The sequence below is a fragment of the Caretta caretta genome, chromosome 1 (assembly GCF_965140235.1).
Source record: "Caretta caretta isolate rCarCar2 chromosome 1, rCarCar1.hap1, whole genome shotgun sequence".
NCBI classification, from domain to species: Eukaryota; Metazoa; Chordata; order Testudines; family Cheloniidae; genus Caretta; species Caretta caretta.
Genome location: NC_134206.1, coordinates 58,328,839 through 58,617,196, shown reverse-complemented (window position 1 = coordinate 58,617,196; position 288,358 = coordinate 58,328,839). Strand labels below are relative to the sequence as shown.

General features: G+C 42.8%; 2 protein-coding genes across 11 annotated transcripts; both read left to right on the top strand.

Annotated features, from left to right (window-relative positions):
• The first annotated feature begins 54,802 nt into the window (after positions 1-54,802).
• FNDC3A (fibronectin type III domain containing 3A) lies at positions 54,803-262,165 on the top strand. Of its 10 annotated transcripts, none has more exons than XM_048849789.2 (27): positions 54,803-54,924; positions 82,031-82,159; positions 107,055-107,186; positions 149,906-149,981; positions 198,573-198,649; positions 203,485-203,722; positions 208,444-208,716; positions 214,772-214,830; positions 218,757-218,914; positions 220,227-220,286; positions 221,813-221,951; positions 224,176-224,229; positions 225,072-225,196; positions 228,042-228,216; positions 230,266-230,352; positions 232,464-232,602; positions 236,402-236,470; positions 239,718-239,836; positions 241,083-241,188; positions 241,566-241,741; positions 242,831-242,944; positions 245,958-246,107; positions 248,741-249,024; positions 251,343-251,552; positions 252,874-253,040; positions 254,311-254,438; positions 259,771-262,165. In XM_048849789.2, the coding sequence occupies exons 2-27, from the start codon at positions 82,058-82,060 to the stop codon at positions 260,083-260,085; spliced, it is 3,732 nt and encodes a 1,243-aa protein (XP_048705746.2). In that variant the 5' UTR covers positions 54,803-54,924; positions 82,031-82,057; the 3' UTR covers positions 260,086-262,165. The 10 variants fall into 10 exon arrangements, with proteins under 10 accessions (XP_048705746.2, XP_048705783.2, XP_074984532.1 ...); XM_075128431.1 differs by lacking the exon at positions 54,803-54,924 and adding an exon at positions 59,277-59,292; XM_048849826.2 differs by lacking the exon at positions 107,055-107,186 and having other exon boundaries at positions 54,804-54,924.
• A 1,820-nt stretch (positions 262,166-263,985) lies between these two features.
• Positions 263,986-269,620, top strand: MLNR (motilin receptor). The gene is made up of 2 exons (XM_048850152.2): positions 263,986-264,757; positions 267,868-269,620. Exons 1-2 carry the CDS (start codon positions 263,986-263,988, stop codon positions 268,179-268,181), a joined length of 1,086 nt encoding a protein of 361 aa, XP_048706109.1. The 3' UTR covers positions 268,182-269,620.
• Positions 269,621-288,358: the final 18,738 nt, after the last annotated feature.

The window sequence follows — 288,358 nt, the reverse complement described above, 5'->3', positions numbered from 1 at the left end:
ACTGTAGTGGGGAATACTTCCCAACCCAATCAGGAAAAGGCTGACAAGCTGCTCTGGGCTCAATCACTATTACATAAGCACACTTGCAGAGCCTGTGCCACTTTAAGGAAATGACCATAAAAGGAAGAGTTTGCCCCAGGAAGGGGTGGTGACCAAGAGTAAAGCTGCAGTGTGCCAGAGTTAGCAGACTCTTCCAGCGAAGCTACTGAGATGAAGACCGCTTGTAAATCTCTGCTGCCCACAAGGACTCAGCCCAGGTGCCTGTTGATTGCAGCCAGGTGGGGTTGAAGATAAGTCCTGACCTGGGGTCTCACCGTGCCCTGCACTCTGAAACAAGCCAGACCTCTATAGATTCGCTTGAAACATTCAGACAGAGCGCCCCCATAATTGGAAGGACTTTGAGGGGGAAAGGTCTCTGAAAATGCCCAAATGTGACCTAAAAAGAGCCTACCTTATCATAGGCAAGCACAGAGCAAGCCCTTCCATGTTGCACAGTAGATGCAGAAACTCCTGTATTGCTGGCACGTCCTTAGAGAGCCTGACCCCTATGCCACCCTCTCTCCCCACCCTCACACAAACATAGGTATGGTGCCCAGTGCTTGGCGTGGGGTCTCTGCATCACGAGTGAATTCCACCCTGTGTTTTCTTTTCCTTTGATAGCATGAAAATAAAATTGAGCTTTTTCTGAATAACTACACAATCAGCGGCTTTCTTTGCACGCAAAGTATATATAAGGAGATAAATAACCTAATTTGATACACCCTTGAGTCAAACCTCATTTAAAGAAAGAGGCCAGGAGGGAAATTCAAGAATTCTTTTCAGCCCGGAAAAGTTATGAGGGTGGTAGTGTATAAATAGATTAGACCATCTGAAAGTTAATGGTCATAGACAGTCAATACTTGCAGGCGGTGTCCGTGACAAATGGGTATAGCAAATAATGAAATGTTTAATAAAGATTTCAGTCTCCCATAGGATAGAACTAAGTCTACTAATGCTGAACAGATTATTCTGCTAAATAAAAACAAGCTCCAAAGTTACTTAGCAAAATACATTTCTCTGTATGCTTAGTCACCTGAATGACTGTTGCCATAAATACTGAAAAAACCCTGTTTTTAATTGCTATGTATTTCTGATAGAAGGAATAAAAACAGTCCTTAAATACTGCCTCAAACATCAAGCTTTACTGTTTAAACATTAACATTTTGTTTAAATATTAAAAAATGGTAACCGTTGAATTGGCAGGATGTAAACCGGCTTACCACCTCTGACATCTGGCTGTTCACGTCTAATTCGCCTTCTGGCAATGCATAACGCTTAGAAATGGCTTTTTTTCCTTCCTCTCTTTTGCATAAATGTTATACTTATGAAAGGTACTGGATTGACAGTCCCAGATACTCATATCTCTTTATGCACAGAACAAGTCTGGCAATTAAAATGGTGATGAAAGCTCCCTCACGATGCCCTGCCAGAGTGCCTCTCAGCTCTCAGGATCACTTCTAGAGGCGAGAGGGTGGGTCAGTCTCCTCCATTGCAATTCAGTCTCCTGGTGCCAGTTGTGGCCTTGATTTTTGCCATTAGGATCACTTGCATTTGAATGGAAGCCTCCAAACCCATTTTACATAGACCACTGAACAGCCATTTCTTTCAATTACAACAGACACGAGCTTGATTTGAATTAGTGATATACAGTGGAAAGGCACTGTCAGTCAATCATGCTTAGAAATGGTATTTTAATCAAAAATTTCAATTTCAAATGCAGTTGACTTCTTATATATAATGATGTTTCTTATGTGGAATTTTACTTTATGTGAAAGTGGATGCACTTAATTTCTTCTTTTAAAGAGGTTAGTACTTAAATGCAGAGCAATAAACCTGCTTCTTTCAAAAGGCTCATTCCATAGCACATTCAGGGGGGTTTTTTTTGCATGGATTCACTGGTTTTGCACTGATTCTAATTGTTGTAATTCCGTATGTTTAGTTACTTAATCTGTGTTGCTATAATTGCAAAACTCTTGAAATACTTTGGTACTGGAGTAAGCTCTGCAGCATAAACTGTGAGGAAGCCCAGAGGATGTGTCTACATTGCAATATAAGCCTGGGCTTACACTGCAGCTCAAGCCTAACCCCCCTTCCACCCACAAACAAATCCTGCTAACACAGAGTCCCATGACCCTGCGGGGCTGCAGAGTCTGAGCCCAGGTCAAACTTTGACCCAGGGTTTGAGTCCTATTGCTTTGCAATGTAAATGCAGCCCTGCTTGACTTAAGTCCTCCGAGTCCTCCAAAAAGTATGCCATAACCCATGGGCCAACTGCCTCTGTTCTTTCTATCCAAGAATCTTGAATCTACTCTATTGAAAATGGAAGCAACCACCCTAAGTGTAAGCCGGGGAATAGTCCCGCTCTTGTGGGGAACTTTCCTGGCTTCTGCACTACCCCGGTGAAGTGGGCTAGCGAAAGGATCTGAGTACTCGCTCCCACTTCCTTTACCCAGTGGCCTCCCTGCCCTTGGGGACTCCCCTTCCACTCTCCTGTCTGGCAGAGTCCTCGTAACCCTAACAAGGCTGGGCCCAGGATTCCTGGGGGGCTCAACCCCCAACCCTGCTGTGGTCACCTAGGACAGGGGCTAGGGTCTCCCCACTCTGGGGTACTCTCTCTGCACTGGGCACTTCTCTGACCCACTGACCATTACATGTTTCAGAGTAACAGCCGTGTTAGTCTGTATTCGCAAAAAGGAGTACTTGTGGCACCTAAGAGACTAACCAATATATTTGAGCATAAGCTTTCGTGAGCTACAGCTCACTTCATCGAGCTCAAATAAATTGGTTAGTCTCTAAGGTGCCACAAGTATTCCTTTTCTTTTGACCATTACATACAATTTAAAGCAAATGCAAGTTATTTAATCAACAATTAATTTTAAAAAGAATAAGGGAAAATGAGAAAGGTTAAAGGAAACACATCAACCTGCTCTGTGGTAGGGAACATCACAAACAGTGTCTCTGGAATGTTAGGGCAGTTCACAGTCTGTTCGTTGTAAGTCCCAGGCCGCCTTCTCAGGCCCTGGCTGTGCTGCAGGGATGCTGCAGGTTGGACACTTGCTCTGGTGGTGGCCACACGCTCTCAGGCTCTAAGTGCTAGGACCCTTCTTCCCAGTGTCGCCCCCGCCCTGTTGGGGTTACGATCCAAGCCTGGCCTGCGGAGCCCCTTGGCTGAGGCGTCTCCCTGTGCTGGGCCTGCTGCCCAGGGTCCCCCTCGCTCTCCTCAGCTGCTCACTGCACCCAGCTCTGGACTGCTCCAGCCCCAGCCCCACCACACTGTCTCTGCTGCTCTGCCTCCAGCTCCCTGGGCTGTGTCTTTGGCCCCTCTGGCTCTGGTTGCTGCAGTTCTGCTCCCAGGGCAAGTCTGCTCTCTCCGGGCTGTGCCTCTGGCTTTGGGGCTGCAGCTCTGCTCCCAGGACAGGGTCTGCTCTCTCTGGGCTGCTTTTCTGGTCCCTCTGGATCTGGCATAGCTCTGCCCCCAGCTCAGCTTGGACCCCTGTTTTCTCCTCAGCTCAGCCCCACTCTGTCCAGCCCAGGCAATTCCAGCTCACACGGAGGACGGGACCTCCCTGGCCTCCTGACTCCCTGATTAGCCTGCTCGCCCTGTCATTCAGGCTGACCTGGAGCATTGGCTTCTCCCCATTGTTCCTGGGGGCTGTCAGTCTCAGGGTCCTGATTCCCCATAGACCCTTCCCCCTTTTTAGTACTGGGAGCTAGAAACTAAAACACACCCACGAATGGTAGTAAGGGGGCAACAGTCCCCTTACATAAGTGTACTGCCGCAGCTCAGGGAGTCCACGTTAACCCTTCCATTGTCTTTTGACCACTCAGCTGCAAACACACCAACAGAGAGTCTTCTGTGTTTGCAATAGAACAAGTTTTTTGCAAAGTGCGTTGCTTCATAGTCATGGGAGCACAGCCTGATTTTGGTAAATTTCTGGTGCAAGGCCAGCAAAACTGTGGACTTTAGTGAGACTACCAAAAATGACCACGCATACGAGCAAATAGCAAAGAAGCTGACAGCTTTGCAAATGTACTGGTCTGGTGACTAGTACAGAGAGCAGATTAAGCAGCTCAAGTGTGAGTACCAGGAACCAAAACCACATCTCGGGCCCATTTTATGAGGAGTTTGATTGGGTGCTCAGCATGGAGCCAACTGTGGTGCATGACGACCTGGGCAGCTGGGAGGATACCCTGCTGGCCCCAGAATCCAGCATGGGGACTGATTGGCACCAGCTGCAGGCACTGAGTGAGGACAATTAAGTCACTCTGTTGCTGAAACTGGCTCCAGAGCAGGCTTTGGAGCAGCACGTTCTGGTCCATATTCAGGGGAACTGATACACCCCTTGAAGAACAGCCCACTGTGGAGCCTACAGCAGACATGGATAGGACAGAAGCTTCTACTAAGCCTGGTAAGTTTCTGCCTCCATTTTAATGTTTAATAATACAGTAATGGGAGGGATTTTCACTCTATGAACCAAGGCAAACGTTATAAGAAGCTTGGGCTAGCAGAGTATATCCACTAACGCTAACAACATGGCTCCGCTCCTACTCCCCCCATGGAGTTCAAAAAGGCAAACAGGACACCTTTAAAGTGTATTTTTACTGGAAAGGCACAGACTTTTGCTGGGGCCATTCCTGTTTCTTAAAAATAATAATCTTACATAAGTACGCTGCTCTGTAACCATTCTACAGTCTATTGAGCTGCCTGGAAACAGTGAATTCTGTGTGTGTGTGTGGGGAAATGTATTCCATTTATAAATCTAGTTCATACCAGTTAGAGGTAGTCCACAGGTGATCACTTGTCCCAAATATGACTGTGGTTGAAATTTTGCCCAGAAATGTGAGGGGGAGGAAGGCTGGATTTCTGCATGTTTATATGCAGTGTGATACAGCATGGCCAGAGGGCAGCAGGAGAGTGTTAGAAGGGAGCCTTGTTAAGGGGCTTATTCCTTCACCCACTTACTTCCGTGGGCTTTCTCGCATGAACAGAGAGCAACAATACCCGAAGTCCAAAGGTGCAAACAATTCAATGTTTATTGGGGTGAACTTCCAGCAAGCATGATTCTAGTTTCCTTTATTAGTGTCCCCCTTCCCAGCTCTGACACCACAGAGCCTTACACCTGTGTCCCTGTTCCCATTCCTGCCCTTAGCCAAACATGATTCTAATTTCCTTACCCCCATTCCCATTTCCCCCTCCCACACACCCACCACTTCCTGATTGACTGCAGACTATATAGTAAAACTTGAGTTCTGCTTAGCTATACCTTAACCAATCATTTTCCTGAAACTTAACTAACCAATCCTAATGTATTGTAACTCTGACTATGTAACCAATTATATCCCACCACCTTAATTAGTTTACACCCAGCAAAATTAATTATACAGCAGACAGAAACAATCACAGGACCAGACAGAGATTATACAGAGAAACAATAGCAAAGTGGGAACTATAATGACAAAACAATACAGAAGTGAGGATTTCACATCCCAGCTATTGATAAGTGAGTTCTTGCCAGACAGGATGCTATCAAACTAAGTTTCCTTTTACATCTTCTAGGCACTTCCCTTTCCAATAGAAGGCAATAGAAACTATCAGGTCAGGATTGTATTCCTAACAGCCCAATAGCACCTTCTTTCAATATGACTAGTTTGGAATGTGAGGATGTGACTGTTGGCTTCCCAGCTTATGGCTGCCTCTGTTGCTTAGCCAAAGACCTTAGCCTAAGAACAGGGCCTCAGACTGTCACAGTAAGAGAAGGCTCTTACACCAGCAGACACTGATTTTGATTCTTTCTTTTATACCTCTATAACTAGCCAAGTGATAAGAATACACCTAAATTCTTAAAGTACAGGCCTTTACAGACAGGCCTGAATATCTATATCTTAACAAGCCTTATTCCCTTTCTGTAGATACAGAAAGACCTAGACAAATTGGAGGATTGGGCCAAAAGAAATCTGATGAGGTTCAATAAGGATAAGTGCAGGGTCCTGCACTTAGGACGGAAGAACCCAATGCACAGCTACAGACTAGGGACCGAATGGCTAGGCAGCAGTTCTGCGGAAAAGGACCTAGGGGTGACAGTGGACGAGAAGCTGGATATGAGTCAGCAGTGTGCCCTTGTTGCCAAGAAGGCCAATGGCATTTTGGGATGTATAAGTAGGGGCATAGCGAGCAGATCGAGGGACGTGATCGTTCCCCTCTATTCGACATTGGTGAGGCCTCGTCTGGAGTACTGTGTCCAGTTTTGGGCCCCACACTTCAAGAAGGATGTGGATAAATTGGAGAGAGTCCAGCGAAGGGCAACAAAAATGATTAGGGGTCTAGAACACATGACTTATGAGGAGAGGCTGAGGGAGCTGGGATTGTTTAGCCTGCAGAAGAGAAGAATGAGGGGGGATTTGATAGCTGCTTTCAACTACCTGAAAGGGGGTTCCAAAGAGGATGGCTCTAGACTGTTCTCAATTGTAGCAGATGACAGAACGAGGAGCAATGGTCTCAAGTTGCAGTGGGGGAGGTTTAGATTGGATATTAGGAAAAACTTTTTCACTAAGAGGGTGGTGAAACACTGGAATGCGTTACCTAGGGAGGTGGTAGAATCTCCTTCCTTAGAGGTTTTTAAGGTCAGGCTTGACAAAGCCCTGGCTGGGATGATTTAACTGGGAATTGGTCCTGCTTCAAGCAGGGGGTTGGACTAGATGACCTTCTGGGGTCCCTTCCAACCCTGATATTCTATGATTCTATGATTAATTAAAGTACCTGAAGCCAATTAGAGCACCTGAAGCCAGTCACATGATAAAACCTCCCTGCTTCAATCAGACAAGAGGAGGCATTGAAGCAGCGTGGATTGGTGTTGGAGCAGAGAGTAGTTTGGAAGGAAGCAGAGGAGAGTTTGGAGAAGTGCTGCGGTGGGCTAAGAAGACCATGACCTCTAGGTAAAGGGACACCTGGTTTGTGCAGAGGGAGGTCAGGAAGCCCCACAAGCTGAAGGGCAGGAGAGGGAAGTAGCCCAGGGAGAGGAACCGCTAGTTCTAGTGGTTTACCGCTATCCCTAGGGCCCCTGGGCTGGGACCCAGAGTAGAGGGAGAGCCCAGGTCCCTCCCTCTCTACTTCTGTCCTCTAGGACACTAGGGAGGCAGTTAATACCCCAGTTCAGGGGCAAGAAATGGTGCCCTGAACCCCCTTCCCCCCGCAGAAGAGACTGCACAAGACCCATCATAGTAGTGCCGGTGATTTGCCACAGCAGTCATAACAGGTTAAGCCATAGGGAAGCTGACACAGCATCCTATTGATTCCCTTATGAATACTGACCCAATCCTAGGTACTGATAGTTGCAAATATTTCCTGAAGCAGGAACTCCAGATAGTCACATTTCAGAGAAGGGCATATTTTCTAGGGCCACCTCAGTAGCTGACTAGCCAACACCGCTCAGAGATGTGCTGTTCAGTCACTAAACATCTGAATACTTCTGTGGCATAAACTGCAGGTTTCCCACCAGCAGGCTGGAGTAACATCTCCCTTTGCCAGTCAGGCATCACAAGAACGGTTATGCCCTCCAAAATGTGGAAGGCCTGAAAACATAGAAAAAGCTTTTGTAGCACAGCCACTGATGGCAGCCCTGCGCCCCACCCACATCCCATGCAACCCAAATAGAATTGCAATTTTCTAAAATCAAAAAAGTAGCTTTGCATTTTTTAACTTACCATTATGCCCTCATTTCTTCTGCTGTGATTAACCAAGCTGTGTCCAGGAAGCTTCTGTGGTTTGAAGCATCCTCCTCACAATAGATGGAAGTTCAGCTTATAAAAGTGTCACTTTATGTCAGGGGTGGGCAAACTATGGCCTGGGGGCCGCATCCAGCCCTTCAGAGGCTTTAATCCGGCCCTCAAGCTCCCGCTGGGGAGCGGGGTCAGGGGCTTGTCCCGCTCCCCAGCGGGAGCGGGACAAGACAAATATTTGTCTTATGCATAGAAGAGAATAACTGCTCCTCGTGTGACTCTCAGGCCTAATGAGGTAAGTCAATCTAAGTTATGTTAGTTAAGTTACATAACTTATGACAGGTTTCAGAGGAACAGCCGTGTTAGTCTGTATTCGCAAAAAGAAAAGGAGTACTTGTGGCACCTTAGAGACTAACCAATTTATTTGAGCATGAGCTTTCGTGAGCTACAGCTCACTTCATCAGATGTATACCGTGGAAACTGCAGCAGACTTTATATACTAAGTCTGCTGCAGTTTCCACGGTATACATCTGATGAAGTGAGCTGTAGCTCACGAAAGCTCATGCTCAAATAAATTGGTTAGTCTCTAAGGTGCCACAAGTACTCCTTTTCTTTTTACATAACTTATGTAACTTAAATCGATCTAAGCTATGTCAACTTACAATAGTGTCTACCCCATGGTATGTCAACAGGAAATGCTCTCCCATCGACATAGCTTCCACCTCTCAGGGATGTGGAGTATTGAAGTAGATGGGAGAGCATTCTCCCATTGACTTATCGCATCTTCACCAGACCCACTAAATCAACGTCACTGCATTGATTGCAGCAGCACTGATTTAGCCGATAGTGAAGACAAGCCCTCAGATTCCAATGCCCATGCAAGTGGAACAATAGAATCAGGAACTATATAGTATAACACCAAGCTGGCCCCGATGGTGGCCAATCTGAGTTAAGTGCAGCCTGGAGGGATGAGAAGAACAAAGACGGTGTCTGTCACCTTTGTGCCTCCCAGATTCTGGAGAGAGCCAGGGACCAGAATAGTCTTGATTTAAACAAGTGTAACCCCAGGGCGTGCTCTAACTTATGCTGCCTGCAGTGGCTCTTAGTAAATCCATCCAGTACCACAAAGTAGCTTGAGTGCAGTGTGCTCAAGCCATGCGACCTTCATTCCTTGGCCACACCTTCAACGTGCCCCTGTGCCAGAGGCTGTGAGGGAAGGCAACATATGGCTGTTCCACTGGCCATGCACCCCTGGGCAATCACCCATACAGCAGGCGGTTTTCGCTGGTGAGAAGATCCATAGGCTTGGTGGCCACTATACATCCACAGAGCCAATGTACAAGGGTCACAGTGTGGGGCAGAATCTACTCTGCTACTTTATAAGCCAAGTTTTTGTTCTTTCTGTAACACATTCTACTTGGTTGAATGAATGATATATAGGTTCTCTTTGTTGGAGGTGTTTTATGTTTGAGAAATGAAGCTCCAGTATCACTGCTTCAGAATCTCCTGCCTTACCTGTGACGGTGATCCTAACTCATGTTTCTAAGGGAAGCAAGGTAACGGTTTCCACACAGTCCCCTGTTGAACTCCACATTGTCAATCATTGCACAGAATGTGAGGTAATTTTGGTATGATCAGCAACTTGCCCTAGAGATGCCTAGGGCTGAGCTATCAAGTAGAATGTAACAATATCTCCCTCCATAAGAAAATAATTGGATGACTTTTCTAGGTCATTGCTGCTGGCTGGACACTGCGGAGAATTTGCAGAATGAATATCTGTACCAGACCTTGCCGATGGACATCTTTAAAACAAAGCGCCTGGCTCTCTGGTGGTGCTAAACCTTTCATGTTCAGTGGTATGAATGTCCAACAAAAATATTGTCAATATAAAACGTTAATCTGCTTTTGTTCCACAATGAAATGTGCATTGAGGAAAATCTCTGAGAAGACGCATCCTATTGAGCAGATACTATATAGTGCAACAATATGGGACAGAAGGAAAGATCATACACTAGGTATGAGGTCCAATTCTCCCTCAAATACCCATGTACAACTCCCATTAAAGTAAATAGGACTTATAAGCACATTTCTGAGGGCAGAATATGGTCCACAGAAATAATGCACAATGTTCTGGGTGAACCTCAAAAATTTGGAGCTCTGCTTTCCTTAAGTACCCAAAAGCTTAGTTGTTTTTCCAAATGACAGTACAGGGATCTCTTGCATGTATAAATCCCAGGTCTGAAATCTCACAATAATAAGACTCTCACAAGATTGCCTATGTAAGCAGAAAGAAAAGGAGTACTTGTGGCACCTAACCAATTTATTTGAGCATAAGCTTTCATGAGCTACAGCTCACTTCATCGGATGCTGTAGATGTTAAAGAGCTTATTCCTTCACTCTCCCACTTCCCTGGTCCTTCTCGCATGAACAGAGAGCAACAATACCCAAAGTCCGAAGGTGCAAACAATTCGATGTTTATTAGGGTGAACTTCCAGCAAGCTTAAATACAAGTTCCTTTTTCCTTATTTTCAAATCCCAACTTACTTCCTGTTTGCCCCTAATTTATATAGTAATATTCTTAGCTATACCTTAACCAATCATTTTACTGAAATTTAACTAACCAATCCTAACATATTGTAACATGATTAGCTAACCAATTATATCCCACCACCTTAATTAGTTTACACCCAGCAAAATTAATTATACAGCAGACAGGAACAATCACAGAACCAGACAGAGACCATGCCAATAAACAATAGCAAAGTGGGAACTATAATGACAAAACAATACAGAAGTGAGGATTTCACATCCCAGCTATTGATAAGTGAGTTCTTGCCAGACAGGATGATATCAAACTAAGTTTTCTTTTACATTTTCTAGGCACTTCCCTTTCTCTGGAGGTGATAGGAATACAATCCTGTCCTGATAGTGCCTGACAGCCCAATAGCACCTTATTTCAATGTAACTAGTTTGGAATGTGAGGATGTGACTGTTCGCTTCCTAGCTTATGGCTGCCTCTGCTGCTTAGCCAAAGGCCTTAGGCTAAGAACAGGGCCTCAAACTGTCACAGTAAGAGAAGGCCCTTACACCAGCAGACAGTGATTTTGATTCTTTCTTTTATACCTCTATAACTAGCCAAGTGATAAGAATACCCCTAAATTCTTAAAGTACAGGCCTTTGCAGACAGGCCTGAATATCTATATCCCAACACTCCACCCCCCTTTTTTTTTTTTTTTCTTTTGGGATCCTCCTGCCTAGGTATCCCTGGAAAAGCATAGGACATATGGCGACACATTTCCTGATAAGGCCAGGCATCGAGGTGGAAGGTGTTGATATTCCATTTGTCCCACTGCCCCTTGTGTAGTCTAGTGCCCTGCACCTTCTCTCATACGGTCATACTACACCTATTCCAATTAGCGTTCCAGACTTCCCAGTATAGTGGGCCCGAGAAGGTTGGGTCCGGGTTGTCTAGTACACTTGGGGGGGACTTACTACATTACTTATAGGTTATAATTAGTGGCTGTTCTCTAGGGGGTTGTGCCCCCCTTGATCATTTCCATGTGCAATGTAACACACATAGTTAACAATACACCAGCTGCTATGATAATCCACAGCAACACCAAGAGTCCTGACCACTGCAGTATGGTCCAACATCCTGGCCACCACCAAAAACACTGCTTCTCCTCCTTTGATAAGGTTAAAATTTTGTCAGCGCCATCCTGTAGTGTGTATTGTAAGTGTGTCCAACTGTTGGCGCTTGCAGCAAGTTGCTCTTGTAATCTTTGTGTACTTTTGTCCATATTGTGTGTCCATTGAATATCCACAGTGAAATTTGGTATTGTCCAAACCAATTCAACTACTTGGTACGGTATGGGGTAGTAGGTGCTGGTTCGATTGTTTACAATGATTAAGTCCACTGATCCATTGGTGCACCATAGTCCAGGTGGCAGTGTATAGAAGTTCATAATTTTGTCATACACTGGAAGGATTTTGCCTCCTAGTGTTATATTGCAGGATTGCATACATTCCCAACAGAATACACCGTACCCCATATACATTACCCCTAAATGCCCCCCCCCTTTGCAATGGGCCATCGATCCTGCTCCTCCATAGTCATAGGAGAGGGGCACATCCATATTCCTCCTCTGGATATACAACTGCTTAATGTGATGACAGTCCAATTTACGCCATTCCATCCCCCCCACCTATTCCCTAGTGGCTCCCAACGTGCTCCCCCTTCCCTACTTACTCCCAGAGGGTTCAAGGGAACCACCTTATTTGCATTTCCTTCCCATGGTATCATAGTAACAATTACACAAGAACTGTCCCCACAGGTTGGAGATGTTGTTTTTCAGGTAGATGGGTATGTTTTTGCAATTGTGGATAAATATGGGCTAGCCTCCTGATTTAATACTGAAGGCCATTGTTCTGACCAAGCATCTCTCATAATATCCATTAACATTATTAACTGAGCATTTTGAATACCTACGCACTCTTCTTCCCATGTTAATCTTCTGAAGCCCTCCTCTACCCATGTCACCAGGTCCCCTGCCCAATGAGTTAACTGCAGGTTTACCTCTAATGCTGTCTTCCACCCTGTGGCAACTGCTGATAGATGCTGTGCCATTAATTCATTAATTTGTTGTTGAAATTTCACATTTTGGCTTACTAATTGTTTAGTTACCCACTCGTCCCCCAGATTCCATGTACCCAGCATAGTGTTCCCAGATGCCCACAATCCCCTTTTCCGACGACGATTCCAGGTGTGTCCCCTCACCCATGCATTGAATTGTTGTTTCAATCCTTTTATGTACATACTACAATTAGGATGGATTTGGTCCACTCACCATTTCTTGGGGCGTACCACCCATGTAATAGAGTGAAAGGACACGTTAAAAAGTGCTGGCTGCACCTGCTCCCACAATGGCTCCCAGACATTTGCTCATCGGGGAATATTCTTGGCTCCAGGCTGTGGCCACTTTAAATTTGGATTCTTCCAACTTGGCATCCATATCACCTGTAGGGTTACATTCTGTAAAATGGTTAACTCATCGTACACCCAGCGTCCCAAAGGGGATTTTACGCCTAATGTAATATGTACATAACAATCACACCTTCAGGGATTATCTTCCATGGAAGTACCATTGTGGTTACATATGGTAACATCACACCCTAAATGTGGGGCCCTATTTTCCCAAGAGGGTTCATTTGCTCCAGGAGACCAAAGGGTTATATTCTTTGGACCCTCTGTAACAAACCACATAGCTGGGTAACTGTGTTTTCCACTATCGTTAATCATGGCAGCACCCAGGGAGTACCATGTGATATTTCCTGATAAATTTGATATTCTCCACCTGGTTGGGATTCCCCCATCTAATCCATAAACCATATACCGACACTGCCAAATTCCTGTTGGAGTATTAGTGGTACATCTTTCTATGGGGAGATTCTCATAGTCTTCATTAGCTTTATTACCACAGGTTGCATGTGTAGCCGTCCATGTGTTTCCTCCTTTTGACACTTCACATCGTGGGATCTGAATAGAATTTGTAAATGTGACAATTGTGATTAGCACTAGTAATTGTTCCATCCAGGGCCAGGGAATTTTCATCCTTTTCTCCTTTTTGAATTAACCTGTAATACACACATAACAAAATTTATACGTCCCCTTTCCCAATCCCCCGTTTGTACCTTTTTATTTGCGTGCAGTGAACCCACTCCCGTCCTCCATTCTCTGTACCCAGTAATAGCAGACTGGGCCCTAATTGGTCAAGGACAAGATAGGGGCCCTTCCATTTAGGAGCTGGGAATGGATGGTGTTGACCTGGAATCTTGTACATCACTAGATCTCCCACCATGGGTAGATTACGCTCCCCAGGCAGGTCATACCATGCTTTGACTCTTGCTGCTCTTTGCTCGTCTCGCCAGGCCACCGCCTGCTGTACTTGTTTTACATGTTCGATTAAAGTTAAAATCCATTCTTGTGTTGAGCCGTGTGTAGTGACTTCCCCAGGTACTGGGGTAAGTAGATTTTCCCACCGTTCCATAGGCCTTCCCATGAGAGCTTCATATGGAGAAAATCCTGTGCCCTTTGATTCTCGGGCCCTTAGTCTCATTAAGACAAAGGGCAGTAACTGTGACCAGTTTTTTCCTCCGATTTCCACTCCCTTTCTTAGCTCACTTTTAATGGTGCGGTTCATGCGTTCCACCTGCCCCGCAGCCTGGGGGTGATAAGCAATATGGACCAACTGTGTGATTCCAGTGAGGGCTGATAGCTCCCCTAACAGATCTGACCGAAAAGCAGCTCCTTGGTCTGAGTCAATCACCTTTGGAACCCCCCAGTGAGTGAATACCTCATTTACCAGTATTGCAGCAGTTACCAGGACAGTTTGATACTTTGTGGGGAAAGCTTCCACCCACCGTCTGAAAGCATCCACTACCACCAACATGAATCGGTTTTTCCTGTGATCTGGTGGTAGGGGTCCTGTGTAATCAATCTGTATTCTTTCCCATGGTCCCCTTGGGGCTTGTCTCATTAATTCTCCCCTTAGCACCTTATGAGGTGGGCTGTGCCTGGCACAGTCCAAACAACATTCCAGATGTGATTTTAAATCAGCTGCCATTCTTGGCCACCAGCACAACCTTTTTAAAGTTCCCAGTGCCTCCTCAAACCCGGGGTGTCCCCCTGCCAAGCTTCCATGCACCCAGCTTAAGAAAGCCGTCCGACTTCCCTGAGGGCACAACATTACCGGTCCCTCAATTGTTAAGACTCACCAAATCCCTTCCATTAGTTCCACCTTTGGCACACTGTAGCTCACGAAAGCTTATGCTCAAATAAATTGGTTAGTCTCTAAGGTGCCACAAGTACTCCTTTTCTTTTTGCGAATACAGACTAACACGGCTGTTACTCTGAAACCTGTCATTATGTAAGCAGAGTCAGAATGAACTCTAACCTGACATCTGGTGGTAAGCTGTGGAAAAGGACTTCAGGAGCTGATCTCGTCTGCATGGGCACACCCACCCTCCCTAACATGATGGACTGCCTGCCCAAATGGTCACTTTGGCTGCTGTGGGATCCCCAGTCTCTTTGTTATTGGGGCAGGAGTAATAAAGGATTGTTATCCTGGTTATGTGAATCAAGGACAGTAGAACTGTCCTTGGCATTTTATGACGGCGGGATTCGCCCTCACCAGGCAAGGGACATGGGTTCCAACTCCCAGTGAATTGAGAGGCTGGGAACAGGTATGTGTACCTAGCAGTGTGAGTCTATTCTGAGGGTCTGAAACACTACTTTGACCACTTCTTTCCACTGTGTAATAACAGAGCTAGTTTTGGCTCCATTAGGAGTCTTGTTACATGCTGAAGAGCTGAAATTACTGATATAGGTATAAGTATTAGACCTACTGTGGGCTGGTGGTGCACCAGTACTGAGGCTCCCCTGCTACCAGCTAAAATTACTGAGAGCTGTGTTAAGTTGGGGGGGGGGTTAATTGCAGTATGGACATGCCCAGTTTTGCAGCTGTGAAGGGACAAAAGGGTTAAGACACACACCACCATCCACTTCTTCTGCCTGGCCTTCTCAGATCACCACTCAAGTCATGGTGGGGATGAGGAGGTTCTCCATGGCTCCTTGTATTCCCTTCTTCTTGGAGGAAGTGATCACTGTGAGCAGAGCCTTAAGTCTAGCCCTTGAGTCTAATGTACCAGCTGGCAGGGTTAAGCCAGCCTGGGCAGGAAGTGAGCTGCACCTTGTAAGGGGCTCTAGCAGGTTGCTTCCTAGAGTGGAAATTGTGATTCTGAGTTATTAGGATTTTTTTTTACCTCTATGCAATATTTCAGAGTTGTAATGAAAAGTAAACAGAAATCCATACTATATTTTAATTCTGTGATTGCATAACCAATTTGTTGCTTCCGCAATATCTCTTTCATACAAGTGTTGGTAATTTACATTATTGAGAGATAATAGTAACCCATACCAATCAACCTGCGAATTTCCAAATGGGATTTGGTGTGTGACAAAGACCCAGTCTAAGGGACATCAAAAATATTTATTCAGGTAACAAACTGCTGTGAGATTCTTTCCTTGCATTCTTTCTAGGAGCTCTATTTCAAGATTCTTTACATCTGAGGTAAATAATTTTCAACCATATAAGTGAGGGGCACCAAATTTGTGTAGACTGTTGGTAAACTTTAAGCCTAAACTGAGGGACATCCCTTGAGATGAGGGACATCTGAGAAGTAATTATTAATGGAAAATTTGAACAGCACACAATATTATTATCTAAGGGGACAGCAGGAAGACCTTATATGGTCCTGGGACGATGATGACTACCACCACCAGGGAATGTCAAAAAGGAATAGCTGACCTTTCAGATGCCAACACAGTTGGGCTAAGAGAAATGTCCTTTTACAGTGAGAAGCCAGTCAAATGTCATTGTGAATCATGCATTCCAGAATCAGTCAGAACACAATGACAGGTTTCAGAGTAACAGCCGTGTTAGTCTGTATTCGCAAAAAGAAAAAGGAGTACTTGTGGCACCTTAGAGACTAACCAATTTATTTGAGCTACTCACGAAAGCTCATGCTCAAATAAATTGGTTAGTCTCTAAGGTGCCACAAGTACTCCTTTTTCTTTTTTCAGAACACAATGTAGAGCTGCAACATTTTGTCACATCAGGGCTTTGAAATAAGCTATTATCCTTTTCCCTCCCTTACTCAAAGTAGTAGATCTAGCATGATAAGTAGCAAATACTGCTGTAGCTGTTTTATTCAGCTTCCTAGATTTCACATATTGGTATGTTTAAGGTTTCCATAATGTAGAACATGTCTGTAGAAAGCATCTCTCAGCGACCTAGACAGCTGTCCATGCCATATCACGTTATTTCACATGATGATGAACATTGTAATCTAAATTCAGTGTCCTACAGCGGAAATTAACTCTTTCCTTGCAGTGGAGAAATAGTCATTTGTTATGCATACTTCTGTGTTTGACTCTTGCCTATTTTAACTTGGGGGTATACAGCTGAAGTGTGTCCGCTGATAATTCAGACAATGAAGCCAGCTGAATAGCTAGTCACAATGCACTCTCCTGCACCAGTGCAACTAATGTCCACTCCTAGACATTCAATATCCCAGGGCACTTTTAACAAATGTGGGGGTGTTAACGTGGGTCCTGACCAAATTGCAGTTTGGGTAAGAGAATTTGTATGGACCTGATTCATCAAAGAATTTGCGTATGTGCCACAGTGTACAAGAGCCATAAAATCCCCTTAACTAGGTGAGGGAGAATTCCCTGGGTTCAGGCAATGAGGCCTGCCCCTCAGCTCCTGCAAACCTGGGCATAGGGGGCGGGGGGGGGGGGGAAAGAATTTGTTGGGAGCAGGAGAGGGCAGGGCTGTCATCACAGCACTGTGGCAATTATGGGCAGCTCCAGGTTGAAATGCTGCTCAGAAGCAGCCCATGCAGGACTTAAAGCAGTATTTCCCAAAGTGTGGGATTTGCCTCTTGGGGCTGGGGACAGGGATGCAGACAGATATCCCAATTGTTCTCCAAAGTCCCAGCTCTCATCTTTTGAAAGAAAGAATAAGGCCTTGTCTACGCTACAGAGTTTTGTCGACAAAAGTTATGTCGACACTCAAAAAGCACTATCATAAAAATCGGTATTGCATGTTCACACTTGCTCTCTCTGTCGACAGCGCGCATCCACAGTTGGGGCACTATCATCGACAGTGTGAGCAATGCACGGGGGGTACCTATCCCACAGTCCAGCTCAACACCTTCAGTCGCTAGGTCTTGTGGGAAGGTGGAGCGGATTGTGGCGCATCTTGAAACAAGGTTCAATGTCCCATGATGCATTGTTTTCTGTCCAGCTTCTTATAGAACCGGCTGGTCTTAGGTGCAGCAGCGGAGCGATGGTTCGCCTCCCGCACCCTATGGTATGCCTGCCTCAGCTCCTTTAGCTTCGCTCTGCACTGCTGCATGTCCAGATCATAGCCCTTTTTGCACAAGCCACGAGAAATCCACCTATAGATATCCAAATTCCTACAGTTCAAGCGCAGCTGGGATTGCACAGCTTCCTCTCTCCAAATATGGAGCAGCTCCAGCAGCTCCACAGTGGTCCAAGCAGAAGAGTGTTTGCTGCGATAACCCTCCATGGTCACCTGGGAAGATGCAATGAGACCTCTCCACACCAAGCCAACAGGAAATGGAATTTCAAAAATTCCCGGGGCTTCTAAGCAGGAGGGGTGAATGTTTGTTTACCTGGCTGCAGGGCAGTGGAATTCAAACTGCTGACCAGAGTGGTCAGGATGGGCATTTTGGGACACCTCCTGGAGGCCAATTAAAGCAATAAAATCAATTGTGGTGTCTATGCTGGCACTCTGTCGACACAAATTTTGCACTAAAAGCCTTATGTCTCTCATCGGGCTGGTTTTATTTTGTCACCAAACCAGGGCCTTTTTGCCACCAAAAGTTGCAGCGCGGTGTTTACGCATTCACTGTTTTGTCAACAAAAGCTGCCTTTTGTCAACAAAACTCTGTAGTGTAGACAAGGCCTAAGTCTCTAGCAGTTATGGTGGTTGCAGAGAAAACCTTCAAAATATGAAGACAGTGTAACCAATTCAGATACATCCATCAGAGTTTGCAGAGAGCCTGAAAAAACAGTGCTTAGGTGTGAACTTACCCATTAATTTCAATGGGTGCTAACTTGGATACCAGTGATGATGCTTTAGATGTCAACATTGTTAACCATTTCACCACATATAGCATATAAGAAAGGAGACGTAATATTGTGAAGACCAACACCAGCATCCCCAAAATGTGTTTGTATGGGGCAGAGGTAGGAGGTGAGAGACATGAAGAACTAACTTAGTCGTCCCCAACCTCTGGGGTGTGCCCCTTCAAGGGGGCTCAGAGGAATGTTCGGGGGGTGCAGCAGGGCACAGGCCAGCCCTGGGGGGGCAGGGAGGAAGTGTCACTCAGCTCTGCTTTGCTCCTAGCCCTGCCCCAGCCATGGCCCCAACTCCTGGACTGGCTCCAGCCCCGCTTTCAGCCTCAGCCCCCAGCCACGGCTCTGCTCCCAGCCCCGACCCCAGCCACAGCCCCCCACTCCAATTCTGCTTCTGACCCTGACCCCAGCTTCGGGCCTTAGCTGCAGCTTCTCTCCCAGCCCCGCCTCCAGCTGATGCCCCAACCTCAACCCCTGTACCTCTATCCGCAATCTTCCACCCCCGAGGTGTGGCCCTACTTATGGCCTTGGCTCCGGGGCGGGGGAGGGCTGTGGACAGAGGTGGGGGGGGGGCATGACGTGAAAAGTTTACAGACCACTGGACTAGCTAGAGAAGATGTAGGAATTAAGCTATATAGGCTTTTAATACAGCATTGTGTATTGAGGGGTGGGGTATGTGATTGATTTAATTTTCTACAAGTGAGGGGCTCAACTTTCAAAATTTATGCTTCAAACTACCTTTATTTGCCACAAAATCTCACCTTGAGTCTAAAAGTCTCAGAAGAAATTTTGAACCAACAATGTTAAAAGTGGAATTTGCAATTAGGCAAAATAAGTCTTCCTATCCTTTGAGCAGACACATTGTGCAGGTGCAAGTGTGTACTGTAGGTACACCACAAGGGAACACAAATAGCCTAACAATTCTCTTTCCAAGAAATAATGACATAATATCCAGTTGTTAACACTGACATGCTGATCACATTGTCTGTAAACAGCATGGTCTAACTGATCCTTTATAAAGCCTTTTAAGAATGAATGAAAAAAGTATATGACTAAAAATAACATCCTTTTTGTTTTTTCATTTACATTTCCTATGGTGTAGATCTAGTTTATCAAGGATGCAGTTCTAAAGTCAGTGCTACTGAAATAGCCAGACCAACTAAATGTTGTCAGAAAATACACCTCCAATTATTTTGCCACAGACTTACCAGCTGAAAATACCTCAATCTTAAAATTTCTTGAGAGAGGCCCTGAGGCTGTTCGCTTTTCATTTCTGTGGTGCTACTTGTTCCCTCAGTGTATGAGCAACAAATGCACAGAGATTTCTCATCAGAAAATAATTACTGTGACCTCGGTAGAATCATATACATACTAAATAAGAATGTTACTGTGAAAATGACCGTGCTAATACATGCATCTGACGAAGTGGGTATCACCCACGAAAGCTTATGCGCCAATACATCTGTTAGTCTATAAGGTGCCATAGGACTCTTTGCTGCTTTTACAGATCCAGACTAACACGGCTACCCCTCTGATACTTGACACCATGCTAATACAGATTCAGATGACAGTAATTATTGTATCCTGTATTTCAGTATTAGAAGACATAACACTGATGAAATGTAAACTCACTTATTTCTGTAACATGGATGTTATGAGATACTATCTTATATACAGGTTTCAGCATAAGCTTTCGTGAGCTACAGCTCACTTCATCGGATGCATTCAGTGGAAAATACAGTGGGGAGATTTATATACATAGAGAACATGAAACAATGGGTGTTACCATACAGACTGTAACCAGAGTGATCACTTAAGGTGAGCTATTACCAGCAGGAAAGCGGGGGTGTGGGGTGGGGGTGAGGAACCTTTTGTAGTAATAATCAAGGTGGGCCATTTCCAGCAGTTGACAAGAACGTCTGAGGAACAGTGGGGGGTGGGAGGGGAGAAATAAACGTGGGGAAATAGTTTTACTTTGTGTAATGACCCATCCACTCCCAGTCTCTATTCAAGCCTAAGTTAATTGTATCCAGTTTGCAAATTAATTCCAATTCAGCAGTCTCTCGTTGGAGTCTGTTTTTGAAGTTTTTTTGTTGAAGAATTGCCACTTTTAGGTCTGTAATCGAGTGACCAAAGGGATTGAAGTGTTCTCCAACTGGTTTTTGAATGCTATAATTCTTGACGTCTGATTTGTGTCCATTTATTCTTTTACATAGAGACTGTCCGGTTTGACCAATGTACATGGCAGAGGGGCATTGCTGGCACATGATGGCATATATCACATTGGTAGATGTGCAGGTGAACGAGCCTCTGATAGTCTGGCTGATGTGATTAGGCCCTATGATGGTGTCCCCTGAATAGATATGTGGACACAGCTGGCAACGGCTTTGTTGCAAGGATAGGTTCCTGGGTTAGTGGTTCTGTTGTGTGGTGTGTGGTTGCTGGTGAGTATTTGCTTCAGGTTGCGGGGCTGTCTGTAAGTAAGGACTGGCCTGTCTCCCAAGATTTGTGAGAGTGATGGGTCGTCCTTCAGGATAGGTTGTAGATCCTTGATGATGCGTTGGAGAGGTTTTAGTTGGGGGCTGACGGTGATGGCTAGTGGTGTTCTGTTATTTTCTTTGTTGGGCCTGTCCTGTAGTAGGTGACTTCTGGGTACACTTCCGGCTCTGTCAATCTGTTTCTTCACTTCCGCAGGTGGGTATTGTAGTTGTAAGAACGCTTGATAGAGATCTTGTGAGTGTTTGTCTCTGTCTGAGGGGTTGGAGCAAATGCGGTTTTATCATAGAGCTTGGCTGTAGACAATGGATCGTGTGGCGTGGTCTGGATGAAAGCTGGAGGCATGTAGGTAGGCATAGCGGTCAGTAGGTTTCCGGTATAGGGTGGTGTATATGTGACCATCGCTTATTAGCACCGTAGTGTCCAGGAAGTGGATCTCTTATGTGGACTGGTCCAGGCTGAGGTTGATGGTGGGATGGAAATTGTCAAAATCATGGTGGAATTCCTCAAGGGCTTCTTTTCCAGGGTCCAGATGATGAAGATGTCATCAATGTAGCGCAAGTAGAGTAGGGGCATTAGGGAACGAGAGCTGAGGAAGCGTTGTTCTAAGTCAGCCATAAAAATGTTGGCATACTGTGGGGCTATGCGGGTACCCATAGCAGTGCTGCTGATTTGAAGGTATATATTGTCCCCAAATGTGAAATAGTTATGGGTGAGGACAAAGTCACAAAGTTCAGCCACCAGGTTTGCCGTGACATTATTGGGGATACTGTTCCTGATGACTTGTAGTCCATCTTTGTGTGGAATGTTGGTGTAGAGGGTTTCTACATCCATAGTGGCCAGGATGGTGTTATCAGGAAGATCACCGATGGATTGTAGTTTCCTCAGGAAGTCAGTGGTGTCTCAAAGGTAGCTGGGAGAGCTGGTAGCATAGGGCCTGAGGAGGGAGTCTACATAGCCAGACAATCCTGCTGTCAGAGTGCCAATGCCTGAGATGATGGGGTGTCCAGGATTTCCAGGTTTATGGATCTTGGGTGGCAGATAGAATACCCCAGGTCGGGGTTCCAGGGGTGTGTCTGTACGGATTTGTTCTTGTGCTTTTTCAGGGAGTTTCTTGAGCAAATGGTGTAGTTTCTTTTGGTAACCCTCAGTGGGATCAGTACTCCTTTTCTTTTTGCGAATACAGACTAACACAGCTGCTACTCTGAAACCTGACTCAAGTTATTGGGTTCAGTACAGGGATAACTGGGTGAAACTGGCCTGTGTTATACAGGGGGCCATACTAGATGATGTAATGGTCCCTTCTGGCCTTAAACTCTGTGAATCTAGCCTCCCTCACCTTAGCGTCTAAGCACCTCACAAGGATTTATGAATTTATCTTCACAAAACCCACCCAGGTAGGGAGGTACTGTTACCAAAGTGGAACAGCATCAACAGGAGTGATTGAGACAAAGACCCACATCGGACTATCCCATAGCCAAGTGGTGAAGGCACTCTCCTGAGAGGTGTGGGAGACCCCTGTCAAACCTTTCTGCTCCTGAGGCAGAAGAGGAAATTGAATCTGAGTAGCCCACATGCCAGGCGAGTGTCCTAATCATTGGGCTGAAAGTTATAAGGGAATAGGCAGTATCTCCTCCTCCGCCTGTTTTGCATGGAATAAGGCAGGTGACTAAACCATTCTGACAAGCAACAGCTAAGGTGCCTAAGCCACCTGACTTGAGAGGGATTTCTGATTGTGGATCACTAGCAGAGATAAATGCCTATCTCCATGAGAGGCTTAGCACACACCCCTCTTGTCAGCATCTCCCACTGGCTACTTTAGGCAGCTCCCCATCTAGCAGGCCGGCTTTCATAAATCCCATTCTTAGGGGCCAATCTCAGCATGGCAATGCCTAAATCCCTGTGTGAATCCACGCCAGAGAGACAAATTGCTCAAGGTCACACAAGAAGCTTGTGGCCAAGCAGGGCACTGAGCCCTGATCACTCAGTTTCAGTTCAGAGCCTTAATCACAAGGAACAGACATTGCCCAAGGGGTTACATTGTAAATGTAAGATGTGGTAAAACAAATGTGGGTGACAAACAGTAAGCAGGCAATGGAGTACTGTGATACAGTGACTTTAGCTATGCCCACATATTGGCTAGTTTGATTAAGTGTATTTATATTCTTTAGCACCATTATATTATTTTTCTTTTGTGTGCACTCCTCTGTCAATTGATAGACTGCATCCATCACAGTGGTATCTGAACCCTCTACAACTCTTATGTAAAACAAATATCAGTCAATGTTGCACTTCCTCCCCAATAGCAGTAATTGTTTTGATTTGATCTTTTAAAAATAATGATACTGTGAGTATTGTAGAAAAGATGAGTCATTCATTAAATGAGTTCTGTAGTTTGTTCTGGAAGTTGTAAGGTTAGTTGTCCTCTGACCTCTCTCTTTAAAAATTTGGCCTCCCGAGGCTTGATGGAAGCCTCTGGACCAAATTTTTTCTCCAATGTACCATACACTGGAAAAGGGCTAATCTTCTGAGCCATATGTTGACTGTGTTTGTTGTGTTTAATAGAGCTGTCCCCCCTCTCCAAAAAAGAGGGATTAGTCTGATCGAAAGGGAGTGGAATCTTTAATGTACATTAAACCATATTAAATCATATGGAAAATTAGATGAGAAAAAATGTATGTGTAAACTAACGCTGATCTTAGCTGGCATACTCTGCAATTTTCAGTATCTGCAACATTGTTCATATTACTTAAAGCGGTGCTCATATGCTTCAGAACAGCACTCTGAAATTTCAAAGGAAGGGAGCCATTATACATTCGCTGAGAGAATTTACAATTAAATTGGCATTATTTTTAACTCCATACTTTTAGAATATTATAAAATGTCTTGAATTGTGTTACAACACTGTAAGTGAATATGGATACAGAATGGAAATGGATATATTTAGTAGCCTAATAATAGTTTATTTATTGCAATCTTCATACACCTGTACAAACAATTTAGCCTTTACTGTTGGTCTTATGTCTTTTCAAAAGCTAGTGAGAACCACCTGCAAAGGTTGCCAGTTAATGAGCCCTGATCCCTTCCTCCCACCCTAAGGCTCCATCTGGCACCACCATCTTCTCAGTCTTGGCTAATCAATTTCCCCTGCCCCCTACTACTATGCTGGCATGTACCCTGTCACTGCCTGATAGATACCATCACATACTTCAACATAGTTTATTTACAAATAAATTGGCATCAAGCTTTTGATAGAATAGAGTCCATGTCTCCCTTAATTTTGTTTTCTCTTTTCCCCTTTCTTTCTCTCTATACTTTTTATTCCGGTGTATCCTTTCCTTCTCCAACTTCTTTTTCAGTGTCTCTTTTCTGTTTAATATTTTACAAAATGTTCCGTTTATTTGATCTCCAAGAACTTTCTTCTTTAATCCTCTTTTTCTCTTCTGATTCTGCCTCTGTCTTTTTTGCCTCTGTCATTTTCTCCCTACAATCCTTTCTGTATGTGACCTTTACTCTGACTTTCTTCTCTTTTCCCTTAGTCAAAATTCTTCCCTTTCTCTCTCAACCCTTTATCTCCTGTCTACATCCCCAATTTTCTAACCTGTGTCCTCTACCTCCCTCTCAATACTTTTTTAGTCTTTCTCTGTGTTCTCCACCTCTACCTCTAGCTCAATTTCGTTTGTCTCACTCTCCTCCTTCTGCTTTCCCCATTACTTCAAATGTCTCCCTCTATTTCCCCCCCAACCACCACTTTCCCCATTGTCTAAATCTCTCCTTTCCCCTTTAACTCATTCTCCCTGATGTGCTCCACACCGTGAAATCACTAGTCAGAAGTTTGGAGTGGGTAGCTCTTTCTTCTTTTCTCCACAGTGTAAGGGAGATAGTACAGGTCTTCTCTTTAGCTCTACCCTCTAGAAAGAGTATTGGAGGTCTGACATTATTATTCACCCCACAAAAGATGTCCAGAATGTGTGTACATTGCTACCTTCCCAGGTAGCAATGCTGTCTCCCCCCTGCAACCCTTCCGTCCCTTGAATAAGGCCCACCATATTTTGATCTCGTGACATGACCTCAGAAGGTGGTGTCCCAGTGAGTCTCCATCTCCAGGGGCCGTGTGATCCACACGCTACAAGCAGCAGGAACTGGTTGCTGCTGCCAATGACTACCCTTAATTAATTCCACCCGTCAGACCCAAGGACCTGCAGTTGAGCCTTGGACAATCTAGCTCCAGCTACAGACAGACTAATGAAGACAGACGAGCAACAGCAGAACTGCCTGATTGGCTGGCCCACCTCGTAGGCTGATGGGAACCAGCAGGCACTCTCTTAAGCCAGCAGCAACAGCAGGTTGCTGGCTGCTCACCACTTACATCCACAGCTGTGATCATTTCTGTGCCTGCCTTATTCCCAGCTGTGCTCCTTTGCCTGGCTTCTGACCCTTGGCTCTGATTCCTGGCTCCGGCTCTAATCACTAGGACAGATAGCCCACATCCCCTGCCTACATCACAGGAAGAACTTAGTGGGTGTCCTGTATAATCACTGACTCTGATTTTTGCTCATTGGCCAGTATGGGCCCACAGATGTTCCCAAACAGCCTTCAGTAAATCATGCAGACCAAATCATGCAGTCCAAGCAATGTGGTAATGGTATTCTGAGTTAGGCTTTTCCCAGTGAGAAAGTGGGGAGTATTCACTCATTTTCCCCTCTGGAATGAGGTCAAACAGCATATATTCCTTTGTATGCTTTCCTCTAGAAGATGGTCCTTCTTTTATAAAACTTATGTCAGATACTTCTTATAATCTGTTAAATAAATCTATTTAAAGAAAGATGCTTAAGAACAAGAATTAATATATACAACAGGGAGGAAAAGGTACAAGAATGCCAAACAGCCATTAACAGTTGTTTTTGTTTCCTTTTCATAGTTAATTTCTTGCCGTCTGAAAACACGGATGCATGACAGAAAAGACAAAATATTTAGAGAGTTTAATAATTTTACTTAAACCTCACTCACCCACGCAGTCCCTTTCTGCCGGCTCTCCCTGAGTCACACAATGCAACTTCCTGGAAGGAATTACTCTCACAAGTACACAGCAACCAACTGCCTTCACTTGTAAGAAGTATACATTCTCCTCTGATTTTACCCTTCTACACAACCTGAGGGAACAGGTCAAGATACAGACAGTATTGGATAAAGAGGTGTTCATCCAACAGCTAAGCACTCGAACTCAGGGCTTTTCGCCGTGGCAAGTTACTGCATGGCAGAGCAGGCTGTGAAGCTATAGTGCACCAACTTGCAGTGCAGGAACATCCCACATAGATAAATTTGCGGATGATACTAAACTGGGAGGAGTGGTAGATACGCTGGAGGGGAGGGATAGGATACAGAAGGACCTAGACAAATTGGAGGATTGGGCCAAAAGAAATCTGATGAGGTTCAATAAGGATAAGAGCAGGGTCCTGCACTTAGGACGGAAGAACCCAATGCACAGCTACAGACTGGGGACCAAATGGCTAGGCAGCAGTTCTGCGGAAAAGGACCTAGGGGTGACAGTGGATGAGAAGCTGGATATGAGTCCACAGTGTGCCTGTGTTGCCAAGAAGGCCAATGGCATTTTGGGATGTATAAGTAGGGGCATAGCCAGCAGATCGAGGGACGTGATCGTTCCCCTCTATTCAACATTGGTGAGGCCTCATCTGGAGTACTGTGTCCAGTTTTGGGCCCCACACTTCAAGAAGGATGTGGATAAATTGGAGAGAGTCCAGCGAAGGGCAACAAAAATGATTAGGGGTCTGGAACACATGACTTATGAGGAGAGGCTGAGGGAGCTGGGATTGTTTAGCCTGCAGAAGAGAAGAATGAGGGGGGATTTGATAGCTGCTTTCAACTACCTGAAAGGGGGTTCCAAAGAGGATGGCTCTAGACTGTTCTCAATTGTAGCAGATGACAGAACGAGGAGTAATGGTCTCAAGTTGCAGTGGGGGAGGTTTAGATTGGATATTCGGAAAAACTTTTTCACTAAGAGGGTGGTGAAACACTGGAATGCGTTACCTAGGGAGGTGGTAGAATCTCCTTCCTTAGAGGTTTTTAAGGTCAGGCTTGACAAAGCCCTGGCTGGGATGATTTAACTGGGAATTGGTCCTGCTTTGAGCAGGGGGTTGGACTAGATGACCTTCTGGGGTCCCTTCCAACCCTGATATTCTATGATTCTATGATTCTACTGCTACAGTTCAGTGAAAGTCCCGAAGTGAGGCTTTCGTGTACTACTACTTCAACTCTGTTTGATGACATGTTATATATTATACCCTCCTGACTTTCTTCTCTGTAACTTATTGTGCCAGCTATCTTCTCTTTCTTGCTCTGTGATGACAGGAGTTCTAAGTGAGTGCCATCCCATCAACTGCAAATAGCTTAAGTGGTCAGCTAAATATGTTAAATATCTTGCCTTTTAGTTTCAGCAAAGTATCATATTGACTCAATACCACTGTCTATTGGATCTAATACTTTTTTTTACCCTAACTACTTAACTAGAAGATTTCAGCACAATCAAACCTCTTTGAGCCAAACTGCAAGTTTTCCTCATCCCAATTTTAAATTTCCAGTGAATGTTTTTGTATGACCTCTGATTTAATAGATACAAATACAAAAGATTTCCAGGCACTGGTTAATTATATTTATTAAATTATATAGATAGTTGTTTAATTATGCTATCTCAAATTCAATGTGAAATAGCATCTACAGAGATGGACTATAATATGAATCAAAGAGCCTTCATACACTAATTTCTCTTTCTGGTAAGTGCACTGAAGTTTCCTGGATTTCATTAAGAGTCAGATAATTGCTTTCTCCCCTTCTTTCCCTTTTAAAATAAAGTGTAGGTTTTGAAGTAAGAGCTGATCGTACTGACAGATACTTTTGTCATTTTCATGTCCAGATTGTTTATGATGTTTACTTCCCAATTATTTCTAGTAACTTGTGAGGCCAGACCATCCCTACCTTCTGCCCCCCTTTATGCTCCCCACCCAAGTTCTAGGGACAATAGCATTTAGGGTGACCAGATGTCCCGATTTTATAGGGACAATCCCGATCTTTGGATCTTTTCCTTATATAGGCTCATATTACACCCCACCCCCACCCCGATTTTTCACACTTGCTGTCTGATCACCCTAATAGCATTATCTGTGCTTGGGTTGGGGGTTAAGGTGGAACTGTGGACTGGAACCCATCCCTCCTACTGGCTAAGAGCATTGTACGGAAAAGACTACAGCAGCCCAAGGGAAGATTATATGATGAGGTTGCCTATGACAGCAGGTAACTGAATTCAGAGACTCAGGAAGTCTCTTCCAGTTCCGTGCTCCTATGGAAAGGTAAATTTCATGCACTCCCTTCTCCATGGATGAAATCCTGACTCCACTGAATTCAATGGAAGCATTGTCATGGACTTCAGTGAGGCCAGGATTTCATCCCAAAGCTCCCGCTGAAGCAGTATGGCTCCGGATCACCCCAGTGCTGGTGAGTAGCTGAATGCCACAATCTGGCCTGTAAATATTAAGCACAGTTGCACTATGACAAATATGTCAACTTGTTATTGTTCATCTTTTGTCAGTCTGTTTCCCATTTATCAATATAACAGATCTTACACAGCCAAATGCACCGATACCCTGGAAAGTACCCAGCAACTTAAGTTTATTTCACTGCTCCAAGCCTGCAGGACTGTAAAATAATTTTTAAAAGACAACAATCACAATGGTTTATTTGACATAGTAATTGGGATTTTATTTTCTTACTTAGAACAGGAAATGCTATAGATACCATGTTAAATTTAATTTCCAACCCAATAATAAATGTTGATTTTTTTTTTTTAAAAATAGGGCCACACGTACAGCATACAAACATTTTACACACACATTAACACACACTTTAAAAAAAAAACATTCCAGCTCACAAATCTTTAAAAACTGTTTTTTATGTCTTTGCTGCATCCCTCCTCGGCTTCCTGCAGCATTAGCATGACATCCTTGGTTCGAGCCACAAATTAAAATATCTCCCTTTCTTGTTGATAGTGCCAACTGCAGAAAACTGAAGCGCATTAGCAGAATAGAAGCAGGCAGTCTGTGACTTTGATCGTCCCATTCTGTAGGGGCATTCAAATTTATCCCTCCTGGCTAACTATACAAGTAACAAAGCTGGAAGGGTTTCTGATACAAAAGCATGCCTTATATGGTTCAAAAAGTTATTTTAAACCAAAAATCACCTACATGAAGAAGAAAGTTGTCCAGTAGATACTGACATGAGTAGCTGATCTAAATCAGCCTAATTCCTAGTGAGCAGATGTCCACATCACAACATTAATCATGGCAACACATGTCCTTGGTGCTAGTCCTAACAGGCAGTCCAGGGACTGAATGGACACAGATGGAACTACTCTCTCAGCCTTATAGGCCCCTCCCAAACAGGATTGAAGTATCTTTGTGCTGAGGTGTGGAGAAGCCTGTATGGCTGCTGTCTGCATCGTATTGGTTTTTTGGGGAGTGAGGATTTGTCCACACTGCAGTTGGGACATGTGATTGCAGCACATATAGACATACCGGAGCCAGCTTTAATCTAGCTAGCTCATGTACTGATAGGAGCAAAGCACAGCAATGTGCACGTCAGCGAGGACTCTACAAGCCCACCTGAGACCCTGGGTAATTATATGAGTGACTAACCACCCTGCATTAAAGTCCATGTGAATATACTAGTTTTCCAAAACTAAGATGTCCACACATAGACCCTGCAATGCCTTACAAGCTTCCTTAAATTTATGAACGGTGAGTAGTCTCAGTCACTTCAAAGGCACTGCTCACAGCCTGTAGCATTAAGTACATGAATAAATCTTTATAGGCTTGGGGCTGTAGTCTGGAAATTTCTTAAAGCCCATAGAAAAAAATCCTCAATCTAAAAAGGAAGAGAAAACACAATTTTCATGAACAAGTGGGAACATGAGCATTTGTTTACAATAGTTACAGACAAGTGGCTGTACCTCATGTCACATTACCAGTGAATTAATTCACTGAATAATTCAGATGAAACAACAGGCCTTCCTAACAATGAAATAGCTTTGAATGGAGAGCTTTGAAGAAGAGAAGAATAAGAATAAGTAATGAACGCCTCAGTATAACAAAGGCAGAGGTTTTCAATGCAGACATGTATGTGCTGGTCACTTAAATACACAGCAGAATGAATCTGACAGAAAATTAGTTTGCTGTTGTGCATTATAGAAATTACTCTCAAAACATCTAGACTGTAATAGATGATCCTTAGTCTATAAAGAATTATATAATTTCTACAGGATTTTTGAACTATCTTATAGAATTCAACAGGAGGGATACGCAGTAGTTCTCTATTAAACTCTATAGTATAGTCCAAGACACGTGTAAACATTTTTTTTCTGTTACATTCTATGAGACTTTTCTATGATGGTGAGAAATTAGAATCATAGACAGTATTTATTTCCAACCCTTTTGTGGCAGTTGACATCAATGAGGGGGCTACCATCAATGAGCTGAGTGAATGAAATGTTACATTTGAATGGTTATACAGTATGAATGGATATCAGTTTGCATGGTGACAGTTTCTAGTTGAAAGCTAGAAGCTAGGATGCTGAATTTTGGGCTCTTTTAGACAACACAAAATACCTAATCTATTAACATGGAAGCCTTCTTCTAGCCCACAAAAATATTTGTCCTACAAATATTATCAAATCTAAGCACTGTGCATCTCTGAGAGACCAACATCTCAGCACCAAATTTTGAGAAACAAGCAGACAGCATGCGGTATCAAATACCACCCTAATATTTGGCTGTCAACCAAAATACATTAATTACATCTAAGTTCTCTCATAACTAATGTTGCATAGTAGATCTCAAGTGTTAAGCTGGTCCAAAGTAGCATGACAAAGTTCCTGCTCTACGTTGGTGGGTCTTGCGCTTATTGGTGGATTTGCTCACCTTGGACCTTCACAGCAGCCCTCAGCTTGGACATTTTTCTGCACCCACAGTCCAGGTAAACTCCTCCTGTGTCTAAACAGGAGTTGGGAGGATTTGGGGGGAACCCAGACCCACCATCTACTCCGGGTTCCAGCCCAGGGCCCTGTGGAATGCAGCTGTCTAGAGTGCCTCCTGGAACAGCTGTGCGACACCTACAACTCCCTGGGCTACTTCCCCATGGCCTCCTCCCAACATCTTCTTTATCCTCACCACAGGACCTTCCTCCTGGTGTCTGATAATGCTTATACACCTCAGTCCTCTAACAGTCCACGTTCTCACTCCTAGCATCTCTTACTCCCAGCTCCTCACACACACCACAAACTGAAGTGAGCTCCTTTTTAAACCCAGATGCCCTGATTAGCCTGCCTTAATTGATTCTAGCAGCTTCTTGATTAGAACACCTGCAACCAATCAGCCTGTCTGTCTTAATTGTCTCCAGAAGGTTCCTCCATGTTCTGGAGCCTTCCCTGTTGGGAAACGGAACGTCCTTTGCTTGCTCCTCAGCTATCTGCTTTCTATTCTTTCCTAAAGCCCCCTGGCCTGGATTTTTCTTACTTTTTGACTCTGCCTTAGTTCCCCCCCCCCCCCCCCCCCCCGACTGGGCCAGACGCTTTTTTGTTTTGTTTTGTTTTTTTGCCATTCTTTTTGTTTTGCTGCCGTTGAGTGCTGGTCGGCTGCGAGCTTGCCACCAGCACCCCCCCACACCTGCTCTCGGGCGCAGCTATTTGCCTCAGCTGAACCCCCCGGAGGAGGGGGGGAAGATTGCCGACCCGCTACCCGGAGGGGGGAGTGGAAGCCCCCAGACCCAGCCATTTTGCTGGCAGCTCGGAATTTACTTCTTATCTCTGCAACATTCTCGGCATACCAGAAGCCTTGGTACAAAGCCAACAGAGCTGGAGAAGAAGAAGATAGAAAACAGAAGAAATGACCCAGGGAAGCTACAAATCATCATGGAGGGGGCCGTAAGACTGAGTAACTTTTTGAATTATACTCTCGTGGGGGGGGAGTCTGACTGTGGCTTAATTATGTTTGTGGCGGCACAGGGGGTGTGGCACGGAGCCCCCCCCGATCCATCGGTGCCCACCCCCCCCACCATTACTACAACTGTCACGGCCCCCCCCGCCACCCGTCCCTGCTGGCAACCTGCCATCTACCTTCGGATCCAGTTGTTCGCTTTGAACTTTGCCTTTCAGACCGGACATAACAGCCGACCAACCGAGACTCTTTGGACAAACGTGCTTGGGTCTGCGCCTCCCCCCCCTCCCGGATTGCTTATCCCACAGCTTGCCCCTATTACCGGACCCCGATTTTGTTTCCCTCCCCCCTCCCAGTCCAACCCCTTCGGCATTCCCCTCCCCCTGCCTGCAGCCCAGCAGGGAGGAACGGTTACTCTGCTTCCTCCTCCCCCTTCTGGTGTCTCCCTGTCTCTCCCTGCTCACAATGGCAGGGAATAAGAGGGGTGAGGCCCCTCTAACAAAATCAGCTGTTCCTCCCCCACCTCCCCCCCTGCCCGACCCCCAAGGTCCCCCCACCACCACTATTGTCAAAATACTTGCCACCCCCCCCGCTGGGGCACCGGCAGCAGGAGGCACCGGGAGGATTACTGCTGCTGCTGCGCCCACTGCCCCCCCAGATTCTAGGAAACCCCCCCCCAGCTGGCCAGAAAGGCCAGGGTTGGAAGAAAGGAAAGGGCCCCGCTAAAACCACTAGGCCCTCCATGGCAGGGGCTGCCCCCACCGCTGTGGCCTCGTCATCTTCCGTGGAGCCCCTCCCTGCGTTTCCCTCCACCAGCTCTGCGAATGTCCCTCCCCCAGCCCCCAGGACGTATGCCCGAGCGGTGACGGGCTCCCCCCTGCCTGCCACTCGTCATCTCGCCCCCCCCGCCTCCGCTACCATCACCAGCGGCCGGGGCCCTTTCCCCACCTTGACCAGGAGGCATGGTGTCCGTTGCCTCCTGGTGCCCGCCTTGCCCCACGTGGAGACATACATGCAGGCGTTGGTGAAGGTGGTAGGACCCACGGCTATTGTAGCGGCCTCCAAGATATATGGGAAGGTCGTTTTTTTCTTAGCTTCAGAGGCTGCCACCCAGGAGGCAGTGGAGAGGGGCCTGGCGGTGGGGGGTGTGTGTTTGTCCCCCTAGAGCCGCTAGAAGACCTGGGCGTTCGCCTTGTCCTCACCTCCGTTCCTCCCTTTTTACGCAATGCTGCCCTGTTACCCGCTCTCTCCACCCTGGGGAAACTTGTCTCTGTCATCAGCCCTCTCCCGTTGGGCTGCAAGGACCCCACCCTCCGTCACGTCCTTTCGTTCCGCTGGCAAGTGCAGCTTCTACCGCCGGCGGGGGCGCGTGATGGAGAGGCGCTCGAGGGGTCTTTCCTAGTCCCCTACCAGGGAGCCCGCTATCGGGTCTTTTACCCCACCGGAGAGGCCCGGTGCTACCTCTGCCGCTCAGCGGGGCATGTCTGCAGAGACTGCCCTTTGGCCTGGGGGGGAGGGGCACCTGAGACCCGGCAGGACATCGGCCCCATCGTTGCCGACGCCCCTGGCTGCTCGGCACCTGAAACCAACCCTCCTCCTACTCGACCCATCGCTGCTCCCGTCCGGGCCCAAGAGATACCTTCCCTACAATGCCCGGGCGAGCAAGGGAGTTCCACCCTTGCTATTACCAATCCGGCAGAGCCTATGGAGGAGGGTGTGGCAAGGATATTACTGGGTACAGGAGAGGGCCCGCCCCAAGGAGAACCCCCCACCCCTCATGCTGCCTCACCGCTACCCCCCCAAACTCCTGAACCATCGCCTCCGCCCCCCGACATGACCCCTGCTAACCAATCCCCAGACGAAGCTATGGAGGGCTGGACCCTAGTCCAGGGGAAGCGAGGCAGGCGGAAGGCTCGAGCTCCGCTGCATCCATCCGAAGCGGAAGCCCCCCAGAAGACCAGGAAAGGAGGCACTGATATTGAGCCTCCCACTACGGCCACGAGTGAGATCCATCCGCTGGTGTGGGGAGGGGAAGACAGACTGGCATTGGAGGGCAGAATCCCCCCTCCACGGGAGACCCTCCCCTCCGAGACTCCTGAGGACGCCCCTTCTGCCCGGGTACCACCCGAAGCCCCTGCGGACCCCGAGGCGACCGTTGAGGCGGGCCCTAGAGGAGAGGCCCCCGGGGTAGCAGGAGCTGGCCTCTCCTCCGTGTATGCGGAGATTGAGGCCCTAGATTTGACCCTGGTCACCCAGGGAGAGGATGACCTACTGCCGGCTGGCCTCGAGCTGGGCAACCTTACCCAAGCCCCCCTTTCCCCATGCTCCCTCCCCCTAATTGCCTTCCCGGACGAGCACCCTGCAGAAGGTGGTCCACCACCTGATGCCATGGCCGCCAAGACCACCACAGAGCCAGCGCCTAGCATTATTGGGAGCCCCCTCCCTTACCCCTTAACCCTTGACTCTGCTCAGGAGGCACTTTCCTTTAGCTGCTCGCCTCCTGAACCCCAGAGCCTTACCCCTGCCCCTGCCCCCACCCCTGTCCCTGCCCAATTCCCCTCCTCCTGCAATGCTAATGCCGCCCCTGGGGTTATTTCCTTCCCGCCTTTCACAGATTCCCTCCAGGGAGCAGTCTTTGCACTTTCTAGTCGCGACCCATTAGGAGTTGCAATTTTTTCCCTGCCATCCCCCTCCACCCCAAGGCGTGAAATGAATTTAATAACCCCAGCCTGTCAGACGCCCTGTCGGCGGTCCGCACCCTGTCTACCTGCCTTAGCGGACCACGAGGCTGTATTAAGAGCCCCACCAGGGAATACCCCGGAAATTGTAACCCCACCCCCCCATGAGCTGCGGCAGGCACTACAGAAGTTCCTAGAACACACCCGTGGCGCCCGCAATAGGGTACAGCTGGCTCTTCAGCTATGGGGGGACTTTGACCAAATCCTCCAGGCCACAAGGGCCCTTATACAGGAGGGCAGGGGGCAAGGAAGGCGCAGTGCTGCGGCCTACAAGCGAGCCCACGGCTTCCGAAAAGATCTACTCATCCACAGGATGGGTCACGGGTTGCTGCGCAACCCGCCGGGGGCCCTGAAAACCCCCACCAACAAGAAACCCCCACCCCCTCCAGCCCTCTGCATGACGCCTCTTACTATTGCAACCCTGAATACCAGGGGCTGTAGGATGGCTCTCCGCAGGTCCCAGGTGCTCTCTTACCTTCAGGAAGGGGGTACTCTGTAGTTTTCCTGCAGGAGATCCATACGGACCCGACCGCTGAGGACAGGTGGCGGCTGGAGTGGGGGGACGGGGTATACTTTAGCCACTCCACGACTTGGCAAGCTGGAGTGGCAACCCTGTTCTCCCCCAACCTATGGCCCAAGGTGCTAGGGGTCACTGAGGCCGTGCCAGGCCACCTGCTGCACCTTCGAGTCCGTATGGAGGGGCTCGTGGTCAATCTTGTTAACATCTATGCCCCGCAAATGAGCTCAAAGCGGCCACAATTCTATCAGCGGGTGTCCGACTTTCTCGGCACCCTAGATTCACACGAGTGCCTGGTCCTGGGAGGGGACTTTAACACCACCCTTGAGGAACGGGACCGTTCAGGGGCCGAGCCGAGCCCGGCCACCGCGAATATTCTCCGAGGAATAGTTGAGCATCACTCCCTAGTGGACGTCTGGCGTGACCATCACCCAGATGACACCTCCACGTTCACCTTTGTCCGGGTGGAGGCCCATCGGTCACACCACTCTCGGTTGGACCGTATTTACTTATCCCGTTTCCATCTTTCACAGGCCCACTCCTCCGCCATTCGGCTGGCCCCATTCTCTGATCATCATTTAGTCACCGTAACGGTCTCCCTCCGTGCAGAGAGACCGGGGCCGGCCTATTGGCACTTTAATAACAGCGTGTTGGAGGACGAGAGCTTTGTGATGTCCTTCCGGGAGTTTTGGCTGGCCTGGCGAGAGCAGTGGCGTGCCTTCCCCTCGGTGCGGCGATGGTGGGATCTCGGGAAGGTGCGCGCCAAGCTCTTCTGCCGTGACTACACTCGGGGCACCAGCCGACGGCGAAATGCGGCGATAGAGCAGTTGGAACGGGAGGTCTTAGAGATGGAGAGACGCCTGGCCGCCGATCCCGAGGACCCGTCCCTCTGCGGAGCGTGCCGGGAGAAGCGGGAGGAGCTCCGGGCCCTTGAGGACCACCGGGCCCGAGGTGCCTTCGTTCGGTCCCGCATCCGCCTCCTTCGGGAGATGGACCTCGGCTCCCGCTTCTTCTATGCCCTGGAGAAAACGAGGGGGGCCAAGAAACACGTCACCTGCCTTCTTGCAGAAGACGGCACCCCCCTCACGGACCTGGAGGAGATGTGTGGGAGAGCCCGTGACTTCTACACAAGCCTTTTCTCCCCAGACCCGACCGATCCTGACGCTTGCGCGGTGCTCTGGGAGGAACTCCCCACGGTCAGCGTGGGCGACCGAGACCGACTAGAGCTGCCTCTCACCCTGGCCGAGTTCTCGGAAGCCCTCCGTCGCATGCCCACCAATAAATCTCCGGGCATGGACGGGCTGACCGTGGAGTTCTACCGCGTGTTTTGGGACGTCCTTGGCCCAGACCTAGTCACCGTCTGGGCCGAGTCTCTGCAGAGCGGGGTCCTCCCTCTTTTGTGAAGGCGAGCTGTGCTCGCCTTACTGCCGAAGAAGGGGGACTTCTGCGATTTACGAAATTGGCGTCCCGTCTCGTTCCTCAGCACGGACTACAAAATAGTAGCGAAAGCAATCTCACTGCAGCTAGGGTCTGTGCTGGCAGACGTGATCCACCAAGACCAGACCTACACCGTCCCGGACCGCAGTATCTTTGATAACCTATTTCTGGTTTGGGACCTTTTGGAGCTCAGGCGTAGAAACGGTCTGTTGTTCACCCACCTGTCCCTAGATCAGAAGAAGGCTTTCGATAGGGTGGACCACGGGTACCTCCTGAGCACTCTGCGGGCGTTTGGCTTCGGACCCCAGTTTGTGGGTTTTCTCCGGATGCTGTACGCTTCTGCAGAGTGTCTGGTTAAGCTCAACTGGACCCTGACCGAACCGGTCAACTTCGGGCGAGGAGTACAGCAGGGGTCCCTCCTCTCAGGCCAGCTGTATACTCTGGCGATCGAGCCCTTCCTCTGTCTCCTCCGCAGGAGGTTGACAGGGTTGGTGCTGGGGGAGCCGGAGCTGCGGCTGGTCCTGTCGACGTATGCCGATGACGTGCTCCTCGTGGTCCAGGACCCAGGCGACTTGGCATGGGTGGAGGCTTGCCAGGCCATCTATTCGGCAGCCTCCGCCCGGGTCAACTGGGACAAGAGGTCTGGCTTGGCAGTGGGGGATTGGCAGCAGGCGAGCTTCCTCCCACCCGCGCTTCAGGCCATCCGGTGGAGCACGGGTCCACTGCTCTACCTCGGCGTTTACCTTTCTGCCACGCATCCCTCTCTGCCGGAGAACTGGGAAAACTTAGAGGGCGGGGTGATAGAGCGGCTCCGGAAATGGACGAGACTACTCTGATGTCTCTCCCTCTGAGGGAGAGCGCTGGTGCTTAATCAACTAGTCTTGTCCACGCTCTGGTACCGGCTCAACACCCTGGTCCTGGCCCCGGATTTCCTGACCAACCTCCGGATATCGATTGTGGGGTTCTTTTGGTCAGGAATGCACTGGGCCTCTGTAGGGGTTCTTCATCTACCCCTGAAGGAAGGAGGACAGGGCCTGAAGTGTCTGCACACTCAGGTCCGTGTCTTCCGCCTCCAGGCCCTACAGAGGCTCCTTTATGGTGCAGGCAGTTCGGCGTGGAGCATACTGGCACACGCCCTCCAGCGCCACATCCGAGGGCTCCGATATGACCGGCAGCTCTTTTATCTCTGTCCGGAAGGTCTTCCGCGAGACCTCTCTGGGCTGCCGGTTTTCTACCAGGACCTTCTCCGGACTTGGAAAATGTTTTTAATGACCAGGTCCGTGGCGGCCACTGAGGGGGCAGATCTCCTCGCGGAGCCCCTGCTACACAACCCCCAGCTCCGTGTGCAGGTGGCGGAGTCCCGCTCGGTGCACCAGAGCTTGATCCTGGCAGAAGTCACGAGAGTCGGAGACCTCCTGGACTACGACCGGGGAGACTGGCTGGATCCCCTGACGCTTGCTCGGCGCATGGGGCTCTCCAGACCTCGTACCCCCCGGCACGTACTTCAGGAGGTGAAGGCCGCTTTGCCACCCGCTGCTAGAGCTTACCTCGATCAGGTCCTGCTCGAGGGCACGCCCCGTCCACCCTCTACACCAGGCCCGCCAGACCTTTTAATCAACCCCTCTCACCCCTTTACGGCAAGCCGGCTGCATGAACTGCAGCCGGTATGCATCCAAACTCCGCCAAGGAAACATCTATACACGCTCATGCTCCACACCCTTCACGCCTTCACCCTAGTGTCCCGCCCCGATACAAAGTGGCGAGACCTTCTGCCACCTTTGGAGGGTGAGCAGCCCCAGTGGGCCAGCCTATATTCCACCTTGGTTACGAGGCCCGTCGGGAACATCAGTTGGCGGCTCCTTCACGGAGCTGTGAGCACGGGCACGTACTTGGCCCGGTTCAACCCCATCCCAGATACTTGTCTCTTTTACAGTGTGAGAGAAACCCTGGCGCATGTATATTTGGAGTGCGCCAGGCTGCAGCCCCTGTTCCGGCTCCTCACAAATCTTTTATTACGTTTTTGGTTGCATTTTTCCCCTCACCTTTTTATTTATGCACTCCCCATCACAAAGTCGCGGGATCTCCTAGTTAACCTCCTCCTGGCCCTGGCTAAAACGGCCATCTATAAAACCAGAGAGAGGAGGTTGGCCGATAGAGTTTCCTGTGACTGTGGGGCTGTTTTCTGATCCTCGGTCCATTCACGTATCCGGGCGGAGTTCCTCTAGGCGGCGTCCACCAACTCCCTTGATGCTTTTGAGGAGCGGTGGGCACTGTCCAAAGCTCTCTGCTTGGTGTCCCCATCCGGCTCCCTTTGTTTTGACCCTTTGATTGGGGGAGAGAGTAAGGGACCCCAGCCCCAGCCATTGCTGCTGTGGACACCACCACCTTAGAGGGGTCCTTTCACACGTGGGTGCACGTGCGCCCCCCTGTGTTGTCCACCCCACAGCCTGCCCCTTTCGTTGGGTGGTTTCAGAGGAGAGAATTGTTGTTGACACGCGGGCGTGGCGCCAGGTAACTCGAGGGGGTGGAAGACCTTGAGAGTCAATGAAGCCCCCTTGCTCTGGACCACCAGGTAACTCGGAGGGGTGGAAGACCACAAGAATCGAGGAAGTCCCCCGCTCTGGGATCAGGCAAGCTTGAACACTTCCCTCCCCTGAAGCTAATGAGAAAACAATTGTGATTGGTTGCTATGTTACACGTTGCATATACTGTTGTTTTGTTTTGTAAGTGTGTTATGCAAATAAAAAAATACGTTTTTTGCTTCAAAAAAGAAAAATTACTCTCCTATAGCCATCTGGCCTGTCCCTGTCACAGTAGATATCCATGATGAAAAGGATGGAAACCCCTGGCCTAGAGGCTTGAAAGAAAGAGAGAACATAGCCCCAGACAGAGAAAGTCAAGCCACAGATAACCATGGAGCTTAAGTTTTCTTAAGACCAGTGGTTAACAAAGAAAAGAAAAGAAAAGAATATGCCCAGAGAGAAGTAAAGGAGAGAGAGGAGAGAAAAGAAATGTGAAATGGATAAAAGATGCTAAGCTCCAAGGCTTTAGTGATGCATATTGATAAAAGGTGTTGCAGTTCAAGAACCCACCACACTTGCACTCTATTACTTGGTCACAAAGAGCTAGATTCGGACTATACAATCTGCTCTGAGTAAGGGGCAGCATCTTCTTGTACTCCACAGCATCAGCCCCAATTTTCTCCACGGTTCTGGGTCAGGAATACGCTACGTCGGCTCAACATACACTGCCTGATACGCCAGCACAGCTGTGCTTCCAGGTGCATTAGTAGGGTGGAACCAAGTCTCTGTCCACTCCTTATGCCTATTTACCCTAATGGATAGGGGGTACTAGATCATGATCTGGCCCTAAATCATGTCTGGATTAGGGTGGGGAATTACACTGAGGCAGCAGATAAAAGAGGCATTAAGTTTGAAAATGAATGAGACATTGAGAACAAAAAACTGGAGGAAGTAATTCCATGTCTGGATGAGGAACAGTGAGACTTTATCCAGCAATTAAGGTGATGGTGTAGCATGTACAGGTAACCACAACAGACTTAGTCAGACAGACACTGTACGAAAGTACCTTGATAATGGAAGAGTCCATCAGCCAGTAGCAGGCAGGTGAAAGAGTGTTCTCAACATTAAGAGAATCATGGACATGTGGAAAATGTTCATATCTATTGCTGTGAACACTCAGAGCATTTATAATTAGGGTTAAGATTTTGTCACAGTTATTGTTAATAAAAGTCACGGGCAAGTCACAGGCTTCCATGAATTTTTGTGTAGTGCCTGTAACCTGTCCCTGACTTTTACTCCCACAACTGACAAAATGGGAGGGGGGGATCCAGCACTCACCACAGGGTCCCCCAGGTGCCCACAACAGCTCAGAGATTCAGTGTCCCCCATGACGCCCTCAGTGGCTCAGATCTGCAGGTGCCCACCATCACCCGTGGCAACGGGGAGCTCCAGGGCCTGTGGCTGGGAGCTGCAGGGTCCCCCTACATGCCCTCCTCTATTTCCGACAGATGAATGGCCACCTGTACTATCTGGTTGACTGGGAAGGCTATGGCCCCAAAGAGCACACTTAGGAGCCTTCCTCCCATGTCCTTGCCTCTGACTTGGTGGGGGAATTTCACAAGGCTCACCTGCACAAGCCGGGATTGGCACCATCCCAAAGGAGGACCTTAGGGGAGGGAGAAGTGCTGTAAGAACCTGCAGGAATAGAATCTGGGACCACGGGGGTTCTGGGCTGCTGTTGCTTCTGCACCACTGGAAGTTTAGGCTGTGTTTCCACTGGAGGGCCTTGTGGAGCTAGGTGCTGCAGGAAATACTGCCTAGCAGGGCCTGAGTGGTGTTGGCCCCTTCACAGCCCACTGCTTAATGATGCTAGTGTTTAAACCAGGAAGCCATCATGGGGAGCTGTGTGAGCAACAATACAGACTGCCTGCCTGCCTGCCTCCACTCCAGATCTTGTTTGCAGCAGATGCTATACTCTGACTCCTGCCTCTGATTTGTCCTCAACTTTGTTATTTGCTTGCTGTCTATAACCTGGTGCCTGACCCAGACTTCCTGATCTCCTGATCTGGCTCAACCCCAACTCTGCTATTTGCTTGCAACCTGCAACTTGCTGCCTGACCCGGACCACCTTGTATCCTGACCCAGCTTGCTCCCAATCCTGCTATTCGTCTCCTGGCTGCAATTTAGCAGCTGACCAGTGCACACAGGCTGCCCATGGCCTGGCTCTGACACAAAGTCCCAGATAAATGTGAAGCTGTAACAGTAAGCTATTTTTTAGGTATTTGATTACATAAAAAACCATGGGGATATTTTTAAATGAATTTTACTTCTTCCAGTGCCGTAATGGTTCAGCAGATATCATTATAATGTTCCACACGAAAAATAAATTCACCATTACAGTGAGATGTAAGCATGGACAGGTTCAGCTCAGGATGATTTTTTTTAAATAAGTTTACTGTGTAAGGGAGTGGGATATATAGCTCCTGCAACTTAACAGTGGAATCATTGCTACAACCCAATAATTAATCTATCTAATGGAGAGCTAAAATCCCATATTCTTTTATCACTAACAGGTATGGCTATTCTGATCTATCAACGGCTTTTTCTGCATATAAAGCTATCATTATTTTCACAACTTAAACCTCATGATACAGCATAATACAACGTGTATGCCACTGGTAACACTTTGACTGCTAATAAAGACCATCTGGTATGGAAGGATCAAAGTAAGGAGGACGCTTTCACTCTGAGCAAGAGTCTTGTTAAGCGACTTAAGGAGTGTGCATAATGCAGCCAACATATCTTTGTCCTTTTCACTAAATCAGAAATGAATGTCTGTTAAAATATATGGACATGTTTCACATTCTATAAAATTAACAAACACAATTCTGAATAATACAGTAACACTCCAATGGATTTTCTCATAGTTAGACAATTAATTGCATTTTTCAGTTTTGTTCACAGATCTCTGTTTGAGACTCTGATACATAGTTATCAGAGATATTTGCATATTTACCACCGCTTGTTGTGCCAATATTATATTCCTATCTTCTCTAGTCAAAGACTACAGTAATTAGTGACTCCCTGAGGAGTGACTGAGTTAAGTATAAAAACAAATGCATATTTTCAAGGAGCTAAAGTTAAATCGCTTAAAGCATTGCTGATAAAAAAGGAGGGAATGACACTTCAACAACAACTAGATCAACTTCTGCTGGTTGAAGTACCAAGCTCTTGCCATGATCACCTGCAACAGGAACCAAATGGCAGTTGCCCGACACCCTTAACATTTCTGAGATTTACATCTTTCCCTATGCATAACTTTGGAAAACAAGGCCATTCTCTTTGCTCATCCTGGTTTGATGATTTTCAGTTGTTTCATTATTCTGAAGTAATGACAGCACACTTTGTTTCTACTGTCATACACTGCTTTTAGCACAAACTACTTTTGACAAAATACGAGATGCCTGACTTTTTGTATCCAGGTTTGAAAATTTTTGGTCTAAATTCATTATTTTTTGTTGTAGAATTTGGAATATTTAAGGTCAGCTCTGTTAGAAGCAGAGTCTAGAATGTCTGCCCCTTGCTCCTGTTGAGTAATATCTTATCACATGAGTATTCCTATTGAAATCATGGTACTCCTTGGAAAGTAACATAAGTAAGAGGTTTCAGAGTAGCAGCCGTGTTAGTCTGTATCCGCAAAAAGAACAAGAGGGACTCAAATCAAACGCCTATTGCCAACCTGTATGTTTAACAAGTTGCATTGTCCTATAAATAGGGCCCTACCAATTTCATAGCCATGAAAAACATGTAATGAATCCTGAAATCAGCCCTTCCCCATGAAATCTGATTTCCCCTGCTCCTGGGAGCCTGGGGCTCCTAGCTGCTAGTCCCCCCATGCTGAGGAGGGACAGTTGTTGTCCTTCCCCTGCATGGCAGTTTTTGGTGGGGAGATCAGACCCACCTCTATAGGCAACACAGAAATGGGGGTGGTATACCCTCACTTCAGTGCTGCAGCAGCCTGGGAAGTGGGCTCTGGACTTCTGCCTGTCCCCGCCCCCGCAGCTCCTGCCATGGCTCCTGGCGCTGAGCTTGGGGCTTCCTCCCCAGCAGCTCCTGTCAGGGTTGGGGTCTTCTGTTTGTGCCAGCTGCAGCCAGGGTAGCCCGGGCTCAGGGGCTTCTGCTCCTTCTTCCCCTCCCCCGCAGCTGAGGCAACCCAGGCTGTGGGCTTCTGCCCACTGCTGCTCCAGCCATTTCTCAGGGCACCCCACCACCACTCCAGCTGGGTCAGCCTGGGAATAGGGCTTCTCTCTCTCCCACCCCGAAAAAAGGCCCTAATGAAGCTCTGGCCTTCCTCCCCTAGCGGCTCCTGCTGTGGCTGCAGGCTTTCGCTCCTGTTGATTGCAGCCAAGGCAGCCTGGGCTCGGGGGTTCTATTTCCCCCCCTTCCTCACCAATCCAGCTGGAAATAGGGGCAGCCTGGGCTCAGGGCTTCCGCACCCCCCTCCCAGCTGGCGCAGCCTGGGCTTGGGGCTTGCACCCCTACAGTCAGGGCTGGGGGCAGTCTGGGCTTGAGGCTGCCCGGGCTCAGGCTTCAGCCCCGAGGTTTCAGCCTGGGCTCGGGGCACCCGGGCTCGGAACTTCTTCCTCCAGGGCTCCTGCTGGGGCTTGGGTGACCTGGGTGGGGCTTCCATCCTGGGGCTAGGGCACCCAGTTTTCCAGGGGCCCCCAGCAGCATGGGGGAGATCCTACCTACCTCCACCTCCGTGAACCTCCTCTAACTGCCGAAAGCTTGGCAGCACAGAAGTGAGGGTGGCAATCTTGGGACCACCCCTCACAACAAATTTGCAACCCCACCACCCATCCCATTTTGCATCAGGACCTCCACAGTTGCAACACTGTGAAATTTCAGATGAAACTGAAATCGTCAAATTGACCAACATGGACTGTGAACTTGGTAGGGCTCTACCTATAAATTGTTGATACTGTATGAGACTCTCTCTATCATCCAAATGTTGAACACTTGAAATTTGTTGTCTCTGAGTGGATTAGTGTCTTTTCCATTTAATCCTTCTATTCACCTTGGCACAATAGTTTTACACTTTCAGCTAGTATAAACTTCTCTGTCAGAGGATGGTTTACTTCATCATCCGTGTTATGAATAGCAGGGGAAGAAGCCAGACTTGTGACTTGTTAAGGCCTCTGTTAACATTTTAATAAAAGTATGTAAATTAAATCTTATACAGCATTTACTCTTTTGCAATTCTTGTAAAGCAATTTTAGCACGTTTCACATTGCTTTTTAAAACTTCTGAAAGCATGCTCCACACCTCATCCCTCTCAGATTTTGGAAGGCACTTCAGATTCTTAAACCTTGGGTCAAGTGCTGTAGCTATCTTTAGGACTGTTATAGCATGTCTTCTGAAATGGTGGTTGAAGCACAAAGGGACATATGACTCTTTAACGCATCTGACACACAAATATCTTGCGATGCTAGCTACAACAATGCCATGTGAACGAATGCCTGTTCTCACTTTCAGGTAACATTGTAAACAAGACGTGGACAGCAAATTGTAACCAAACTTGTTTGTCTGAGCGATTAGCTGAAGTAGGACTGAATAGACTTGTAGGTTCTAAAGTTTTACATTGTTTTATTTTTGAATGCAGGTTTTTTTGTACATAATTCTACATTTGTAAGTTCAACTTTCATAATAAAGATATTTCACTACAGTACTTGTATTAGGTGAATTGAAAAATACTATGGCAGAATGCAGGTAAAACACAGTCACAAATTTAATTAATGCATTTTTTTAACGAGCGTCATCTGCATGAAATCATGTCCTCTGGAATGGTGGACGACGCATGAAGGGACATATGAATGTTTAGCATATCTGGCATGTAAATATCTTGCAATGCTGGCTACAAAAGTGCCATGCAAATGCCTGTTCTCACTTTCTGGTGACATTGTAAATGAGAAGAGGGCAGCATTATCTCCTGTAAATGTAAACAAACTTGTTTGTCTTAGTGATTTGAGTGCAGATATGTAACAAAAATAAATCTACATTTGTAAATTGCACTTTCACGACAAAGAGATTGCACTACAGTACTTGTATGAGGTGAACTGAAAAATAGTATTTCTTTTATCATTTTTACAGTGCAAATATTTATAATAAAAATAATATACACTTGGATTTCAATTACAACACAGAATACAAAATATATGAAAATGTAGAAAAACATCCAAAATATTTAATAAATTTTAATTGGTATTGTATTGTTTAACAGTGAGATTAAAACAGCGATTAATCATCTTAATTTTTTTAATCCCGATTAATTTTTTTGAGTTAATCACATGAGTTAACTGCGATTAATCAACAGCCCTAATTATTTCCTATTTTTAAAGTAAATGCTTAGTGGGTATTATACATGAGTGATAAAGAGCATTATATTTGAAACTTACCAGGAGGAAATAATAGATGGGACTTTGAGTAATGAGTTACTGTTATAAGTATGGTATTTCCATTCAAATAGGTTTCAATGGTACTAACACATAATTCCTTACATGTGCAGGGAATCCCTTGTGACAGCAGAAGAGCTGCTACTACCATGACTGGCATCTTTCCCTGCTTATATGCACATGCACTACAGGCATCCTACCTAGCTATGTAAGGTCTGCAGAAGGGCAGGGCTCCTGCTATCAGCTGTTCTGCTGAGCATAGGAATGCCTGCAGAACCCTAAAACTCAAACCCTCTGCTGGGTTATATATTTTTTATTTTACCTTTCGAATTGGAGGTTGTCCCCATTCCCCATGGAGATGAAGAGAACAGGAGGGTAGGACTTGTTCCAGTATTCTATATTTTAAAGTTACCACAGGGAGCCCCAGTCCTGACTGGTGCTACAATAATACACATGTGAAATAACAATAATATTTTTGCATAGCTAAGGTTTCAGAATTCTCTGGAGAAAGTACCCTTTTGTTTACTAAAGGGAGGAGAGCCACAGAAGGGAGGCTTTACTGTAGCGATCAAGAATGCATCTGATGGGGAAAAACAATGAGTCATACCCTATTAATAGTTGATTAAGGTCCTTGTCCTTTTCTGGGCTCACCTATAATATTCAGTTCCCAACTGTTCACCATTAACACTTAGGTGCTCTCTGAGAGCCTCCTAGAAACTAAAAACAGATTTCTTCCTCTGAGTTATTGGCTATGATATATAAGAGATTCTGCCTCTCAGGCCCCTTTTGGCAAGTCCCCTAATGGATGAAGGGAAGAACTCTTGGCCAGCCCTCTGACACCTGCTGAGACCTGGATAGGCTGGTTGTCTGGATAAATGATCTCAACCTTACCTCATCTTTGTCTAATCCGCTGTTTTTGGAAAAATAAATCTATTAGTGTGTGCACAAAAAATAGATGACCATGGCCTTTGCATTGGTCCCTCAGGTTTTCCAGTCACTTAATATTGTCAGTTTGAGTGACTGTTCAGCTGAGTCTCTACTGTAGTTTGCCTTGTAGGAGAGGACAGAATTGTATATAATCCCAAAACACTATGCAAACTGCTTCACTTTACCCACAACTGGGGGACGAGGGGGCGGGGAAGTCAGCAGTTGTTTAATAGCACATAACATTATGCAAGGTAGGACAGTAGGTGAAGAATATATAGTATTCTTATAAAAATATACAATATTCTTCACCTACTGTCAGGGTTCCCTCCCCACTCTGAACTCTTGGGTACAGATGTGGGGACCTGCATGAAAGACCCCCTAAGCTTATTTCTACCAGCTTAGGTTAAAAATTTCCCCAAGGCACAAATCCTTCCTTGTCCTTGGATGGGTACTGCTGCCACCACCAAGTGAGTTAGACAAAGATTCAGGAAAAGGACCACTTGGAGTTCCTGTTTCCCTAAAATATCCCCCCAAGTCCCTTCATCCCCTTCCTTGGGGAGGCTTGAGAATAATCTACCAACCAAATAGGTAAACCAGATACTTAAAAAACAGAACTTTATTGTAAAGAAAAAAAAAGTAAAAGAAGCACCTCTGTAAAATCAGGATGGAAAGTAATTTTACAGGGTAATCAGGTTCAAAACACAGAGGATTCCCCTCTTAGCAAAACTTTAAAGTTACAAAAAAAACAGGGATAAACCTCCCCTCTTAGCACAGGGAAAATTCACAAACTAAAAACAAAAGATAATCTAACGCGCCTTGCCTTATTTACTTACTCTTTTTGCAATATTGAGACTCATTTTAGGATTATTTTAGGAGAAGGAGTTTTCTGACCTGATGCTTCTCTGCTTCCCCAGAGAACACACAAAACAAAGAGCACAAACAAAGCCCCCACACACTCCATTTGAAAGTATCTTCTTTCCCCATTGGTCCTTTTGGTCAGGTGCCAACCAGGTTATTTGTGCTTCTTAACCCCTTACAGGTAAGGAGGAATTCTAGGCTACCCTTAGCTTTATGGTTATGACACCTACTATCTTGACTTGAATGGTGTTCTGTTCTGTTAAACAACTGATGTCCATTGAAACTGCATGGGGAATTTAGGGTGATCCAGGCTCCAAATGGGCTAGGACATGCTCTTAGGGATCTCTCAATAATATTGAGTGCATGAAGACCTGATTTTTTTTGCCTCATCAAAAGACAGCACTTCCAGCAGTATAGTGTCACTAATATCATGCAAAGACATTTGTTCAGTACTGACTCAGAGGGATGAATACTGTCTAATGAATCACCAGCCGCACTTCCTGCAGTACCTGGGGAGGTGTCTCATCCAAGTACTGATTGGGCGCGACTTTGTTCAGTTTTGAGATCTGACAGATCACAGCCTGAGATACTTTGTCTGCAGGCAGAACATCAGCTAAATCATGAGTTTTAGGTGGCGTGTCCACAGGAAACAATCAGGAATTTACACGTAATATGGAAAAATGCATTCTCTTTCAGTATGCTCTTGTCTTTTGTACCCATACTACAAAGGGAGATATGAACTATGGGGTAATGCAAGCAAAGGGTCACTTTTTTAATTAATTAGATAGATATTGTTCAGACAGCTATCCTAGGCAATTCACTGCTGCAGGAAGTCATTAAGGCCTGGTCTACACTACAGAGTTAGGTTTACGCAAGGCAGCTTACCTCAACCTAACTCGGTAAGTGTCTACACTAAAATGTTACTCCCGCCAGTGTAACTTGCCCTCTATGCTGACTTAATAAATCCACCTGTGTGTCAGGTGTACTGCTTAGGTCAATGTAGTTAGGTTGACGCAGTGTCAGTGTAGACACTGAATTACTTTAGTGGCCTCCAGGAGGTGTCATACAATGCCCCACCGTGACCGCTCTGGTCACTGTTTTGAACTCCACTGCCCAACAACCAGCTACACAGGTATACTCCCCTCTAAAGCCCTGCAAATTTTTGAAATTCCATTTCCTGTTTGCTCGGCATGGAGAGCTCACCTAGGACCATGCTGGCTCCACGCTGCAGACGCGCTCATGCGTGGAGTACACCGGAGGTGGTGGATCTCCAGGGTCTGTAGGGAGAAGAGGCTGTGCAGGCACAGCTCTGATCCAGCCATAGAAATGTTGACATCTACAAGCAGATCGCACGGGGCATGAGGGAGAAGGGCTACAAGAAGGACCCGCAGCAGGGCCACATGGAGGCTAAGCAGCTGGGGCAGGTGTACCAGATGGCAAGGGAGGCTAACAGTTGCTCTGGTGCAGAGCCACACACATGCTGCTTTTACAAAGAGCTGCATGCCATCCTGGGCGGAGACCCCACCCACACCTCCACCCCCAGAAGCCCAGTGGGTACTTTGGAGGAGCCAGAGTCACAGGTCCCCGGAGTGAACAGTGAGGAAGAGGTGTTGGACAAGAGGAGGAGTATGGGGGACAGGCGACCAGGAGATCCAGTGGCTCGGCGAGCCAGGACCTGTTTTTGACTCCAGAGCGGTTGAGCTAGTCCCTACAATCCAGCATGGGTGAGCCTGATGCAGGGAAAGGAACCTCTGATAAGTATGTAGTTTCTTTTGGTATTGTGGGGACACATCTGCTCATTTACTCTTTTTTAATCATGCTAGAAGAGATAGTGAAATAATCAGTAGAGGTACAGTTGCTATCTGCTTCTCATTCCCCTGTACAGTTAGGCAGGGTGGGCACTGCAGAACAATTTGTTTTGGTGCAATGGGATGTCCTGTTAATCCTCCATAGAGATCTCAAGGAAACTTTCCTGGAGGTAGTCTGCAATCCTTTGCCAAAGGTTTCTGGGGAGAGCTGCCTTATATCTTCTGCCGCAGAAGGAAACTTTCACGTGCCACTCGGCAGTTACTTCAGCAGGCACCGTTGCAGCACACAGGCTAGCAGCAGATGGCCCCAGCCTGTGGCTGGAAACGTACAGGAGTTGTTCCCTTTCAGCCTCTGTTACCCTAAGGAGTAAAGTAACAGCTAAAATCACCACTGTGGAAAACGGTGCCTGTGGAAAACGGTGCCAGTATTCAGTTCAATTGCTCTATCCGCATATACTCATACCAGTGAGCTATTCCCCGCTCTATCCGCATATACTCATACAGTGAGCTATTTGTTACCTGCACAAAATTCTCTTTTACTTGCACACTCTAGGGCACCCACCTCTACCTAGTTCCTAGGAATCAAGTCTTCCACCTCCACCTAGTTCCTAGGGCTGAAGGCATAACCTGGTTAATTTAGGCACACACCCCCCCACACACACACATACACACTTTCCCAATTCCGAGGGCTCCAGATGAAAGACACCTAACTCTACCCCTCCGTGGGCTCTGGCTCTATTCCTTCAGGCTCAGGGCTCTACTCCTCCAGGCTCCGGGCAAACACCCATTCCCTGTGGCCTCAGGGCTTAATCTTTTGCGGGTTTACGGGGTCTTTTACCAGTGAAAGAGCCTTACACAGTAATATCCTACTTAACCTCTATTTATTAACAAGCACCAAAAGAGAATGCACACGCTACACATACAATGCTCACCACTCCCAATAAAACAGATGAACTTTTTTTGATGGCCAGTCAGGATTGGGGGACTCCAGTTTCTGCACAGTGTTATTGGCAGAGTGTTGAGGTTTGGCAGCTCTGATCTTGGGGTGTGTCCTGGAGTTGGTTCCCAAAGAACTTCATTTTGGACCCCAGTTTATGTAGTGAAACTTGAGTCCTGCTTAGCTGTAACCTTAACCAATCATTATACTAAAATTTTACTAACCAATCCTAACATATTATAAAAAAATTCTCTAACCTAATCATCTCACCACCTTAATTAATTTACACCTAGCAAAATTAAAAATGTAACAGACAGAAACAATCAAAGAACCAGACAGAGATCATACAGACAAACAATAGAGAAGTGGGGAACATAAAGATAAAACAATAAAGAAATGAGGATTTCACAAGCACAACTATTGATAAGTGATTTCTTGCCAGACAGAACGCTATCAAATGAAGTTTTCTTTGACCATCTTAAGATGTTTATTTATCTGGTGATAGTGGGTGCTATTAGGACAGAATCTCCTTCTTAGCAGCCTGATATTACATTGTTTTAATGTCATTTAGATGGAATGTGAGGATGTGACTTCCAGCTTCTTAGCTAATGGCTGCTGCTCTCTTAATATGGCTTCACACAAAGGCTTTAGGCCTTACAATATGACTACAGGAAATATGGCTTATCCTTACAGCCTCTTTATTGTCCCAACTCATCCCCTCGCACTCCCCTGACCAAACTTACCACAGCTAGGACTGCTGCCGTGCTCTATGAATCCCATGGACAAGTGAGAATGTAGTGCTTGCAACTTGTGAGGATCAAGGAGAGTGAGTTCCGTATACCAAATTTCCATTTATCTTGTGAATACAGTCACAGTAGTACCTCTAAAAAGAAAAGGAGGACTTGTGGCACCTTAGAGACTAACAAATTTATTTGAGCATAAGCTTTCGTGAGCTACAGCTCACTTACTTTTTGCAGCTGGAAATGTGCCTTGAGGGTCTTTCCATTCACACCAGTGGAGCAGCTTAGTCAGCTAAGGAGGAGAAGGAAGGGGACACAGAATGACATGTTCCAAGAGATCCTGCAAGCCTCTGGTGCTTCGGATACTGAGCAGAGGGCTTGAAGGATCACCCTTGTGGACAGAATGGACAGCAATAGAGTGGAGAGGAGAAAACCACAGGAAAAGAAGAGAGATGTGCAGCAGGAGATGCTAGCCCTTCTCAAGCGGCAGACATGCTACAGACTCATTGACCTTCAGGTTCACCAGACCCATGATTGCCTCCTTCTGCAGCTCATAGAGAGGAGAACTGCATTCAGGACCTCCTTACAACCCTCTTCCCCCGTTCCATGTGGGGACCCGGTCCAGGGCCATTGCACTACCCTACCACTTCACCACGGCAGAGAGTACAGACCATCACAGCTGCACATACGCTGGCCTGTGAGAGACATAGTTGGTGTATGTGTTTGTGAAATGGCAGTTACTGTTATTTCCCCTTCAAAGGTTCTTTCCCGCATACTTATAAAGTTTCATTCAATTATAAATATGTCTGTTTGCAGGGGTTTGAAATAAAAGTCTATTTATGGAAACTTAATACATCTTTATTATTTCACAACATATGCTGGCTGGGGCTGACTCATTCAGAGATAATAGCAATAGGTGCATTTGCAATGTTATATTACTACACACACAGATGTCATTACAAGGTTCATACTGCGTGCAAATAAACCAATGCCAGGCAGAGCACCCTACTGCACCCTACCACACATTATTGTGTCTCACTATTAAAATGGTCTTTCAAAGTCTCCCTGAGCTATTTAGCTGCCCGTTGAGCTCTTCTTATAGTCCTAGGATCTGGCTGCTCAAAATCAGCAGCCAGCTATTGTACCTCCACCCTCCACCCTGGAAGAAACTTTTCCCCCTTTGCTTCACAAGTATTATGAAGCACACAGCAGGCAGCTATAACCATTGGGATATTTTTTTCATGAGATCTAATCTCATGAGTAGACAGTGCCAGCAGCCTTTCAAATGGCCAAAGGCACATTCAACTGTCATTCTGCACCTGCAGAACCTGTAGCTGAAGTGCTCCCTGCTGCTGCTGAGGTGGCCAGCGTACAGCTTCATAAGTCCTGGGAGTAGGCTAGGTCTCGCATGATCACTATTGACCTTTCAACATCCCCTATGGTCTGGAAAGAAAGTCCCTGCTTGCAGCTTTCTGAATGGGCTTGTGTTCTTAAAGATGCACACATCATGCACCTTCCCTGACCATCCCACACTGATGTCGGTAAAACATCCCCAGTGATCCACCAGCGCTTGCAATACCATGGAAAAGTAGCCCTTTCTGTTGATGTACTCTGTGAAAGGTGGTCTGATGCCAAAATAGGGATATGTGTGCCAACTATCACCCCACCGCAGTTTGGGAACCCCATTGCTGCAGAACTATCCACAATGTCCTGTACATTGCCCAGTGTCACAGTCCTTCGTAGCAGGATGCGATTAATGGCCCTGCACACTTGCATCACAGCAACCCCCACAGTAGATTTTCCAACTCCAAATTGATTCCTGACTGATCAGTAGCAATCTGGCATTGCAAGCTCCCACACAGTGATCGTCACTCGCTTCTCCACCGTCAGTCCAGCTCTCATTTTGGTGTCACTGCACTGGAGGGCTGGGACGAGCTCTGCACACACATCCAGGAATGTAGCCTTGCCCATCCAAAATTTCTGCAGCCACTGCTTGTCATCCCATACCTGCATAACAATGTGATCCTACCAGTCAGTGCTTGTTTCTCGGGCCCAGAACCAGCGCTCCACCATCTATAGCTGCTCTGTGAATACCAACAACAACCTTGAATTGTTTCTTTCTATGTCCCGCAGTAAGCTAGCCTCCAAGGAATCATCATGCTCCCTGAGGCTCCTCTGGCGGCTCCGCAGATACTGAAAGATCAGGCGCCCCGTGCTCTCAATGCTCATAACAATAGTACAGAGCTGTGCAGGATCCCTGCTTTTCATGGATGGCGGACGCGCTGGTTTGCAGGGCTTTTGAAAAGAGGCGTAAAAAATTATGGGATGGAGATAAAACTATGGAATGGAGAAAACTGCATCATGGGATGTTGAAATCATGTTCCCAGTCACCCCTGCATGACTCATTTGCCCCCCATGAAGCATTGCAAACCTTTTCTCCTTATTTACTCCTTCTCATAACACAAGAACTAGGGGTCACCAAATGAAATTCACAGCAGCAGGTTTAAAACAAACAAAAGGAAGTATTTCTTCACACAATGCACAATCAACCTGTGGAACTCTTTACCAGAGGATGTTGTGAAGGCCAAGACAATAACAGGGTTCAAAAAAGAACGCGATAAGTTCATGGAGGATAGGTCCATCAATGGCTATTAGACATGATGGACACAGATTGTTTCCCTAGCCTCTGTTTGCCAGAAGCTGGGAATGGGTGACAGGAGATGGATCACTTGATGATTACCTGTTCTATTCATTCCTTCTGGGGCACCTGGCATTGGCCACTGATGGAAGACAGGATACTGGGCTAGATGGACCATTGGTTTGACCCAGTATGGCCGTTCTTATGTTCTCAAACCACCCTGCCCTAGATGGTGGCAAGTTGCACAGTGGGATAGCTACCCATGGTGCACTGCTCTCTGCATCAGTGCAAGTGCTGGTAGTTAGAACATGCACCACCCACACAAGGAGTGTAGTTTGGACATGCAAAAGTGATTTAATTACTGTGGTGGCTGTATGTTGACGTAATTTAGGTCGACTTTATTTTGTACTGTAGACTTGCCCTAAGTCAAATACTGTAGCTGGTTAAGTCTGACCCATAATAATGTCTAAAATGATAAACATTAAGCAAGGGACAATCATAGCTCATGATTCAGGCTGCCACTTAAAAACTGTGGGTATTAAGAAAGGATAGCACCTCCTTTCCTCGTGTACGCTACCGAATAACTGGAGATGCATAACTTTTACTCCTTTCCCTGAAGTGTCAGCTGTTAGTTACTGTGGCCAGGGAGAAGGAAGGGTAGCAGTGCTATACTACTGGTACCTATAATAAGCATGTGCCTGCTGCTTGCTTCTGAGTGCCACAGAGAGCCATCAGTGTGCTCAAAGTAACATGAGCCCCGGCCCTCTCCTGATGTTCCAGGGAGACAGTAAGTGGCGTGAGAAGGCTGAACTAGGCCTCCCAGGACTTTGGCCCTACACCTGCTACCTTTTCCCATGACTACTAAAGAGGCCCGTGAAAGACACGCACCCGGCTATTTGTCCTCCCCTTCCACAGAGGAGCTGAGAGAGGGGCCGCTCGTGCATCCAGCCCTGCCTGGACACCCTGCCGCCCCCACCCCCTGAGCCCCAGGGCCAACGAGAAGGGGGCGGGGCTTTCTATGCCCAGCCCAGCCCCCTTTCCCACCCTGTGCTTCTCCGCTGGCACCCCCCCCCCTCCCGCAGCGCAAGCGCACTGCGTGCTGGAACCGAGTCTCGCCTGGGTGAGCGTCTCCCCCTCCCCTGACCGAGGGCGGCCGCGGGAGGCGGCGCTGCGCTGCTGGGGCAGGCCGGGGCGCCGCGCAGGTAGCTGAGGGGGCGGGGGCAGCCTGCCGGGCGCGGGGCGGGGAGAGGTGGGGAAAGCCGCTGGAACCGCCCCGCCCCGCCCCTGCCTCCCGCTGCGCCATTGGGAGCTCCCTGCCCGCGGCGGCGGCTGCCGGTGCGGGGCGCCGAACCGTTAGCTGCGGAGCCCTGGCGGTGAGTCGCTCCGCTCCGCTCCGCTCCGCTCCCCCCCAGCAACGGGGCGGGGGCGGCCGGGCAACACCCTCCCGGCTGGGCGGCTCTGGGGAGCGGGATTTCGGCTGCCTGGGCTCGTTCCCCGCCCAAACCCCTGGGCGTAAGCCTTGTCCCCCTTGCTCCGCGGCGCCGCCTGAGCCTGGGCTTCTCCGGCCGGGATGCCCGTGTGCAGGGGCGCTGGGCCGGGCAGAGCGCGGGGCGGCGGCTGCGGCGCGTGCCGCTGGCGCGGTGTAAAGTCCGTTGTCAGTGGACAAGTCTCTTGGTGAAAGTTAGGCAGTGAACGGGGTGCATCGTGTGATGGGAGTGCGGGGGCATGGCTGAAGCGTTACCAGTACAGGTGGTGGGCTCGGCAGTCAAGGGGCAGCAGGGACGTGGCTGGCTGCAGTACCTGTTCCGGAAGATGCTGTCTTCCCCTGCAAACTAGAAAACGTGCTCTCGTAACTCGTCTTCCCCAACCATAAGAATTGATCAGGGTGGCTTGGTTTTCTATTGGAAATCGTATGAAACCTGCCAGTGTAGTTAGGATTTAAAGAGACGTTTCCAGCTAGACTGACCCTCCACATTCTTAAAATAGATAAATTAAACCGGTAATATGAATGGAATTATTTTCATGGTTCTTTAACTTTTAAAAATCCAAAACCAAAAAAAAAAAAAAAAATCCACGTAGGCATAGGGTGTGGAATGCAAACAAAAATATCTTGTTGCTTCCTGGCAATCAGAAAGTGAAACCAACTTGCAGTAAAAGTGAAACTGATGAGCCTATTTTTATTGTAGGAAATAGGTAACAAGTAAACATGTGAACAATAAGTTGTTTTCATAACCTAAAAAAACCCCAACACTTTGTGGACAATTTTTTATGCACATGTTAGTGACTTAATTTTAAATCTTGTTTTTTCAAGGTGGTTTCTGACCACATTGGAAAATTTCATTGTAGACTACCGCTTGGCATACAGTGTCTTAATTCACAAGTTCTTTTGCAAGTTTCAAAAATACCAGCTTTTTTATTTTTAGAGCTTGCGGGTACTCGGTAGTTGTTTCTTTAATTTAGTACAATGTCTTAAAATGGCTTCTTAAAAATACATAATCTCAAATACTGTCAACTGCTATAATACAAGTCACAGCCCAGCAAAGACCATAGAAGTGCACTCATTGGAGCCAGTGACTTCTCCAAGGTCACCTGCTTATATGAAGTTAATTATCTGCACAAATATTTGCAAGATTTGGTCATTGTGTGTGTGTATATATATGTATATTCATATTAAGGGTGTCTGTTGGGAAAAAAAGGTGGTCCCTGATTGAAGGTAGAGGCTGTCATAGCTCTGTGTTGAGGTTGGCTGTACATGGTAGGCAGCTGAGCAGGCAGTGTCCAAACTGTTACTCTGAAACTCTGCACTAGGTAATCAGATTGTTCACTGCTTAAGGTGCAAGAGCCAGCTTTTTAAAAGTATTTAGATGCCTAAATACGTAAGGATTCAGTTGGGGAAAGGCTAAAGGGTCTGGTCTGGAGATCTAAGTGGCTAATGTGCTCCTAGTAGTGGAGTAGTAATACCTAGCTCTTCTGCTTCACTTTTCATCAATAGATCCAAAATGATTTACAAAGGAGGGCAGTTTCAGTATCCCTATCTTGCAGGTGGGGAAACTGAGGCACAGAAAAGTGAAGTGACTGACACAAGTTCACCCAGCAGAGCTGGGAATAAAACCCAGGTCCCATGAGTCTCAGAATAGGGGCCAAATTGTGATGGTTGGGTAGTGGGGTGTTATATACAAATTTGAACAGGATCATGGAACCCCAGAAGCTAATTGGCTACAAATATGCTTGTTGAGAAGACACAGAAGATCAGGTTCAGTTCAGCAGTCAATTCTGGTCTGATCTTTCACTAAAGCACTCTCTAGAGCAGAATAGGTGAAGGAAGATGCTGAGGGCACCAGGTAAGGGACTAGCTCCTCTGTTTTCCCCAGTAGATGAAAAATGCGTCTGCTTCCTAGAAGAGGATTGGATTCAGTGCTTCAGTCCTCCTGTAGTTGGATCTTTGCAGTCATGAATTTTGTTGTCTGATGTGGTGTTCTGGTGTCTGATCTAAATCCCTGTTTTATGCTCTGTCTCATAGGTCAGTATGGAGCAGCCAGCTTCCCCCTTTCTTGCTCTGCATTTAGCCAAGACTAGAAACAATATATATATGAAACTAAATTTTAAAAAATATATACCCAGACTAGTGTCTGACAACAAAAAGTTTAAGGGTCTTTACTGATTCGAATTAATTTTTGGTAATACATTTTTACATGATTGTATAAAATCCTGATTAATGAATTTTTTTGGCAAACACTCTATTTGTCCCAACATGCATTTTTCAGTCAAATAACACTATTCAAGATTTTGGGATAAATTTGGCATATATTTTTGTCTGAATAAAAAAAAATAATCAAAAGTGTGACTTCCTTATTCTGATATTTTTTGAAAGTGTTCTGACTCTTCATTTTGAATTTTAGCTAGATTTGTTAAAAATTAGGGCTGTCAAGTGATTAAAAAATTGTGATTAATTGCGTGATTAAAAAGATTAATAGAATACCATTTATTTAACTTTTTGGATGTTTTCTACATTTTTGAATATATTGATTTCAATTACAACACAGAATACAAAGTGTACAGGGCTCACTTTATATTTTTGATTACAAAATATTTGCACTGTAAAAAACAAAAGAAATAATATTTTTCAGTTCACCTAATACAAGTACTGTAGTGCAATCTCTTTATAATGAAAGTTGAACTTACAAGTGTAGAATTATGTACAGAAAAAAACTGTATTGAAAAATAAAACAATGTGAAACTTTAGAACCTACAAGTCTATTCAGTCCTACTTCAGCCAATCGCTCAGACAAACAAGTTTGGTTACAATTTGCTGTCCGTGCCTTGTTTACAGTGTCACCTGAAAGTGAGAACAGGCATTCGTTCACATGGCACTGTTGTAGCTAGCATTGCAAGATATTTGTGTGTCAGTTGTGTTAAAGATTCATATGTCCCTTCATGCTTCAACCACCATTCCAGTAGACATGCGTCCATGCTGATGATGGGTTCAGCCTGATAATGATCCAAGGCAGAGCGGACTGACACATGTTCATTTTCATCGTCTGAGTCAGATGCCACCAGCAGAAGGTTGATTTTCTTTTTTGGTGGTTCGGGTTCTGTAGTTTCCACATTGGGGTGTTGCTCTTTTAAGACTTCTGAAAGTGGAAGGCACTTCAGATTCTTAAAACTTGGGTTGATTGCTATATCTATCCTTAGATATCTCACATTGGTACTTCCTTTGCGTTTTGTCAAATCTGCCGTGAAAGTGTTCTTAAAACGAACATGTGCTGAGTCATCATCAGAGACTGCCATAACATGAAATATATGGCAGAATCCAGGTAAAACAGAACAGGAGATATACAGTTCTCCCCCAAGGAGTTCAGTCACAAATTTAATTAACACATTATTTTTTTAACAAGCATCATCAGCATGGAAGCATGTCCTCTGGAATGGTGGCTGAAGCGTGAAGGGACATACGAATGTTTAGCATATCTGGCACGTAAATACCCTGCAACGCGGGCTACAAACGTGCCATGCGAACGCCTGTTCTTGCTTTCAGGTGACATTGTAAATAAGAAGCAGGCAGCAGTATCTCCCGTAAATGTAAACAAACTTGTTTGTCTCAGCAATAGGCTGAACAAGGAGGACAACTGAGTTGACTTGTAGGCTCTAAAATTTTACATTGTTTTGTTTTTGAGTGCATTAATGTAACAAAAATCTACATTTTAAAATTACACTTTCCCTATAGAGATTGCTCTACTGTACTTGTATGAGGAGAATTGAAAAATACTATTTCTTATGTTTATCATTTTTACAATGCAAATATTGGTAATCAAAAATATAAAGTGAACACTGTACACTTTGTATTTTGTGTTGTAATAGAAATCAATATATTTGAAAATGTAGAAAAACATCCAAAAATATTTAATAAATTTCAATTAGTATTCTATTGTTTAACAGTGTGATTAACTAATTTTTTTCATCACAGTTAATTTTTTTTAAAGATTCCCTGAAATGGTTCCGGATACGCATTACATTGAAGTGCACGATGTGCAAGGTGGCAGTAGCCTATTTGTCGACATCTCCCTCCAGAAACCACAAGAAGTGACACAGCAGTAGCATTGTGTTTCTGAACTCTCTTCACCAACTTCATGGTGGGAATAAGGTTTCCAGAGCCATGTTAGCCAGAGACTTCCTCTGGGAATATCCCAGTACCTTCATGAGATGAGGATGGTCTTTACTGGAGCGTCAGTGCTTTTAAACAGGTATTGCAGCCTTGAAGGAGGTTGACTGGCCATGCGAGTGTTTAATGTTTGCACAATATAAGTCCCTCGCAGAAGGTGAAATCAGGTCTCTGAAGGTATAATTTTAGTCCACTAGGCATACTTCTGAGCCATATTTATATAGAGTTTTAAAAAAAAACACCCTCATTCCATCATATCTGAGGCTCTTGTTGCGAAATAGAAGTATTTGGCTTTTTTTTTTTTAAAGTGGTTAGTTTGTTTGAACAACTTTTTTCTTCGTTGGAGCTGCTTGATGCAGGAAATTAGTTAGGATTATTGGAAGAAAGATTAAAAGTTTTACCAAAAAACATTTAGACTACACTGTGTTTTGATTTATGATTTAAAGGCTTTTTTCTGACATTAGAAATCAAAATACTGTATGTTTAGAAAACTGTCTCTGGAAACTGTGAAGAGGACCCCTGGAATCTTAAATAGATGTAGTCAGTATAATGAACTAAAACAACTTAGTTAGACCTAATGGAGCTCTGCTGATCTGTGTATGTGGTGATGGTGTGTGTTTGTTTTTTTCTGTGGAGTAGGCGGCAAGAGGGTAGCTTTTAGTGCTCTAGAGTCTAGATAATCTTTCTCTTTGAAAGTTTTCACTTGTTCTGAAGTGGTCTAATTTTAGGTAGTGTCTAAAATACTTATATATCTGCTGCTAAATGCTATTTTGCAACTGCCTACAACAATAATCCTTAATATACTGCAACAGATTTTTCTGTTCCCTTCTGTAGCAGCAGTATACTATGAGCAAAAGCACATCTGCATTACCTAAGGCTGTGCAGCTCCAATACTCTTAGGCCATGATTCAGCAAGGTAAACGTGTATCTAACAAAAAGAGGAGTACTTGTGGCACCTTAGAGACTAACACATTTATTTGAGCAATAAGCTTTCATGAGCTACAGCTCACTTCATCGGATGCACAGTAAGTATGTGAGTAGTCCTATTGAAGTTAAAAGCTTCTCATGTGCTGAAAGTTAGGCACATAAGTACATTATTGAATGAGGACCTTAGATGGTGTGTGCACTATGAAAATCTGCTTTGTTGCAGATTCTGGTTACAACACATCAGTGTCCAGTATTATTAAAACTAGAATGTTCATGAAATTATACCATTTTTCAATATTTTCTCAGTTTTTATAAAATATTAAACATTGCTGAAACAACTACATTTTTTGTTCACTGAAAATTTTAAGTCTTCAGTGTTTTGATTAAAATTTTGAAAATGAATAATGGGTCCATTCTGAATGCTTCAGAAAGAAAACCAAACAGTCTCAAAGGCTTGTGTGAAATGTCACTTTTTCTGACTAGCTGTGGCTGAAGTACAGTTTAGCCTGACTTTATGCTGGGATCAAACATAGTGTTACAACCTTGCAAAGTCCAAAGCTTTAGTTTGATTTGGGACCATGATGGATGCATTTTGGCCCTGTGTACATGAGGTACTACAGTTATTGGTTCACAAAACACTAAACTGTAATAGTGTAGATGGAGGATTGATCTGTATCCTTCTGACAATATTTGTTTGTCCACTGGTCCCTAGAGCGGCAGAGACTAGGTGTGTTACAGGAGCAGTGTACTTGGCGTCCTTCAGGACTGGAGTACTTTTGTACCTTTCTCAAATTACTCCTTTCTGACCCTGCATCGCCCAGTTAACTGCAGGAGCATTGGCCTCAGATCAGAGGGATACATGTCCAGCTCTCCTTGGCTGGAGTAGTTGCTGGCTTGTGCGGGCTGGAGCTGGGGGTGGGAATGGAAAATCTTGAAAAACTACATACCCTTGAAGAAAAAGAGCATCTTGGAGAAGAAGGGGGAAGAGGCTCATGAAATCGCTGTCAACATCAAACCAGAAGGAGACCGTTTTTAAAGAAAATGTCAAATGCATATATTGCAGTTGTAAATGCCTGGTACATTACTCCATTCCTGGAAGGAGAGGGAATGTTACAATAGAACCTCAGAGTTACAAACACCTCAGGAATGGAGGTTGTTCATAACTCTGTAATGTTCGTAAGTCCGAACAATACGTTGTGGCTGTTCTTTCAAAAGTTTACAACTGAACGTTGACTTAATACAGCTTTGAAACTTCACTGTGCAGAAGAAAAGTTTTGCTTTTCCTTAATTTTTTTAGTCGTTTAACAGAGTACTGTATTTTCCTTTTTACCCCTCTGCTGCTGCCTGAATGTGTATTTCCGGTTCCAAATAAGGTGTGTGGTTGACTGGTCAGTTCGTAATTCTGAGGATCTACTGTAGTTTGACCTGATATGGCTTCAAAAAGGAAGTACCCTGTCAGAGTTATCTAACTCCATAGATTAGGAAGCCCAAACTACATAATGAGTAGGTGCTGGATGTCTAGTATGCAGCCTGATGGATGTTTAAATCCAGCCTTTGTCTATGCTGATTTAATATATAATCTGCCCTGACACTCTTACTGGGATAATTGCCCCTAAGAACTGTTTCCGCTGGATGAAGTGAACCTAATGGGGAGGTGAGGAACCTGGGGAAAGGGCTTGAGACCAAAGATGCTGGGATGAAGAAGGGAAACTGTGGCTGAGAGTGAAATGCAAGGGAAGTATGAATTGGGTAACACACAAGCTCGAGACCAAATGTAGTTCTCTACCTCCATATCAGCAGGGACTAAAGATGCTGTGGAGACTGCAGACTCATCCTCCTAAGGGAAGAATATACCTGTAAATTGCTTAGCCACTTCTCCAGGAATGTTGCTAAAACACCAATGGGACCTTGGAAGAAGCATACCTCAGGCAGAAGTAGTGTTGCCATGATTTTTGTCCTCTTGGGGAGGGGAAAAATAAAAATGGGGGAAGAAAAATCCTGAACAATAGTTAATGCCTCTTAACTAAAGGTCAGCCCGTTCTCACAGCAGCATGACTGTGACGTTCTTGTTGTAATCATTGTAGTAATACAAAATACTAAATATGTAAAAGGAGGCAGTTTAAGATGTGGTAAGCAGACCAAACTGTTATAAACTGAGTGTGAGATCGCAGGCATAGTGTACTCTTCAGCTTGACCTTGCAGTTCTTGTGAGTGCTTGAGAGAAACTCTGCTGTGGCTCACGAAAGCTCATGCTCAAATAAATTGGTTAGTCTCTAAGGTGCCACAAGTACTCCTTTTCTTTCTGTACAGTTGAGTTCTTGCTGAGCTGAGGCAGAGTTGTGCCCTGCTCAGATCTTTGCCAGTCAACTGCTTGGAGAAGGGAAGGGTCTTGAGACTCAACTTCCCTGTATTCCTCTCCATGGGGAAAGTGTGCAGCATGGTTGGCAGAGGATCCCTAGCTTTCTCTGCTCAGATGAGAGGATAGTCTGCTTTAATTTTCTCTCCCTCCCCCCCCCTCCCCCGCTCCAAAGCCTGCTTTTGTCTAATGCTAGGGGGACTCCTGGCTTTGTGAGGAATAAGGTTCCTCTACTCCTTGAAAGGCAACTGGAGCTTCTCTGAATATGGTTGCCAGGGAGAAGGCAGAGAGCTCCTTTTACTTCTGAGGGCATTCTGCACCAAAAAAATTGAAAATTCTGTGCAAAATATTTTAAAATTCTGCAAGTTTTCTTTTTCAATAAATAAATGCAGAGGCTCCAGCATGGCAGTGGGGAGCACAGGCCACTGGCTGCTCAAAGGCGGGAGCTCACCCTTCAGCTCCCCGTCACCCACCCCGGGACATGGACTCAGTGGTGAGGGCTGCACAAGGCCTGGACCTTCCCCAGAAACAGCCTGGGCCCTTGCCCCTCTGCACCAGGCACACCAGGGGTCAGTGGCATGTGAGGACTCAGGGTGGTGCAGGAGGTGGGGCTCGTCAGGATGGGGTTTGAGTGCAGGGAGCTCAGTGGGGGGTGGTCTGGGTGCAAGGGTGGGGGTCCAGAGGCAGGAGATCTGGGTGCAGGGGGACTCCAGATGCAGGGATTGAGGTTCAGTGAGGTGGGGTTCAGGTATGGAGTGCTAGGGGAGTTCTTGGTGTACGGGGTGAGGCTTGGCAGGGGTGTCTGGGTATGGGAGGTCCAGATGCACGGGTCTTAGGCGGATGGGGTGTGCTCCATACAGTGACCCCTCCCCCCAGCTGAGGAGTGATGGGTGCAGGAAGCAGGGGAGGATGCTGAGCTTCCTGCAGCTGGGGGAGGTTTCTGGGGGTGGGTCTGACATAGCCCCAGCCACTCCTTGTAGGGGAAGAGGAAGTCCTGTCCCCTTCTGCCTCCAGCTCAGCCGGGACTAGCAGCTGATCCTGGCTCAGGTTAGGATTCACTGACTGGGGTGTCTCCAACCCCATGATGATTTACCTTTCTGCCAGCTGCTCCGGGTGCCTGAAACAATGTCCCTGCGCTGCTAGGGAGTGGTGTGAGACTGCTCTTGCAGCTTCCTTTTGCTTCCCAGTCAGAAAGTCATTTTTCTGCGGGGAAGCAAAGAAATCTGTGGGGGACATTAATTCTGCACATGCACAGTGATGCAGGATTCCACTAGGAGTATCCTTTTCTGGAAACAGAAGAGGCTTATTTGTAGAACTGAATAGCAGCCCCCAACCTGTAACAGAGAACAAATGAGGAAGGGAAACAGACTTATTGCAGGGAGAGAAGTATTGTGAGTTTGAGAAGTGAGGAAGATATGAAATGTAGCAAGGAGGAAACAGGGTGGTTGTACTAAAAACACTGGCACATCGGGGCTGAATAAAACCAGATCTTGGGAATCTTATTTAGAATCATAGAATATCAGGGTTGGAAGGGACCTCAGGAGATCATCTAGTCCAACCCCCTGCTCAAAGCAGGACCAATCCCCAATTTTTACCCCAGATCCCTAAATGGCCCCCTCAAGGATTGAACTCACAACCCTGGGTTTAGCAGGCCAATGCTCAAACCACTGAGCTATCCTGTGCATTTAACTTCAATTAAGATGTTTCATTAAGTGCCAATTCAAAGATTCACTTCTGTTCTGTTGGCTTCCTGAATTGTCATAGCTGAAAACTGGTGCGATCCACAATGTACAAAAACTGTACCAAAATCTGAGGAAGTGTTGTCCATGAAGATTCCTTGTTTCGAAAGGACTCCTGCCAGGGCACTCTAGAGGCTTCCTTTCACTAGCTCTGCTGAAAAGAAACTTGTGGCCCAAAAACCTGTTTGCCTCTCAAGCTTTTCTCCTTATAAATTTGTTTTGTCTCCATAATATTTTCTGTTATCAATATTACTGCATTCTGTGTTTGGATAAATACTTCTAAATGTATTTAGCTTGATTAAATTCATATTTAGTCCTGCCACTTTCTGTTAATGATTCTCATTCCGTATTGTTATTGAGTATTTTGCAATGAACATTGATTTTTTTTTATAGTTTAACAGTAAAGTTCTGGTTCTGTTAGTAGCACACGGTTGAAAATAGTTATGTCAGTCGTCTTGTTGCTTGCACACCAACTTTAATTGATTTAAAGAAAAGGTTCATATTCAAAATCATCCAGCTTTTCTTTTGTAAAGAGCTTAAATCCTGCTCAAAGTACACTATTCGCTGTTGCCAGTAAGCAAAACCAGGAGTCCTGTGTAGCACAGTCTTGTGTGTTAAGCAGGGCTGTTGCCAGGCCTTGTCTCATGTCCCCTCCCTAATCTAAACTGTATCACTAGTTTGATATTAGATTGATATTAAAGTAAATCTTATGAGTCCCAACTTCAGTTTTTCAATGTGCTTTAAATTTTTGTACTGAAGTTAGCTATTCTCTACAATTTATCAGGAGGTAGCTTCATCTTTTCACAGCAAAGTAGGGAATAACTAGATTAGGTTTGTTTTTTGCTGCCTCGGAGGCAGATGTGGATTAAGTACTGGGGGAGAGAGAGATCTCTTTCAGATTAAGGAGATAAATACAAGTAGGCACATTGACAAAAACTGTAAATGTCTGTATACCACTGTAAGAAGATAATAAATACACTAGAATACCTACTGATGGAAAGAGGACTTTGGCAATAACTCTCCTTCCTCTATCTTTCCATAATGTCTGTCAATAATGCACTGTAATATCTGGCTGTAACTATGTAGACACAGACTTTAAGGTCAGAAGGGACCATCGTGATTATTTAATCTGACCTCCTGCACATTGAAAGCCACGGAACCTCACATACCCCGTCCTAAAATAGACCCCTAACCTCTGCCTCAGTTACCAATGTCCTCAAATCATGGTTTAAAGACTTCGTTACAGCGAATATACCATTTACACTACTTTAAACCTAAAAGTGACCTGTGCCCCATGCTGCAGAGGAAGGCAAAAGATGCAAGAGTAATACTGAACCTAAAAGATTCCATAAAATCTAATGAGAATTTCAGTGGTGAGGACTATGCCATGGAATACTATATTTCCATCTTATCCTCATCTTACTCAAGTCTAACACAATGAATAAAAAATGTACCTACAATACTGGCAGGATACCTTCTATTATTCTGAGCTCTTAGAGAGAAAACTTTCTCTTAGTTGCTTGTGAGAGGGATTCCTGAAAAGAAATGGTGAAAGAGGGCCAGGAGAGACAGAATTGAATAATGTAATCTTTCGTCACTATTTATAGCTAGCAATTTCACTGTGCTACAAAATGAGGTGATCCCATACTTGGGGACTGGACTAGATAACCTCTCAAGGTTCCTCCCAGTCCTGTGATTCTATGACAGTGTGTGGGTGATGAAATCTGTTTCTTTAACTCACAAAACAATTCACACCTGGGTAGGTGTCATTTAAAAGCTGTCCAGTCTTCTTGATCAGCCCTCTCCCTCCTCCCAATCCCAGAGACTAAGGCATGGTCTATGCTACAGATCTGGGTTGATGTAAGTCGCCTTGCATTGACCTATTAGTGTGTGTCTACGCTCAAATCTCTCCCATTGATGTAAGTGCCTCATTATGGCAGTACAGTAAAACTACTTCATTGAATGGTGTAGAGTCATGTTTGGCTTACTGGAGTTGATGCAGTGCAAGTAGGGATGCTGTGTGATCTGTGTTGAGCCTAACGGTCCTCCAACAGCTATGCCACATTCCCCGATTCAATGATTGTTCTGGTCACAATTGTAGACTCCACTTCCCAGAGTTCAGAGACCAAAAGCTGCTCTTCCTCTGTCTTAACCCCTTCCTCCCATGTGTTTTTGAAATGTCTCTTCCTAACAAGCACACTTTGCACACAGCAAGAGAGAGTTGCTATTGCCCAAGTGACAATGCCAGCTCCATGCACTAGATGCATTCCTGCCTAGAGTAGACAGGAGGTGTTGGATCTCCTGGGCTTGTGAGAAGAAGAGGCTGTGCAATGCAGATAGCCATAGAAATTTGGACATCTACAAAAAGACTGCATGGGGGAGGCAGGCAAAGGGGTATGATAGAACAGGAGCAGTGCCATGTGAAAGCAAAGGAAATTCAGTAGGTGTATTGCAAGGCCAGGGAGCCAACAGTTGATCTAGTCTGAGCTGCACAACTGCCGCTTTTACTATAACCTGCATGCCATACTTGGCAGAGACCCCACGCACCCCACAAACCAGCATGGATACTTTGGAGGAGCCTGAGACAGAGATCTCTGCTGGGAACAGCAATGAGAAGGAGGAGTTGCCTGGGGGAGAGGCGGAATCCAGCCATGCTGAGAGTCAGAACTTGTTCAGGGCTCCCACACACAGTCCAGCCAGTCCTGCCATCTGAGCACAGATGAGCCAGATGAAGGGGAAAGGACTTTAGGTAAGTGTGTGCATACATTTTTCCTTACAATGGTGAAATTCAAAGATTCCCCCGCACCATCCTCAAGGTATCCTGACACAAGTATTGAATTTTCATCGTTTCTCTTATACGAGAAGATGTAGGTTCAACAAACAAAGGTAGAGTTGGTACCTGCTTTTCATTCCCCTGTTGGATTAGGTGGGGGGAGGGCATGCAAGCAGGGGCCTGGGTCCCCCCAATAATCCTCAGGGACACAGAACTCCAGCCCCGTGACGCAATGGCGGGGAGAGTGAGCTCCTCCTGGCCCTCAGGCTGTGGGTAAAAGAGTGAGCACCTGCTGGAGCTGGGACTAGGGAGGGAGGGAAAAGTGAGCTTGAGCCAGCCAGGGAGGGAGGAAGGGAAAAGCGAGTTTGAGCCGGGATGGGGGGAGGACGAGAAGAGCGAGTTGCTGCCAGTGCCTAGGGGAGCACAGAATGTAAATTTCTGTGCCAATATACAATATCAATAAAACTATTCAATCAGTATTTAATAATTACATATTAGTTCCATAAAAACAACGTGGCGCCTAAGAGACTAACAAATTTATTTGGGCATAAGCTTTCGTGGGCTAGAACCTACTTCATCAGATGCATGGAGTGAAAAATACAATAGCAGGTATATTTATACATTGTACCTGAAACGATGGGTGTTGCCTTACCAGGTGTGGGGTCAGTCTAATGAGACAATTCAATTAACAGTGGACTACCAAGGGAGGAAAAATCACTTTTGTAGTGATAATGAGGGTGGCCCATTTCAAAGAGTTAACAAGAAGGTGTGAGTAACAATAGGGGGAAATTAGTATGGTAAAATTAGGTTTTGTAATGACTCAGACTATCCGGTTTGGCCAGTGTACATGGCAAAGGGGCATTGGTAGCACATGATGGCATATATCACATTGGTAGATGTGCCAAATCGGACAGTCTCTACGCAAAAGAATAAATGGACACACATCTGACATCAGGGATTACAACATTCAAAAACCAGTAGGAGAACACTTCAACCTCCCTGGTTACTCGGTAACAGACTTAAAAGCGGCAATTCTTCAACAAAAAAACTTCAAAAACAGACTCCAACGAGAAACTGCAGAACTGGAATTAATTTGCAAACTGGACACCATCAAATTAGGCCTGAATAAAGACTGGGATTGGACGAGTCATTACAAAAATAACTGCATTCAAAAATAAAACAATGTAAAACTTTAGAACCTACAAGTCCACTTGGTCCTACTTCAGCCACTTGCTTAGACAAACAACTTCGGTTGCAATTTGCAGGAGATAATGCTGCCCGCTTCTCGTTCAGTGTCACCTGAAAGTGAGAACAGGCATTTGCATGGCACAGTTGTAGACGGCGTCGCAAGATATTTATGTGCCAGACGCGTTAAAGATTCATATGTCCCTTCATACTTCAACCACCCTGATGACGGATTCTACTTGATAACTATCCAAAGCAGAGCAGACCGACACATGTTCATTTTCATCATCTGAGTCAGATGCCACCAGCAGAAGGTTGATTTTCATTTTTGATAGTTCGGGTTCTGTATTTTCCACATCTGAATGTTGCTCTTTTAAGACTTCTGAAAGCATGCTCCACACCTCGTCCCTCTCAGATTTTGGAAGGCAATTTACAGTGCAAATATTTGTAATAAAAAATAAATGTAAAGTGAGCACTGTAGACTTTGTATTCTGTGTTGTAATAGAAATCAATATATTTGAAAATGTTAAAATCCAAAAATATTTAAATAAATGGTAGTCTGTTATTGTTTAACAGTATGATTAATCCTTGCAACAAAGCCCGTTGCCAACTGTGTCCACATATCTATTCAGGGGACACCATCATAGGGCCTAATCACAGCCACACTATCAAAGACTCGTTCGCCTGCACATCTACCAATGTGATATGTGCCAACAATGCCCTTCTGCCATGTACATTGGCCAAACCAGACAGCCTCTACTTAAAAGAATAAATGGACACATCAGATGTCAAGAATTATAACATTCAAAAACCAGTCGGAGAACTCTTTGGTCACTCGATTACAGACCTAAAAGTGGCAATTCTTCAACAAAAAACTTCAGAAACAGACTCCAACGAGAGACTGCTGAATTGGAACTAATTTGCAAACTGGATACAATTAATTTAGGCTTGAATAAAGACTGGGAGTGGATGGGTCGTTACACAAAGTAAAACTATTTCCCCATGTTTATTTCTCCCCCCCCCCCCTGTTCCTCAGACATTCTTGTCAACTGCTGGAAATGGCCCACCTTGAGTATCCCTACAAAAGGTTTCCCTCCCCGCCCCCCCCGCCACGCTCTCCTGCTGGTAATAGCTCACCTTACCTGATCACTCTTGTTACAGTGTGTATGGTAACACCCATTGTTTCATGTTCTCTGTGTATATAAATCTCCCCACTGTATTTTCCACTGCATGCATCCGATGAAGTGAGCTGTAGCTCACGAAAGCTTATGCTCAGATAAATTTGTTAGTCTCTAAGGTGCCACAAGTCCTCCTTTTCTTTTTAATTGTGCGATTAATCACAATTCTTTTAATCATTTGACAGCCCTAGTGTAAACATGTAAAAAGAATCTCTTTAGCATGCTTAATGATTCTGGTGGCCCATATACAGATCTTGTGGGTCAATGCCTAATTCTATATATTCTGATTTCATCCTCATCACTGTAATGTGTGAGCTCCTTCCAATAGTGCTTTAAGCAGTGAGAGTAACATCTGTCACATGTGATTCATTCTCTGTGAAGGAGAAAAATTATGTGTGGTCATTTTGTTTTGGTAGGATTCTGTTTTAGGGTTTTTGGTTTTTTTTTAAATGTGCATGCTGTTTTCTGTGTGTTAGAGAAGGCACGATTGAAGAAGTGTGCCTCACACTTGAAGTGGAAGATGGCGAGGTTTGTGGTGGTGTATCAGCTCATTCTGCAGTCTTGGACCAGCCTCTGAGAAACCTTCTTATCCTCCTGCACAGATGAGTTTTTATCTTTATGGTAGAAATTTCCATTGTGCCTGAGGAGTGGCGTTGCCTTTAGCTCCTGTGGGAGCCTAACCACAAAAGAACCCTACTGAAGAAAGTATGCGCACCAGCACAGCTCTCTGCTGAAGCCCATTGGAAGAATAGGCCTTCTGAGAATTTCTGATTCATGAGAGCTGGTAGCTGTAAGAGGATGCATGTACTGACTGCTCTACTGACCCAAGAAAAATTGGGAGATTCCCCTATCTTCAACATTTCCAATACATCACCATGCTATCTAGGCACAAAATAAAACATTATTTAGCATTGACTTCATTTTGAAGGTTCCTGTTGTTCCTTTTATGCCCTTTTATTTGTTTTTCCCCTCTTTGTAGTTTTATTATTTATCATAGTGGTAGAGCCCCAAGACTCCAATCAAAATCAGGGCCGCATTGTATTGGGAGTTGTGCGCAAACAGCTGTAATTTTTAACGCCTTTTTTAAGAGTGTGTCCGGAAAATGGTTAGGTGATAGCTTTGTCTGATCTTCAGTTCTGAAGTTTGAGGGGGGCAGACAGGGGAGGGGGCCTATCATGAACAGTGTTGTGGTTCCTGTTCTCAAGTCCTTGAATCTAGGCTCTGTCAATGTGAGTTTTGGTTCCCATTCAGTACTGTTATCTTGAATTGTTGTGGAATTAGAAAGGGTCTGTAAGATAGATAAGTCCTAATTTGTGGAGGGCCTTAAAGGCAAAGGCTAGAAGCAGTTTAGTTGTACAAATAACACTACACAGATTGTGAAGCTCAGTTAAGTGCTATGTTAAGAGTGACCAATGTGTCTTCTGCTTCTGTGATCCAGCTGATTTTATTGTTGGCATATCTCATAGAAGACTGTCATATGGATGTGTTGCTAGCGAGCCAGATATGGAAGTGTAGATTCTGGTATCCTTCTGTACAAAGGAGATCCAGAACCCATGTGTTTGACCTTTAATATTTCATGAGGTGGCTGAGTAACTGACAGAGATGTGCATCCCCAGGAGTGCAAGCAGTGCCACAAGAATATGAAGTGACCAAAAAAACTCAGTGTTATAAGACCTGAGAAGACAATTGGTCCATTTAACTGGATTAAATCCTTCGGACTTGCTCCTCCACACAACCTGGTGGCTTGATAGCATGCAAATTACTTCTGAGCTGGGTGGAGAAAGAGGAAAACAGAAACTCCGTGAACCATAGGAACAAAGAATCAGACTGAGAGAAGTCCTATCCATTGCTAGCATTTCATGATCTCTTGGGGAAGACCTGTGCTGCTGACATGACAGCAAAAATAGTAGGTAAGCTGCTTCAGTGGAAAGAGAAGGTGTTAGACCGTCTAGGTATAGTAGGGCCCTACCATATTCACGGTCTACTTTGGTCAGTTTCATGGTCATAGGATTTTAAAAATTGTAAATGTCACGATTTCAACTAATTTAAATCTGAAATTTTCTGGTATTGTAATTGGGGCAAGGGGGATTGCAGTACTGCTACCCTTACTTCTGCACTGCTGCTGCTGGCAGCGGCGTTGCCTTCAGCGCTGGGCAGTTGGAGAGCGGTGGCTGCTGGCAGGGAGCGCAGCTCTGAAGGCAGATCCACCACCACCACCAGCACAGAAGGATGGCATGGTATGGTATTGCCACCTTTACTTCTGTGCTGCTGCTGGTGGGGCGCTGCCTTGAGAGCTGGGCACCTGGCCAATAGCCACCTCTCTCCAGCTGCCCAGCGCTGAAGGCAGCACAGAAGTAAGGGTGGCAACCCCCCAAAATAACCCCCTGCAACTCTCTTTTGGGTCAGGACCCCCAATTTGAGAAACGCTGGTCTCCCCTGTGAAATCTGTATAGTATAGGGTAAAAGCACACAAGACCAGATTTCACAGTCCGTGACATGTTTTTCATGGCCACGAATTTAGTAGGGCCCTAGGTATAGGGCTTGTCTACTTGGGGAGTTTAGTGCGGTGTAAGCTAGGATGTGAATTTAAAATGTACTAGCTACTCTGCACTAACTACTTACAGACCCCCCTATACTTTAATTTGCACTGAATATCATCGTGCACTAGCTACTCCACAGTTGCTGCTCTCAGCTTTTTTTCCCCAGAAGGGTTCTGTATGCTTACAGCTCTGTATTCCAACTTAAACCCAGAGCAAATTTTAACAGAGTTTCAGCCCGGGAGGAGTAAATAAATTAAAATGGTCAGTTGTGTTGGTTTTTTGGACAACAAATCTATTTTTGAATTGTAGGTTGCATAACGTCTTTTCAGTTGGTCAAATAAGTATCTCCATTATTTAGCTGTAGAGGGTTGAGAGCCATTAAGTTGTCTTTGTCAATTCTCATGTTAAAGTAAGAGCTTTTCCCTTGTTTGATACTAACAAAAACAAACTTGAAGTGAACTGAAAGGAAATTGTATTAAATATGCTGTTAATAATGAAGATCAGTACTGTTGTACCTCACGATACAGAAGAGATAGCCTGTGTTGGAAGAAGTTTAAACTAACATTGATAAAACAGGAAGGCTAAGTTAGCTGGATAACCTAGAAGCAGGAAAAAAAACCCAAATGAAACCATTCCTCGTTATGTTTCTCCTCAGATTATTAGAATCTACTGTCAGCACAATGGTAAGGATGATGGTTGCTTGCTTCTGAAAGTCTTTTGAGTCTTTCTGAGGTGCTCTTTGAGTAGATAGATATTGGAGAATAAGCATTGTTTGTCTACTTCCTATATAGCAGAAAGTATGAGTTAGTTGTGATGACCTCAAATATTGACACACTCTAATCAAGGCTTATTAGGAGGGAGGTGTGTGTTTTATTTTTATAAAATAAATCTTGAATAATTTTGTGCATTTCCTGCTCATTTAAAAATATGGTAACGTAGTGTGGGTTTTTTAATTCAATTTAATTTTTGTATTGTGATGTTACGTTCCATATTCTTTATGGAAATATGCTTATGATATGGATATGGCATAACTGAGAAATATTTTATGCAAGATGGCTCATGTGAGATATCATTGGAAAGGTTATAATTTACCAAATGTGATTATCCAATTTGTATGCCTGTATCATTTCTGTATCTGAAGTTAGAAATATTGACCATGTATTTGTATTTCAAATGTGGTACTTTGGGTGACTCCCGCAACTAGCCCTTCAGGTACAACAATGCAAAGCCCGACAGGGCTGATGGCCCATCAGCAAAAGACAATGGGCTGTGAAAGAGCTTAGTCTTCCTGTGGATGCTCCAGACAGGCTACGAGTAATGGCGGCTATGACCCTGCTGAGACGTGTGACTGATTCACCTGGTACTGGACCTCTCCCATCCCCCATTGGAATGCCAGTGTTTTTCCATGGGAAGACAAAGGGTTTTCGCCATACACAAATGCTATATAAGGTAGGGGAGTGACATCATCATGGTTCTCCTCTGCCTCCCCACCCAAAGAGACACTGAAAAACATCTAGAAGCAAGAACTGAAACTTGGGGGGATCAGAGTTGAGCCCAGGCTGGAAGGGCATCTAGCTTTTGAGTAATAATACCTGAAGTTTCAAGCTGCAGACCAGTGCAGCTGACTTTCAAGACACTTTGTAATCTGCCTGTGATGATACTTAGGGTGAGAAATTGCTATTTGTAGCCAATTTCTTTAGTTAATCAAGCTTAGATTGCGTGGTTTTTTTTGCTTAGTAATCTTTGTTCTGTTTGCTATCCCTTTAACCACTTAAAATCTGCTTTTTATAGTTCATAAATTAATTTTGTGTTTTATTAAATCCAGTTTATGCAATTTCTAACTGGGGCGGGGAGGGCAAGAAAGTGTGCATATCTCTCTTCACAATGAGGAAGAGGGAGAATTTTTATGAGCTTGTGCTATGCAGATTTTTCTATACAGCACAAGACAATATCCCTTTGGGCTTATCTCCCAAAAGGGGTGTGCACGTGAGTGCTGGGTGAGTCCTCTGACACAGAACTGACTTCAGTCTTTGTCTGCAGCTGGGTGTGGCCCTACCTGTGTGTGGTACAAGAGGCCGGAGAGCCTAATTCAGCAAAACAGGGAAAGGGAATCCAGGCTGGTGGAGCAGGAGAGGGTCAGTGAAACCCCAGTACAGTAGGTGGCATCTCGGATTGGGGGGGAGGTCCAACCCATCACATGTATATATTTGATTCCAAAGCTAGGTTAGTGTCGTTCAAAATTTTAAATAATTTTTGAAATACAGCGATACAATCTTAACAACAAGCTACATTAGTTTTAAAAATCAGGCCTTATAACACACAGTTCCAAGATGCAGTAGTCTTAAATTTCTAACTTTTCATTGCTGTAACACCTCTACTGTATAAATGTCAGAGTTTTCATGAAACATCAGATTATTATATACACACCAACATTACATTGATAAAATAAGTCACATATACAGGACTGCCCTGCATTGACATTATTCAGTATAAAACAAACATACAACTGAAGAAGAATTCTACACTCTACTCCACTGGTACTTGACACTCATAAGTTCTAGTTAAAATAATGGACCAAGGACTTTGGTGATAGCATTTTTTCCCCTTAATTAAGCATTCATCATGACTGTCACCTTTTATTTTTTGCCCTATCGTCAGACTTTTTGTGTATCGTTACCATAGCAAGCCACTAGCCTTAATGATATGGTTGATAATGGGTTGTAGGTTTCCTTTGTTGTGCCGGTGTATTCTATCAGAGGATGGCTCTAGACTGTTCTCAATGGTAGCAGATGACAGAACGAGGAGTAATGGTCTCAAGTTGCAGTGGGGGAGGTTTAGATTGGATATTAGGAAAAACTTTTTCACTAAGAGGGTGGTGAAACACTGGAATGCGTTACCTAGGGAGGTGGTAGAATCTCCTTCCTTAGAGGTTTTTAAGGTCAGGCTTGACAAAGCCCTGGCTGGGATGATTTAACTGGGAATTGGTCCTGCTTCAAGCAGGGGGTTGGACTAGATGACCTTCTGGGGTCCCTTCCAACCCTGATATTCTATGATTCTATCAGTTGTCGTGGGATTTACCTGCTGTAAAGGAGCCATTAAAGGGTCACGACACCAGGGCTGACTATCTCCAAATTGAAAAGGAGTAGTTGTGGCACCTTAGAGACTAACCAATTTATTTGAGCATAAGCTTTCGTGAGCTACAGCTCACTTCATCGGATGCATACTGTGGAAAGTTTAGAAGATCTTATTATATACACACAAAGCATGAAAAAATACCTCCTCCCACCCCACTCTCCTGCTGGTAATAGCTTATCTAAAGTGATCACTCTCCTTACATTGTGTATGATGATCAAGTTGGGCCATTTCCAGCACAAATCCAGGTTTTCTCACCCCCCACCCCCACACACACAAACTCACTCTCCTGCTGGTAATAGCTTATCCAAAGTGACCACTCTCCTTACATTGTGTATGATAATCAAGATGGGCCATTTCCAGCACAAATCCAGGGTTTAACAAGAATGTCTGGGGAGGTGTGGGGGGTAGGAAAAAACAAGGGGAAATAGGCTACCTTGCAATTAAGCCTACTCTGCAAATTACTTCCTTGCTTTAAGTATTTGAGACTCTATTTAGAAAATTTACATGCTCATCAATTTCAAGATTGAAACAAAGAAAAAATATGTTTTTTTTTTTTTAGCAAAGAGAACCACCCACAACAATCTTTGGGTGCTTATTTATATTTGTAGGGATGTATGTGATATCCCTCTTGCCTGCCTGCCCTCATTGCAAATGGGTAGTGACTTAAATGTATAAGACTATTACAAGAAAAATATCCTTGTGGTATTTCTGACCTAATTGAAACCACAGAGAAATCTTGTTCGAATTCTGCAAAATATAAATTAAGACCCAGCCCAATTTCTGAATACGAACAGTGGTTTCAAAATTTAAAATAATCATCAATTACATAGAGGGGTGTGTCTTCTATTCTCCCTGGTAATTAGTAGGTGGTCAACACAAAAACATCTGCTCAGACCTGATTCTATCTTTATTATTATATGCATGAGTGATTGTTGGTGTTTAAACAAATACTTGATTCTTGCCCCTATCCTTTTTGTATTATTGTGTTCTTCTGTGAGGTGTTTCTTGTTAGGGGAGTTTATTTTGGGGGTTTTGAGAAGAGAAGGACTACCCTGACAAACTGCAGAAGGACGCTCTGATGTTTAGGGGGCTCTAAGGATTTGGTCAGGCAAGATCGCATGACACCTAAATAGACCATTAGCAGTTGAGCTGTAGGACTGTACCGAGCACCTGTTCTACTCTGTGCAGCTATCCCATCTACAGTACTAGGGAAGAGGCACAATGTATTTTATCATTGTGCTTGTTGTATGGTCACATTTCTAACAAGCATCATGGAAAGGGGCACCATTTTGTGGAAGTTTTTAAAATTTGCACTTAATTGAGGTTTAATTTTAAACATCTTAATTTAATTATTCTCTCTCAATCGTCAAAAAAAGTATTAAACTTTTGCTTTGTTTCTGTGCCAGCTTGTTTTAAAGAATTGTTCTAATTGATTGCAAAAATTTTTACACATTAACTTACAAGTATGTTCAATATGCTCTGCTAATATTAAGAAAAATAAACTCTATAGTTTAAAGGATTACATTAATAATGCAGATTGGTGATCAAAGCTACCAGAGTCACTTCTCAAAGATCTCAAATTCCTTGCCTAACAGCATTTCTTCAGTTCCCCTTTTTTAAAAATTATATTAATCTGCCACTCACTCATGGTTCTCACCACTCCCGTCTTCATTACAGCATCCATTTTCCTCCTCCTTCATTTCCCCCCCCCCCCCCAATGCCTGCATTTCCCTATCCTTGTTACTCACCCTTGCACAATTCCCACCAGCTGGTCCTTTTCCCTTCTCCAGCCCAGTTTCCCCCCTCCTCCCACCAGCATAAACCCAGTGCCTACATCCACACTCTTTTGTGCCACTATCTCTGCTGACATTTGCCCTAATCCTTGCCCTCCTTCTATCCTCTGCCTCCCACACACGTCCCTGCCATGACTTTCACCCCCTCATGCCACCATTTCTAACCTCAGGCCCATTCCCTTCCTTGCCCACTCTTTTCTCCTTCTCCTCCTCCTATCTCTGGAATACCCACGTCTTCTCTAAAAAGATGACCACTATCCACAACCTCTTCATATCTCAGTTCCTTCAGCTCCTAGTTCTGTGACTTGGATCCCATCATCTGACTGCCCCTGCAGCTGTCCTCTCTTACAGAGGACTCTCCTTCTACCACACTCCCAGCCCTTGATCGGACCATGGTTGGGGTGTTGGGCTTCTCCTGTCCCATTCCTGAAGCTTCCAACCCCTCATTTCTCCTTTTTCCACTCTTTTTTTCCTTTTTTAAATAAAAGTGACTCTGACTCTTCATCCCTCTGCCCCTCAATGTTGCTGTCATCAACCATCCACCCAGTTCATCCCATCCCTATCAGCCTTTCTCTTTGATTTTGACCTCTCTCTCTCTCTTTTTCCTCTTCCTCATCCTTGCTGACTTCATTTTCCATGTTCATGATCCAGCTGACCCCTTAGCTGCATGTTTCCTTGTCCTCATCTCTCCATTCAACTTACAGCCTTGGTTCAACTGTCCCACTCGCCACCAAAAGGGCCATTCACTTGACATGGTCTTCACAAAGCACTGCACTCCCTCTTGTCTCTCAGTTGTTGAGTTCCCCCACTCCAACCATCACCAGGTCGCTTTCAGCATCTCCCCCCGCATCCTCCTTTACGTCCTGTTACTCAGCCTTCCTGTGACTTCCAATCCACCAACATAGATAACTTCTCCTTTGCTCTTTTTTCCTTTCTTAAATTGTTATGGCTGTTGATTCACTCCAAGCTTTGCTCTTCTCCACTCTGATTTTTACCCCTCTCTCCCATCGCAAGGTCTGCCCTGCCAACCCCCAGCCTTGCTCCTGCTTTCACTCTGTGAAGAATTTCTGGCAAAAATCCCATGACCAGGCTGATTTCCTCCACTACAGATTTGTTCTCTCCTGCTTCTCTTCTGCCATCTTCCTAGATAAACAACTCTACCTCTCCAACTTAACTGAATCACATGCCCTCCTTCCCAGCCACCTTTGAATACCTTCGCAAACCTTTTCCTCCATTTGCTTCTCTCCACATAGGATCTCACTGATTTCAAAAAGAAAACTGACAAAATACGATGCAACTTTCCCCCTCCTTTTCAGCTTGCCTTCCATTCCCCTTCCTACCATTCTTCCCTTCTCCTTGTCACAGACGCAGAAGTTATCTGTTCTCCTCTGATCCCTCAACTTATCCCAGTGACCACAACCTGTCCCATCTCTTGATCTCCCTTGCACCCAGTCTCCTTCCTACCTTTCTCTTCTCATTAACCTCTCATTCTCTGCTGTCTTTCTCCTCACAATACAAACACACTTTATTTTCTCCCACTTTAAAAAAGCCCACCCTTGACCCCACTTGCCTCTTTAACTACTGCCTCATCTCCGTTTATCTCTAAGCTCATTGAACATTCTATCAGAAGTTGCTTTCCTTCAGTTTTATAAAGGACCCTCTCTAATCTGGTTTTTGCTCCTTGCTCTCCACTGAAACTGCTCTCATCAGTGACTTCTAATTAATTCTTCCTAGCCAAAGTTCAGAACCAATACTCCGTCTTTATTCTCCTTGACCTGTCGGCCACCTTCGAAGGCACTGAAAATGTTCTTTTCAAAAAAATTTTTCCTTTGGCTTCTGTGATTCTGTCCCTCTCTTGGTTCTTATCCTGCTTTTCAAATCATTCCTTCATCGTGTCCTTCAGAGGGTACTCCTCATCCCACCTCCAACTTTCTGTGGGTGTTCCATAGGGCGCTGTCCTTGGTCCTCTTTTCTTCTCCCTCTAAACTTTATCTCTGGGTAATCTCATCTCCAGACTCTAATTTAACTATCATCAACTGTGTGGACCTTCACTTCAGATAACTCCTGTTATCTTCTGTACAAATTAAAATCTTGGTCCAGCTCTCTGACATCTCCTCATGGATGTCTACCTGTCAACTCAAGATTAAACATGGATAAAATAGAGCTCTTAATGTGCCCCCTAGAACGCTTCCTGCTACCTTCTTTCTTGATTACTGTGGATACCACCACCATGCTGCCTGTCATTCTCTTTGACGTCCTCTCATCCAGGCTACATCTAAATCTTATAGATTCCTTTCTGGATAACACCTCTAATATATGGCCTTTCCTGTCTATCCACTCATCTAAACCTCTTGTCTAGGCTCTTATCTTGTGTCTCAATTATTGCAACATCCTTTTTTCTGGCCTTGATAAGTGCACTGTTTCCCTACTCCTATATGTTCAGAATGCTGGTATAAAGATGATCTTTCTAGCCGACCACTTTGACCATGCCACCTCTCTGCATCCCTCCAGTGGCCCCCACTATCCTGTCACATCAAATATAAGCTGTTCGTCTTCACTTTTAAACCCCTGGCCTGTCCCCCACCCTACCTATAATATCTCATTGGCGATCAAGATGTCAACTCTTGCATCCATGATGCCATCCTTTATTGCCCACTTGTTAAATTTTCAAACAAGCACCTTCAAATTTTCTCCTGTGCTGCCCCTCAGGCCTGAAAGGAGTTCCCTGTAAATATCTGCAAAGCTACCTCATTCAAACCCCTCCTTTTCTGTGATACCTAAAAATATTGGCAACATTTAGGTGATGGGTATGCTGAGACCACTAAACAATGGAATCATGTTGACCAATATTGTCTTGTTTCCCTGCACTCCCCCATCTGACTATATCCAGCTGTTGTCTTTTATTTTATATTTCGATTGTAAACTTGACCGTGGGCAGGAACCATCTTTTTGTTCTGTATTTATACAGCACCTAGGACAGCAGGGCCATGGTCCATAACTAGGGCACCTAGGTGCGACAGTAATAAAATAAATAATAATAATAATGAATTGACATTAGATCAAATTGTACCAGTGCATTTGTTCATAACAATGCTAGACATTTGTGCACTTTCAAGCCTTTCTAATGTAACACAGTTCCCTTAGATGAGTTGTGAATAGTGAGAATTAAATCTTGGACCTCTGGGTCTAAAACCATTAGTCTCTACTGACTGACTTAAAAGGCTGACCATCTGTTGGCTCAGAGGCTGCAGTGAACTCATAAACCCCTGTGATTCAGCCACCAGAGGGGGCCAGAGACCTAAAGAGCAGAGACGGGCAAACTATGGCCTGCAGGCCCCATCCAGCCCGCGGGACTGTCCTGCCCGGCCCCTGAGCTCCCAGCCGGGGAGGCTAGCTGCAGTCGCTCCCCCACTGTTCCCCCTCCCCTGGAGTTATGCCGCCACGCGGGCAGCGGTCTGGGCGGCGGGGATGCACGCTCCTGCAGGGCAGCGTGGCGGTGTGTCTAGCTCTGGCTGGGCGGCGTGGCTGCCAGACATGCTGCTCTGAGTAGCATAGTAAGGGCATCGGAGCTGGGGGGGGGGTTGGATAAGAGGCAGGAGGTCCTGGGGGGGCAGTCAGGGAGCAGGGGGCGGTTGGGTGGGGCAGAGGTGCGGGGGCGGTCAGGGGATGGGGAACAGGGGGCAGTTGGATAGGGTAGAGGTTCGGGGCGGGAACGGAGGAGGGTTAGGTGGGGGGGAGTCTCATAGACTTTAAGGTCAGAAGGTTTCAGAGTAACAGCCGTGTTAGTCTGTATTCGCAAAAAGAAAAGGAGTACTTGTGGCACCTTAGAGACTAACCAATTTATTTGAGCATGAGCTTTCGTGAGCTACAGCTCACTTCATCGGATGCATACTGTGGAAACTGCAGAAGACATTATATACACACAGAGACCATGAAACAATACCTCCTCCCACCCCACTGTCCTGCTGGTAATAGAAGGGACCATTATGATCATCTAGTCTGACCTCCTGCACAACGCAGGCCACAGAATCTCACCCATCCACTCCTTTAACAAACCCCTGACCTATGTCTCAGCTATTGAAGTCCTCAACTCGTGGTTTAAAGACTTCAAGGTGCAGAGAATCCTTCTGCAGGTGACCCGTGCCCCACACTGCAGAGGAAGGCGAAAAACCCCGGGTCCTGGGGGGCGGTTAGGGGTGGGGGTCCTGGGATGTGGCGGTCAGGAGACAAGGAGCAGGCAAGGTGGGTTGGATTGCGGGTGGGGTTCTGAGGGGGGCAGTCGGGTGGGAAGTGGGAGGGGTTGGATAGGGGGCGGGGGCCAGGCTGTTTGGGGACATGTGCACAGCCTTCCCTACCGGCTCTCCATACAGTTTCGCATCCCAATGTGGCCCTCGGGCCAAAAAGTTTGCCCACCCCTACTATAGAGTATAATTGTGGGTTACACTAGCACAACGGTTTTCAACCTTTCCAGACTACTGTATCCCTTTCAGGAGTCTGATTTGTCTTGCCTACCCCAAGTTTCACCTCACATAAAACCAGCTTACAAAATCAAACATAGAAACACAAAAGTGTCACAGCACACTATTACTGAAAAATTGCTTACTTCCTCATTTTTATCATATAATTATAAAATAAATGTATTGGAATATAAATGTTGTACTTACGTTTCAGTGTGATCCTTGAGACTGTTTTTTCACTTGTGGGACTTGTCTAAAGCTGAAGCCCTGCTACATGGGGCTGAAGCATGTAACTTAGCTTTGTGTGCCCCCGGTGGTGTGGGACTCTGTGCAATTGCCCTGCTTGCCACCCCCTAATGCCAACACTGCACTTGCAAGCCCCCCAAACCCATCCCATAATCCCCTCCTCCCCATGGGCTGCAAGCCCTAGGTTGAGAAACTATTATCTAGATGAGTTGCATACCCCTTGGAAGACCTTTGAGTGCCCCCAGTGGTACATGTACCCCTGCTTGAGAGCCACTGTGCTAGCATTTCAAAATAACCTTAAAGTCATATTTATGGAAAGGCCCTTTGAGATGTGTTATGAAAAATATTTATACTGGTGCATTTAATTATCTTGTTAACTTTACTTTTTAACACTGAAGACTATTTTAAAGGATACTTACTATGAAATCCGTCTTCATGTATTAAAATATATAATATGTACATTATGTAATTTTGGTAGTTTTTCTTTACAGGTGATCCTGTGAATTAATGTACCATCAATGATGGCAGAACACCCGCCACTACTGGATACTACTCAGATTATAAGTAGTGAAATTCCTCTTCTACCTGCCCCTATTGTTAGTGGCGATGGAGCACAACAGGTAAAGAAACTTCAATTCCTTTGCTTTCTTTTATGCCATATATACAAAAGAAATGTCATTATGTACCAGCTGAAGAGGTGGGATATTTGAAAAGCTCCAAATCCTGAAAAACGCCAAAATGCTCATTAGCAAAAGTCGTGAAAATAAGTCACACCATTCTGATATCTCTTGAGAAGTCAGTGTAAATCTAGGCTCATTGTGTTTTGTTCACTTATTAGGCTGTGGAATAGAGAAACTACAGTCTGGGTGCTGCAGGTGCCAGATTTTGATCCTTTTCTTAAGACATTTACATTGCCTATAGAGATGGTAAATATTTCCAAAAACTTTTTGGTATTTAAGATGAGAGCCTGTTAGCTATTATCATAGAGTTTAAGGCCAAAGTGGACAACCAGATCATCTAGTTTGATCTCCTGTATATCACAGGTCACAAACACCACCCAGCATCCACACACTAAACCCAACAACTGAAATTAGACTGAAGTATTACAGCCCAGAAGAGACTAAACTGTTGTGTGCCACAGGTAGAGACTAGGCAGTACCGAGATGCACCAATGCCAGAGTCTCCTGAAATGGCAGGGAATTGATTAAGGGAGATATACCCAGATAATTCCTGCAAATAACCCACATCCCATGCTGCAGAGGAAGGCAAAAACCCTAGGTCACTGCGGGTCTGACCTGGGGGAAAATTCCTTTCCAACCCCACATATGATGATCAGTTATACCCTAAGCATGTGAGCAAGAACCAGCTAGCTAAGCCCATGAGAGAAAGAATCCTCAGTGCTACCTCAGAGTACTGGCCCACCCTGTCTTGTCCCCCATCTCCAGCCATGGCCATCTCTGATCTTTTAGAGGAAGGAGACAAAAAACAAAAAAAAGAGAATACATTGATGGGTGAGGAGTGTGTGGAAATCCCTTCCTGATCCTTGCAATTGGCCAGTTGAAGCCCTGAAGCTTGAGATTTGAGGGGCATAAGACATAAATCAGAAGGGACCCCCAGAGCTGCCAAGCCCTGCCCCCACCATCACATGCAACCCTATCATATAATCCCATTCATAAATTTATCCATCTCTCTCTCTCTCAAAACTAAGGTGTTTGCACCCACAACTCCTATTGGGAGGCTGTTCCAGAATCTCACTCCTCTGAAGGTTTCTAACCTTCTTCTAGTTTCCAGCCTGAATTTGGTCACAAGCAGTTTATACCCATTTTGTTCTTGTGCCAACATTGTCCTTTAGCTTAAATAGCTTTTAATCCTCTGTGGTTCCCTTTTCAGCCTTCTTTTCATTAGGCTAAAACAAGCCAAGCTCTTCCAGTCCCCTTTCATAACACAGACCCTACATTCCCCGAATCATCCTTGTAGCTCTGCTCTGCACCTGTTCTAGAAAGATGAATTCAAACTGGAACATGGGCAACCAGAATTCTATGCCATATTCCAAATTAGTTCTTACCAGTGCCTTGTACAATGGTATTAATATGTCTGTATCTGTACTGAAAATGCCATGATCCATCTTAGGATCACATTTGCCTTTTTTTGCAGCTGCATCACATTGGTGACTCAGTCATTCTGTGATTGACCAACACACTCAGGTCACTTTTCTTATCTGTCACAACTGATGAGCCAACAGCTTTTTATAGAAATTCTTCTTATTAAAGCTTAAATGCATAACCTTGCACTTCGTACTATTGAGTTTCATTCCATTTCTGTGCACAGTCTTCCTCACTGAAACCATTTCTGTTGCCATCTTCCTGGTTTTATACTAGCCCAGGCAACACCTACTGAGCTAAGCTTCATCTTCCAGTCATGGGTTGCTTCTCCAGCCTCATCCTTGCATGTGCAGCATTTCACATTAATTGGCCCTTCTTTCTCAGCTTCCTTATCCCTTTCAGAACTGATGTGTGATAAACATCCCATCACACTGGCACAGTCTATACCCTGGTAAACCCATCTTGCATTACATCTCCTTTTCTGTTTACCTCCATACATTTAATTATTCTTTCCTTTGCAATTTGTTCTAAAATCTTGCATATTACCGAGATCAGACTAACAGAGCTGTAAATGCCCATAAGCATAGGTATGACATTAGCTATTCTCCAGTCATGCAGTACTACCCCAAATAGATTTATTTAAAATCCTTGCTACTAGAGAATTTGCAATCTCATGTGCCATTTTTTTCAGTATTTTGGGGTGGAAATTGTCTGGTCCCCCTGATTTGAGAGCATTAAACTCTTCAAGTTTTTCTTCCACCTCTGTTGTGGTCATACCTATTTCTATGCACTCATTTCTATCAGCCATCCTGCCTTCGTACTCATGTTCCATATTATCATCCTTATTGAAAACAGAGACATTGTATTCATTTAGTTTTGGGGCATACTTAGATTACCTTTAATCTTCTCCCTATCCACACTGCACACAGACCTCATCCTTCTTCATTCTATTTTTATGTATATAACGAAAAAACCTCTTACTACTTATATTCATTTCTTTGGCAAGAACTAATTCAGCCTGGCTTTTAGCAATTCTCACTTTATACAATTTCTAACCTCCAAGATATAGCTTTCTTCACTGATCAATCTTTTTCCATTTGCTATGGGCTTTCAGCTTACCCCTAGTAACCTTTTTGAGATAATTATTCATCCAGACAGCTCTGGAGTCTTTTCCTACAAGATTTTTCCCCCTTGCTTGGGATGCAAATTAAAGATAATTAGTGTATAGTTGATTTAAAAGAAATTCTAAGCCTCCTCCACATTGAAGCCCTTGACCTCTTTAGTCCAGGTGACTTCTTTAATTCCCTTAGTTTCCCAAAATCTGCCCTTTTGAAATAAAAAAATGTTCTTGATGACCTGGTTTTGATTATCCTTCCATTTAATTTAAACTGAATCATCTTGTGATCAGTCAATCCAAGGTTATTTCCTATGACCAGCTGTTCTATGATGCCCTCACTACTTAACAAAACCAAATCGAAAATTGCATCCCTTCTTGTTGGTTCAGTGATGATTTGATGAAGGAAACTGACTTATATCACATCCAGGAGTAAGTGGGCCCTACCAGTATTAGTAGTACTTGTTCTCCAATCTATGTCCGGGAAGTTAAAGTCTCTCACACACAATGACACAATTCCTGATAGTATTTATCTCAGAATTCACAGATCCACTACTCCCAAAGAAATAGTACGCACCAGTTTACCAGTTTCACCTCAGGATCTTGGTTCCACTCAAATAGCACCATTTAGATTTGTTTATATTGAAAACAAGTACAAGTTTATTTAATAAAGAACAAAGATTTGAGAAGAGTGTCTCTGGATTAAGTTTAGAAGTGTGTGCAACAAGAGTGATGTAGTGGTGGGAGTCTGCTATAGACCACCGGACCAGGGGGATGAGGTAGATGAGGCTTTCTTCCGGCAACTCACGGAAGCTACTAGATCGCATGCCCTGATTCTCATGGGTGACTTTAATTTTCCTGATATCTGCTGGGAGAGCAATACAGCGGTGCATAGACAATCCAGGAAGTTTTTGGAAAGCGGAGGGGACAATTTCCTGGCGCAAGTGCTAGAGGAGCCAACTAAGGGGGGCGCTTTTCTTGACCTGCTGCTCACAAACCGGGTAGAATTAGTGGGGGAAGCAAAAGTGGATGGGAATCTGGGAGGCAGTGACCATGAGTTGGTTGAGTTCAGGATCCTGACGCAGGGAAGAAAGGTAAGCAGCAGGATACGGACCCTGGACTTCAGGAAAGCAGACTTCGACTCCCTCAGGGAACGGATGGCCAGGATCCCCTGGGGGACTAACTTGAAGGGGAAAGGAGTCCAGAAGAGCTGGCTGTATTTCAAGGAATCCCTGTTGAGGTTACAGGGACAAACCATCCCGATGAGTCGAAAGAATAGTAAATATGGCAGGCGACCAGCTTGGCTTAATGGTGAAATCCTAGCGGATCTTAAACATAAAAAAGAAGCTTACAAGAAGTGTAAGGTTGGACATATGACCAGGGAAGAGTATAAAAATATTGCTCGGGCATGTAGGAATGATATCAGGAGGGCCAAATCGCACCTGGAGCTGCAGCTAGCAAGAGATGTCAAGAGTAACAAGAAGGGTTTCTTCAGGTATGTTGGCAACAAGAAGAAAGCCAAGGAAAGTGTGGGCCCCTTACTGAATGAGGGAGGTAACCTAGTGACAGAGGATGTGGAAAAAGCTAATGTACTCAATGCTTTTTTTGCCTCTGTCTTCACTAACAAGGTCAGCTCCCAGACTGCTGCGCTGGGCATCACAAAATGGGGAAGAGATGGCCAGCCCTCTGTGGAGATAGAGGTGGTTAGGGACTATTTAGAAAAGCTGGACGTGCACAAGTCCATGGGGCCGGACGAGTTGCATCCGAGAGTGCAAAAGGAATTGGCGGCTGTGATTGCAGAGCCATTGGCCATTATCTTTGAAAACTCGTGGCGAACCGGGGAAGTCCCGGATGACTGGAAAAAGGCTAATATAGTGCCAATCTTTAAAAAAGGGAAGAAGGAGGATCCTGGGAACTACAGGCCAGTCAGCCTCACCTCAGTCCCTGGAAAAATCATGGAGCAGGCCCTCAAAGAATCAATCCTGAAGCACTTGCATGAGAGGAAGGTGATCAGGAACAGCCAGCATGGATTCACCAAGGGAAGGTCATGCCTGACTAATCTAATCGCCTTTTATGATGAGATTACTGGTTCTGTGGCTGAAGGGAAAGCAGTGGATGTATTGTTTCTTGACTTTAGCAAAGCTTTTGACACGGTCTCCCACAGTATTCTTGTCAGCAAGTTAAGGAAGTATGGGCTGGATGAATGCACTATAAGGTGGGTAGAAAGCTGGCTAGATTGTCGGGCTCAACGGGTAGTGATCAATGGCTCCATGTCTAGTTGGCAGCCGGTATCAAGTGGAGTGCCCCAAGGGTCGGTCCTGGGGCCGGTTTTGTTCAATATCTTCATAAATGATCTGGAGGATGGTGTGGATTGCACTCTCAGCAAATTTGCGGATGATACTAAACTGGGAGGAGTGGTAGATACGCTGGAGGGGAGGGATAGGATACAGAAGGACCTAGACAAATTGGAGGATTGGGCCAAAAGAAATCTGATGAGGTTCAATAAGGATAAGTGCAGGGTCCTGCACTTAGGATGGAAGAATCCAATGCACCGCTACAGACTAGGGACCGAATGGCTAGGCAGCAGTTCTGCGGAAAAGGACCTAGGGGTGACAGTGGACGAGAAGCTGGATATGAGTCAGTAGTGTGCCCTTGTTGCCAAGAAGGCCAATGGCATTTTGGGATGTATAAGTAGGGGCATAGCGAGCAGATCGAGGGACGTGATCGTTCCCCTCTATTCGACATTGGTGAGGCCTCATCTGGAGTACTGTGTCCAGTTTTGGGCCCCACGCTACAAGAAGGATGTGGATAAATTGGAGAGAGTCCAGCGAAGCGCAACAAAAATGATTAGGGGTCTAGAACACATGACTTATGAGGAGAGGCTGAGGGAGCTGGGATTGTTTAGCCTGCAGAAGGGAAGAATGAGGGGGGATTTGATAGCTGCTTTCAACTACCTGAAAGGGGGTTCCAAAGAGGATGGCTCTAGACTGTTCTCAATGGTAGCAGATGACAGAACGAGGAGTAATGGTCTCAAGTTGCAGTGGGGGAGGTTTAGATTGGATATTCGGAAAAACTTTTTCACTAAGAGGGTGGTGAAACACTGGAATGCGTTACCTAGGGAGGTGGTAGAATCTTCTTCCTTAGAGGTTTTTAAGGTCAGGCTTGACAAAGCCCTGGCTGGGATGATTTAACTGGGAATTGGTCCTGCTTCGAGCAGGGGGTTGGACTAGATGACCTTCAGGGGTCCCTTCCAACCCTGATATTCTATGATTCTAAGAACCAAGTAGAGTTAATTGTATCAAATAGTTACATGTACAATAAAAGTTAACATGCTTTCTGGAGCCTAAACTTAACAAGACATTTCTTCTGTCTTACAAAGCATAGCCCATCCAAAAGTGTGTCTCCCATTGTTTAAAAGCCAGATGGTCTGTGATCCTGTGTTCATAAGACAAGCCAGCTGGCTGCTTGCCCCTTAGCTGAAAGATACCTGGGTGTAATCTGCACCCCCAGATACCGTTCTAACCATCCACTGTCTTCACTTGTAAACAGGGTAACACCTGCTGTTTGTTTTTTGGGTTTTTTTTTTGCTATATAGAATCTCCCCTGGTGACTTTGCAATTACTGGATTAGCATTTTGTTCAGGCTGTCAATAGACATTCATTGTGAAGTATGCAATGCTCAATTTACATATAGCCAGACAGGTAGATAAGCATCTCCTGCCTCAAAGAAACTTGCTTATCGCTTTCTGGTGACCAGCCCCCCAGCTCACAGACCTTAAGACGGGGTGGGCAAACTTTCTGGCCCGAGGGCCGCATCGGAGTTGCAAAACTATATAGAGGGCTGGGTAGGGAAGGCTGTGTCTCCCCAAACATCCTGGTACCCACCTCCATCCGCCCCCTCCAACTTCCCGCTCAGAATCCCTGACCCATCCAACCCCCCCTGCTCCTTGTCCCCTGATCGCCCCCCTCCCAGGACCCCCACCCCTTCCCCCTAACAGGCACCCCGGGACTCCGACGCCTATCCAGCCTCCCCGTTCCATGACCGGCCCCCCAACCAACCTCCACTCCATCCAACCGCTCCCTGTCCCCTGACTGCCCCCCGGGACCTCCCGCTCCCCCCCCATCATGCCAGAGCCAGCCACGCTGCCACACTGTCTGGCAGGACTGGCGGGCCAGAGCACTGGCAGTGCAGCACATTGAGGCTGTGGGAGAGGGGGAATAGCGGGGGGGACGGGGGACTAGCCTCCCCAGCCGGGAGCTCAGGCGCCGGGCAGGACGGTCCCGCGGGCCAGATGTGGCCAACGAGCCGTAGTTTGCCCACCTCTGCCTTAAGAGCATAATTTTCAGTGTGTATATATATATATATATATAACTCCTTGCATATTATCTATCTATTTTGCAATGATTATGATGATCGGTGTGACACAGGCTTTCAGTAGGGACCTTACATGGCACTCTTTGACAAACTATAGAGACCAGACCCAGGGAATCCCTGTGACCCTATGCACCCCCATGCCCTCTGCCAGTAGATCCCAAGAAGTCCCTGGGTCACATCAAGTAATATTTAAAAAAAACCTAGTACTGATATAGAAGCCAATTTTGTTGCTTCAGGAAAGTACAGTATAAAACCTATTAATGGTTCCTCAAAACTAATAAAGAACATAATATAATTCTTATCAGACCAGCAGAAAATGTGCACTATAGGGAGCAATATTCTGCCACAAGGGAGAGGAACTGCATGACCTATTGACAGTAGATCTTTGCTACAATAGACACTTTATATTCCGTTTTTTCTTCATTCTACATATGTATGTTTTTGCATTAATGAAAAACAAGATCCCTATATGTGTCCAAAACAGGGCCGTTTGGGGAATGCTTGTGAATGCTACTTCTAGGGGATCATGACAAGGACACAAAGGGATGCTGTCATGAGTGACCTGCATATGTTCCAAGAGTAACAAGAGAAATGGGAGTGGAAAGAAATTTTAGAAGAGAAGCCTGGTTGCTTGGTTTTAAGAGGAAATGGAGTGAACTAGCCAAACTAAGATCCAATATGAGGTCAAACTGGGATGAGAGCTGAATGAGGCTTAAATGAAGAGGAGGAGGAGGAACTGTTAAGTGTTACGTGGTGGGTGTATGGGGAAGAAAATATGGTATTCCAGTTTGCTTTTTCTGAGAATGTCTTCTTCCTGGTATTAAATACATTTCAGAATTTTTACCTACATTGTTTTAAAGAGATGGCATTTATTATTATATAATACAGATAGAAATTATTCTGAAATTTTAAAACAGAGCTTTCTTTTAATAAAAATACAGTTTTAACTACTTTTAACCAAAAGCAGAAGTAACCATCTCTGACTAAACTAAACAGCGACCCATTAAGCAAAAACTTGAATAAAAGATATGGACATATTAAAGCTTACGTTCTTACCTTTCTCTCTAGACATTCAATACTTCTGCTTAACTACTTTCCTCTTCTCATACCCTTTCTTCACATATTTCTATCTCTCTTTTCTTCCCATTTCTATTCTTACTTTACCTTTAGGTACTCACGAAAATAACTTCTCTTTATCCCCTCCAAAAAATGAGGCTAGTCAATCTGCCCTTTCATACAGCTTGTTCAGTAATGACCTCCGGTGTTTGGAAGAGTTTTTATTTTTGAATGTCCTTTGGGGGAAGTTTTATTAAAAAGAAATATATTCTGTTATCTTTCTACTAAGCAAGATTCAGACTAAAAGAAAATAATTTGAAGCGAGAATCACGCTAGAGACTAAATTATGCCTCTCATTAATTTTTTTAGGAGTAAAAAGTTTGTAGTTTATACAGTATCTATCCTTAGAGAGCAGCCATGCATACAAACTGGATATAACCCTCAGAGAACAGTTAACAGATTTATTTAAAATAATTCTACAAAATGTTAGCTACGTTTTCAGATAACAGTTAAGGACAGCTAATACCACTTTTTTCATTTCATTATAGTTCCAAATTATATAACAGATCTGGCTACAATTTAGAATCTCACAAAAATTAGTAAAACTTTTATTATCAATTGATTTGACTTTGTTTTTCTTTTGTGTGTGTGATACATGAGCCTTAAATAATTTGAAAATGTATTTATTCAGTGTCAGGAACCTTTACTGGAAACATTTATTACTTTTCTTGTAGTGTTTAAGAAACCAGCATTAACTAAATACTTTTATGTTTGGAGCTTACAAAAGCCAGGACATTCAGAATTGTAGTTACAACTCTGTCATTAGCTCAGCCAATTAAGACCCATGGTACAAGAAATTCAGAGCAATGGGTGATTCTGCACATTTTGGAATACATCCTCATATTAGGTCACAAGAATTTATAAGCATCTCTTGTTTACATCAGTATAAGAATATACCTCTATATACAGTGTAGTCTTTTGCTGAGTTATGTATGAAGCATCACAGATTTAACTCTGAACTCCATTGCTGTTATGTGAAGGTATCTGTTTCAACCTAAATGTTGTTTCACTGTACTTTTAATCAGTTTCAGTGTTTGTTTTTTGAAGTTGTGGTATAACTTGCATTAATATTGGGTTTTGGTATTGTGAAAGATTTTCCTAGCTTTACCCTTGTAATGTGTTCTAGAGACTGCAGTGAGAATTTTTGCCATCATTATGCTGATAAACATGGAGCTATATACAATATCCTGAAAACTAGCTATTTCACATGCTTAGCTACTATTCAAACATTTTTCCGATTTCAAAAACACTTTCACTAAAATACTACAGAACTGCTCACCCACTCTACAACACAGTTATAACAGAATCAGGGGATCAAGTGATAACAATTGTAATTTCTAATTGGAACAGAATTTTACTGTGTCACTGCAACCAAGCTAAAGCCTTGGATTGCCCATATCGTAACTGGGTCCCCAGGCTCCATTATAGTGTGTATATATATATATTAAAAACTTTTTATGTTAGAAATTGACTATACAATGTTTACCAGTTCTTCATAGCAAATTGCCATGATTTGAAACATCTGAGATCCTAAACCCAGAAAACTAACATTACACAGGATGCAATCTGAAAATGTATTAACAAAATCCATTTATTTAGTTACTGTTTTAATGAAATACTTTTTTTGTGATTTCAAGTTATATGTAGTTTATGCTCTTTCTAGTGAAATACAAAGTTGAGGTGCTGGATGGATCGAAATCATACAGTCATTTCCTGAAACTTTACAAATATTTCTTTCAAATCAATTAATTTCAAATATTTCAACAGAATATAAAATATTTTTCTCTAACTCTTAACTTTAGCTACACAGATATTCACAAGTAAATCTCAAAAGATGAAGGGAAAGGTGATTCAGACATTGAATGGCCTGAGCAAGCTAAGGTTGTGAGATCTTCTGCTGGGTAGGATGGTGGTTATTTTTTATTTATTTATTTATTTTTAAAGCAAAAATCCTGGGAAGGATACACAACTTGAACGATTCAAGTTTTTTACAGTCTTGTATTTACACTTACAGATTTACATTCTGGCCCATCGAAACTAAATTAGTAGTGTTTGCTACACATTGGGAGTCTTGTGTCCATTCATATGTTACTCTGATAGATATAAACTTGCATTTGACTGCTTTACCTGAATTTGTCCATAATACCCCTGTCCTCTCTTCAAATCCGTCTTCAGGACCCACTTTGACTGTGATGTCTATAGTCATTGCCAGCAAATAAAAATTGGAGAGGACCAGCTGGGTATAATTGACATTGTTTATAGGGGAAAAAAATCAAGTATAATATGTTTTTATCCCTTTCCTTCACCTGTAATACATTGCTTGTTTTCTTATTCTTAGACTGTGAACTCTTTAGAGCAAAGACTGTGTGACCAGCATATACTTTGACAGCAAATACAGAGTCTCTCATAGTTTGTACGTGAGAGAGGAGGGTATCTCTTGTCATGTTATTTAGACCTCTATTGGGCACGTGAGTCAGAATTTTCTTCTGACCACTGACTCAAAGCTTGAGCCTATGCTCATCAAAGTCAGTGGTAAAGCTCCCATTGACTTTAATGGTGCAGGATCAGAGCCTCATTCTTTTGAGGCTTATTTACTTAGAATGCAAGACAATAATGAACCGTGAACCGGGATGAGGATCTGGACAGAACAACCCCATAATTGAAATTCATTTATTTTATCTTCTAGGAGGAATTTTTTTTCTGTTTCTTAGTAATAGTGAAGATTAATTTTCTAAAAAGATTAATAGCTTACCATTTTTATGTATTTTATTCCTGTGATTACTAATCTGTGGAATAAGACATGCATTTTTCCTAAGGATAGAATTAATACTTTGAGAGAGAGTCTTTCAAAATGTAAGATTTTTCACGTGGAAGTCAAGATTAAGATGCCTTTGTTTACTGAAAACGAAGAGTCTAAAGAACTTTGAAGAGTATCCGAAAAGTGAATAAACTTTCAAATGTAAAATGAAATCCAAGATGTTTAAGACTATTTGTTGAATTAACATGAAGCAGCTTTAATGCATTATAAATATGAAAATATAACTTTGTGGTCTAGCAAATTAATAAAAAATTACTCACATAGCATATTCAAATGAACAGTAGTAGTGTACTTACTTCAGTGTGGAATCATTTGTTTGTCAAACCATACAGTGAAATGAGACCACTCATTAAAAATAGCCAAATAATTTAAATTTCCTAATTTCAGGCATTATATTAGGAGCCAGATTGTGATGCCTTGACACATGCTGAATTGTGCCGTATATGACAGATAGACCAATGAAAGTCAGTGGGACTACTTGTGCAGGAATATATTATTCAAAAGTGAGTAAGGGTATTACTGTCTGGCCATAAGTGATTTGTTTTTAAACAGGGCTTTACAGAACCTAACAGGAACAGAAATGCTGTTATGAAATTATTTTATATTTAAAATAAAATTGTTTTAAAAATGGAATAAAAAAGGCCTTGCAGAACAGCTGTATAATTTACCAGCTCAGCCACAAAATCTGTTTGCCTGTACTGTACAAATATGATTATAAAAAACCTGATATTTTACTTGGCCTGAGTTAGTGGGATAGTAGATATTTGTGATGCTGTTTATAAATATTCCTCTGCCGCCTCTTTGAACACAACAACCAAAAGGTAAACATTCATTTCCCATGTTAAACTGCACAAAATAGTAAACTAGGGTTAAGATTTTTGAAAATACAGTTTCTGTGAGGAGCTCTGGAAATTAGGCAGTAGCTGATTACATTGTTGCCGGTATGTGCATTGTGATCGCCTGCTCTTTCTCTCTGTTATCTGTTACCTCACGGTCAGACATGACAGGATTTTTGTCACGCATAAGATGCTGAAGTCATCAAAGGGTCAGCCAGTCCATTCTTCAGGGAGCCGCTCCTGCCTCGGTTGCTCTGTGGGATAGTCACACTTTCCCAAGAGGGATAGGAGCAGGGGTTAAAAAGTAACTTAATGGACTTACCGGTATGCAGGGTGGCTGGGGTCCTGGGCAAGGTGGGGGCGGCTCTGGGCCCCCGGAAGGGGCAAGGCCTCGGGCAGAAGGGGCAGGGCTGAGGCCAGATTCCCCCAGCCAGCCCTTCAACGCTGCCCGGCCCGCACTGTCTGGGCCCCGTCGGCAATTTAAAGGGCCTGGGGCTCCGCCTGCTGATGCAGCAGCAGCGACTGGGAGCCTCAGGCCCTTTAAATCGGTGCCGGAGCCCTGGGGTAGTGGCAGCGGCCAGCAGCCCTGGAGCTGTGGTGGTGATTTAATGGGCTTGGGGCTCTGGCTGCTGCTGGGAGCCCCGGACCCTTTTAAATCATCGTGCCCCAGGGCAGCTGCCCCTTTTGGCTCCTCCCCCTTCAGCAGCCCTGCTGGTGCGGTCGCCATACCTTCTTACCGGTACGCCATACTTTACCGTACTGGCTTACTTACGCCTCTGGATATGAGACCCCCAAAAGATGTAATCTCAGCGTAAATAGGCATTGGGTAGGCTATCCCGTTCCTCCTGCGATGTGCAAAGGCACACACCGGGAACAGAATACTTAGATGGTAGAGATACAGTGCTCCCACTTTTTTCCCAACTAATCCCAGCTCTGATGGAATTCCTTAATGCTGTGTGTGAGGAATCTACATTGGTGAGGTTACCAGGCCTTATCATCCCCCAATTCCAAGCTCTATCAAGATTCAACTCAGACTAGTGGAGCAGGGCTGGCAGCCTCTGGCTTTTCGTTGCCACACAGTTCTAGAAAGTTCTGAGAAGGATGAGTGCTGTTCAGAGAGTGGTGTTCTTCCCTTGCCTCAAGAGGAAGCAGAGGTCTTGGCTAAAAAGAACTTTAACACACTTGAAGCAATGCCCAAAGTAATGGATTTTGTCCTTTGCACAACAGTATTGCAGTGCACTCTTCATGGGTGCAAAGGTTCACCTTTACAGAGCTCAGTGAAGGAGTAGGATGTAAATTGTTAATTCTTTGTCTCCAAACTCTGGATATGGATTTTTTAGCAGACACCCAGATGCTCCAGTGGTAGATCTTCCACTGATCAGTTGTGCTTCACAGGGCCAGCCCACAACATTTTGGCACCTGAGTCGGGGAGCTCAAATGATGTCCCTTTCCTCCCTCGCTTGGCCCAAAACTTTGAAAGGTCTCAATGCTGCCTTCTTCTTGTTCTTCTCCTCTCATGGTACTGCTCTGCTACCTACCCCAATAAAGAAGAACTAACAACTTAAAATGCCTTGTTCAAACATTTTAAGTAACACTTAACTTTCAAACACCTGAACAGCAAATGTAACTTTTCTTGTCTGCCTAGTAAGCACTGGCATTTTTATCTGTTTGAATAATTAAAGTGGTGCTTTCTGTGCCGCCTTGGTTGCAAAGATTTGAACTGCTTCCTGAAGGTCCACAGTCTGGGCCAGCTCATGCTCTATTGAGATGGTTGCAAGGCCGACCACCCTCTCCTGTGTCATTGTGGAGCATAAATGTGATTTTATTAACTTCAGCTTGGAGAAGCTGCGTTCTCCACTGGCAGCTGTTACAGGAAGTGTTAGAAGTATGTGCAAAGCAACAAAAGCATTTGGAAAGAGGGTGGTCATCTTATCTGTGCACATATATTCCAGAACAACCTTTGGAGTTGATCCTGCTGAAATGTATCTTGAAAGGGATTTCAGTTCATCACCTAATTCACTCGCATCTATATCGCACAGTCATCACGTGTCAACACTGTCTCTAGTCCCTGCATTGCTGATGCAGGTCATCTTCAGGTATAGTGAGGAGTCTTGGAATATCATACAAGATCCCAAATATACTGCTGTGTTCCTTGAGCTGCATGAAATGTTCTTCAACTGATTGTACAATACAATCTAGCACCTGGTTAAAGAATTCAACTTTGAATTGTTGTTTGGGGTCTCTTGTGGGATTATCCTGTGCCTCGTAATCAAAATGTCGTCTTCTTTGGTGACTCTTTTTTATTCTTGAATGGGTGGGAAAATTAGCTTCAGTGTGAAGTTCCTCTGCCAACTTCTGTGCACACTTCAGAATGTTTTGAAATCCCTCATCTGACCTGTAAGACTGTAGGTATGACTTTGCTTTGTCCAATTGTTCCATTGCTCCAGATATATCAAGGTCAACACCTTGGAGTCTCTTGCTTACAACATTTATTTCAAACAGTATGTCACACCACAACACTAAGCCACATAGAAATTTGAAGTTATGTATGTTTCTGGTGATTTCATTTCGCTCTGCCACTGTTCTCCCACAAACAGTTTCCGTCATAGCATTATCCTCCATAATGGCAACTACGGCATCATCTATCTTCCCAATTTGGTGTTTGATAGGCTTTATCGCCTCCATTCGACTTTCCCATTGTGTGGCACTCAGTGGTTTCAGTGTCAGAGGGGATGTTCCTAGATGTTGCTTCAAAATTTGCCATCGATGAGTTAATGCAGAGAAGAATATATAGATGCTTTGAATTGAATTAAAAAATTCAGCAGCCTCACTAGAAGCTGATGCTGCATCACTGACCACTAAGTTCAATGAATGAGAACTGCATGGGACAAAAAAAGCTCGAGGGTTTAACTCTTGGATCCGTGTCTGCACTCCTCTGTTCTTTCCTCTCATGTTGGCACCATTATCGTAGCCCAGACCTCTCATGTCAGATATCATGACTCCCTTAGGGAACTGATGAGCAAGATCCCCTGGGAGAATAACATGAGGGGGAAAGGAGTCCAGGAGAGCTGGCTGTATTTTAAAGAATCCTTATTGAGGTTACAGGGACAAACCATCCCGATGTGTAGAAAGAATAGTAAATATAGCAGGCGACAAGCTTGGCTTAACAGTGAAATCCTTGCTGATCTTAAATACAAAAAAGAAGCTTACAAGAAGTGGAAGATTGGACAAATGACCAGGGATGAGTATAAAAATATTGCTCGGGCATGCAGGAGTGAAATCAGGAAGGCCAAATCACACCTGGAGTTGCAGCTAGCAAGAGATGTTAAGAGTAACAAGAAAGGTTTCTTCAGGTATGTTAGCAACAAGAAGAAAGTCAAGGAAAGTGTGGGCCCCTTATTGAATGAGGGAGGCAACCTAGTGACAGAGGATGTGGAAAAAGCTAATGTACTCAATGCTTTTTTTGCCTCTGTCTTCATGAACAAGGTCAGCTCCCAGACTACTGCACTGGGCAGCACAGCATGAGGAGGAGATGACCAGCCCTCTGTGGAGAAAGAAGTGGTTTGGGACTATTTAGAAAAGCTGGAGGTGCACAAGTCCATGGGGCCGGATACGTTGCATCTGAGAGTGTTAAAGGAGTTGGCGGATGTGATTGCAGAGCATTGGCCATTATCTTTGAAAACTCATGGTGATCGGGGGAAGTCCCAGACGACTGGAAAAAGGCTAATGTAGTGCCCATCTTTTAAAAAGGGAAGAAGGAGGATCCTGGGAACTACAGGCCAGTCAGCCTCACCTCAGTCCCTGGAAAAATAATGGAGCAGGTCTTCAAGGAATCCATTCTGAAGCACTTAGAGGAGAGAAAAGTGATCAGGAACAGTCAGCATGGATTCACCAAGGGCAAGTCATGCCTGACTAATCTAATTGCCTTCTATGATGAGATAACTGGTTCTGTGGATGAAGGGGAAGCGGTGGACGTGTTGTTCCTTGACTTTAGCAAAGCTTTTGACACTGTCTCCCACAGTATTCTTGCCAGCAAGTTAAAGAAGTATGGGCTGAATGAACGGACTATAAGGTGGATAGAAAGCTGGCTAGATTGTCAGGCTCATCGGGTAGTGATCAATGGCTCCATGTCTAGTTGGCAGCCGGTATCAAGTGGAGTGCCCCAAGGGTCGGTCCTGGGGCCGGTTTTGTTCAATATCTTCATAAATGATCTGGAGGATGGTGTGGATTGCACCCTCAGCAAGTTTGCAGATGACTCTAAACTGGGAGGAGTGGTAGATACGCTGGAGGGTAGGGATAGGATACAGAGGAACCTAGACAAATTGGAGGATTGGGCCAAAAGAAATTTGATGAGGTTCAACAAGGACAAGTGCAGAGCCCTGCACTTAGGATGGAAGAATCCCATGCACCGCTACAGACCAGGGACCGAGTGGCTCGGCAGCAGTTCTGCAGAAAAGGACCTAGGGGTTACAGTGTACGAGAAGCTGGATATGAGTCTACAGTGTGCCCTTGTTGCCAAGAAGGCCAATGGCATTTTGGGATGTATAAGTAGGGGCATTGCCAGCAGATCGAGGGTCGTGATCGTTCCCCTCTATTCGACATTGGTGAGGCCTCATCTGGAGTACTGTGTCTAGTTTTGGGCCCCACACTACAAGAAGGATGTGGAAAAATTGGAAAGAGTCCAGCGGAGGGCAACAAAAATGATTAGGGGACTGGAACACGTGACTTATGAGGAGAGGCTGAAGGAACTGGGGATGTTTAGTCTACGGAAGAGAAGAATGAGCTGATAGCTGCTTTCAACTACCTGAAAGGGGGTTCCAAAGAGGATGTCTCTAGACTGTTCTCAGTGGTAGCAGATGACAGAACAAGGAGCAATGGTGTCAAGTTGCAGTGGGGGAGATTTAGGTTGGATATTAGGAAAAACTTTTTCACTAGGAGGGTGGTGAAACACTGGAATGCGTTACCTAGGGAGGTGGTAGAATCTCCTTCCTTAGAAGTTTTTAAGGTCAGGCTTGACAAAGCCGTGGCTGGGATGATTTAATTGGGGATCGGTCCTGCTTTGAGCAGGGGGTTGGACTAGATGACCTTCTGAGGTCCCTTCCAACCCTGATATTCTATGATTCTATGATCACAATTCCCATATCTTCCAGCTTTTTAAGAAGCACATTTGTCATACCAGCTCCTGTAGTACCATCAATGTCAATAAATTCTAGAAAATGCTCTCTGACAGTCACCATTGCGGGGACATTTTCACGAGGTTCTGTTTTCGTTACAAAACGGACCATGAAAGTCATTTGTTCCGTATGGCTGATGTCAGGTGTGCAGTCCAGAATAGCATAGTAATATCTTGCTGACTTCAGATCTGCCACAATCTTCTGTTTGACTTTTGTTGCCAGTAACTGTGTGATCTCATTTTGAATTGTTATTCCAAGGTAGTGGTGTGGGTACATTTCTTGGGTGGTGAGTCTTCTTAGATGTTCCTGGAGTACAGCATCAAACTCAGCCATCAGCTCCACAATTTTAAGGAAGTTTCCATTGTTTGGCACATACAGCTGATCTGAAGTGCCACGCAATGCTAGGTTTTGGGTAGCAAGCATTCTCACAATGGCAATGAGCCTTTTCAGAACATTTTACCAGTAAAGAGACTCTGATGCAATCTTCTCTTGATGCTGATCATCTATGATGGCCTTTAACCTTAGTCTCATCTCAAGCTCTTTCCACTGATGGAATGCTCTCTGGTGATTTGCTGCCTTCTCTTGGCATGACAGATTTTCCCAGTCCTTTGTTCCTGTAGAACCCAATGTGGCTGGAACATTAGACTGGAAGAGTTTGCAACAAAAACAGTATGCAGCATTCCGAGTTTTTGAGTACATAAGCCATGGCCTCTCCACTTTGTCACCATTGGGGATTTCACGCCAGTAATGTGTTGGATGGAAACTTCTATTTTCATTGTCTTTGGGGAACATGGAGTTTTTCACTTTCCGCAGCCCATGCAGTACACGGAAGTCCTTCAGGCTACTGCTCAAGTGGGTCCACAATCCTTGATCATCTAGACTTAAGGAACTAAACTCGGCAGCAGCTGTTTCTTGCGCCTCCATCATACTCTTCTCTGATCTATGCTTTTCTTCAGGAATGTGCATGGTTACATCCATTTGAGATGGAGATATGGATGCTGCAGTAGCTGCCACGTCACCTGCACTCTAACTGGAATATCAGGCATCTCCTCACCACTCACGTCCTCACTGGGGCCAGAAGGCTCACCATGAACATTTGTGTCTATGTATCTCAGGAGAGCTCCTTCCTGCTTAGATAGAAAAGCTTCCTTTTGCTTTCTTTCTTTTTCTGAATGCTGCCCCAGAGGGGCGTTTCCTTCTTTTACTCATGACTGCTGTTCTGTGCCAACTATAGTGGCTCTCAACACTCAATTGAAGGGGACAAATAAGCAGGCTGGTAGCAGGGCCTGAGTGAGGGAAGATATCAGTGTCTTAAGGGACTAACTGGCTCCTACTACTTCAGTTGACTGCCTATTCTCCTCAAGTGGGTTCAGGGAAGCAGCAGGAAACAGGAAGCTCCCTGAGAAGCTGGTGTTAATCAGTCCAGGCTAGAGAGGTACATAAAAGCAGGGCTTTGGAGCGGAGCCCGGAGCTGGAGCATGGAGCAGTGGAACTGCAGGTTTTTGCCTGGCAGCCGGAGCACAGAATATCTTGACTGCTCTACTGCTCCAGTTTTTTTTTTCCATTTTCAATCCAAAACGAATGATATCTAGCAAGAAAGTCCTAAAGGTGCCAAAACTTTCAGATTATATAACAATTGATATTAATATCTACTTTACCACTTTACGTAATATGTCAGTTATTCTCACTTTGGCCGAAATCAAGATTTAATGTACAGATACAAAATTACAAAGTTTTTTTGAGATATGTTTTATTAAAGAATCAGATAATTATCAGACATCCGGCAACACTGCAGACTGCTCCCACCCTTGTGCCAAGGTTAGGCGAGTATGTACTCGCGTAGATTAGTATATGTTGATACTTCTTTTGTAAGGGTTGATCAACGAGACGCGCGGAGTGCTGCGATTATGGAAAAGTGTGCCGCAAGACACAAGATTTAAGATATCACAAACAGGTATATTGCAAAAAAAATGTTTTTGTTTATTGATATATTAAGATATCGCAAGAGATATTAACCACTTAAGCTCATTTCTCACACGGGCTCCCGTTACCGGTTCATTTGTACGTGCTCCCGTATCACTCTGGCGGACTTATTTTATAGGTCATCTGTTCAACGGTCTTTTGGTAGCATTGTTTGTAATTTTAAATTTAGTGAAAAAGTCACATGCAGCAGGCATATAAATATACAGTAAACATTTTTGCATAAATTAGGAGTGATTTTTGTGATATATCCAGAGTGATTGCAAAATGTCCAACACAACTTTGGGGGTGAATCCTTCGATCATTTTAGGAAAAAATGTTTCTGTGAACACGTGTCCTAAAATTCTCCTAAGGGAGCTACAGTCCCTTCAAGGAGGTGATGAAAATTTAATTTCTGATTAATATCTCAAAAATGCTTTAATATAAAGTAATGAAATTTTTGTCTGTGTCTTAGCGTTAGTATGTGATACAGTATTACATTTTCCAAAATTATTTAAATCATAGGGGTCCCGAACTGGCAGATGGTCATTTTTATTTCATATTTCAAGTAAGGCTTGTCGTGGACTGTCCCTGGCTACAGTGGTAATATTATGTTCCATAATAAGTTAATAATTTTTGGTTATTATTTATTATTGCGTTTAAAATTTATGGTTCCAAAGTTGAAAAATAGGTAATAAGTAATAAGTAAAATTGTGTCATTCTAAGCATCTAAGCAGATTAAAATTTTTAAACCGTTTTCTCAGAAATGATTAATTATACAAAATAAATTAAGAGTACCATTTTAATGCATGTTTTAGCATTAAATCATATTCCAGGGTCGTATCTGTTAAATAGTCAAAGATTTTAAAAATATTAAATAAAATTGGCCTAGTCCCCCCAGTTCACGACACCTGTAGTTTTAAATAATTTTATTTGAATGATGTTGTATGATAGAACATTGGAAATAAACTTTAACGGGAAAGCGGATTCAAATTGCAAGCACAGTTCTTTTAGTAAAGAGAGCAAATTTTCGGAAATATGTTTTTCCTTTGTCAGGCTGGAAACATTATACAAAAGAGAACCTGTTATTTGCTCTATCTTATATAATCTATTCAGGCTGGTGAAGCAAAAACATATTTCCGAAAATTTGCTCTCTTTACTAAAAGGACTGTGCTTGCAATTTGAATCGGCTTTCCTGTTAAAGTTTATTTTCAACCTTGTAACATATGTAGCCTCCTTACTTCCCAACAATTAATGTTGTAGAACAGCGATAGCACGTACTAACGCTATGACACATACCAAATTTCACTGATATATCTATATTAAATTGTTTTTGAGATATTAATTAAAAACTTGGAAAATATTTCGAATATTTTTACTGCAAAATTTCATAAGAAAAACTAACTTGCAATTTATAACCAAAAGTTGATATTAATTATGTATATTAAAATACTTCATTAAAACTGCAAGAAACATGTTAAAATGTTAAAATATTAAAATATACTTTAATAATTTTGTGTAAAAAGAAAATGCTATCATTTTTGTCCAGAAAATCCAAAATAAATTCGAAGTACATTAAGTGGTGAAGATATCACAAGCAGGTACATTATAAAAAAATGTAATGCTTTTGTTCATTGCTTTTTGACAAGAAACATTTGGATGCGATATCAGCACAAGAAGATTTGGCCATGGCTTCAACAAAAAAATCAGATCTGCCCCCCATGATTGATAGCCAATTTACGGAAAAGGATCTCAATGACGCCTTTACTTTTGAATTTGAAAAGCCCAAATTTGGGCTTTTGGGAAAAGCGAAGAAGAAATCGGCAACGTGCAAGGTGGAAAAGGAAGTGAATGGTGAGCTCAAACCATGTAGCTTCAAGACAAGTGAAGCAGGTGCTGTGAAAAGTTTCAACCTTTGGCGGCATGTAAAACGTAACCATCCTGAAAACTATGCAGTTCTGGTTACAAAAAAGGACCAGGAAGATGAGGCAAAACAGAAAGGTGACGTGGCTAAGCAACATTCATCTGGCTCTTTGAAAACTCCTGGAGAAAAGATTTTTTTGTAGAGCTTCATCTGAAAAGAAACCCAAAATTGAGCAAACAAAACTTGACTCATATTTGAAGTCCACAAAGGTTACAGTCCCCATGGATGCCAATACTTTCCGTGAAGGGCTGATGGAAATGGTTTGCTTGAGTTCAACACCCCTCACTCCCTTCAGGCTAAAGAACAAGGGATTCCAAAAAATTGCAGGTGAAATGGGTTGGCAGCTTGGCGTTTCAATGGGGCACAATGCAGTTCGTCATTTAGTTGTCAGCACAGCTGAGTCTGGTCACGAAGAGCTCAAGAAAGCTTTGGAGCAAAAATTGTGCTACCTGAAAATGGATGCGGCAACCCGTGGAAACAGAAATTTCCTTGCAATCAATGCTCAGTACTACGAAGAAGGAAAAAAGGCGGCTTTGGTAAAAGCCTTGGACATAATCGACACTGAAGGGTGTCACAATTCTTCATATGTGAAAAGTCAAGTAAAAGCTATTTTAGAAAAATTTGGGATCAGTGAAATGCAAGTGCTGAGCATCTGCATTGACAATGCAGCAAACATGACGTGTGCCATCAAAAATTTCAGCGAGGACAATGAAACCATTTCTACCTCTGAGAACAGGAATGTGGACAGAACTGAAGCTATTTTGCCTGATGAAGGAACTAAAGGAATGGATGAAATCGAACTCAATGTGGGTGCTGCTGCGCAATGGGTTAATGACCCTAGCCTCATACTTCCAACATGGCTTCATGAGGACGACTCAAAAGTCCAACTGATGAGGTGTGGTATTCACACTCTTCAGTTGGCAATCTGGGATGAACTGAAAAAAGAACATGCGAAGAAATTTCTGGCAAAAATTTGACAAGTCGTTGTCAAACTATGAACCCCAAGTATTCAAAGTGCTCTGTTTGATCTACATGGGGTAACTCAGTCATTGGATACTGTGACTTGCTGGGGTTCAACATTTGCGATGATTGATTGGCTTCTCATTTTTCAATCTTACTGTGAACAAATGGCTGCTGCTGGAACAAGAGAACTCAAGTTGTTAAAAGCTGAATGGGACGAAGTGAAGAACCTGCGGCAGGCTATGAAAGACTACTTGATTGCTGCAATAATTTTTTACAGAATGAATTATGAATGATTCTAGTTAGTATCATCATTGAGATTTAAATTGTTTTAAAAGTCTGAATAAAAATGTTTTTTCAAAATTACAGTATGCACTTTTTTATTTAGTTAAAAAATTAATTTGAGGCAGAGCGGAGTCAGAGCGGAGCTGGAGCAGTCACTATTGGTGCCGGAGCGGAGCTGGAGCGAAGCAATTCAAAAATTTGATTGCTCCAAATCCCTGAGTAAGAGGCTCCTCCTCTTCCTCTCTCTCCCTGCAGCTCGTGCTGCTTTCAGTTATTCCCTCTCACCTTTTCTCCTGCCTGCCTGTTATGTCTCTTGTGCCCTCCTTCCTCCAGCACAGCACTCCACCACCTCTGTGCATCTAGAGCAGAGAGAATACATATGCACCATCAGAAGACACAATTTTCTACACTCTGGGTCCTAGTGCTGCCCCCCCACAGTCTGGTACTTGAGGCGGCCGCCTCAGTTCACCTCATGGTAATGCCAGCCCTGATGCATCATTAATATATCTTACACTAAATACACTATTGCTATTTAATATGGTTAAATATTTAGCATCTGGAAACATTCATGTTTGTTTGTTTATATAAATCATGCATCTGTCCAATTAGAAATACAGGGCCAGATTTTCAGCTGGTGTAAATCAACATACATTTATTGGCTTCAACAGCTAAGGATCTGGCTCATAGTGTATTAATAACTTTCAAATCCGTACCAAACAAGGATAAATTCTGTACGCCAATTTGTAACTGAAATTACTTGTACATTAAATTAAAAACAGTTTAACAGTGTTATTAAAAATGCATCCAGTACTTAAAGAAAATGGTAATTATTTTGCCTAATTAAGGATGTCAGATGAAAATCACAAATAGCTACATTTAAACCTAAAAGACATAACAAAATTAATACTGTTAATACAAACCTTCAATGAAGAAACAGCTTGTGAGATATTATAATAATAAATTACTATTCCAGGATTATTTGCCTAATTAAATATGTTGTACATTAATGCTTCCAAAATGTTAAAATTCATATCTGACAACTTGTATAAAAGATCTGTTGATTAAAATGTAATTATTCCATTGTCATAATCAGTAGATAGAATCGTGTAATTGTTTTCATTCCTGTTTATTTCTACCCATGGATCTAAGATTTTAGTAGAAAAAATGCACAGTATGCTGCTACTTAAATAATACAATGTACTGGGTTTTTTTCCTCCTCTGATCCTGCAACTGTCTCCATGTAAGGAAACCACTGAAGTCAGTGGTGTGCCACAAGGGCATAGGGCCTTTTCTCTGTGCAGGATCCAGTCTTTATTTTGCAAGTGGTCTCAGCTAATTTTAATATAGCATCAGTCATGTTATCAGTGTAATACAGAAACTTATTAATGCTAGAAAAATCATGTATTTAAGTGAAGAATGATCCTGTTAAATGATTCTGCTGTGGTTGAGATTTGCTTTTAAAACCATGTTGACTGGAAAACTTTTTTTCTCTCTCTCTCTTTCAAGTATGAGTTGAGGTGAAAACATTTGAATTGAAAGGGAGCCGTTAGTATTTCTGCAAGCAAATTGCTCTTTTAAGATTCATAAGTTTTAGTATTAAAAGCTGTACCTGGGTGGTATTGGCCTGCACAAGTAGGAAAAATAATCTTTCTAATCAACAGAGCAACACAAGATAGATATAAAAATGACTGTAGTACTTCAAAGGATATCCACTTTATTACTCAGGCCTTTTGATTATTAAATGTAGTATTTTTAGTTATAAAGTATGAAATTCTTTGTTTCAACATGTAGAGTTAAGCAGAGATGCTAGTGAATATTTAAACTAGTTTACATCTCATTTGTGATGTAAATTCTAATTTTGACATTTTTCTTGCTGAAAAACATATGATAGATGAATGATACTCAGACCTTAGTGATCAGCATTACCCAAAAGAACCACAGTAGTCTGAATTCATTGTTTCATTTTCTGTTTTTATATATAATTCCCCCAGCGAAATGACTGACCAGGTATTCTACAATTGGTTAATAACATAATAAAAGCATCCTGATTAGTTAATAATAACTTTTAGTTTTGGTTAATAATCACACAGTGTCTTAATATCATGTGCTGCAAAGAGCCACTTGCAGTTCCCAAGCCTCAATCTGAGTATCACTGTGATAGATCATCATGCCGTAGTTTGCTTTGTTTGTCCTTTTCTTGCTGCTTAAAATCAAACGCAGTACTACATATGTTATTAGTCTCTCTTTTTTTCTTTTTTTTCTTTAAGAGAACAAAATCTGTATTTTTAAAAGTCAAATCTAGCAACTGGGGAAAATATATAATTTTAGCACAATAGAGACAGCATCTCCCCCGGTGGTGTTCTCCTCTCCACGTTTTGTGTTCTGCCTTCATGAAGGACAGCTGCAGCTGTTTCCTTGTCTTTTATTTCATCACTGCTTCTATTATACATGATACTTTGTGTTTACCTTTATTTTCTGGGATTTGCTGGGGTAGATTTTAGTTGACAGAGGGGAAGGAGAAACTGTCTTCGTAATGTGGAAAAGATCTGGAATTATGGTGAATGGGACCTTTCACCATAATACCCTCCTAATACTGCCAATCATGTACTATAAAGAATACCCTGTTAGGGTACTGTGTACGGTGGGGAAATGCTCTCCTGGTAGAGGAGATTGTTATAGATGATATTTACACCACTGCTTTCCAATTGAACTCATATACTGGAGAAACTCTTGAAATATATTAAACTAAAAAAATCTAAGTGCGTGTACTTCACAGATTTTTTTCTGTATTTTAAGACCTTTTTCAAATCCACAAATGACTTGTTTCTTTACATGAGGATTTTTCTCTTTCAGCCAATTCTGTCCTCCTATATCAGTGGTCCACAAACTTTTCACATCACACCCCCGCAACCCCTGTCTGCGTCCCTCTCCCACTGGGAGCTGCGGCTGGGAGCGAGGCCATGGATCTGGGGGAAGGGGACAGAGGTAAAGGGGCTGGGGCCAGGGGAGGGGCTGGGGCCAGGAGTGGAGCCTCAGCCAGGCCGGGAGTCGAGCTGATGCTGTGGCCACAGTCGGAGCAGTGCTGGGGGCAGAGTGGGGCTGGGTGGCTAGTGCTCCCTCCCTGCCCCTGCAGTGCCTGGCTCCGGCCCTGTCGTTTCCCCCCGAAACGTTCTTCCACTCTGCTGGGGGAGGGGGGGCACAGTTTGGGGACACTATCCTATATGATCCTGAGCAGATATCATAGTGAGCTCATATTGTCACAGTCAAGTCCATGGCCACAACAGTGTCACGAATCCACAATTTTGGCTTCCTTGCAGGATGTAAAAGCTGGACTGAGAAGGGAAAGATTTTACATATACCTGTGTTTGTGAATCCACATGTATAACCTTTTAGGCTTCGTTTTCCCATACAGTCAAATGTGCCGTTAGAAGGAGGGGTAGAGAATACAGGTCCCTCTGAATGGATCTTGCATGACTAATTCTGATACTGCGATGGTGTATACTGAACATAGTATAGGCAGCACAGGTAGCAATGCTTACACTTAATGGTGTCCACCATTTCCCATTGTAAGATCCTGGTTTCAGTTGCTTATAACTTTGCCAAATTTAAACTATTTGGGCTGAAATTTTCCAAGCTGGATGTTTGCCTCATGCTTATTATTTAAAAGCTTTAGCTAAAATGATTCGCCATTTCCAGAAATACATTAGGAAAAATATGTTGTTTTCCCCCATTAAAAAAAAAATCTTAACTCTTTTATTAAGAAGTCTAGTGCTACTTCCTTTGGAGCAGGAGCTTGAAATTTGGCAAGAACTGAGGAGCTTGGGGACGGGACAGAAGGGTCTGTAACCACTAGAGAACACTCCCCTGTAGAACCTGGCATTGAGCCCATTGTTCCTGAGTCTCAGCATTCCTTTGCTGTCAGCAAATAGCTGTGAAGCCCACAGACAGAGTGTCTCCATTCTCCTATCGTGGCAGGTTCACACAGAAGATAACAGCTTCTACTGTCATCATTTCCTCTGTTAGCTCTAGTAGAAGACTGCGATGGAAATAAAGATTCCAGCCCTCCTGGTGACACAAGAGGGGAGGTCAATATAATTCTACATAATGGAAGTTTTGTTTTCTAAATTTTTCAAAAAAAGAAAAGGAGGACTTGTGGCACCTTAGAGACTAACAAATTTATTTGAGCATAAGCTTTTGTGAGCTACAGCTCACTTCATCGGATGCATGAAGTGGAAAATACAGTAGGGGGGTTTTATATACACAGAGAACATGAAACAATGGGTGTTACCATACACACTGTAACGAGAGTGATCAGTTAAGGTGAGCTATTACCAGCAGGAGAGGAAAAAAAACCTTTTGTAGTGATAATCAAGGTGGGCCATTTCCAGCAGTTGACAAGAACGTGTGAGGAACAGTAGGGGGAAAAAATAAACATGGGGAAATAGTTTTACTTTGTGTGATGACACATCCACTCCCAGTCTTTATTCAAGCCTAATGTAATTGTGTCCAGTTTGCAAATTAATTCCAATTCAGCAGTATCTCGTTGAAGTCTGTTTTTGAAGTTTTTTTGTTGTAATATTGCCACTTTTAGGTCTGTAAAGGAGTGACCAGAGAGATTGAAGTGTTCTTCGACTGGTTTATGAATATTATAATTCTTGATGTCTGATTTGTGTCCATTTATTCTTTTACATAGAGACTGTCCAGTTTGACCAATGTACATGGCAGAGGGGCATTGCTGGCACATGATGGCATATATCACATTGGTAGATGTGCAGGTGAACGAGCCTCTGATACCGTGGCTGATGTGATTAGGCCCTATGATGGTGTCCCCTGAATAGATATGTGGACACAGTTGACAACAGGCTTTTTTGCAAGGATAGGTTCCTGGGTTTGTGTTTTTGTTGGGTGGTTGCTGGTGAGTATTTGCTTCAGGTTGGGGAGCTGTCTGTAAAGCGAGGAAAAAACTTAGGAAATTACATCCAAAATAACTATGTTAAAAGACTGTTAAGTTGCAAAGTCAAGCATTCCAAAATTAGAAAATGTCAGAATTAAGGTTGCCTGTGCAGCCTCAATTACATGATCGCATACTATTTTTTCCACAAGACAGCTGCCAGCTGACTCAGGCTATGGGGCTGTATAATTGTGGTATAGACATTCTGGCTCAGGCTGCAGCATCGTCTTTGGGACTCTTCCACCTCACAGGGTCCTAGATGACATGAAAAACATCTTTATTCACATAAAATCACATTAAAAACTATTAATGTTATAAAATTACAATATGTGCACAAAAAGGTGAATAAAATGAAGCAAAACATGTCTTAAGTGAACATTAAAAATGAATCCCTAAAACATCATCAAGTTCACTCAAAATACTGGAGGTGGGGAGGGATAGCTCAGTGATTTGAGCATTGGCCTGCTAAACCCACAGTTGTGAGTTCAATCCTTGAGGGGGCCATTTAGGGATCTGGGGCAAAAATTGGGGATTGGTCCTGCTTTGAGCAGGGGGTTGCACTGGATGACCTCCTGAGGTCCCTTCCAACCCTGATATTCTATTGTTAACACACCAAGTCAACCAAAAAGTGTCTAGGTTGCAAGTCAATTTATAAAAAAGTGTTATCCGTCAACAGCCAGGCCACAATCAGTGTGCAGAATCTACCTCAGCCATTCTGTTCTGTTGAGATTTCAAAATGGCTAGTTTTGCCTGACCCAGCAAAAAGTTAGCAGGTAGGAAAGCAGCTGAATGTGAGCGCTGTATCTCACTCAGAGAAAAAATTAGGGGCTTGGGGAAAGTCAGTCCCAAACTGCTTGAAAAAAACCCCGAAAGAGGGATTGGTTGGTATAAAAAAGGCCATTATAGAATGGAGGCAAATCTAGACTTGATAATCAGTCAGATGCCAACAAAAATAGGTGAGAGTCATGCCCATCCTGCGAGCACAACAGAAAGAAAGAAGGCCAGGGACTTCCAGGCCAGTGGGAAGTCAGAGTATAGCAACTGCTGAACAGACCAGAGGCGAAAGAAAGGCTGCCACCCTGCTGACTAAATCAGTGAACTGCTGGCCCCTTTCCTCTAATGTCAGGAACCGTTAACCAGGTTCAACAAGTGGTGACCATTTTAAAAAATGGTTAATGTGCCTCTGAATCCAGTTCAAAAGGGAAGGATCCAGACCAGGGGTCTCAAACTCAGTTTACCTTAGGGCCAGGGCCAGTCCTCAAATCCTCCCAGCGGGCCAATAATGTCATTCATGCCACCCAGAACCCACCCCCCAAAACTCCACCCTCCACCTGCCTAAGGCTCTGGGAGGGAGTTTGGGTGCAGAAGGGGTGAGAGGTTGGGTTCTGGGAGGGAGTTTGGGTGGGGGAGGGGGTCTGGGTTGCAGCCTCTGGAATGGAGTTTGGGTGCTGGGTGCAGACTCTGGGCTGGGGCAGGGGGTGGGAGTGCAGGCTCTGGGTGGGAGGAGGGGGAGGGGTGCAGGCTCTGGGAGGCAGTTTGGGGGCAGGAGGGGTTGTGTGGGAAAGGGGTGGGGTGCTGGCTCTGGGAGGGAGTTTGGGGGCAGGAGGAGGGGTGTGGGAACGGGAAGGGTGCAGGCTTGGGGAGGGAGTTTGCGGGCTGGAGTGTGTGAGGAGGGGGTGCAGGCTCTGGGAGGGGGTCGGAGGGTGCGGTGCTTACCTGGGACTCCAAGGTGGGGCGGGCCGTGGGGCACTGCCCCCGCAGCTTCCCATTGGCCGCAGGGACACTTGGGGAGGGGGCAGTGTGTGGAGGCACAGCACCACCCCGGGGTTATAGGGAGGGGCCAGCAGACACGTGGAGCAAGCAGGCAGACACCGCTCAGCTCCGCTGCACTGCCGGAGCCCCAGGCCATTGTAAATCGCCTGTGGTGGGAGCTCCTGGGGGTGGAAGGTGGGGTCAAGGGAGAGACCAGGCTCCAAAACTGCTGGAGCCCCACAGCCCACATTGGGGAGGTTTGTTGGCTGCACATGGCCCCATGGGCCGCAAGTGTGAGACCCACTGATCTGGACACACTAGCTGGTGCCACAACATTGAGGCCACAAGATAGTTGGCAATCAAAACCTGTCCATGAAAAGAAAGTCCAGGAAGGAGCCAGGGTCATTTCTGCAGGTGGTCTTTCACCTTCTTCTCAGCCCCTTCCCATTTCCTTAATGTATATTATACATCTGAAAAAGATTCCCAACACTTTAATCCCAGAGGTGCCCCATTACTGTTGTTGGGTCAATGAAGGGGAACCACTACACTGCCAAGAGCCCAGTAAGATCAAATTGCTCTTAGCCCAGTTAACGTTCAGACCCTTGTAAAAAAGCACAAAATGCTTAAATGTCACTGTCAGACGTGATAAAAACTGAGGTATCATCAGCATAGGCCAACAGATGAACCGGGAAAGCATCTGGCAACCTTGGCACAGAAAAGCCAGTCAGATTCGCTTTGAGGGAAGTGCAGGAATGGCTCCAAACTAAGAGCATACAGAATCCCAGACAGACCCTGTTGCTTTCGACAAAAATGTTGGATGTGGCCCTAGGGCGACTTTGTCCTTGAAGAACTTCATATATGAGGGCTCTGTATTGCAGCCTGCAGGAGACAGCAGGCACATACCGAACCCCATGCTTGTGGGTCATACAGCTAAATCCAGAGGAAGTTGACCTCATGGAGGAAAACAAAATACCCAAACCACCCACGGGGAAGGGGAGAGGAACCAACAACACTCCTAAAACAAAGAAAGAGCAAGTAACAAAATGAAAACAAAGACAGACTAACAGAAACCCAGCTAGTGCACACAGCACATAACAAACAGAGCCTCAGTCTCAGAAGCTCTCACAATTGAGGTGGTGGTGGGGGGATAGAATTGCAGGGCTTATAACAGTGCACTTTTAAAATACCATGTTGAAAGGAGAAGGAAGCCACTCCCAGCCCTCTGTACCTGCATTTGTTGGATATTTCTGTTTTACTGAACAGTGACAAAATAGTTAATATTGCCATGTAAACTGTAATGTAGCTTCAGCGTTAGTAGCCCTTTGGGATGAATGGGTAGCTCACAGTATTTTGGTGGTGGTGTTTCAAGCTATCTGCGAGGTAGCCGGTACTGCTTTCTTCTTCAAGTGGTTGCAGATGTGTAGCCAGCACACTGAAACTGGAGAATTTTGCCTTCCAGTACCCATAAGCTCTGGCCTCTCCTCTGGCTATTTAAGGGCAGTGCTGCCTCAGTTCCTTCTCACCACCCATGGATAGATTTGGAGCATTCTCTGTGGTGATTTACCTCGTACCTTTTCTCAGTTTCTCTGGGAATTTAGTGTATATAGTTCATTGTTAGTTAATTAATGTAGCCTAGGAGTACCCTTAACTTTAGTTATAGTAGGATAGTTAGTTGCCCTGAAGTTTAAACATTGTCCATTGTGTGGGGTAGCTATCCCCATTAGAAATCCCCACACATGGTGTTTGTTGTTCCTGGAAGAGGAGCACATTAAGGAAAGGTGCTCTGTATTAATGTTAGTTAAGAAGAGGACCCAGGTGGCGAGAGATTTGCCTCTGAAACGGCACCACTTTGAGCAAGCAATAGGCCATTTTGGCACTGGGGACCTCTTCTCATCATCCCACCCCATGTTCTCTTTGGAGGTGGTTTGAGATCCAGTGCTTCTGCTACCAGGAAGAGAGAGTGTTCTTTTTCCTTGGGTCTTCCAATGAAGAGGTTCTGTAAGACCATTTGGGAATGTTCAAGGACTTGGAGGGGCTTCTCTCTTTTCCAAGAACGGTGCTGACTGGCACCATGAATCCTCCAGAATGTATGATGAAGTTGGCCCCTCTAACTGCTCCCCAGTACTGCTCCAAGATCATTTAGACTCTGTACAGTCAACTCTGGCACTCGCCATGGGACATCTGTTTAATCCGGTGCTAATGATTGCAGCATCAGCACCAACTGCACACCATTGTGTTGGAGACACCATGTATTGAAGACATTTTTTTATTTCAGAAGGTGGAGAAAGCTACTGGGGAGAGGCTGTTCTAGATTTGATTTTGACAGATAGGGAGGAAGAGGTTGAGAGTGGAATCCACAGCTTGGGTGAAAGTGATCATGAAATGGTAGAGTTCATGATTTTAAGGAATGGGAGGAGGGAGAACAGCAAAATAAAGACAATGGATTTCAAGAAGGCAGACTTGAGAAAACTCAGGGAGTTGGTAGGTAAGATCCCATGGGAAGCAAGTCTAAGGAGAAAAACAGTTGAAGACATTTGTCAGTTTTTCAGAGACATTTGTAGGGGAACAAGAGAGAACTCTCCCACTGCATAGGAAAGATAGGAAGTATGGCAAGAGACAACCCTGGCTTAACCAGGAGATCTTCAATGATCTGAAACTCAAAAAAGAGTTCTACAAAAAGTGGAAACTAAGTCAAATTACAAAGGCTGAATATAAACAAATAACACAAGTATGTAGGGACAAAATTAGAAAGGCCAAGGCACAAGGCCAGGATTAAACTAGCTAGAGACATTAAAGGGTAACAAGAAAACATTCTACAAATACGTTAGAAGCAAGAGGAAGACCAAGGACAGGGTAGGCCTGTTACTCAATGAGGGGGGAAAAACAATAACAGAAAATGTGGAAATGGCAGAGGTGCTTAATGACTTCTTTGTTTTGGTTTTCACCAAGAAGGTTGGTGGTGATTAAACATCTAACATAGTGAATGCCAGTGAATATGAGGTAGGATCAGAGGCTAAAATAGGGAAAGAACAAGTTTAAAAATTACTTAGACAAGTTAGATGCCTTCAAGTCCCCAGAGCCTGATGAAATGCATCCTAGAATACTCAAGGAGCCAACTGAGGAGATATCTGAACCATTAGCAATTATCTTTGAAAAGTCGTGGAAGACAGGAGGGATTCCAGAAGACTGGAAAAGGGCAAATATAGTGCCAATCTATAAAAAGGAAAATAAGAACAACCCGGGGAATTACAGACCACTCAGCTTAACTTCTGTACCTGGAAAGATAATGGAACAAATAATAAAGCAATCGATTTGCAAACATCTAGAACAGGGGTCGGCAACCTTTGGCACCCGGCCCATCAGGGTTAAGCTGCTGACAGGCTGGGCCAGTTTGTTTATCTGGAGCGTCCACAGGCACAGAGCCCCACAGCTTCCACTGGCCGCGGTTCACCATTCCCACCCAATGGGAGCTGCAGGAAACGGCGCAGGTCGAGGGACGTGCTAGCCATTGCTTCCCGCAGCTCCCATTGCCTGGGAATGGCGAACTGCCGCCAGTGGGAGCTACGGGGCTCCGTGCCTGCAGACACTCCAGATAAACAAACTGTCTCGGCCTCCCAGCGGCTTTACCTTGATGGGCCAGGTGCCAAAGATTGCCAACCCCTGATCTAGAAGATTATAAGGTAAAAAGGTAACAGGCAGCATGGATTTGTCAAGAACAAATCATGTCAAACCAACCTGATAGCTTTCTTTGACAAGGTAACAAGCTTTGTGGATGGGGAGTGGGAAGCAGTAGACGTGGTATATCTTAACTTTACTAAAGTTTTTGATACTATCTTGTATGACCTTCTTATAAACAAACTAGGGAAATACAACCTAGATGGAGCTACTATAAGGTGGGTGCACAAATGGTTGGAAAAACATTCCCAGAGAGTAGTTATCAGTGGTTTACAGACATGCTATAAGGGCATAATGAGGGGGGGATCAGGGATTGGGTCTGGGTCTGTTCAGTATCTTCATCAGTGATTTAGATAATGGCATAGAGAGTGCATTTACAAAATGTGTGGATGAGACCAAGATGGGAGGGGTTGCAAGTGCTTTGGAGGATAGGATTATAATTCAAAATGATCTGGACAAACTGGAGAAATAGTCTGAAGTAAATAGGATGAAATTCAATAAGGACAAATGCAAAGTACTCCACTTAGGAAGGAACAATCAGTTACACACATACAGAATGGGAATGACTGCTTAGGAAGGAGTACTGCGGAAAGGGATCTGAGCGTCATAGTGGACCACAAGCTAAATATGAGTCAACAGTATAACGCTCTTGCAAAAAAGGTGAACATCATTCTGGGATGTATTAGCAGGAGTGTTGTAAGCAAGACATGAGAAGTAATTCTTCCATTCTACTTTGCACTGGTTAGGCTTCAATTGGAGTATTGTATCCAGTTCTGGGCACCACATTTTGGGAAAGATGTGGACAAATTGGAGAAAGTCCAGAGAAGAGCAACAAAAATTATTAAAGGTCTAGAAAACATGACTTATGATGGAAGATTGAAAAAATGGGTTTGTTTAGTCTGGAAAAGAGAAGACTGAGAGGGGACGTGATAACAGTTTTCAAGTACATAAAAGGTCGTTACAAGGAGAAGGGAGAAAAATTGTTCTTCTTAACCTCTGAGGATAGGACAAGAAGCAATGGGCTTAAATTGCAGCCAGGGAGGTTTAGGTTGGACATTAGGAAAAAATTCCTGTCAGGGTGGTTAAGCACTCGAATAAATTGCCTAGGGAGGTTGTGGAATCTCCATCATTGAAGATTTTTAAGGGCAGGTTAGCCAAACACCTGTCCGGGATGGTCTAGATAATACTTAGTCCTGCCATGAGTGCAGGGGACTGAACTAGATGACCTCTCGAGGTCCCTTCCAGTTCTATGATTAGCAGATTTGGTTGCATCAGACCTGCCAAGGCAGGCCTTTCTGTTCCTGATTCCCCTATAGTTCAGAGGTTGGCAGCTGCTATGGCTTCTATATCATTGTCTTGTGTTGTGCCATTGGCACTGTCTGGTTGGGTTGCCGATATGTGTCGTTTGTCAGCACCACATCATTCATGGTTCACACTGCAGAGTCACAGCCAGTGTCCTTTGCTGTACTGAGGGTTTCATTGGCGCAGAGGCTGAATGAATATCCTTACTACAAACCCCTTCATCGCAGTTGATAAGGACCATCATTTGCTCCGGTGTCAATTACAAGGGCAATGCCTCTTCCGGTACCCATGACATTGATTACTCATTCCTCCTCAGCACTGGTGCCTTCTTTGTATTGGATTTGCATGAGGCTGACTGTTTGATTCCTAGAGGTGGCTCCTTTGTTCCCACCGGATGACTTCCAAGGCTCCTTGAGATCTGGTTTGGGATCTTCTTCCTCTTCCCTCTCACCTTTGACGCACTGTTCTTGATCCTCAGATCACCATCGGTATTGGAATAAGAACCATTCCCGCAATAGGAGTCCCTGATCTAATACCTACTGGCCACCAATGCCTTACCTCTGTTCCCAGTGGCTTCCTGGGAATCTTTGTGTTGTGTTTCGGTCTGGAGATACTACTCTTGGACGCAGTCCAGGGAAAGATTGCTGATTCCAGGTGCAGTCTCTGTTCCTGAGCTTCCTCTATTACAGATGCTGTCTGAGGTCATTCTTCCTGAGCTGGTACAGAATGACCCTTTTCTGCAGGAACCTGCCCCCTGCAACAATCTCCATTCGCTCCACACACTTCTTCCTCTCTGCATGGCTGCAATACCAGACTTTCTCACCAGTGCCTGAGGACTTTAAGTCATACCAGGAATTTCTCAAGCTTATGGCTTCCACCTTGGGGAACCAAGCTGAGTTAATGCAGGAAAACATACATAAGTTGTTGGATATCCACCACTCCTAAGCTCCAGGAAGAGAGACTCTGTTGATAAATGGGGTGCTTAAATGAAGGCTTTTCCAAGAGCCTGTGGACTACCCCAGCTTCATAACCACCTGCAGCAAAGTGTTCTGAAAAGTGGTATTATGTCCATATGCAGGGGTTTAAATGTTTTTAATCCCATCCAGCTCCTAACTCTCTTGTGGTGACAGCAGTAAATGACAGGTCATGAAAGGGGAGATATAAGTACACTCCTAAGAATAAATAGTCCAAGAGACTGGACTTGATGGGGAGAAAAATTTATATGACTTCATCATTGCAGATGCACATTGCTAATCTGCAGGCACTATTATCTAAGTATGACTTTGTTAATTGGGATGCTATGTCCAAGTTCACAGAGAAGTTGCCAGAAGCCTCCAGGGAGGAGTCTTAAGGCTTTCCTTGCAAGAGTGTTGTCTGGTGGTCAGTACTTCATTGCAGTTGGCTCTGGATGTGGTGGACACTTTGTCCAGAATTATGGCATCAGCAATGACTATGGGGAGGGCCTCATTGTTGCAGGAATTCCAGCATAGCTCTTGATGTTTAGTGGAACATAAAGGACTATTTTGTGCTCCTTGCATGTTTATACCTCAGCCACAAAGAGGTGTCACTATGGGGAATCGACAGCAATACCGCTCATGGTGGTTTTTTCATCAGTCATCCTTTACTTTGAGATAGCAAGATTTTTAGATGAAGAGTCATAAATCACAGAGGAGGAGGTCTGATGGGTCCAATTTCAACCAGCCAGCTCACCTTCCTCCCAGTGTCCAGCTACCAGCCATTTGGACTTGAATGTCCAGGGCAGCATTCCAGTTGCGACCACCCCATCTGTGGGTCCTCAGTTCAGGGACAGGCTGTCTCACTTTTGCAGTGCTTGGTATACAGTCACTACAGACAAATGAGTCCTAAGCACCATGAGGTTTGATTATACCATACAATTTTTGTGCAGCCCCCTTCCAATCCGCCTACCCTGTCCCTCTTCCGAGACCCCTCTCACAAGACACTCCTCCTTCAGCAGGTCCAGACTCTGCTTGCACAGAGAGCTATAGAAGAGGTTCCCTTGCAATATCAGGGAAAGGGGTTCTGTTCTCAGTATTTCCTGGTCCACAAAGCCAAAGGAGGGGTGGGACCTATTTTCAATCTCTGTGACCTCAACAGATACATCAGATATGTGAGGTTCTGTATGGTCATCCTAGCAACTATCCTTCCTGCGTTGAACCAGAATGACTGACTTGCTGCTCTGGACCTTCAAGATGCTTATTTCTACATGGTGATCCTCCCAAACCACAGGAAGCTTCTGAGATTTGTTGTGGTGGGTCCACGTTATCAGTACAGTGTGCTTCCTTTCAGTCTGACCTCAGCATCTTTGTACAACATGCATGGTTGTTGTTGCAGCTTACCTCAGAAAAAGAGCTAGTAATGTTTTCCTCTACCTAGACAATTCGTTAGCAAGAGTCAAGTCATCTCCCATGTTCAATTCACACTACGTCTCTTTGATCATCTTGGTCTCATATTGAACAGAGAAAAGTTGACGTTAACTCCAATTCCAAAAACCCAAGTTCATTGGGGCCTCGCTAGATTCTACATGCTCAAGAGTGTTTCTTCCACCAGATGAATAATTTCAAGCACTTCAGAACCTATATCGGGCACTACAGTCTCAACCTTCAACTACACTCCATGCATGCCTAAAGTTCCTAGGCCACATCGTGTCATGTGGTTACGTTGTCCAGCATGCAAGACTATACCTTTGTCCTCTTCAAGCCTGGCTGAAGTTGGTCTATTGCCTCAGTTGTCATTTGTTGTCTAAGTGCCTCTGGAGATCCTGGATTTTTTACAGTGGTGGGCAGTTCAGAGCAACATATGCCAGGGTGTTTCTTTTGTGCATCCTCACCAGCCAGGACTGTAGTCACTTACACCATAGGCTGGGTACCATATCTAAGGGCATTGAAAATTCAGAGCTTGTGGTCAAAACAGGAAACTTCCCTCCATCTCAACCTCTTGGAGTATGAGCCATTTACTATTGCTGATGAACTTTTTAGGATCACACTGGGGTACAGCAGTTCATATACTCACTGACAATACCACCTTAGTGTATTACGTGAACAAGCAGGGAGGAGCCCATTCTAACCAGCTGCATCAGGAGGCAATAAAGTTATGGCAGTTCTGCATCAAGGAAAGAGCATCATTCCCACAGCTGCTCACTTACCTAGGCCAGAATCATTTGGCAGATCATCTCAGCAGGAATTTCTCCCAAAATTTATCTGTTTACAATGAGACAAACAAGAAGTGCCATCAATTTTTCTCTTAAGCGGGTGTCAGTGCAGGCTCATTAACTGATACCTTCCACCTCAATTGGGAATTGGTTCTAATGTGTGCCCAATCACCCCACAGGTCATCCTCAAGCTGAAGTGCCAAACTGATTCTCATTACTCCAGCTTGGCTGAGGAATTACTCCAGCCTACTCAGTCTCTCCATTAGGTCTTATCTGTCTCTTCCTCTTCATTATAACCTACTGACTCAGTACCACAATCAAGGTTTGCATCCAGCACTCAGCACAATGCATTTCATGGTGTGGATACTGTATGGCTAGCTGAGGAGGAGGAACACTGTTTGGAAGCTGTTTGACAGGTGTTGTTTAAAAGCAGGAAGCCCTCCACTAAGGTGACTTATTTGGCCAAGTGGAAGCAATTTTCAGTTTGGTCACTTTCTCAGGGAATTCAGCCAATGCTAGCCTGTATTCAGGACATTATGGAGTACCTATTGCACTTTCAGTCTTCTGGTCTTGTGCTGAGCTCGTTGACGGATCACTTGGCAGTGATCTGGGCATTTCATCTGTCCATCCAAGGGAAGTCAAAGTTTTCTCAAACACCATGGTGATGAGGATTCTAAGGGAAATCATTCTTCTCCACCCACATGTGAAAGTCCCGGTTCCCTTGAAGGACCTTAATACCATCCTGGCTGCTCTTATGGCTCCTCCATTTGAGTCCCTGTCAACTTGTTTTCTGTCCTTCCCGTGCCGGAAGACAGCCTTCCTTGTAAGTGTAAAATCTGAAAGGAGAGTATGCAAGCTGCAGATGACAGAGCCCTCATACATGAAGTTCTTCAAGGACAAAGTTGCCCTATGGCCACATCCAAAAGTTGTGTCGAAAACGGTTTAAGAGTTTCACTTTAACCAAATAAATTATTTACTATACTACTACTATTTATTTACTTTCCTTAACCACACTTCAGTGCAGATAAACAGCAACACATTGGATAAGAGATGATGCTTGGTCTTCTACCTGGACAGAACTAAGCCTTTTCAAGCATCACCTTGTCTCCTGTGCGGCTTGGATGAGGGGTCAGGTGATCTCTGTGCAAACAATTTCCAGGTGGTAATCTTCTTGCATTACATCAGCATATGAAAGTAACTCAGACCATGCCTACACAAAGATTGCAGGCTCATTTGACAAGGGCTCAAGTGACATCAGTAACATTCCTCAGTGATGTTTCAGAATTAGACATTTGCAGGTCTGCTACATGGTCTTCTATGCATACTTTTACCAGGCACAATGCGATTACTGTGGCATCTAGGTCAGATAGAAACTTTGGGAAGGCAGTCCTGCCATCATTCTTTAAGTAGACTACAAGCCCCACCTGATACACAAGGACTACTTGTGAGTTACTCAAGTGGAATGGACGTCTGCAACCACTCAAAGAAGGAAAGAACTGTTACTTACCTGTATTGTAACTGTTGTTCTTTGAGATGTGGGTGCAGATGTATTCCAAGACCCACTTCCTATTCCCTCTGCAAAAGTCTCTACTATGAACATTCGGTGTGAAGGAACTTAGGGGGCTCAGGGTGGCACTGCTCTTAAATAGCCAGGTGAGGGGCTAAAGTCACAGAATGTGAGCACTGCCCTTACAGGTACTACTAGGCAAAACTCTCTGGGTTCAGTGTGCTGGGTGCACACAAACCTGGAGAGGAGTACATGTCTGCCCCCACATCTTGAAGAACAATGGTTATAATACAGGTAAGTAACTGTCTTTTGGTTCACATTTGGAAAAATTCCTTCATAACAATAGAATTAGATATACGCATTTTGCTGATATTCTAAATTAAGATGTATATTCTGCATAATATCACAAAGATCACCTGCTCAGCATCCATATAGTAAAGTTGGATTAATTAGGAAACAGACAAAATACAAAACCTTAGACTCTTGAGCCTTATATATTCTACAGCAGGGGTGGGCAAACTATGCCCAGGGGCCGCATTTGGCCCGCCGGACATTTTAATTCGGCCCTCAGGCTCCCATCGGGGATCGGGGTCCAGGGCTTGCCCCACTCCTGCCAGGGATCAGGGAGTGGGGTCAGGGGCTTCCCCCACTCCGTGCGGCTCCCAGAAGCAGCAGCATGTCTCCCCTCCTGCTCCTATGCAAAGGGTCAGCCAGGGGGCTCCGCATGCTTCCTAACCTCAAGCGCTGCCCCCACAGCTCCCATTGGCCAGGAACCACAGCCAATGGGAGCTGCAGGGGTGGCGCCTGTGGATGCATCAGAGTGCAGAGCCACCTGGCTGTGCCTCCACGTAGGAGCCGGAGGGGGGACATGCCGCTGCTTCTGGGAGCTGCTTGAGATAAGTGCCCCCCAGAGCCTGCACCCGTGACCCCCTCTCATGCCCTGACCCCCTGCATCATCCCTGATCCCCCTCCCACCCTCTGAACCCCTCGGTCCCAGCCTGGAGCACCCTCCTGCACCCCGAACCTCTCATCCTCAGCCCCACCCCAGAGCCTGCACCCCAGCTGGAGCCCTCTCCCCCCCCCCCCCCGCACCCAAGCCCAAAGCCCCCTCCCACATCCTGAACTCCTAATTTCTGGCCCCACCCCAGAGCCCTCACCCCCTCGCACACCCCAACTCCCAATTTCGTGAGCATTCATGGCCCACCATACAATTTCCATACCCAGATGTGGCCCTCAGGCCAAAAAGTTTGCCCACCCCTGCTCTACAGGTACAGCCATGTCAAAGGGTGTAGTTGCAGCACTGATGAAGCAGTCAAATTGTCCTAAGTCTTAGCATATTTCAGGTATACACTTCCATCTACACTACAAAACAGAACAATGCTTCAGTGTAAGCACATCCCCCAATGTGGTTGTGCTTGCAGTACAGATGGGGCCTTAGGTGTCCAAAGAATAAAAGCTGGTGATGTGGTTCTTTTTTGTGTGTTACATGCTGATTAATAAAACTCGGATGCTTACCTAAATGAAGACTGCTTTGCCTAAATTGTGTCTGGCATCTCCTCTTAAAAAATATTTCATATATTTGGGAGGCATATTTGTTCACTGTGAGATATTTCTGGATAAGAATTAAGAGTTGCAAGGAAGAAGGGAATTTTGGAGCTAAAAGGATATGAAGTTCACAGAAAGGTACTTTGCTTTACAGCAGGAGAGTTTAATTTTAGCTAAGCAAAAGTTTGACAGCTGAGGTAAGAATTTTCTATTGTATATTGAATAAGGTGCAAATATATTGTTAAAGGATTTGCCATTATTTCCAGTAAAGAGGGAGACTTGCTACTGTTTGGCTTCAGGAAAATTGAGAGGAGACTGAAGTTGTCTCCTAGCTACTGCAGTGATGGGGGCATATTAAACATGTATGGGTAGACAGAAATTATTGCAACTTTTTTTTTAAAGATTTTGATTTAGTGCATTTAAACTTTATTTTAATTCTGATGTAAAATGTGTGTGTCTTTATTGCATATCATCTGCAATACTTTTTTTAAAATTAATTAGAGTTACTTGTGCACTCTCAGTTTTGGAAAGTAACAAGTTCTGTAAAACTAGCTTTACATATTGAAGTTTTGGTGATGGTAGTTCATATACAAGGGAAAGCGGGAGCTATATTACCTTGGTCATAAAGTAATGAATTAATTGGTGGTAGTGAAGGCACAGTAAAATACATAATTGGACATTAGGACCCTCTTTCTTTTCCCTTTAATCTGTCTGAAAGATACTGTATAGCAAATCTAAACAACCTCTAGTATATTATGAAACTTTTGTGTAGATGGAGGAAACATTTTGTGTATGCTCATAAATATATCCATAACTTACCTTGCTTTCATATTCATCTTTATTCTACATTAGGCTTCATATTCTCCTTCTTATTTGTAGAAACAAAGACCAGAGCGTTCAGATCTTCTGGGGCTTAGCACTGTCCCTGGAAACCCCATACCCCTAATTCTCTGTCTCCAAAGGGCCTCTCTCAAGCAAAATGAAGCATCCTTTAGTCCAAACCTTAATATTCCTCTTTCTGACTCAGTTTGGAACAAAAAGTCTTAAAACTTAGATCCTAAATTTTAGTGTTTTTACAGTATGTGTAAATTACTGGAATACTTGGCTGTACTTATTCTGTGTACAATACTAAATTTGCTGAGCAAATGCTGGCCCTGCCTGCAAATAGGAAGTACTGGGCTTGAATAATAAGTACAATTCAGGTAAAATTTTAAAAATGTGGTTTAGCCAATGGCCAGTTTAAATAATTTTAGGGGCTATTGGATTTTATGAGTGTTGCGGGAAAGGAAGATAGGGTAAAAACACTATATTGATAGTTTAGAGAGAACAGTTTAAATCAAGGTGATAGTTGATTTAAATCACTTGATTATTTTTAAGATTTAAATGAGGTTAAAACTTTGTCAAACTAATTTTAAAGTTTGTTTTAATTTTAGATTAAAATGTATAATGAACTCAGCTATAAATTATGACTTTTTAAGATGTCACTATTGGTAGGTAGGGTGTTTTACTTAAATTTTGCAAAACTGCTAGAGGAACAAATCAAAATATTGAAAATTAAGCCTTTGATCCTGAAAACATTTAAACACATGAACTGCTCATATGCTTAAATTCAAGCATGTGAATAAATGGTTGCCGCATATGGGACTAAAATTGTATTTTTATTAAAAACTCCTCTATTATCTAATATTTGTGACTTCAACGCAAACTGTTTCAATATTAATAATGAGAGATAATTCTACAGTGGTCCCTGTATGTATCTCACTCTGTGTGTGCGTGTGCTCCATGCACCCAGAGTCGGCGAATTCTTGCATCCTTGCTCTCCTCATGCCTCAAACTGAGGGTATAAAGGATAGAGCAAACAGGCTATCTCTCAAGTTCATTCTTCCCACCGTATGGCCTGGGTCAGAACCTCCAGTGTCCAGAGCTGCTGCTTCATTGTTGTTCTTCGATCTGTAAATATTTCAGTTCTCTGTTAGTGCATTTTGTATATAGCTCTTAATAGTTTTAACAATTTTGGTAGGCTTGTAGTTTAACAAAGTTTTTCTAATTAAGTAGATTGCCCGCCTTGGGGGCCACCCCTCCTCCCCCATGTTCTGTTATGGGTATCGGACTAAGCCCAGAATGCTGAGCTTCAAAAAGTGTTTCCTGCCCTCCTGCCTTTACTGTTTCGGGGAGGCACACATTTTGGGTAGGTGCAATATCTGCTGCTCTTTCCCTCGCTGTACCACTGGGGCATGGGAACTGTGGCTTAGAAACTCCTCATAAAGAAGGCCACAAGGCTGTGGTTGGACCCAGACTGAGGGACTCTCCCTTCCCTCCCTCCCCCATACATCTGTCTGAATCAATATGGAGGACATCTTCTGTCGCGAGGTCTGACTTTGATGTGAGGGAATCCATACCCACAGACCCTCAATCAGGGTCTCATCAGGAGAGCAGGGAATGCTCTTACAAGCTTAAGAGCAGGTCTCCCTCTAAGTCTGCCTTGAAGGTGACTGAGGAGACCCTGCCTAAACCAAGCAAGCCTGTTTCCTCAGTCCCTAAGTACTTAGAATGTCCTAAGTCCCAGGGCCATGACACAGAAGCCCATGAAACCAGGAGTCTATTGGATCCCATATCGACTGCATCCCATATCGACAACATCAATTCCACTGATATGGTCCAAGCTGAAACACTGGGATCCTTTGGTTCCAACAAGGAACACCCAACAATAGTCTCAATCGCCGATGGTACTGTCGCTGTCTCAACTTAACATCAACACGGAACTTCCTTCCTCTGACCCCGTCAGCACAGGTGGATCAGACCTTTAATACTCTAGGGAGGACAGAGACACATACAGCACCAGAGGACCTTTTTGCTGTTCCTGAGCCTCAATTTCCCCCATTATCAGGACCTTCTCTCACTAGAAAGATCTTAGCTCCAATGGGAGATGTTGGCCATGACACAACTCTATCCCATCTTCCATTTAACAGCCTAGCTTTTCCTCCATCTGCACCATCAGTACCAACAATGGATCCAGGCCCAATTTTTTCTTCCTTGGGAGACTCCCACCACCAGAGGAACCATCATCTCTCCTCCAAGAAATTCTAGCCCAAACAAGTGATTCAGAGTCTCCCAGTACCAACCTGCACCTTGGCATTTACCTTGGGATCAAGAATGATTTACACACACACCCTCATGGTCCCTGCCTTGGGGACCTCCACAGCGCTCTCCTGACCCAGCTCACTGACCATGCTGGGGATCTTGGGACCCATATGCAAGAGAAGCAGATCATATACATTCTGCTAGGGAATCACTCCACTTTTCTCCTCTGAGGATACAGCCAGAGCTGGTTCTCAGACTTCTTTGATGGCACCCCCCTTATTTGTCGGTAGTAGTTTACGCCCCCCTCCCTCCTACCACACTAGTACATATACCAATATAAGCAGTGGCGGTGGAGCTTCACTTGAATTAGTTTCGGCTTCTTTGTTTTTCACTTGTGTAGGGTTTTTTTCTGTTTCATGAATGAGCCAACAATCCATTGTAATAAGAGGAAATGCAAAACTGTGATTGTGTTCCATGCTTACAATTAAATGTGCATACTGCATCATAGAAAATGGATTAACATATAGATGGCAACATAAGAATGGCCATACTGGGTCAGACCAATGGTCCATCTAGCCCAGTATGCTGTCTTCCAACAGCGTCCAATGCCAGGTGCTTCAGAGGGAATGAACAGAAAGGTAGGGTGACTAGACAGGAAATGTGAAAAATCGGGACAGGGTGGGGGGTAATAGGAGCCTATATAAGAAAAAGACCCAAAAATCAGGACTGTCCCTATAAAATCGGGACATATGGTCACCCTACAGAAAGGTAATCATCAAGTGATCCATTCTTTTTCGCCCATTCCCAGGTTCTAGCAAACAGAGGTTAGGGACACTTCAGAGCATAGTTTGCATCCCTACCCATCCTGGCTTATAGCCACTGATGGACCTATCCTCCCTGAACTGATCTAGTTCTTTTCTGAAACCTGTTATAGTCTTGGGCTTCACAACATTCTCTGGCAAAGAGTTCCAGAAGTTGTCTGTTCATTGTGTGAAGAAACACTTCCTTTTGTTTGTTTTAAACTTCCTGCCTACTAATTTCATTTGGTGACCCCTAGTTCTTGTGTTATGAGAAGAAGTAAATAACACTTCATTATTTACTTTCTCCACACCAGTCAGGATTTTATAGACCTCTATCATATCCCCCCTTAGTCATCTCTTTTCCATGCTGAACGTCCAGTAGACTTCAATTCAGAATAGCAAACTATCAAGTGCTTTTGACTAAGTATGACTATCTGAACTATTCCAAGTTCACAGACTTTGTAGACAAGGTGCCACAGCAAGACAGAACTTAATTCCAAGCTTTATTCAAGAAGGTAAGCTGGTGGCCAGAACCTCACTTGAATCAGCTGTTGATGCAGCAGACACATCATCAAGGTCAGTGGTGACTGCCACTGTAACGTACCATGAGTCAGTGGCTACATGCTTTGGGATTTCCCAGGGAGGTCCAAAACACCATAGAGAACTTGCCGTTTGATGAAGCCCACCTTTTCAGTGAGAAGACAGATGAGTCCTTACATACTGTGAAGGACTTCAGGGCCATCCTCTGCTCCCTGGGGATATCACAGGCAGTCCTACAGACCATGATCAGTGACTCAACAGTTTTGTCATCTTATGATCCTCCTCCTAAGACACAAAGGGTGCAGGAGTCTCATTTTCCTGCGCTCCCATGTCTTCAGCACCATCTCAAGTCCATCTCCTGGCTGAAAGATATTTTTTGATGGGAGTTTGAGAGCTACAAACCGTAAACGATGCCACCACTACCCAATCCCCATATATCCTTCAGGAATTGTTTAGGACTTTCTTTCCACAACTGGAGTGCTCTAACAACAGACAAATGGATATTAAACATCCCATCTATCTATGTGATAGTTTACTTCCCTGTCTCCTCCAAACGTCTCTCCTCGTCCCTCTTCAGGAACAATTCTCATGGTGGGATTCTCAGGCAGGAAGTGGATTCCCTCCTCTAGTGAGGAGCAATAGAATGGGTACCTCACCAATACTAGGGGGAAAAGGTTTTTACTTGACGTACATCCTAATACCCAAAAATAAGGGCAGTTGTAGACCCATTCTTGATCTCCACAATCTCAACTACTTTATTCACAAGTTGAAATTTCACATGGTCGCATTGTTATCCATAATCCCATTTCTGCAAAAGGACATTCAGTTTACAGTTCTCGATCTGAAGGACACATACTTCCATGTAGACATTCACCAGTCCCAAAGGTGTTTCTCAGATTCATGGTGGGACTCGACCACTTCCAATACAGGGTGCTCCAGTTGGCCTTGCCACCCTCCTATCCCCCTGGGTCTTTACCAATGTTTTTCTGGTAGTAGCAGCTCATTTCAGACAAAACAGCCTCTCTGTCTTCCCTCATCTTAATGACTGTCTTCTCATTGCCAGGACATGTCAGAGGCATGCAAATAGTAACTTTATTAATGCTCCAGCTACTATCCTCTCTAGAGTCAGTGTAAACTTGGAAAAGTCTACCATCATTTTGACACAGACCATAGACTTCATAGGTCTGACCATGGACTCAGTCACAGCAAGAGCTTATATACTAAGGGACATGTTTCAAGCCATGGACAACCTGATAAGCCACGTTATGTGCAACCCTCGAGCACCAGTCAGAGCTTGTCTTTCCCTTCTGTGACACATGGTTTCATGCACTTATGTTACCCCATCTGTCAGACTCCACTTACATTGCCTACAGGCATGACTCCAAATAGTGTATTCATCAACAAACAGAGCATGAATATCCTAGTGACAATTGGTTCCAAAGTAACATCCACTTTAATATAGTGGAAGGATCCCCATCAAATATGCATGGACATTCCGATCCTATTCCCCTCACTGGAAAGAATGATCATTACAGATGCATCCCTCTTGGGCTGGGGGCCCACATGGGCAGCCATATGGGATGGCACTTGGACCCACCCAAGAAGCCTGAATGCACATCAATCTTCTGGAACTTCAAGAAATCTGAGAATCTTGCAAGGCCTTTCTTTTTGTCTGGTTCCACTATATCCTCATAATGTCAGATAATATGACAACCATCTTTTACACTGACAGCCAAGAAGGACCAAGATCCATTCCCCTGTGCATAGAAGCAGTCAGGCTATGAAATTGTTGTATCAGGAATAGAATCACCCTTTTGGCAGCTTACCTTCCAGGAACTTAGAAAGCATTGGCAGATACCGTCAGCAGGCATTTCACCATCAACCACCGGTGGCAGTTGCACAGTTCAGTAGTATCTTCACTCTGTGGGGATCTGGGATCTGTTTGCCTCCCAAATGAACAGGAAATGTAACATCTGCAGTTCAAGGGGAGCTCTAGCTCTGCACTCTCAGAGCAATGTTCTCCTTCTCTCCTGGACAGGACATCTGAGTTATGCCTTTCTTCCCTTATTGCTCCTACCTCAAGTCCTACAGAAAAATTGACAGGATAGGGCAAGGCAAGAGTCATCCTCATTATCCCCACTTTGCCCAAGCAGTTTTGGTTCCCAAATCTCCTTCTAGTGTCATATCTTGCTCACATCAGCATCTAATCCTTTCCCAATTCCTTGACCCTGGAGAAAGCCAAGATCAAGCATCCCAACCCCAAAGCACTTCAACTCATTGCTTGGTTTTGGATGGACATCAACCCTAGAATGTTCCTGCTCTGAAGCTATACAAACCATCCAGCATAAAAGAGCCCACTGTTCAGCCAATGGGAAGGGTTTTTCATCTGGACGCAGCTGAAACGTATCTCCTGAGTCAGCAAATATTCCCCATATTTTGGACTATCTTGTTTCCCTCAAAATAACTGTGCTGTCCCTCAGTTCTTGAGTCCACCTGGCAGCAGTCAGTGCCTGCCATCCACCAGCACACAGTTACTCAGTTTTCACTCACTCATTGACATACAAATTCTTGAAAGATCTAATAAGAACCTTCCTGCCAGTAAAGAAGCCTACCCTTCACTGGGGTGAACCTTGTATTTTGCCACTCACTAAAGCCTCCCTTTGAACTACAAACCATTAACCTAGTTTCTCAGACAGGCACATACAGCTACTCCTCGGGCCACTTCTATTTTTAGCATGCTAACTCAATGAGAGCTAATGTGAATATCTCTGCCCAGCTTGAAGTGTAGATGTACCCCCAAACAATTTCTCATTCATTATTAAAAAAACACCTCACCCTCAACAAATTTACAAACATAGTGGGTAAACAATAACAATAAAACAATTGAACCACTGCAACATTGGTAGTAATTTAAAAACACCTCCAAAACTGGGAAGAGGTGAAATGAGCCAAATTTCAGGAAGTAACAAATTCCACACTTTCAGAGCTGGCACAGCAAAAGCTCAATCATTTACTGACTCCAGATCTGATGATGGAATCCATAAACACTGGGTGGTGTGCAAGCACAAAAACCACGAGGTGGAGGCTGATGGGGGAGGTCCACAATGAGGCTATGAACTTGACTTTTCAAGCATAGATGAGCATTATTAGTGTGAAACTTCTTTGGAAAAAATCCTCCATGTAAAATCTGGGACTCTACTAACAATTAGGAAACTAATTAAAGAAACTAATGCAAAACATCCTCTCTAGCGATTTAAGACTGTAAAATGGGAAGAAAGTAAAGAGCTTGTAACATGGAAAGAAAGTAAAATGCTAGCTAGGGAAATATAACCTAGATGGACCTACTATAAGGTGGGTGCATAACTGGTTGGAAAACTGTTCCCAGAGAGTCGTTAATAATGGTTCACAGTCAAGCTGGAAGGAGGACATATCAGTTGGGTCTCGCATGGATCAGTTCTGGGTCTGGTTCTGTTCAATATCTTCATCAATGATTTAGATCATTGGTTCCCAGACTTGTTCCGCCGCTTGTACAGGGAAAGCCCCTGGCGGGCCACGCCGGTTTGTTTACCTGCTGCGTCCGCAGGTTTGGCCGATCACTGCTCCCAGTGGTCGCGGTTCACTGCTCCAGGCCAATGGGAGCTGCTGGAAGCGGCGTGGGCTGAGGGACACACTGGCCGCCACTTCCAGCAGATCCATTTGGCCTGGAGCAGCGAACCGTGGCCACTGGGAGCCGTGATCAGCCGAACCTGTGGACGCAGCAGGTAAACAAACCGGCACAGCCCGCCAGGGGCTTTCCCTGCACAAGCAGCAGAACAAGTTAGGGAACCACTGATTTAGATAATGGCATAGAGAGTACACTTATAAAGTTCACGGACGATAGCAAGCTGGGAGGGGTTACAAATGCTTTGGAGGATAGGATTAAAATTCAAAATGATCTGGACAAACTGGAGAAATGGTCTGAAATAAATAGGATGAAATTCAATAAGGACAAATGCAAAATACTCCACTTAGGAAGGAACAATTAGTTGTTCAATATATAAAATGGGAAATGACTGCCTAGGAAGGAGTACTGCAAAAAAAGGGATCTGAGGGTTATAGTGGATCACAAGCTAAATATGAGTCAACAGTGAAACACTGTTGCGAAAAAAAGCAAACATCATTCTGGGATGTATTAGCGGGAGTGTTGTAAGCAAGACACGAGAAGAAATTCTTCCGCTCTACTCGGTGTTGATAAGGCTTCAGCTGGAGTAGTGTGTCCAGTTCTGCATGCTACGTTTCAGGAAAGATGTGGAACGTCCAGAGAACAGCAACAAAAATTATTAAAGGTCTAGAAAACATGACCTATCAAGGAAGATTGAAAAAATTGGGTTTGTTTAGTCTGGAGAAGAGCAGACTGAGAGGGGACATAACAGTTTTCAAGTACATAAAAGGTTGTTACAAGAAGGAGGGTGAAAAAATGTCTGAGGATAGAACGAGAAGCAATGGGCTTAAATTGCAGCCAGGGAGGTTTAGGTTAGACATTAGAAAAAACTTCCTAACTGTCAGGATAGTTAAGCATTGGAATAAATTGCCTAATAAATTGTGGAATCTGTGTCACTGGAGGTTTTTAAGAACAGTTTAGACAAACACCTGTCAGGAATGGTCTAGTTATTATGATTTCCTGCCTTGAGTACAGGGGACTGGGCTAGGTGACCTCTCAAGGTCCATTCCAGACCTACACTTCCATGATTCTATGTAAATACAAAAAAATCTGGTTTAAATTTTAAAAACTGCACCTTTTAAAAATATTGCTTCCACCACATTGATGATTTTTATATGTATAAAAATAATGAGTAAATTGTGTTGGTAAAGTTTCATTTCAGCTATATGAAATAGAGCTCTTGAATTACCAGCAGTTTTAAAAATAACATTGCTTGGGTATTTTTCTTCCCCTAACTTGTCTTTCAAAGAAGTTAGAAATGCAAAAAAATCTACTAGGTCTCCTAAACCATTCTCCTGTCAGTGTAGGATTATGCCATAGTCTCCAGCTGGTAGGGTGCAAGCATCCAAAGCAGGGACTGTTGCACTGGGGTGGAGGGGAAATTGGGCCCAGCTGGCGCACACTTCTTCCCAGCACCCACTGGACTCAGAACTGTGCAAGGAGGCACCCACACACACATGCACACATTCTGGGGGCCTTTGGACTCAAGCAGCGTCTCCCCGCAACCATGTGCATTAAAAAGAGGCAGGCAGAGTCTGCAGCCAATATGGGCAGGAACAGCCACAAGCATACCATTGGTTTGGAGAACATTCTGTCGTTTTGACTGGACTTTCTCTACGTTGTGCTAATTGGCTGTTTGATCCAACCCTACCTCACCGTCCTTTCATCTCATCTTCCACACCTGCCCACCTTACCCTCTTCTCACCTGCCCTGTCCCCCTCACCTTTTTCCCTTCCATTTTCTTTCCATTTAGCTGATCCCCCTCCTAACTAAACTTTCTCCTTTAAAAAAAAAAAAAAGCCAGGGAACTAACATGACATTTGCCACCATCACATTGTTCACTTTGTGTGTTCTAAACATTTCCCCACCCTGTGTCTGCCTTGTCTGTTTAGATTGCAAGCTCTCTGGGGCTGGGAGTGTTTTTTTGTTCTGTTAGTACAGCACCTAGCACAATGGGGTCCTGGTCCATGACGAGGGCTCCTAGGCACTACAATAATACAAATAATTTGGCAAGGAAGGATGAGATTTTTATCAGCAAATGTCAGTTACCATTGATTTTGCCATACATAGACAAACCAATAAAAATATTTCCATTGATGATAATTGAAATTCACAATTGCATAATTTCACTGTAGCAACTACAAGTAAGGCTGCGAGTCTGTCATGGAAGTCAAGGATTCTGGGACTTTCCGGGACCTCCAGGACTTCTGTGCTGGGGCGGTCATGGGCCACCATGCCCCTCCTGCCCCCCCGCCCAGCAGCAGCAGGAGTTTGGGTGTCGGAGAGGGCTCAAGGCTGAAGCAAAGGGTTGGGCTTGGGGGTGAGGGCTCTGGGCAGCGCTTACCTCGGGGGGGCTCCCTGGAAGCAGCAACAAGCCCCTCCCTCGGCTTCTAGATGGAGGCGTGACCAGGTAGCTCTGCGCATTGCCTCCGCCTGCAGGCACCATCTCCCGCAGCTCCCATTGGCTGCAGTTCCTGGCCAATGGGAGCTATGGCACAGGTGCTCGGTGAAGGGGCAGAGTGCAGAGCCCCTCTGGCCGCACCTCCAAGTCTGCGTAGGGGACGTACCAGCCACTTCCGAGAGCCGCACGGAGCCGGGTAGGGAGCCTGCTTACCTGCCAGCCTCCCTCTCCCCCTCACCAGCAGCAGCAAGGGTCCCAGGCTGCGCGTCCCCGCCCCAGCACCCACAGTGCCCCTGCCCCAGAGCACCCAAGTTTTAGTCAGGGTATATAATACAAGTCATGGACAGGTCATGGGTCGTGAATTTTTGTTTACTGCCCGTGACCTGTCCATAACTTTTACTAAAAATACCCCTGACTAAAGTGTAGCCTAATACATCGAAAAGTAATGTTAGGAAAGTTTTTAGTTCATTTTAGCTTCTTAAAGTCTTATCGTTTTATGTAGTTTAACCTCCGATTGAAGTAATAGGCTGGCTCACCCTCATTTTCAGCTCCTTTTACAGATATTCCGGTTCCTATTTATTTATTTATTTGTTTGTTTTTCTGGAGTCTGTCCACAACTCTTAGATTTTTGAATTTTTAATATATTTATAATTTATCTGTATGGATTTTTCATTTAAATTTCTCTTAACACAAATTCCAAGTAGAGAATTTTTTTCACAAAAGTAAAATCCAAGACCCTCTATCCAACCATATCACAGGACCCCACAGAATCATCCTTTAGTCTCAACCCCTCCATCTGTGGAGCTTGTAACCTCAGAAAATGCTTGCAAGAAAAGATGGGCTGGGCAGTATACCCAGAAGGTTAACAAATCTGGGCTTTGGAGGGCCAAGATGGAATGTGTATTCTAGAGTCAAGGAACCGTCATGTGGAAAGCTCTGCTAATCGCTCCTCTTGTTCAAATAGAGGGAACTCCAACTTGAGGACCTCAGCTGATTTAGACTGTGACATTATAGCCCTCAGAGAGATGACCCTTCCAGTGATCAGGTCCTGAACGGGGGACGAAGTTGAACTGTGTGGTATCCTGCAGGAGAGAGCTATTGAGGTGGCAGAACAATTGCTCAGAACCACTCTTCTGGAAAAGAATGAAGGGAACCTCCCAAGCGACCCCATACATTCCCACTAGTGACAGCAAGTATCCCAGTAATTTCCTTGCCATTGGTATCAAGGGCAGCTGACAGATCTAATAAAGTCAGTAAATGTTTTCTCTTCAACCACTGCGAGATCATCAGTCAGCACAAATGAATACAGTGAAAGGGATGGACACGTGTAGAAGCAGCTGGAAACAAGAGGTTGCAAATACAGTATGACTAGTCAGTTCAGTGGTTCCATTTGGGAACTGCTGCCGTATAATAAATTTTCAACTGCTTTTGTGTTAAGATTCGCTGTAAAGGTCTGAAGGATCTACCACTTCCTAGAAGAGACTATTCCACGATGTGATAAATCTTATTCCCTAATTTTTTACTAATATTGTTACTATGTTTTCCTTTTCCCTTTACCATACATCCTGAGTTTTAAAATACAGGATAATGCTTTTGGGGGAGAAAGATGGAGGAAAAGTTGAGGGCAAATGGAAGGAATAGAAGGTTTGAAGAATAGGAACTTAATTTTCTAAAAATAGAAAAAGTTTTAAAGAGAACCTGACGCAGATAAGAACGTCAAAGTCGTTAATTAAAATCATTATTAGGATTTCTTAAGGGTTCTGTTCTACTATCAGTGTCCACGTGCAACTCCTACTTACATTAAAAGACAAGTTAAATGCATTTTTAATAAATCCATTCCTTCATTTTTTACAAACCTTAAATGATCAAAAGTGAACATTTAAAAAATTAATTTACTTTTCATTATTTTTGCTTTTTCTTTTTGCATTAATGTCTCAGTGCTTTGACTGTAGATACTGCAAAGGGAGAGTTACTTATTTAAAATATTTCTATTAGAATATTTTTTTAGATCATGGAAACACTTCTATTGGTCTTATGTTTATATTTTTTTCTGTTTTAAAAAACCTATGTTTTGGAACAGAAATAAGCCTCATGCTTCAAGGTGTAAGTCAGTCCCCTAACCATTTGGGGTTCATACACAGCTTTATTTAGGGGAGATTATCCTGTAACTGTGTTCTGCAGGATTTTTTGGAACTTCCTTTGAAATGTCCTGGCCTCTGGTCTTGCTGGATAATATGGACCACTAACATGATCTAGTATGGCAATTCCTGTGTTCCAAATAGATAATACTTAGGTTATATGTTGTGAGTTTATCAGTAGTCTTCAGAAGACCAGAAATGCAAATATAATTATTTCAGTTTTATAGATAGGAAAATTGTGGCACAGACAAGTGAAGTGATATGCACAAAATCACACAGCATGTCAGTGGTAGAGATGACAATAGAATTTTGGTCTCTTGACTCTCAGTCCAGGTTTGTATTCATTGGACCACACATTGTTTTTATTTTTTAAACCAAGATCTTTGGGCCAAATTTGACCTGATAATTTCCTTTTAAATAGAGGTCTGTGCACATGGTCTGGCCTTCCATCCCTTTAAATCCTAAAACTGAACATTAAAAAAAAAAAAAAAAGTAGTCATAATGTACTGAAGCTTTTGGCTTGGACAACTTTTGCTTAAAAATAAATTGTGTGTGGTTCATACCATATTTCTAACTCTTGACATTATACAACTGCTAAGCTGTTTGTTTTGTTTTAGTTGATTGTAGGCTTGGTCTTCTCATACATAAATATGCATTACATATTTATCAGCTTTGAGGGTATTCATGATTAAAATAGTGCCTGAAATATAGAAAACTTAGAAATTATCAGAATGTCTGAATCTAATATTATCATGTCCCGGATATCTGGTGGTTATGACATCTTGTTGAAGACATTTTGTCCCCCGCAGTACTTACAGTCCTGGAGTTAAAAATCTTAAATCCAGCTTCATGTATATGTGCTATTAGGGTCAGTTTGTTCAAATATGCTGCATCAGGATATCATCACAACCAAATGTCCATAAATAGATCAGAGAGACAGTGGACCCAAATTACCATAGAGATCAAAGGTGACAGAGACAGGATCTTGTTAGCAACCAGTAGTGGCCAATTTGAATTTAGCAGATCAAGACTTGAGTGGGAAGAAATACAGGGAGAGCTGCAGGAGGAAGAGGGACACAATCTTTTTCCTCCTGATTATATTTCTTAAATATGCAACTCTGTTTCTGTACATGATAGCATTTAAAATAAACATCTATAAATAGTAAACATTTTCAAGCAAAATTAGGAGATGGAGGAATAAAAAATGACAACATATTTTATATGCATAATGTTAGGTATTTAATATTTTATAGAGTATATGAGAATAATGTGAGGAGCTCAGCAGCTGGATAGTGATTTATTTTCTGCTATGAAGCTCATCCTCTAATAAACTGCTTTATTTCTGTTCATTTGTTTGCAAACTGAAGCCACCCACTGAATCATATATCCAGATACAGAGCCAGAAGTTGGTGCATTCCCAGCTAGCAGAGTCTATCTTGGAATCAGAAGGCTAAATTAAAAATATGACTCTAAAATGGAATATATTTGGAAGGTTTGCTCCTTAAATCCTAACCTTCTGTTGACTGACGTTATATGATCCAGAAGCAGATGCTGCAGCAGCTATTTGTTGATTTAGTTGCTATGGTGACATGATACATTCGTGTACAGCAGGAAGCTCACTGTACATTGGCTAATTTGATAGGAAGCAAGGCTTGAGGTAGGTATTGCTGACTATACTGATAATTGGTCATACCTTTAACATCCTGCCTCTACATGTGTTATGGATGCACAGCTATAGAGAAAGATAAAGAGAGATACTGTAAGGAATGGAGTTTAGGCTAGGTTGCTCTGTTAAATAGAGGGAGGCCAGTGTCTGGCACGTCAATGAAGATAACCTCAGTTTTTAGTGAATGGAACAGATTGGAACATCCGGAGTGGTGACTGTTGAATCTTCCTTCACCCTTTGTCAGTGTGGTAGCACCAGTTGAATGAGAGAAATAAAAGGATGCGAGCCACAGTAAGTGAAAGTGCTAAGGCTTTTGAATGGTTTACTAGATTAAGCATGTCAGTAACTAACATCTTGATTGGAGCTGTTAGCTGGTTTTCACAGTGGGAAAAAATTATTTGTTATGTGTACGTGCCCTGATAACAATGAGTGTAAACCATGGCTCTGCAAGGAGGTATGTTTGTATTATGTTTTTTTCCCAAGATCAAACAAAGAAGCCAAATCTGAATGTATTTCATCTTATCACGGACAAGACTGCTAGAGATGCACTATGTGCATTTTATAGAGGACTTGGCTGTATCACCCGTTAAGCAAGATAAGTGGAGCATTTTAAAAATCTTTACAGTTGGAATCACTAAGCACATTAGCTGTAGCTTTGTTCTAATTTGTAAACTGTTTTAAAATTAATTTACATTTTCACTGTCTGCCTGAAATACTTCTGATTAATATTGCTGGGCTAATTACATTTGCAGTATTTTTAGACAAAGCTCTATAGAGTTTTTTATTTTTATATTGCTGCAGTTTTACTAGTGTATTTAAAGATGATGCAATTTGAATACAAAATGTTTTCCATCATCTGTTCATTTCTGTTGACAACTGTTTGCCAGTTACTCAGCAGCTGTATTTATGAAATACTTAATGTAGAGGCTTTCATGTTAAAAAAATAATGTAGCCCTTATCTCTACTTTTGCAGTAAAACACCTAGGAGAGGAATGTTATTTCTGCTTTTGCAGACCTTGGTCATGACTGGTCTTTTTAAATTGTGGTTTCAGAGTGCTAGAGAAATATACTTTATCCATATTACCTTTAGCAGTTACAGCTAGTTAGCCTGTTTAAAAAAAAAACCGAGAGAGAGAGCTCTGCTTTTTAACAGCACGATGATTTTTTCCCATTTGTAATCAGTCCTATTAACAGTAGCTGTACCTCTTACCTTACTGTATCTTTCATTTGAATATCTCATACCACAGAGCTGGGTTACATCAGAATATATTTCTTCACAATATTGTCTGTGACTTCAGTCATAAGCAAAGTTAATGTAATAAAACGGAATATTTTCTGGTTTCTTCCCTTTAGTAAGAAATATTGTAATTTGTTATTGCCCTATACCTATTCCACCACATATTCCAATAATTTTAATCGTGATGCCAAAATTTGAGTTTACACATTCCTATTAAAGACCACATTGTTTTGTCTGTGCCATTTATGTTTCTAGTGATAGATGTATCAACTTTTCCATTACAGATTAATAACTTGCCTGTAAAAATTCATCCCAGGGTGTAACTTGATCCTAAAAACAAAAATTTAAAAATTTCTAAGAACGAATTTAGCCAGTTTTATAAGGGTATGTCATGTCTGAACATCCCAAAACTGGCTCATTCCCTCCCTCTCCCATATATAAATAATTTCTACTTCGAAAATACCTCTTCCACCAAAACTAAAGTACAACTCTTCATGATTTGCTGTTCTCGTGATGACATAGGGTGCTAGTTTGTGGAGAGAACGGAGATTGCGCCAGCTATTCACATGTACAATTGTGTCATGAGCAAGACTGTAGGACATGAAATAAGGAGTAGTGATGTGTTTAATTTGCTCAGGCTTAGAGCCTGTATCCACAAACTATTAGTTTTCTCTTCAAAGGACTGATGATCCTTTGATTTTGGAGAGCTGTGTTAGATCAGGAATCTGACAAGCATGGTGATGTCCCCTTTCATTGATACAAGTTCAAAAATATTTCCTGTCTTTTGGGTTTTCATTTTGTCTTGTGCCTCAGTAAATATAAAGACATCATTTTTGAAAGTGAAATGTTGCTGGTTGGAAGTCAACAGTATAGACTAGCTTCAGAAGCCCAAGCTACTTTTAAAAATTGTTACTCTTGTTCCACACTAACTGCTTTATTACAGTTTTAACTGCAGATACTTGTGTCTATATATTCTTATCGTATAATCACTTTCCATCTGAGAGTTGTTGTATTTTAAATACATAGCCCATTGTACATTGTAAAAGATTTTGAAGATGTTGCTACGAGTACCAAACCTGTAAACAAAATTTGGCTAAATCGTAATTGGGTACCTTGATATTTAAGTTTATGTTGGCTTAAGTTATTAGCCCTTAGTATGATCATCATATTTCAACTCTGCCAGTTTTAAAATAAACCTCTCACAAAATAAGAGTTACCTAATAAAAACAAAATTCAAATAATATTAAGACTCCAATTTAACCTCCCACTGTGCAAGAAACTCTCTCTTCAGTGCACCTTGTTGAGCCCATGAATTGCAGAGATCTCCTTAAATCAGGTGGAACTTCATACCACGTGTGCTGTTCTGCTTTTGCACAATAGAAAGGGAGAAGGTTAGAGGTGTAGCCTTAACTGTGGGTCTGATTGCTTTTGACCATTTGAACATATATGAGTTTGTTGTGATACTTTTCCTGAGATAGTTGAATTCAAACTGCTCAGAGCTAAACTCTCAGCAGGAAAGAGATCTGTTAATACACCACATTATGGCAGTAGTATTTCACTTTATGTAGATTCTTTTTCAAATATCTCTGCAACTGCAAAGGTGGTGGATATATATCTTCCTGCATGCTGATGGAGGGAAAAAATTGAGACATCACTTCCCCTTTAAAAAAAAAAAAATTGGGTGGCTTAATTGTTTTTCCAGAGTCCATCAGTTGTCTTCAGTTCCTTTGGCTGGCTAGACTCTTGTTTTGACCCTTTGGGCCTGATTCAGAGAACTCCCTCTGCACAGGATACTCTGGGGAGCAAAAGAGAGAAAATGTATATATTTTACTATGAAGTGTCCTATGCTAAATAGTTAATCCTGACAAAGGATTGGGGAGATATTTTACTGAAGTAAAAAGGATTGATTCACTATTGTCACTTTGGTTTTATCTCACTGGTAGATAAGGTCAGCATTTTTTAAAATAACCCCAGAAAGAGGTTTAATCCCTGTTTTCAGTGCAGTCTGAACTATGGAATGATGCTGTCATAAAACTGGAGTGAATCAATCAAAACTGGTGAATCAATCTGTTTTCCTCTTCTTCCCCTTCTCCTTCTCACTCACCAAAGCCTGGATTAGCAACTTTGGGTATTGCATGCTTCATAGTAAAGTCTATACATGTTATTCTTTTTTGCTCACTGAAGTGCCCTGTGAGTAGCAGGGGTTTTCACCTCTTTAACTGACAGACAGTACTTTGTACAAAGAAGACCTGTGATTGTGGTTTATCCTATTTTTTCCTTAAATGGCCAGGAGGCCAAGAGCATCTGAGAAAAAGTTGCCCCAGCTACTGAAGTGTACGTACTCCTCCTGTGGTTTCACCAATCTTATGTTGCTTTTAGGGCTGTTGAGCTATTAAAAAAATTAATCATGATTAAGCACATGATTAAAAAATTAATTGTGATTAATCGCACTGTTAAACAATAATAGAATACCGTTTATTTAAATTTTTTAGGATTTCTACATTTTCAAGTATATTGATTTCAATTACAACACAGAATACAAAGTGTACAGTGCTCACTTTATATTTATTTTTCATTACAAGTATTTGCACTGTAAAAAGCAACAGAAATAATATTTTTCAATTCACCTAATACAAGTACTGTAGTGCAAACTCTTTATCATGAAAGTTGAACTTACAAAATGTAGAAGTATGTACAAAAATACTGCATTCAAAAATAAGACAATGTATAATTTTAGAGCCTGCAAGTCCACTCAGTCCTACTTCTTGTGAAACCAATCGCTTAGACAAACAAGTTTGTTTACATTTTCAGGAGATAATACTGCCCAGTTCTTGTTTATAATGTCACCTGACAGTGAGAACAGGCATTCGCATGACACTGGTGTAGGAATCGCAAGATATTTACGTGCCAGATGCACTAAAGATTCATATGACCCTTCATGCTTCAACCACCATTCCAGCGGACATACATCCATGCTGATGATGGGTTCTGCTCAATAACAATCCAAAGCAGTGCGGACTGACACATGTTCATTTTCATCATCTGAGTCAGATGCCACCAGCACAAGGGTGATTTTCCTTTTTGGTGGTTTGGGCTCTGTAGTTTCTGCATTGAAGTGTTGCTCTTTTAAGACTTCTGAAAGCATGCTCCACACCTCGTCCCACTCAGATTTTGGAAGGCACTTCAGATTCTTAAACCTTGGTTCGAGTGCTGTAGCTATCTTTAGAAATCTCACAATGGTACCTTCATTGCATTTTGTCAACTCTGCAGTGAAAGTGTTCTTAAAATGAATAACATGTGCTGGATCACCATCCAAGACTGCTATAACATGAAATATATGGCAGAATGTGGGTAAAACAGAGCTGGGGACATACAATTTTCCCCCGAGGAGTTCAGTCACAAATTTAATTAACGCATTATTTTTTTAACGAACATCATCAGCATGGAAGCATGTCCTCTGGAATGATGGCTGAAGCATGAAGGGGCATACGAATGTTTAGCATATCTGGCACGTAAATACCTTGCAATGCTGGCTACAAAAGTGCCTTGCAAATGCCTGTTCTCCATTTCTGGAGACATTGTAAATAAGAAGAGGGCAGCATTGTCTTCTGTAAATGTAAACAAACTTGTTTGTCTTAACGATTTGCTGAACAAGAAGGAGGACTGAGTGGACTTGTAGGCTCTGAAGTTTTACATTGTTTTATTTTTGAGTGCAGTTATGTAACAAAAAAAAACCTACATCTGTAAGTTGCACTTTCATGACAAAGAGCTTGCACTACAGTACTTGTTTGAGGTGAATTGAAAAATACTATTTCTTTTGTTTATCATTTTTACAATGCAAATATTTGTAATAAAAATAATATACACTTTAATTTCAATTACAATACAGAATACAATATATATGAAAATGTAGAAAAACATCCAAAATATTTAATAAATTTCAGTTGGTATTCTATTGTTTAACAGTGCAATTAAAACTGCGATTAATTGCGATTCATTTTTTTAATCATGATTAATTTCTTTGAGTTAATCGCATGAGTTAACTGTGATTAATCAACAGCCCTAGTTGCTTTCTTTCCTTTTTAGTAGCTGATGGTGTTCTGAGCCTAGCTGCCTGTTAATGCATGTGTCCTGTTGTAGGTATGGTGGATACTGAGGTAAAATTAAAAAACAACAACAAAAAGAATAGAGTGAGTATGTTCTATGATTCCTTATTTGGACAGAACCTTTGTCTTGATCAATCTAGTTCAGACATTTGGGTCTGTCCAGATCCTGCTTTAAAACCCAAACAAAAAAACTCGGGGGGAACACAACAAAAAACACGACAGCACCACCACAGATCAAGGACATCCCAAAAGTCCCCATAGCATCCAATTCCTCCTTGTCCTGGTTGACTTTTTCTCCCAGGTGCCTTTTTTGTAATGGAGACCCTGTACTTAAACTCACTAAGCAATGTAGGAGAATTTTTAATGCTCTCTTAATCTGAAACGTGTCTTCTATCTCCAATTGTCTGACTCATCCGAAATTTATCTGCCTTGTTTTGAATCAACCCTGGCTATTCAAGTCCCTTTCTGTATTTTAACTAAGTAAAACTCCCCAAATGGATGGAGTCTCTCTCCATTTGAACTATGATGGTAGGTTGATGTCAGTAAAATCAGAACTGAAAGTGAACTTGGCAGCATATTCTTGGAAATCTCATGGCTGAATTGAATCAAACTCTTTCCACATCTTAGGCATTAATCCATATTTGGGCTAGTTTGATACACAGTATGAGTTAGTGATACTGTACATATCTTCTATCTAAGTATGCAATATGAATTGAGTAGCAAAGTGTCACTTTGTTCATTTGACATACAGAGCTAAGCAGAGAATCTACTGAGGGGTGAGAGGAGGGAGTTGAGAAATGGGGCCAAACTGAGGGTACATTTACACCACAAATTAAGGTGTAATTGTAGCATGGTAGGCATATCTGGTATAGGCTACCAACCCGAGTATATTCCCTGGATCCCCAGTGGGCTTGTCCTGGAGGCAGATAGTCAGTGAAAGAAATCTTTCCTTCCACATCTTCACAGCTTTTGTTACCCATATTAGCTAAATTAAAAGTAGTGCAGTTATGCCTACACATGCTGCAAATACACCTTAATTTGAAGTGTAGAGGCACCCTTAGGAAGAGAAGACCAAGTTAAGAGGTTGCAAAGAATTCCTGACTAAAAGCATAGTCAGCTAAGATTGCATGTTATCAAATTACTAGATAAGTAATCTGCCATTATTTTGACTTCAAAATTATAGCTGAGGCACATTAACACAGTAGAGGGACAGACTTGTTGCATTGCTCTTCAACCTATGATCAGAGGTCTGACACAGAAGATCCAACTAAACCATGCATTTACACATACATTATAATTACTATGTAATTTACTGTGGTGAATGGTGATAGATAAAGAATTTGAATATTTGAATTTATAATTTTTAAAATCGATGTATTATGTGTGGGACACTGCTTAATATCAGATGGAGAGCAGTGAAGCCCTGGTCATAGAACCTTGACATGGACGCTATTAAAGGGGCTGAGAGAGCCCTTCCCAACCAGGAGAGCACATGTATGTCCACTATCATCAATTTATTTGTGACAATATTGTGATGAAATGTTGGTAGAGGACAAAAAATTAAAGACTAGTAAATTCAATAAATGCACTTTGTAGGCCTGAAATACTGCTTTATCTAGGATGGAACCCAGTATTTAACTTCAATACAACATTCAGCTCACTGTTAGTTTAAAACTTCCTTTCACTTCAGGTCTCAATGTTCAATCCCATGTGTGTGGCTGGATCCCACTCTGATTAGATATCCTAACATGTGAGTCACCACAACCATGCAGCCCCTGTTGGAGCATAGAACTGATCTACTGAGGGTCAGGCAAGGAAGAAAGAGATGATCTTGAAGTTTAGATACATCAGGAGTCAGGAGGCCTGAATTTCTATTCTAAATTCTGCTGTAAACTTCCTGTGTTACGTTGAGCACTGTGTTCTCTTTGAGCACAAGTACAGTACTACCTTAATTTCCTTGTATGCGAAATAATACTTACCTATCTCATAAGAGTGTCATGAGTCTAAGTTGAGATCTTTTGTGGGAAGAGTAGGGGAGGGGGTGAGAATCTTAGATATCTATGTTGTCCTTGGATCTTAATGTTAAGTACTATTTTACTTGCTTTGAACAGCTGCATGAGTCTGAACAGTGATTCTTCTTTGAGTGCTTGCTCATATCCATTCCCATGTAGTTGCACGTGCTGCGTGCATAGTCACCGTATGGTTTTTCCCTCAGCGGCATCTGTCAGGTCAGCTCTGGTGCTCCCTGGAGTCGCGTCCTCGTGCCGCAGTATATAAGGGCCTGTTGCCCCCTGATTTCCTTCTTTCCACCTCTAATGGTCGCTGGAACTGCTCGTCCTTGCTTTGCAAGTACTCTCACCAGTGGACTTTGGACTTTTGTCTTTTTCTCCTGTAAATAGTTAAAATTTTAGCTGTTAGTTGTTACAGACTAGTTAGTAGTAGTAGAGTAGGACCCCGCTTAATGGGGTTCTTCCCTGACACCGGGACATGCCTCGGTCTTTGGGGTATAAGCCGTGTGAGGCTTGTCACAAGCCTATGCCCATTAGCAACCCCCACTCGGCTTGCCTCAAGTGTTTGGGTGAATCCCATCTGCATGACTCTGCAGGATTTGTAAAAGTTTCAAACCCCAGACCCAGAAAGAAGGGGACCAGAGACTTAAGTTCTTTCTGATGGTGGCTCTTTGCCCTCCCTTGGAGCCAAGTCATGCCGACTCAGCATCAAGCACCTATGCCTCTGTAAGAAGCGCACCAGCTTCTTTAAGAGAGAGCCACCACAGCCTGGCCTCTCCGGCACCAAGGAGGGACTCCTCATCTGCATCCTGGGACTCCCGGCTCCACCAAAGTTTGCCCATGCAGAGGAGGTCTGCTCACATGGCACTGATCCCATTCACTGATGCCGCAAAAGAAACAACGCAAAACAGACAGGGTAAGCTCCCCTACTCCAAAGCCCGCCAGTCACAAGGAAACTGGCAAAGTGACATCCATGCAGGGCTACTCGGGTTCAACAGCTGCCAAATTTGGTACCGTCGACAACGGCCCCAGTGAGGGGGCCGTTGAATACAGTGCCATTGAACTTTCCTCCGAGGGAGAGCCACAGGAGTGCAGGACTGGAGCTTCCATCGACGCCATGAGGCGTTCTAGGCAGCGTTCTAGTTCAGGACTTAATATCCCTATCAGTACTGCCATCACCAACCAGGTGCTATCCAGCACTGGAGGCGAGAGCGGCTATGGCACCAAGACCACAGATGCCGTCGAAAGGTAAGCCAGCAATGATGCAACAATTACAAACTACATGACAACAATGTTCTGTATAAACAGACAGGGTGGAGCATGTTCCTCTCACCTATGTCAGGAAGCCTTCCACCTTTGGGAGTTCTGCGTAACCCACTCGATCCATCTTAAGGCCTCTTACCTTCCTGAGGCCCAGAACATGTTAGCAGATCATCTCAGCAGTTCCTTCTCCATTCACAAGTGGTCCATTTGACCAGAGGTTGTGAGGCACATATTCTAGAGATGGAGAACTCCCCAGATAGACCTGTTTGCGACAAAGTACAACAGGACATGTCTGCAGTACTGCTCCTTTCAGAGTCACATTCCAGGCTCGCTCACAGACACGTTCCTTCTCCCCTGGAAGGACCATCTTTTCTATGCATTCCTACCCATTCCGCTCATACACAAGGTCCTGCTGAAGGTCAAAAGGCACATAGTGAGCCCGATGCTGATATCGCTGGCCTGGCCATGTCAGCACTGGTTCACCACTCTCCTGGACCTCTGGGTGGAAATAGCAATCACGCTACCTGTGTTTCCAGATCTAATCTCTCAGGATTATGGATTTCTACATCATCCAAACCTCAGATCTCTCTATCTCACAGCCTGGAAGCTCCATGGCTGAATCTCTTTGGAGTTAATGTGGTTGGGGACGGTTCAAGAGGTTCTGTTAGGGAGCAGAAAGCCATCCACAAGGGCCACTTACATGGCAAAATGGAAAAGGGTCTCGATCTGGTCAGTACAGAAAGGGGTCTCACCCATCTGAGCACCAATACCATGTATTCTGGAATATTTACTACATCTGAAACAGTAAGGGATGTGGGTGTCTCCGATTAAAGTACACCTGATGGCTATCTTGCCTTTTCACCCAGGGTGAGCAGCAGGTCCATTTTCATTAATGCGCTCTGTAGCCATTTTCTTAAGGAACTGGACAGGCTGTACCCACGGCTGAGGCAGCTGATCCCACCTTGGTACCTTAACTTGGTACTATCAAGACTCACGGGAGCCCTGGTCAAGTACTTGGCAACATGCTCTTTGCTTTACTTGTCATGGAAGGTGGCCTTCCTCGTGGCCATCACCTTGGCCAGGAGTGTCTCGGCAATCAGGTCCCTTACTTTGGAACCGCAATACATAGTTTCAGAGTGGTAGCAGTGTTAGTCTGTATCACCAAAAATAATGAGGAGTAATTGTGGCACCTTAGAGACTAACAAATTTATTTGGGACTTCATCAGATGCATGAAGTGGAAAATACAGTAGGCAGGTATATATACACAGTACATGAAAAGATGGGAGTTGCCTTACCAAGTTGGGGGTCAGTGCTAACGAGACAATTCAATTAAAGTGGAAGTGGGCTATTCTCAACAGTAGAATACCAAGGGAGGAAAATCACTTTTGTAGCGGTAATCAGGCCAAAGTGATCAGGGTGGCCATTTCAAACAGTTGACAAGAAGGTGTGAGTAACAGTAGGGGGAAATTAGTTTTTGTAGTGACCAATCCACTCCCAGTCTTTATTCAGGCCTAATTTGATGGTGTCCCATTTGCAAATTAATTCCAGTTCTGCAGTTTCTTGTTGGAGTCTGGTTTTGAAGTTTTTTTGTTGAAGAATTGCCACTTTTACATCTGTTATTGATGACCAGGGAGATTGAAGTGTTCTTCGACTGGTTTTTGAATGTTATAATTCTTGACGTTTGATTTGTGTCCATTTATTCTTTTGCGTAGAGACTGTCCGGTTTGGCCAATGTACATGGCAGAGGGGCATTGCTGGCACATGATGGCATATATCACATTGGTAGATGTGCAGGTGCCTATCCCTGCAACAAACCCCGTTGGCAACTCTGTCCGCATATCTATTCAAGGGACACCATCATAGGACCTAACCACATCAGCCACACCATCTGGGGCTCGTTCACCTCCCTCACTCAGAGCATATGGACACACAAAGGGGCAGAATTAAGGTTGCAGAGTCAACTGTAAATATGGCTTTTCCAAGCTTTTGAGTTCTTGACTTTGCAACCTCAATAACTTTCTTTTAACTTAGTTTTTGGTTTGTGCTTTTTATTGTAATCTGTATAGAGATGTAGTTAAATCCAAATGAGCAGATATTGTTATCTAATGATAAAGTGTAGAAGGAAAAAAGTATCCCAAGAACATAGTGCTTTGGTAATCCCTTTACACTGGAAGAGTGAGACAGAAAAGCAGTCATTGAAAGAGTGGTCACAGGGTTAGCAGGAGATTGGAGAACGAGGCAAAGATAGTATTATCACAAAAGCTAAGGGTGAATGGACTATACAAAGAATGAAAAGTAGGGTCAGAGGCAGCTGGAAAGGTTAAGGGGTGGGGGTGAGAATGGAGTAGAGACACTAAGACTTCACTAGGATGAAATAAAATAAACCCCCATGGAATTCAAATGCTTTATAAACATATGTCTAGGTAGTTTTTTTAAAAATCCCTGAAATTACAGTTTTAAAATCTATAAACTAACAATGCAAAAAACTTAGTGGAGAGTATAATTATTTACCCTGATTGTGTACGTCAGCGGTTTGTAGATAACCATGAGCCCGTTAGTGGATTTACTTCTACTTGTCACTTTTTTTTTCTTACAAGCGTAGCAACATACACAAGGTGTTCTATGCAATTGGCACTTAAATGCCTGACCTGTACACTCCAGGCCAAATTCTGCTCTGTTGAATATATATAAATTTGGAATAATTCCATAAACTTAACTGAGAGCAGAATTTGGCCCTCCATCTCAAATATAAAATATGTCAGAGACATTCATGAAAAAAGTTCTAGAATATGGTGTGCTGTTTTCATTTGTATATTTTGTATAAAACATTCATAGATTTAATGTATCATACATTGATAAAATGGCATTCACTTTTAAAAACAAACAAACATGTAGCCATTTAGTTCCAGCAGTCTTGGAGTTTTTCAAAGGCAAGTAACACCGGTAACAAATGGAGAGTTGTAGAGTGTGTGAAAATATGAACTTGAATTTTTTTAAAAACAGATGTTTAAAGTTAAGCCAAATCTGTATTTAGGCACTGAAATAAGTGGCCGGATGTTGAGTGCTGAGTATCTAGTAACTCCCATTAAGTCACTATTAAATCAAGATTAAAAACTGTGATTTATATTTTTATTTTACTTTATTTTGTTTAATTTGTAAAGGTAATCAGCAAAACGGGGGAAAGGAAATGCTTTTGTCCCTCCCCACCCTCTTTCTTCTCAATGAGGTATTAAAAAGGTGGCCTGAATGGTTGTGTTTTCTTTTGGAGTTTTTGGGGAGAGGAGGATTATTAATTGTTTTTAAATACTTTTTTCTTACTTTAAGTTAGAAAGTCAGACTTTGTTTATTTTATTTGGAATACTCTGCACTGCTTCAGAACTGGCAGGATTATGACATTGTAAGTACCAAGAATGTGAGCATTTAGCAATTGTGCAGGGAAGGGTTTCAGTTTAATCACCTCTTAATTTAAATGCCCAGAAAACAGTAGTGAGGTAAGATCTTTGTGCAAGTTTCAGTACCATTGCCTCTTCAATGGAAAGCTGATAAAGTTCTTTCTTCAGTTTCTAGTCCTCCAAGGTGTCCTCCAGCAAAACAGGAAATTGTGGTTTATTATTCCTAAGGTGAATAAACAGGCAGGGGGAAAAAAAACACTTTAAATTTTTGTCCAGCCTTTATTTAGTACACCATAAAAAATAAATAAAAAAGCACAAACCCAATTTATTTTCCTTAGCATGTTAATTTTTAATGTCCAGGACACTGGTCGATAGTATGTATTAAAATATATTGCATTGTGGTTTATGTGAGACAAAGGACAAATGCCATGTTTGGACAGACCCAAATGTTTGACTAGACTGAACAAGACAAAGATTCTGTCCAAATAGGGAATCATGAAGTACACTCACTCTGTTCTTTTTTTGTTTGTTTTTAATTTTAATTAGGTTCTTTTAGTAATTATAAAGCATTTCCCACAGAGAAAAGGCATTCTAATAATTAAAACGCAAAAGGCTGAAGAGGTTGCCGATTTCTGGTTTTGGTACAGATCAGTCTTCCTCTGTTTATTTCAGTTATCAAGTAATGTACAATTGATAGAAAAGCAAGATGGTTCTGCAACATTCGAATGGGTAAACAGATTTCCATGATTAAAAATATACATACAATGTTTGATGCTGCACATCTGAAGCTCTTACTCTGTCATTATTTATGTAATGCTTTATCTATTAACGAAAGTACAAACATACTAGCACTGTGAACGGAAAGAAATTGCACAATACTTCCCTCATGCTGAAAGCTGTTTGCCAAGCAGTTCATAGAATCATAGAATATCAGGGTTGGAAGGGACCTCAGGAGGTCATCTAGTCCAACTCCCTGTTCAAAGCAGGACCAATCCCCAGTTTTTGCCCCAGAACCCTAAATGGCCCCCTCAAGGATTGAACTCACAACTGTGGGTTTAGCAGGCCAATGCTCAAACCATTGAGCTATAAGCCTTCTTTATGAAGCTATCAATAATGTTTTGATTAATGTCCAAGTTAATAGGTCATATTTATAGTTGGAATAATATAACATGAAATACCTCTTTAAATTTCACCAGCAATCCAGAAAGTAAATTATGTAAAGTTACTGCATCAACCATTTGTTGGTTTAATCTTTGAACTTTCAAAATGTTTTACATAAAGATTTATATTTAAGTCGTGTGTACCTTTATGTTAACTTAATTCATTTCTTTCTGGGAAGAAGGTAGCAAGCAAGCAGCGTGCTATGGAAAGGAATGTATACATTAATGGAAGAAAGATGGCCTGTTGGGTGCACTGGGTTATGTGATGCATTCCTATGTAACAGTTTCAAACACCTTTTTATTTTTAAGGTTATTCTGGTGCAAGTTAATCCAGGGGAGGCTTTTACAATAAGAAGAGAAGATGGACAGTTTCAGTGCATTACAGGTAAAGATAATAATGTATTTCCTTGATATTCTCATTTTATTTTAGTATAAACAGAAGGTATTGCAAGAAATTCTTTCATTGTGTAAATGTTTGGGTTTTGAAGTTGTAGGAAGGGGGTTGATGAGGATATGATTTAAAAATAGTTTTAAGGAAGATTCCAGTTAATGCTAGTGTATAGCTTTTTTTTCTTTTTCACTATCATAACCATAACCAGTGCATTTTTACATGTATCATGAAATTAAATTCTGCAAAGGAAATTACTGTAAAGTCTACAGTGCAGATGAAGATGTACCATAGCAACAATTATGGTTTTGCTTATTTATTACATGCAAATCTCAGTTTTAAAATTTACAGCTGTAATTTGGTTTTTGAAAGTTACTTACTGACTCTGGAAACCGTTTGTTTGGCAGTCATTTGAAGGTAACTGTAAAATTAATCCTGGGGATTTTTAAGGTAGAGAAGAAAGTGTAGCAATGAACTGTTTTAAAAAAATGAAATCTTCATTCCGCTTGTGGAGAGTATTAAACAGTTCCTACTATAATAACAGCAGGACCAGGAAGCAGTGACTATCACAGCAGTCCATGAATGTACAGGGACCAGTTGTGAGAGTAGCAGTGCTTCTGGCATTAGACTGGCCTCTGTGCACCTGGTCTCCCTGTGCTCATCAATGCAGGTGTGGTATGGTACCGTACTACTTAAAAAGTTGGCACTAACAGGACATTAATCTGTAAACTTCATGCATTCTTAGAGGCACTTGCTCTTTACTTTCAGAGAACAACTGCTATCATGGTGGAAACATAGGCCTGGATGAACAAAAGTATTTAGGTGCCTAAGTCCCTGTTTTAGGCACACAAGTCCCAGTTTCAGGAACACTGTGAAGCACAAAGCTCCCACTAAACCTTGTAGGCGCCTACGTTTTCGCAGTAAAAATTTCCCAGGCACCTATGTTTCTGCCTCTGTGCATGCACACTGCTGCCTCCCTTAAGTCTCCTCCAGATGCCTATCTCCTGCCTAATCCCCAGAGTGATTTGCAACCCAGAGGAAGATAGGCATTCGGTTGCCTAAGAGCTTGTCTTCACTTAAAGCACTACAGTGGCGTTGCTGTAGCGCATCAGTGAAGACACTACCTACGCTGAAGGGAAGGGATCTCCCATCAATTTAGGTACTCCACCTCCCTGAGAAGCGGTAGCTAGGTTGATGGGAGAATTCTCCCATTGACCTTCTGCTGTCTCCGGGAGGGGGGGCAGATAGGTCGGTTTAACTGCGTCACTCAAGGATGTGGACTTTTCACGCCCCCTGAGCGACACAAGTATACCAACCTAGTTTCCTAGTGTAGACCAGGCCAGAGTTGCATGCAAATTCTGATCCAGTAGACAACCTCTGCCATGCCTACCAGATCACGTCCCACAGGTGAGTTCACACAAAATAGTTTGGGGGATGGCAGAGGAGGACTACCCTCAGAACTTTTACCCCAATGGTTAGGGTATACAAATGCCCCTCCTCCTGCAGGTGAGAAGAGATATGAGCAGGGATTTCTACCGTTGAGCTATGGGATACTCTAATGTGGGGCTCCCTCCGTCTCTCCTGTTGAAGCTTTTGCACTTCAGATAAATAATTAAAGAATAATTTGGGACAGAAAGAGAGCAAGCACAAGCATGAGAATGATTCTGTAGCTTTGTGGTTAGAGCACTCATCCAAGGTGTGGAAGACTCCAGATCCAGTGTTGCTACGCAGTGACTATCCAGAGTGCAACAGCTTCATCAGCATAGGCACATAACTCCAGAAACGTAGTCACAGTTGAGAATCGCAAGCAGAGATCGGCATTGTCCTTCACTAGATTTAGGTACCTATCTCCATGAGAGAGTAGAGTTCAGCAAACACCCCTCTCATCAGCATCTTCCATTGGCTAGAGTAGGTGGCTCCCTGTCCAGCATGCTGGTTTTTGTGAATCACGGTCTAAGACTACGTCTACACACAATTAGACACCCACGCCTGGCCCAGGCCAATTGATTCAGAATCGTGGGCCACAGGCTGAGGAGCTGTTTAATTGATGTAGACTTCTGGGCTTAGGCTGGAGCCTGGGCTTTGGGATCCCGAGGTGGGAGGGTCCCAGAGCTTGGGTTCTAGCAATTAAACTGCCTGAGCCCCAGGAGCCTGAGTCAGCTGGCATGGGACAGCCCTAGGTTTTTATTTGCAGTGTAGACATACATTTAGGAATCTGTGTCCCTGTTTATTATATTGGGAGCCTAAGTGCCTAACTCAGGCTTTGTGAATTGCAGTAATTTTTCTAGGTGCTTGAAAGTTGTGATGCTGAACGTCACAACCCCTAACCCTTTTTGTGCATCCAGGCCCATATTCTTTTTCTTTACAAAAAAAACAAATGTAGTCTCAAGCCCTACTATTAGCATGCTCTAACTTGTAGAATGTCACATTGGAGAAATGAAATCTTACTCACATTATAAAAACATAAGAATGGCCATAATGGGTCAGGCGACTGGTCCATCTAGCCAAGTATTCTGTCTTGCAACAGTGGCCAGTCCCAGATGCTTCAGAGGGAGTGAACAGAAAAGGGCAATTATTAAGCAATCCATACCCTGTTGGCCAGTCCCAGCATCTGGCACCCAGAGGTTTAGGAGCACCCAGAGCATAGGGTTGCATCCCTGATCATCTTGGCTAATAGCCATTGCTGGATCTATCCTCTATGAACTTATCTAATCCTTTTTGAACGCAGTTATACTTTTGGCTTTCACCACATCTCCAGACAATGAGTTTGACAGATTGACTGTGCATTGTGTACTTCCTTATGTTTGTTGTAAACCTGCTACCTATTAATTTGATTTGGTGACCCCTAGATTTTGTGTTATGAAATGGGTAAATAACACTTCCTTATTCACTTTTTCTTCACACCATTCACAATTTTTAGACCTCTATCATATCCCCTCTTAGATTTTTCTTTTCTAAGCTGAACAGTCCCCTTTAAAATCTCTCCTCCTAAGCTGAACAGTCCCCTTTGAAATCTCTCCTCCTATGGAAAATGTTCCATACTGCTAATCATTTTTGTTCCCCTTCTCTGCACCTTTTCCATTTCTAATCTATCTTCTTTGAGATGGAGTAACCAGCACTGTACATAGTATTCAAGGTGTGGACATACCATGGATTTGTTGGTATCATAGCATGATGATACTTTCTGTCTTATTATCAATCCCTTTTCTACTGGTTCCTAACATTCTGTTAGCTTTTTTGACTGATAACCACATTGAGCAGATGTTTTCAGATAACTATCCATGATGACGCCAAGATTTCTTTCTTTAGTGGTAACAGCTAATTTAGAACCCATCATTTTGTATATATAATTGGGATTATTTTTTTCAATGTGCATTACTTTGCATTTATCAACATTGAATTTCAGCTGCCATTTTGTTGTCGTCACCTAGTTTTATGAGATCCCTTTGTGACTTTTTGCAGCCTCAACTATCTTGAGAATTTTTGTATCATCTGCAAACTTTGCATCTCGCTGTTTACCACCTTTCCCAGATAGTTTATGAATATGTTGAAAAGCAAAGGTCCCAGTACCAATCCCTGGGGGACCCTGCTATTTACCTCTGACCATTTAAATAAACTGACCATTTATTTCTCTCCTTAATTTCTCATCTTTTAGCCAGTTACTGATCCATGAAAGAACCTTCCCTCTTATCCCATGACTATTTATTTTGCTTTAAAGTGTTTGGTGTGGGACGTTGCCAAAGGCTTTCTGAAAGTCCAAGTACACTATATCAACTGGATCACCCTTGTCCATATGCTTGTTGACCCCCCTCAAACAATTCTAATAGATTGGTGATGCATGATTTCCCTTTACAAAAGCCATGTTGACTCTTCCCCAACATATCACGTTAATCTATATGTCTGATCATTTTGTTCTTTACTATAGTTTTGACTTGTTTACCTGGTACTGAAGTCAGGCTTACCAGCCTATAATTGCCTGAATTCCCTCTGGAGCCTTTTTTAAAAATTGGTGTGACATTCGCTATCCTCCACTCATCTGGTACCGAGGTTGATTTATGTGATAGATTACATACCACACTTAGTAGTTCTGCAATTTCATATCTTAGTTCCTTCAGAATTTTTGGGTGAATGCCATCTAGTCCTGATGATTTATTACTGTTAATTTATTAATTTGTTCCAAAACCACCTCTATTGACACCACAATCTGGGGCAGTTCCTCAGATTTGTCATCTAAAAAGAATGGCTGAGGTGTGGGAATCTCCCTGATATCCTCTGCAGTGAAGATGGATGCAAAGAACTCATTTAGTTTTTCTGAAATGGCCTTGTCTTCTTTGAGTGCTCCTTTAGCATCTTGATTGTTCAGTGGCCCCACTGATTGTTTGGCAGGCTTTCTACTTCTGATGTACTTTAAAAAAAATTGATGTTAATTTTTGTGTCTTTTTCTAGTTGCTCTTCAGATTTCTTTTTGGCCTGACTAATTTTACTTTTACACTTGACTTCCAGAGTTTATGCTCCCTTCTATTTGCCTCAGAAGTATTTGACTTCCCATTTTTAAAGGATGTCTTTTTTTCTCTAACTGCCTCTTTTACTCTGCTATTTAGTCATAATGGCACTTTTTGGTCCTCTTGCTGTTTTGTTTTGTTTTGTTTTTAACTTGGGGTATAGATTTAGTTTGAGCCTCTATTATAGTTTCCATAGTATGGTTTAAATTAGGGGTGAACAAACTTTTTGGCCCAAGGGCCACATCTGGGAATAGAAATTGTATGGTGGGCCATGAATGCTCACAAAATTTGGGTTGGGGGAGAAGGGGGGAGGGGCTCTGGTTGGGGGGGTGGGCTCCAAGGTGGGGCCAGAAATGAGGAGTTCAGGGTGCAGGAGGGGGCTATGGGCTGGGACCGAGGGGTTTGGAGGGCTGGAGGGGGATCAGGGCTGGGTTAAGGGGTTGGGGTACAGGAAGGGGTGCAGGCACCAGCAGAGGGTGCGGGCTCTGGGGTGGGGCTAGGGATGAGGCGTTTGGGGTGCAGGAGGGTGCTCCAGGCTGGGATCGTGGGGTTCGGAGGGTGAGAGGGTGATCAGGGCTGGGGCAGGGGGTTGGGGCATGGTGGGAGGCTCAGGGGTGGAGGCTCCAGGCGACGCTTACCTTAAGCGACTCCCGAAAGCAGTGGCATGTCCCTTCTCTGGCTCCTATGTGGAGGCACAGCCAGGTGGCTCTGCACGCTGCCCCGTCCTCAGGCGCCGCCCCTGAAGCTCCCGTTAGCTGTGGTTCCCAGCCAATGTGAGTTACAAGGGCGACACTTGGGGTGGGGGCAGAGTGCAGAGTGGAGCCCCCTGGCTGCCCCTACGAATAGGAGCCGTAGAGGGGACATGCCACTGCTTCCGGGAGCCACGTGGAGCAGCCCCCGACCCTGCTCCGCAGCTTGAGCAGGACCGTGCCGCTGTTTCCGGGAGCTGCGTGGAGCGACCCCCTGACCCTGCTCCCTGGCTGGAGCGCCGGAGCTGCTGCTTCCGGGAGCCGCGTGCAGTGTCCCCTGACCCTGCTCCTCAGCTGGAGCGCTGGAGCGGGGCAAGCCTCAGATCCTGCTCCCCAGTGGGTGCTCGATGGCCCGATTAAAATGGCTGGCAGGCCGGATGCGGCCCAGGCCATAGTTTGGCCACCCCTCGTTTAAATAGTTTCCACGCAGCTTACAGGTATTTCACTCTTGTGGTTGTTCCTTTTAATTTCCATTTAACTAGCTTCCTTATTTTTGTGTAGTTCCTCCTCTTGAGGTTAAATGCTATTGTGGTGGGTTTCCTTGCTATTTTCCCCTCTATAAGGATGTTAAAAAATTAATTTCATTATGGTTACTATTACCAAGAGGTTCAGCTTCATTCAGCCCTTGGACCAGATCCTGTACTTCACTTAGGACTAAATCTCCCCTTGAAGGTTTCAGGACTAGTACGCCAAGAAGCAGTCATTAATGGTGCCTAGAAATTTTATCTCTGCGTCCTGTCCTGAAGTGACATATAAATCCCCCATTATTATTGGGGTTTTTTATTTTTGTAGCTTCTCTGATCTTCTGGAACATTTCACAGTCACCATCAGCCACCTGGTCAGCTAGTCGGTATTATATTCCTACTGCTATACTATTATTGTTCAAGCATGGAATTTCTATCCATAGACATTCAATGGTACACTTTGATTCATTTATGATTTTTACTATATTTAACTATGCTTTCTTTCATATATAGTGCAGCTCCCCCATGAGCACAAACTGCTCTGTCATTCCTAATATCCTGTTATTACTGTGTCTCATTGCTTATCGTCATTTCACCATGTTTCTCTGATCCCTATATCAATATCCTCATTTAATACCAGGCAGTCATTTCCACCCATCTTAATGTTTAGCCTTCTAGTATTTTGATGCAAACACTTAAAGAATTTGTCAATATTTAGTTATATAATTGAGTGGGACTCTTTTTCGTTTGACTGTTTCTCTTCAGCTCCAATCTGTACTTTATCAATTTCTGTCCTCTTCCCTTTACTAGAATACAGGGACTAAGGGATGTCTCTGTACGAACTGTGTGGTCCTTGCACCTGTCAGCTTTCCGCCAGCCCTTAGTTTAAAAACTCCTTACTGCCTTTTTAATTTTACATACGAGCAGTCGGGTTCCATTTTGGTTTAAGTGGAGCCCATTCTTCCCATATAGGCTCCTCTGTGGCTTCACAGTGATTGAAATATATTTCTGTCAGTTTCTGACTTCATATATCAAACATGATGTCCTCTCCATATCCCCTTTATTCCAGTTCTTCCTCTTACATAACAAGACCATGTTATGTTGTTATGGGGTCATAAGATGTACACCGTTCTGTAGGCAAATATTTGCCATAATTCTTTTTAATTACATGAAAACTTTTTTCTTTATTATTTTTATTTATTTTACACGCATAAATAAGTCTACAAATATTTGAAGTGTTTATACATGAAGAAGGGAGAAAATATTTGTCATAATAAATGGGAATGTAATTAGGACAGGAGTAGGAGTAATAGAATAACTAGAGTAAAAGTAATGGGATGAAATTTAAAAGGGAACATTTAGGCTCAGTGTCAGGGGGGAAACTTTCAGACAGTGTGATTTATGAGCCTATGGAATGATTTCCTAAGGGAAGTGGTGAAAACACCTTCACGTGACATGTTTAAAACGAGACTGGAGTAACACTACTAGATGTTCTATTGGGAACAATGTTGTGTTATTGGGGAATTCGACAAAATTACCTCACAGATCTTTTTTCTTTCTGACGTCTTGTAATGCCCCACATGCTTTGGGCCTGGGTTTTCCCAACCAACAAATGAATACAGAACAACTAAGTATTTTAAAGACATCTTCCTTTGTATAAGGAAATTGCTGGCTCCCAGAATTTGGAGGTTTCTTTCTCCAGCAGGTAAGGGTACCCTTGCCAATTGAGAGAAGCCTGAAGAAAAGAGAATAGAGTAGGCTATGGGCTCTCAGCCTCAGTGGGGCGACTCCCAGCGGCTCTCAGCCTCAGTGAGCCACCTCTCATCAGAGTACAGCATGATTAAATCCTAGAAGAGCTCCAAGGCTGGGAAGTGCCCATGTTGCCAGGCTCTCTCAACCATATATGGCAAGTGCCTTCTGGATGAACAGAGGAAGAGCAGATTCTGAAGAAAGGAAGTGTTATGGGAATGCAGGAAGGATTACTATTCCCAGACCTCTTCCATCCTCAAGAAGGGAGACTGCCTCTTTTCTCTCCAAGGGTTTTTACATTTTCATTAATAGACCCATCAGGCACGCAGCCCAAATCCAACCTGCTCCAGCCAAATGGTAACAGCACTCACAACATGGCATGCAGATGTAAGCACAGCTCCATCCATGCCATCTCCCAAGTAAGACCAATCCTGTTCAGACCACAGCAGAAGCAAAAAGCTACCAGTACTCCTCCAGCTATCTCCCTGCTCCCCAGTAAAGCACCACAGGAAGCTCACCATACAGCACCATTGTGGCAGTCACATGCATGGTTCTCAGGTCACTCTAGCCTTCTCAGCAATACAGGGCAGTGTAGGTTGTCAAAAGGATTATTTTCTTCAGCATTTTCATTTGTTAGTCCAGTTTAGTCACCACGAGAGATACTTGTTATAGAACAGGTTTCAGAGTAGCAGCCGTGTTAGTCTGTATTCGCAAAAAGAAAAGGAGTACTTGTGGCACCTTAGAGACTAACAAATTTATTTGAGCATAAGCTTTTGTGAGCTACTGCTCACTTCATCAGATGCATTCAGTGGAAAATACAGTGGGGAGATTTATATACATAGAGAACATGAAACAATGGGTGTTACCATACACACTGTAACGAGAGTGATCACTTAAGATGAGCTATTACCAGCAGGAGAGCTGGGGGAACGCCTTTTGTAGTGATAATCAAGGTGGGCCATTTCCAGCAGTTGACAAGAACGTCTGAGGAACAGAGGGTGGTGGTGGTGGGGAAATAAACATGGGGAAATAGTTTTACTTTGTGTAATGACCCATCCACTCCCAGTCTCTATTCAAGCCTAAGTTAATTGTATCCAGTTTGCAAATTAATTCCAATTCAGCAGTCTCTCATTGGAATCTGTTTTTGAATTTTTTTTGTTGAAGAATTGCCACTTTTAGGTCTGTAATCGAGTGACCAAAGAGATTGAAGTGTTCTCCGACTGGTTTTTGAATGTTATAATTCTTGATGTCTGATTTGTGTCCATTTATTCTTTTACGTAGAGTCTGTCCAGTTTGCCCAATGTACATGGCAGAGGGGCATTGCTGGCCCATGATGGTATATATCACCTTGGTAGATGCGCAGGTGAACGAGCCTCTGATAGTGTGGCTGATGTGATTAGGCCCTATGATGGTGTCCCCTGAATAGATATGTGGACACAGTTGGCAACGGGCTTTGTTGCAAGGATAGGTTCCTGGGTTAGTGGTTCTGTTGTGTGGTGTGTGGTCGCTGGTGAGTATTTGCTTCAGGTTGCGGGGCTGTCTGTAAGCAAGGACTGGCCTATCTCCCAAGATCTGTGAGAGTGATGGGTCGTCCTTCAGGATAGGTTGTAGATCCTTGATAATGCGTTGGAGAGGTTTTAGTTGGGGGCTGAAGGTGTTGGCTAGTGGCGTTCTGTTATTTTCTTTGTTGGGCCTGTCCTGTAGTAGGTGACTTCTGGGTACTCTTCTGGCTCTGTCAATCTGTTTCTTCACTTCAGCAGGTGGGTATTGTAGTTGTAAGAATGCTTGATAGAGATCTTGTAGGTGTTTGTCTCTGTCTGAGGGGTTGGAGCAAATGTGGTTGTATCGTAGAGCTTGGCTGTAGACAATGGATCGTGTGGTGTGGTCTGGATGAAAGCTGGAGGCATGTAGGTAGGCATAGCGGTCAGTAGGTTTCCGGTATAGGGTGGTGTATATGTGACCATCGCTTATTAGCACCGTAGTGTCCAGGAAATGGATCTCTTGTGTGGACTGGTCCAGGCTGAGGTTGATGGTGGGATGGAAATTGTTGAAATCATGGTGGAATTCCTCAAGGGCTTCTTTTCCATGGGTCCAGATGATGAAGATGTCATCAGTGTAGCACAAGTAGAGTAGGGGCATTAGGGAACGAGAGCTGAGGAAGCGTTGTTCTAAGTCAGCCATAAAAATGTTGACATAATGTGGGGCCATGCGGGAACCCATAGTAGTGCCGCTGATTTGAAGGTATACATTATCACCAAATGTGAAATAGTTATGGGTGAGACAAGTCACAAAGTTCAGCCACCAGGTATGCCGTGACATTATCGGGGATACTGTTCCTGACGGCTTGTAGTCCACCTTTGTGTGGAATGTTGGTGTAGAGGGCTTCTACATCCATAGTGGCCAGGATGGTGTTTTCAGGAAGATCACCGATGGATTGTAGTTTCCTCAGGAAGTCAGTGGTGTCTCAAAGATAGCTGGGAGTGCTGGTAGCATAGGGCCTGAGGAGGGAGTCTACATAGCAAGACAATCCTGCTGTCAGGGTGTCAATGCCTGAGATGATGGGGCGTCCAGGATTTCCAGGTTTATGGATCTTGGGTAGCAGATAGAATACCCCAGGTCAGGGTTCCAGGAGTGTGTCTGTGCGGATTTGTTCTTGTGCTTTTTCAGGGAGTTTCTTGAGCAAATGGTGTAGTTTCTTTTGGTAACCCTCAGTGCGATCAGAGGGTAATGGCTTGTAGAAAGTGGTGTTGGAGAGCTGCCTAGCAGCCTCTTGTTCATATTCCGACTTATTCACTAGTGTCCTAGAGAAGGGGAGTGGAGAGGGAGGGACCTGGGCTCTCCCTCTACTCCAGGTCCCAGCCCAGGGGCCCTAGGGATAGCGGTAAACCACTTGAACTAGCGGTTCCTTCCCCTGGGCTACTTCCCTCTCCTGCCCTTCAGCTTTTGGGGCTTCCTGCCCTACCTCTGCACAAACCAGGTGTCCCTTTACCTAGGGTCTTGGTCTTCTTAGCCCACCACAGCACTTCTCCAAACTCTCCTCTGCTTCCCTCCAAACTGCTGTCTGCTCTAACACCAATCCACTCTGCTTCAACTCCTCATGTCTGATTGAAGCAGGGGGGTTTTATCATGTGACTGTCTTCGGGTGCTTTAGTTGGCTTCAGGTGCTTTAATTAATCTCTAGCGAACTTTCTTCCCTCTACAGGGAATAAAGCTCCCTTCTAACACTCTCCTGCTGCCCTCTGGCCATGCTGTATCACATATTTCCACCTCCCACCCTCCCCCCGCTCAACACCATGGGGTTGGGCTACTTGGGAAGAGAGGCAGTGCTGTCGTGATAGGCCATCAGTGTTGCAGTGTTGGCTTCCGACTCTACCCGGAAATGGAAGGGTGCAGGGATAGGAACCACCTAGTCACTCTTGCGTTCTTCTCCTTGTTTCTGTGCATCCACTGGAGTGGGGCATGGTCTGTCATGAGGGTAAACTGCAACCCCAGTAGGTAGTAGCAGACAGTGTCCATAGCCCATTTTACCACCAGACATTCCTTTTCAATGGTGGCGTACTTTTGTTCCCTGGGGAGGAGTTTCCAGCTGAGGTACAAGATCGGGTGTTTCTCCTCCCCTACCATCTGCGAAAGGACGGCTCCTAGCCCTACCTATGAGGCATCTGTTTGTAGGATGAATTTCTTGAAGTCTGGGGCTATGAGTACTGGATGGCAGCAAAGGGCTGTCCTTAAATCTGCAAATACTCCTTCTGCCGCATCAGTCCACTTTACTATCTCAGCCTTTATCAAATCCGTCAGTACCTGTGCTCTTGTGGCAAAATGAGGGATGAATCTCCGATAGTATCCTCCTATCCCTAGGAATGCTCTTATCTGCTTTTCGCGGACTGGTCGAGGCCAACCTTGTATTGCCTCCACTTTGTTCCATTGGGGTTTCACCAAACCTCTCCCTACTACATACCTGAGGTATCTGGCCTCAGCTATTCCTATCAAGCACTTGAGAGGGTTGGCAGTGAGGCCGGCCTTCCGCAGGGCGTCTAGTACCGCTTCTACTTTTCCTAGGTGTGTTTCCCAGTCAGGGCTATATCGTCTAGTTTCAGAGTAACAGCCGTGTTAGTCTGTATTCGCAAAAAGAAAAGGAGTACTTGTGGCACCTTAGAGACTAACCAATTTATTTGAGCATAAGCTTTCGTGAGCTACAGTTCACTTCATCGTCTAGATAGGCGTCATACTTGGCATGGGGTCGCAGCAATTTGTCCATAAGTCATTGGAATGTTGCAGGGGCCCTATGGAATCCAAAAGGGAGGACAGTGTATTGGAACAGGCCATCGGGTGTAGAGAAGGCAGTCTTTTCCTTGGCATTCTCGGCCAGGGGAATTTACCAATATCCTTTGGGCAGGTCCAGAATGGTTAGGTATCGGGCCTTGCCTAACTGATCAACTAGCTCGTCAATGCGTGGTATTGATAGGCATCGAATTGGGATACTTCATTCAACTTCCGGAAGTCGTTGCAAAACCTCAGGGTGCCATCAGGCTTGGGGACTAGGATGATAGGGCTGGACCACTAGCTGTGGGATTCTTCAATAACCCCGAGTTCCAGCATCTTCTTCACTTCTGTCCTAATTTCTTCCCTTTTAGCTTCCGGTATTCGGTATGGTCTTATCGTCACTCTTACTCCGGGACGGGTGACAATATGATGTTGGACCAGTGTCGTATGGCCCGGCTGTCTACAGAACACGTCCTGGTTCTGTTGGATCATATCAATGACCCCTCTTCATTGTTCTGGAGTTAACTCAGGAGATATCTTCACCTGCCTCTGTGGGTCGTCTGTCTGGGGTGGAGCTCCCCGAATGACCAGGCACGTCTCTCTGTCACGCCAGGGCTTCAGTAAGTTGATGTGATAGATTTGCGCTGGCCTTCGGCGGTCTGGTTGTCTGACCTTCTAGTCCACCTCCCCAATGGCTTCCACTATCTCATATGGTCCATGCCATCTGGCTAGGAGTTTGCTTTCTGCTGTCGGCACTAGCACCATCACCCGTTCCCCCGGCTGAAATCTCTGTACTTTCACCCGACGGTTGTAATATGTCCGCTGAGCCTCTTGTGCTTTTTCCAAATGTTCTCGTACTATAGGGGTTACTTGAGTTATTCGCGCTCTCATCTGTGTCACGTGCTCATTGACATTCTTTCCTGGGTTGGGTTGTTCTTCCCAATCTTCCTTGGCAATATCTAATATTCCGCATGGGTGGCGTCCGTATAGTAGTTCAAAGGGAGAAACCAGTGGACGCCTAAGGGACTTCCCGTATAGCAAATTTTAGATACGGTAGAAGGGTATCCCAGTCTTTTCCGTCCTTTGCTACCACCTTCTGGATCATACTTTTAAGGGTACTGTTAAACCGCTCGACCAGTCCATCTGTTTGTGGTTGGTAGACTAAGGTCCATATGGCCTGGATGCGGAGTATGGTACATAAGTCTTTCATTAATTTTGACATGAAAGGGGTTCCTTGGTCTTTCAGGATCTCCTTAGGGATGCCCACTCTGTCAGAAACCTGGAGTAGTTCTTTTTCTATTGCCTTGGATGTGGGGTTTCTTAAAGGAATGGCTTCTGGATACCGTGTGGTGTAGTCAAGGATGACTAGTACATTTCGGTGGCCCCGTGCCGATCTTTCCAGTGGGCCCACTATGTCCATGGCTATCCTCTCGAAAGGGACTTCAATAATAGGCAAAGGTACTAATGGGGCCCACAAGTGAGGTCGGGGGCTGTGCAACTGGCATTCCGGGCAGGAGACACAATAGCGCTGGACCTCTGCACGTATTCCTGGCCAATAAAACCTTCTTAGGACTCCATCCAGTGTCTTGTCTACTCCTAGATGTCCCCCAGATAGATGTGTGAGCTAACTCTAGTACTGCCCTTGTGTGTTTCCATGGGACTAAGAGTTGCTCTACTTCTTCCCCTCACATTTGCACTCTCCTGTACAACAGATCGTGTTTGAGCACATAGTATGGCCTTGGGCATTTGGTCTTTCCTTCCACGGATACACCATTTACTTCCATTACCTCCTCCTTCACATTCGCGTATAGTGGGTCATTGGCTTGATCCTGCCCAAAATTCTCATGTGTGGTACCAATCTGATCTAATTCCAGGGGGCCTGTTTCTACTCCGCCCCCTGGGTTGCCCCTACTTGGGCTAGGAACCGCCTCCAAGTCCTCACTGGCCTGAATTATCTCCTGACCTCCTGAACGAGTTCGCCTACCAACAAGGGAGGTTTTCTGGTTCTCTGCTAGAATTCTGGTTTGCCATGTCTCACCCCCTGGGGTCTGGAACAGTTTGCGGGCTGCCAGCTGTCTTTCCATGAGGGAGATCAACTCATCATAGGTGGAGGGGTCATTCTGGCCAACCTAAGTTCAGAGGCCTGGTGGTAGCCCCTTCATATACCGGTCCAGTACCAGGACCTCTATCATCTGCTCAGAGCTGAGGGCCTCAGGGCGCAGCCATTTCCGGATCAGGTGGATCAGGTCAAACAATTGTGATTGGGGTGTCTTGTCCTCTGAATACTGCCACTCATGGAACCTCTGGGCTAACAACACCGTCGTTACTCCATATCTGGCCAGGATCTCTGCCTTCAGCTGGGGGTAATCTGCTGCAGTCTCCACGGCCATATTGTAGTAGACCTTCTGGGCCTCCCCACACAGGAACTGGGCGAGGATACCAGACCACTGATCTCGGGGCCAGGCTTCCCACAGGGCTGCTCTTTCAAAAGCCAGGAGATATGCCTCCACATCATCCTCCCATGTCATTTTCTGTAGGCAGTGGCTGGCCCATATGGTCCGGGTCCCGTCGCAGTTGCGGTTCAGCTCCATAAGGGCCTTTATCTGGTTCACCAGCTCTTGCAGCAGGGCTCGGTCCTGGGCAGCCTGACTCATCAACAGAGGATTAGTCTCCTGCTGCATCCGAGTCGCCTCCTGTTGGGCAGTTGCTTGGACCCAGGTAGCCTCCTGCTTGGCTGCAGTGGCTTGTATTAGGGCCTTGACCACGTCATCCATCTTAGGGACGGGAGGGATTTGGCTAACCCTGGTTTAAGTCCCCAGCTTGTAGATCCCACTTCTGACACCACGTATGGCAAATTGCCGGCACTACTATGATGGGTCTCACGCTTTCTCTTCTTGGGGGGAGTTTCAGGGCACTGTTTCTTGCCCCTGAACTAGGGTATTAACTGCCCCACTAGTGTCCTAGAGGAGAGGGGGGAGGGAGGGAGGGACCCGGGCCCTCCCTCTACTCCGGGTCCCAGCCCAGAGGCCCTAGGGATAGCAGTAAACCACTTGAACTAACAGTTCCTTCCCTTGGGCTACTTCCCTCTCCTGCCCTTCAGCTTGTGGGGCTTCCTGCCCTCCCTCTGCACAAACCAGGTGTCTCTTTACCTAGGGTCTTGGTCGCCTTAGCCCACCACAGCACTTCTCCAAACTGCTCTCTGCTCCAACACCAATGCACTCTGCTTCAACTCCTCCTAACTGCTCTCTACTCCAACATCAATCCACTCTGCTTCAACTCCTCCTCCTGTCTGATTGAAGCAGGGGGTTTTTATCATGCTGTATCACAATAGGCAATTGTGTGTCTCACAGTGGATGCCTGTTTGTATACTGAGCCAAATGCTAATGAAGAGAGGACATTTACAGGAAGAAATAAACAGCAGCAAAGGATCCTGTTTACGAGTTAAGACAAATTATTGGGCTACATCTAGGGGTGCAGAGGCACACCTTGATCCTTCACAGAGGATGCAAGCTGCCAGCATTTGTCTTATGAACAGAGGCTCACAGCCAAGCCTGATGTAAAAGGCTGGAAGGACTTTGGGTGAGCATTGCTCTGTAAGACATGAGAGTATCTCCTGAACTAAGTCTAGGTTCTAGAATGCGTAATGATTTTATTCTATATGTATCCATTTGTTTCCAGTATTTCTAATTGCTATCACTTGCATCTCTATACTTTGTTCAATGAACTTTTACTTGTTTTCATTATAAACATATCTATGTGCTGTGTGTTAAGTGGGTTGATGATCTGATGAGTAACTGGTAAACTGGGGTGTACTGCTTCTTTGGAAACAGCAAATTTGTGAGTACTGAGAGTGTCCATTGGACAGTCCAGGGAGATGTTTGTGGGTTGCTATGTGCCTGTTGCTAACCTGGAGAGAGAAAGTGGGGCTTGCATAGGTCTAGTGGGGATTGTTTGTCTTACCTGTGGGGGCAGATAAGACTTCCACACGCTAAGGGCAGATGTCAGCAAGGTGCCTCACAACCGTAGGTACCTCTGGGAAGTGTCACAGAGGCAATCCAGGGAATGGGCAGGATTTCAGATCCTCAATTGCATAAAAAAGATGGAGAAGGTTTTTCTGCTTTCCATATACTAAGAGTGGAGGGGTTAAAACCAGCAGAACTAGTTTTCTGAGATCTGTTACTTTCTATTTCTTACAAGGCTCTCTAAGCTCTTTCCATGCACCTATTACTCCTGAGGACATTCTGTGCCAACAAAAAAAAAATTCTGTGCACAATATTTTAACATTCTGCAAAATTCTGCAGATTTTATTTGTCAAATAAATGGAGGCTCTAGCATGGCAGTGGGGAGCACAGGTCACTGGCTGCACAGAGGTAAAAGATCAATGTACAGCTCCCCCCACCCCGGGGACACAGACTCAGTGGTGAAGCCGCACCCAACCCTTGCACAGCGCAAGGACTGGGCCTGCCCCAAAAACACCCCAAGGCCCTTCCCCTCTGTGCCAGGTGCACCAGGTATCGGCAGGCAGGCTCAGCAAAGCAGGATGTAAGTGTGGAGGGGCTTAGTGTAGGGGGATCCAGATGTGGGTTGAGAGGGTTTTGTGTGGGGCAGTCTGGGTGCATGTGGCTCAGTGGGGAATCTGGATGCACAGTGGCTTGTTGGGGGGTTCTGGGTGCAATGGTAATGGGATTCTGCAGGGGAGTCCAGGTGAAGATGGTTGGGGCTCAGTGGGAGCAGGTCTGGATGTTGGAGGGATAGATCTCAACAGGTGAGTCTGGGTTTGGCGTGCTCAGTGCGGGGTCCAGGTGCTGGGGGAGTGGGGCTTATCAAGGGGGGGTTCTGAGTGCGGGGGGATGAGGTTTGGCGGGAGGGTCTGGGTATGAAGGGGTCTGGATGCATGGGTGTTGGGTGGATGCAGGGAGCAGCTCCCTGTATATGGATAACTCCCCCTGCAGCTGAGAAGCGATGGGTGCAGGAAGCAGGGAGGGAGGGAGTTTGCAGAGCTTCCTGCAGTTGGGGGAGAAATCTGGGGGTGGGTCTGACCTGACCCCGGATGCCATGCAGGGGAAGAGGAAATCTCATCCTCCCCAGCCCACCAGGGACTAGTAGCTGGAAGCCACCAGCTGGGTCTTCCCCAGTCCTGCCCACTGCCCCATAGTGATTTACCTCTCGGCCAGCTGCCCTGGGCTCCCAAAACATACTGCTGGGGAGGGTTGCCTGACTGCTTTGTTGGCTTCCCCATCAGAAAATCATTTTTCTGCAGAGAAGCAAAGAAATCTGCGGGAGACATAAATTCTGCACATGCGCAGTGGCACAGAATTCCCCCAGAAGTAACCAACCTGTGACGGATATAGCTGTTGGACAGTAATCTCTCTCTGAAAGAAAATTAGCACTACACATATTGCTAAAGTTGTTATATCTGCACCGGGGAGAAAATGCAGACATTTTCATGGAGAATCCAAGAGGGGATACATCTTTCTGCGAAGTGGATAAGGGAACTAGCAGCTCCTTGAAACTTGAAGCAGTATTCAAGGTCCTCTTACACAGGAAAATGCAAGCTTCTCTAAAGAGGATGTTCAGGTCTTCTCCACAGGCCATGGAGTCTAAGATCTATTAGATGACTGCAAGAATTGAGCAAATCTCTGGCTGCCAGAAATAAGGAGTCATATGTTGCCAAGACCTCATCCTATCTTAGTCTCTTTCTTTAATGATGGCACATTCTATATTATCAGGATGTCTTTTTGCTCTATTGTCTCTTCTGTCTGAGCTCTAAAGCTTTGGGGGTATTAATTAGGTACCCCCTATTTAGATACTACTGTTCATCACTATATAAATTCTTGGATAGCTAGAAAGTTCTTTGGGCTTGAATCACCTTCTCTAAAAAAGGTTACTCTAAAGTCAGACTGGCAGCTGTCTCCCTTCAATGAAAATTCTTGACTTGAAGGAATTAAAAAAGTTTGAGCAGTCACTAACTAATAAAAAAGACTCAGGGGCTTCTTGGGGAGGAGAGTAGATGCCTCTTGCTTTCCCCCTCCTTTCCAAATGCCATTCGTACAGTATATCTCTCAAACCTTCAGGAAGAGCCTGCAATACCTGAGCTTATTGCCCAGATGAGAGACCACTACTATTTGTTCATGTACACCTTGGCCAAGAACTAGATTTCCTGCTATCTGCAAACATAATTGGATGTAGCTTTTGTGGGTCATGCAGGCAACTGTAAAATATTAATCCATCCTGAATGTTGGATTTCTTGTACTACTATGGGAGGTCAAAAACATACAGACCGGTATAGAAGATTTAAGAGAGAAACGGAAAATTATCCTGAGCCGTTATTTTCCTTTCTTCAAGATGTATACAAGTCTAGAACTTGTCCCTGAAATAATTTGTTTAATGCTATTGGTTTGTTTTGTAATTATTCCTAGATTTATGTTTTGCTAGTATGGCTTTTAAAGTTTCAACTGAGTTCTGTGGGCTGACAAATCCCTTACATAAGGGGAGGATGGTGTTGTCAAAAGTTAGTTATTATGTCTCCATCTGCTGGCTGGGGAAATTGTATCTTAGCTGTCTGGAGTGTTAAAAAATCTCAAAGGAAGTAAATTAACAGGCATTGAAAACTATTTTCCCTTTCATTATTAGTTTCCCTGTTTCTGCAGAATGTTTGGAAACTAAATTATTTCAGAATAGTGTTATAATCAGATTTGTACTGAAGATTCTAACATGACCCTAAAGAGGATTCGAACATTTTCAGAAATGTGTTTGTTACAGTGTATTCATTTCCTCTTTTTGAACCGCAAATCAGTCAGTCTTGCAACTAATGGTTTTGTGAGATCTATATGAAACATGTCAGTGTAGTAATTACTTCATAATTTCTGTGGGGAACATAGTACTTTTATACCTTGACATTCAGGCAAAAGTGAATAAAACATAGTGAACATAAGACTAAATGTTCATTCTTTTTATTCAAGGTATTGAACTCATCAGTATAACAACTCAGTCTTTTTATTGTAATCATAAATTAACAACAGACTAGATAGGAGATTGAATCAAAGATGAACAGATATTTCATTTTCATGCACAATAACCTTAAAAGTGTTACAGTTGTATGGTAAATTGTCATCTATCAAGCTTACATGCAAAAATATTACTATTGTCTGTATAAATACTACGGCAATCTGTGACAACAGTAGTTGTCAAATGAATTATTTAATCCTTGCCAATTTTCACAAGCTCCCCATCCCAATCTCTGGATGGATGCCAGTCTATTGTGATTGGATCCAACTGCTGATTCCCATGTGCTTCTAAACCCCCAAGTCTGGATAGTGACTGATCACTGTTCCTAGCTCTAGGCCTCATAGGTGCACTCCCAGATAAAGTTTTAAACCTATACTTTCAACAGTTAGGTGACATTAAAGTTAAAGGTATGACAGTACCACGCATGTTTGATTTGGGGAAACATGGATTCGCAGTGTAGATTATTGAAACAAGAATTTGGAATAAAGAAAGAAAAGAAAATCTAAACAACTGATCTGAACTTTTAATGCTGAGATGTCAGTAATACATACCAATTTATTCTATCCATCATTCAAACTTTGAAAGAGTTGGCAGAAAGTTTCAAAAGTCAGATCTGGAATTTTTTCTTTGTCCCTCACTCAGGGCTTGTCTACATGGGGGAAAAGCCCACAGTAGCTAGTGCACACTAGCCACTCTGCACTAATTCCATGTGTGAACGCTCTTACTTAAGAATCTTTGTGCTTATTAGCTTAATGCACTTCGGAAGTACATTCAGCTAAACCACCCAAGCACCCTCTTCATGCATGATAACATCCATATGGAGAGTGACTGCAGAGTCATTAATGTGCTTGCTACACGCTGACTTCCCCATGTAGACAAGCCCTTAAGAGCTACTGAGTCACTTCCTTTCTTTAGTCAATGGTTTATACTAAACTCCACTCATCTTCCCTTTTCCTCATTAGTGCACCTTTTCTGTCCTCTCCTCACTATCTAGTTCACCAGAATGCCTGCTATAACCTTTTCTGTTTACTAGTGTCAGTTTTCTTTTGTATTCTACTTCATTTTATGTACTCTTCTTTTTCTGCCTGCAATGAAAGCTGCTGAGTCAGCTCTGTAAAGTTTTCAGTTATCCTTTTGCTGTGAAGTTCGTTGTATAAAGGATAGAATGCTATCTATATTAATAAAAAGTGTGCATGCTTGCAAGCACGCACACGCATGCACATACAAACACATGCATCATATATTTGGAAGTAATAGCCACATGATAAATTGTGCGAGCATGTAATAAATATATTATATGCCCACGTAGTTTATCAAATGCTTATAACAGCAGCATCTGCACCAAATCTATCTCCTTGAGATTTATTCAGACATTCTAAATCCAACTGGAGGGAATTATGTGCTGACTGAGTACTTTCTTCCCTGCACTCAAGATGACCTTCCTAACAATATGCAGCAAGCACTCCCCTTGTCCTTGTTAAAATTCCCCTCAAAACATGCTTTTGTGCAGCCTGTGTCTTCATTCATCACCCTATTTACTTAATTATGATAAATTCATCTGCCGATCACCCAGAGCTCTGTGTCTGTGTTGTCCTCTATCGTTTGTCTTAGATCAGAAGCTCATGAGTCAAGGAGATTTGTTGCTTCATCTTTTGTAGTGCTTTCAGCACACTACAAATAATATACCTAATTGCAAGGCCTGAGAAATAAAAGTAAATTTAAACATACAAAGGGGTTGCTTTAAGAAAAGGTTTGAGAACACTTGAGCACTTTTAGTATTCCAAGCATACACACCAGATTTATACTTATCAGTGTGGTGGTTTGCTAGTATTTGTCATCACTGCTACCTGTCTTCCAGTAGTAAAGTCCTGTAAATGGAAAGGGTCGCCTAACATAAAGGAGAAAATTGTTGAGAGCTAAACAAAAAATTGCAAATCTTTGACAATGCATATGCAAGGGTAGAAAGATTCAATTGGACTTTGGTGCCAGCCAGGCTATTTTCATAAGACGTATAATTAAATTGAAATTGGGTAAAGCCAATTAAAAACGTAACTGTGAAAATTTATGGCTGCTGAACTACTATTAGTCTAATAATTTGTAAAATATACACAATCAAACTTTAAACTTTTACTTATCGCAGTTCATAATTCTTTCTTATCAACAGTGTGGTCCAGCTAGACTAAGGGCCAGTCCACACTAGAAATGATACAGCAGTGCAGCTGCACCATTGTAGCACATCTGGTGAAGACACTCCCGTTGGCATAATAAAACCACCTCAAGCTCCATTTAAATACAAAGTCTTTAAGGAAAAAAGGGGACAAGTTCCATTCCAGTACACCACTTGGAGTTACGACTCAGTTCAGTGAGACTTTATTAGCATGACAAGCTATATAGTTGTTGCCAAAGTGTGTGCTAAGAAAAAAAAGACAAACCCCTCATCTTGTAGAGGAGGGTGTGACCATCTAGGAGAGTCGTTACATAGTATTTGGCCATTTATCATTACAAACCATTCCTGATCCAGTGGCAGGTTTCTACATAGCATGGTGCCAGTTTTCTCCTTTCTGTGTGTTAGGCAGGAGTTTTTTGTTGTCATGTTTTATGGAACATATTTTATGATTTCTGAGTTTGCGGAAATAGTCATAATATCAGGGTAACTGTCCCTTCAGCTCCCCTCTGTGGTCTGCTCAAGAAATGCGGTCTCAGGTCTCTCCGCTTCACCTGCCTGAGCAGAGACCTGCAGCCCTTTCCCTTCTGACTGAGGTTTTAGGCTGCAGCCTCCTTTTTTTTAGTGTGCTTATCCCAAGCAGGTCTGCAGTTCGTGCTCCTTAGTTTCTCTCCAAGACAATGATACTGTCTTTACCAGTGGCCAGACAGCCTTCTTAAGCAGAATACATTTATTTAAGGACATAAGAATACAGAAAATAATACAAGAAAACAATGAACAGATCTACACACATATTAAACATACCAACAGTCGCCCATCAGTGCTGTGGGGCCTTGGCAAATCAAAGTCCTTCCAACTGTTCAGCAAGGGTGGGGGCCCAGCCCTCCCTTGGACAAAAGTCCATGTACATTTGCTGGATCAGAAGGAATGTCATGAGTCTGTTTAAACTCAGCTTTTTATACTAAAAGCTCTTTCTCTGTTTCCTTGGGCCTCTGATACCTGCTTGAAACAGTATACGCTAACCACTGTAAGGGTGGTATTTTCTGAATCTATTTACAATCTTAGACTGCTATAATGAGCCGCCATCTTTTTTCTAGTTCCTGGAGGAGCTGAGCTTATGGAGTAGAAATAGAGATATTGTAGTATTGCATGGGGGATTTAGCAAATCACCACGTGTCAGTTGCTTGGGTTTCTTAATGCCTTGTCGATATTCCAGAGGCCAGACTCTGGACTTCAAGGCACAAGTTGATCATCTGTACCACCCAGTGAAGTCACCATATGTTATATGTATATGTAATAATTAGAATATTAATTGCATTTTCTTGTGGTGTATCTAGAGACCATGGCAAGTTAAGAGATGGGGCACTTCATAAATCTTAGCTGTTGATTTTTATTTCAAATGAGTGCTTTCATGACTTGGGATGCTGTACTAGATGAGGGTAAAAAAAAAAATGTTAAACACTCTAATTAAATTTGAAAACAAATTTGAGTGAATCTCCTACCAGACGAAAGGGTGCGTCAAGGGAGATGTTTTTAGGAATATTCTTGAATTTACCCTGAAGCACTAGCTGATGAAAAATGTGCTGCCCATTTTCTGTGAGGGTAAGCTATTGCAAGTACATTTGTACTCAAATCTCTGTACTGACTTCCAGGTTATTTCCAAATGTAATTTAGGATGGTGATCTGGAAAGCCCTGAAAGATTGGACGAAAGGTCCTTGTGATCATTTCCTGGGTTTGAAATCTCCAGGGATGGCAGCAGAACAGTCTTAATTGAAGGGCCCTACCTTGGCAATTCAATCCCTTTGATGGTCCATCAGAGTACTAATGAGCTTCAAGACAAAATAAAATATATTTATGTTAGATTTTCTGAAGGGTTTTTTATCTTCGTCTTTTTATTCCTAAAAAAGACAGCATGGCTGCTAACATTTCTGCAGATAACAGCCATGGGTTCTTAGTTGCAACCCATTTTAGATAGTTTTATTTAAGAACACATATTTTAAAATGAGCACATAGATACATTAGTGATCAGCTCTCTATACATTTATTAAAAAAAATTATTCACTTTGGCTACCAAACAGTCATCAGGTAGTAATGGTCTCTGGTCACCACTGATCTGAGCTCAGTTTAAACCAGCAAACTATTGGGGAAACACCAGCAATACCATCCCCTGAACATCTGCTTTCCAGAGACAACTTATTTTTTGTTTGTTAGTTAGGTAACAGTTCTTCTATCTTAGTCTGTCAGTTTGCTATACTGAAATGTATTTTTTTTTTTAAAGGAAAGAGTTCTTGTAAATCTATATAGCCATTGTTGATAGTAGTAGTGTTTATGGGCTTATGTGAAACCTTCCTTAAGCCAAAATTTTCTTATTCTAAAGTGCAATTATCAGCTACATTAGATTGATTCATAAAACTGGGTTTAAAATGTATGAATGGGTTCTCTTTGTAGAAGTGAATTACAGCAGATCGTCCATTCATGAATTCTTTCCACTACAGAATATTTGAATGAAGATGACTCATCCTGAGCACATTTTGTAACAGTCACAAGTTGCAGCTAAGGGCTATTAAATGTTACTTGACATAATAAGAGAGACCATGTTATATATGGCTCTGCAAAAGGAAAATTGCCGTATTCATAAAATGAGAATGTGTACAAATTAGAACGGATCATAAATACTTCATGTTTTGAAATGAATAAAATATCAGTGTAAGGCAAGTCTCTGGAAAGAAAAATAATAAGCAACCTTGCTTTGGTTTAATTTAGTTTAAGGAATAAAATATGCATTAAAATGAGTTTTTAAGAGTTGAAAGGGAGAGGAAGTTTACATCCATTATGAAACAGAGGTAATGTGATGCTATAGTTAGCAGTGTAACTTTCTTTCCATTGTTAGCTTAATTTTGAGTCCCCAGCCACAGCCCTGTCCAGTATTCAAAGAGTTAAATCAATAAAACAAACCTCTTTTCTGACTCCCATTTCACGAGTAGGCTCCTGCCAGTGGAGAATTTTGTAAAAAAAAGTTGTAAATTAATTAAACAAGGTATTTCTGAATTCTGAATGGTTTCAGAGTAGCAGCCGTGTTAGTCTGTATTCGCAAAAAGAAAAGGAGTACTAGTGGCACCTTAAAGACTAACCAATTTATTTGAGCATGAGCTTTCGTGAGCTACAGCTCACTTCAACCAGTTTATTTGAGCATAAGCTTTCGTGAGCTACAGCTCACTTCATCGGATGTGATGAAGTGACCTGTAGCTCACGAAAGCTTATGCTCAAATAAATTGGCTAGTCTCTAAGGTGCCACTAGTACTCCTTTTCTTTTTGTGAATTCTGAATGTAACTGGTCAGAACTTCTGCATTTTTTTTGGAAAATCTTATGTCTTTTTCGAGTAGTGTCCGTATGGGTGCTCTGCTTCAGGTGCACATGTGCCTCTAAAGCCCTTGATCAGCAATTTGTAGATAGTCGTGTTTGTTTGGCCCATGCATGCATCCTATGCTTCCTCATGGCAGACACCAAGGCTATATAGGGGTCCTTGGGCAAACTGCCCTCAGTTCCTTCTCTACTGCCTTGCCCCGAGATGGAACATTAGCATATCTATCTAGAGCATACTCAACCTTCTCTCTTTTCTTTAATGTTAGTTTATGGTAGTAGGTTGTTGTGTGGTGTTTAGTATGGTTGATTAGTTTTGGGTGAGAGGACTGTTTTTCCACTCTCTTTTCCCCTAGGAGACTTGTCTTTTCCTGACAAGGTATGCTTGGTTCGCCAGGCTTTAAATGCTGCCTCTCTTGCCAGGATGCTACACCAATAAGCGACAGGCATCCACATGTGTATATATAGCCTCGATGTCTGCCAAGAGGAGGCATAGGGTGCATGCATGGACTGAAAATGACATTGCTAGCTAGAAATTGGGGACATTGCTAGCTAGAAATTGCTGATCAAGAGGAGCATATGCATCTGAAGTGGAGCACCCACAGAGACTCATATCTTGAAAAACTACAGTTACTGCCAGAGGCAGATTATGGGTTTGTGGGGCTATGGGGCCCTGGGCCAGAGCATGTGGGGGGCCCTCCCCACCCCTTCTGCCTGAAGTTTCCCCTCTTCCTCCCCCCCCCCCCAATGTTCCTACGGATGAAATGGGGTCAGGGTGTGGGACCTCCTGCCAGGGAGCTGGGTTGGGGCCCTGGGACTTCCCCTGCCCGCCTTGTGCTCCTGCCGGGGATCTGGGTTGGGGCACGGGGTCTTGCCCCACTTCGCCCGGCACTCCTGCTGAGGAGCAGGGTTGGGGCGTGTGGGCTTCCCCCACTCCCCAGCAGGAGGGCCAGGCAAAGCAGGGCAAGCGCCCACACCCTGACCCCACTTCGCAGCAGGAGCACCGGGCAGAGTGGGTAGTGGCATAGGGGTGCCCATTTTTATGGGGGCCCCCAATTGGCTGGGGCCCCTGGCACTAATCCGCCACTGCTACTGCACAGGGTAAACAATTCCTTCTTATGCCATTCCAGCGCCTTAAGAGTGAGAGTGTGTGCGTGTGTATATACAGACACACTGTAAGTTTCCCTGTTGCATTCTAAATAGAAACTAAACAATTAAACTTTGGATAAAGGTTTTATAAAATACCTGTTTTATCCTTCTTTCCAGTAACAGCTTAAAATCAGATGGCTAAAAGAGGAAATGAAATATGTATTCCATCAAACCACTTTCTCACTAAAGGAATAATAAGTTGGCTATAGATTAATGTTGGTAGGAGAGATGAATGATTTTCCAATCACAGATTTCTGTTTAAAGCATGTGCTTAATTAACAGTATTACAGCATAAATGGACAGATCTAAAAGCTAAGAAATTAAACAGAATTCAGATTTCTTCATCTGAGCTGTAAAAATATTGTGGTGATTGGTGTTTTAGGAATCTGTGAAATAAAATAAAAATTAACATGAGATTATGATTCTCTGCATTTACTCAGTATAATATGAAGCAATCACCTCATGTTTTCTTTTTAGGTGTCTACAATGTACTCAGTTTTCATTAGCGTCTGTGGGTATGTCTACATAGCAAAGAAAAACCCGTGGCAGGGCCCGTGCCAGCCACCTTGGGCTCACGGGCCTTGGGCTGCAGAGCTGTTTCATTGCTGGGTAGAATTCTAGGCACACCACAGTGTCCTATAGACCGGTTCCAGCCCAAGCCCAGAAGTCTATACAGCAGTGAAACAGCCCTGCAGCCTAAGCCCCGTGAGCCCAAGTCAACTCGCATGGGCCAGCCGCGAGTATTTCTTCACTGTTGTAGACATACCCTGTGTGTCTAGCTTTCCTCCCTCTACCTTCATCCAATCCTTTTCTGCCTTACTGTCCCATCCCATCCCATCCCCCCACTATACCATGAACTTTAGGGGCATTTGACTGAAATACCAGCATTGGGTCACATACATTTCATTAGCGTGTGCGTACTGTGCACGTGCACACTTTCGTGATCATGTCCATGACACGTGTCTTACAGTACTGATGCTTTTGATTGTGTGTCCAGCCATTTCATTCCTTGTTATGACCCCATTGCTGGAAAGGAAGTAGCCCAACACATTTCTCATTGCGGAGCTAAAGAGGCAAAAGTGAAACAGAAATTAAGAAATGAAATTGATACAAATAGGAGTGTGATTGGGATTTTTTATTAAATACCACACCAGTGGACTTGCACTTAACTGATTTAAATGTGCACACATGAAAAAAAAGTTGCAAGCAGATTTTTTTTAAATTCTTATTTGGTGTTTTCACTTAAGGTATGTTACACTGAGAACACTTTACTCTCATAGTATTTCCTATGGCATCCTATAATGAAATCTCATTGATACGAGATTCTTTTTAAACAAAGATAACATATTTTCCTGTTTACTGAACAGAAAAATACTTTTTTCCTCAGTTTAATCATCTGATGAGAATCCCTCCTGAGGGATTGTCTGAATAGGAGCTTTAGTCTGTATTAATTTGAGTTGGTCCAGTCTGAAAATCCTTGCATACACATGATGCAATTCCTTAGAATTTATTGCAAACTCTGTAGTCCTTTTTCAAAATGTACTAATTTCAGTATGAATTGACTTAGTGCAGTCTATTGTTCATTCACACACAATGCTGCTATGCACTACTTTGTACTCCAACTGCCATGCCACACTGCTTTGTGGATGTCTATTACTGACCTGTCTGTTTATTTGGGTGCCCGCCACTGCTCTGGGGTCAAGTTCACTGCATGTCCCCTTGTCTATTTGAAGACTGGCACGGTGCCAGGATCGGCACACTTGGTCCTGGGTTCCAATATATTGGCATTACAGCAATATGCCTTGAGCAGCCGCTTGGAGCCATGCTGAAACCCTGGATTTCATTCCCATCTGGGGAGAAGCATGAGTGCAGCATGCCCACAGGCCCAGCCACTGCTATAAAGATAAGGAGTACTTGTGGCACCTTAGAGACTAACCAATTTATTTGAGCATGAGCTTTCGTGAGCTACAGCTCACTTCATCGGATGCATACCGTGGAAACTGCAGCAGATATTATATACACACAGAGATCATGAAACAATACCTCCTCCCGCCCCACTGTCCTGCTGGTAATAGCTTATCTAAAGTGATCATCAAGTTGGGCCATTTCCAGCACAAATCCAGGTTTTCTCACCCTCCATCCCCCTACACACAAACTCACTCTCCTGCTGGTAATAGCCCATCCAAAGTGACAACTCTCTTCACAATGTGCATGATAATCAAGGTGGGCCATTTCCTGCACAAATCCAGGTTCCCTCACCCCCCTCCAAAAACCACACACACAAACTCACTCTCCTGCTGGTAATGCACATTGTGAAGAGAGTGGTCACTTTGGATGGGCTATTACCAGCAGGAGAGTGAGTTTGTGTGTAGGGGGGTGGAGGATGAGAAAACCTGGATTTGTGCTGGAAATAGCCCAACTTGATGATCACTTTAGATAAGCTATTACCAGCAGGACAGTGGGGTGGGAGGAGGTATTGTTTCATGAGCTCTGTGTGTATATAATATCTGCTGCAGTTTCCACGGTATGCATCCGATGAAATGAGCTGTAGCTCACGAAAGCTCATGCTCAAATAAATTGGTTAGTCTCTAAGGTGCCACAAGTACTCCTTTTCTTTTTGCGAATACAGACTAACACGGCTGTTACTCTGAAACCTGCCATAAAGATGTGGTTTTGGATATTGCTAGTCAGATATCCACGAGGGGTCATAACTGGGATGCTGACAAGTGCCAGATAAAGCGCAAACAGCTCAGGAGAACTTACATTCAAACCAGGGAGTCAGGAAACAGTCCAGCCACGGAAATGTAATCTGTCCAATTCTTGAGGAGCTGGGTCAAAATTTGAGCAATTACACCACTGCCAAATCCAAGGACATTGTGGACTCTGTGCCCCTCTTCCCAACCCCGGAGGACATGCAGCAAGGGTCAATGAAGGAGGAACATGAGGAGGGCAGTGAAGAGCTCTTCCCAGAAAGCCAAAATTTCCCCTGGACTCAGAACCTTGAGGGTGATCGTGTAGGAAGCAAGTCCTATTTCCACCCAGAAACCCAGCCCCAGATTCTGGAGGTATATCCTCCTTGACATGTAAGTATCTGTCTTTACAATTTATTGTTATACAGTAACTCCTCACTTAACATTGTAGTTATGTTCCTGAAAAATGCTACTTTAAGCAAAACAATGTTAAGTGAAACCAATTTCCCCATAAGAATTAATTTAAATAGGGGGGTCAGGTTCCAGGGAAATTTTTTTCACCCGAAAAAAGATATATACATATACAGTATAAGTTTTAAATAATTTTAAATAAACAATTTAATACTGTACTCACCAATGATGATTGTGAAGCCTGGTTGAGGCAGGGGCATAGTGGGCTCGGGACATGGCGGCTTGCACTGCTCCGCCTGCCTAGCACTCCTGCCGGGGAGTAGGATTGGGGCGCAGGGGCTTGCCCCGTTCCACCCGCCTGGTACTCCTGATGGGGAGTGGGGTCAGGGAGCACTGCAGGGAGTCGGGAAGCACTGCAGGGGTTGCGGAGCATGGCAGGAACACTGGGTGGAGCAGGGCGAGTCAAACAACCTTATAACGGAACATTTCACGACTTTAAACGAGTATGTTCTCTAATAGGTCAGCGACCTAATAACAAAACAATATTAACCAGGACAACTTTAAGTGAAGAGTTACTGTATTCACTTCCACTGTTTCTAATAAGCAGACAGACATACGGTGGAGGAGAGATAAGATAGAAAAGGTGGAGCAAATACAACATTTGTTGATATCTTTGGAACACTGGGTGGCTGGTCAATCACAAATGGATGCTTTGGCTGGCAGATCAACTGCTTGGATGCTGGTTTATATTCCAGTCAGGGACATCATCTGGTTGGGTTTGTTTTCCTTAGACAGAGCAGGTTTGGGTGGATGCAGTTTAGTTGATTTCAGAGTTCAACGGAAACCTGAGATAGAAGATAGTAGGAAAGATTAGTGGGGAAGAAAGTAACAACAAGAAAGAGAGGCCAAACAGGATTTTACATGACTGCGATGCTGGCAATTGGGTATTCCCACTAATTACTGGGTATCATCATGATTTTCAGTACTCTCACATGAAAATAAAAGTTCCTTAAACAAGGTTAAGGCCGGTTGGCCTTCTTCCTAGAAAAAAATATTTTAGTCTGGTCTGCTTCTTTTATCTTGGGGTCAGAGAAGATGAGATGAGACTAAACAAGACAAGCTGGCATGCAAAGTGGGGTGGAGCAATGAATTTTTTATTTGGTTTCTTTTTAAGAAACTCAAAATGGGGAGATAGGGTGGTATTATAGTTCATCCCCCTCATTATTTTGTCTACCAATTAGGCCTAATATCCATCACACCAATTTTGGTCCATTAACTTCTGGTTTCACATCTTCTGTTTTTACCAAGCATGATTTCAACAGTTCTTGAATCTTCTCAGCAGGTCCTTTTTGTTGTTTCGACTAATTTAGTCTATCTTTCTGGTTTTCTTACACTTGTTGTCAAGATTCCTTCCCCACTCTGAACTCTGGGGTACAGATGTGGGGACCTGCATGAAAAACCCCCTAAGCTTATTTTTACCAGCTTAGGTTAAAACTTCCCCAAGGTACAAACTATTTTACCTTTTGTCCTTGGACTTTATTGCTGCCACCACCAAGCGTCTAACAAATATATAACAGGGAAACAGCCCACTTAGAAACGTCTTTCCCCCCAAAATCCCACCAAGCACTACAGCCCCTTTCCTGGGGAAGGCTTGATAAAAATCCTCACCAGTTTGCATAGGTGAACACAGACCCAAACCCTTGGATCTTAAGAACAATGAAAAACCAATCAGGTTCTTAAAAGAAGAATTTTAATTGAAGAAAAAGTAAAAGAATCACCTCTGTAAAATCAGGATGGTAAATACCTTACAGGGTAGTCAGATTCAAAACATAGAGAATCCCTCTAGGCAAAACCTTAAGTTACAAAAAGACACAAAAACAGGAATATACATTCTATTCAGCAAAACTTATTTTATCAGCCATTAAAACAAAACGGAATTTAACGCATATCTAACTAGATTGCTTACTAACTCTTTACAGGAGTTCTGACCTGCATTCCTGCTCTGGTCCCAGCAAAAACAACACACACACACACAGAACCTTTGTTTCTCCCCCCCTTGACATGGTGGTAGTGGTGGGATTTAAAGGTGTTTACCCTTCCCTTTATATTTATGACATTTGTTTATAGCATTTATTATTATAAACAACTTTACCTACTTTCATTAACATTTGTTATAATGTGTTGTAACAGTTTATGAACTATCATACTTTTTATAGTCAATCTTACAATTACAGTAAATTCGTAGACCTTATTATTACTACAACAGTCTCCTCCCTTCCCCTCCCATGGTGTATTTGAATAGTGAAGACATTCAGCTGTGCTAAATTCAACAAAAAGAAAAGGAGTACTTGTGGCACCTTAGAGACTAACCAATTTATTTGAGCATGAGCTTTCGTGAGCTACAGCTCACTTCATCAGATGTTTACCGTGGAAACTGCAGCAGACTTTATATACACACAGAGAATATGAAACAATACCTCCTCCCACCCCACTGTCCTGCTGGTAATAGCTTATTACCAGCAGGACAGTGGGGTGGGAGGAGGTATTGTTTCATATTCTCTGTGTGTATATAAAGTCTGCTGCAGTTTCCACGGTAAACATCTGATGAAGTGAGCTGTAGCTCACGAAAGCTCATGCTCAAATAAATTGGTTAGTCTCTAAGGTGCCACAAGTACTCCTTTTCTTTTTGCGAATACAGACTAACACGGCTGTTCCTCTGAAACCTAAATTCAACAGTTTGAGACAATCATTACAGGAAAAAAAGTTTGGTCAGTATTCTCAGTTTACATGAAGTAGACATGGGCATTGCATGCCCATAAAGGTACTAAGACTACTGCTTCCTGCTGAATTCTGTATGCCCTGTAACAGTTATTTGTACAAGGAAAGAAGTTTACCTTAGCGATAGCATAGTTGTACAGCTCCAAATGACTTTTCACAGGCTTATACAGAAAAGGACTAGGAGCAGTTAAGGCTTCAAACAATCAGTGCAGAACCCAGTCTGTTTTTCTCTGCACTTTCAGCATAGCTGCAGGGGAGATAAAGCAGAAATTAAATTGAGACATTGCTCACTTTTGGTTTGGACATTATGGGGAATCACTCTATGGTTATTGCTCCCAGCATATCGCACAACTCCCTTCCACTCCTTCACTACTTCTGGAGGGACCATCTTGGTGAATAACTTCACAGTGTATCTTGCTGATCTGCCCTTTGCTTTTCTGAATAAGGCTGTTCTCTGCCTTCTACTCACCCACTTCAGTGTAACATCACTGAGAGTCAGGACAGCCTAAAAGGGATGTAGAGGGGTTTACTATCTAGCTTGCCCCCTGCTAATCCCTCCAACACCTGATAAGCAATTCCAAGGCACAACCTAAACTGCAAAGCCAAACCCCAAACATAATTCCCAACAGCCGCAGAGGCACAACTGCAAACTAAAACAGCATCTACGGCACACCCAAAAATCCTAATCTAGCCCCATGCACCCACCGTTTACCATCTGGAGTTCCCCCAGAGTGGGAAGAATCTCAGGAAGGGGAAATAAGAAATACATATTAGAAAAATACTATCATAGCCTCTCTGGAATATGAGCCAGCACCACTTGGGTGTTTTCCCCTACTCCCACAGCCAGAGCACCTGCACTGGCCAGACTCTCAAGGACAGGGCCTTTATCAATGAATGAGCAGTTGGATAACTCTACGGGGAAGACACAGAGAACTTGGGATGAACTGTTTGTAGACCTCATTTCAGACTCCCCTACCCCCACTTCCCAAAAATGAAAATAATGGAGAGCCTGAGATTGTATTTGAGGGGGGGGACCAGGGAACTATCCAAAGAGCTTAGGGAGAGAGCATTGAAGTGGCCAGAGACAGCATTGCCATGGCAGAAGACACTAAGTGTGGCCTGCTGTAGCTTGCCTCAGTTTCCACCCTCAATGAGGTCAGAAACAGCCCAGTCGAGAAGAAGCCACTCTGCTTTACAGTAGTTTATCTCCCTTTAATAAAACCTTCTGAAATGAGCACTTATACAGTGATTTAAAGGCTCTTATCTAAGAGTCTAGATAAAACTTAAGTTCCAAAACAAAAGTCTCTAGGTGCCAGCAGCAGCTACTTCAGCTGTAAGGCATCAGGCATCTCCACTGCCTAGAGAGCGCTGAAGTCTTTCCCCTGCTTGTTCAGGAACTCTCCCAGGCCTTGCTGCCTAATTTGGGCTCCCTGGCAGTTCCTCTCCTCAAGAGCTTCCTTCCCTTTCTCCTTGTCTAACTGAAATCCTTAACCATGTTCAGATGCTTCCCTGTCTAATTAACTGTCTCCCAGTTACTCAGTGAATTAATTACTCCCATTCCCTTTAGGATTGCCACCTGTCTAATCACACAAACCCAAACACCCTTGTCCCGCCCCTTCCCCAAGCTTCTCTTATCTTGCTTCTTCCCCTACTGCCTCTTTTCTCCCAGAGACTCTAGCAGCTTTCCTTAGGAATCATAGAATCATAGAATATCAGGGTTGGAAGGGACCTCAGGAGGTCATCTAGTCCAACCCCCTGCTCAAAGCAGGGCCAATCCCCAATTAAATCATCCCAGCCAGGGCTTTCTCAAGCCTGACATTAAAAAATTCTAAGGAAGGAGATTTTACCACCTCCCTAGGTAACGCATTCCAGTGTTTCACCACTCTCCTAGTGAAAAAGTTTTTCCTAATATCCAACCTAAACCTCCCCCACTGCAACTTGAGACCATTACTCCTTGTCCTGTCCTCTTCTACCACTGAGAATAGTCTAGAACCATCCTCTCTGGAACCACCTCTCAGGTAGTTGAAACCAGCTATCAAATCCCCCCTCATTCTTCTCTTCTGCAGACTAAACAATCCCAGTTCCCTCAGCCCCTCCTCATAAGTCATGTGTTCCAGACCCCTAATCATTTTTGTTGCCCTTCGCTGGACTCTGTCCAATTTATCCACATCCTTCTTGTAGTGTGGGGCCCAAAACTGGACACAGTACTCCAGATGAGGCCTCACCAATGTCAAATAGAGGGGGACGATCACGTCCCTCGATCTGCTCGCTATGCTCCTACTTATACATCCCAAAATGCCATTGGCCTTCTTGGCAACAAGGGCACACTGCTGACTCATATCCAGCTTCTCGTCCACTGTCACCCCTAGGTCCTTTTCCGCAGACCTGCTGCCTAGCCATTCGGTCCCTAGTCTGTAGCTGTGCATTGGGTTCTTCCGTCCTAAGTGCAGGACCCTGCACTTATCCTTATTGAACCTCATCAGATTTCTTTTGGCCCAATCCTCCAATTTGTCTAGGTCCCTCTGTATCCTATCCCTGCCCTCCAGCGTATCTACCACTCCTCCCGGTTTAGTATCATCCGCAAATTTGCTGAGAGTGCAATCCACACCATCCTCCAGATCATTTATGAAGATATTGAAAAAAGCGGCCCCAGGACCGATCCCTGGGGCACTCCACTTGACACCGGCTGCCAACTAGACATGGAGCCATTGATCACTACCTGTTGAGCCCGACAATCTAGCCAACTTTCTACCCACCTTATAGTGCATTCATCCAGCCCATACTTCTTTAACTTGCTGACAAGAATACTGTGGGAGACCGTGTCAAAAGCTTTGCTAAAGTCAAGAAACAATACATCCACTGCTTTCCCTTCAGCCACAGAACCAGTAATCTCATCGATAATCTAATCGATAGAAGGCGATTAGATTAGTCAAGCATGACCTTCCCTTGGTGAATCCATGCTGACTGTTCCTGATCACTTTCCTCTCATGTAAGTGCTTCAGGATTGATTCTTTGAGGACCTGCTCCATGATTTTTCCAGGGACTGAGGTGAGGCTGACTGGCCTGTAGTTCCCAGGATCCTCCTCCTTCCCTTTTTTAAAAATTGGCACTACATTAGCCTTTTTCCAGTCATCCGGGACTTCCCCCGTTCGCCACGAGTTTTCAAAGATAATGGCCAATGGCTCTGCAATCACAGCCGCCAATTCCTTTTGCACTCTCGGATGCAACTCGTCCGGCCCCATGGACTTGTGCACGTCCAGCTTTTCTAAATAGTCCCTAACCACCTCTTTCTTCACAGAGGGCTGTTCCCCATGTTGTGATGCCCAGCGCAGCAGTCTGGAAGCTGACCTTGTTCGTGAAGACAGAGGCAAAAAAAGCATTGAGTACATTAGCTTTTTCCACATCCTCTGTCACTATGTTGCCTCCCTCATTCATTAAGGGGCCCACACTTTCCTTGGCTTTCTTCTTGTTGCCAACATACCTGAAGAAACCCTTCTTGTTACTCTTGACATCTCTCACTAGCTGCAGCTCCAGGTGCGATTTGGCCCTCCTGATTTCATTCCTACATGCCTGAGCAATATTTTTATACTCTTCCCTGGTCATATGTCCAACCTTCCACTTCTTGTAAGCTTCTTTTTTATGTTTAAGATCCGCTAGGGTTTCACTGTTAAGCCAAGCTGGTCGCCTGCCATATTTACTATTCTTTCGACACATCGGGATGGTTTGTCCCTGTAACCTCAACAGGGATTCCTTGAAATATAGCCAGCTCTCCTGGACTCCTTTCCCCTTCATGTTATTCCCCCAGGGGATCCTACCCATCCGTTCCCTGAGGGAGTCAAAGTCTGCTTTCCTGAAGTCCAGGGTCCGTATCCTGCTGCTTACCTTTCTTCCATGTGTCAGGATCCTGAACTCAACCAACTCATGGTCACTGCCTCCCAGATTCCCATCCACTTTTGCTTCCCCCACTAATTCTTCCCAGTTTGTGAGCAGCAGGTCAAGAAAAGCTCCCCCCCTAGTTGGCTCCTCTAGCACTTGCACCAGGAAATTGTCCCCTACGCTTTCCAAAAACTTTCTGGATTGTCTATGCACCGCTGTATTGCTCTCCCAGCAGATATCAGGAAAATTAAAGTCACCCATGAGAACCAGGGCGTGCGAACTAGTAGCTTCTGCGAATCTCCCTGATCTTTGTAGGCCCTGTCTTGGGGCTCCTCCACAGGACCCTACTCTGCCTTATGTGGGTTCTCCTACCTGACTTCCAACCTGTACAGGTACGTTTATGCTGAATAAAAGGTCGGCAGTAAAGCCGTAGCTGGCCCAGGTCAGCTGAGTCAGGCTTGTGGGTCTAAATATCGCTGTGTAGACATTCCGGCTCTGGCATCCTCACCCCTTGTGGGACCCCAATGCTCAGGCTCCAGCCTGAGCTCAAATGTCTACACTGCAGTTGTACAGCCCCACAGCCCAAGCCCGAGTCAGCGACCCAGGGCAGCCATGGGTGTTTAATTTCTGTGTAGACACACCCTATGAGCCCTGTCTCGGTGCTTTCCCCACCTTCATCCCCCAGGAGCCTATCCTGTGGGTTCTTCCTGCAGGAGAGTCCTATCTTCTCTAGAATCTTTTCCCCATAGACTGTTCCCAGCTCTATTTAAGTAGTCCTCTGAACCTGGAGTCAGTCACTACACCATTATGCCCAGCTGGCATCACTAATTGCCCCGAGTAGCTATCACGGGCAAGTCTGAGCCCACCTGCCTTAAAGGGCCAGCCTTTGGCAGCATCCCTGACAGTATTGTTCTGTCTGTTTCCATTTTCTCATGGGTTCCTTGCTGGCTGCTTAAACTGCTGAGGAAGTCTCTGCACCTCAGCCTCCCGGTCCTTGTTAAGACTTTCTCCCTTACTTTCACAAATATTATGCAAAATACAACATGCAGCTATAATTTTAAGCAAAAAACTCTGCAGCCTCCAACCTAGCCCATAAATAGTGCCACCTTCCTTTAAGGTAGCCAGCGCACACGCCACTGTCATTCTGCAGCTACTATAGTTATAGTTAAACAGCTCCTACGTTCTCTCCAAGTAGCCTGTGAATGGCTTCCTTAGCCAGGGAAGCAGAGGATAAGCCAGGTCTTTCAGGATAACTGGAGCAATTTCTCTACCATTAATGTCCATGGTGATCCTGGGGATAAAGTCTCCTTTATTCATTAGGGCAAATAGAGGTGAGTTCCAAAAGATTGTGGACCTTTCCAGATCACTCTGCATTTATGTTTGTGAACCAGCTCTGGTGGTCAGCCAGCTCTTGGAGAACCATGGAGAAATATCCCTTTCTGTTGATATACTTAGAGGCCTGATATGGGAGATAAATGATAGGCACGTGGTCCCATCTACTACCCCAGTACAGTTTGGGAACCTCATGCATGCAAAGCCATCAAAAATCTGAACATTAACAAGTTTTGTAACCTGATGCAACAGTACCTTATGCATGGTATCACATACCTGCATGACAGTGGTTCCAACGGTTGATCTTACGGCAAATTGGTTGTTTACAGACTGGCAACGTTCAGGGATGGCCAGATTCCAGAGAACAATGGTGACCCACTTCTCAGTGAGTATGGGGCACCACACATTGGTATGCTTTGCTGCAGCTCCACGGCCACTTCAGCACAGATCTCAAAAAAGGTTGCCTTTACCATATTGAAATTCTTTTGTCACTGATAATTATCCCAGGTCTGCAGAACAAACCTTTCCCACAAATTAACACTAGTTCCCCAAGCCCAGAAAGAGTGCTGCATTGTTTGAAGTGGCTCCAGGAAGAGCTCATGTAGTAGCAATTTCTCAGTGGGCTTCTGAGCTTCCTCATCCTTTCTCCGCTGCTGCAGGACTCACTGCTGAAAGTTGAAAATGGTGGTAGCCTGCCCAGAAAGAGAAGACTCATTGGACAAAGGGAGCAGAATCATGGGATTCTTTTGATTTGACCCCAAGTCCAGAATTCGCCACTGGCTTCGGCTTACATTATGCATCTCTCAGTGCGCAGTGAGAAAAATCCCGGCATGCGCACAGCTCACCAGCAAAGCTAAGGACCATGGGATATCCTCCCACAATGCCACCTGCTTAGTTCACACAAAGTCCCTGCTGTATATTCACAATGATGCAAATTGAAAGAGGGCACAGCCATCCTGTGTGCACGTTATCACTATGGCTTATGTATTACGCACCAACTAGTGTGAGTCAACTCAGTGAGAACTAAACTCCCTGTGTAAACATGGTAAGAGTTACACTGCTTACATCTGCTGATTAAAAAGAATCTGTTGTAGAAAGGAAGAAAAGGAAATGTAATTGAGGGGAAAATTACTTAGTAATACTTTTGGTGGTAGTAATTAGGGCTGCAAAGTGTTTAAAAAAATTAATCAGAACTAAAAAAATTAATCGCACTGTTAAACAATAATAGAATACCACGTATTTAAATATTTTTGGATGTTTTCTACATTTTCAAATAAATTAATTTCAATTACAACACAGAATACAAAGTGTACAGTGCTCACTTTGTATTTATTTTTGATTACAAGCATTTGCACTGTAAAAAAACAGAAATAGTATTTTTCAATTCACCTAATACAAGTACTGTAGTGCAAACTCTTTATCATGAAAGTTGAACTTACAACATGTAGAATTATGTACAAAAAAACAGCATTCAAAAATAAAACAGTGTAAAATTTTAGAGCCTGCAAGTCCACTCAGTCCTACTTCTTGTTCAGCCAGTTGCTAAGACAAACAAGTTTATTTACATTTCCGCCTGGTTCTTGTTTACAGTGTCACCTGACAGTGAAAACAGACGTTCTCATGGCACTGTTATAGCCAGAATTGCAAGATATTTATGTGCCAGATGCACTAAAGATTCATATGTCCCTTCATGCTTCAATCACCATTCCAGGGGACATGCATCCATGCTGATGACGGGTGATGTTATCTGCTCGATAACAATCCAAAGCAGTGCGGACCTACGCATGTTCATTTTCATTATCTGAGTCAGGTGCCACCAGCACAAGGTTGATTTTCTTTTTTGGTGGCTCGGGTTCTGTAGTTTTTGCATTGGAGTGTTGCTCTTTTAAAGGCTTCTGAAGACATGCTGTACACCTCATCCCTCTCAGATTTTGGACAGCACTTCAGATTCTTAAACCTTGGTTCAAGTGCTGTAGCTATCTTTAGAAATCTCACATTGGTACCTTCATTGCGTTTTGTCAAATCTTCAGTGAAAGTGTTCTTAAAATGAACAACATGTGCTGGGTTATCATCCAAGACTGCTATAACATGAAATATATGGCAGAATGCAGGTAAAACACAGAGCAGGGCATATATAATTCTCCCCCAAGGAGTTCAGTCACAAATTTAATTAATGCATTATTTTTTTAACGAGCATCAGCATGAAAGCATGTCCTCTGGAATGGTGACCAAAGCATGAAGGGGTATACTAATGTTTAGCATATCTGGCACCTAAATACCTTGCAACACTGGCTACAACCGTGCCAGGTGAATGCTTGTTCTCACTTTCAGGTGACATTGTGAACAAGAAGCAGGCAGCATTATCTCCTGCAATTGTAAACAAACTTCTTTGTCTTAGCGATTGGCTGAACAAGAAGTAGGACTGATTGGACTTGTAGGCTCTGAAGTTTTACATTGTTTTGGTTTTGAGTGCAGTTATGTTACAAAAAAATCTACATTTGTAAATTGCACTTTCACAACAAAGAGATTGCACCTCAGTACTTGTATCAGGTGAATTGAAAAATACTATTTCTTTTAAAAAAAAAAAGGAGTACTTGTGGCACCTTAGAGACTAACAAATTTATTTGAGCATAAGCTTTCGTGAGCTACAGCTCACTTCATTGGATGCATTCAGTGGAAAATACAGTGGGGAGATTTATATACACAGAGAACATGAAACAATGTGTGTTACCATACACACTGTAACGAGAGTAATCAGGTAAGGTGAGCTATTACCAGCGGGGGGGCGGAGAAAAACCTTTTGTAGTGATAATCAAGGTGGGCCATTTCCAGCAGTTGACATGAACGTCTGAGGAACGGGGAGGGGAGGGGAATAAACATGGGGAAATAGTTTTACTTTGTGTAATGACCCATCCAATCCCAGTCTTTATTCAAGCCTAAGTTAATTGTATCCAGTTTGCAAATTAATTCCAATTCAGCAGTCTCTCGTTGGAGTCTGTTTCTGAAGTTTTTTTGTTGAAGAATTGCCACTTTTATGTCTGTAATCGAGTGACCAAAGAGATTGAAGTGTTCTCTGACTGGTTTTTGAATGTTATAATTCTTGACGTCTGATTTGTGTCCGTTTATTCTTTTACGTAGAGACTGTCCGGTTTGGCCAATGTACATGGCAGAGGGGCATTGCTGGCACATATCACATTGGTAGATGTGCACGTGAACGAGCCTCTGATAATATGACTGATGTGATTAGGCCCTATGATGGTGTCCCCTGAATAGATATGTGGACACAGTTGGCAACGGGCTTTGTTGCAAGGTTAGGTTCCTGGGTTAGCGGTTGTGTTGTGTGGTGTGTGGTTGCTGGTGAGTATTTGCTTCAGGTTGAGGGGCTGTCTGTAAGCAAGGACTGGCCTGTCTTCCAAGATCTGTGAGAGTGATGGGTCGTCCTTCAGGATAGGCTGTAGATCCTTGATGATGCATTGGAGAGGTTTTAGTTGGGGGCTGAAGGTGATGGCTAGTGGCGTTCTGTTATTTTCTTTGTTGGGCCTGTCCTGTAGTAGGTGACTTCTGGGTACTCTTCTGGCTCTGTCAATCTGTTTCTTCACTTCAGCAGGTGGGTATTGTAGTTGTAAGAATGCTTGATAGAGCTCTTGTAGGTGTTCGTCTCTGTCTGAGGGGTTGGAGCAAATGCGATTGTATCGTAGAGCTTGGCTGTAGACAATGGATCGTGTGGTGTGGTCTGGATGAAAGCTGGAGGCATGTAGGTAGGCATAGCGGTCAGTAGGTTTCCGGTATAGGGTGGTGTATATGTGGCCATCGCTTATTAGCACCGTAGTGTCCAGGAAGTGAATCTCTTGTGTGGACTGGTCCAGGCTGAGGTTGATGGTGGGATGGAAATTGTTGAAATCATGGTGGAATTCCTCAAGGACTTCTTTTCCATGGGTCCAGATGATGAAGATGTCATCAATGTAGCGCAAGTAGAGTAGGGGCATTAGGGGACGAGAGCTGACGAAGCGTTGTTCTAAGTCAGCCATAAAAATGTTGGTATACTGTGGGGCCAGATCAGCAGCACTGCTATGGGTACCTGCATGGCCCAGCAGTATGCCTACAGTGAATGATGTCTATACATTCAATGAAATAGATTTTACAGGGACATTGAGCCATTTGTTTAAAAAAATAGGGACAGCTGTCATTAAACCTTTTAGTTTTTAATGGGAACTACATAGTAGCCACTTTTTGTACCAGCTATCCTGGTCCCGGATCTTCATCAGTGGAGGTCACCTTAATCTTCAAGACTCATGATATCAGTTACCTAGTTGTCACTGTTTTTCTCATAGATCACTTAGTAAACCAGCTACTCTGTCCTACAAATTTTTCTCCACTCTGTCTTGATGAATAACAGATCCTTAGCCTGTCACCTCCTGCTATTTAAGTTTTGTCTCTGTTCCAACTTACCGAACAAAATGGTCTTCCCAGTTTCTGCCCTAGTCTGTTTACTAGGAAGGGGAAGTACTGGTGGTACTTTATTGTCATTAAAATGGAGATAGGACAAAAAAAATCTACCATTAGATTGTCTTGTATGTCTCTGAAACCTACACAATTCAACAGATCCCAATTCAAAGTGCATTCAGTTAAATGTATAGCATTTTTATGAACAGAAAGAGAAGAGAACATCTCCTTTGAAGAAAAGAAAATTTGGCTTTTCCTGCAGTTATTCACCAAAGTATCATAAGTTGGATACCTTCTACTTTCTGGACATACCCTATGGGTGTTGCTTTCTTGGAGCAGTGGTGACTTCCTGACTTTCTCCTATCCTCCTAGCCAGATATGTGGTTTAATATTCAAATACCATCAGTCATTAAAATACAGAAAATAGAAGTTCATTACCTTCCCTTTAATTTCAGTCAAAACTCTGGAATGCCCTACCCTGAAAATAAGTATTTTGGATAAAAGCAATAATGCGTATAGTTGATTTGCTTAGTCATGACCTACCTGTGTGCAGATTTTATTCCATTTTTTTGAGTATTAAGAAAATCACAACTGGAGAAAGAAGATTCCTTCGATCAGGGTTCGTTAATTGTGGACTGCAGACCAAATCTGGCCTACCAGATGCTTTTGAACAGATCCCGAAATCTTTTTATGTAATTGTTGTTGTTGTTATTTTTCTGTTATTTTTTCTGGAGTTTGGACCTTGATAAAAAATAATTGATTACCCTTGCCTTAGATCCTTATTTCCTGAGAAAGCAGGAGATGCAAAAAAATTCTGCACTCTAGTTAGGTATTAGTGCAGCCTGCTAAGCTGTGACAGAAGGAAATAACCCTTTAGTGCAGAGAGTTGGATATAAAGATACAGAAAATACCTTTTCAGGTAATAAAACTTTTTTCTTTTGAAGGACTGAAAGGGGCAGCATGGAAAAAAATGCTGAACTGTGTCGGTAAAATCTTTTAGATGGTGTATATATATTCCCTAGCAAGAGCTGTTTTAAGTCCCGTCAGGTGGCCAGGTTGGTTGCTTAATTAATTCTGAATCACCTCAGTCTTATTGTACATGCACTGAGTGAGTATTATGTTCAAATAGTGAAAGTCCTATTATGTAAGCACTACACAAAGTCACTCTTGGGAAACTGAGAGTCTCTCGCTTTTCCCTCAGTTTTTTGTGTGAGAACAAACTGTAAGACAAACACTGCTGTTTAATCACATTAAAGAGCCAGTGGAGATAGTTGGATTTTTACAACTGAGGATAAGAACATTAAAATGGAAAAATTCCTTGTGTTCAGTCTAATATGCTGTATTTGTTTCCTTGTGATACATGGTGACTTATGGATAGTCAGGGATTTGGATCAGGACAAGATATAAGAGGACTGGAGACATTTAACATTAATTTATTGGTACTGTTGCTATAGACACATGATAATTACTCGAGACAATCTGATACTATCCATAAAAGAAAGGACCCAAACTTAATATTTTGAGAGTCTGGAACAGAGACTGTATAATAATTCCATTTAATTGAATACCTCCTCATTCAGTTGTACTGGGTGATGGGGTAGGGTGGTAGTCTCTGATGTGCAACAGATCTGTCTAAGCGCTTCTGTAGCCCTTGCCACTATGGGGTTGGAGCACCTTGGATGGCATAGATGTCCCCAGTTAGTAGAGGCTGATCATCTGCTGCAGAGTCCAAGATTTTATTTTATATTTTGAAGACTACATTGATTAAAGAGTAGGCCTGTAACTGGCAAAAAAAAGATTGCATTATGGTTACAGAAATAATTGAAATAAACGTATATTTGATATTTTGGGCAAGGAAGCCTGTATCTTCTGTTTTCTCAAAGGTTTGGGCCAATATAGGACAGAGTTGATTGGTTTATTGACTGTAAAACCCTACCGGGAATCTGTCCTCTCCAGGCAATTTGCCTCTGTGAGGGGATTTGATGGCCTCCTTTTATTTTCTCAGTTTGAATGGGTGTGCACTCCCCCATGGAAAAGCCTGGGATGTTTTTGGAAGGGACTCTTCAGGAGTGGTTGGAGATGATCACGCTTCACAGCTCTCTGTCCTTTGATCCATTAATCCTCAGTCTTTTTGGATGAAGCTGATGGGGTTTTTCCAATTCTGAAGGTATCTGCTTTGTTTGAGAGTTTTCCCCTTTCATTCTTTCTACTATCCTTTTATAAGGTAAGCTTCCCTGTTCACTGCAATCTACTCATGGGTAGATATAACAGTCAATTTAACGGTATATATTTAAATTGGCCATCCCAGTTTGTGAGCAGCTACTACATAGCCTTGATGCCAAAGCTAGACAGTTGGGAGGTGGGCAGTGGTTCGTCAGTGTGAATTTAGGGCTAATGAAAAGTGTTAGATTGACAGCACTGTTTATCTACATCCTTGTAGTGCTCACAGCTCCGACTGGTGCCTCTTTCTCAGCTCAAGTCCCAAACTTAGATTATATTATCTGCTTATTATAAGTAAAATTCTCAGTTCTTTCTTTGTAGCACTTTCTAGTGTCTGTCACTTAGAGTTGATACTTCATGGTATCTTACAGAGAGAATTTAAAGAGATATAGACTTCTTGGTTTTTGTTGCTGCTGCTGTCTCTTGTAATTACTGTAGCTGCTGGAAGCCTAACATAAAACGTCCAAGTCTTAGCTATTATATAAAGAAAGAGTGGTGCAACTATTCCTGGCATCGGGGACTATTGATTTACTGCAGTTTGTCAATGTTATATGGGCATGCTGCTACGTCAGTGGTGCACTCTATTGTTTCAACTGCTGTGGCCTTTTATTTGATCCTGGCAGTGCTTGCGTCAGTGATGCATATCATTGCCTGTGTGATGTCAAAGTGTGGGTGTTCAGTTACAGAGACATAGTTAAACTAATGTGCTGCAGTAAATCCTGAACACTATTTCCTCCTGGGAATAACAAAGAGAGAGTGATTCATCCTTGTTCACATTAGACTAATGCTAAGTATAGCAGTGTTCATGACCTGCAGCATCCACACAGATTAGTATCACAACTACCACAGCTTGCTAAACATGGTGTCAAAATAGTGTTTGTTTAAAAAGAGGTATTTATATGTACCTGCTTCCCCAAGGGTTCACTGATTATCAGCTAAAGGTAAACCCTCCTAATCAGAAAATATATGGTTAAAGTAATTCCTTAAAACTTAATTCTGTTAATTAAAAAGTAAAAAGCTTTCAATTATAAGAACTTCTGTAAATAATCACATCAGATTATGTAGAATTTAATAGATTGGAAAAAAAATCAGAGTATACATCATGTAAAACAGTAAATGAAGTGTTTCTCTGTGGGGTATTCCACTGAGAACAGTTGTCATTTTCTCCTTTAAAATGAGCTACTTTTACCACTTGTTTTGACAAGCTTTTGAATCCACTTGTAGTACATATTTTAAAAGACAAAAATCTTATCACAGAAAAAGAAGTTCAGTGTTTACAAGAACAAATCACTGTGCTGCATACCTGAAGCTTCCCTTTTTTCCTTTCTCAGTAAGTCATGTGGTGATGATCATGTGACTCGGTCAAAGGAGCTTTTCCTCAACCAGCAAAAAACGAAAGCATTCTCCCAATTAAAGCTGCTAACGTGTCCAACCTTGGATCACTGGATCTTGTTTACTCTTCTGCTATTGCAGTAAAAACAAAATGAGTGGTAAGATTTGCTGACTGTATTTTGAAAGAAAGTTCTGCTTTTATGTTAAAACATGAAAAGCATTACATAAATCTAAACTCAGCCTGTGTTTTCAGCAGATGCCAGATATATAATAGCTAAAAAAGGTAGAAAAGGGTTGGTTCATTTAAACATAGATCTGGTGGTATGTAAAATTGTGAATTGTCTTTATGGGTTCAGTAGATTAATGTGGGTTCAGTAGATTAATGTGTACCACTGCATATCCTGTTTTAAGGATCTCCCTGTCTGTCAGAACATAAAATTAGAAGCAGTTATTGTATTTGGAGGACTTTACGAATACTAGTTTTATAAGAGCACTATTATATACAGTTACTTCCCAGAAAGAATCTTTGTTTATAGACTGGATAAAATGTTTGTTTTTTATGTTGAAAACTCAGTCCATATAAGCTTACAATCTCTTTACTGAATTCAAAATTGAATGAGAAAGTGAGACTTAAAAGCTAAGAGAACTAATTGCATATCTGATTAAATAAGGGTTTTTTTTCCAATATTTTGAAGTTTACAGGTTTGAAATGTATTTTCATAGGATTAAATTATGTCTGGGACAGTAGAAAGCATACATCACATTGATTTTGTTTCTCTCTTTATAGTGTTTATAAGAGGCATGATACATTTTGTTTTACATTCTGTTCAAATAGCCAAGCTCAAGATTTTAAGCAGCCTGCTACAGTTGATATGACCTGAGCTGTTATGTTTAGGTTTCACTGCTTCTTGCAAGTGTTCTGAATTTTCATGAACTCTATTAGAAATGTCTCAGGAGACTTGCTTCCTATCACCGTCTCTTTATTTTCCCTTAGGACAAAATGCTTATCACTGCCAAAAAAAAAAAAAAAAATTACAAGCTAGGTCAGCCACAATAATTTAAGGGAAATGTAGACATTCTGATACAATGGCACTATTGAAAGTATGGGAAAACATTGTCTTCTGTTCTAATGTGATATTTTTAGTGTATGATGAGGCATTTTTTAGGCAATTATATTTTAAACCAGGGGTATACAACCTACGGCCTGCAGCTGTACACAGCTCACCAGAGCATTTCATAAGGCCTGCAGCCTGCTTCCACACAATATACTAACATGCAATTCATTAGCACTTCGTCGTCATGTTTACATAATTTTAGTTTACACGAGTGTGTAAATAGACAGTACTCTACATAGGTTGTTTCTATCTAAATACATACAAAACAAGCTGAATTTAAAATATAAATCAATACAGGTGACTTTAAATCATATTAAAATATGTAGAATCTGTTTGGGCCACACAAGGTTGTGCGTAGGTTTCTGTGGCCCTCCTATGTAATAAGGTTGGGCACCACTGTTTTAAACTATAAAATATTTCTATCAGATTTTTTTCTGAGTCCTTCAGTTTTACTTTCATAATGAGATTCAGCATGACTCAATGTATAGAACATTCCAGACTATCAATTTAGAGCATGGAAACCTTTGACATTAATAATCAAATATCATATAAAGGAAACACTTTCTAAAGCAGAATTTCATTTGTGTACACTATAAAAAATTAGAGAGTTAACACGTCGTAATAATGTCATTATTGGCTGATAATGTGACACCATTACTGTATTTCATGGCTAGGTTCAGTAAATTTGTCATGTATACTTATCAACAGTCAACAAGTAACTTGAAGCAATAGCAAATAGAAACATAAGAGTTCCTTTTACAATGTATTATGCGTAAATAAAACCAGGATCTTCATATTAGTTGTAAAAACAAAAAAAACAAACCCAATTTTATATTTTTAAAAATCTGGCATTCGCATTTTATCCTACGCTTTCACAAAAAACCTTTTTTTTCCAAGTCATGCCAGCAGTACCATGATTTCTGGCAAAATCATCACAGCATGGAACTCTGCCCAGCTTTTTTTTTTAAGTTTATCTACCATTTATTACATTTTACAATGATTTAAAAACCTAATCAGAAGTATAATGGAGTTCACCGTTACAGCCTGAGTGAGAAGAAACCATCTTCTCTCTATTTTTAAAACTTCAGAATTTTAAAGTCAGGATATAAATATTTCGAAGTTAGCACCTTGACTTAATGCTAACACCACAAGCGGGACTCATTCAAGTTCATAAATTGCCTTGAGTCTCTTATTTTCTGACTGCCGGGGGAGTAGGTGGTTTGTGAACGTGGCTGTGTTGGGAGCAGTGTGTTAATGCCACCATATGGCAACTTTTGTATTGGCTTTGGAGAAAACTGCTGCTTATATTAGTCAAGACAGAAAGACACTAAATACACGAAATTGGTGGTCTTCAGAAGGAAGGTATAGTTTGCTGTTCAGAACACTCTACTTAATTTGACCAGATGCAGAAAAAGTAAACATCCATTGATGTGCTAACCATCTATATGCATACTATCTATCTTTCTTCACAGATGTGCATCATCAGAGTTTCTGGAGCAACTAGGATGAAGGGTTTTAATTAGATGTGAGCAGCATGAAGAACTGTGGGCTCGATTCTCAACTGACTTGTAACTTGTGTAGTCATTTATACTTGTTTAAAGTGCGTGGTTTAAAGCAGAGTGGTATCATTTTGTATCTACTTTGAAAATATTCTTCTTGGGTATAAATGGCTACAAGATACAAGCCTCAGAGAACAGAGCCTTTATTTTTATTTTAAAATGTAAAGTATTTTCTGTTTTAGCCGGTGATACATTTAATATGTCTGCAGCTAGTGCTGTTGACTTTATTTTTTTAAGTAGTTCCATCCTTGTTTTTCTTCTTAAATATTCTGTTTAAGAGAGACTGTTTTAGGGTTAGGGATAGTAGCAACCTATTGTAGGCTTATATATTTGTTATATTATGTACGATCCTCTTCAATGCTCCTTACTCCAGCAGAACTCCCACTGCTTCAGTTGCTGAAGAAGATTTGTAATTGCAAGTTAAACAAAATATTGAAAAGGTTATATTAAAGTTTACTTTTAACCCATCTTTTCCCATCTGGAACTAAAGACCTTGCTCTTAAAATTAGATAGAGAATTTTTCTTTGTTGTCAAAGTCATGGACTACCAATTGCACAGAAAATAAAACTTATCGTCTTTGCAGATTAAAACATTTATAGAATTGCATGTTTTATGTTGAGGATCTTGTATAAAGTTTTCGAATTTGATCAGATACTACGTTCAGAAATATTTTTGTTGCTCTAGCCCAGTTTTTCGCATTCAGACAGAATTACCTTTATTTTTCTTCACGCATCTTTGCTTATCAAGCATAGGATAGATTAATCTGCTTATACAACTAATACTTGGCGTTTACTTAGCACCTTGCATTTGCTGATCTGAACACAGTTTACAAGCATTAATGTCTTAAGTCTAAGAATAAGAACACTCTTTTGGGGTGGAAAAGTATTATCCTGGTTTTACAGATAAAGAATCAAATTCATCCCTTTTGTAACTCCATTGAAATAGTTGGGAACTCTGGGTGCTCAGCACCTCTGAAAATCAGCCTACACATTTTACTTTCCCTAAAATTACCCAGGAAGTCTGTTGCAAAGCTGAGAATAGAATACAGTCCTCCACACTCCCATTCCTGTGCTTCTGCCACAAAACCATCCTTCTCAAATATTTTCCTACGAAGAATACACATGGATTTCTTTTCCTTTTAATAATTACCTTTGGTGATTATAGCTTTGTGTGTTTAAAAAAAGAAGCCTTATTTCCAGAAAGAGGGAAATATTTGCAGGGAAATAATTTTTCTATGCGCCGTATCTGTTGTTCACATGAACTGAGTACCCTTCACTATCATTTTATCTTTATAGCTCATGTGCTCTGTTTATCCATGTTATCTTGTATTTCCTTGCAGAGATATTGCAATTCAGAATGGACTTAGAACTTTTAAAGCTTGTTAAACCATGTTATACTGAAATACTTCTGTAACCCATTTAGGTCCTGCTCAGGTTCCAATGATGTCCCCAAATGGTTCAGTGCCTCCTATTTATGTGCCTCCTGGATATGCCCCACAGGTATGTCCAAACATCTGATTCATATGACTTCATATGTTCACATTACATTTGCAGTTAAATAAAACATACATAAAATCCTGGGACTAACATAGCAATAAGCTGACATGTCTAACCTGGTAACATGACATGGTAAGTTTCAGAATTACAGTGATTTGCACAAGTAAATATGGTGGTGTACCATAAAGTCTCTTCAGCAGGAGTCTCCTTGTTTGCTTTTATGAGCCTCCTTTTTGATGTATGTGTATAATATTGGTCTTTAGGCACTACTGCAAAACAAATCTTTGATAATTGTCAGTGTATTGTCTTAATTAAAATTTGCCACAAACCATACAATTTTTTCACTTGCCTCTGTACTGGTTCTGCAGCCAACTTACCCTACCTTTGCTGACCCAATGTTCACAGCCTGTGGTATAGAAAAAGAAACAAACAAACAACACAAAATGCCACCCAAAACACCAAAGCCAGTCAGATGATGCATACGTTAATGAAAGAGTATAAAATTCTGTCCGTCATCAGAGTGCTTGCATACAGGGCAGGAGGCCCACCTACTTTCTCTTACTCTCTGCTGGGGAAAGTTTGTGTATAAAGGCTTGTCTGCATGGTCATTTAATGTGCAGCAAGCCAGGGTTGAATGTACAGTGCTCTAGGTTGTCACACACTAATTGGCCGTGTGGATTCTGCTACTGCACACTAAATATACCATAGTTAGAACTTTTAATGTGCAGTAGCATGATCCGCATGGCAGGCTCGCATGCTGTATATTCATACCCTGTCTTGCCACGTGCTAACTGACAGTGAAGACAAGCGCTTGGTTGGTTCTTAAATCTTCAATATTAGAATACCAAATCTGGCAGCAAAATGGATTGTGTGGTTTTTAATTGTTTCATTTTGTTTTAGGTCATAACAGAAAGGCACGTTTCCTGTCAAAATTCATGTTTTATCATTAGGAAAAATAAAAATCCTTACATCTTTGCTATGAGCTAGTTTCTTCTGTATTTTTTTTTATTTCAAGTGGGTTACTTAATGCTAAAATGTTATAAAAGACATGAAAGGCTAAATAATTTTAGTGAAATTAATATGTACTGTTTGCTTCCATCGAGGGCACAGAGCCTCTCCCAGCTGCCACCCAGAGCTATCAAAGCTTGGTAAAACCTTTATGTTGTAGGAGTTCTGAAATGCTTATTGCTAACAAAACATACCAATGTGTAATGATTTATACAAAAAGACTGTAACAAATAAAAAAAATTGACAACAAATAGATAACTTGCTACCAGGTGAAGCAACCAGTACCAAGCTCATAGTTCTCCCAAAACAAATACAGTCCCAACAAGAGATTTTAATTTAGAATTATAGAAGTGTAGGACTGGAAGGGACCTCAGTGGTTAATCTAGTCCAGTTCCCAGCACTCAGGGCAGGTCTGTTAAATAATTAGATCATTCCTGACAGGTGTTTGTCTAACCTGTTCTTAAAAACCTCCAGTGACACAGATTCCACACCCTCCCTAGGCAGTTTGTTCCAGTGCTTACCCACCCTGACAGAAAGTGTTTTCCAGTGTCCAACCTGAACCGCCCTTGCTGCAATTTAAGCACATTGTTTCTTGTCCTATCCTCAGAGGTTAAAGAGAACAATTTTTCACTCTCCTCCTTTTAATAATCTTTTATGTACTTGAAAATTGTTATCATGTCCCCCTCAGTCTTCTCTTCTCCAGGCTAAAAAAAAACCCAGTTTTTTCAATCTTTCCTCATAGGTCATGTTTTCTAGAACATTAATCATTGTTGTTGATCTTCTCTGGACTTTCTCCAATTTGTCCACATCTTTCCTGAAATGTGGCACCCAGAACTGGACACAGTACTCCAGTTGAGGCCGAATCAGCACAAAGTAAAGCAGAAGAATTATTTCTCGTGTCTTGCTTACAACAGTCCTGCTAATACATCCCAGGATGATGTTTTCTTTTTGTGCAACAATGTTACACTGTTGACTCATATGTAGCTTGTGATCCACTATGACTCCCAGATCCCCTTCTGCAGTACTCCTTCCTAGGCAGTCATTTCCCATTTTGTATGTATGTAATTGTCTCCTTATACTTAACATTAAAAAGAAGAAAAAAACCTGAAGGTGCCCTGCAAATGTGTATATATATATTAAGAGAAGTTGAACACCTGCAGAAATATATGCTAAATGATCAAAACCACCAAAAACTAGGAAGGCTATTCAACATATCTATCATTTATGTATCATTTTAGTTTAGGTCTCTATTGCCTGGATTTGCCCCAGCTCCTGAATTTGGTGATTTCACACCATACTTTCCACTGCTGGGGATTAGAGCCAACATATAGGATAAGACATGTCTTGGTTTTCACACATTGTATAAAACTAATAAGTGTTTCAGAAAACGTGATATATTGTTTAAAAAAAACAGGGCTTGCTCTACCCCCAATATCGTGGGAGTGAAATTCATTCTGTGAAGAGAGTGAAATTATATTTTAGTTACTGTGTGTGGGCCAGCCTGTTCTACAGAGTTAAGTCTATCTACATCCATTGATCTATAGTGGGTCTCCTGATGATGATGCTGATAGCTTTGCACAAAGATACAGAGTATGGGCCTCATGCCAGAATTAAATGTTTAGCTTATAAGGTTATTGTTGCATTCAGCATCCCTCAGTGCTGGGGGGGAAATCATACTTGGGTGTTTTTGTGTGTGTGTGTGTGTACGTGTGCAGTTATCCGATTTGCACACTCAATTGCAGTTAATGTTTAAATGAGACACACAGTTGTGCATGTAAATTATGTGAAACTCTAATGTTTAATTATTGGACTTTCAGAACCTAATGATCATGAATGGGGCAGTTACCCAGGAGGACAGCATTATATTGGTTTGCACTTTGTTTACCTTCAGATCACATTTGGTGTTTTTTAAAGCCATAAGGGCAAGAAACATTATTTTAATGAAATCTTGCTTGCTACAGAATTTGAATCTGTTATGGGGCTGGATAAATACCTTAAACGGGCTAGATCCAACACTTCCATCTAGGTTGTCTCCATTTTCCAGCAGATTATATGTTAAGTATGATTTGCTGCAGAAACTGTGCTGGGGCATCATGGAGAATAGGAGCTGGCACAGGTCCAGGTGTGGCAGAGCCTGAAAAGCGAGATTTTAATAAATTATGTTGTGCTGAATACCTTTCATAGCCTTGTGATTTGCTGCATTTTGCAGTTTAGCTTTTAAATATATATGTGTGTGTGTGTGTATACACACTTGAAGTTCACCATTCTTCACTCTTTACACTCTCACCATTCTTCATTCACCATTCTTCACTCTTTACACTCTCACCATTCTTCATTCACCATTCTTCACTCTTTACACTCTCATTCTTACTCTGACATGCTGAGATACCACAGGAGTCTGTGAACTAGGCATAATCTTACACACTGTATGTGCCTCAATAGCTAAGCGCAGCAGGGAAGAATAAGGACGAAGTGATATCTTTAATTCTTTTTTTTTCAGTGTGTCAGACTCCAAATGTTAGTGTAATATGTAGGATAACGTTTGTATGTTAGAAAGCATAATTCGTATGACTATCCTTGCTACAAACATAAGGAACTTTAAAAAATAATTAAAATTACATCTTTATGTTTGGGGAATTAAACTGGCCAAATCTAATTATAGTTGCCTATAGTGTTGTTGTTATATCCAAATTGCAAGGACAGGACGACTTCAGTTTTGGTAGCTTTGAGGAATGTTGTTTTAGTTTAAAATATTCTTCTTTTCCAGCAAGGGACAGTTTTAAAGTACCAAATCCTTTGGAAAGTCATGTGGTATTTATTTTAAAGCTATATTCATGGCTAAAAAATTAATCTTAAATTTAAGATAAGTATTTCTGTAATTGATCAATCTGACATTAAATAGATTTTTAACATCTTCTTTATCTTGATTGATGTGTGTTCCTCTTCCCACACCTACATCACAGTAGAAGGTCATCTCACCAAACATCATTGCAACTAACAATATATTCCAAGTGGTCTGTCCCCTATTTTAGGAAGCTATTTAGGATATTACAGTGGACACATAGGTTTTCCTTTTTTCTGAATGGCTATTTCCCCCCCACTATTTTATATCTATCACGCCCTATTATATATCAACTACAACTTCGTCAGCATGCAAACCTGCCAGCTGAGAGGCCTGGCAATTTCCTCTGAGGTATTCTGTAACACTTGTTATTTGGATCTTGAGGTCAAAGTGTAATTTTTTTTTCTTTTTGGCACTCCGGAGGCTGAGGTTACTGCCCCCACAATACTTCCAGCTATGGTAACTCCAAGCCAGATACCCTTTTAGGTAGCATGTTGTACTACCAATGGAGTCATATTTAGTTTTCCACTTTTTTTAAAAATGGATTAACTACACTGGTGAAGCTCAAAATGGCCTATAAGGATTAAAATCTGTTTATAAAATGTTGTTACCCGCAGTTTTCATTCTAAGTAGTAGAAGTAGAAGGGGTAGAAGTAGTTTCTCCCGATTATTTTCCCATCCAGAAACCAATTGCACTTTCCTACAAAAACCCACTGAAACACACTACTAACTATCCCTCATTTTCCTCTCCCACATTCTTTTTTTTTCTTATCGTCTCCATTTTGTTCTACTTATACCACTGAGGATTCTTTTGCTCTTATATTCAACATGAAAAATTCTCTTTTTAAAAGATTTATTGATTTGTTATCTTTCAGACTGCATAGTTCCAGACTCCATTTTCTCTTTGTGGCATATATTTGAAATGAGCTGTTTGCTATCTAAGAAGCAGTCCTTTACCTGATCAATGTTTTGTTCTCTTGGCTTACAGGTTATTGAAGACAATGGTGTTCGAAGGGTTGTGGTGGTTCCCCAGGCTCCAGAATTTCACCCTGGCAGTCATGCAGTAATACATCGGCCTCCACATCATCCATTGCCTGGTTTCATTCCTCTTCAAGCCATGATGCCCCCTCCACCACGACATATATACTCAACAGTGACTGGAGCAGGTGATATGGCTGCACAGTATATACCACAGTATCACACATCACAGGTATATGGAGATCTGGGTAAGTAAATTACCGAAGAGTTACAGATCCTATCAAAGCAACGTATTCATGTTCTACTGGCGTCTCCAGTCCATTCAGTATTCCTCTGTTGTATAACTGTTGCTTTAAGCAGTACTATAGCCTAAATTAAAGCTATTAGCTAGGCATCCTGCAGTACAAATAAAGACAGTATCAGGGAACCATATACGTTTTTTATTCAAGTACATTAAGTATATTGTTTCAGAAAATTGTCTGGTATCACAATCTAAGGAGACTTAGGCCTGGTCAGTTATAGAAGGGAGCCTTACCACACTGTAAAAGGCAAGGCAATATATGATGTGATTTTAGTGATTCAGTGAGTGTCACTCTTTCCTCTGACTCAATATTTAAATCATTGCCTCAGCATTATAGCTAGGCCCTTTGTTCTCTTTGGGACACTGGATCCAAATTCCGTGAATTTCTACCACGTAAGCAGTGTAGAAATCTGTGACATGTTGAAATTTCCACAGTTACTTCAAGTAAATTCAAAACCAGAGCATCTTTATTGAATTAAATATGTGAAAAATAAAACAGTACATTATTCATTGTTTATTTTTATACCAATTTCAAGATATACCTGAGTTTTTGAATGTTTTTAAATTTTGCACTGTTCCAATATTTATGGTTCTTAGCAAAGTTGCACATTTTTGTATTAACAGCAGCAAACTGAATTGGAGATGTCAGGAGTGGTATTTACAGGTTTCGACTGCTGGGTGTGGGGTGGTTGGAGTTTTGCTACCTGGGCTCCGGTGTGGAATGTGGCTTGTGTTTATTGGCAGCCAGGAGCTAGCAGAGGCTTAGGCACTGAGAAGATGGGGATAGGAAATGGGAAAGGAAGAGTATTCATCTTCTCTTTCCTTCCCCTTCTGTGTAAAAACAAAGGTGACTTGGAATTTGGGGGAGAGCTTGAACTCCTAGGTTGCCATCTGATCACCCAATTGGTCACTTCTAAAATATCCACCAATACATCAACAACCATAAATAAGCACATTAGCAGGATTTTTCTACTAAAATGATTGGTAATAAACTGGTTAATAAAGTTGAGATTCAAAATGTCATCAGTACACTTCAAAGTCAACTCTCAGTTGCAATGAATGAGTTTGCACCCTTCGGGTCTGCTCTTTCAAGCTGTTTTCAGGCTCTGGAGGATAGTATTTCATTGCCCAATAATGGCTCAAAATGTATTTTTTAAAACAAAATATTAAGCCTTGACTAAACTAAAAAGTTGTACTGATTAAACTAAATCAGTTTCTAAAGCAGTTTAGTTAAATTAGTACAACTCTCCCCCCAACCCTCCGTGGACACAATCTTATTTCGATTTAAAAGTGTCTTATGTTGGATTTATCTTCAGTTGATTCCCTACCAACTTATACTAAATCCAATATAAGACTCTTTTTAAAATAAGACAAGTTTCAGAGTAGCAGCCGTGTTAGTCTGTATTCACAAAAAGAAAAGGAGTACTTGTGGCACCTTAGAGACTAACAAATTTATTTGAGCATAAGCTTTCGTGAGCTACAGCTCACTTCATCGGATGCATTCAGTGGAAAATACAGTGGGGAGATTTATATACACAGAGAACATGAAACAATGGGTGTTACCATACACACTGTAAGGAGAGTGATCACTTAAGATGAGCTAATACCAGCAGGGGGTTGGGGGGGGGGGAGAGAAAACCTTTTGTAATGATAATCAAGGTGGACCATTTCAAGAACGTCTAAGGAATGGGGAGGGGGGAAATAAACATGGGGAAATAGTTTTACTTTGTGTAATGACCCATCCACTCCCAGTCTCTATTCAAGCCTAAATTAATTGTATCCAGTTTGCAAATTAATTCCAATTCAGCAGTCTCTCGTTGGATTCTGTTTTTGAAGTATTTTTGTTGAAGAATTGTCACTTTTAGGTCTCTAATCGAGTGACCAGAGAGATTGAAGTGCTCTCCAACTGGTTTTTGAATGTTATAATTCTTGATGTCTGATTTGTGTCCATTTTATTCTTTTACGTAGAGATTGTCCAGTTTGACCAATGTACATGGCAGAGGGGCATTGCTGGCACACGATGGCATATATCACATTGGTAGATGTGCAGGTGAACGAGCCTCTGATAGCGTGGCTGATGTGATTAGGCCCTATGATGGTGTTCCCTGAATAGATATGTGGACATAGTTGGCAACGAGAGACTGCTGAATTGGAATTAATTTGCAAACTGGATTTGCAAAACTATTTCCCCATGTTTATTCCCCCCCACCACCCCCCACTGTTCCTCAGACGTTCTTGTCAACTGCTGGAAATGGCCCACCTTGATTATCACTACAAAAGATTTTCTTCCGCCCCCCACTCTCCTGCTAGTATTAGCTCATCTTAAGTGAACACACTCCTTACAGTGTGTATAACACCCATTGTTTCATGTTCTCTGTGTATATAAATCTCCCCCCTGTATTTTCCACTGAATGCATCCGATGAAGTGAGCCTTAGCTCACAAAAGCTTATGCTCAAATAAATTTTAGTCTCTAAGGTGCCACAAGTATTCCTTTTTTTTTTTTTTTTTAAATAAGAGTGTCTACACAAGTGGTTTGTACCCATTTAGCTAAGACTATTTAGAAACCAATTTAAACAACTAAAACTTTCTGATATATTTAAGGCCTTTAATTCTGCTGCACAGTTCTATGGTAAGGAATTGATTCTGCAGCCAGTTCCATGACTGCAGAATTGTAGAACATATGTGACTCTGATCATAATTGGTTTACTTGTTATATGTAGATTATTTCACAGAGTAGAAAGATATGGTTAATGGCAATCATTTTTATATTTTTAACTAAGCTAGCATTCCACCCACAGATTGTTCTGAATAAAGTGATAAATATTTTTTTTAAAACCTCTCAATTTTAACATTTGCAGACTAGAACAGGAGCTAGCTCTTCTTTTTTCTTCATATTTCAGAACTGAATTAATATTTATATTTGTAAATCCACTTCACAGTTATCTTTTCAGATTATGTGCAACGATATGGTACATCTACACAAGCTAAGATGGTGTGTTACTTCTGCCCATTTAAAACGTTAGTGATAAATCAAAATATCCAGAAGGTTTATTCCCTCATAGTTAGATTGTTTATATATATTGTAATGAGTATTGTTATAAGTATTATTATAAGTATTGTGTGTGTGTGTATGTGTGTGTGTATATATATATATATATATGTCATGTATATAATGCAAAGAATACATTTTAAAAAACTTTTTCATTTTAAGTAATCTGTCTTAATAAAATGTCTTTGTTACCAAAAGTTGATAAGTCAACCATCTCGTCCACCTGATACCTGTTTTCCCATTGCTAAACTTTTCTTCTAAATGCAACCAGTGCATAAATTGAGGAAGTAAAGTGACAGGTTGTTCACCCTGAGAGGAATCTCATTTTCCCATAAGTATAACAAACACCAGCTGTTTCCTTTACTAATGACAGATAGGATTACACTGAGAAAACAGAGCTGGTGCTGTGGTGTGTACCTTTTAAAAGGCTTCACTGTGTAATTAAAGCACTCCTGTATGTGATGTTAAAATGAATGAAAATATTAGTGCTGGGAAAGGAAGTAGAATCTTTAGTACAAAATTTGACAAGAATGAATAGTTCTTTCTTGTTATTAATCATTATTTGTCCAAAGACATGTTCTGTTTGGGTGATTGGGCTTTTTTGGTGAAGTCACAGCTGTACACCAGATCACTGCTGTTCGCTGTTTTGACTGCCTCATCAAACAGATTAGGAGAATAGCTTTGCCCATGATACTATAAATATATAGAAATCTACTATTAATTTTTAAACAGAAATGAATAGTGTGCTGAGCATGCCTGGCTGTACTAGCTTCATTCCATTAGTATCCTTCAGCTGCTGGGATTTTTTTCTACTGGTCTCTGTTGGTTTCTGCTGAAAGACCATTCATAATTCTGTTCCAAAACTTAGCTGCCAGTTGCAGCCAGTAGGACATAGGAGAAATTTTTTGACTGGAACCTCCATTAGGATACAGTATCCATTACCTGTTGTGGCTTATTACTGTAGTAAAATGCTCTCTAGTCCCAATTCAACAAAGCCTATTCTTCAGTTTGCTTTGCTGAATGAGTGCGGTCTGCTTAATCAGGGCTTAAGTGCTGATTCATTTTGTTTGCTCAATATGTGGTGTTTCAGCTGCCTTGAAATGAGATCTTCAAACACTGCGGTAAGTGAATTTATAAGAGTTATATGGTTTCACTGTGGTTTCTCCATTTTCTGTTTTAATATTTCTTTACAGCACTCTATTAATAAATCAGAATAGGTATTACTATGTCTATTGCACCAACAGGACCTTATAGAGACTACTTAGCCTCTAATTCATTGGTAGAGGGAGACCGATGTCATATTGGCAAGCACTAATTTTTCCACACAGGTGCAGGATTTAATAGTATTAAACAGTGCAAAGCAGAATTTGGAATATTTAAGATCTATTGTTTTAACTAAAACGAGGAAGAAGGGTTACATTTTTCTCCTTAAAAAAATTATATGCAACAATTAACGTTTGATTGAAATGCCAAGTAGGTAAACTTTTCATTAGGTTCACAATGAGAAAAGAACAGATGTAATTTCAAGATATATATGGAGTCTCTTCAAATGAATTTGTAAATATATTTTATACATTATGACATTTTCTGAGCATTTCATGTTTTTGCTTTAATTTAGATGCTCTCTCTAACCATGGAAGGTCCAACTTTAGAGATGAAAGGTCTAGTAAAACATATGAACGTTTACAGAAAAAATTAAAAGATCGGCATGGAACACAGAAAGACAAATTGAACAGTCCGCCACCATCCCCTCAGAAATGTCCTTCTCCCACAAACGAACATAATGGACTTGTGAAAGGACAGGACGCAAGTAGTGTCAGCATAGGATCTACAAAGAGCAAGTCTTTGGGGAAAGGAAAAAGTAATTCTCAAGTGGATGCAGAAATAGAAGGTAAGTGTTAGCAAAATGCTACTACTTGTTCTGTATATTATCTGCAGAGGTGGAGCAATCACACTGTGACCAGACTGAAGCAGGACAGCAGCCTGTTGATTTCACCACCCTTGTTATTAAAGCAGGAACAGCTCTAAGAGACTGCAGCTGCTAGCGTGCAAGGCTGCATCTTGATCTGAGCAAGTTTTGTGGGTCACATCATATAATTCCATTTAGCTAAAGGTCTGCACTTTGTCCACCATTTGGTTTCTCTCTTTGATATTCATGGTACTGCTTGTTGATGTGTCTGTAGAATGCAAACAGTCTGCTTGACACTGTAAAGGACACAGAGGGAAACAGTCCCTGACAGAGGTTACTCGTAACTCTTGTTGGTTGGAGGGCACAATTTAAAGGTTGGGGGGGGGCATGTGACTGATCCACACATTACCTCTGGCCCCTTTTCCACTCCCCCTGCACCTCCTATACCCTCTCCAATCCGGCACCACCTTGCTCCCACCCTCCTCACAGCTCCTTCCCCACTTACTTCTCCTATCGTCTCCCTGCTGCAGGCACAGCACAGGCCAGAGTGGGCTCCAGACACCTCCTGCCGAGCAGATAACTGTGGCTGTGGGCAAGGAAGGGACGGGACTCAGAGGGCTTCCCCACACCACCTCTGGTGGAGCTGCACTGCCAGCTCCATCTCTGTTCCCTGCTATGGGCACGTCCTAGCAGGGTTCTGTTATACTTATAAGAAGCACACAGGGATCTTTATGGGGAGAAGGCAGCATGCCGCATTTATTGAGAATACAGCAGTTAGCGTATGCTTTTCAATCAGACACACAGTCCTCCCAGTTGATGTTTATAGTTACCAGTTCAGAGTCTGGATCAATCTAGTGGCCAGCCAGATTGGTCGCAGAGGGGAGCAGGGCTCTGTCGGTTGCGATCTGATGCTCCTGGAGTGTGGCAAGACGAACCCAAAGTCCCATGGCCAAGCACCCTGTTCTTATAGTCTTTTTTCTCTGTTGAAGTCTATGGATTTTGCTGTGTCAGTTTGGGACCGGTTACTTCTTAATTGGTGTATCTTTTGATGTTAACATTCCAGTACTCCTCCGAGAGGGTCATCCTGTCCTGGTTTCAATTTAATCAATTGTCCTGTCTTTAGGGGTGCCAGCCTTCACCTCAGGGTCATCAGTCTGCCCTTCCTTAATTATGGATGTGCATTGATAGTTCTTTGGTGTAGTTAAGTCTCTTCACTCCGTGTTCCTTGACCATCTGGCTATAAAAATGGCCTTCACACCTTATCTTTTCCTGATGTATGCATTCCTCATTCACACAAACAGTCTTTTACAGAGATCTTTGAGAATACAAACAGTGTCACTTTATATTGAGCAAAAGACATCGTAAATTAAGCCTTCCTAAATCTTATAATCAAAACAATTCACACTGGGGCCCAGGCCTTCAACGTTCCTCTAATCTCCTTAACATAGACACAATACAAGATCCTGTCTCTTACTTACTAGACCTTAAAACAAAGAAATGTATATTTAACTAGAGTGCCTAATTTGTAATACATATAGGAAACCATAGTAGACATTCTAACTTATCCTAAAACAAAAGGGTGACCACAATCAGTCATAAGGATTGTTCTGGTCTGTCCCTGCCTTAACATCAGTACAGACACTGCCAGTCTGTCAGATGCGTTTCTACCAGTGTCCCAGAGGATCATTCCTTTCTGCTATTCAAAAAGGGTGGTTGGCAGGATGATCAAATCATACATTAATTCTTATAGTACAAATATAAAATCCTGCTCCTACAGTTCAGCGGGAGCACTAGTTGCCAATGCCTTTCCCAGACACATCCCGCTCAGCCCAGCTCCCTCCGTGACAAATTGGGGGGGGGGGCGTGCAGGCACATGGCACCACATGACCCACCTCTCCCTCCCAATGCATTGTCTCTGGACCCTGCTCCATGATGTTTACATACCAGTTACTAAGCAGGTGGAATGTCCTATGTTTGTTCTGTGGGCTTTTGTTTTTAGATTTAATTTGTAAATTCTTTCCACACCAAATCATTGCAGAAAGACCTTTATAGAAAAAATAAGTTCTAAGAAGGGCTCAGAATGTGCAAATAAGGATGGAGAAGAGATCCTGGAATATGAGCACCATGGCAGAAGTCATGAAGTTAAGAGTGGTAAAGGAATCAAAAGGGACATTCATGAAGTGCATGCACCTGATGAGAAAGGAATAGGAGATGAAGAAATATAGGGTGTCCAAGCTTTGAGCATGGGAATAGGAAGCATGAATATGATGTCTGCTAACACTGATGGCTAGAAGACACCAGATTCTTCATTGTTAAAGCAATTTATTAGGTGGGACACTTAGTGTGAATTGTTGAAGTTTGTTCCTTTACTGTATGGGAGGAGGGAGTCCGTACATGTGATGTTATAGGCTCAGCTGTTCAAACACAGAGCACCATCTATACACAGAAGTCCTATCCTTGATGCTTGCTAAAGCTCTGAAGTAGAGTGAGTTAATTTCCTATTTCTGCTCTTGCTCTGGAAAAGGTGTGGGACTAGGCTGTCCACAAAAGTTTTGCATAGCAGCAGGAGTAAATTGGAACCAACAGGTCATCTCAGAAGCGAGGAATGAATATCGCTAAGTCAGGGGAGGCCTTCAGAAAGTCTGCATCCCTGCTGCTTTACATTTCCTCCACAACCGCTAACCATTCATCAAAATCCTTCTAGAACACTCCCACACCAGCATCAAATGCCTGGACATCACAATCAGCTTCAACAATGGAACCCTACAAACACCTATATAAAAAATCCCGGCAGATCACCACACTTACTTCTACAGATCCAGCAACCACCCCAGACATATCAAAAAATCTATTACCTGCACCGAGGCACAGTATTTGCTCTCAAGAGAAAGTCCAGAATACACATCTAAACACTTAAAACTGCCATCACTAAACATGGACAATCTACTAGAGAAATAGATGACATTATGGAATGGGCCAATCAAATATGCTAGAAGAACCTGCTTCAGTATAGGGGAAAAACAACCATTGATCACACAGCCCTACTTGTCACCTACCACCCCACACTAATACCTCTAAGGGGTATCAAACAGATACAACCCATACTTGATAGGGACCACATCCTGAATGAAATCTTTCCCAAGCCCCCGCTTCTGGCCTTCAAACAACCGTCACCCCCCAACCTCATCATCAGAAGCAAGCTCCCCATAAACCAGGACACACCAACTCAAAGCAGCACCATACCATGCCAGAACAGATGCAAAACCTGCAGACATATCACCACTGCTACAATGATCAATACCCACACAGCACACCTTTCAAGATCCGTGGGGTCTATGCATGCCTGTCACAACATGTTAGAGAGACAAGGTGAGTGTGGTAATATCTTTTATTGGACTAACTTCTGTTGGTGAGCGAGACAAGCTTTTCAGAAGTTGGTCCAAGAAAACATATTACTTCACCCACCTTGTCTCTCTAATGTCCTGGGACTGACACAGCTACAACTACACTGCATTTCACATGTGATATATCTCATCCAATGTATCAAATGCCCCAACAACAACTATGAGGGTGAAACCAGACAATCACTGCTCTTTCAAATGAACTCACACAGAAAAATTATAAAAGGCAAAAACACCCTGTCACCATAAGCAAACACTTTTGACAAAATTTTCACTGCACATCTGATCACTCAGTCCTCTTCCTCAAAGAAAACCTGCACAACGCCTTCAAGACAAGCCTGGGAACTTAAATTCATACCTCTGCTGGACCCTAAAAACTGTGGGTTTAACAGAGACTCTGGTTTTATGGCTCATTACAATGTTGCACCCATATCTAGTTAGGATGTCCTCAATATTTGCTAGTGCAGCACTGAGCCAGTGAAGAAGGAAAGCGGTCATGCTGCTGCACAGAAGAGGGCATCCCCTCATCATCACTTGTCAGGGGCCAGACCAGTTGCTAACCTGCTCCTTGACTAACTTTGCTGCCAGGCAGCCAATGAGCCTAGCTACACTGCCTTGGAACTGACAGAGTAGCCACAGCACCTGACTGGCTGATGGTTTAGCAGCCATCTTTTAAGCTTAGCACCCACAACAGATCAGAAGCTGCTCAACACCTACCACGCTGACAGCTGCGCTTGCCCTGCTCCTGTTTCCAGTCCTTGCTCCAGCCATTCATTCCAGTCCCTGCTCCTGCCTGGTTCCCATCCTGCTGAGCCTTGTTTTCGAACCTGCTCCTGATCTACTGAACCTGCTCCTGATCCCCTGTCGAACCAGTCCCTCTTCTGCTCCAGCCTTCAGCTTCAGGCCTCAGCTCAGCCTCTGGCTTACGATTCTGGTTTACTCTCTGGCTCTGGCATTCTGCTTCTGTCCCTCTAGTAGTTACCCTCGGCTAGTTCCTGAACTCTGTCCCTCCCCCAAACCAGCTCTAATCAGTAGGCTGAACTGTTGTCTTAACCTCTAGGGCTGACAACCCATGGCTTGGCTGGCTACATCACTTCTGTGTTCTCCCTACTGGAAGTTGTTGCTGGGGTTGTTCTGTGGCTGGGGTTGTTGCTGGGGTTGTTATGTGGCTACATGACTGTTGCTCGATTGCCTATGTTCACTGTGTATGAATAGTATTGTCCTTTATGTACACTATGTTGCAGCTTTTTAGTAAACTTAAAAACAAAATAGCATATCAGTAAGGATAGACTTCTTAGCTATCATTATTCTATGTGCAATACTAAGAAAAATGAAATTCTCACCCTTTCACTGAGAGATGTCGAGCAGTTTTATTTGGAAGGTTACAAAATAAATCAGTGCATTTTACAGTACAGTTATAAATCTTAAATGTGTGCTGTATATTTAAAGTAGCCAAACATTTTAGAGTAAGAAAACAGAGACTGTTCACGTTTTGGCTTGATTTTACCTTTGTTGTTTTAATTTGCACATAATCTCATTTCATCATACACACTTTTAATAGACATCATACCTCTGTGGTACATGTATATAAAATAAATGTTTCTCTCTGAGGCGGCATCCAAAATTTTATTGTCTAACAATTGAGAATCTTAACAGTAAAGGTATTTCTGTGTAATCACTTATAAACTGTAATTGCTGTTTTTCTCTTAACAGCATTGCAGCTCTGTGTACCAAAATTTTTTCTTTCTACTTTCATCTTCCCATCTTTCCTTCTCTTTTCGGTTTTAGTGTTTGCAGTTGCACTCGTTTGTGATTGATTCAAATGCAATTATTATAAAGTTCAGTGTTACTCTGTTATTACTAAAAATCGTAAATAAATAAATACACACACACAGCAGGCCTTCTTTGCAAGTCTGCTTTATTTCAGTGGATTTTATGTCAAATTTAAAGTTGATTTAAAAAGAGAAAACACTTCATAATGTCACGTAGAATTGCAGTAACAAAGGCATAACAGGTCACAGATATTTTTTAATCAACTTTAACCAGAAAAATCTTATTAACATAAAACAGTGAATTGACTTGATCTCACTTTCTGGTGGGAGATTTAGCAAGTGGGGGGAGTGGGTCACTTGAAATTTGCTCATTTTTTAAAAAAAGAAATGAAGGAAAAATACCCTACAACTCCCATCTAACCAATAGTCTACCTAAGCCAGGTTAGATCCGTTCACTTGCTAATTTTATCATTTTATTATCTCAGTAGTACATGTGAGAAAACGTATGAAGCATCTTAAATAAATGTTCAGTTAGTGTAAACACTTTTTTAAAAAATGTATTAATAAAAAAATAGGGTAGGTAACTGAGATATCTAAGATATCTCCTAAGCCCTCCAAAGCAGTGAGTTATTTAAATTCAAATAAATATATTTTTAGGAGATGGTCATGCCTCTGTAATCTGTTAAGTGTGTACAGCCCCCTTGTTTAGGTACTCTTATTTCAGTTTTAGAGTAGCTTAAGTTAATAAGGAAGTTCCACTTGCACACATCTAAATGTGTGTGTATTGTCTGGATTTAAGAAGATGCTTTATTGTAAAAATGTTAAACAGTTATTCATGGACTTTTGTTTGTTTTGTTTTTTAAGAAAAGGATGAAGAAACAAAAGCACTCGAAGCACTTATTTCTAGTATTACCAAGCCAGTGGTAAGTAAATGCAACTTTCCACAGAATCAGAATTGAGGTATTCATGTTTTACCCTGTAGTGACACTTGGTTTTCTATTGTCCAGGTGTGGACGACCTTTAGATAGCAACGATAATGAAAAATCACCAGACTGAGGGATCTTTGATTACTGAAGTTCAAATTACTTAAAGTGGCCATTTCATAAATTTTAGAGAAACTAACTTTTTAAGACTTATTAAGCTGAATTCTTTTCTTGCTCGCCCTGATACAGTCCCAGTGTAATTAAGAAAAGAATTTCGCCCACTGTATACTTGTCAAGGTTAAAATAATTCAGACACACACATATAGAATCCCATTATTTTGTTGTTTCTGTTCTGTATATGTGGCATTAATGCAGCTGGCATAATAACTGTACTGGTAAAACTCTCTCTTATAATAGGCAGTTTATCATTAAAGAAAGCAGGGAAATGTTTGTTAACATTCAAAATTAGTTTCAGAAGTAAAAATTTTCAGTAACTTTTCAAATAATTATTCAATATATTACAAGCAGAAATTTGCTAATTCAGTACTTATGTAGGTGTATGTGGATCGCTGAGAGAAATAGTCTTCGTAGCTTGAAGTGCTATCAGTATGCTGGTTGAGCTGCAGCTTTACTATATCTTCTTTTAATTGAAGTTGAATGGCATGATGTCCATTTTCCCAATTCCTGGGTGAAAATAGGGCCTTGGACGGAGAAAATCGACTAATTTACTATGCAGTGAAAAAAGTGAGACTCACCCTGAATAACGTACTGTCAAATGCACAAAGTAAACAAATGGGGAAAATATTTTTTTTTAGTCTGTAACTGTATGTTCACCTCCAGACCTGTATTTGCTGAGTTCCATAAGGATCAGTTCTCTCTCAGTTCCTATTCAACATCAATGTGAAGCCATTAGCAGAACTACTGAGACCTAATGAGCTCATATGCCAACAATATGCAGATGAGAGATCTTTGTATCCTTCAAAACGTATGGCAAAACTACTTCCATCATCCTAGCCCAATGCTTGACGAAGATCAGCTCAAACATGAAGAAAAGCTGTGTTAAGTTAAACCTGTTTGACACAGAGATGCTGCTGGTTGGCAGAGTGTAATGGTCCTCACTCAAGGATTGGTCAGGAAGCAAGGCCTAGTAGTCAGGGACACGACCCATGAACAGCAGGGGCATTGTTGTTAGGGGAGCCCAGACCCTCCCACTCCACCAGGCTCCGACCGAGAGTCCTTTGGGGCTACCAGTGGTCTGGCAACTAAGGCTGCTTAAGGCTGCACTCCCTGAGCCACTTCCTATCTCCCCCACCCAGGCCAGCTCAGTCCAAGACTTTCCCCTGCTGGGATAGTCCAAACTAGGGATGTAAATAATGTGTAAAAACAGTGACCGTGTAACCGATTAAAATTCTATCGGTTACATGGTTAAACATTTACCCAGGGAACTAGGGTTGCAGGGGGTGCTGCAGGACCCCCACGTTTTACGTGGGGCTCTGCTGCCTCCCCACGCTCAGGAATCCCCGTGCTGCCCCCGCGCCCAGGGCTCTGCTGCTGCCCATGCCCAGCATCCGGGGTCCCGGCCCCACACCTGGGGTACCAGCTGCCAGCCCTGCTCCTGCGGTATCCCTGCTGCCGCTGCATCCGTGGCTCTGCTGCTGCCCCGTGCCTGGCATCTCAGCTGCTGCCATGCCTGGGGCTCGGTTGCCACCCAGCACGCCCACGCTCTGCACCCAGAGTCTCGCTGCCAGAAGGCTTTTCCCCTAGCAGCACCCATCAGGTCAGCTGTGGGGCCCCATGAGTCGCACCTTCATGGATCCACATATAGGGCCCCGCCAACCTGCCGCCTCTCCAGTTCTTTGTTGCCGGATCACTCAGACAGAGGGGAAGGTGGGTGGGTTTGGAATGGATATGAGCAACACATCTGGGAGAACAACAGTTACGAGAAGGTAGGTAACCGTTTTTTGTTCTTTGAGTGCTTGCTCATATCAATTCCAATTAGGTGACTCCCAAGCCTCACCTAGAAGGTGGGGTCAGAGTTCATGAAATCGCTGACTGAAGCGCTTCTCTGCCGAACACTGGATCGTCCCTGGTGTGCTGGGTGATAGCATAATGGGAAGCGAAGGTGTGTACCGAGGACCACGTTGCCCCCCTGCATATTTCCTGGGTCAGGATCTGGGCCAGGAAGGCTGCCATGGACACCTGAGCTCTGGTGGAGTGCGCCGTCAGAGCAGGGGCAGGGACCTTTGCCAGGTTGTAACATTCACAGATACAGGATGTCATCCACGATGATATCCTTTGTGTGGACACCGGGAGGCCCTTCATCCTGTCCACCACCACAATAAACAGCAGGTTCGACTTGCGGAACAGCTTAGTTTGTTCAATATAAAAGGCCAGTGCACGCCATATGTTCAGGGAGTGGAGCCGCTGCCCACAGGGATGCCAGGCAGCAGCAGAGCCTCAGGGAGGGGCCGGAAGCTGAGACCCTGGGCACGGAGCACAGACTCGGCAGCAAGGCTACACCCAACCCTGACATAGCACAAAGGCTGGGCCTGCCCCAGAAACACCCCAGGGCCCTGTTCATCTTCACTGTGTGCCCAATGCAAGGGACAGAGTCTCGCACGCACATACAGCCCTGTCCCCCCAAGGTGGTGATTTAAGTCTCCCCCAAACTGACATGGCCGCTTGGGACCGCTGCCCGGGACAGCAAGCAAGGAGGGGTGCAGGTCCCCTTTTGCAGCTTCCCTTCACCTCACCATCAGAATCACAGATTCTATGGGGAAAAGTATAATTCTGCGGGAAACATTCTGCACAAATTCTGCATTGCGCAGTGTTGCAGAATTCCCCCATGAGTACATAGTACAAATACAGTAGCATGCCTCTTGCACAACAAGGATTACCATGAGCTCATCAGAGATGTCTTTTACTTGCTACTCTGGTTCCCCCTAGAATGTCACATCAAATTCAAACTCTTGGTCTCTATCTCGGAGGCTTTTAATGGTCTGGGACTGGGATACCTAAAAGACCACCTAGAGCTCTGGGACAAGAACTGGATTGCAGTCAACAACTCTGTTCCTGTGGCACAACATAGCTGTGTACTGCAAGGGTGAAGCTTGTTTATACAGAAGACCGAACTTTCTCAGAGGACTGATCCAAGGTTGCAGAATAAATTCCTGTAGGATCAAAGAACAACTGCAAACCTCACCACTTTCCATTCTAAAGTTCAAATGCACTTTAAACTTAACCTTAATTAATAATAATAACACAGCCGTACATATGTTTAAAAAATAAAATGAAAATAAATCCATGCACAAATTTCCCCTTAGGGAGAGGAAGGAAGAAAGAGCACCACACTCGATAAATGTTAGTCATGTCACTTAATGTGCTTTTGGAAGGCACTCAGGTACTATGGTGATAGACATAATATAAGATCTTGAATATAATAGAAGCTTTTTCAGTTTTAGTAATCTTAAATGTTACATGTAACAACAGGTAATAAATGTTCAGACAGAGGTGTGACTTTTTTATTGTTGATGGTGTCCCTTTAACTTCATGTTTTGACAAGTGTAATAAAAAACTTTAGAGCCTTGTTAAATAAATAAAAAATTATTCCCAGAATTTATATACAAGAATGACAAACAAATATACTGTTCACTTGTATTTTGCCACTAGATGGCTCTCGTTACTTATTTATGTTCTTTGGTTGCAAACAGCTTTGTGTCTGAATATGGAAGCGATCATGCCATTTCCTGTATTTCCAAATACATAGTTTGGTCCCACTTGTAGCCTAACCAGCGAGTTATTGTAATTGAACAAATATTCTGAAAAAGTCCCATTTTCTGTTCTGTTTTATTCATACTATTTAGTTATCGGTATTTGCACACAATTGAAGTTATATAACAGAGTTCTTAAATGTTATGTTTCTGCAGATATCAGACATTCAGGCACGGACAGTAGTACTTGCATGGTCCCCTCCATCCAGTGCCATCAGTGGGGACACTGACAAGAATAATGTGCCAGAGGTGTATGTTTATGAAGTTCTCATTTCAAACACCGGAAAAGATGGAAAATACAAAACTGTATATACGTAGGTATTTGTTATCTTGATTAGATTATTGATGCCTTGAACTTTGTACATAAAAGCCTATTTTAAAAACTGCCTTTTATCTACAGAGTGAGATAATGAGACGTCTCACACAACTTCACTTTTGAGGCAAATTGTTTTAATCAGTAAGATGAAAGTGCTTTATTTCCCAAATCTTTACCAATAATTTACTATGTAAAGGCTTGACCCTTTAAGGAACAGAATGCCTTCATCTTCCACTGACTGTCCTTCAGTTGACTACAATGGAAGTTGAGGTTTCTGAAATGATACAGGATCAGATCTATATCTTTTTTATTTACTTACTTCAATTACTTCAATTACTTACCACCAAAACAAAGCTACCTTTCCAAGGTTCTGGAACCCCATGACAGTCTTTTATTAAGTTTTATTACTTCCAGAACACAATACCCTGGCAACAGCAAAATGTAAGCAAAACTTAAGTCTCACCAGCAGAATCCTAGACCCTTGCCACTCTTTCCCTAAAACAAAGGGAGAAGAGATGAGCCTTCACAACATAATCTGAAAGCTAGCCAAACCAGGCTAATGGACACCTTCCTGAGGGCTGCACTTCTTGCTTGCCTCTTGCAAGTAGGAATATGCAGAGGATAAAGAATAAAAAAATTATTTACCATAGTAATTGTGGTTATTCAAGTGTGTTGCCTGTGCGTATGCATACTATCTGCTACCGTCCCCTCTTCCTCCAAGTTCTGTGCTCATAGGACTTTTCGGTTTAATAGAAGGAATGTGGCTAGGGCTACACAGCCCTTTTAAAGCCTCAGTTCTGAATGTACGGTGGTGTGAGAACTAGTTATATAAATTGAAATAATTGGCACTCCATAATAAGAACTACTCTAGGTGTGGTGGTGTTCCCATCTCTGGTGTTCCCACAAATGTGAATATGCAGCAGCAGCTCTCTTGAAGAATCAGTTACTGTTTTGAGTAATGATTTTATTTACGTCAGAGAGGTGTGAAAATCAGTGTTTATAACAGGTTTGTGTATTAGTATTTTACGGTATTATTTTCATATAGTGTCCACCTAGGGATGGGACTCAAACGATATCTCACTCACTGGGTGACTGAGAAAAGTGGAGGACAATCTTTTTTATATAAAAGAACTGGAACCCAAAAAATAGAGACACCTTTAATAAAGCACCACTATATATATTAGAACAACAAAGCCCTGGGCAATAGTGGGGAGCAACCGGCACTGCAAGGTGGATTGATTAGATTATTTCCATCTTTAATTTCTATTATTCTGAGACAATATTTTAAACAAAATTGTACTTCTTTCCAGTGGAGAAAAAACTAGTGTTACCATAAATGATCTCAGGCCAGCAACTGATTACCATGCAAGGTAAGTCCCCTTCTTTTTGTCTGTTAAATGCAATGGAAATTTTTAAAGTAACTTTCCAAATTTGAAACTATTCATTATAATTAGAATGTATAACAATATGAATACAGTAACTAACTTTGATATCTCCAGTATTTCCCACCAGACATGCTGCTCTTCCCCTGATGATCACTGTAGTTTATGAACTAGCCACAGCTGAAATGTTGATACTCTCAAATGAAGAGTAGTGAACTCTTTCTCCCTGAGGTCCAAGACTGGCAGACTCTAGAAGCCAGTTGTGGCTCCCACTACACCATGCTCCCTCCTTCTCACTTAATGCTACCAGAACACCCCTGACACTCTCCCATCCTTCCTCTTGTGGCAGGGTTGGCACAGGAGGTGATGGAGCCGTTTCTGCCAGGCTTCCACCAATGGAAAGCTCACCTACAAAAAGAGAATTCTCCACTAGCTATCTCTGGACATTTTAAGACCACTTTGTGCAATTTACACAGTGTGGTAGTAGACAAGAGAATCTGATCGATTATGCACTGTTGCGAGGGTCCCTAGTTCACTATAATTCTGCAGCTCCAGCAAGAACTGCTGCACAATTCATGGCCCATGGAAGAAATGGCAGATGGTGGGGAGAAGATGCCATGCTTGGTTCCTTTTCCTCTCTCTCTATCTCTCTCTCTTGTTTCTAATTTAGATGCTAGTTAATGAGACTTCAGACTAACAAAAGAAGGTGGAGAATACACATTTAACTGGATAAATATGTATTTAAGTGCCTAACATTAGGTATCCAGGCATGAACATTTTGGCCTAAGTATGAAACATGAAGTCCTTAAACCACAATGGTTTTTAGGTTTTTCTCTAATTAATGCAGGTAGGTGGTCAATAATGAAGACCAAACTTGAAGTTATGATGATATGTTTTTCTTTCTGGTGTTGCACAAATTGTGAAAATTGTTGGAAGTTCCTTATTCATTCATGTACCTGATATTCTGAGCATCAATACATCTCATAATGTCTCCTTTTAAAATAATTGGCTTTTAGTGTTCTTGTAGTTTACTGCATATTTATGGAATGTGCATAATATTAGTCTGCTAGTATCTAAAAACAAAACATGGAGGTTGACTGACAAATTTCAGTGTTTTCGTACACTTTTACCTTTGGATAATTTATTATTTTTGTATACATTGGTCACCATTAAAAGTCTACCTTTACCTGTGGTTATCACATAGTGGTATCCAGTATACTGCAAGAGGGTAACTCTGGTTTCTCATATATAACTATAGGGAGGGTAATTGTTGACTGATGGGAGCCACTGTGTATGTATATCCAAAGCAGCATATTGCACTTCTCCTTTGCATAAATTGTATTGAGCAGGAATTTTCCACCTTTTTTTATTGTTTACTTTTAACTATAACATTTGGAAGAGATGGGAATATGCTGTTTTTGAACGTTGTAAACTCAAAATATTATTCCGGTTCTACAGAAATTGTGTATTTACATTCTGAAACAGAATGTTAATGATCTCTTTTACTACTCTAGAGTCCAAGCAGAATGCAACTGCATAAAGGGAAGCCCTTCAGAAGCTGAGAGTTTTACAACAATGAGCTGTGAACCTGATACTCCAAATCCTCCAAGGATAACTAACCGGACCAAAAATTCTCTTACTCTACAATGGAAGGTAAGCCTTATTTTAAATGACCCCAGGATGAGATTTAATACCTGCTTTAAGTGCAAATCTCAGTATAACCTTAAGTGTGGAATTACAGTATTCAGGAGTAATGCAGTATTGAATCAACCCTAAAGGATGTTTTCAAACTTTATTACAGCGTTCATTTTTTATGTGTTTTTTTTCTGTCTGTTTCACAGTGACCATCAGCAACTATTTACATTGTAAAATATTTGTTATCGAATAAATGCTTCAGTATCTAAGCTTTTGTGTTTAAAAAAGAAATTTGTAAATGTTAGTGTTGTTAAGAGAATCCTAAAAACATGAACCCAAGTATAAACTAAGTGTTATCTTTGTGAGACTGCAGACATTCCGAACCAATAGCCTAAAGAAACATAAACTGCTCTGTTAATCTCAGTTGAACTGTTCACACTCTGAAACTTAAAAATGGGCAATTTAAGTGTCAACATAGGTAACTAAATCACCACTGATCATTTTAGTGGTAACATCCAGCTAAAGTAAAAAGTGGAGTTGAGGACAAATAGATATGTCACATAAAGTTTCAGCTTTTAAAATTTAAATAAGAACTTGTCTCGTCATTTGCAGAGTATTTCAAAATCTAAAACAGGGACTGCTTTTAAAATGACTTATTTATGTGCAGTATTTTTGTTTGTTAAAATTTAGTCATAACCATTTCTGTTTGCATTTCAGTGTCTGTACAGTATATTTTTGTCAAATTAATTTGTTACAACATGTATTTTACAAAGACTATTGTGCATTTAACTGAGTTTATGTTGATTCTCTGTTTTCAGCAGAAAATGGGTTGTATAACTAATTTTTGTAGGCAGTAAGTCACTTATGGAAAAGAGTTCCTATCCTATGGACTTTCGTAGGCCTGGAGGAGTATTTTGGCCATTTTTCAGAATTCAAAGATAAATGCACAAAAATCAGAAAAAGAACAATTTAAGACTGTCATAATCGGTAGGGGTTTTTTTTAATGTAGTAAAGAAAATGTAATAGGCAAGATCATCAGCCATCACACTAAGAAAATCTCTGTGGCTGTAGTTTGGCTCTTGCTGGAATTATTTTATTAATACGTAGTATTGCCACATCACCAATTCAACCATAAATTCCTTTATTAAATCTAACGGCCAAATGGTATTTGTACTGTTGCTCTGAACATGTCTAAAATGCCTACATAATAAGCAATTACCACATCCACACAGTAACAAACATTCATAAGCATTTGATGAGAATATTCACAAAAGGATCAGTCCCAGGAATAATGACAGGTTTCAGAGTAGCAGCCATGTTAGTCTGTATCTGCAAAAAGAAAAGGAGGACTTGTGGCACCTTAGAGACTAACAAATTTATTTGAGCATAAGCTTTCGTGAGCTACAGCTCACTTCATCGGATGCACTCACGAAAGCTTATGTTCAAATAAATTTGTTAGTCTCTCAGGTGCCACAAGTCCTCCTTTTCTTTTTCCCAGCAATAATGCTCTCATCCTGATTTACTTCAGCATCATTAGGTAGGATCTGATAAATACTCCTAGGAAGTCTGATTCTTTTATACAATGTAAGAAACTAGTGATGTCATGTTGACTATTATCTTAAAAAACAGTTTTTTGGCTAGTTTGGGATTGACCCTTTTCTTAACCCTGTAGACAAGAGTTTATGGGTGGGCCTCTTTCTTCAAGATAACATTGCTGTATTTGGCATCACTATAAGTTAATCATATCACGAAACAACTTTTCTTTGTCTGTTATGACCAGTTCTGATAATTAGATGCTTCTCTTCTCTTATTAACCACATTTTGAGCTCAGCATTTTTACAGCTTACCTTGTAACTTGCCAGTTATATTTTTTTCCTCAAGACCTTCCCATAGCTGCTAAAAACCCATGGCTTAAACTACAAAATACATATATTTTCCTTCATTAAGATAAGCTAATGTAACCCTTTATATACCTATCTAACCCTACAGCTCCTCAGAAAATTGCTGTAGGGTGATATTTGACACTGTTGCCAGAATATTTTTCAGAGGTGTGTGTTGCCAAAAAAAGGAGAGTTGAGGGAAACCTCAAACAGCCAGCATCAGGGAACAGTTGGTCACCTCTGACCTTAACTTGATTGGAACAGGTGACCTACAAATGAATGTCTCTAGTCCATTACCATTTTCCTAAAGTGATCTTGTCCTCCTGCTATTGTGTCCTAATTTTATTCTTTTCTTGTTGCAGACATCTTGTGACAATGGTTCTAAAATCCACAATTATCTTTTAGAATGGGATGAGGTAAGCAGGTTTGCTATATGATTTTTATTAAAATGTATGGGCAGGGTGCAGGCAATAAACCATAAATCAGGGAATCTAGAGCCCAGCAGCATGGGGCTGAACACGAAGCCCCGCACAGGGGGCAGGGAGACGCTGACAGCTGGAGCCGTGTCAGCCACAGGGGGGGCTTACAGCTGGAGCCCCATTGGCCGCTGCGGGGTGGAAGCAGAAGTCACAGGTGGAGGTCTGTTAAAGTCACAGAATCCATGACCTCCGTGATCAAATTGTTAACCTTAATTGTGACCTATATCTTTGAGGCAAGTGTTGGTAATATACAATTCATTCCTAGGGAGGTATATAAAAATACAACTATATTTCCTCAAATTTTGCTTGCTGAATAGAAAATGCCAGTATTATCAGGAGGCTCTTAAAACTTACGTTATTGGGTCACTGTTTAGGGTGGCTTTTTCCTTTCTGGTGGCACAGTTCTTCCTCCCAAGATCTGTGAGCTGAGAGTTATTTTCATGTGAAGATCTCTTTCTTTGTGTAAGGATGGCTCAGCTGTCTCCCAACCCATTCCCTAGACACTTAAGGGCTTATCAGGAAAGGAGTTAGGTGGACTGTGGGGCAGAACATGCACAGCCTCCTTCATCAGCCCTGTGGAGCGAAGGACTGTAAGAACAGCATTTTGAGTTCAGTATTCAGAAAAATGTGATATAACACTTACCTTCTTATGGCATCCTTGGCTTGTTTTGAGTTTAATTGGATGAACATTCTTCAAGATTTAGCAAACTGTTTTAATCAGTAGATGTGCTTGTTTAATGAACAGTGTAAATAATATGAGTTTTAATTATTCCTTTTAGGGAAAAGGAAATGGAGAGTTTTGTCAGTGTTACTATGGCCAACAGAAGCAGTACAGAATTACTAAACTATCACCAGCAATGGGGTACACCTTTAGACTGGCAGCCAAAAATGACATGGGCATGAGGTGAGTATTCCCATGTTATATACATAAACAATGCAATGTCTCTACGTCCACATTCATGTGTATGTAGGAACAATATATAACAGAATGCTGCTGTAATTAAATAACATTATATGCCCACCTGATATACGTGATAAGGCACAAGACATATCATTGTATGCTCTTAAACGTCTTAGAGCTTCTTACCACTACATACAATATATTGCTCCTGTTATTAAACCATTTTGATTTTAAAAGATTTAAAACAGAGAAGTCTTTATTTTGAAGCAATTTTAATAGGTAACATTACACCTAAACAGTTACGATAAAATCTTGAAGATTAAAATAAAAACAGGCAAAACACCTCTTAGTCCATCTGTGAATATCTGGACATATAGTTCACATTTCCTGTATTGTAAGCTAGTGGAGGGCATTACGCTGTATGGACATATATCCTTTTAAAACTAATCACTGTCTAAATATTTTTAAACACATGTTTTACAGACATAAAAATACACTACTGGCTTTATAGTTCTGTTTAAGTAATAAACAATGTTTAAGGAGAGCTCTTACAAGAGGAGGGGCCAAATTTTGCCCTAGGTATGATTGAGGATGTCTTTATTAATATTGTTGGGAACTTTAGGCATCTGAGAGCAGAATTTCATCTAGATGATGTTACTGACCAAAGATAAATGTTCTGTTTTTATAAGTCCTATATGTGTTTAAGTTATTAACCATTCTTAATTTCAGCTGCATATAAAACACAGCACAAAACCGTTTGCTAAATAGGAAAAGTACTAAAATGAAGCAGAGAGAAATAACTAAAAGAAAGTTTCTGAGCGAATTGTCTGGGGCCTGATCCATTGCCCACTGGAGTCAGTGGGACTCTTTCCATTGATTTCAGTGTGCTTTGGTTTGCGCCCACAGAGAGTAAAAATAATAAATGAAGAACATTTTTTTAAAATTAACACTTTATTTTGTTTTAACATACCCATTTGTTAGATCTACTCATTGGGTGACTGCTTAGGTATTTGGCATTAGTGGTGGGTAGACAGGTCTGTTACCTGCTCTTTTGTTGGGGCCGGAATGTAGCTGGCTGGGTAATCTGTGTGGAGCAGGAGTTGAGGTTGGGGGTCAAGCAAAGGGTCAGAGTCACAGAGAGTCAAGCCAAGGATCGGAGCCAGAGTTGGAGACAAGAGGCAAGAATCAGTAGCAAGGCAGGAACCTGGAGTCCAGGCAGAGAAGCAGGAACCAGGAATCAAGCAAGAAGCCAGGGTCTGATGTAGCAGCCAGGTAGAGCACAGTTGTGTGGACAACTTCTTGTGCCTCTCTTTAGGTTTAAATAGGAAGCCCATACCAATCAGAGATCCTGGTGTTCCTCCAATCAAGACCCATGGAGGCCTCCCTGTTGTAGCTTTTGTTTTCATGGTTTCTCTGCTTGGTTGGTTAGTAGCAATATGCTGGGTGGGAGTAGGGAGTCGACTGTCAACGGGCAATGCTGTGGACCCCAGCCTCAAGATCTGCGGGGTCATGACGCCTTTCCATTCACTCCATGCATTTAGCATATCTAGATGTAGATTTGGGTTTGTTTGTTTGTTTTGAAGTAACTAACATAATTATCTACACATCTCAGTTCCTGGGACTTTCTTACTAGTGATTTAGTGCAAGTACAAAAATTAATACTGTCCCCAAAATTAGAAAAGTTCCATCTTGTTTTGTGTTCATTATATAGTAATTCTCAAGATCTGGTTTGCATGCTGCCTTTGTAGAAGCTTTTATGACATGTTGTCTTTTAGTTTTTAATTGTTAAAAAAAAACCTTAGTGAAATTATGGCCCATCTGTTATACCAAAAGATCACAACTTTTTGTTTTGTAGTAGTCACATCATTATAATGTGTCTGAGAACATAAAAAACAAAAGTAAATAGACATGTGCAGGGAAATTGAATGGTATCATGATGGATTCCACTTTAAAAAGACCCAGATAGTCCAGGCAATGTAGAAGAAATCCAAGTTTTGAAATCAAAGTTGTTAGGTTGCTACCTCTGTTGCATAAGCCACACAGAGAACTATATTTTCTAGGCTTCCTAATATTCACTCTTGCGTCCCTCCCTAATGATTCTATTTCCTAATGTCTCTTGTTCTTTCCTGTACCCTTTACTTGCCTTTTGTCTCCAAATAAGGCTACCCAAAGATATATCAGGTAAGGCTGACAAATCAGGCTTTGCCAGATTAGTAGGTGGTCTACACTGTATTTTCATTTATTACAAAATACAAATTTTATATTGCCAATTCCACAGGAAACTTAGCTTTCAGAGAGACTTTACTGGTCCCATTTTTCTGGACTCCTGGAAAACTAATGCTTGATAAGTAGTAGGCTCACTTAGAAGTGTACAAATGTTTGCACAGGTAGCTGGTTAGGGAGCAAAATGAATTTGTTTGTTTTTTTTTATTAAATCTTGGACAAAGGAAAACAGTGCAGGCCAGAGGTGGAAAGAACAAGCTTTGGCATTAGTTGGATAAAATACATAAATGTACAAGTGTTTTAGAGACTTAACTGCTGTGCAAATAATGACTGTTCAAAGTGGATTTTAAAAAACAAATTGTGTTCTTGGTCTGTTTTGTTAACAAATATGTATATTAATTCCAGGCCAAACATTCAAATATGGGCATGTATAACCTGTATTAACATGAGTTACACACACAGGCACAACTTGTTCGTACAGGATGGTCAACTGCATGTTCCAACATGCAGTTACCAGTGATGTGCATGTCTGACAAATTGGCCTGAAACTGTTGTATAGCAGCTCCGTATTATTCTTGTTCCTACTTCATCCTATTTAGTTTACATACTGTTTGTTTCAAAACAGTGGTTTTAGTGAAGAAGTCCAGTATCATACCTCAGGCACTGCCCCGTCAATGCCAGCCAGTCCTATGCTGATTAAAGCTGGAGTTACCTGGTTATCCTTACAGTGGACTAAACCCTCAGGAACACCAACAGATGAAGGAATCTCTTATATTTTAGAGATGGAGGATGAGACCTCAGTAAGTGTGAAATAAATATTCTAAATAAGAGAAGAGACCATAAATGAATGTTTCAGCACACTTAATAGTATCTCAGTGTAATAACAACACTTGCCATTGACGGGATCTTCTGTTGGGGATGTGATGTTGTTCTAATGAGACTTATGGGTGCTTTTATTATATTTATAGTACATGCAGAGGGAGAAGGTAAATTTCATATAATAAAATCGAAATTGGGGAAATATCTGCAAAAAACTTTCACTACAGAAATTAGTGTGCAGTTGTGATTTTTATAGTCAGCAAGGTTTTTTAGTAATGGTTAGGTGATATCAGTAAATAAAATTGAAATGTTTAATAATGTCCTTCCATTTTAATGAAATTATATTCTAATGTTAAACATTCATGTATCTCTTGCCTTATGGACGCTGCAAATTAGGCTTTGGCCTTGGCAAGAATATACCTCATCCTCAATGCTGCAAAGGGATGAGTCTTGCTAACAAGTAAGAGGGCATTGTTGGAAGGATGTTCTCACTTTCTTTGTGTCCCTGCTTGTTAAAGGGATGTATTTGTAAGTAATGAGCAAGTAATTGGTGTCAGTTTGGAGCACATCCTTTCTGTGGAAAACCATGTCAGAGATGGTATGAAAGTGTCTTAGTTTGTGCAACTTATACAGGCTGTATCTTATTTGTACCATGATGACTGCAACAGCTAATCATACAGTCTTGACCATGAGGCGATTGGTTATTTTCTTTTGGCATGCCTCTCAGCAGTGCTTTTCATGAACAAATTCAGCACATTTGATCACTGTCTTACACTTCAGCATCCCTTGCATTGGCTATAGATAAAAGTAGCAGATTAAGTTGACCCTTCTGGTTTTAAGTCCCTTAATGGTTGTTGTTCCTGGCTAAGGCCCAAGCCCTGGAAAGAGAACCACACAGGCACAGAGATCTGCCCATGCAGTACTCTTTGTCTATGGTTGCAGTCTTCAGTTTTAGCCTCATCTATATGACTTCCATGATAATTGTTATACAAATCATGAACCTGATTTTCATTTACAGTAAGGCCATTCTGGCAGCGTAAAGTGGCCATAAAGGAAATTGCATTAATGCCCACTACAAGGCCCCTTTACACAGCCAAAGCAGTGGTAAGGAACCCTACATAAAAGAATCTTGGGCTTGTGGTCTTTCAAGAGACTATTATATAAAAAAGTTATGGCATTTGCCACTCCCATCAGTCCCCTTCTGAATAAGCCACCTCCATTAATTTTTACAAATTTGGCTCTATGCAGTAGAGTATAGGCTTTTAAATAATTTTAAACAATCATTTTAAAATTAAACCATTTTTATTGTAAATTAAGGTTATTTACTTGATTTTGCATAATTTCCAAGGAAAAACTGTTAATACTGAAACATCATTTGTCATGACTTTTCCTTCCTCTTAAATGAAAATTATGACTTGCTTTTACTGTGACAAAACCATTTTGTTTTCCTTTCTTTTGTTATGTCAAACAACCATCCTTATCAAGTATGCTTTTGCTGTTAAGCCCTGATCCTGTAAAGACATACACATTTTTTAGCTTTGTACACATGAGCAGTATCATTGAATAGAAAGTCAAGTACATGCGTAAATCCTTGAAGGATCCTGGCAAAAGTCCCTATGGTGTGGAACTTGTTCCCCTTGACAATCATTTCAGCTTATCTGCCTTCATTTTTCAATGAATCCTGCTATGATTTCCCCTCCTCCCCTCAAAAGATATGTTAGTATGACCAATATTGGCTACATATTATTTTCTCCTTTTCCCTTTTGTTGCATTAGAACTTCTGTTTTATAGTCAGAAGATGATGGGGTTTATTTTGATTTTATTATAATGTTTTGATCATAATTCTCTTATTTCCATTGTACACCTGCATCCCAAGTGGTGAAGGGTGACTCAAAAATATTTCTTTACAGAATAAAAACTTCACTCCAAGCAGCCTAACAAATTACTATGTTTCAGATTATACAAGTTTTGCTATATATAGTCTGGTTTATAAATATATTTCAAGTATTAATATTTTATTCCTTCTATAGGGATATGGTTTCAAACCAAAATACGATGGAGATGATCTCACCTGCACAGTGAAGAATCTTAGACGTAGCACAAAGTATAAATTTAGGGTAAGATTCTTCGGATTATTTTGGTTTTATTCATTGCAAAATTGCTCAATGTTAGCAGCTGTTTTTTACAGTTGGTTTCTGTGATGAAACAAACTGGTAACACACTTACTGATACTTTTCTAAAGTACTGTTTGGATAAATTTAAAATATCACTTCATACATTTATTGGTAATAAACGAGTGCTGCCCAAGGAGAGCATCCCTTCTCTGTAATATGAGGGGGAAAGCTATTTGATCTTTTGGCAGAAGTAATACTTTTTCAATACATTTTGAAATCTCCAGTTTTTAATTTACATAGGGCATTCTCTTGATTACAATAAGAGCTGCTTGTTGCTTGAGACTGCTGAAAATCAGGCCCCTTATTTAGGAACCTGAAAAGATTTTAGGACGCAAACTTCAGGGTACTCACTGTAGAATATGTTGGCCTAATCATTTTAACAAGTGATTCTACAACAGTTAAAAAAAATTATGAAGGGCCAGGTGTGGGAATGCATTAGTCATGCATTGTTTTGAGCAGGATATCCCCAAAATAGTATAAAGTTGGTTCCCCAGCAGTTGCATATCTATTTAAGATGGCAACACTTAAAACACTTCATGGAGATAGATCTGTGGGAATTTGATAGCACAATATTGCTCCAAGAACATACTATATGACACAAATTTCATACCCTATTTTGTTTAACTGAACCATTTTTAAATAGAAGAGGCTCTTGTTCCCCACACAGTACAAATGATAAATGCTGTGTTAATCAAGTCTCTCGTTTTCATTATAGATGGGAGAGGTTTAGGAGGAGTAGTAATAGCATTCCTTAAGCTCGTGGAAAGATGGTGTGACAGATTTATTTAATAACTTCCTTGCTTTTGTTGGCACCAGTTATTAGTGCAGTCACTTTTTAAATTTCCTACTTTTTATTCCTGTAGCTACTTTCTTAAAAGAAAAAAGTGTAAAAAGACAAGGACTATGTTGTCTCAAGTACTCTATTTTATAATGTTTTGCTTTTATTAAAATGTCACATTTTTTCAATATTTTATTAAACTAATCATACAAAATTATTTTTACTACAGTGGGGAACATATTGTGATCCAAATTTTAGTACTTCAGTTTCCTTCAGTAGAATAAGTAAAATTTTGTATAATGTCCAAACTTCTGTATCGGTTGCTATTGTATGGATGCTTCCAAAGTAGTTTTATTTTTGAGGCTATATAATATATATGTAAGTGTTTGTGGTGACCTGAAAGTCATGGGGGAAGAATGAGAAGGGTGGGCTTGAAGGCTATTTTCAAACTAATGGGTTGAAAAAGGTGAAGTTAGTAGTTTAATATAGTTTTGTGTAGCTCTAATTTTGATTTTTTTTTCAGATATAAAATTTGACCAGCAACCATAATGTGATCTAACTGCCTTTTACGTTTACTGTAGTTGAATATTAACTGCCTGATGTATCTGCCGTTTAAGAAATTACCTCTGTACATATGCAGTTTATATTTATATTTAAGGATCATTTATTTAAAAAATACTGCTAAGTATCTAAGACTACCGAAAATACTATGGCCAAATTTTCAACCCTTTGTACCTATAATTAGATTCCTAAATTCATACTTGGGCACATAAATAAAAGTAGCGAGCCTTTCAAAAGTACTAAGTACCCACAAATTCCATTAAAATCACTGGAAGCTGCAGCTTCCTGAGTGCCTCTTATCATCAGGCTACTTTTAGATGCCTTGAATATAGATTTAGGAGCCTAACTTTAGTCATGTGCATTTGAAAATGTTGGGGTTTTTGTTCATTTGTTTTTTGTTTTCTTTACAACTGTTGTAAAATGCTAATTTTTTAATTTTTATTTTTTAAAATACTAAAATTTCCCTGCTGTCAATTCTTGTCATTTTTCATTTCAGTAAAGTGATTGACTACTAAAATCCCTCAAGAATGTGAGAATGGTATAATATACAAAAATGTGTGATAGTATTCTTTCCTTTGCTGATTTATAACCTATACATTAAACATATATATAAATGATTTAGACACACTTAGCATTAGCAGCTTGTAGAGTACCAAAAATGTACATATGCTGTTTATAGAATACTTTTATAGAGATATATTTATATTTTTTACAGGTCATTGCCTATAACTTGGAAGGCAAAAGCAGTCCAAGTGAGGTAGTCGACTTTACTACTTGCCCAGACAAGCCTGGAGTACCTTCAAAACCATCAGTTAAAGGAAAAATTCATGCACAAAGTTTTAAAATAATTTGGGGTAAAGTTTTTGTTCAGTTCTACTTTGATACTTTCTTCTGTATTTATGTACATTGGTATGTGGAGAATGACAAATTCTGCTCTCAGTACTACTGCAGTCAGCAGTTTTTCTGGATTAACACTAATGTAACCGAGAGCAGAATATTGACCCAGTGACTTCAGCATACTTAGGAGGATGCCACAGTAGTCTAACTATCAGGTGTGAAACAGAGCTATGGGAAATTTAGCCTTTTTGGTTCACAAGGGTTCATGGGAAATTTTTTTTGGTTTCAGTTTGCCTGGGCTCACTCTACTACTGTCCCTGGGTTTAACTTGGAGTTCCTATATTTGAGCTGACTTAAAGGGAAACTTTACCAAAACTACAGTTTTACCTGGTTTCTGTTGAAAATGTATGAGTGAATGTGTTTCATTGCAGAACTATAAATTGGCCTAGATTTCATTGCAGAACTATAAATTGGCTTAAAACTGGACCTAGGTTCACAAACCTTCAGATGAACCTGGGCTGAGCTTTGAGTTTATAATAAAACCAGCACAGTGAAGAATACTTTCAGGTTTTCTAATGAGAGCTTCACACAGCTCTAGGTTGAAATATATTTGCTTCCTGAAGTGAAGGTACAAATTCCCACGCAATCTGTCAACCTATGAATAAGGTTAAGATTTTGTCTTGGATATTTTTAATAAAAGTCATGGGCAATAAAGAAAAATTTACGGCAGCCATGACCTGTCTATGACTTTTACTAAAAGTATCTCTGACTAAATGGGGATCTGCAAGTACCTACACTGCCTGCAGCGGGGCAGCTGCCTGAGGGCTAGGAGCTCTGGGGACCCCCACTATGGGTTGGGTGTCAGAGCTCCAGGGGCCCGCGCTGTCTGCAGCTCCAGGGGCCCATAGCAGCCAGGAGCTCGGGGTTTCCACGGTGGCCGGGAGCTGTGGGATACCCCGACCGCTTGCGGCAGCTTGGAGCTCTGGGGACCACCAGAGGCAGTGGGGGTACCCCACAGCTCCCTGCCCCCACAGGCAACAGGGGACCCTGCAGCTCCCAACCGCTGCAGGCTGAAGTCACGAAGGTTGCAGAAGTCACACGGATTCTGTGACCTCCATGACTAAATCGTAGCCTTACCTTTGAGGCATATAAGTTGAGGTTCATGTAGCTTAGTAAGGGGATGTTTTCCAAATGAGACCTTCAAATAAAAGTATTTTAAAAACGGACACTTCTGCTCTATGTGGTTCTTACAAAAAGCACTATGGAATCTGTCAGATTTGCTCTGGTGCCCTGCCAAAGTTTCCTCTTCCCTGCCTATTGCACAATGTGCTGAATGCTGGTTGTCTGCTTGACCCCTGTCCTCCACCTTAGCGGTAGCTGCATTTTAGTGGTAGGCCACTATAGTCCTATACTTGATCATAAGAATCTATTGGATCATTCAGGATGAAAGGCATTATGTTGTATTAAATGCAAGATGCTAAATACTATTTTGAACACATCCTCTTTTTTTTTTTACTGCAGTGACTTTATTGTATTGTCTCTTACATTCTCAGGACACTTATTAAAATTAAATAGCATATTCACGCAGTGAAACAGGATAGGATATGGTGGTATTATCATACAGTATTTTAACAAACAGCTGTTAAATTATCACATTTAAGTAGGGCTGTCAAACTATTAAAAAATTAATCGTGATTAATCACATGATTAAAAAAATTATTTGTGATTAATCGTGTGATTAATTACGCTGTTACTTAAATAAATGGTATTCTATTATTGTTTATCTTGGATGTTTTCTACATTTTCAACTATATTGATTTCAATTACAACACAGAATACAAAGTGTACAGTGCTCACTTTATATTTATTTTTATTACAAATATTTGCACTGTAAAAAACAAAAGAAATAGTATTTTTCAGTTCACCCAATACAAGTACTGTAGTGCAGTCTCTCTTTATCATCAAAGTTGAACTTACAAATGTAAAATTACGTACAAATAAAACCTGCATTCAAAAACAAAACTTTACAGCCTACAAGTCCACTCAGTCCTACTTCCTGTTCAGCCAATCATTCAGACAAACAAGTTTGTTTACATTTGCAGGAGATAATGCTGCCCTCTTCTTGTTTACAAATGTCACCTGAAAGTCAGAACAGGCGTTCGCATGGCACTGTTGTAGCCGGCGTTGCAAGATATTTATGTGCCAGATGTGCTAAAGATTCGTATGTCCTTTCATGCTTTAGCTCCCATTCCAGAGGACATCATGCATGTGTGCATGATGGGTTCTGCTTGATAAAGATCCAAATCAGTGCGGACTGACACATGTTCATTTTCATCATCTGAGTCAGATGCCATCTGCAGAATGTTGATTTTCTTTTTTGGTGGTTCAGGTTCTGTAGTTTCTGCATCAGAGTGTTGCGCTCTTAAGACTTTTGTAAGCATGCTCCATACTTCAACCCTCTCAGATTTTGGAAGGCACTTAAGATTCTTAAACCTTGGGTCCAGTGCTGTAGCTATCTTTAGAAATCTCACATTATTACCTTCTTTGCTTTTTGTCAAATCTGCAGTGAAAGTGTACTTAAAACGAACAACATGTGCTGGCTCATCATCCGAGACTGCTATAACATGAAATATATGGCAGAATGCGGGTAAAACAGAACAGGAGACATACAATTCTCCAAGGAGTTGAGTCACTAGTTTAATTAACGCATTTTTTTTAACAAGCATCATCAGCATGGAAGCATGTCCTCTGGAATGGTGCCAAAGCATGAAGGGGCATACGCATGTTTAGCATATCTGGCACGTAAATACCTTGCAATGCCAGCTACAAAAGTTCCAAGCGAATGCCTGTTCTCACTTTCAGGTGACATTGTAAATAAGAAGCGGGCAGCATTATCTCCTATAAATGTAAACAAACTTGTTTCTCTTCGCGTGGCTGAACAAGAAGTAGGACTGAGTGGACTTGTAGGCTCTAAAGTATTACATTGTTTTATTTTTGAGTGCAACAAAAAAAATTAACATTTGTAAGTTGCACTTTCACGATAAAGAGATCACACTACAGTACTTGTCTGAGGTGAATTGAAAAATACTATTTCTTTTGTTTGTAATTTTTACAATAAAAATATTTGTAATAAAAAATAATATAAAGTGAGCACTGTACACTTTGTATTCTGTGTTGTAATTTAAATCAATATATTTTACAATGTAGAAAATCAACTAAAATATTTAATAAATTTCAGTTGGTATTCTACTATTTAACAGTGCGATTAAAACTGCGATTAATTGCAATTAATTTTTTAAATCACGATTAATTTTTTTGAGTTAATCGCATGAATTAACTGTGATTAATTGACAGCCCTACAGTTAAGTAATTAAATCTCTGACCTAGTCATTAAAATAAATCTGCTTAACATCTGGTTTTTCCATTTTAAAAAAAAGCAACGTCTTCTGGAACCCGACAAGGCCCCAATTCAGCAAAGTACTTAAGTATGTGCTTAAGTCCCTCCCTACGCAGAAAAGCACTTAGGCCCAGACTTTTAAAAGTATTGCTTCACTCAGCATTGTAAAACCAAGTGATTTAGGAGCCCAAATCTTATTTTTAAAAGTGACATAGGTGCTTAAGAGCCTATGTCCTGCTTCTAAGTCATTTAGGCCTTGCAATGCCAACCAGAGCAATGCCTAAATACCTTTAAAAATCTGGGCCTTAGGCACTAGCTTAACTTCCTTAAATATTCCACAGAAAGTTTATCTATGTTATGTAAATACAATAGTGTCCAGAACAGTGTGTTTTGCCTGACTTTTTGTTCATATTTGGTAGATCCACCAAAAGACAGTGGAGGGACAGCAATAACTAAATATGTCGTGGAGATTTCTGAAGGCTTAAATGGTAAGAGTTAATGTAGGAATTTTTCAAATGCAGCACGATGTTCACTGATTTTGGCATTTCGTTATATCTCTGATAGTCCTTTTAAATGCCGTAGATTGTAAATTCTATGGGGCAGGAACTGTTTTTGTATGCTTAGATGATTGGCACCTCTGGGAACTGCTATAATAGAAAAATGAAAGGCACTAAAAGGCACTCTGTTTTTCTGAATGTATGTACTCTTTTCTGAATGTATGAACTCTTACAAGTTGTAATTACTAGGCTGTATGTTGTATCGTATTCTGTCTAAAGAGATGGCCCAAATTTAATCCTCGTATTACAGGCATTCTATGTGGATGGCCAAATTACAGATAAAACCACATAGTACCCTTGGTTCATGGCAGAGATCAACCAGAGTTGACACTTTTCTTTTTACTGAGCTTTTTGTTAAAAATATTACTGTTGCGTTTACCATCATTAAATGGGGAAAATGATGCAGAGCACTTTTGGAATAACAACTGTTTTTGCCCTTAGTTTATAGCTAGGTGTGTGTAGTGTGGTTCAGGCTAAGACAGCACTATGATCCCAGTTCAGGAAAGCATCCCTGTTCTGGAAGGGCGCTGAAGCATGGCTTTTAAGTTCCATTGTAGACAACTGGAGTAGACTTAAACACATGTTCTTCTTCGAGTGCTTGCTCATGTCCATTCCACATTAGGTGTGTGTGTGGCTTGCCACATGCACCAGTGCTGGAAGTTTTTCCCTCAGTGCTATCTGTAGAGGACCAGCTCTGGTGCCCCCTGGAGTAGCATGCACATACCACGGTATAAGGGGTGCTGCCGGCTCCCCCCCACCCTCAGTTTCTTCTTGCTGCCAGTGACGGTTCTGGAACATCTGCTGCTTCAGCTAGCACTGCATTTCGTTCAGTGTTTCTTCTGAACGTTTCCTATAAAATAGTTGTATAAAAGTTAATAGTTCCCTTAGGCTTAGTTCTAGTTTAGTCGGTCTCGGACGGGACTCAGCCTAGGGACAGGGCATCAAAAATTATTAATGTCCTGTGACAAACTCCCTCCTCTCTGCCCCCCATTGCAAAAAGGGCTGAACGTAAATACTTTGTGCCAGCTAAAGACCACGAGTATCTGTACACCTACTCGGCCCCAAACTCTCTCGTAGTTGAGGCTGTTAATCAAAGGGAGAGGCAGGGGCAACCCAGGCTCAAGCCCAAAAATAAAGACTCAAAGAGATTGGATCTGTTTGGGCGAAAAATGAATTAGTCTTCCAGCCTTCAATTGAGAGTGACCAACCACTAAGCCCTCCTTGGCTGTGACAATTACAACATTTGGCAGGCCATGGCCAAGTTTGACGTTTCCCTTCCCGAAGGGTCCAGGAAGGAATTGTGGGCGATCCTCAAGGAGGTCATGGCTGCGGCCAGAGCGGCCCTCCAAGCAGCCTCAGATGCAGCGGACTCGATGGCTTGCACCATGGCCTCAGCCATCTCCATGTGGCGGGCATCCTGGCTGCTCCTCTCTGGCCTGTTGACTGAGGCTCAGCAGTTGATGCGGGACCGCCCCTTCGATGGCCAGGCCCTGTTTGCAGAGCACACGGACAGCAAGCTGCCTGGATTAAAAGACTCCTGCACTACCTTGAAGACTCTAGGACTGTATGTCCCTGGTCCAGTCCGTAAGCGGTTCAAACTGCAGCCATCTCAGGGCCAAGGGAGCCAACCCCGGCAGGAGCCATCCCACAAAAAGAGCAGGGGCTAAAAACGCCACCCGCCTCTGCCCAAGCGGGCTCGACAAGTACTAAGCATGGGAGCAAGCGGGCATATTGAGGGTGCACCCAAGGGCTACCTACCAGACTATACCCTTGATCTATCTTTCCCACCTTTCTCCAACCGCCTTTCTTTTTTCCTCCCGGCATGGACCACCAGAACTTTGGACCGCTGGGTCCTCAATACAGTGGCACAGGATTATACCCTCCTTTCTACCCTCTTTCTACCCCTCTCTCACCCTCCTTCCCCATCCCTCTTCAGGGACCACTCTCACAAAAGTCTCCTCATGCAGGAGGTAAAAGGGTTGCTGCAGCTGGGTGGGGTGGAAGAGGTTCCTCACGCATACAGGAACAAGGGGTTCTGTTCCCGGTACTTCTTAATCCCAAAGGCCAAGAGCAGTCTACGGCCCCTCCTGGACCTGTGAGACCTCAACAAATACCTAAAGAAATTGAAGTTCCCCATGGTCTCCCTGGCCTCCATCATCCCCTCCCTGGATCCAGGAGACTAGTATGCCATCCTCAACTTGAAGTACTCGTACTTTCATATAGCGATCTTCCAAGGACACAGGCACTTCCTACGCTTCACGGTGGGATCGGACCGCTACCAGTTTGCGGTCCTCCCTTTCAGACTAGCGACAGCACTGAGGGTGTTTACCAAGTGCATGTTGGTAGTAGCGGCTTACCTCAGATGTCGGGGTATACAGATCTACCCGTACCTTGATGACTGGCTGGTCAAAGGTCGATCCAGGTCCCAAGTCCAAAGAGATGTCATGGTGTTGCAGGCCACGTGACGATCCCTGGGCCTGCTGGTAAACAGGCCTTAACTATTTTTTCTTTCAAAATTTGTTCCAAGACGTTGCATACAATTGAGGTTAAACTAACAGGCCTGTAGTTTCCCAGATCACATTTTTTCCCTTCCTTAAAAATAGGAACTATGTTAGCAATTTTCCAGTCATAGAGTATGATCCCCGAGTTTACAGATTCATAAAACATTTCAAAAAACTCCAGTTACAAAGGGTAGGTAACTTCTTTTTATCTCAGGTGCTGCAAGCCCTTTCCTACTGCTCAGGCATCAGGCTGGCTTTATCAGGCTTTAATTTTAGGAAGTATAGACTTGCTGTATAAAATGAATACATATGATTTAATTAAAGTATCTTTTCCATGGGCTCGTCTATTATTTTTCGTCCATCTATTTAGTTATAATGTTATTACTAGACCAGTAAGCACATTTAAACTGCTTTATTAAATACAAATTGTACATCTTAGTTAATGGGTATGCCATATAAAGGAGATATTTCACTTCAGCAAATGTACACAAATTTGTCTAGGAAACTATCGTCATGAGATAATTAGATCATTTCCAGGAAATTCGAAGCAAGCTTTGAATTTGTCTGACAAACGACACACACGTTTGCTTAGTGAAGTTAGGATACCTGTTATGTCTGATACTGAAATGCTGAAAATTGCACCTTGGTTCATTGCACACTAATTCTTAACTTTTCAGGAAACAACTGGGACGTAATATACAGTGGAGCTGCTAGGGAACATTTGTGTGATCGACTACATCCAGGCTGCTCTTATCGCTTACGTGTATACTGTACTGGGGAAGGAGGGCAGAGTGCGGTAATATTATCTGATATTTTATATATAAATGTGACACTTGTGGAAAATCTCTTTAGCTTTAAGGAAGTCTGATGGTCAAGCTAGGAACATTGAATGTTGTAGAATAATCAATCAACCAATATGTAATAAAGTATCTATAACTGGGGACTCAAGAAATTTTCAGAAAATTTTGCCCAAAGTTTAGAGTTTCTGCTCCCATTTCTTAGAGAAATGAAATATGAATATTTCTCTGTCAACAAATGTTTTACTTATTCCAGCTGCTATTCAACTTTACAGAAAACATGACAATATAATTGCCCTGCTTTTCTGATGTGATTTATTGGAAACAATAAAACTTTCTTAAAGAAATATCTGTTTAACTCAGCACAGCAATGTGAATATTCATTTCTCCAAGAGCCAGATCATCATTCTAGCACCCAGTCTAAATAGCAGGGCTACATACATGTGATGGTGGGGCAGGGAATGAATGTTCCCTCAGGCTTCAGAATAGTGTGCTGCAGTGACCTCTGATCCCTGTGCAATAGTGTGCATTGGCAGATCGGCATAACTGCTGATCCTCTAGCCTGCCCTTGCCTGAGCATATGCAGGGAACTCGTGTGGAATGGGACTCCGTGCTGCACAAGGGGTATGCTGTGCATTCCTGTACACACCCCCAAATTGGAGGTGGATGTTTACTGCATATTTAATTATACAAAGCAGTGCAAAAGTGGACAATTCAACTTTGCTATCAAAAAAAGCGTTGCTACTTTTTGGTAACAATTTTTACTTACTTCTCTCTCAGGCCTTGTTCACAGCAAAACCTATACTGGGATAGTTAAAGTGGTACAACCTCTAGTATGGACACAGTTATACCCATATAAAAATGTTCATACTGATACAGCTTATTCCTCTATGGGATGGGGCATAAACTATACTTGTGCAAGGCACCTTTATACTGGCATACCTGTATTTACACTAGGTTTGTACCAGTATAACTATATCAATAATAAAAAAGTCACATCCCTAATTGACATAGTTACAGCAGTGCAAAAATTGTATGTATTTCCTACTGTCCCCTGGTTTTTGATCTCTTTTTATAGATCTCCTAAACCTGGATCTGCATGGAAATATTTATCAATATTTTACCTCACTGATTTTTATGACATTTATGATATTTATTTGTAGTTTAAAGTATTCTCATTTTCTTTGAGGTAAGGTCAAAATGCCCCCAATTATATTAAGGCTTTTGTCAATTTTTCCTTTACAGGTATCTGATTCTTTACTGGTGCAGACACCAGCAGTGCTTCCTGGTCCAGGCCAACCTCCCAGACTACAGGGTAGACCAAGAGCAAAAGAAATTCAGCTGAGATGGGGTAATTGTTATTGTGACTATAAGGCCAAGTCTATGCTAGGTGTGCTTTACCAAGGTTGGTATATCAGTATAGTATGCCAGCAAAGTTCTCCAAGTGTGGATGCAGCTATATCAACAAATCTGTGCTTTGTACTAGTATAGTAACACCCCTGCCCGAATAAAACAAGCTGTAGAGGTAAAAGTACAGCTTTGCCAGTATAGCTGCATCTAGGTTAAGGACTTCTGTCAGCACAGCTGTGTCACTCAGAGATCACACCTCTTCACACCCCTAACTGACATAGCAAAGCTGGCAGAAGTCTATAGTGTAGATATAGCCTGAGAAATCAAAATGTGCTGATATATTTTTAAAACCATATAAATCTTTTCCCTATTTTTTAGGACCACCTCAAGCAGATGGTGGATCACCTATTACCTGTTATGGTATGGAAATGTCTTCTGTGGAAACGGATGAACACAGAGAGGTTTACCAAGGTTCTGATGTTGAATGCACCGTAAGCAACCTTCTTCCTGGAAAGACGTACAGCTTTAGGCTGCGAGCAGCTAACAAAGCTGGGGTAAGGAGGCAGTCTGAAATCAAACGAGTTACACAGAGTGCAATCATTTTTATGCATGTTGCTGTTTTCAAAATCTTTATATGTTAAGAAGTTTTGTCATGCAAATTCTTAATGTAGATTTAATTGGTTCAGATGATTTACTGGAGCACTGTAGTACCCAACAGTTAAAGACCAATTTGAATAAGCCTGGGTTGTTTGGATGACGGAAAGAGAAAACATCTAATTACTACTTAAATCTAAATGATAATGTTGATAATGTAACCTTTATTCAAAGCACTGTACAAACTTTAATAAATTATCAAAACACCCTTGTGAAGTAAGTAGGTAAATGATTTTATATACTGTAGTTTTGCACATTCTGGAGCATAGCAACTAGCATTTAATTACATTTTTTTCCTGTGTTTTTTATCTATTAGTGTGTACTTTACGAAGTGTAAGAAAATGTTCTCTGGTTCCTTATATTTTGAACATTAACCTTGCATTAACTGTTTTAAAATCAACCACTGCTTTAAAATATTTGATTTTATTAAATAGCCAATGCCTTAATTTAAAAGTAAAATGAGTGGGCATCTCAGTTCAGTTAATGTACAGGAGTCCACCTCACAGAAACCTTTATCACGATTGTCACTAGTTGTCAATGTTGGCAGAGAAGCAAAGGGTTTGACTGGTCATGAACACTTAACTACTTTTTAACATCCAGAGGAAGAATTATAGTTATAGCCTATTTGGAGTCTTCTGTTTCATTTCAATTTAAATAAATACACAATTGTACAATATTCTCTGTTATAGGTTAGCTGTCATATAAAACCTGGCAACTGTGACTTACAGAGTAATGTGCTCTTCTAAGTTACAGAGTGTAAATTGTCATGTTTATTCTCACTACATCTCCAGTAGAGGAAGAATAGTATAGTGGTTCTGAAGAATGCTCAAACTTTGAAATGAACCCCGAAGTCATGACAAGTCATCTTACAAATTACAGTCACACAATATTTGATGCTGAATGTTAAACACTAATAGTATATACCGCTACTGTGGACAAAACTTCAATTTAAAAACATGGTAGTAATTTTGTCAACCTATTTTTAATAGTTTGGACCCTATTCAGAAAAATGTGAAATTACTACAGCCCCTGGACCACCGGATCAGTGCAAACCCCCTCAAGTAACGTGTAGATCGGCAACATGTGCACAGGTGTATTGGGAGGTAGGAATATTTTGTTGTGCTGTGTATTTTAGGCTTATTTTATGTTTTATGATTGTTACCTTTTACGTTCTTCTTTCCATTTTAAAAAGCCTAAACTGTAGCTAAGACAAGATTTAAAAAAAACAGAACAGAAACAAGCTGCCTGATTATGGGTTATCTTTACATTGAAACTTAAACATAGCATATAAACGTCCTCGAAGCATAATTTGCCATTTCCTTCATACACTATTTGTAGCTAAATGACCTACGCATATTCAAACTTCGAAACACAATGTCCTCTTGTTCCTTTGTTTTTATTATGGGTTTTTCTATTAGTGCTACACTGTGAGTATGAATTTGATGCAGATTCTTTTTAATTTTTTTAAGACCATTTGTTTATCTTCCTTTGCAGAAAACCCAGATAGCCACACAATACAAATAATTGTTTTATACGCACCACTTTTCTAAGCTGATTTGTACTTTATATAGTGTAGCAAAGGGTCTATCTGTTAACCTCCCAGTTTTCAGGTGTGTGATTTTTAGCAAGCAAAATAAATCTCATCAAGACTAAATTTGAAAAAGATTGTCACTGCAGGGTGGGGGAGGACTCTTAACTTTTAAAAAAATTGCTTACTATTGGATGGGGAGTTAGCATTGTAGAGGAATGCAAAAAGGCCGAAGGTTTTTCAGACGCATTTTTGCATCTATAAAATGTTCACTTTAAAAAGCAAAAAAAAAAATTACAATACTTTTGCACAAGCTCACATGGAAAGTTCATATTATATAACTTGGTCTCAGTGAGAATAAATAACAAACAAATTAAGTGTTGGATGGAATCCCACATTACAGGAGAAAGCTGGTAGAAACCTTTATATTTAGGCTGCCTAACACTTTTCATGAAAGTCTTGAAACTTTTTTTTAAAAGAATCTCTAACACTTTCATTGTTTACAACAGGACTTTAAAATTCAGCAGGGCAAAAGTCTTGGGGCCAGAGAAGTATCTTTTATTTGTCTCATGAAATTTGTTTCAGGTTTGGCTGAGATTGGTGATTTTCAAAAATTTATCTTTCTCTTCTGTCATTTGCATTGTCAGCAAAATTTTGGCAGCAAATCAAAATAATAACTGCATAAGAACATTGTACTCTAAGATGCCCACACTGCACTGGTAACAATGCAGCAGCAGCAGCACGTTGCCCTCAGGAGAGGGTACCCCCCCGCCCCGTCTCCGACAACCTTTGATGGACCTAGGACATAGCCCCAGTGGCTCATGTCCCCTTTGGGGGTACCACATAGGGAATGAGCTCCTCACACGTCGTGGGAGAGAAGGGGAGGAAAGAGCCAGACTAGCCCTCCCGGAACCCAGCACGTGGCCTCTTTCCTACTTCCACGCCTCCGTGGACAATGGCCTTCTACTAACAGCTAATGTCATTAATTCTTCTTCAGGTGCTTGCTCATGTCAATTCCATTCTAGGTGTGCATGCCCCTGGGTGCGGTTGTCGGAGATTTTTGCCTTCGCGGTATTCGTAGGGTAGGCAGTGGTGCCCCCTTGGGTGCTGCACTCCTGCGCTGGTATATCAGGCGCCGCTGGCCTACGCCCTCTCAGTTCCTTCTTACCCCTGTGAATGCCTTACAGGAGAACTCTGTTCTATCCCTGCTTCTGCCACAGTCTTCATATATGATGTCAAACAAGCCATTTAAACCAAAATTTTAATTGTGTGTTCCTCATTTACTGGGTGCCCAGCTTAAGATACCTGCAAACTGAGATGCAGAAGTGCTGAGCATTCACAAATGCAACCGATGATATTGGGAGCTGTGGATGCTCAGCCCCTCTGGCAGCAAGGCAGTTTGGTCTGCAGGAATGTGCATAGCACTGGGACTCAGGAGGTCCTGAGTTTTAATCCTGACCCTTCCACTGAATCAGTGTATGGTCTCAGCCAAGCCTCTTTGCCTCAATTTCCCCATCTATAAAATGGGAAAAGTAATTCTGTCATCTTGTAATTGAAATAAATTAATGTATGTCTGTGCAACACAGATACAATTATAAGTACCATGATCAAAAATACCATGAGAAAAATAATTCTGTGTTGTTCATAGGCTTTGAACACTGGACAGTAAGTAAGGCATGGAGCCACTAATTGAAAAATGAGAATAAAAATATTTGCACGGCTGCCTCATTCCTGGATTGTCCATTTTGTGTCCTGAATGAGGCAGGGGTCCTCTGGAAACAGTAGTATATAATCATATATTTGAATACTGTATCATGATGCATACACACAAAGGAGCAGAATTAAAGTTTACATGGCCAACCTAGCTTCTGGTGCATCCTAACTTTCTAGTGTTTGACTTTGCAACCTAAGTGTGTTTTAACAATTTTAATGTACTCTATAAATAGTCCAGAATATGCCACAATGTATTGTAAATTATAGAAGAGAAGGATTTCTGCCAATCATAGCTATTGGACATCAAACACTATTCTCAAAAAAGTTATTTGTGTTCAATCACATTCGTTTTGCATATAGTCCACTTCTTAAACTAATGATTCTTTTAAAAAAAAAACTGCCCTGGAGCAATGATTCATTATAGCATATACTCAGTGAGAAGCAATATCTTAGATTGGTAAGTCCTCCATAAAAGAAGAGAATAACTTTTATTTCATTATTTGTAATCTAGTCCTTCAAGAGAAATCATGTTGAAGTATATCCGCATTTAATAGATTTTATGATTATCACTTAGTGTCACTTCATTATTTAAGCAACTGAAAAAGCAATTACTGCTCCACATATAATACTCTGCCACCATGAACATTATCCATTAGTATTTTAATGTGCTCAAGATCAATAAAATAATGCAGTGTTTTGCTTGAACTGGAGATTGCTGAAGCTACCGTAGGGTAACTTTCCTGTGGAAATGCTGTTTCTACAGCTTTCTGGCCTACTTCTTACTGTTTTATAGAGAAAGTAGTCAAGATTTGGTGAGTTTGGTCTGATTTTTAGGCAATGAATTCAAGTATTAATTATTTCTGTTAACTTTAAAGGTCCCAGTAAATAATGGAGCCGATGTCACAGAATACCATTTGGAGTGGGGCAGTGTGGAAGGATGCATGCAGATCTGTTACTGTGGGACTGGACTCAGTTATGAAATGAAAGGACTTTTGCCTGCAACTATATATTACTGCAGGGTTCAGGTAAAGAGGAAAACTTACTGTTGGTATCCTGCTATTCACAGATCTCAGTGGTACAATGAATATTTATTTTACTTTCTCAGGGAAGGAGAACATCAAAGTGGAGCGGAGAGAAACGGTCCCATAATTGAGACACTCTCTCCAGATGATGTCACTCTCTCACACTGAGGATACCTCTCTGGGGAAGGGAATCCCAGTTATTAGGAAGAGACAAGTAATTGTAATGGGGGATTCGATCATGAGAAATATATATATGGGTTTGTGATGGTGAATTGCCTGCCGGGTGTGAATGTTGCAGATCTCTCAAGACATCTAGACAGGCTTATGTGCAGTGCTGAGAAAAGCCAGTGGTCGTGGTACATGTAGGTACCAATGACATAGGGAAAGGTAGCAAAGAGGTCCTGGAGGCCAAATGAGGCTGCTAGGTAAGAGATTGAAGTCCAGGACCTCCATGGTGGCATTCGCTGAAATGCTTCCAGTTCCACACGAAGAGTCAGTAAGACAGACAGACCTGCAGGTGCTTCTTTGATTCCAGTTAGGTGAGTGCCTGCCGTGTGCACAGTCATCGGAAGGTTTTTCCACTAGCAACACCCGTCAGGTTGGCTGTGGAGCCCCCTGGAGTGGCGCCTCCATGGCAGTGAGTATAGGACCCTGCCAACCTGGCGCCTCCTCAGTTCCCTCTTACTGCCAGTGATAGTTGTTGGAACTGTGGTTGCTTGCTCTCGCAAGCGCTCCCCTCTTTCTAGTCTCAGCTAGTTTAGTGTGTAAATAGTTTTTTTAAAGTTCTTAGACAGTTAGTGTTAGTTGTTATAGGAGTGGAGGTCTCCCCCACCCCAATTTTCCTGTTCCCCTTTGGGGTTGGGGCATGCCTCAATCCCAAGGATTTAAGGCTTGTGGAACTTGCCATAAACCCATGCCAGCGGGCGACCCCCATGGCTCTTGCCTCAAGTATCTGGGGGAGACACCCCAAACAGACTGGTGCAAAATCTGCAAAGGTTTCCATCCCAGGACGAAGGAAGAGTGGGACTTCAGGCTCAAACAACTCCTGATAGAGACAGCCCTTCATCCGCAACCGGCACAGGACTGGCAGGATCTGGCACCGAGCTCCTCCATGTGGAGTGCCCCGGCCTCCATGCATGAGACGGTGCCGAGGAAGGACTCCGGTCATAGAGACCCTCGGCACCTGGCGCTCCCCGGCACCAAAGCCAGTGGAGGCAGCGCAGCACCACTCTCGTTCCTCGGTGCCACATAAACAGCACAGGAAAATGGACAGGGGATGTCCGTCCGCGCCAGGAACCACTGCATTGGATAGTGCTGCCGGAGTGCATCCGACGGAGGAGCACCCGGTGCCGACAGCACAGGAGATGACACCATCGACTTTGGCCCCACAGGGGAGGGGCGTTAAGTCCAGTACTGCTGGGTTCTCCTGATCAAGAGTGTCGGGTCGAGGACATAGAACTCCCATCCAACCCGGACACCTTTGAGGCCGCTTGGAACTTAATTGCCATGATGGCTCCTTGGTCCCCAGCCAGTCAAGTTAAAGCCCCCGGTGCCGCAATGCGGGGCATCTTCTAGAGCAGGAGTAGGCAACCTATGGCACGCATGCCAAAGGCAGCACACGAGTTGATTTTCAGTGGAACTCACACTGCCCGGGTCCTGGCCACCGGTCCGGGGGGCTCTGCATTTTAATTTAATTTTAAATGAAGCTTCTTAAACATTTTAAAAACCTTACTTACTTTACGTACAACAATAGTTTAGTCATATTTTATAGACTTATAGAAAGAGACCTTCTAAAAACATTAAAAAGTATTACTGGCACGCGAAACCGTAAATTAGAGTGAATAAATGAAGACTCGGCACACCACTTCTGAAAGGTTGCCAACCCCTGTTCTAGAGTCAACATGAACATGTTCTACGGTCAACATGGCTTTTGTAAAGGGAAATCATGCCTCACCAATCTAGTAGAATTCTTTGAGGGGATCAACAAACATGTGGACAAGGGTAATCTAGTGGATATAGTGTACGTGGACTTTCAGAAAGCCTTTGACAAGATCCCTCACAGAGGGCTCTTAAGCAAAGTAAGCAGGAATGGGATAAAAGAGACCTCCACTCATGGATAAGTTTCAGAGTAGCAGCCGTGATAGTCTGTATCCGCAAAAAGAAAAGGAATACTTGTGGCACCTTAGAGACTAACAAATTTATTTGAGTATAAGCTTTCGTGAGCTACAGCTCACTTCATCGGATGCATTCAGTGGAAAATACAGTGGGGAGATTTATATACACAGAGAACATGAAACAATGGGTGTTACCATACACACTGTAATGAGAGTGATCAGGTAAGGTGAGCTATTACCAGCAGGAGAGCGGGGGGAGAAAACTTTTTGTAGTGATAATCAAGTTGGGCCATTTCCAGCAGTTGACAAGAACGTCTGAGGAACAGTGGGGGGGGGGGAGATAAACATGGGTCATTACACAAAGTAAAACTATTTCCCCATGTTTATTCCCCCCCGCCCCCACTGTTCCTCAGACGTTCTTGTTTATTCCCTCTAAAGCACCTGTGGGAAGACGGGATACTGAGTTGATGTACCGTTGGTCTGACCCAGTATCGCCATTCTTATGTTACTTTGCATTTTCAGGCAGTGAATGTTGCAGGCGCAGGACCTTTCAGTGAAGTAGTTGTATGCATGACGCCAGCCTCTGTACCTGCAGTTGTGACTTGTCTTCAGGGAAGAAGTGAAGATGAAGTGGAGAGTCCACACTATTCACCGTCCACATGCCTTGCCATAAGCTGGGAAAAGCCCTGTGACCATGGTTCTGAAATCCTTGGCTACAGCATAGACTATGGAGAAAAACAGCCTGTAACTGTTGGGAAGGTTTCAAGCTATTTCATAGACAATTTGCAGCCAGACACAACATACAGGTATGCTGTGCAAAGTGGTGTGGCTTCCTTAGCATTTTACATAGAAGGAAAATAATCTATTGTCTTTGTTCCCACATTGCTTCTAATCACTACCGCCCTATCAAAGTATTAGTATGTAGCTATGGTCAGAAAAAGAGAGTATGTAATGAACTCAACAGATTTGGTCACTATGGGCATTCAGTTGTGTCTACCAAATTTTTGCTCCTGTTAGGATGGCAGAACCAATGTAGTTCTGGAAAAAGACAACCTAATTCCATTCATGCATCAACTTCATATTGGTTAACAAAGTTCTGGTTGCAAATTCAAATTCAGTGAGACTTTGTTGTCATGGAACAAGCTATACAAGTATAGTTTGCCAAAGTATTGAAAAAAGACAGACCTCTAAGGTATCTGTCAAATTAAGTAAGATCTGTCCATGGTAAGACTGTATGTCATTTGATCTGCTGCGTCCATTTGTCATTATTTTCCATTTCTGATCCAGTGCCGGGTTGTTCCAGAGTGTGATGCAATTTCTGCAAAACCTTTATTGCTGGGGGTGATACATTTAGGCACAGAGAGCATAACTTTGAGATCCCATGTGGCGTCTGCAAAAGTGATGGTTACAGAAAACATCCTTTTCCTTGTAAATCGGTTACATTTAATATAGCAGTTATTAATAGATGATGAACACAGAATTCCATTGTGCCACGTTAGTCACTTTTACAGTAGAATAGCATTCTATGCTCATGTTACAATCACAGATCCTCTTCATTAAAATATATTTGGTGAAATCTTGACACCATTGAAGTCAATGGCAAAGTTCACATTGACTTCATTGGGGCCAGGGTTTCATCCCATGTGTATGATGTTCATTATAGACTGTCGGGGTAACCCTTAATATTTTTTTAAAATAAAATACTTTCGTGTTGTTATTACTTTTAAAACTGTTATATTAGTAATTGAAAAAACTACTGCCTGCCACATTATGAGAAATTGTAAAAAAAAATTTACCAAAGAACTAAAAATTTACACTGCAAAGATATTTTTGCACTTAGACACACAAGTACTTTTATATCACAGATTTGATAAACTCTGCCAGCTTCTTGTGAAAATAAACAAAACTCAAATATGTGGTCGCCAGTGCTACAGTATGCTAATAAATTAACATACTCAAAATTAAACAGTTCTATAGTGATAGATATATAAGGAATTAAATATGTGCACACAAAGGGACCCCAGCATTTTGCAATTGTGACCCTTGAATGCTCAGAGCTTGGATTTTTTTTTTTTGCAGTTGCTTAAACATTGATTTTTTTCAAAACACACAGACATGAATGTATGATATTTTAATGGAAAATGAGGTGGCTTAGAGTCATGGAGTGTTGATCTAATCAAGGCTACCTTTGAAATCCGTAAAGCCTGCAGCTGTGTCCCCCTGATTTCTATGCTCTTTAAATCTCTGGGCTATTTTCTATTTTTGTTTTGTAAAAATAAGTTTCTAATCTTCTTCGTTGAGTCACAGACGTGCAAGCTGTAAACCTGTTCCTGAGATTGAAAGTTTGCAACATTGACTTCCTGAAAAATCACAGATTATTCCTCGTCCGTACCACAATCACGATGGTCTGCAAAGTTCACAGCTGTTAGTCCGCTGACTTATTGTTTTCTTTCCCTCTTTTCTTGTGGCCCTCTTGATAATTCATTGTTGGGAGTGACCAACTGTGCCACTACCAGTGATACCAGCACCACTGCAAGCTCCCTGCAAGAGAAAAAACTGGTGGCAGCCCAAATATTCCCTGCCGTTTTTAATGAATTCGTTCAGTTCTAGGAGGCTCTCAGAATTTCTCTCTGGCCACCCCAACTCTCTTAAGGCTGGTCCTAATGTGGATGTTTATTATCAGAGAAAGCTGAATGTTTATCTGTTGCTTATTACTTCATTTATCAGGTATAATGAAAATATGCAGTAATTGGGAGGGACTCAGAAGATCATGGCTTTCTATAAATATAAGTTCTTGTGCTGAACTAGGATCACTTGATGTCCCAGGACCGAAACATTAGAACTTTTATTGCCTGTCATTATATGATGACCCTTACGTTAATATTCTTTATTTTTTAATAGAATACATTGTTTAAAGTACTGCAAGATGAATGCACATTCACTAATATTTATGACTAAATCCAACCACCCTTCGTGGTAAGGGACATGTATATCATAAAAAGTAGTACCTATTCAATGACCTTATTATTCTCTACTGTAAGACTCTTGAAGATGAGTCCTGGACTTAATCAATTACCCTTTTAAATCTGTTTACATGGATAATTTTTTTCTTTTTAATTATTAGAATACGAATTCAAGCCCTAAATAGTCTTGGAGCAGGTCCTTTCAGCCACACAATAAAACTGAAAACAAAACCACTCCCTCCTGATCCACCTCGCCTGGAATGTGCTGTGTACAGTTCTCAGACTCTCAAGCTAAAATGGGGAGAGGGAACTTCAAAAGCATTAACTGACTCCATTCAGTACCACCTTCAAATGGAAGATAAGAATGGAAGGTTAGCACTAATATCACTTCCTTTTGTATGTGCTCTGCGTTATACATGGTGTTGTTTAATGGATAAGGAAGTACCAGAAAGGCATCATGGAAGAAGACACCATACCTTTGGTTTAATTTAAAATGAATTTAAGAAGTTGTCTACCTTGGGAAGAAAAGGGGAGACTCTGATGTACAGCATTAGAGGGTGCAAGACATTAAAACTGAAAGGTTTTCATAGTGAAGGTTCAACATGAAGAGCTTGATGTAGAGATGAGATGGCTTGTGCCACCAGGCTCTTCTGTTTTCTATGGTTTTGTTAAGTATTTATGTTGACTAAGTCTGAGCTAATTCTTTTAACTTGATGTGCCTCTTGGGTGATGGGGGGTGAGTTCTCACCTTGTTGCTGCTTTCTTTACAGGGTGAGGAGTTTAAGGATTTAAATTCATTAATTTTTTGCTTGCACCACCTTTCCCTAGATAGCAAAACACACAATACCACCGCACCACATACACTACCATAGTATGAGCATACGATAGCTTGAGAACTGGAGAAAAGTAGGGATCTACCAAGTGGAACCTGCCCTGACATAGGAATAAACAGAAATGGAGATCCACATAGCAGGGAATTCACCATCGCTACCAAAAAGTAATTCATGCTTGCACCCCAACTCAGAAATGAACAGGAGTAGAACATGGTAACAAAACCTCTCCACTCCCTCTGAGACAAAACCAGTATTAGAACCCCCGAGACTGAAAATCAAACAGACGGGCCAGTGAAACTGACCTGCTCCAGCATCACTACACAAGAGAGTGTGACCAATCTAGAAAAACCCATCAGACTGGGACAACAACGTATGTTGCAACTGTGACAGATCTCTCCCACACAGATGTGAGATTTGGGCCATAGCACACCTTCCCCACAAAAATGTGGAAGAGCAATGGGAATCGCAGAGACTTGACCCATTCTTAGAGCTAGTGAGGAATACTGCTGAGGTGCAGGTAGCTAAAATCCAGACCAACTCACTTTTGAAAAGCGGGAATATGATAGGGGAGCAGTGAAAATAGAAAGCACCACATACTAAACTAATCCAGAGGTCTCCCCCTTTCCCACTCCGAGAAGAAATAAGACCAGCAATAGTCACAGCTTATTGAAAAGTGAGCTCATTGTTCTGTATTACTGAAAGACCATACATTAACTTGGACATCAGTATTTATGAGCTGGTCATTCAATTCCAGGCATTTAAAAAAAGATAAGAGTGAATTTAAAACAAAAATAGAAATCATGCAGACTACTTTGGAATCTATTTAATCTGTTTACATAATCACTATTTCTACTTTCAGGTTTATATCCTTATATAGAGGACCATGTCATACATACAAAGTACAAAGACTCATTGAGTCAACATCCTACAAATTTTGTATTCAGGCTTGTAATGAAGCTGGCGAAGGTCCACTTTCTCAAGAGTACATTTTCACGACTACCAAATCTGTTCCAGCTGCCTTGAAAGGTAAGCATTGTATTTGCACTTGTCATTTAACTGTAATGTCATTTTTCTCACTACTTAATAAATCAGTACTACTAGTCCTATTCAGTATAAACAAGCTTGCAGTTAAGGGGCAGTGCTGAGTAGTTTACGTCCCAAATCCAAGTTAAGGGCTTTTTTAAAAAAAAATTAAAACTCAGCTGAATAGAAAGGACTTTGTGATCATATTTATTCAGTTAATTATTTTTGATGAGGTTTAAACAATTCCTCTTTAATGTGCACTAAACAAACACGATTCATTGTGGCATCCAGAGACTCCATAATGGGTGCATTAAAATACATAGATTATGAAGGTATCAGCAGCAGCTCCATACTTAATGGGACATGTAATTTTTCAGTTAAAGCAGGGTTGACAGCCTTTTGTCAGACTTGAACACAAATCACCAAAACTACACATCTCCTTCCATACACTTAGGGTACAGATTTAACTTTCTGTGACGTCAGAAGTTTGGCTAGGCATTTGTAGTAGTATTCGTTCCTTCTGGACACATTTCTTGGAATCTAGCATTTTTGGTGTCCTGGTAGCAGGGCTGGGTCAGATCCATCCAGAACACCTATAGACCAACTCATTTGAGGCCCCTTTGTATGTCATCACTTGCTCCTTCCTTCCCTTGTATTGTTGAGGAATTTCTAAAATGACTACTACACACAACCCAGCACCCAGTCTCTTCCATAGTCTCTCACATAGTCTCAGACTCACCCAGCCTCCCAGCTCTCACTCACTGTTCAGATTCTTCTTTCTGTATTTGGTGGGGGGAGGTATCAGATTATCCTGTCTCTGCCTGCTGAGGGTTCCTATGCTATCCTCTGAAGCATCTGGTTCTTGCCACTGTCTGATGGTTGAGTACGGCAGTTCCTGTGTTCAGACTGGGTCAGTTGATCTTAAACTGCAATTCTTTATCTACATCTATTACTTAACACTTCTCTGCAATAAAAGTTTTTTCAGACTACTTTCTTCATAGCAACTAACCTTTCTTATGATATTCATTCATGAGAATCATAATTGTCCTTGCTTCCTTGTGGAGGAAACAAAACATGTAAGCAGTGTGCTAGCATCCTTATTTATGTAGTGTTAGTCAACATGAGAAGTGGATAAGAAAAATATTTTTGCACTTAAAACTTTTGTTTCTGTTTCAGAAACAAAATACCATAGAGGCTACAGTTTACAAATTAGTGGAAACCACTAACTTGAGACAATACACAGTTAACTAATGTATTTGCTTTTTTCCAACAGCGCCAAGAATAGAGAGAGTAAATGATCACACTTGTGAAATCACATGGGAGGTTTTGCAACCAATGAAAGGTGATCCAATTATTTACAGTCTTCAGGTCATGGCAGGAAAAGACTCAGAATTCAAACAGGTATAGTTCATTAAAAAAGTATAATATGTTTATGTGAAGAGTATTGGTAAAGGTTAATTGCGATTAAAGAATGTTCAGGTCAAATGTTATACGGTAACTCCTCACTTAATGTTGTACTTATGTTCCTGAAAAATTGAACTTTAAGTGAAACAATGTTAAACAAATCCAATTTTCCCATTAAATGCAGGAGGTTAGGTTCCAAGGAAATTTTTTGGGGGCAGACAAAAGGCATTACATACTGTAAAGTACTGTATTGTACTGTGGCTGGGAAGTGCCCCTGGCTTACCCCACACAGGCACAGCCCGCTGCAAGCAAGGACACTAGGGAGCACCTTTGCAGCAGCAGTGGCAGCTTACCCAGAGAAGAACAGGCGCCAACTTTGCTGGGGGATGCTCCAGGCCCGCCTCTTCCCATCCCATCCCCGCTCCACTCCCACCTTTTCCCACTCCCACTCCACCTCCTCTCCAGAGCACGCCACATCCCTGCTCCTTCCCCGCCCCCAGAAAGTCCTAAGCGCCACCAAACAGCTGTTTGGCGGGCTTGGGACTTTCTGGGAGGGAGGGGGAGGATTGGAGACGCAGCGCTTCCCCGCTCCTCCCCCTCCCTCCCAGAAAGTCCTAAGCACCGCCAAACAGCTGTTTGGCGGTGGGGGAAGCGCTGGGAGGAGGCAGAGAAGAGGAACTTGTGCAATGCTCCCTTGTAAAGTCACTGCTCTTCACAAAACCTTACATGCAGTGTACAGAGCAGGCAGCCAAACAACGTTATAAGGGAGCATTGCACAACTTTAAATGAGCATGTTCCCTAATTGAGCAGCGACATAACTTTGAAACAACATTAAGCGGGAGGACATTAAGTGAGGAGTTACTGTAGTTATCACCCATGCTGGTTTTGTGTTAAAAGCTAATTACTCCAGGTTTCTTCTTTTGAAATGTTTACAGAGGGAAAAGACTTCAGTAAAAGGATGTTATAGTTTCAGACTGGAAATGGGGTGTACATTTTTAACAGTGAGGGTAATTAACCATTGGAACAGTTTACCAACAGTCGTCGTAGATTCTCCATCACTGACCATTTTTAAACCAAGATTGGATGTTTTTCTAAAAAATATGCTCTGGGAATTATTTTGGGGAATATATTCTATGGTCTCTGTTATACAGGAGGTCAGACTAGATGATCACCATGGTCCCTTCGGGCCTTTGAATCTATGAATCTACATTGTATTGATGAGTCATCTTGAATACTATGTACAGTTCTTTGCATCTGAGGGTCAGGAAAATGTCCACGAATGGGAGGAACTGAGAAAAGGGAAACAAACTAATTAAAGGAATGGAAGCAAGATTTATGAAGAAAGAGTAAACAAACTAGATGATCACTGCACATCATGGACTGTTCAAGGAAAGCTATTAATATTCTAGACAGTTTCACTGTAGTGTCTGTGGTGTATGGAAAGCACAGTAGAGCAGACAGGCCCTACCCAACAAGAAGAATTCCATAGGCAGTGTAGACACGATGGAATGTTGGCTTGCAGGAAGCTGCTGTAACCCATTCCAGTCATTAGTTTCTTGCCGTTCATTCCCTTCCTAGTGATAGGGGATGCTGCAACCACCAGTGCCAAGCTGTTAAGATTTTTTTTTTCAGTTAATTTCAGGTTTTTACCATGTAGATATGCAGTTTGAGATGCCAAATAACAAAATAGGCTCCTTTTAACAGAGGATGTACAATACCACCTTAGTTTCTGATGTCTTTCTGTATAAACTTTCAGAAAATTGACATATAATTAGACTTGTGAGCTGTTTCACACTATTAAGCAAGCAGATTTCCTTCCAAAGAGGAAGCACAATTAATTTTGAGATACTGTAATTTTATTATGGGTGCAAATTAAATAAGTGTAGCCCTGTGTTTTGATAGGTTATGCACATTACTAGTCTCATAAATCAGTACCTACTGTCGAGTGTTACGTATTTTACTTCCATTTATTATACTTTCAGTACAAGTGGCACTGTAGTTAGTCCAAGGCATTTATCTTGCAGTGTAAATATTCTGTTTATTGATTTTGTAACTTTAAAGTTGCAAATGCAGCATTCAGTATGTCAGTAGAGTTCATTAAATGCTGTGTAATTGCCTCTAGAGACAGAGTTGGACTGTTTTTTGATAAGTGATGCACGTTGCCAAAATACTGTAAAAGAAAATGAAGATTACTCTTAAAGCCTGACACTGACACTGGAAAAAACAATCTGTGTGACCACATGTGCCTCACTGTAATTATTCAGCACAGTAAATTGAGGTAGATTTAAAAAGATAACATTAAGTTTGTAAAAACTATCACTGGAAATTAAAGCAGGGTACTGGATGGAAACAGGATATTAAAGATGTGTGGATACTATGGTGAGAAGCCCTTTTGAAATAGCCAAGATAGAAACTGTGCTTAACTGCTCATTACAAAATGTATAGTGCTAGATCATCAGGTGGTGCACATTAGCAGAGCTTCAGTGGAGCTACGCCGATTTACATCAGCTGGGGAACTGGCCTGTAACATGTAAATGAGCACATGCATTAGGTTAAACCACTAAGGGCTGGTCTACACTACCGCAGTAAATCAATCTAAGTTACGCTACTTCAGTTATGTGAATAACGTAACTGAAATCGACGTAGCTATATCCACTTACCATGGTGTCTACACTGTGCTAGGTCGATGGGAAACACGCTCCTGCCAACTTTCTGGGGAGGTGGAGCATACAATCGTTGTGAGAGCGCTCTCCCATCGATTTAGCGTGTCTTCACCAGACCCGCTAAATCGACACCCGTTGCATCGATTGCAGCAGTGCTGATCTACGGGTAAGTGTAGACATGGCCTTAGAACCAGATTCTCTTGTCCATTAAGGCTTCTTTTTGCTACTCCAGCAATACAAAAAAGCAATCTGGTCTACCGTTAAATTTTAAGTCAATACAGCTGAGTGCAAACATCCACACCCCTGACACCATAATTATGCAGACCTAATCTGCAGCATAGATGCAACTAGGTTGGCAGTCGACTGCTTCCATTGACCTAGCTACTAACACTCAGGGAGGTGACAGTGACAGGAAAACCTCTTCCGTTTCCATCGGCCGTGCGTACACTCGGGGGTTATGCCAGCAGAGCTACAGCACTGTAGCTCTGCTACTATAGCCCCTGTAGTTTAGATATGGCCAGCCTTAAGACCTACTAGTGGAGGGTGCCCCCTGTGTAGGGGAATCCTCTTGTGGCATAGGTCTGCTGTAGGGTTTCCTATACTACCTGTCCCCCATCCCTTCGTGTGGGAACTGTGTCTAGGAAGAAGGGGAGTCTCCCGGGTGTCTATATATTCTAGAAGACCCTGGCTGTCAGAATGGTCCCTTGGGTCCATGGGCAGCCAGGTGTAAAGTAGGGCAGCTGTCAGTATAGCTGGACCAGACCAGAAGATCTGTCCTTAATGTGATGTGAAATTTTGGTTATTGTAAAACTTTATGTAGCAAGTAGTAGAAAGAGCTCTCATGTACGATTTCTACAATCTTCAAGCAAATTCAGTTTGAGAAGTACTGTATTTCCTCTGAAAATATATTATAGCTATATGAAATCTGACTGTGCACCCGATTAATTATATTAGTTCATAAAACATCTTTAAATCAAATTTTGGATCAAGACAAGCAAAACAGGGTCACATAGAGTTATTTAGATTTATTAACCTCTGAAAGAAAGCATTTATTTATGTAAGTAAATTAACCCTGTAAGTACAAATGAGCAACAGCATCCAGACCTAAATCTAGAAAACAATTTTTGATTATTTCTTCCACCACTAAACACAGTAGTAGTTGCATGCATTTATTTGCTAGACGATGTTCAATACTATGAAATCAACTATAGGAAAAGGTTTTGGATAATTTGATGTTTGTTTACTGCTACCAGTACTCCACTTAAATAAGAGATTGAATAATGGGAGAGAAAAAGATAAAAGCATTTAAAGAGAGAAATTAAACAATGCTGCACTAGTGATGGACATCCACACAGCATATGAATCCACCCACCCAGACCATTATGCCTACATGGAGTCTCATTGGCTTCAATGAGACTTCCACAGACATAAATGGATCTACAAACATGGATTCTTAGGAGACCAGGCCTCAGCTTTTAGTGAGGCAGGCATTCAGAATGTTGACGAAGCAGTGAGTTCAGTGAAAGATAGGGCTTCGTCACCCAATAGATAGATTAAGGAACAATGTGAATGAACACTAACAGAGTGCTGGGACCACTGAATTGGTGAGGTAAGAAGAATCACAAAGAGGGCTTTTCAAGGCAGGGCCAGCCCTTGACCAAATGGAGCCCTGGGGTAGGAGCATCTTTGGTGCCCCCCCCTTCTCCATTTGTTAAACTTCTGAATACCTTATTTTTTTATTGCATTTGGAGCCCATTTTACGACTTTGATGAATGATTTATCCCTGTCATATAAGATGATAAATATGCATGCTATGATCCATAAACCTGTATTCATTCATGATAACAGCAAAAATGGCACCCCGGGTGGTTGCCTGCCCTTAAATCCGGCCCTATGCAAGGCTCTTTACTGGATCCAAAGTTTGCTGGGAGAATTTATGGTGACCTTTTTAAGAGAGTGTAGCTTAAATTCAGCAAAATGCGTGGGGATTTGGTTAGAATTGATGAATATGGTAATCTGACATCTAGAGACAAGGCAGGTGACGTAATGTCTTTTATTGGACCAACTTCTCTTGGTGGCTATTGGAAAAACAAGCTTTTGAGCTACTCGGAGCTCTTCCCCAGGGCTCAGGGAGGAAGAGCTCCGAGTAGCTCAAAAGCTTGTCTCTCTAATAGCCACCGGCAGAAGTTGGTCCAATAAGAGATATTACCTCACCCACCTCTTCTCTCTAATATCCTGGGACTGACGCAGCTACCACAACACTGCATACAAACTGACATCGAATTAATCCACTTAGAAGCCCGTGGTGAGACAATGGGGGTTACATCCTATTTGACACTTAAAATGTTTACTGAAAGTGAAGGCTTCTCACAGGAGCTACATCTGGTGCTTTGCAAGTTATAATCGAATGGAGTTCGTAATGCGACATATTTTACCAAAAGACTGAAAATAAATGTAATTGGGCATTAAAGTTTTTTTCCATTACTCTTTGTTAATTTTTTCTGCCTATATGGCTAGAAAAATGGCATTGAAAACACAGGTGATTAAGAAGCACTTGCTATTTTCACAGTCACTTCAACAGTAAACATAGAGACCTACTGAACTATAGCTATGGCATTTTTAGTTTACATTTTGTAAATGTTTTTGTTTATTTTTTTTCTTGACAGATTTATAAGGGGCCTGACTGGTCATTCCGGCATTCAGGCCTCCAGCTGAACTGTGAATATCGTTTTCGTGTGTGTGCCATTCGACAGTGCCAAGAAACAGGAGGTCATCAGGACCTGATAGGCCCCTACAGTACCACAGTACAATTCATCTCTCAGAGAACTGAACCACCAACCAGCACCAACAAAGACACTGTGGAAATCTCAAGGACACAACAGACACTAAGTGATGAACAGTGTGCTGCTGTCATCCTTCTGCTCTTTGCTATCTTTTCCATTCTGATTGCCTTTATCATTCAGTACTTCGTAATAAAGTGAGAAAAACAATTTTCTTTTAGAATGCTGCCCATTGCATTTTAAATTCTCATATTCTAAAAATATTTCTGTTCTCTTGCTTTTACAGAAACAGGCATTTAGCATCAGCATTGGGACTGTAGCACATCTTTTCAGCCATTTAAAATGCTTATTAAGTAGACGTTGGCACAGATTATAGAATGCAAGCCACAGAAATATTTCCTTTAACATGCCTTCTTGCAGTACAAACTTTATATAAGGCAAGCAATGTATCATTATAAGGTTCTGACCAATAAGCAGGAGTGTAATAATGGTAACCTGGTCCACATTTTTAAGGATTAGTACCATAAGAGAGGGAGGAAATGAGTAAAATGCATTTAAAAGTTACACTAACAAACTTGTGCTGTATAAAATGTTAGTCTGATGCTGTGAAAGCAATCTAGCGCTGTATTTCTACCTCCTCATTTCTCTTAATTATTTGGGAAGCAGGATTATGATGAAAACTAGAAGGGGCTCTTCTCAGGCAGTAAACTGGATGGAAGTGAATGCATGAAAGAAGATTCTTATCTGATAAATGTAGTTTTCCACTGCAAGTATACATTTTGTAAGACTAAAAAGATATGGCACAAGTGGTTTATCTTGGCCCCGATATGATGTTTATGCATAAAAATGCCTCTTTAGCTTCCTACAAACATGGAAGAGAGAGAGCTTTTTTGATCTAACACTAAAGAAGTAAGTTAAAAATCATTTTTGAAATCAGACCTTTATTTGATTGGGTGCTGTTTATATAGATATATGTACCCTCTATTGATAATGTGTATAAATTTTCTCGGATAACCATAATTTTTGCTGTTACCCCTACATTCACTTGCCATGACCACGGGAATGAAGCACGGCCTTTTTTCTTTGGGGCTCCAAATCGGGAAGGGGGGAGTGTAATAATTTGCACCAGAAAACTTCAACCTTCTTTTTCCTGAGAACCGAACGTTTAATGTAATGTCTCTTTGGATACTGTACCAAATTGTTGATTGCATGTAGTTAACGTTGCATTAGAGCACTTTGCAATTGCATAATTCATCCATGTTTTGTGAGCTTGCATTTGTGAGTTCTTGAATGACCAGACTTAACTTTATTAAGTAGCCCGGTGAACATCTTGCCAGGTGTCAGCGACTGCCAATTACATAAAGCTTGTAGTGAAACTACCTTAAAAATTCTTGTCTCATCACACTTACATTATCTCTTACCCTTTTTCTCACTAGCTTTAATTTATTTCAGTTACAAGATAGTGGATCACTAATGACTTCTACTTGTGTTGGATTTAGCATTTTTAATGGTATTAAGCACTTCTGTCAGTCTTCAAATAATAATAATAAAAAGAACCTCTGTCTTGTGTTTTGAAGATCTCTGAAGAATTTCTCTTCTATTAGAACGGGCATGTATTGTAATTGTTTCTACGTCCAATGATCTGTGCTGTAGAATAATGTTGTTGAGTTTTGTTTTAAAAAAGAAAGGGATAAGAACGTGGCCCTCCAGCGGTAAGAATGATCTGTCTTTAAAATGTACTGTATGTTTACATTTTATTTTAAAGTTGTCACTTTTATGTAGAGGCTGATATCTTCCCACAAAATACAGTGACAGCAGATGTTTTCTAGAACCTTCTTAAAAGTGCCATGTTCGGCAGTACAAATGAGATTGAGTGTATTAGCCCAGAGATTTCTATACGGTTGAATGTCTAAAATGGTAAGATTTGTCACTACAGTTAAACTGCAGTGGCTTATGTTTTTCATAGTAAAATTCAAATGAACTCCTATTTTTGATAGTAAATGTCATTTAATAGTGTATTTGCCATTTGAACCTCAGTGCAGATTACTGCAGTGAAGACGGTTTTTAATGTAATCTTAATTTTACCTCATATACTGTACATTCCAAAAAAACTCTAAACTTTTTAAAACGTTATAGATACAGTACCAAACATATCACTTTAAACTTGTATAACGTTGGACTTCATACAGACGAAAAATGTATAATCTCATAGAAATATACACAAACTATGTAGCAAAAGTATCTTTACAATGTGTGGAAAATAAAAGTATCATTCTTTTTCCATGTTTGTTAATTGATCTTTGGATATAACTGAACTTTTCCTGGACTTCTCCAGTTTTCTGGCAGACTGACATAGTTTTTAATAAGACAGCAATTCATGTAAAATAGTATTCTCCCCTTTTAAGCATTCTGTCCATTTTATGACAAAATGAGTGTGACCAGACACTGTCTTGAACATCAGTCTGATAGGGAGATTAGGAAAATTGCTACACTAAGTGTCTTTCTTAAAACTTCATAGAATCATAGAATAGCAGGGTTGGAAGGGACCTCGGGAGGTCATCTACTCCAACCCCCTGCTCAAGGCAGGACCAATCCCCAATTTTTGCCCCAGATCCCTAAATGGCCCCCTCAAGAACTTAGCTTTGCTCTCCTGTAAATTATTTTTCCTTATTGCTTTCATAACCATATTGTTTTGTTAGTGAAGAAAGGAATGGGTATTAAATGTAAATGCTGATTTAAAAGTCACAGTTTCATTGAACAAAGTGGATCACAATATTCTATAGTTCCTAAATGCTGCATATAACCTACTTTATGCAGTACAAGTTAGTGCAAGAAGACTAAGAAGCAGTGATTTAAAATAGCAGTTACAGTACAAAAAGCTAATTCTTGCCCAGAAGAAAATTATCTATTTTTCCACATGATCCATTCATACAAGTTCTTTTAAATCTATTTTTGTCATACGTACCTGCAGCCCCTGTTTAGGGAAAACTTCCGCAAGGAATTGCGAGTAAGATCAAAGCAGGGACTGCAACTTTTAACCAGCTATTTCAGATTCTAAAATGAAGTTGTGTGTACCAGCACAACATTGTCTTGTAAATTGTGCACGTTTTCTACTGGACAAACTATATTTTAACTAAAAGAAAAGGAGGACCAGTGGCACCTTAGAGACTAACCAATTTATTTGAGCATAAATAAATTGGTTAGTCTCTCAGGTGCCACTAGTCCTCCTTTTCTTTTTGCAAATACAGACTAACACGGCTGCTACTCTGAAACCTATATTTTCACTGGAGCATGGCTGGGAAAATAGCTCTGTGTGAAGTAGTCCCAACAGAACCAGAAGCTGCATGGTAACTCTCAAGCTATAGTTTTGAGTTTCATTCCAAATTGGAAGGGTGAGCTCGGTGGTGAGAACTTTCAGGCAAACAGGAACGCATTTTACGGTTGTTCGGTGGGAGACAGCATCGCAAATTCAAGGGTTTGGCTGAAAGCGGGAGAAAAATCAATGGTTTCCGCTTGGTTTGTTTGGAGATTTGTTGGAAGGCGGTGTTCAATTCATGCGGAGTTGAACAGACCGAACGAAAAACTCTACCTTAAAAGCCCCGGTTCAGTTCGGTTTTTAAAGCCCAGCTGCCCCGTTCTGACTCGTGCTTTTCCTTTTAAGCCTCGGAGGGGCGCTGATTCCTCACTGGGAACATCGACGGAGCTCTTTTAAGCAAAAACTGCCGGCGGCAGGTGCACGCTTGGGGCTGGCCCTGGCTTTCGTTGTCACTTACCCAGCAGTGAAAAATGGGCTTCCGATGCGCTGGGGCCAGTCATTAGATTAGAAGCCGGAGCGATATAAGCTCCACGGGGAGAGGAGGGGACAGTGGAGCCCAGCTCGGCCCGGCTCCTCGCGCGGCAGCTCCTCGCTCGGCCCCCGGCCGCCGAAGAACAGTCCGAGCGGCGGCTCCTGCTGCCCCCGCCTAGCCGGAGCGGGGCCCCGGCCCTGGCAGCGCGGCGCTCGCCGCCCACCATGGGCTGCGGCCCGGGCGCCTCTCTCCCAGCTCCTGCGGGCGGCGCCCCCGAGCCCCATCCCCTGGCCTAGCCGCAGCCGCCGGCGCCATGGGGGGCGGCTGCGAGAACAGCAGCGCCCCGAGAGCGGAGGGCGAGGCGTGGGCGGGGTCCCCGTGCGACGAGCGGCTCTGCAGCTCCCTGCCGCTGCCCGCGCTCATCCCGGTCACCGCCCTGTGCCTCGGGCTCTTCCTGGTGGGGGTGGCGGGGAACGTGCTGACCCTGCTGGTGCTGCGGCGCTGCCGGGAGCTGAAGACCACCACCAACCTGTACCTGGGCAGCATGGCCCTGTCCGACCTGCTCATCCTGCTGGGGCTGCCCTTCGACCTCTACCGCCTCTGGCGCTCCCGGCCCTGGATCTTCGGCCAGCTGCTCTGCCGCCTCTCCTACTACCTGGGCGAGGCCTGCACCTACTGCACCATCCTGCACATCACCGCGCTCACCGTGGAGCGCTACCTGGCCATCTGCTTCCCGCTCAAGGCCAAGGTGGTGATCACCAAGCGCCGGGTCAAGGCGGTGATCGGGGCCCTGTGGGCCTTCGCCCTGCTCTCGGCCGGGCCCTTCTTCTTCCTGGTGGGCGTGGAGCAGCGGGACAACCAGACCGACTTCAGCCGCGAGTGCCGGCTCACGCCGCTGGCCACCGAGTCCGGCCTGCTGGGCATCATGTTGTGGGTCACCACCAGCTACTTCATCCTGCCCGTCCTCTGCCTCAACGTGCTCTACGGCCTCATCGGCAGGGCGCTCTGGAGGAGCAAAGTCCGGCCCCAGGGCCCCAGCGCGGCCCTCAGGGAGAAGGGGCACAGACAGACCATCAGGATCCTGGGTGAGTCCCAGGGAATCGGCCCCTTCCCTCACTCCCTACCCAGGTACCGCCCAGCTCCCCCCAGGCTGGGCTCGATCAGCCGTGTACAGACCATGGCAACCCTGCACCCTCCCCGCAGCCCACCTCTGCGGGGTGGCTCCAGGGTGAACGGCAGGGTGAAAAGGCCTGAGAACTTCATAGGGCACGATTCGGCCAGTGTCTGCACCCTACCGATTTCAGCAGGGATGTGTCTGAGAGCGGGGACATCAGAGGTGGAAAAATCCCTTAGGTCAAACTGCTCAGTGGGGCCTGGTGACCTCTGACCGCAGCAAGCCACCACTGGTCCCTATAGATGTACTCGGCCAATTTCTAGCTGTAGGTGAGGTTCATGCTCTCTCCAAACCCTTGCCCAGTTTAAAATTACTCTAATAATGAGGCTTCTGCCTCTTCCCTGGGGAGATTTTTTTCCCCTTGCCTAATAGGTTTCCCTGTTAGCAGATTTTCTGGGGTACTTGCTAAATCTTGCTTTCATACATTTGTGTGCACCATAGACGTCAGCACCCCCCAAATGCACTTGGTTATAATATTTTATTTTAAATAATATTTGGGATATCTACTACCTAAAATACTTCCTGACAGCTAACTAACTTCACTAACTTTATCTGTGTAGCACAACTGAAATTCAGCCGTCTCAGAGGTGGATAACCAGGCTGGCAGCAAGGGAATGGAGAATTTGGGGTCAGGTACATGTTTACGAAAAGGGCTAACAAATCATTATGGGCCCATGCAGCAAAGAAGACTTGTGATGAAACCCTGGCTCCATCGAAGTCAATGGTGATACTCCCATTGACTTCAATGGCACTGATTTTCATTCCTTTATTTCTAAGGCTTCATCTGACACACCTGTTTTCTATCAGACAGCTACAGGAGAAATGCAAAGGGTTGAACAGACCCTGCCGGTATTTGAACATGTGGCTCCCAGCCGTCTATGTATTTAGAAAATATTGATTAGACCACAAAGCCATGCTTGCAGGAATGCATAACATTCATCTGCAAGCAGAGGAGATACTAAAATACTCTGTAAAAAGAACAGGAGGACTTGTGGCACCTCAGAGACTAACAAATTTATTTGAGCATAAGCTTTCGTGAGCTACAGCTCACTTCATCGGATGCATCCGACGAAGTGAGCTGTAGCCAGTGGTGAAAGTAAAATGCAGATCTTACCGGTATGGGGCTGCTCTGTCCCTCCCGGAAGGGGCATGGCCTTGGGCGGAAGGGGCTGGGCTGGGGGTCAGCGTCCCACAGCCAGTCCAGCTGCGCTCCCTGGCCCGCGCCACCCAGGGCTCCAGTGGCAATTTAAAGGGCCCGGGGCTCTGGCTGCTGAGGCTGCAGCAGCAGCAGCCGGAGCCCCGGGCCCTTTTAAATCGCAGCCCCGGGGAAGCTACCTCTTTTGCCCGCCCCCGCCCGCCCCCTGGTCGGCGGCCGGGGGGGGCAAAAGGGGCAGCGATATTAAAGCTGATGCCCTCCATCAGTGACCCCACCAGGTCGTCGCTGCCCCGTTTGCGCCCCGCCATTGGCGGCCCTGATGGTCGGGACCCAGCAGGGCCGCCGGTCGGGGGCGCAAAGGGGCAGCGACGTTCAAGCAGAGTTCTTAAAGTGCTGCCACAGCAGCTCTGTAATGTCAGCCGTGCCGGCCGGTCCTGGCAGCCGCCTTTTACCGGTGCGCCGTACTGGCCCGGGGCCCCTTCCTTTCAGCCCTGGCTGAAGCTCACGAAAGCTTCTGCTCAAATAAATGGGTTAGTCTCTAAGGTGCCACAAGTCCTCCTGTTCTTTTTGCGGCTACAGACTACCACGGCTGCTGCTTTGAAACCACTCATTGAAATACTCTGTGCTAAGTGTGATATAAGTGCTTAGAGAAAAACGTATACAATCGATTTTAGACCTTCGGTTGTTGTTCAACAATTCAGTTATTTATGTGCACTGACACAGTTAGTTTTAGGTTCTTAACACTTACAGAGTTGAATTAACATTGCCAGCGTTCATTTTTGTAATATATTGGCTAATTTTAAAAGATTCCAGTTGTTGATTGAGCATCATTTCTACATTATGGCCCGATGTGTCAGAAGGTTTTTCTGCCTCTGTTGCCATACGTAAAGCTCTTTTAACAAGAGAGAAACTGACTGCATACGGAGCGCTGTCAGTTGCACAAAGCAAAGAAACTAAAACCACTAGAGAAAAATACGTGTTTGCGAACTTCTTTCAGATGTAGTAAACTTAGATACTTCTTTTAACTAGAGTAGGACCAAGTTTTCTGACAGAAATGTGAATTTCAAGGTGACAGTGTCTTTTGACATATGGGTCAAACGGATCCTTGGTTATTCCTTTGAAGCTAGTGGAATTTTTACACAAGGGATGAATTTGGACCATTAAATTTTTTCTATAATTGACTGGCCATATGTTATCTTTTGAAAAGTCACAAGTAATACAAAGGAATTGTACGTGTTTCGTGAACTTGTAAATAGAAATAATTAAAAATAATGCACACGGTAGATTATAGTAAGAGCCCAGTAGAGAGAACACATTAACTGTGCAGCGTGTTAGAACAGGCATAACGGTACAGACCTTTTCAACGTATCCATGTTTAAAAATAAATTGATGACAAGAATACATTTGCTGTGCACTTTTACAAAAACACTCCTCATTCTGGTTTTCCTCTTAATTTTCATATTACATAAATGAAGTTGAAAATGTTACATAAATTCATTTTTACTGTGTTTGCTATTATAGGGAAGATACAATAGTTTACAATTTTATATTCACTAAAGTATGTACTCTTTCCTATTTAAATAATCTCTAAGAATGTTGCTGGAGAGATTCCCAATTACCTTAGTATGTTCTGAAAAGTAGTTAGTGGATGTGATGCTGTTCCCATTTTCTTACACCAATATAACTTCATTACTTCACTGGTGTTACTCCTGATCTACTCTAGTGTAAGAAGAGGAAGTCATGAGAACAGAATCAGATTTACAATATATTATATGTTTTGGTACCTACACATTCAGAATGTTAGTGGTTTAATGAGTCTGAATCCTGACCATTAACTATTTTGTGTGTGTTGTTTTGTCTTACAGCTGTGGTGGTTCTGGCATTTATAATTTGCTGGTTGCCATTCCATGTGGGCAGGATCATATTTATAAACACTCAGGATACCAGCACGATGCTTTTCTCCCAGTACTTTAATATATTCGCTTTGCAGCTTTTCTATCTGAGCGCATGCATCAACCCAATCCTCTACAACCTCATTTCAAAGAAATACAGGGCAGCCGTCTACAAACTACTGCTCCCACGCAGATCTGGAAAAAGGGCTTTCAGTGCTACCCGGGATACTGGCGGCTACACTGAGACCAGCGCTAGCATAAAAAAAGAGTACATAACCCCCTTCTGAGACTGCTTCACAGATGGACTTTTAGAGAGATAATCTATAAAGGAAGGGCAGTTAATTCTAGCATTATAGTCATAAAAGACTAGATTTTTGTTTTGCTATTTGTGGAGTTTTATAATTCTTTGTATTTTTTCTTAATACTTGTATTGAATAGGCAACTTAGAATCGTGAGACTGGCATACAACTAATGAAAGGCAACAAAATAGCAAAGGGCGAGGTGGCGTCAATTACCCAGAAACCCCATTGTTAACTTATTACATGTCAATCAGTAAAAATTGCTTTGTACAATTTTTAGGACTGTCTGTGAGAAACAGTGCCAAATATTGAGGTTGTTCTGTTTGGGTTTGATAGCCACGGAACCTCCAAGAGCGCCTTTGCCCTTTTGAAATTGATTTCTCATTAACAAGATCTTACAAACTATAAGGCCCAACTGCAAGGAGGTCCCTGCAGATGCAGGGGTCCATCCATATGAGTGTCCTGCAAGATTGGAGTTTAAGATTTTAGGATCTAATTGTGCAAACATGAGTAACTTTACTCACATAAATAGCGTCACCAAACTCCCCCAAGTAAAGTTGCTCATGTGCATGCTTGTTTCCAGGATCAGTCCCTTAGGTATGACCTGTACAATTTAAGGGGTCTCTAATTTATATAATATGGACCAATCCTCTGTAATAATTTTAATAGTAGTGTTGTTCCTTATTAAATATATGCAATAATTAGCTCACATTAGGTTAACTTTCTAGTTGTGACTGAGACCACAAATTTTAAACCCAGAATATAAAACTAGATGATCTAGTGAGGAATGTGGTGGTGTCAGGCAGAGCTATAGGAAGACAAGGTATGGTTATCTATGGAGAGTCAAAGCATTCTTCTTTCAGCTACATTGATGTAACTCTGGAACAACTCCACTGAAACCAATGGAGTTAAGCTGCATTCACATCAGCATAATTGATCATATGGCTCTACTTTAATTTTAGTTGCATTTTAACACATTAGTTAACCCGTGTTAACTACTGTGGTTGTGTATCCTTAGTGTAGTAACCCAGGTGTCCTGTCTACACTAATGTTTACAATGGTATGAGTGGACATGTTAAAACATGACTAAAAATTCCAGCATAGACTCCCCAAGAAAGCAGCGTTTGACCCAAACCTTTCCCAGGCGTTAAAATTCTCAGACAAAACCCTTAGTTTAACGAAAGGGAGCACTGGCTGGCTAGAGTAAAGGCCCTGGGGCAGAGGAGCCAGTTAGCTCATGGCATGCCATACACATACAGCCTTTGCTTTGCAGCAACGTCTCACCACTGCAAGGCTGGTTTTTTTTTTCCCCTTTCAAAATGTTAAATTAACAAAAGAACAAAGAATATTTGCTAGTTTGTGGATTTGGTAGAACACGTCATTTTCTCCTGTGAACTTTGTAAATAAATAGATGTATTTAAAACAAAGCCTGGTGGCATTGATTTGTGAGCTTCACTAGCCTGATACTAATCTGTCTAATCTAGATCAGATAATCCCACAGTGTGGTCTGCTGAGAGCTGGTGGGTTACATGGTGCTGGCCCCTCCTCTTCATTTCCACTTGCTAAATGTTTTTGAAAGACCTGCTAAAAGCACTTTAAATACTTCCTCCCTGTTACTTTTCATTGTGAGCAATTCCTGTAGCTTCCATGGGGATGTTATGTGATCATACGTAGGAGGGGGAGTGGCCCCCCTGAACACAAACAAGAGGGGAGGTGCCCCCTGTGATTGTGACTAGAATGGAAAACCATCCACCAGACACACCCTATATAAAATGTGCTCCTTACTTTGAAGAAGTGTCAGCAGCTCTGTTCTGTCTGATCTGTAGCATTTATGGCACACCAGCCACTGTAATGTCAGTTTTCAGAGTAAGAGCCGTGTTAGTCTGTATTCGGAAAAAGAAAAGGAGTACTTGTGGCACCTTAGAGACTAACCCATTTATTTGAGCATAAGCTTTCGTGAGCTGTAGCTCACGAAAGCTTATGCTCAAATAAATGGGTTAGTCTCTAAGGTGCCACAAGTACTCCTCTTCTTTTTGTAATGTCAGTATAACCCTTTAATGTTGGAGCCCTGCATTCCTGCTCCATATCAGCTTCCGGCAAGCTATTTAGAAAGTTGCCTTGTTTCTTACTCATGGTACGCCTGGGGCTGGATATTATGATTGGGAGATAATGCATTGCTGCTGATCAGCGCAAAATGCCAGAAGCAAACTGGTTTCCGGTTACCGTGATGGCATGAAATCTGCCCTGTTTGGTAGGAAGATCATTTGTGTCCCCATTGTAAATACCCCCTTTCCAAGCATCACAGAATACAGTAACTCCTCACTTAAAGTCGTCCCGGTTAACGTTGTTTCATTGTTACGTTGTGATCAATTAGGGAACATGCTCGTTTAAAGTTGCGCAATGCTCCCTTATAACTCGTTTGGCAGCCACCTGCTCTGTCCACTGATTGCAGGAAGAGCAGCCCGGTGGAGCTAGCTGGTGGGGGCTTGGAACCAGGGTGGACCGGCAGCCCTCTATCAGCTCCCCACTCCACTAAATTCCCTGTGCAGCAGCCGCCCAGCAGGCTATCAACTGCCGGCAGTTCAGCTGTCCCTCCCCCCACTGCCATGTGCTGCTCCTACCCTCTGCCTTGGAGCTACTCCCCGAGCCTCCTGCTTGCTGGGGGGTGGAGGTGGGGGGGGAGGAAAGGGGGGCTAATGTCAGGGTGTCTCCCTCCCCCCTGCTCCTGCACCCCACTTACCTCATCTCCATAGAGCAAGGGGGACACACGTTAGGGCTCAGGACTGAGGGAGCTTCCTGGCAGAGCTGTGGTCTCAGCTTGCTGATTAACTTAACAGGGCAGTGTACTTAAGAGTGGGGCAGCGTACTTAAAGGGGAAATGCACCTCTCTCTCTCAATCACTCACTCACACACACACACACACACACACACACACACACGGTATGTGTCTCTGTCTCTGTCTGCCATGCTGTCTTCCCTCCCTCTATTCCTGCTGCCTTGTAGCGTGTGAGGCAACATTAACAACAAGTTAACCCCTTGAGGTCTCCGCCAATTGCTAGTTCATCGTTAAGCAGTAAGGCATTCCCTGGGAAATATCCCACCCTCTGACTTCGCCACCTCAACCAAGCTTCACAATCATCATTGCTGTGTATAGTATTAAATTGTTTGTTTAAAACTTATACTGTGTGTATGTGTGTACATATATATATATATATATATAGTCTTTTGTCTGGCAAAAAAAATTTCCCTGGAACCTAACCCCCCCATTTACATTAATTCGTATGGGGTAATTGGATTTGCTTAACATCGTTTCGCTTAAAGTCGCATTTTTCAGGAACATAACTACAACATTAAGTGAGGAGTTACTGTAAATATATTCAGAAAACCACAACTGCAAGCTTGTGATGCGCTTTACTTGAAAACAAATAAACAAATGCACATAAACTAACCAGAGCTTAGAGTGGTTCAGAAATGCTGGATCTGCATTGCCTTGGCAGTCAAATAGTACAATGTTAAGGACTGGGATGGAGAATAATATTAGAAATATTGTAATGCTGAGCTATAAATCACTGCTTCATCCTCACCGTTGTCAGCTCTGGCCATCCCACTGTAAAAACAAGATAGAGCAGAAATAGATTTCAACTACATTCCAAGATGGGGAACGAAACTAATCAGCAGCATGGAAAGCCTTCCATATGAAACAACTGGGATTTTCTAAAGAGGAGACAGATAAGGAGGGACATAGCAGGGGGTGCACAAATGATGAATAGTATGTCAGGGCACTCCAATTTACCCTCTTGAAATACAGGAATAAGGGGACATTTGATTAAAAACTGAAAGGCACCAAATCAAAAACGTGACAGAGGGAAACTATTTTGCACAACTTATGATTAGTCTGTGAAATTCATTGTCACAAGAGATCAGTGTGATGATTTGCTTAGCTAGAGTTATAAACTGGCTATTTCTCTGTCTAACAAAGCAGCCCACAGTCACATACCCTGTTGTTTTTCGGTTGATTGTTTGGTTTTTTAAAGCACCTAACATTTGAAAAGGCTAAAAACACTTCATGCTCCTAGGTATAAACCAGTGTAATCAAGGGGACTGGGAAGAAACTCCCCCACTGGGAGTAAGTTATTCCAAAACTGTCCACTCTGGTGTTTCCCACCTTATTCAGGCATTGGGTAGAGGCCTCTGCCAGAGACAGAAAGTGGACTTGGGGCCTGCTCCCACTGCCATTGAAGTCAATGGCAAAACTCCCATTGGCTTCAATGATGCAGGATTGAGCCCTAGATGAACTACTGCTCTTACCTAATATGGCAGTTCCCATGTTCCTTTTAGGTTTCAACAAAATATTAGGCTTTAGGCATTTCTTTAAATAAATGTATTTTGTGCCTCTCCCCCAACAGACCTGCCTGAGGTATGGCTTGGCAGGTTATTGTGGCCCCGTGCAACCTGATCTGCACATTCTGCAAAACACAGAGGCTCTGGCCACTGATTTTTACTGACTACTCACCAGTTTAGATATGCACCAGTAAGGTGAATAATGGGGAAAGTATCAGGGCTTGAGCCAAAGGCCACTGAAGGCAGCCAAAAGACAGGTGGTTTTGGGTAAGGCTCATATTCCCACAGAAAAAGGCGGGTTAGTCAATGGTACAGAAGGGTGAACAGTTACCCTCCAAAATTCCATGCAGCCCTTCTTTTTTCCGGAGCAAGGTAACATCTGTGAGCTCGCTGTGGCAGTTGGGTCCAGAGAGCTGTTTGGTTTTTGTATTATTTATATTACGGTAGTATCGATGCCCCAGCTGACATCCAGGACCCCATTGTGCTAGGTACATAGTAAGAGACAATCCCTGCCAGAAAGGCTTACAGGCTAAGTACAGATAAGACAGATAAACAGTGCACAGTCAACCTGTGGAAATCTTTGCCAGAGGATGTTGTGAAGGCCAAGATACTAACAGGGTTTAAAAAAGATTTAGATAAATTCATGGAGGATAGGTCCACCAATGGCTCTTAGCCAGAATGGACAGGGATGGTGTCCCAAGCCTCTGTTTGCCAGAAGCTGGGAATGGGCGACAGAGGATGGATCATCTGGTGATTACCTGTTCTATTCTTTCCATCTAGGGCACCTGGCATTAGCTACTGTTAGCAGACAGGATGTCTAGGTGGACCATTGGTCTGACCCAGTATGGCCATTCTTATGACAAAAGAAGAACTATGGGCCCCATTTTACAGCTGCTCTTACACAGACAGCGCTTTTCATTAGTAGATCTCAGCATGCTTCAATGGCGGTGAATATCATTCACCCCATTTTACAGATGGGGAAACTGAGGTACTGATAAGTGACATGACGTGCCCAAGATAACACAGGATGTCTATGGCAGAGACGGGAACTGAGCCCAAATCTGTGTGCCCATGCAGTGCCTTATCCACAAAGCCATCTTTCTTCCAGGCTGGGAAGCAACTGTGTTTTTCTCTGGTCCTTATGGAATTCCCACTTGGTTTTGGTTTTGTTATAATACACTAAACCCAACTCCTGCTTGCCTTCTTCATGTGAGTAGCCCTTTGGAAGTCATATGAGAAAGGCAAGTGGGATTTGTTCCTAAGGCATTTTCTGTGAGGACTGGAACTTTTAAAATATCCTTTCAGAAACATTACAATTATGATAACTCTAGTAAATGTGAAAATCCAGGCTGAGCAGCATTTAATGGATTGTTCTGATCAGAAAAAAATAGTGTTTGTAATGGTCTGTAAAGGGGTTCATTGGAGAAGTGATTAGATTGGCTGGCTGGCTAACCTTTACTTTCTATGGAGACCTGTGAATGTTCCATTATTTCTCCACCAATCTCTATGGGGACACAGCTATGAGCAAAAGAATTATGCTGAAAAGTAAATTAGCCCAGGTACATTCACTCTTTTGAGAGCAAAAATTCTCCTCCAGAGTTGTATAGTCTAGTATGGTGGATGGGGTTTACATCTTTTTTAAAAGCCTTCACTAACGTAAGCTCTGGTGATACTTGTCCGCTCCTCCTGGAGCCCAGTCCTGGCTGATATTCGCCATCTGCTTTTTCTGGATATTGTACGCGTGTCTCAGGGCAGCAGGCGATTGTGTCTTTGTTGTAGTGGAGCCTAGCAAGAGGAACTCATTCCCCATTGACATCTGTCTCAGCCAATCCCTGTTCACTTATCAAAGGCATCTTCAAACCATTTTCTGAAGGTATTTTGGCCCTGCCGGCAGCCCCTCATTGATAGATGTTTTATATGCTGTTTTTCTGCAGTTGGGGAAAGACACTTTAAACTAAGTTCCCAGCTCAGGACTGCACTTCAACTTCAAGTTAAACACATGGTTCAAGTGTTGTGTGAATAGGGGCCTAAATTATTATAATTCTATCTAGTCATAGCAGATAGAATCTCTTCATAGCTACCAATCCTAGGCACTTATATGGCCCCTGCCATAGGTGGCTGGCCCCAGTAAATGAAGTAGCTCCAGAGCCCCAGTGTCAGAGCAGATGCTCCCATTTGGCCAATTAAGAGGGCAGGGCAGCATCTTTGGGCTATAAAGAATCAGGGAGGCCCAGTGAGCTAAAGTAGCCTGTTTCAGTCTGGAAGGGTAGGTATGAGCTGCTGGAGACTAGGGGATTGTGGTAGGGCCAAGAAGGAAGCTGAAGGTAAAGGAGCACTAAAAGAGGTTTGCTGATATCCCTGAGCCAGGGCCAGAGGGCTGAAGGTAAGAGGAAAAGCAGTGGAGGGAGCTGCCTGCTGACTCTAAGCTGGAAAGCCTTCAGCCCTTGGCTTTGGAAATGGGACAGTAGGGCTATTTACCTGCTGACATCTCTAGGGTGGGAGAGCTAGACCAAGAGGAACTGAGGGTGGGGCGTAAGGGATACTCCCTCGGCAAGGATGCACCTAGCAGAAAGATTATAGGATGACTGGCTGGAGGGGCTAGCATGGCTGCCCTAGTACAGGGAGAAGAGAGGGCTAATGGGGAACGTGTGTGTGGTCAAAGGTGCTGGTGTGTGGTACATGGGTAGTGAGGAATGAGAAGACTTGAGGGATGAGAGGACTACCTGTACTGGGGTGACAACTGGCCTGTGTGTTTGGATTTGTATTATGGATCATTGGCACACTGTTTGGGTAATAAACTGCCCCCAAGAAAGATTGAAGTGAAGTTTTTTGGGTCACCTGAAGGGGGAAACTGAGGCAGTATGTCTCTCGTGCCGTGGCCTGCTGCAGGATGTCACTTCAGGCAGGACCAGCCCCCATTCCTGTAATATCTGAGCAGCTCTCACTCTTTAATGTATTTACCCCCACAACAACAGTGTGAGGTCAGAAAATGTTCTTATCTCTAATCTTACAGAAGGGCAATGAGGCCCAGAGGGACAAATGGCTTCCCCTAAGTAGCCCACAAAGTCTTTGGCAGATCAGGGAATTTTTAATAGCCTGACCACTAGACTAGACCATTCTGGAGGAAGATTTACAGTTCTGAGATCAGTTGCCGGGGGGGGGGGGGCGGGAGTTAGAGAGTAGGTTGTGCTGGTGGGTGAGTGGCACAAAATGTGAAAGAGTCAAATATAGTAAAAATCTCATGAATCAAACTATACCATAGAATCTCTATGGCTAGAAATTCCATGCTTGAATAATAAGAATAGAGCTACGAATATACTACCCACAACCTGACCAGGATGGTGATTGTGAAATGCTCTTGGAGATTATTATTGCATTTTCCATTTTTATAGCATCTCTAATGGGGGATTTCAACTACCCGCATATTGACTGGGTACTTGTCTCCTCAGGACAGGATTCAAAGAACGTTTTTAGACACCATTAATGACTGCTTCTTGGAGCATAGTCCCAGAACCCCCGAGGGGGAGAGGCAATTCTTGACTTAGTCCTAAGTGGAGCACAGGTTCTGGTCCAAGAGGTGACTATAGCTGAACTGCTTGGTAACCGTGACCATAATGTAATTGAATTTAACATCTTTGGGGTGTGGGAAGATCCATCACATTTAACGTAAGGAAGGGGAACCTCACAAAAATGAGGAAGCTAGTTAATGGAAATTAAAAGGTGCAGTCACACAAGTGAAATGCCTGCAAGCTGCATGGAAACTTTTAAAAAGACCATAACACCGGCTCAAACTCATAAGCCCAATTAGAACACAGCAGAGGACCAAAAACTGCCACTGTGGCTAAATAAGAAAGTAAAAGAAGCAGAGACAAAAAGACACACTTTAAAAATTGGCAGTCCAATCCCACTGAGGTTAATAAAAAGGAGCATAAACTCTGGCAAGTGCAAAAGTATAATTAGACAGGCTAAAAAATAATTTGAAGAGCAACTAGCCAAAGACTAACAGAAAATAGTTTTAAGTACATCAGAATCAGGAAGTCTGCCAAACAATCAGTGGGGCCACTGGACAATTGAGGTGCTAAAGGAGCACTCAAGGAACATAAGACTATAGCAGAGAAGCTAAATTAGGGTTACTATATGTCTGGGGTTTTCCCAGACATTGCCTCTTTTTTGATCCTCTGCCTTCTGTCTGGGTGGATTTTTTCAAATAACAGGCAATGTCTGGAATTTTTGCAGAGCAGTCATTGCAGCTCAGAAAGATCCCCAATTGGTCTGCTTCCTGATTGGTCCATTCCCCTGCAGCCCCAGCTGCCAGACCCTGGCTTGCAGCCCTCAGGAGGGAGATCCTACAGGGAGATGCTGGTGCTGCATCCTGGGCTTTCTCCAGCCTCCCTGCCAGGGAGTGACACTAACCCCCTCCAGGACCCTCCAGGTATCCCTTCCAGTGTACCCACCCCTCCAACACCAACTGAACTCCCTCTCCAGCTTCTCCATCCCCATCCCCACTGGAAGTGTCCTCTTTTGGGGAACCTAAAATATGAGAAGCCTAAGCTAAATGAATTCTTCACATCAGTCTTCACTGCAGAGGATGTGAGGGAGATTCGAGCCATTCTTTTTAGGTGATAAATCTGAGGAACTGTCCTAGATTGAGATGTCAGTAGAGGAGGTTTTGGAACAAATTGATAAATTAAACAGTAATATGCCACCAGGACCAGATGCAATTCACTCAAGAGTTCTGAAGGAACTCAAATATGAAATTGCAGAACTATTAACTGTGGTATGTATCTATCGCTTAAATCAACTTCCATACCAGATGACTAGAGGATAGCTAATGTGACACCAATTTTAAATGTCTCCAGAGGTGATTCTGGCAATTACAAGCTGGTAAGCCTAACCTGAGTATGAGGCAAATTGGTTGAAACTATAGTAAAGAACAGAATTATTAAACACACAGATGAATGCCATTTGTTGGGGAAGAGTCAACATGGTTTTTGTAAAGGGAAATCATGCCTCACCAATCTATTAGAATTCTCTGAGAGGGTCAACTAGTGTGGACAAGGGTGATTGATTGGATATAGTGTACTTGGACTTTCAGAAAGCCTTTGACAAGGACTCTCACAAAAGGCTCTTAAAGTAAGTAGTCAGGGGATAAGAGAGAAGGTCCTCTCATGGACCAGTAGCTGGTTAAAAGACAGGAAACAAAGGGTAGGAATAAACTGTCAGCTCTCAGAATGAGAGTGAAATAGCAGCATCCTCCAGGGGTCTGTACTGGGACTAGTGGTGTTCAATGTATTCATAAATTATCTTGGAAAAGGGGGTAAATAGGTAGCAGAACTTGCTGCTGAGTAATTTTGTATCAAAATAGTTAAGCACAAATCTGATTGCAAAGAATTACAAAAGGATCTCCCAACATGGGAACTAGATGACAAAATGACAGATGATGTTAATTGTTAAATGCAAAGTAATGCACATTGGAAAACCTAATCCCAACTATACATTCAAAAAGATAAGGTCTAAATTAGCTGTTACCACTCAAAGATCTTGCGGTCATGTTGGATAGTTCTCCAAAAACATTCATCCCATGTGCAACAGCAGTCCAAAAATACCCAAACAGAATAATATGAAAGGAATAAATACTAAGAAAATATCAAATGCCACTGTATAATCATGGTACACCCACATCTTGAATATTGTTTGCTGTTCTGGTCTCCCCATCTCAGAAAAGATCTACTAGAATTGGAAAAGGTACAGAAAAGGCAACAAACATTATTTAGGGTAGGGAACAGCTTCAGTGGAGAGATTAAAAGAGGCTGGGACTGTTCATCTTGGAAAAGCGATTAAGGGGAGATATGATAGAGCACTGGAAGATCATGACTGCTGTGGAGAAAGTGAATAAGGAAGTGTTTGCTCCATAACACAAGAACTGGGGATCACCCCATGAAACCTGGGCAGCAGGTTCAAAACAAACATAAGGAAGTATTTCTGTATACAATACAGTCAACCTGCGGAACTCATTGTCAGGGGATGTTGTCAAGGCCGAAAGTATAACTGTATTCAAAAAAGAACTAAAGTTCATGGAGGATAGGTCCATCAACGGCTATAAGCTAAGATGGCTGGGGATGCAGACCCATGTTCCAGGTGTCCCTAGCCTCTGACTGGCAAAGGCTGGGAGTGGATGACGGGATGGATCACTGGTGATTGCCTGTTCCATTCATTCCTTCTGGGACACCTGGCATTGGCCACTGTCAGAAGACAGGATACTGGGCTAAGCGGACCATTGGTCTGACCCAGTATGGCCATTCTTGTGCAGTGAAAAGTATTTTTAAAATTTATAAATTAGTGTAAGAGGAGACTTGTATAAACATAATATCACTTTGTACAAATGTTTGATGTACACTTCTGTGGAAATAGTGCGTTTAAATATAAGCAAAAGTCTAATCCTCCAAACTCAAACATGCTACTCACATGAATAACTGCTTCTCACATAAGGCTGGTTGTTCTTCTTGCTGTTGATATGTCTTATTTCTAAATGGCCATTTCTCAAGTCATTTTGCCGTTAGTGCAAAGAAAGTTGAGATGTAGAGGGACATCTAGTTCTCCCCGCCCCCCATTCATGGCTCCTCTTACTAAAAATGGGAGTGCACATTGCCTAGACTAGTTACAAAGGAAATAAGTTAAGATTGAAGAATTTACCTCCCTCTCAAAATAAGGAGTTGTGAAACTAAACTTGAATAAACTGTGTTTAATCTGATGTGCCCACATGCAACATTGCACATATTTAACTAAACTAATTTAATATTACACCTGCAGGGGTGTGTGTTTAAACAAGCCCCTAGAGCATTGCTTTATGTGGAACAAAAGGTGATTGAATGAGGTGGAGAAGTGTGAAAACTACAAGAGAGACTTATCACCAGACAGGAGTAGAGGGGACTGAGATAGAGGTATGATCTACACAATCAAATTAAGATACGAATTAAGAAGTGAATTTAAACCAATATAGATAAACTGGTGCAAAGTCCTGTGTGGACATTTACTGTTAAACCAAAAAATGGCTTATTTTAGAGTAACAGGTTTCACTAAAACAAAAAGTCCTCTCAGCCTTTTGCACCAATTTAACTCTGTCAGTGAGTGCGGGGTTGGACCCAGAGTCTGTCATTGCATGACCCAGGGACCTCTTTTTGCCAACTGTCAGAGGGATCAGAGGTATGTAAGAGTTGCAGGGATCCCTGGGTCTAGGATCTACATAGTAGTTTGCCAAAGAATGTCATGTAAGGTTGCCAATGAAAGCCTATGCCCTGTGGATAAGGGTCTGGGAGCTGGAGGGGACGCTCAGAGGCCTTGGATGTTGGAGAAGGCTTCTTGCTACCCAGCTTGAGAAACAGCGAAGCCCACAGGGGCTGAGCGGGGAGTACTTTGTTGTCTGCCTGCTGGGAGCCAGTTCCCTGACTCTCCCAACGACAGGCAAGGTTCCCTCCACTAAGGGCAGGTTGTAGCAAGGTGCTCCACAACCCTGAGTGCCCCTGGGAAGCATGTCCCTGTGCTAGCTGAGAAAAGACACCCAATTGTTGCTGAGAGGCCTGTATTTCAGTCCAGGAGTGCACAGGTCTGAGCTGGGCTGCCTGCTCTTTCATGGCTCTGTTCAAAGCCATATTCCAAAGAAATTGCACATATTGTAAATAAAGTAGATTAGGATAATCTGTCTTGTTACTATCCATTCTTCTCTCTCCAAAAGCAAATAGCCTGTTCTTTCTTGGAAACCAGACTTCCCTGATCACTGACTCATACCTACCATGCGGAAATGAACATAGGCAGTCTCAATAGGCTAGAAAATGGAGGCTTTTGTTTCATATGCCTCTTCTATCAAACCCATGTGCTTGGTGCCTACTGAGGCTGCAATAAGAAAACATGATTTGGTAAATATTAAATTTGATAGCTTTATGGCCAGGCATGTGTTTCCAGCTGTGAAATCCTGTATACAAATATTCCCTGTCGACAATATCATGTAGCATGGCTTTAATATCCAGCTGGTGATGTGAAAAGCACCTAAAATAAGATTAACTGTTGCAATGGAGTTAGCACTATTTTTAAAGTCTATGGGCCAGACATTGCCTTTAGCTACACTCCTGTAACTCTATTGACATGAATGGGATTTCCTGTGTCAAACTGAGGGTGGAACTTGGTCCTTGACATCTTCCTTCCCTCATGTCAAGCCTTTCATTAATGGTCTGATCCTGTGTGACCAGTGCAGTCAATGGGAACTGTTGGTGCTGAGCAGCTTGCACCACTGGTCCTTGGCTGCCTTAAAACAAACTGGCTAGAGACCTCACAAGGACTGAATATGGCCGCCTTAGTGCTCTCTCTAATTGATGGACTGTCATTCTCCCACAGACCTCTGCAAGTCACCATTAGTTTATCCCAAAAGCACTTCAGGTCATCTTTAACTGCATGTCTTAAAGATGATTCACTTAGCTAAGGCAGTGGTTCTCAGTCGGGGTACAAGTACCCCTAGAAATATGTAGAAGTCTTCCAGGGGGTATATCAACTCATCTAGATATTTGCCTTGTTTTACAACAGGCTACATAAAAAGCACTAGCGAAGTCAGTACCAACTAAAATTTCATACAGACAAAGACTTGTTTATTTTGCACTATATACTATACACTGAAATGTAAGTACAGTATTCCAGTTGATTTATAATTCTATGGTAAAAGAGAAAGTAAACAATTTTTCAGTAATAGTGTGCTGGGACCCTTTTTTTGTATTTTTATGTCTGATTTTGTAAGCAAGTAACTTTTAAGTTAGGTGAAACTTGGCTTACACAAGACAAATTGGATTTCTGAAAGGGATACAGTAGTCTGGAAAGGTTGAGAGCCACTGAGCTAAGCCATTCACTGCTATAATGTACTGTTTATCATAGAAATGTAGGGCTGGAAGAGACCTCAAGGCTAAAATGAATAGCAAAGCACAGATTCCATGGAACTATTTAAGGACCCAAGGACAGAGAAATACCCGGACTAATACTACCAGGAGACTAACAAAGAATCTTATGAGGCTGCTGAAAAAGATACAGGTGGGATCAAACACAGAGGCCTGAAAATAAAATAGCAGAAAATGAAGACAAGTATGTGACAGGCCCGTATTGCTGTTAGTTACACAGTGCAATTAGCCTCCATTGCACTTAACAAACATGTAAGAAACCAAGCTTTTCCTGTGTCGTGGTTATAGCCCCAGGACCTTGAGTAAATCAGTCTTTGTGCCTCAGCTCCCCATCTGTAAAATGGGGTTACGCCATGGAGTAAATAGCCCTTCAATGGGAATAAGGGCTTGCCTTGCCCTTGACTCTCTGAATTTCACCTACGCAATTGCTCCAAGGCAGTGGCTTATTGGCCAGTTAAGGACAGAGCACCTGATCCATATAAGAAAGTTATCTGAGCAATCTAAAGAGTTCCTCAGTCAGGATGGGCATCTAAAGCAAGAAGAGACCTGTAATGAAATAATAGGAGTGAGCAGGAAATTAGAAAGATACTGTGAGTGAGAGTATGTTCCCAGGGCAGGGATAGCCAGTTGGGAGATTGGCAGCCCCATCGCTGTGAGGAGGGGAGAAGAACAGCTGGGCCCAGAAGGGAAGGCACCTGTGACGACTCCTGAATTCTTGCCCATTTCTCCTTGAAAGAACTGACTAGAGTCTAAGTCTGGTTCTCAAAACAAGATTTACTGGTGTTTGTTTCCATTAGTAATGAAGGCCTTGGGTTGATGCCCTTTGTAAAGGGCAAAGTGTTGGGACAGCATCATGAGCAAGGTAATATTTCCTTTCTCTCCTCTACTTAGACTGTAGGCTCTTCAGGGCAGGGACTGTCTCTCACCATGTACGTACAGAACCTAGTACAATATGAATGTGGCCTTGTTGGGGCCTCTAGGCACTAATATAAATACTGGTGCTATGAATAGTAATAAGCTTCCTGCCCAGAAGAGCTACAGTATAAATAGGGTCCCATGACAGCCAGGTGCTTAGTTCCTAGATGCACTGTGTCTCTCCTTGTTTTAACAGATTTCCCATCTTCCTCCTTTCTGCTTTCTTAGATTGACAGCTAAATTGGGCCCAAATGTCACAGAAGGATTTTGTCTTGCTGACGGATCCTACGATCACACATTGGATACAGCACCACAACTTCATGGATTTGTCACACTGTGAATGATGCTCTAACAGTGTTGCTGTCAGTACTGTATATGCTGCTCCTCACATCATCACACAACTGCCTGGTGTAATGGTAGCTTTCTTGACTTTGCTGGAATGGATTCTTATACATGTCCCCTCTTCCACACGTGATTGCCCAAGGCATTGCTGAATTCTGCCCAAATTTCTCTAATGGGGAATGAGGCCAAGAAAACTGGCTGGAATTCAAGAACACCTGGGAAATCCACAGTGGAACACTAGGATGTGTCTAAGCTACAGCTAGGGAAGATACATTCAGACAGAAGGAGAGAAACTTGGAAAGGTGCATAAACCAACAGAGAAATAAGAGCAGTGAAGGAATAAAAACAAAGCACAAACTTTAAAAATCTCCAGTAACAATTAGGACTCTTCAATTAAATGCACAGTGGCCAAAAGATAAAAAACCAATAGTGAATAACAGAGTTAGGAAATAAGTTAGGACCAGAACTTCAGATCGTGTAAACTGGTCTGACTCCACTGAAGTCAAGGCAGGGCATAAAATAGATTCAGAAAAGTTGGTTTTACAGTTTCTCAAATGTGGCCACCAGGGGCTTTTCTTGTGGCCACTGCCTCCTGGGCTGTGATTGGAAGAGGTGGGGAGGGCAAAGTAGGGCCTTCTGCTCCACCACCACCCCGTTGCTCCTGGATGCACTGCCTTGATGTTGGCTGCTGGGGCCATCGTCAAGGCTTGGGCCCTGCCACCCTCTGGAGTCACCTGGGGCACAAGGCTGTAGGAGCAGGCAGCCAGTGAGTTTCCCCACCTTCTCGGGGCAGTGGGGCTCAGGCTTTGGGCTTTAGCTCTGGGGTGGCAGGGCAGCAGGATCTTGTGATACTTGTATGTTTCTTAATATCACTTTTCACAACAGACTTACTAGCTAGCAATACATAAATTACAATGATTTGGACGTGTGTATATGCATATTTATTTGATTTTCCTAAAGCTAATTAAGTGTTTTAGGAAAAAGTGAGAGGAGCCACCAGCCAGAGTTGGTGGCCACACTCTGAGGCCACCAAAAAGTTTGTCCTGAGAACCCCTGGCTTAGAACCTGAAGATCTAGCTGCATATTCACCACACCTGACAGAGATGGAACCAGGTATCGTGCAGTAAAAATAAACAGAAGCCCCAACACCAATGTAACAAATTGACATGTTTTCTAGATGGTTTATTCATGTACTAGAATCCCAAGGGCAGTGAAATGGCAAACAAGCTCCACTACTGAAAATAAAATCAAGACAAACCGAAAACTCTAGAGCTGTAGTTTTAACAGTTGTACAGGAACTATTGGAAAGCATCCGAACGCATGTGGTGGGAGAAGCCCTCTTTGGCAGTGGATAGCAGTATGCATTAAGTCAGGGGAGGTCGTCCTTAACCATCCTGCTAGAGTACTCTGGAGCTTACTACTAAAATAGATGAGTGATACTTAATGACCTCTTGGATTTTCTAAAAGCATTTGATGAGGTTCCCCATTGAATATGGGGCCAAATCCAGCTCTCCTCGCTCATCAAGTCATTGGAGAAGGATTTGGCCCATCATGGTTAACGCAAAGGACCATAGAAAAGGTTAGTCATGGGTATCTTACAAATTGGAGAGAAGTTAGGAGTTAGTTCAGGACCTCCTACACACAGTGCTAAGCACTGTGCATTAGGTAGTCAGTAAATGATGTGTGTGGATGTACTGCAAAGAGATCTCCAGACTTGCAGATGATACTAAAATTGTAGGTAGAACAAATAATGAGAAACTGTACAACCAGATACAAATGCTTGGGCATTGATTAGGAGATCAGATGGCAAATGCAGGTATGGGGCTTTTTTGCAGGGAGGGCGGGGTGCCACAAGTGCTCAGGGATGCTGAATGTATGAACAGTTAGACCAGAATTCTTTGCAGTCTGCAGGGATTTGAAGGTTGTATATATTTGGAAAGGTGACTTTGTAGATGTGCAGTACATTCTTGAAGTGCACTAGGACCTTAAGATCACAGTAACTTTGGTTGTTAATATAGCATTTCTTCAGCAAGATAATTCCTGTCTGTTGTGTAAAACAGTTTGAGAGAAAGGAACAAATCTAGAGAATACCTCTCTGAACAATCAACCAGAAAACTGATCAGGAGAAGTTATTGGGTATTTATCATATTAAAACTTGTATGCATGGGAGATCTGAAGATATCAATGCAATTTTTAATGAATTAAGCCTCACCCCTAGTGCATGTGCAAAGCAGGTAGACTGTATTATCCCCATTTTACAGCTGAGGAACCTGAGATATACAAACTAAAGACTCAGTGCTAAAATTTTCAAAACAGACTTGGATTTTTGAGTGCTCTGTTTCAGACCCCAGCTGTCTGAACACCTACCACTCCAGTTAAGTCAATGCTCAACCCTTTTGAATTCACCGCAGACCTTTTTGTGTCTAAAATAGAGGCTACTTCTTAAAATTTGGCCTAATCACTCAAGAAGTAAGGCCAAGAATAGAGCCTAGATCTCCTGGATCCCAGACTCAGGTCTCCACCAGAACATCTTGTAGCTGACAATGAAGACCTTGAATTTGACGTAGTAAAAGAGGCCAGGGAGTCATTGAAACCATCAGCCTAGTACAGAGCAGCACAAAAAGACAAACAAGATAACAGGTGTGCTTATCGGGAGATAGAATGAAAAACAAAACATTGTTCTTACATATGCTTACAGCCAACTTAGCACTTAGAGCCAACTGGCGTACTGTGCAGTCACCGTATCACAGACTATCGTTGCCTTGGTGAGGCAGCAATGTAAAGCAACAAAGATGTAAAGAATGATTATTTTTAATTTAGAAGGTTCTACAAGATAGGAAACAATGTGCCAAAATACAAGGAGTATGGCTGGATTCGAGCTCACTATATAGCCAAAGTTTGTCATCCAGGCTTTCTATTTCCTCTGCTTCCATGAGCCTCAGACAAGCTCCTTCATGGAGATCCCTGTGTTGGAGGTGGAAGGAGGTACAAAAGGGAAGCACGATGTTCTCTGCCAGATACTTTCCCAAAAGGGAAACTGAATCTGCAGTATGGCGTTCCCTGTCTCACTCTGGAAGCTCTTCTGCACCATTAAGGGCAGTTTCAGGTGCAGCCACCATTAGAGGCGTCCCTGGCATCATAGCTCCTGCAGGCACCTTGTTTGGTAAAGCCAAAGCAGTGCTGAAAGAGGCTGTCCTTCTGGTGTAGATTTGGTCAGCTGAGTACAAACACCCAGTGTAGGTAAGCACACTAGATCATCAGGTCTGATACTTGCTTATATTATGTCCTCTTTGAGCCATTCTGTCAGTGTGATGGGACCTTAAAATAGGTACCTGCATGTATGCCCATAAACACAGATCTCTGGAATCCCAGACCAGTGCCTTAACCACAAGACCACTGCTGGTCATCCGAGAGGGAACTACTTTAGCCTCAGTATGTCATGGCGCTATAAAAGTCAGTTTCTTCTAAGTTAGTCTCATGATGTCTAGCATAATTTCACAAGACTTCCCTGCAAGTTGTGGTACTCAAATGCTTAACATCTGTGAAAAGCTTCTACAAACAGCTTTAAAAAGTCAAACAATTCCAGGGGAAAAATAGGCCCAGTTCTCTGGGGTGAATCAGGAATAACTCCATTGAGACGTGGAATTAAGTGGTTTAAAACCTCTGAGTGGAAGAATTAGGCCCAGTATATGCAGACTCCCTGGGTCAAATTCTGCCCAAGCTTGCTTACAGCTAACCCTATTGGTTCCCTCATTTCAAATGAGGGCAGAACAGGCCTTTTGTCTGAGCTGCATGTAGTACATTCATAACAGAATACATGTGTAAACCTAGAGTGTGTCTGAGACTGAGAAATCAAAATGGCTGATGAGAATTCCAAACACCATCAAGAAACAAAGGAATTCTAAGTGAGGCTGAAACCTGCCATCAACCCTCCATTACTTAAGCATACTGTAGGGAACACTTTCAAAATCTAAGAGTCCTGATGGCCTCTTTGTTTGATTACACCTGTTCTCAGTGTCCATCGGATTTAGCCAATGTAATAATCAACACTTAATTAACCAGGTACTGTCATCTGAGTGGGTCACATGAGATCCTGAATAGCAGAAAACTTTTCCTTTCATTTAAGCTGGGATAATTGCTTCAGTTTCCACTTGTGTAATTGTCTAATGAATAGGAGAAGAAATAAATTGGAGTGACTCAGTATATTTCAGAAAGCCTTTTCAAGGAACTAAAAGTTGATCTGTGTGTACAGCATCAATTTTGTCATATTTCTTCAAGGTAACCAAATCCCCAAGCAGTTGGACATTTAAAAAAAAACTAGAGCAAAAAGATTCAGAATCATGTAAAACTGGTATGCTGTCAGGTATTGTAGTATATAGGAGGAACTGGATAGTATCCCCTTAAATAGCTTGAGCTCTCCCCGCCTTCCATTGCGGAAGCCAGCAGAACCTAACAGTGTACATGTGTAGCTAGGCCTTGTATGTTTCTATATCATAAGTAAACATAGTTATCTGAAACATATGTCCCTGTGGTGTCCTCATTCTTAATGTTGTATGGGGAGCACAGGCACAATGGGTATTGACAACCTCCATGCTATTTGGCCCCGTATTGTCTTTGTATAACAGACGTTACACAAAACGTTCTACTGTACAAAGAAAAGCTCCGTGGATACTCCTTGCTGAAAAAAGCAGGTAAGGAATCAGTGCATAGAAGAGATGTCAGGAACTGACATGCTAATTCCAGGATCCAGTTCAAAATCACTTTTCTTGGGTGTTTTCTTTCAGGTGGTGTTTAAGACTCACCTTGGTCCAGGAAGAGTTTTTATCTTGCAGATCTCCTCTTTGGGTGAAATTCACTCCCATGCAGAGGCAGCATGAGGTCTAAATACCTTGCTTAAGTCCCAGGTAAGCAGTACTCTGTGGAGCTTGCATAGCCCTTGCACTAGCCCTCTGCCCGGGGGTGAATTTCACCCTCTATTCTTTATTTACTAGGCTAACGCTAACTTTCCCTCTCTCCTTCCACAGAGTTTATTTTGCCATGGCTGGTGGGAAAGCCATCTCTCTGCAGCACATACCTTAGGAATATAAGAATGGCCATACTGGATCAGAACAATGGTCCAGCCAGCCCAGTATCCTGTCTTCTGACAGTGGCCAATGCCGGATGCTTCAAAGGGAATGAACAGAACAGGGCAATCAAGTGATCTATCCCCTGTAGTCCAGTCCTAGCATCTGGCAGTCAGAGGCTTAGGGACACCTAGAGCAAGGGTAGTCAATAGGAAAACCACATGCTAAATCCAGACCAACATCCACTTTTGAATGGACCACACATTCTTTTTATCATTATTGCTGTGGCAGCATGAAAAATGTTTCTCTGGAGTCAGGACCTGGGCTATACCTTAACGAAGAAATTTTGGACCTTGACAAAAAATAATTGACTATCCCTGACCTAGAAAATGGGGTTGCGTCCGTGATCATCTTGGCTAATAGCCACTAAGGGACCTATCTGAAGTTAAATCATTCCTCTCTCTTCTACATTATCACTCTACCTTGTTTCCCTCTCCCTCTGCCATTATTTCTTAGTAATTATTATATAAACCTGATTTCTCCATGAAGCATTTGGGGGCAAATTGTT

Bases quoted from the DNA above. Each gene is read 5' to 3' on its own strand.
- FNDC3A (XM_048849789.2), top strand. From the start codon at position 82,058: ATGATGGCAGAACACCCGCCACTACTGGATACTACTCAGATTATAAGT. The intron at 228,217-230,265 runs GTAAGTGTGAAA...TTCCTTCTATAG, and splicing joins AGATGGAGGATGAGACCTCA to GGATATGGTTTCAAACCAAA. The intron at 242,945-245,957 runs GTAGGAATATTT...TTAACTTTAAAG, and splicing joins GTGCACAGGTGTATTGGGAG to GTCCCAGTAAATAATGGAGC.
- MLNR (XM_048850152.2), top strand. From the start codon at position 263,986: ATGGGGGGCGGCTGCGAGAACAGCAGCGCCCCGAGAGCGGAGGGCGAG. The intron at 264,758-267,867 runs GTGAGTCCCAGG...TTTGTCTTACAG, and splicing joins ACAGACCATCAGGATCCTGG to CTGTGGTGGTTCTGGCATTT.